Raw genomic sequence first — 288,358 nt, forward strand, 5'->3', positions numbered from 1 at the left:
GGGATTGTGAGTTGTGAGGAGGATGCAAAGACGCTGCAAGGCGATTTAGATAGGTTGAGTGAGTGGGCAAACACATGGCAGATGCAGTATAACATGGATAAATGTGAAGTTATCCACTTTAGTAGGCAAAACATAAGGACAAAGTATTATTTAAATGGTGATGGCTTGGGAAGTGTCAATGTACAGAGGGACCTAGGTGTACTTATACACCAGTCATTGAAAGCAAACATGCAGGTGCAGCAAGCAGTTAGGAAGGCAAATGGTATGTTGGCCTTCATTGGAAGAGGATTTGAATACAGGAGCAAGGATGTCTTACTACAGTTATACAGGGCCTAGGTGAGACTGCACCTGGGAGTAGTGTGTGCAGTTTTGGTCTCCTTACCTAAGAAAGGATATACTTGCCATAGAGGGAGTGCAGCGAAGGTTCACCAGACTGATTCCTGGGATCGGCCTGTATTCACTAGAGTTCAGAAGAATGAGAGGGGATCGCATTGAAATGTATAAAATTCTGACTGGGTTGGGTAGACTGGATGCGGGGAGGATGTTTCCCCTGGCTGGGAAGTCTAGAACAAGAGGTCACAGTCTCAGGATATGGGGTAGGAAATTTAGGACCGAGATGAGGAGAAATTGTTTCACTCAGAGGGTGGTGAACCTGTGGAATTCTCTGCCACAGAAGCCTGTGGAGGCCAAATCACTGAATATATTTAAGAGGGAGATAGACAGATTTCTAGAAACAAAAGGCATCAAGTGGTATGGGGAAAAAGTGGGAATATGGTGTTGAGATAGAGGATCAGCCATAATCATAGTGAATGGCGGTGCAGACTCAAAAGGCTGAATGGCTGACAACTGCTCCTATTTTCTATGTTTCTGTAGGCTAAGTGAGTGGACAAAAAATTTGGCAGATTGAGTATAATGTGAGAAAATATGAGGTTATCCACTTTGGTAAGAAAAATAAAAAAGCAAATTATTTTTAAATGGGGAGAGATTACAAAATGTGGTGGTATCGAGAGATCTGGGGGTCCTTGTACATGAAACACAAAAAGTTAGCATGCAGGTACAGCAAGTAATTGGGAAGGCCAATGTGAGGTTGGCCTTTATTGCAAAGGGGATGGAGTATAAAAGTAGAGAAGTTCTACTATAACTTTGCAGGGCATTGGTAAGACCACACCAGGAGTATTGCATACAGTTTTGGTCTCTTTATTTAAGGAAGGATATACTTGCACTGGAGGCTGCTCAGATAAGGTTCACGAGGTTGATTCCAAAATTGTTGTAATATGAAGAAAAGTTGAGCAAGTTGGGCCTATACTCATTGGAGTTTAAAATACTTAGATGTGATCTTATTGAAATGTATAAGATTCTGAGGAGGCTTGACAGGGTAGATGCAGAGAGGATATTTCCCCTCGTGTGGGAATCTAGAACTAGGGGGCAGAGTTTCAGAATAAGGGGTTGCCCATTTAAAACGGAAATGAGGAGAAATTTCTTCTCTCAGAGAGTCGTGAATCTTTGGACTTCTCTACCTCAGAGAGCTGTGGAGACTGGGTCATTGAATGATAGACAGATTTTTAAAAGATATGGGAGTCAAGGGTTATGGGGAGCGGGTGGGGAAGTGGCGTTGAGGCCAGGATCAGATCTGCCATGAGCTTACTGAATGACGAAGCAAGCTCGAGGGGCCAAGTGGCCTACGCCTGCTCCTATTTCTTATGTGCTTATGTTTATTTAACTGTAACATAACTTCTACCCCTTTGCATTCCAAACCCCTTGAGATAAAGGCCAACATTCCAAGAGCCTTTTTAATTATATTTTGTATCTGTGCTCTAGCTGTTAGTGATTTCTGTACATGCACCCCAAAATCACTGCTTCTCCACAGTTTCTAGCTTCTCACAAAACGTACTTCAATACATTTTTAATCCGGTTAGTTAAAATTAATCCAGTTCATTAAAATGTTGCAACACTTATAACAGGGTTTATTTAACACTGAAAATCAAATATGAATCAAATGTACAATTTTCATCCTCCTGCTCCTCTTCATCACCAGCACAAAATGCCGCCTTTGTTCCGCCTTGTGATTCCAGTGCAGAGAGCCAACTCCCTTTCATATTTCTACTTCAGTTTAGCAGTCTTGCTAATATATGGCTTCTTTTCTCCCTCACTGCAAGCATTCCACTGCTCACCAAGCTCCTTTCCTACATGACAAATAGACCCAAGCCAGGGCAAGGTCTTAATGTTTGATTGATGTTATGAAAAGGAGAAAAAGAATCCCAGATGGAGGCCTCTTTGTTCAGTTGGGCCTCTCTCTCTCTCTCTCTGGCTACCTTTGTTTGACATGTAATTTTGCCACACAAAGAAAGAAAGACTTGCATTTATATAACGCCAATCGCAACCTCAGGACGTGCCAAAGTGCTTTACAGCCAATAAAGTACTTTTTGAAGTGTGGTCTCTGTTGGAAATGTAAGAAACGCAGAAGCCAATTTGTGCACAACAAACTCGCACAAACACCAATGTGATAATGACTAGATATACTAAGCCTTGTCCATTTTAGCTGGGTCTTCAGATTTGGATTTTTCTTGCTGGATCGAGTTTTCCATCTTTCTGAACACTTTTTAAAGACAACTTTAAGAAGCATACTGGAATATCAAGGTTCTTCTAGGGTTCCTCGTAGCATCTGCATAAAGTAAGCGTAGGAGGACATTGAGTTCTTGAAATTGCACCGGAGTTTCCCTGGTCTCCTATTGTAACTTTGGCGGGAGATCAGCGGAACCCCAGGGATACGGTGTAAGTAGCTATTTCCAGCCCTTTATGCCATTTTTCTGGGGATTCTGCCAGTTCTTGCAGGAGGCGAGAAGAAGCCCCTTGTGAATCGTAGAACCCGGGGGGCAGAAATTAGTCTTGGGTAGTGGTGCAAAATGAGCAGTATTTTATCGCCCACCTATTATACCCATCCTCTCCCACCCCCCACCTCAGCCCCCGCCCGATATTCAGTTCTAATATCGTATAATGGCAGATCAAAGCAACGACGCCCGTTTGGCACTCTTGCCAATTTCATCCCCCTTGTCTCTTGTCTTCTGAGTGTTGCATTTTGCCATTTTGATCATTTTCAATACAGAGAGCAGTGGCTGCAAAGTTTGGCCAGTCCATACCTCTCTGAGTGCTCACTAATTTTATCCACTATAGTATACTATACTCTAGATCCCAGACTTCGCCACAATAGCAAATCTTTGCTGGGAATTGCTGGCTCACACCACACTGAGCTGACTGTGCCCAATTTTGAGTGGTCAGCTCATTTGAATAATTACTATTACTATTAGCTTCAGACACACCGATGGCCTTACAACAACAGCTAATGGGACTGGGGGGCGGGGGGGGGCGGGGGTGGTGATGCCGTGTGGAGAGAGGCACAACACCCAGCTAGCAGCTCAAATTTAACACGATGTGCATATTCAATGGTATGTGGCTGCATTTGAGGAAGTATTTTTCAGTCCTTCTTAAAGCCTCAAAGTGGATTCTAAATATGTCTCTGCCTTTGTCAAGACTGGAGAAGGGGAAACGGTGTGCCATACAAAAAGGAAATGAAAGGAAACCCAACGTGAGACATGAAACAGAATCTGTGGGCAAATGATGTGGGAGATGCTGCACCCGATGTGGCTGCTACATGAGACAGGTGAGAAGAGGTTTGCCCTATGGCACTTCGGGTATTTGCCTGTGAAGAGTTGGCACCCAGCTCAATACAGCACATGATTGCCATCTATGATGCTCTGCAGTTTTGAGAAATGTCCTGTGTACTGTCCAGCTGATGCCTCCTTTCAAAGGGGAACATGATGAACACAACGGGCTGGATTTTCGTTGGACTAGCGCCTCTATTGGTGCCCCTGAGTGGCGGTACTCGGTATGCAAATGTGTTCCGGGCGGCCAGCTTCCAGCGCCCCGCTGGGAAATTTGGTGATGGTTTTGCAGGGGCGTTGAGCAGTACCGCCCTGGAGCATCAAGCTGGTGTACAACGCCCCCAGTTTCGACAGCGCGATGAGTTTTGTTTCGCACTGACCCTGTAGCACCTCATAGCACGCCATAGTGGGACCACCTGGGAAACCGGGTGGTCTGAGCTGTTCCGGCGGCAGTGAGGGAAGGAATGACTACCTGAGGTAAGTGTGATTGTTTGTTTTTTGTTTTAATAGTGTAACAAAATTTGCAGATGACACAAAGATTAGTGGGAAAGCGGGTTGTGTAGAGGATACAGAGAGGCTGCAAAGGGATTTAGATAGGTTAAGTGAATGGGCTAAGGTTTGGCAGATGGAATACAATGTCGGAAAGTGTGAGGTCATCCACCTTGGGGAAAAAAAACAAAAAAAGGGAATATTATTTGAATGGGGAGAAATTACAACATGCTGTGGTGCAGAGGGACCTGGGGGTCCTTGTGCATGAAACTCTTTTTGGAGTTCACCTGCAAAAACATAAAACATGTATCCGTGCCACCCGACCTGGATGACACACACAAGACATTTACAAGGCCCCTTTTTTATTTATTTTTTTGTGTTTTTTTTTTTGGGGCACTAAAATCAAATTTTTCCTTTTTCCAGTGCCCCCTATAAAAGGAGAGGGGGACACTAAAAGTACCGGCAATTAAAACAAATTAAACTTTAAAACGTAAAATCAAATTAAAATTTGGTTGCCGGGCGTGATGATGCACTCCAGTCCCTCCGGTGCCCACCTCTCGCGGAAGGCCGCGAGCGTACCGGTGGACACCGCGTGCTCCATCTCCAAGGACACCCTGGATCGGATGTAAGAGCGGAAGAGAGGCAGGCAGTCAGGTTGAACGACCCCCTCGACCGCCCGCTGCCTGGACCGGCTGATGGCACCCTTGGCCGTGCCCAGGAGCAGTCCTACGAGGAGGCCCTCGGACCTACCCGCTCCCCTCCGCACAGGGTGCCCAAAGATCAGGAGAGTGGGACTGAAGTGCAGCCAGAATTTCAGGAGCAGCCCCTTCAAATAATAAAACAGGGGCTGCAACCTCGTGCATTCCATAAAAACATGGAACACGGACTCCTCCAGACCGCAGAAATTGCAGGCGGCCTGGGAGTCCGTGAACCGGCTTAAAAATTTGTTGCACGGCACTGCTCCGTGCACCACCCTCCAGGCCAAGTCCCCGATGAATAGTGGGAGGACCCCTGCGTAGAGGGCCCTCCATCGGGGACCCCCGCCTCCTCCGGACGGCAAGATGGTACGCCATGGCGTGTCCGGACGGCCGGCGAGGATGGCAAAGTTGAGGGTGTGCAGGAGCAGCCCGTACAGGAAACCCCTCCGCGCGGAACTGAAAGGCACGGAGGGGATTTCCCCGAGGCGGCTCAAGTTGTGAGGCGCCGGCCCCCGAGGGAGGTTCCGGGGTTTGGCGCCGATGAGGAATTCCGTCCGGACGGGGGTCAGTTCGGACGGGATCTCCCCACGTGCTTGAGCCTCCTCGATACACCTAACGGAGTCAGGGCCCAGAGCTGTTTTTAGCGACTCGATGGCATCGGCCGCGCGGCGGACGTTGGCAGAATTTAGGCGCCGCGCCAGCGTGACTGGCGCCATCCAGCCTGCTCCTCCGCCATCGAGCAGGTCCCTGACCCTGGTCACCTCACCAGCCACAGCCCTCTCTTCCGACCGCCACATGAAGCCTCGGCCGTGGAGGTACGGATTCCCGAGCAGCGGTTCCTGCAGGACGGCCGCCACTCCAGCCGGCGGAGAGCTGCGCTTGGTGGAGACTTTGTTCCAGACCCTGATGAGTTCCCTGTAAAAGACAGGCAGCTCCCGGAGGGCGGTCCTGGCACCCCCCAAGTTCACAAACAGGAGCTGCGTGTCATAATTGAGGTCGAGCTGCTGGCGGAAGAAATACCTCGCCAGAGCACACCACCTAGGAGGGGGCTCGACGTAAAGGTATCTCTGCAGGGTCTGAAGACGGAAAGTCGCGAGCTGGGCGCTGACGCACACCAACGACTGACCGCCCTCCTCAAGCGGGAGACTCAAGACCGCGACAGAGACCCAGTGCTTCCTGTTGTTCCAGAAGAAGTCCACCAGCTTCTTCTGTATCTTGGCGACAAACGCAGGGGGAGGGGTCAAAGTGACCAGCCGGTACCACAGCATTGCGGCCACCAGCTGGTTTATGACTAGCGCTCGACCCCTGTAGGACAGCACTCGGAGCAGTCCTGTCCAGCGCCCTAGGCGAGCGGCGACCTTGGCCTCCAGCTCCTGCCAGTTCGCCGGCCAGGCTTCCTCGTCGGGGCTAAGGTAGACTCCCAGATAGAGGAGATGGGTCGTGCTCCAGGCAAAAGGCCTGAGCTCCTCCGGCAGGGAGTCCACCCGCCACTGACCCACCAGGAGTCCGGAACATTTCTCCCAGTTGATCCTGGCGGAGGACGCGGCCGAGTAAATCTCCTGGCACTCACGCATCCTCCGCAGGTCAGCGGGATCCTCTACCGCGAGGAGCACGTCATCGGCGTAAGCCGAGAGGACGACCTCCACGCCCGGCCCTTGCAGAGCCAGTCCCGTCAACCTCGTCCGCAAGAGGCGCAGGAAAGGCTCCACGCAAACGGCGTATAACTGGCCGGACATGGGGCATCCCTGGCGCACCCCTCTCCTAAAGCGAAGGGGCGCCGTCAAGGACCCGTTAACCTTAATCAGACACTCCGCGGCGGCGTACAAAAGTCGGATCCGGGCGACGAAAAGCGTCCCGAACCCGAAAGCGCGCAGAGTTCCGAGCAGATAGTCGTGATCCACCCTGTCGAACGCCTTCTCTTGGTCGAGGGATAGGAAGGCGACCGACAGACCAGCCTCCTGGGAGCAATGGATGAGGTCCCGGACCAGATGGATGTTGTCGTGGATTGTCCGGCCCGGGACCGTGTATGACTGGTCGGGGTGGATCATGTGGTCCAGCACGGCACCAAGGCGAGCAGACATCGCCCTGGCGAAGATTTTGTAGTCCGTGCTGAGGAGGGAGACCGGGCGCCAGTTCTTAAGGAGGCGGAGATCGCCCTTCTTAGGCAGCAGGACGATGACTGCCCTGCGCCAAGAGAGGGGCATCTCCCCGGTCGCCAGACTTTCCCCCAGGACCCGCGCGTAGTCGCCCCCCAGGACGTCCCAGAATGCCCTGTGGAACTCCACGGTCAGCCCGTCCAGCCCCGGGGATTTTCCCCTCGAGAGCCGGGCGAGGGCACCGGTCAGCTCCGCCAGGCTTAGCGGAGCTTCCAGATTTTCGGCGCCCTCCGGGCCGACCTTCGGCAGGTCCTCCCACAAAACTCTACGCGCTTCCTCGCTGGACGGATCCGGAGAGAACAGAGCCCCGTAATATTCACGGACCCTGTTGTTGACGCCCTCCGGATCCGAGACGAGAGAGCCGTCGTCGGCCAGCAGCGTCAAGAGCTGCTTACGGACACTCTGCCTTTTTTCCAGCGAGTAGAAGAAGGGGGAGCCGCGGTCCAGATCCCGCAGGAACCGGATCCGCGACCTCACGAACGCGCCTCGGGACCCGACGAGCTGCAGGTCCTTCAGCGCGGCCTTCTTCGCTTCGTACACCGTCCGCAGGGCCGGGTCCTGGACGACTTGACCGAGACGGGCTTCCAGGTCGAGCACCTCTTTTTCTAGGCGCCCGACTCTGGCCGCCCGCCTCTTGGTCGACCCCCTCGCGTACTCTTGACAGAAGACGCGGACGTGAGCCTTGCCCACGTCCCACCATAGCCTCAAGGAGGGGAAGCCCCCCTGCTTCCTTCTCCAGTCGGACCAGAATCGACGGAACGAGTCCTGGAACCGCACGTCCTCCAGCAGCCGGTTGTTAAAGTGCCAGTACGCGGACCCCGTCCTCGCGCGGAGCGAAGCGAGCTCCGCCCACACCAGGTGGTGGTCCGAGCACGGCACCGGCCGCATGGAGGCCGCCGGGACGCAGGAAACGTACGCCCGAGACACGTAAAGGCGGTCGACTCTAGACCATCCAACTCCAGGCCTCACCCAAGTAAAGGCGCTGGAGTCGGGGTGGAGATTTCGCCAGACGTCCACCAAGTCGAAGGACCCGACCAGGTCCCTCAACTTCTCCATCGCCGTCATGCACTGCGGGGCACCGGAGCGGTCCCTCGCCTCGAGGGTGCAGTTAAAATCCCCCCCGAGGACAATGCAGTCGCCGACGTCGACGGAGCCAAGAAGAGCGGACACCTCTTCAAAGAAGCGCGTCTGCTGCGGGCCGGGATGAGGGGCGTACACGTTCACGAGATGGAGCGGCACGTCCCCCAGGCGAACCGTTACGTGCAGCAAGCGGCCTGGCACGGGCTCCTCGACCCCCAAGATCTCCAGCTGAAAATGCGGGCCCAGCAAGATGGCCACCCCACTTGAAATGGCGGTGAGGTGGCTCATGCGGACCTCTCCTTGCCATTCCAGGAGCCACGTGGCTTCGTCTCCCGGAACGGTGTGGGTTTCTTGCAGGAAGCACACCGCATATTTCCCCTCCCGCAGGAGCGAAAAATTGTCAAATCTACGGCGTGCCCCTCTGCCGCCGTTGATGTTGAGGCTGGCTATGGTTATCTTCATGGCAAAAGCATAGTGCAACCTCTACCTTAACCTATTGTGGGGGAGGGAGCGAAGTCTTTTGTTGAACTCCGCTCCCTCCGCAGCCCAGCGAGGAGTCCCTCGAGCTCGCGCAGCTCAAGGTGCTGCTCCTTTGTCAAGGGCCCGCCCGCGGCCAAGGTTTTAACGGCGGCGCGGACGGACCCCTTGATCAGCTCCGGCTCGGACCATTTTTCCAGGGCCAGTCGGGCTTGGTCGCGGCGACCCCGGCTCTGGGCCAAAAAGTCCCGGAGTTCCTTTGTAGGAACGAGGAGGGCCTCAGCGGCGGCCGCGAGCAGATCCACCGCCTCCCTGGCGGTGGTCTCTAGGTCTTCACCCGCGTCCCCCACCGAGTCCCCGTCCTCCTCCGGGAGGTGGCCGCCAGCAGCCGGCCCATCGACCGCACAAGGTACGGCAAATGAACCGGCCGCTCCAACCGGCCCTGGCACTGCCCCGATCCCACCCCCAGGATCGTCGGCAGAGGAGTCCCCACTGGGCTCTTTTAAAAATGGTGCCGGGTCGGGAAATGACAGCGGAAGGGGTTCCCCCTCCGCCCCAGGAACCGGAGAACAAGGAGAGACCCGGCCATAGGAAATCCCCAGGCCCTCCAAGTGCTCCAGCTCCAAAGTAAGGGGCGAGGGTGGGTGTTCCTCCCCCTCCCCGCTGCCACCCCCCGGCCCAGCATCTACAGTATCATTAAAATCAATTGTTTCATTCTCTGCCGGGTCGAGCAAATCCCGGGGTAAGTTGTGTATTGGCTGGGCGGGCTCAGGTTCGGCCTTTTCGGCCCCGCCCGCCTCAGTCCCCGGGACGCCCGGCCCGGCGGCAATGCTTTCTTCCACTGGCCCCACGCCCCCCACGACAGGCAGATCTTCCACGCCCTCCCCAGGAGGCAGCGGCTGGGCAGCCTCGACTGCCTCACCCTCCCCGGGGAAAGACTCCTCGCGCCTGCAGCGCAATTTGGGGGCGCTGGTGGGGGACGCGGGACACGCGGCGGGCACCGACTCCTCCGCGGAGGGATGTTGTTCCCCCTCCGCCTCATTGGGGCGGTGCCTCTTTTTGTTCCTGGGGGCGCGCGGAGTCAGGGAGACCTCCATGTCTGCCGAGGCCTCCCGCTCCGCCCCCCCCTTTTCCTTTTCTTGCCCGCGCCTGGGCCCCTCTGTGGTGTTATTCAAGGGCCCGGGCACGGGCTCGGGGCACCCCGCGCTCGCCGGTGACTGGGTTGGGCTGAGCGCGGTGGTCAGACTTTCCGGCGCACCGAGGGGACCCGCCTCTAGATGTTTTTCCTTCTTCCGCGCCTTCTTTCCGCTCGGACGCTCTCCCTCCCCCCCGCCGGAGGCCCTGAAAACAAAGGCCTCCGACGATGCCCGCGCACCCATGGCTCCCGGCACGCGGACGCAACTAGGGGGAGGGGTGGCGGCGGCGCCAGCTATGGCCGCCTTCGGTGGTTTGGCGGCCTTGGAGGCGGGGCAGTTCTTGCGAACGTGCCCCACCTCCCTGCAGGCATGGCACCGCACGCCGTCCGACGTCCAGAAGACGCGGTAGGCAGTCCCCTCGTGCACCACATTAAAGTGCCCTTCTGTCAGGTCCTCCCGCGCCAGCCGGACAAAGAGCTGGCGGCGGAAGGAGAACACGTGGCGCAGGCTGTTCTCCCTGAGGCCGAGCGGTATGGGGTTGATCCCCGACCTTACCTCCCCCAGTTGGTGTAGGTGAGGGAGGAGGAGCTCAGCGGAAACAAAGGGCGGGACGTTTGACACGATGACCCTCTGCGCGGTGGCCTCGAGAGGGTCCACCGGCAGGAACGTCCCGCCCACCGTGAGCCCCTTTTCAAGGGCCAGGGACACCGCCCGCTCCGACCCCAGGAAGAACACGGCCTTCCCAGACATCTTGGAGGCTGCGACAATGGCCGAGGGGCCGACTACCCCAGCCATCGCCCGCACGCACTCCTCGATGGTCATTGTGGGGTGAGTGTAGCTCTTGACCCCGTGTTTTTTCGTAATTAACCTAAATGGTGGCAGGGCAGCGGGTGGCGCAGGAGGGGCCGTGGAAGCGGTTGCCACCTGCGCATACGTCCTTGCTGGCCCTGCCACCGGCGTGGATGGGGTCGCCATCACGGGGTCCCTTTAAGGGCTACACCCACCCCAAAGTCACAGGCCTTAATGGTCTTAATTGGCCTCTTGTATAATGACTGAGCAGAGGAGCCCTTAACGAGGCACCTCTCCCCTAGTTGGCAATTGGGGAGAGGCCTTGCTCCCTCTGCTCAGTTGTCTTAATTGTTTTTTTTTTGTAAATTTGGAAGGAAGAGGCCTCAGAGAGAGAGGGGAGAAACAGAGTAGCAGAGAAAGAGAGAGGGGGGTGGGAAGGGGGGGGGACTGCGAGGGCAGGTCTCCCCTCGCAGCTGTGGGTGGGTGCACTCCCCAGATGGCAAAACACAAAAGTCTTTGGGGTGGTCTTCAGGTGGGGGGAGAAGATGTCTTCACCTGGGGTAGCTGGAGCCACCAGGCACTCCTAACGATCTTTAATTGGGTGATTGATGACAATCTTCAGCCTGGTAGCTCCAGCTATCCCAGGCTAGGCAAATGTGGGGGGTGGGGGGGGTTCCAATTGTGGGGGGGGCCCAGTTGTAAGCACGGCCCCCACGCACACTACCACACACACACACACACACCCCCCGCGATGTTCCGGCCCTCAGTGGTCTTCTTTCCTCCCCCCACCGAAACAACAAAGTCCTTTTGGGGAAATGCACCCACACCCACCTGTAGAATGTTGAGTCTCCCTCCTTCCACACTGGATGGTTGTTGTGGTTTTTCCCCCTCTCTCCAACTCTTTGCAGAAATGATAAAGATGTTTAAAAGTTTTCTTTTCTCCTCCTCTCCCTCTGGATAGAAGTTGTAGTGAAACCCCTTCCTTCCTTCTCCTCCTGGGCTGGTCTCAGGGCTCTCCAGGCAGGAGCTCAAGTTGATGGCTGCTCTCCTCACTGCTCACAGCTCCAACTGAGCAGGACACGCCTCCACAGCTCTCCAATTGGTCCTTGCGCATGAATGACAGAAGGATAGTTTGCAGGTGAAGCAGGCATTCAGGAAGGCGAATGGAATGTTGGCCTTCATTGCGAGAGGGATGGAGTACAAAAGCAGGGAGGTCCTGCTGCAACTGTATAGGGTATTAGTGAGGCCGCACCTGGAGCACTGCGTGCAGTTTTGGTCGCCTTACTTAAGGAAGGATATACTGGCTTTGGAGGGGGTACAGAGACGATTCACTAGGCTGATTCTGGAGATGAGGGGGGTTACCTTATGATGATAGATTGAGTAGACTGGGTCTTTACTCGTTGGAGTTCAGAAGGATGAGGGGTGATCTTATAGAAACATTTTAAATAATGAAAGGGATAGGCAAGATAGAGGCAGAGAGGTTGTTTCCACTGGTCGGGGAGACTAGAACTAGGGGGCACAGCCTCAAAATATGGGGGAGCCAATTTAAAACCGAGTTGAGAAGGAATTTCTTCTCCCAGAGGGTTGTGAATCTGTGGAATTCTCTGCCCAAAGAAGCAGTTGAGGCTAGCTCATTGAATGTATTCAAGTCACAGATAGATAGATTTTTAACTAATAAGGGAATTAAGGGTTACGGGGAGCGGGCGGGTAAGTGGAGCTGAGTCCACGGCCAGAGGGGCTAGATGGCCTACTCCTGTTCCTAATTCTTATGTTCTTATGATCTTAATAACTGCGATTTATCTTTATGTGGGGTGAGCAAGATATTGAGAATGTTTTTTATGGTTTTCTTGCTGATTATTTTTTTTCCAGGGAAGCCTGTCTTTGGGCGCTCCCAGGCTCTTTAGCAATGGATTTTCAGTTGCTCAGCAGGCCTAGTGCCCTAAGAGCGGTGCCTCCTCTACCTCTCCACTCCACATTCAGGGCCCAGCTGCTGAATTTTGTGGCTGCAGATGCAAACCATTTTTTGATGCAAAATTTACCGCCCCGCTGTCACTATTGTCCGAAATAGCCTCCATCCGAAAATCCAGCCCATTGCCTCTTGCAAATGCTGAACACATCAGTGGACAGCCAAATGATTAACCTGGCACATGTTACCGGTGGAGGTTTGGAAGGATCCAGTGGCATCAAAGTGAATGCACACCCATGAGGGTAGCTGGCCCTGTGGCTCAGCTTACCTGTTGGTCCGCCTGTAACAGATGGCATAGCGGTGTGACCCGTCCTTTGTGAAGTGGAGGCAGCAGGAATAGGCCGAAACCAATTGCTACCTGCCCACCTTCACCACTTTGTATGGAACTATTGAAATTGCAGCCACGACCAAAGACACATAACAACATAAGAACATAGGAAATAGGAGCAGGAGTATCCATTTGGCCCCTTGAGCCTGCTCCGCTATTCAATAAGATCATGGCTGATCTGATCTTGACCTCAACTCCAATTTCCTGCCTGTTCCCCATAACCCTTGACTCTCCTACTGTTGGAATGTATTGACGAAAGGAAAACAAAAACAAACAAAATGGCACACTCTCCAACAATTACAACTAATGCATGGAGCAAAACACAAGGCATTATCAATGGCAAGTTTTTTAAAAAAGCTAGCAAATCCAGCAACAGTTATATCTCTTAAATTATCCTACTTGAGTAGCTCAGTCACAAGATTGTTCATGCACCTATTTTATTGAGGCAAGCTCAACACTGAGAGTATTATCTGCTCAGAAATGCAACATCTAGTAAAGGTGATGATTTACACAATTTTTAAACCTCCAATGCGGTACCACAGCCTTTCAAACAGCCTGAAATGTCTTTGCTGCAAACTGTAGGCGTACATTTTTGATCTCCGCATTTAAGGAAGGATATAGTTGCATTGGAGGCTGTTCAGAGAAGGTTCACTCGGTTGATTCCGGAGATGAGGGGGTTGACTTAAGAAGAAAGGTTGAGTAGGCTGGGCCTCTACTCATTGGAGTTCAGAAAAATGAGAGGTGATCTTATTGAAACATATAAGATAATGAGGGGGCTCAACAAGGTGGATGCAGAGAGGATATTTCCACTCAAAGGAGAAAGTAAAACTAGGGGACATAGTCTCAGAATAAGGGGCTGCCAATTTAGTCGGAGTCAGGTGACTTTCTAATGGGGAACAAAGAAATGGCAGACCAATTGAACAAATACTTTGGTTCTGTCTTCACGAAGGAAGACACAAATAACCTTCCGGAAATGCAAGTGGATCGAGGCTCTAGTGAGAAGGAGGAACTGAAGGATATCCTTATTAGGCAGGAAATTGTGTTAGGGAAATTGATGGGATTGAAGGCCGATAAATCCCTGGGGCCTGATAGTCTGCATCCCAGAGTATTTAAGGAAGTGGCCCTAGAAATAGTGGATGCATTGGTGATCATTTTCCAACAGTCTATCAACTCTGGATCAGTTCCTATGGACTGGAGGGTAGCTAATGTAACACCACTTTTTAAAAAGGGAGGGAGAGAGAAAACAGATAATTATAGGCCGATTAGCCTAACATCAGTAGTGGGGAAAATGTTGGAATCAATTATTCAGGATGAAATAGCAGCACATTTGGAAAGCAGTGACAGGATCGCTCCAAGTCAGCATGGATTTATGAAAGGGAAATCATGCTTGCCAAATCTTCTGGAATTCTTTGAGGATGTAACTAGTAGAGTAGACAAGGGAGAACCAGTGAATGTGGTGTATTTGGACTTTCAGGAGGCTTTCTACAAGGTCCCACACAAGAGATTGGTGTGCAAAATCAAAGCACATGGTATTGGGGGTAATGTACTGACGTGGATAGAGAACTGGTTGGCAGACAGGAAGCAGAGAGTCGGGATAAATGGGTCCTTTTCAGAATGGCAGGCAGTGACTAGTGGAGTGCTGCAGGGCTCAGTACTTGGACCCCAGCTATTTACAATATACATTCATGATTTAGATAAAGGAATTGAGTGTAATATCTCCAAGTTTGCAGATGACACTAAACTGAATGGCGGTGTGAGCTGTGAGGAGGATGCTAAGAGGCTACAGCATGACTTGGACAGGCTAGGTGAGTGGGCAAATGCATGGCAGATGCAATATAATGTGGATAAATGTGAGGTTATCCACTTTTGGAGCAGAAACACGAGGGCAGAATATTATCTGAATGGTGGAAGACTAGGAAAAGGGGAGATGCAACGAGACCTGGGTGTCATGGTTCATCAGTCATTGAAAGTTGGCATGCAGGTACAGCAAGCGGAGGAGAAGGCAAATGGTATGTTGGCCTTCATAGCTTGGGGATTTGAGTATAGGAGCAGGGAGGTCTTACTGCAGTTGCACAGGGCCTTGGTGAGGCCTCACCTGAAATATTGTGTTCAGTTTTGGTCTCCTAATCTGAGGAAGGATGTTCTTGCTATTGAGGGAGTGCAGCGAAGGTTCACCAGATTGATTCCCGGGATGGCTGGGGTGACATATGAGGAGAGACTGGATCAACTGGGCCTTTATACACTAGAGTTTCGAAGGATGAAAGGGGATCTCATAGAAACATATAAAATTCTGACAGGACTGGACAGGTTAGATGCGGGAAGATTGTTCCCGATGTTGAGGAAGTCCAGAACCAGGGGACACAGTCTTAGCATAAGGGATAGGCCATTTAGGACTGAGATGAGGAGAAACTTCTTCACTCAGAGAGTTGTTAACCAGAATTCCCTGCTGCAGAGAGTTGTTGATGCCAGTTCATTGGATATATTCAAGAGGGAGTTAGATATGGACCTTTCGGCTAAAGGGATCAAGGGGTATGGAGAGAAAGCAGGAAAGGGGTACTGAGGGAATGATCAGCCATGATCTTATCGAATAGTGGTGCAGGCTCGAAGGGCTGAACGGCCTACTCCTGCACCTATTTTCTATGTTTCTATATTTCTATGTTCCTATGTTTCTATGTTTAAATTGAGATGAGGAGATATTTCTTCTCTCAGAGGGTTGTAAATCTATGGAATTCTCTGCCTCAGTGAGCTGTGGAGGCTGGGTCATTGAATATATTTAAGGCGGAGATAGATAGATTTTTGAGTGATAAGGGAGTAAAGAGTTATGGTGAGCGGGCAGTGAAGTGGAGCTGAGTCCATGATCAGATCAGCCATAATCTTATTGAATGGCGGAGCAGGTTCCAGAGGCCAAATGGCCTACTCCTGCTCCTATTTCCGATTTCTCATCCTTCCCACACCAGGGCTCAGCGCTGGGAGTAGAGGCTTACAAAACCAACTCTTTACCTATATTCAAGGAGCGAGTGTCTACTTCAGCATTCATGGGACATGCTGAGTATTCATATCAGGGAAATGTGCACCATCAGCCAGTAATCTTCTGCCCATTCTGTCCATTGGGGAGAATGTGGAACTCACTACCACAAGGAGTGGTTCAGACAATTATCATAGATACATTTAAGGGGAAGCTAGATAAGTACATGATGCAGGAAGGAATAGGATATGTCGATAGGGTGATGTGAAGTAAGGTGGGGGGAGGCTCATGTGGGGCATAAACACCGACTACATTTTGCAGAATGGCCTGCTTCTATCCTGTAAAATTCAATGTAAGATTAATGTTCAGCAAATCAAAGGGTGGGTGTGCACAACTTCTTGCTATAGGCTGCTGGCATGTGTGGAAAGTCCCCCCATCATTTCTTGGTTCATCCCTTATCCCTTTCTTTAAAATGGGTGCCACCCTCCAGCCTTTCATAAGCTATTCCCATTTCCAAAGATTTTTGTAAGTTAAGGTGTTTGGCTTTGCTATCTCTTTCCCGATCTGCTTGTGTGTTTGGAATGTCTGCCATATGCATGGAGCCCTGCTGTGCTGATATTTAACTTTAAGGCATAACAGTTAATACTTCCTACCTATTATGCCCCCCATACATGACAGAGATTTCTGATGACATAATTTTCACTGTGCGTTGTCGTGAGATGCGGCCCACATCTTATGTTTTGTGTGGCTGGATGCATTCTCTCTGCTGTCTATTTTGTGGCTATGGCTACGTATTGCAGCATTGGGCGCATTTCTGTTCACAAAGAAGCAGATTTAATGTGTTACTCGGGAGAATGCCCCATAGTGTCAACTCCTCAACATTCCTGCAGTGGCAGCAGAGAACAAAAAATGAATCTTCACTCCTGCTGCATCCACTAATGTTCTGTGCTTCATTGACTGTATCCCTATGCCCGCTTGTGCACCTGTGAAGAATGCAAACATCTACATTAACAGAAATTGAACAGATATTCAGCTGGTTTGTGATTACACAGATGTGAGTTCCAATTATTCCAACAGCATTTTAAGTTTTTCTAACCATACTAATTGGGACTTTGCAGATAATTTGTGCAAGGAGAATTTTACTGCTGCATGGTTGTTAAGTAACAAATTTAAATATGGTGATCATTTTCATATAATACCATTTACTGCTTTATAAAGCACAGAGATTATGATCATATGGTGATCCAGTGACAATTACCAAAAGCATGAACAACGGAGCTCAATGCTTTCATAAGAAAGTGTACATTTATCATTTAAAATCAGTTCAGGATTTTTAGTGAGGAAACCATAATACAGACTCAAGGTGGATGGGAACTAGATAGAGCTCTGAGCTATACTCTCTCACTCTCTCCCCTAAATTGTTTCATCTTGCTACTGCTCTCTCACCTTCAAATGCCTCCGCAAATCCTATCTGTTTGACTGTGCTTTTGATCGCGTGGCCTAACTCTTCTCAAAGTTCTGTGATCCACCTTAGACATGTTAAAGGTGGTATGTACATGCAGGTTGTTTCAAAACCAAGATTTTTAAACCATGGGAAGGGATACATTTAACGTGAGATCTCCACAACATAACAAAAGCCGTAACTGCAAGTAAGGGAGAAAAATGTTTTTTGTCCATACTGCTGTTACTTTAGCCATTTATTTTAATGTGTCATCTAAAACATCAACAACAACTTTCATTTATATAACAATTTCGACAGGGCAAAAACATCACAAGGCACTTCACAGGAGTGTTATCAGACAAAATTTGACACCTAGCCACATAAAGAAATATTAGGACAGGTAACCAAAAGCTTAGTCAAAGAGGTAGGTTTTAAGGAGCGACTTCAAGGAGGAGAGATAGGTAGAGATGCGTAGAGATTTAGGGAGGGGATATCAGAGCTCAGGGCCCAGACAGTTGATGGCATGATTGCCAATGGTAGAACTATGAAAATCAGGACGCACAAGAGGCCAAAATTGGAGGAGTGCAGCGATCTCAGAGGGTTGTAGAGCTGGAGGAGGTTACAAAGATAGGGAGGTCTGAAGCCCTGGAGTGATTTATACACAAAGCTAAGAATTTGAAAATCAAGACGTTGCTAGACCAGGAGCCAATGCAGGTCAGCGAGTACAGGAGTGATGAGTGAACAGGGCTTGGTGCAAGTTAGGATCTATGAATCGCAAATGAAGACTGCTTGTTCACAGCTCGGCATAGTTAATTTAACCGTGTAACTCTCCCCTCTGACTCTCTCTCCCCTGACCTCTATCTCCCCCGACTCTCTCTCCCCAGATTCTCTCTCCCCTGACCTCTCTCCCCTCCCCGATTCTCTCCGCCCGCCCACCCCCCCGACCGCTCTCCTCCCCAACCTCTCTCATCCCGGACTCTCTGCCCTCCCGACTCTCTCTTCCCCCGTCACCCCCGCACACTGACTTTTTACCCCCAGCCGGCCTGGGGCCGACAGCAGCGGCAGCGATGGCAGCGAGCAGAGAAGTGGTGGGAGGCTGAGAGAGAGAGAGAGAGACCGGGGGGTGAGGAGAGGGAGAGAGAGACTGAGAAGAAAGTGAGAGAGGGGCTGGGGGGGAATCTGGGGGGAGAGTGAGAGAGAGGCTGGGGCGGGGGAGAGTGAGAGAGAGGCTGCGGGGGAGAGTGAGAGAGAGGCTTGGCAGGAAGCTGGGGGGAAAGTGAGAGGGAGGCTGGGGGGTGGTGGGGAGAGTGAGAGGGAGGCTGGCGGGGGGGAGAGTGAGAGAGTGGCTGGGGGGGAGAGTGAGAGAGAGGCTGGGGGGGAGAGTGAGAGAGAGGCTGGGGGTGGAGAGTGAGAGAGAGGCTGAGGGTGGAGAGTGAGAGAGAGGCTTGGGGGGGTGTAGTGTATGTAGGCACCTTTAGTAATGACTCCACCAGGCAGGGTATGGCACTTAAACTGTGCAGACTTGCAGACCTGCAGTCCTTTATTTGCAGCTCCTGAGTGATCATAACAAGCTGTGTGTTCCCTTTTATACTGGGTTACCTGCCGTGTGCAGGAAACCCCTGAGTCTCCAGCAACAGCACCCTCTGGTGTACCGCTAAGATGTGTACAGTACAAGGATGCATTTAATGTGGCATAACAGTGTTACAGACATCACACAGTGAACAGGCATGCCTACACAACAATACTCCCCCTTGAGCATTTTTCATATCCTTGTTGTCATGCCCAGGGGAGGTGATCAGTGGTGGGCTATGGGAGGTTGTGGTGAGGGTTGTGTGGTTGCCAGGTGTGACCCCTGTGCTTGAGGCTGGCCTCGTACGTTTCCCCTCCCTCACACACAAACCAAGTGGGTGTCACTGTTGTGGGATCCCTCAGGGAGGTAGCCACGGCAGCAGTGGGTGGTGTGTATACACTGTGATGTGTGTAGTTGTGAGGTGTGGGCAGGGCCACAAAACTGGGTGGGCTCCTTGTCCACCAATAGGGATGAGGGTCAGGTCATCCCAGGGTTTGCTAAGTAAGCTGGAGGGTATTGGCCTCATGCTTCTGGTGTTGGCCCGGTGGCCAGGGGCTGTAGGACTGGTCTGATACAGGTTGCCATTAGTGGTTGCTGGGCTGCCCATTGACCACTGTCCCTGTAGTGTGTCTGCTCCCACTGCCTGTGTGTGTGTCCTGCAAGGGGCATCACATTAGTTCCAAAGGTCCAGGCTACATGGTCAGGTAGCCTGCTGGACCCGGGGGTCTCCCATTGGGGGATTCCATTGGCATCAGCATGGTCCCTGTAGGACCCAATGTCCTTTGGCAGTGTCCTACCAGTATACATGACACCTTGGCTCTGATCACACATAGTCGAGCCGGCATTATACATTCTAGCATTTGCATTACTTTTGGGTGTCCTGGTTTCAACAGACATGGTTACATTTGGCATTTCACAATCACTATCATTACTGTTACGCTTAATAAACTTGTTCTTAACCTTACTGACACCTGCATTCATATCATTAGTCACATTAATTAAACCAGCATCACAATTCATGGTTACATTGCATACATTTTCATACTTGCACCCTTTAATTGCATCTTTAGCTTTAAAGTCCGTGCACTCAAATAGTTGGAACTTTCCCTTTAAATTTTTTTGGTTACCGGTCTCCTTTAAGGGAGCCTTCAAATCCAATTGGCCGCTCAATGTCACATGATGCTCTTCCCTGTTGACTCGTGGCATGGAGGTGGCCATTTTGATTACAGGTCTGCTGCTTGTGGTGCTGCAGCCATTTTGTGGTCTTGCTACAGGTAGGCTGTGGTGCTCTTTTTGCTTGTGGTGTTGCAGCCATTTTGTGGTCTTGCTGCAGGTAGGCTGTGGTGCTCTTTTCTTCCACAGCGCCACTTTGACTGATGTGGACCCGGTTCACCCAGCAGCATGGGACCGTTGCCAGCTACAATCCACAGGAGGAGTTTGTGCAACTCGCCGCCCTGGAAGACCTGGACGCCTATGCTGCCAACGATTTGGATTTTACCTTTGGTATAGGTGAGCAGCTTTGCCTGGACAGGAGACAGTTTTGGTCAAGTGGCAAGATTCCTCCAAATTGTTTCAAAGGTCTTTTGGCTCATCACAGACTGGCTTGCCCCTGTGTCGATCTCCATGGAGACTGGGACCCCATCGATGTCCACTTCCATCATCCACGGAGAACTTCCGGTGGAGCAGTTAAAGATTCCATACTCTTCTCCCAAGATTTGAGCAGCTTCATCTTCATCTGTGTAGGAGCCCCGGTGATTAGCCAGCGCATCAGAGACACAGTGAGTACAGCCTTTTCTGCACATTCTCTGAAGGTGCCCTTTTTCTTTGCAGCCTTTGCACGTATAGTCTTTGTAGCGGCACTTTTGGGCCCTGTGGTTCCCTCCACAGTGCCAGCACGGGGCCATCCGGTTTGCCCCATGTGGCAGACTCAGGGTTGTGGGACTCGGGGCAGCACTTCTGCCTTTAGAAGTGTGCAGGCAACCCCATGGGTCTCCAGTAGCAGCACTCCCTGGTGTACCGGTAAGGTGTGTACAGTACAAGGATACATTCAATGTGGCATAACAGTATTACAGACATCACACAGTGAACAGGCATGCCTACACAACAGGGGGAGAGTGATAGAGAGGTGGGGGGGGGAGAGTGAGAGAGAGGCTGGGAGTGGAGAGTGAGAGTGAGGCTGAGGGGAGGGAGATTGAGAGAGAGGCTGGGCGGGGGAGAGTGAGAGAGAGGTTGGGGGTGGGGGAAGAGTGAGAGAGAGGCTGGGGGGGAGAGTGATTGAGAGGCTGGGGGGATGAGAGTGAGAGAGAGGGTGGGTGGGGAGAGTGAGAGAGAGGCTGGATGGAGAGAGAAAGATTGGGGGGAGGGAGAGAGAGAGACATGGGTGGGGGAGGGAGAGACATGGGTGGGGAGAATCGGAGGGGAGAGAGGGAACAGGGAAGATGGATCATGTTCTTCCAACCCCCTACAAGGGACATCGTTGGAGTGGAAGATATGCAGAAGTCACGGCACTGTCAGGATTCACTTTATACCCAATAAACCTATTAACAATCTTTACACAATGCCTACCCCATCACTGGTGGAGTGGGGCGGAGCGGGTGGGGAAGGATGCACTTGCGCTGGGTAAGGCACTTTGGCTGGGGGAGGCATGCACTTGGACTGGTGTAAGGCAATTCAGCTGGGGGAGGCAAGTACTTGGACTGGGGTAAGGCACTTTGGCTGGCCCTTGCTGTCATCTGCGGAGCTCTGCCCTCTGTCACTTCAGGAAGTCTAAGTGGATCGAGTTACAATTTGCAAAATCAATGAGGGCTTGGGATGGACAGTTCCAGTTATACATTCCTGTGAAACATCAGGGTGTGGCTTATCCTCCAAGGGGAGCAATCCTCGACAAAGAGTGTAGCATGGTGGCCATTTTAGCAGTATAAATAAGCACATCATTAATTTAAATACATTAGTCCTGAAATTGCGGTGTCTGCAACGGCGTACTCTCAGAGTATTCTCTTTGAAAGGCCCCGCAAGTTCCGGATTTCTGCAAGGTATGCCTTGAGAGATCAGCTGAACCACCTGAAAACTGAATATTGCTGGCACAGACTTGGGCTATTTGCCCAACAACCTCCCAGCAATTGCCCATGCAACTCCTGCAGCTGGTAAAAGCAGGCATAGAACTTGCTTGCATCAGCATAAGGGTATTTATAAAGCTTGACTAAAACAGTTAAAAATCTAAAATTACGCAAATACACCTGAAATGAGTTTATGCAAATATGGCCCGGATTACAGTTTTGATGATGATTAAAATTATTTATCAAAAAATTACATTTTTATTGATGTTGGTGCAATGAAGGAACTTATGCCTCCGACGCGCAAAACATTTACGAAATTACCACCTGGCATAACAGTGCCAGTGAGAATTGAAATCATGATTCCAAAGTAGGTCTATCGCTTTAGGCAATAGAAAGCAATGTGCTATCCTGATAGAATTCCTTCAAGATTTTGGAACAACACTTCTTTACTTATTTTATCCTCCTCTGCTCCATGTTACTGGTTTGCCTAGGCTCTTGAGTACTGATGAACATTTTCGAGCTGAGACATTAACCTGTCTTTTCTCTGGTCAGATGGTGATGGACCTGTTGTCTATTGTCAGCATTTTCTGTTTTTATTTCTAATTTTGGTATTTGCGGAACTTTTTCGCCAGGTGGATCAGTCTGGACTGTCAATTTCTCCGTGGGATTAAGGCACATTGACAGACTAGATTGAGAAACCTTTACTTTACATCTAGACTTGGATGCACAAAATCACTTTTTAAACAAACGTACCACGTTAGCAGTCCTCCAGACCTCTGGCACCATACCTGCAACCAGAGAGGACTGGAAAATGATGGTCAGAGCCTTTGCTATTTCCTCTTTTGCTTCTCTTAACAGCCTGGGATACATTTCATCCGGGCCTGGGGATTTATCCACTTTCAAAGCTACTAAACCCCTTAATATTCCTCTCGCACTATGTTTATCTTCTCTAATATTTCACACTCCTCCACCCTCATTGCAAAGTCTGCATTGCCCCTCTCTTTTGTGAAAACAGATGCAAAGTATTCATTCAGAATCATACCCACGTCTTATGCCTCCACACACAGATTTCCTTTATGGTCTATAATAGGCCCCACTCTTTCTCTAGTTATCCTCTTTCTCTTAATGTATTTATAAGTGAATGTTTGTCAATAGTCTATCCCCAGAAATGGAGATAGAGAAGTTGAGGAAGGTAAAGGAAGAGTCAGAGATGGACTATGTGAAGGTGAGGGAAGGGTGGAAATCGGATGCAAAATGAATGAAATTTTCTAGTTCAGGGCGACAGCAGCAACAGCACCAATACATTCATCAATGTTCTCGTGCAAGCACAGGAGATGCAATATCTGCCCTTTTACCTCCTCCCTTCCCACTGTCCAGGGTCCCAAATAATCCTTCCAGGTGAAACAGTGATTTACTTGTACTTATTTCAATTTAGTATACTGTATTCGTTGCTCACGTGTGGTCTCCTCTACACTGGGGAGACCAAACGCAGATTGGGTGACCGCTTTGCGGAACACCTCTGTTCAGTCCGTAAGTGTGACTTCCGGTTGCCTGTCACTTTAATTCTCCGCATCACTCCCACTCTGGCCTCTCCATCCTTGGACTCCTGCACTGTTCCAATGAAGCTCAACGCAAATTCGAGGAACATAAGAACATAAGAAATAGGAACAGGAATAGGCCATTTGGCCATTCAAGCCTGATCCGCCATTCAATAAGATTATGGCTGATCTGATCATGGACTCAGCTCCACTTCCCTGCCCGCTCACCATAACCCTTTACTCCCTTATCGCTCAAAAATCTATCTATCTCGACCTTAAATATATTCAATGACCCAGCCTCCACAGCTCTCTGGGGCAGAGAATTCCACAGATTTACAACCCTCTGAGAGAAGAAATTCCTCCTCATCTCAGTTTTAAATGGCGACCCCTTATTCTGAAACTACGTCCCCTAGTTCTAGATTCCCTCATGAGTGGAAACACCCTTTCTGCATCTATCTTGTCGAGCCCCCTCATTATCTTATATGTTTCAATATGATCACCTCTCATTCTTCTAAACTCCAATGCGTATAGGCCCAACCTACTCATCCTTTCTTCATAAGTCGAACCCTTCATCTCAGGAATCAAACGCGTGAACCTTCCCTGAACTGCCTCCAATGCAAGTATATCCCCCCTTAAATAAGGAGACCAACACTGTACCCACTACTCTAGGTGTGGTCTCACCAATACCCTGTACAGTTGTAGCAGGACTTCTCTGCTGTTATACTCCATCCTCTTGCAATAAAGGCCAACATTCCATTTACCTTCCCGATTACTTGCTGTACCTGCATTCTAACTGTTTGTGTTTCATGCACAAGGACCCCCAGATCCCTTTGTACTGCGGCATTTTGGAATTTTTCTCCATTTAAATAATAATTTATTTTTTTATTATTCTGCAAAAGTGGATAACCTCACATTTTCTCACATAATACTGCATCTGCCAATTTTTTGCCCACTCATTAGCCTGTCTGTATCCCTTTGCAGATTTCTTGTGTCCTCACAACTAGCTTTCCCACCCTTCTTTCGTTTAGGCACTTTATAGACTTCTGGATTCAATATCAAATTCAACAATTTTAGACCTTAACCTCTGCCCATATTTTGCAATGATGTATTTTTTCTCTCTCTCTGTTTCCCATGGCAGCTGGTAATTATTTTGTCATTCACACCCTATCTAAACTAATCTTTTTCAAACTTCTGTCATTACCATCTCAAGTCGGCCCATCATCCCTTTTGTCTCTCAAATCTCTCCTGTCTTCCACCCTATCACAGACCTTCCCTTTTGTTCTTTCCTCCCCTCCCCCTTTCAGTGTTCCTTATGAATCTGTTCTTTCTATCATTCACCAGTTCTGCCGAAGGGTCATCGACCCAAAACGTTAACTCTGTTTCTCTTCACAGATGCTGCCTGACCCACTGAGATTTCCAGCATTTTCTGTTTTTATCTCTGTAATTGGAGTATCTTTTATTTCTCTCCCATCCTTCCGTTTTCTTACTGTTTTTTTCCATCCATACTAAAATGCTTGCTTATCTATTATTTTGCAGTTCTGTTGAAGGGTAGAAAATTGAAACCTTTTTCTTCAATCACACAGGAAGCTAGTTTCACAAAACTATTTAAGGCTGAATACTTCAGTCCTGTGAAAAATACTTTAAGGTTCAAATGGCACTAGGTCAATTAAAATTTATAGGAATCAATAACTCGCTGAGTACCTTTGAAAATTGCATTGCCCTGTTAAGGGGTGACAGGATATCTTTAAGTATCAGCCACCCTGCCAAATTTTCCACTTCCCCAATTGGCAAGCCACCTATAGGAGATAAGCACTGACAGCTCGCCTATTCAATGTAACAGAAACTGACCACAGACATTGATCGAGCCTCCCGCCAAACCGCAAGGCCAGATATGCGTTGGAACCAACAATCACCCCTATTATCTTCTGCAGTTCCTCTGGCTACATCCTCTTCCATTATTTAGCACTGTTCTGATAATCTCCTAATGTTGTCCTAATGTGTCAAATCTATCATTCACATGCCGAACTCAATCCTCCATCAAAAGCTAATGTCCCCTTGGTTGCCCAGCACTCTGCTTTTCTATCTTTTGGTTTCTGCAATCTCTTGGATGTATCCTTCATATTCTAGCTCTTTATTTTCTTTCTATCCTAACGATATTCTGGTATGGATCTCCCCAGTTTCCTGGCTCAGTCTCTACAATATTCCACCTTTATCCTCAGGGGCTATATTTTCTCCCATTTGCTCATATTGGCAAAGAAAATCAGAATGACTGTAAAGTGAGGATCTTTGCTTCATACTCACCAACTTTTACGAACATTAGCACATGAGAGAAAGTATTAGATCAATTGAACATTAGATAATATACATACATTATTGAAATTTTAACACTTTGTGTCATGGTCTGGTAAAAATGTAAATGTTATAAGTTGGTATCTGTGATATTTTCACAGAGCACAAGCACACACAGCTTCCAACATGGCAGGCAGCTCTTTCAGAAGCCTCCAGAAATCTGCCTGGTTCTGTTTCTTATTAACCCTGCATTTGCAATATACAATACTTCCACATCCACAGTGTGGAGCTACAAACATTACAAGCTTACAGGCATTACACTTCTCCCTCCTTAATGAAGAAGCCACCATAACAAACTTCATAGATAACTTTCATGTTTATACATAACACAGGATATAAACTTATTTTTTTCCATATTTACAAATTTAACTTCACCACTGTTTTCTGTTTCGAAGAGGATACCTTCGCTCTCGAACAGAATCTTCTAAACATGGTGATGAATCTAAACTCATTCACGGCTCATCCTTCCTGACGAACGTTTTCCTCCACGGAATTTCCTTGATTTTCAATTGAACTCACTCTAACTTCAGGCTCTTTGTTTTCCTGTCTCGGACTCAGACTTTCATTCTGATTCTCTCCTGGATTTGTTTCCAGCACATTGGATTTGGATTTTCTACTGGTGTATCAAAACTATCTGATGAGTCAGAAATAATTGAATCATTCCCACCTTCAACTCCTTCCATGTCTGTAGGTAAAATATGATCAATATGAACAAACCTAACCTGTCCATTATCAAACATCTTTACCAAATATGTGCAAGGGCCACATATCTTCACGACTCTTCCTGGTAACCACTTTAACCATTTATGATGGTTCTTCGCTCTCACATTCTGATTTAATTTCACACTTCTCTCTTTTACTCTACCTATATTATGATTCTCTTTCTGTCTTAATTGTGTCTCTTCTACAGACTGTGCCACATTTGGCTTTAACAACGAGGATCTGCTGGTGTTCTACCAGTAGTTGTATGAGGAGTATTTCGATATGTAATCAAAATTAGCCAATTTGTAATCCAATGACAACTGTCGTTTCCTTGGATTTGGATCTAACATTTGTTTTATGAGGGGCACATTTTACAATTTGTACAGTGCACTCTGCTGCACCATTCGAAGCAGGATGGTATGGTGGAACCTTGGTATGTTTCGCATAATTTTTGCTCGTGAATTGTGCAAATTGTTCTGAACGAAATTGTGGTCCACTATCCGAAACAATCTCTTCAGGGAGGCCAAATGAAGAAAATAATTTTTGCAAAATGTCCAATGTTTTACTTGTTGTTATTATCCACATTGGAAACACCTCAACCCACTTCAAATGGCTATCAATCACAATGAACAATTGCTGTCCTTCTAACTCAGCAAAATCAATATGTAGCCTTTGCCACACCCTGGGAGGCCATTTCCATGGCTGTAATGGTACTAGTGGTGGTTGCTTGCTTACTGATTGACATGTCGTACACTGACTCATGATATACTCTTTTTCTTTATCAAGACCTGGCTACCACAAATAACTGCGTGCAAAGCTCTTGGTCAAGCACATTCCCAGGTGCTGGTCATGGAGGTTTCCGAATAATTTGGACCTGAATTTATTTGGTAAAACCACTCTTGCACCCCACAAATACAATCTTTATCGACTGATAATTCATTCCTACGAATGAAGAATGGATATGTATCTTTGTCTGTTACCTGGTTTGGCTATCCATTTGCAATATACTCATACACCTTTGACATCACTGGGTCATGTTTGGTTTCTCTACCAATCTCTTCAGCTGTGACTGGCAGTTCATCAATGTATGAAAAATAAAACACTTCTTCCCTATCGGGTGTAACTTTTGATGGGGAAGGCAATCTAGACATTGCATCAGCATTACTGTGATCAGCTGATCGTCTGTATTCAATATCATATGTATATGCTGACAAAATCAAAGCCCATCTCTGCATTCGGGCTGCAGCTAATGTTGGAACTGGGGACTTTGGATGGAGGATTGCTGTTAGGAGCTTATGGCCCGTATCGATGGTAAACTTACGACCATACAAGTATTTGCGAAACTTCTTGACCCCAAAAATTAATGCCAAAGCTTCCCTTTCATTTTGCGTACAATTACTCTCACTGGCACTGAGAGTGCGTGAAGCAAAAGCAGTTGGTCTCTCCTCCCCACTACTTAATACATGAGAGATTACTGCCCCAACTCCATACGGAGAGGCATCACATGCTAACTTAATCTCCTTAGATATGTCATAGTGAATTAACATGGTGCTCTCTACCAATTTGCTTTTACACTTCTTGAATGTTGTATCGCATTCTTTTGACCACTTCCAATGGACTTGTTTTTTCAAAAGTTCATTCAGTGGATGTAATATTGTAGCCAAATTTGGTAGGAACTTCACATAATAGTTCAACAGACCCAAGAATGAATGAAGTTCAGTGACATTCCTGGGAGTGGGTGCATTTCTAATTGCATCCAATTTTTCCATGGTTGGATGTAAACCATCTTTGTCTACTCTGTACCCTAAGTACTCCACTGAGTTTTTAAATAACTCACACTTACGAGCAGACATTCGTACTCCGTGCTTCTCTAACCGTTTGAGGACTTCATTCAATATGTTATTATGAATTTGCCTATTTGGTGCTGAAATTAGTATGTCATCCAAATAACATACTACCTCTTCAATACATTGTAAAATCTGGTTCATCACCCCTTGGAATATGGCAGGGACGGAAGACACTCCAAACAGTAGCCTATTAAATTGATATAGGCCTAGGAGAGTATTTATAGTCAAACATGACTTGGACTCCTCATCTAGTTCAAGCTGCAAGTAGGCATTCGTAAGATCCAGTTTTGAGAAGATCTGAACACCTGTCAGTGTTATGAACAAATCTTCTATATTTGCCAACGTATTGGGGACATTACCCTCTAGAACCTAGTTTACGGTTACTTTATAATCACCACACAATCGTACCTTACCATCGTACAACAACAATGGGTGTAGCCCAATTACATCGATCTATCTTATAAATAATGTTCCGAGTCTCTAGTCTTTTGAGTTCCTGCTCAACTTTCTCCTTGAGTGCATATGTTATGGAACGTGGCTTGTAGTAAACCAATCTAGCGTCCTTCTGTACCCTGACACTCGCCTTGAAGCCTTGGATTGGACTGCCCATTTCGCAGAACACCTTCGGATACTTCTTGATAACCTCATCCGCTGATGAAAATCTCGCTTCCACACAGAAAATCTTACTCCAATCCAGCTTCAGTGAACTCGACCAATTTCTTCCTAGTAAGGCAGGCTTGTCTCCTTTCACTACTATTAGAGGCAAGTTCTGAAATTGATCTTTATATTTCACCGGTACGGTGATACGACCTACCACAGGAATTTTCTTTCCCGAGTAGCCTCGTAGCTCTATCTTGGATTTGTCCAGTTGAAAATCACGCAATTTGTCGAGGTACAGTGACTCCGGTACTACACTCACGGATGCACCCATGTCAATTTCCATTGGTATCTTGAATCCTGCAACATCGATGTGGATTTTGATGCTTTCTGAATCGCTGTCCATTAACCTCGTGCTCCTGATGACGTGTAACTCTAACATCTCCTCATCCTGTTGTTGTTCTTCCATGCTATGTAGTCTCTTGGGATTTCTACTCATAGCTTTGAACGCTGGACTCATAGCTTTAAAAGCTGGTTTACCCTTCAGTCGGCATGCTTTCGCAAGATGCCCAGTCTTCCTGCAGAAGGAACACTCTGCCTTCACGTATGGACAACTTTGAGCAATGTGTTGTCCCAGGCACCTATAGCATGACTTCGAAGTTCTGTTAGAATTTCCAGTTTCTGAGACTTTGGGCCCCCACCATCTTTTACTTTGAACCTGCAGGTGATTTACCTCGGTTGAATGATGACCGTAATTATTATTTAATTCTCGGCAATATTGTTCGGCTATGCCCATCGACCTCGCTGTCTGACAAGCAATTTCAAAAGTCAAGTCATCCATCGTCAATAACTTCCTTCTGATCGCATCATTTTTCATGCAACAAACAAAACGATCCCATAATGCTTGGTTTTGAAAGTTTCCAAAATTGCAGTGCATTGATAGCTTTTTTAATGCTACGATGTAATCACTGATACTTACATCATTCTTTTGATTCAGAATCCCGAAATGATAGCTTTCAGCAATTTCTAACGGTTTGGGGTTATAGTGCTTCTCCAGCTTCGTTAAAGTCTCTTTAAGCATTGTATCCTTTGGCTCGTCAGGCACAAGCAGTTTTACAAGGGTTTTGTATAATGCCGGATCGGCCACCGATAAGAAGATCGCTTTCTTACGTTCCAACACAGCCCGGTTCTGGACTGTATTGTCTGGAACTTCGATTATGTTATTTACAGTGAAATACATTTCTAGCCGATCCACATATGCTTTAAAACATTCCAGGTTGTGTCTATATTCCCCCAAATGTCCCAATACACCCAACATTTTAATCACTAGCTGTTCACGCCATGTGCTGTATTTTACCTTGGATTTTGTAGCTTTTTCCAAAAAACTTCCAAAGTCTCTCTGTCGGCTGGCTGAATCCTTCACCAACAAAGTTTAAGCTTTAAATCATCCGAAACAATCCCATCTCTCCACCAAATGTGATATATTCACAGAGCATAGGCACACACAGCTTCCAACTTGGCAAGCAGCTCTCTCAGAAGCCTCCAGAAATCTGCCTGGTTCTGTTTATTATTAACGCTGCACTTGCAGTACACAATACGTCCACATCCACAGTGTGGAGCTACAAATATTACAAGCTTACAGACATTACAGTATCTTTGTTTTTTCATTCTATCTTTAAGAAGATTTTCATACAGACATTTCCTATAGATATTCTAATGGCACTATTAAGTGGATGTAAAAGTTCACATGGACGTACTTCGAAGAAGATCAAAGGAGTTATCCCTGGAATCCCAGCCAATATGTATCCCTCAATCAACATAAAAAGAAAAAGAAAGACTTGGATTTATATAACGCCTTTCACAACCACCGGATATCTAGCCAATGAAGTACTTGTTGGAGTATAGTCACTGTTGTAATGTGGGAAATACAACAGCCAATTTGCGCACAAGCAAGCTCCCACAAACAGCAATGTGATAATGACCAGATAACCTGTTTTTTTGTTGCGTTGATTGAGGGATAATTTATTGGCCAGGACACTGGGGATAACTCTCCTGCTCGTCTTTGAAATCGTGCCATGGGACCTTTTATGTCCACTTGAGAGAGCAGACAAAGCCTCAGTTTAGCGTTTCATCTGAAAACGGCACCTCCGAAAGTTCAGCACTCCCTCAGTACTGTACTCGAGTATCAGCCTAGATTTTTTGTGCTCCAGTTCTTGGAGTGAGACTTGTAGCCACAATCTTCTGACTCAGAAGCGAGTGATCTACCCACTGAGCAACAGCTGACACTAACATATGGATTGTGAATAGCTGGGGCTCAAGCACCGATCCTTGCTGCATCCTACTAGTTACAGCCTGCCAACCCGAAAAAGATCTGTTTATTCCTACTCTCTCTTTTCTGTTTATTAACCAATCCTCAATCCATGATAGTATATTACCCCAATCCCATGAGCCCTAATTTTGTTTAATAATCTCTTGTGTGACACCTTATTGAATGCCTTCTGAAGCTCCAAATACGCCAAATCCACTGGTTCCCCCTGATCTATTCTACTACAACCTCAAAAAACTCTAACAGATTTGTCAAACATGATTCCCCTTTCATAAATCCTTGTTGACTCTGCCCAATCCTATTATTATTTTCTCAGTGTCCAGTTAACATGTCCTTAATAATAGATTCTAACATTTTTCCTGCGACTGATGTCAGGCTAACTTGGGAATAGTTTCCTGTTTTCTCTCTTCCTCCTTTCTTAAATAGCGGGGTTATATTGGCTACTTTCCAATCTGCAGGAATCGTTCTAGGATCTATGGAATTTTGGAAGATAACAATCAATGCATCCACTATCTCTATAGCCATCTCTTTCAAAACTCGAGGTTGTAGGCCATCAGGTCCAGAGGATTTATCGGCTTCCAGTCACGTTAATTTCTCCTGTACTATTTATTCAGTTCCTCATTCTTGCTCAACCTTTGGTTCTCCACTATTTATGTGAGTTGTTTTGTGTCTTCTTCTGTAAAGACAGACAAAAATTATTTGTTTAATTTCTCTGCCATTTCCTTATTCCCCATTATAATTTCTCCTGTCTCAGTCTGTACGGGACCCACATTTACTTTCGCGAATCATTTCCTTTTTATATACTTATAGAAGCTTTTATAGTCTGTTTTTATGTTTTTTGCTAGTTTATTCTCATATTCTATTTTCCCTTTCTTTATTAATTTCTAGGTTCTCCTTTGTTGAATTCTAAAATCCTCCAAATACTTAGGATTACTGATCTTTTTGACAATATTATATTCCTCTTCTTTTGATCTAATACTATCTTTAACTTCTCTTGTTAGCCAGTGTTGGACTATTTTTCCTAAGGGTTTTTCTTGCCTTAAAATAATGTATATTTGTGGTAATTATGTATTAATTCTTTAACTGCTACCATTGCTTGGCTACTGTCATACCTTTTAAAGTAGTTTCCCAATCTACCTTAGCCAATTCGCTACTCATACCATCGTAGCTTACTTTGTTTAGATTTAAGTTTCGGATTTAACTAAATGATTTTCAAACTCAATATAATATTCTGTCATATTCTGGTCATTCTTCCCTAAAGGCCCCTTTACTACAAGGTTATTAATAAATCCTTTCTCATTGCACACTACTTGATCTAAAATAGCCTGTTCCCTATTTGGTTCCTCAACATACTGATATGGAAAACCTTCTAGTATACATTCCATGAATTCGTCCTCCACACTATTCATCATCTTCATTGGCAGTCCCTTGGAATTGAGGAAGACTTGCTTCCACTGTTAATATGAGTTCTTAGGTGGCTGTGCAGTCCAATACGAGAACCACAGTCCCTGTCACAGGTGGGGCAGATAGTCGTTGAGGGAAGGGGTGGCTGGGACTGGTTTGCCGCATGCTCTTTCCGCTGCCTGCACTTGATTTCTGCATGCTCTCGGCGACGAGATCCCAGATGTGCTTCCTCCATTGAGGGCAGTTCTATGGCCAGGGACTCCCAGGTGTCACTGGGGATGTTGCACTTTATCAGGGGGGCTTTGAGGGTGCCCTTGTAACGGTTCCGCTACCCACCTTTTGCTCGTTTGCCGTGAAGGAGTTCCAAGTTACGTGTTTGCTTTGGGAGTCTCGTGTCTGGCATGCAAACTATGTGATCAAGTGTGGTTAGTGCTTCGATGCTGGGGATGTTGGCCTGATCGAGGATGCTAATGTTGGTTTGTCTGTCCTACCATGGGATTTGTAGGATCTTGCGAAGACATTGTTGGTGGTATTTCTCCAGTGACTTGAGGTGTTTACTGTACATGGTCCATGTTTCTGAGCCATACAGGAGGGCAGGTATTACTACAGCCCTGTAGACCATGAGCTTGGTGGCAGATTTAAGGGCCTGGTCTTCAAACACTCTTTTCCCCAGGCGGCTGAAGGCTGCACTGGCGCGCTAAAGGTGGTGTTGGATCTCGTCGTCAATGCCTGCTCTTGTTGATAGGAGGCTCCCGAGAGATGAGAAGGGGTCCACGTCGTCCAGGACCGTGCCGTGGATCTTGATGACTGGGGGAGAGTGCTATACGGTGAGGACAGGCTGGTGCACTATTACTGCATGTTTGGTTTACCCAATCAATATGTAGATTAAAGTCCCCCATAATTACTGTATTTGTCTTGTTACATGCAACTTTAATTTCTTGATTAATACTATGACCTATAATACCACGACAGTATGGGGGCCGATAAACAACTCTCACCAGTGTTTTCTGCCCCTTGCTGTTTCTTAGCTCCAAACAAACTAATTCTATTTCTTCATTTTCTGAGCAAACATCGTTTCTCTCTGCTGTCTTTATCCAATCCTTTATTATCAGGCTACCCTTCCTCCTTTTCCATTTTGACGATCTCTTCCAAAAGTTAAGTTTCGTGGAATATTTAGTTCCCAACCTTGGTCACTTTGAAACCATGTCTCCATAAGGCTATCAGATCAAACTTCTTAATTTCTGTCTGCTTTCGTTCGTGACATTACCGGCATTTCAGTACAGATACTGTCAGTAATGTCAGCTCAAAAATCGGCACACATACAGCCAGTAATATCAACTCCATAATCAGTATACTGTCAGTAATGTCAGCTCTATAATCAGCACACTCTCAGTAATATCAGCTCTATAATCAGCACATGGTTGGTAATATCAGCTCTATAATCAGCACACACTCAGTAATATCAGCTCTATAATCAGCACATGGTTGGAAATATCAGCTCTATAATCAGCAAACTCTCAGTAATATCAGCTTTATAATCAGTACAATGTCAGTAATATGAGCTCTATAATCAGCACACTCTCAGTAATATCAGCTCTATAATCAGTACACTGTGAGTAATATCTGCTCTATAATCAGCACACTCAGTGTACTGATTAATGAGCTGATATTACGCAATCAGGAATATCAGCTATATAATCAGCATAATGTCAGTAATATCAGCTCTATAATCAGCACATGGTTGGTAATATCAGCTCTATAATCTGCACAGTCAGTAATATCAGCTGTATAATCAGCACACTCTCAGTAATATCAGCTGTATAATCAGCACAGTCAGTAATATCAGCTCTATAATCAGCACAACCTCAGTAATATCAGCGCTATAATCAGCACAGTGTCAGTAATGTCAGCTCTATAATCAGCAGACTCTCAGTAATATCAGCTATATAATCAGCACCCTCTCAGTAATATCAGCTCTATTAATCAGTGCACTGTGAGTAATATCTGCTCAATAATCAGTACACTCAGAGTAATATCAGCTCTTTAATCAGTTTACTATCAGGAATATCAGCTATAAAATCAACATAATGTCAGTAATATTAGCTCTATACCAGCACATGGTTGGTAATATCAGCTCTATAATCAGCATACAGTCAGTAATATCTGCTCCATAATCAGCACACTCTCAGTAATATCAGCTCCATAATCAGCACACTCTCAGTAATATCAGCTCCATAATCAGCATACTCTCAGTAATATCAGCTCTATAATCAGCACACTCTCAGTAATATCAGCTCTATAATCAGTATACTCTTAGTACTATCAGCTGTATAATCAGCACACTCTCAGTAATATCAGCTCTATAATCAGCACACTCTCAGTACTATCAGCGGTATAATCAGCACACTCTCAGTAATATCAGTTCTATAATCAGCATATTCAGTAATATCAGCTCAAAAATCAGCACACTCTCAGTAATATCAGCTCGATAATCAGTACAATGTCAGTAATATCAGCTCTATAATCAACACACTCTCAGTAATATCAGCGCTATAATCAGCACAGTGTCAGTAATGCCAGCTCTATAATCAGCACACTCTCAGTAATATCAGCTCTATAATCAGTATACTCTTAGTAATATCAGTTCTATAATCAGCACACTCAGTTATATCAGATCTATAATCAGCACACTCAGTAATATCAGATCTATAATCAGTACACTCTGAGTACTATCAGCTGTATAATCAGCACACTCTCAGTAATATCAGTTCTATAATCAGCATACTCAGTAATATCAGCTCTACAATCAGCACACAGTAATATCAGCTCTATAATCAGCACACTCTCAATAATATCAGCTCAAAAAGGAGCTCACTGTTGGTAATATCAGCTTTATAATCTGCACACTCTCAGTAATATCAGCTCCATAATCAGTACATTCTGAGTACTATCAGATTTATAATCATCACACTCCCAGTCATATCAACTCTATAATAAGCACACTCTCAGTAATATCAGCTCTATAATCATCACACTCTCAGTAATATCAGCTCCATAATCAGTACACTGTCAGTAATATCAGCTCTATAATCAACACATTCTTAGTAATATCTACTCGATAATCAGTACACTCTCAGTAATATCAGCTCTACAATCAGCACACTCTGTAATATCAGCTCTATAATGTGCACTCTGAGTACTATCAGCTGTATAATCAGTACACTCTCAGTAATATCTACTCTATAATCAGTACACTCTCAGTAATATCAGCTCTACAGTCAGCACACTCTGTAATATCAGCTCTATAATGTGCACTCTGAGTACTATCAGCTCTATAATCAACACAATCTCAGTAATATCAGCTCTACAATCAGCACACTCTCAATAATATCAGCTCTATAATCAGCACACTGTCGGTAATATCAGCTCAATAATCAGCACGTCAGTAATATCTGCTCTATAATCAGCACATTGTCAGCAACATCTGCTCTATATTTAGCACATTCTCAGTAATATCAGTTCTATAATCAGCACACGCTCAGTAATATTAGCTCTATTTTTGGCACATTCTGAGTAATATCAGTTCTATAATCACATTCTTAGTAAAATCAGCTCAATAATCAGCACACTGCCGGCAATATCAGCTCTATAATCAGCACAATGATGGTAATATCAGCTCTATAATCAGCACACTGTCTGTAATATCAGCTCTATAATCAGCAAATTCTCAGTAATATCAGCTCTATAATCAGCACACTCTCTGTATTATCAGCTCTAAAATCAGCACACTCTCAGTAATATCAGCTCAAAAATCAGCACACTCTTAGTAATATTAGCGCTATAATCAGCACAGTGTCAGTAATGTCAGCTCTATAATCAGCAGAATCTCAGTAATATCAGCTATATAATCAGCACCCTCTCAGTAATATCAGCTCTATTAATCAGTACACTGTGATTAATATCTGCTCTATAATCAGCACACTCAGTAATATCAGCTCATTAATCAGTATACTATCAGGAATATCAGCTATATAATCAGCATAATGTCAGTAATATTAGCTCTATAATCAGCATACAGTCAGTAATATCAGCTCTATAATCAGCACACTGTCAGTAATATCAGCTACATAATCAGCACACTCTCAGTAATATCAGCTCCATAATCAGCACACTCTCAGTAATATCAGCTCCATAATCAGCACACTCTCAGTAATATCAGCTGTATAATCAGCACACTCTCAGTAATATCAGCTCTATAATCAGCACACTCTCAGTACTATCAGCTGTATAATCAGCGCACCCTCAGTAATATCAGTTCTATAATCAGCACACTCTCAGTAATATCAGCTCAAAAATCAGCACACTCTCAGTAATATCAGCTCGATAATCAGTACAATGTCAGTAATATCAGCTCTATAATCAACACACTCTCAGTAATATCAGCGCTATAATCAGCACAGTGTCAGTAATGCCAGCTCTATAATCAGCACACTCTCAGTAATATCAGCTCTATAATCAGTATACTCTTAGTAATATCAGTTCTATAATCAGCACACTCAGTAATATCAGATCGATAATCAGCACACTCAGTAATATCAGATCTATAATCAGTACACTCTGAGTACTATCAGCTGTATAATCAGCACACTCTCAGTAATATCAGTTCTATAATCAGCATACTCAGTAATATCAGCTCTACAATCAGCACACGGTAATATCAGCTCTATAATCAGCACACTCTCAATAATATCAGCTCTATAAGGAGCTCACTGTTGGTAATATCAGCTTTATAATCTGCACACTCTCAGTAATATCAGCTCCATAATCAGTACACTGTCAGTAATATCATCTCTATAATCAGCACACTCTCAATAATATCAGCTCTATAATCAGCACACTCGGTAATATCAGCTCTATAATCAGTACATTCTGAGTACTATCAGATTTATAATCATCACACTCCCAGTCATATCAACTCTATAATAAGCACACTTTCAGTAATATCAGCTCTATAATCAGCACACTGTCAGTAATATCAGCTCTATAATCATCACACTCTCAGTAATATCAGCTCTATAATCAACAAATTCTTAGTAATATCTACTCTATAATCAGTACACTCTCAGTAATATCTACTCTATAATCAGTACACTCTCAGTAATATCTACTCTATAATCAGTACACTCTCAGTAATATCAGCTCTACAGTCAGCACACTCTGTAATATCAGCTCTATAATGTGCACTCTGAGTACGATAAGCTGTATAATCAGCAAAATCTCTGTAATATCAGCTCTATAATCAGCACACTCTCAGCAATATCAGCTTTATAATCAGAACAGTGTCAGTAATCCAGCTCTATAATCAGTACACTGTCAGTAATATAAGCTCTATAATCAACACAATCTCAGTAATATCAGCTCTACAATCAGCACACTCTCAATAATATCAGCTCTATAATCAGCACACTGTCGGTAATATCAGCTCAATAATCAGCACGTCAGTAATATCTGCTCTATAATCAGCACATTGTCAGCAACATCTGCTCCATATTTAGCACATTCTCAGTAATATCAGTTCTATAATCAGCACACGCTCAGTAATATCAGCTCTATTTTTGGCACATTCTGAGTAATATCAGTTCTATAATCACATTCTCAGTAAAATCAGCTCAATAATCAGCACACTGCTGGCAATATCAGCTCTATAATCAGCACAATGATGGTAATATCAGCTCTATAATCAGCACACTCTCAGTAATAACAGCTCTATAATCAGCACACTGTCTGTAATATCAGCTCTATAATCAGCAAATTCTCAGTAATATCAGCTCTATAATCAGTAATATCAGCTGGAAAATGAGCACACTCTCAGTAATATCAGCTCGATAATCAGCACACCATTGGCAATATCAGCTCTATAATCAGTACACTGTCAGTAATATCAGCTCTATATTCAGCACACTCTTAGTAATATCTGCTGTATAATCAGTACGCTTTTAGTAATGTCAGGTCTGTAATCAGCACACTGTCAGCAATATCAGCTCTATAATCAGCACAGTCAGCAATATCAGCTGTATAATCAGCACACTCTCAGTAATATCAGCTCTATAATCAGCACACTCTCAGTAATATCAGCTCTATAATCAGCACACTCTGTAATATCAGCGCTATAATCAGCACAGTGTCAGTAATGTCAGCTCTATAATCAGCAGACTCTCAGTAATATCAGCTATATAATCAGCACCCTCTCAGTAATATCAGCTCTATTAATCAGTACACTGTGAGTAATATCTGCTCTATAATCAGCACACTCAGTAATATCAGCTCATTAATCAGTATACTATCAGGAATATTAGCTCTATAATCAGCATACAGTCAGTAATATCAGCTCTATAATCAGCACACTGTCAGTAATATCAGCTACATAATCAGCACACTCTCAGTAATATCAGCTCCATAATCAGCACACACTCAGTAATATCAGCTCCATAATCAGCATACTCTCAGTAATATCAGCTCTATAATCAGCACACTCTCAGTAATATCAGCTCTATAATCACTATACTCTTAGTACTATCAGCTGTATAATCAGCACACTCTCAGTAATATCAGTTCTATAATCAGCATACTCAGTAATATCAGCTCAAAAATCAGCACACTCTCAGTAATATCAGCTCTATAATCAGCACACTCTCAGTAATATCAGCTCGATAATCAGTACAATGTCAGTAATATCAGCTCTATAATCAACACACTCTCAGTAATATCAGCGCTATAATCAGCACAGTGTCAGTAATGTCAGCTCTATAATCAGCACACTCTCAGTAATATCAGCTCTATAATCAGCACACTCTCAGTAATATCAGCTCGATAATCAGTACAATGTCAGTAATATCAGCTCTATAATCAACACACTCTCAGTAATATCAGCTGTATAATCAGCACACTCTCTGTAATATCAGCTGTATAATCAGCACACTCTCTGTAATATCAGCTCTCTAATCAGCACACTGTCAGTAATATCAGCTCTATAATCAGCACACTCTCAGTAATATCAGCTCTATAATGAGTACACTGTTGGTAATATCATCTCCATAATCAGCATTCTCTCAGTAATATCAGCTGTATAATCAGTACACTGTCAGCAATATCAGCGCTATAATCAGCACACTCTCAGTAATATCAGCACGATAATCAGCACTGTCAGTAATATCAGCTCTATAATCAGCACACTCTCAGTAATATCAGTTCTATAATCAGTAAAGTGTCAGTAATATCAGCGCAATAATCAGCATACTCTCAGTAATATTAGCTCGATAATCAGCACGCTGTTGGTAAAATCAGCTTTATAATCAGTACACTGTCAGTAATATCAGCTCAATAATCAGCACGTCAGTAATATCTGCTCTATAATCAGCACATTGTCAGCAACATCTGCTCTATATTTATCACATTCTCAGTAATTTCAGTTCTATAATCAGCACACTCTCAGTAATATCAGCTCTATTTTTGGCACATTCTGAGTAATATCAGTTCTATAGTCAGCACATTCTCAGTAAATTCAGCTCAATAATCAGCACACGTCGGCAATATCAGCTCTATAATCAGCACAATGACGGTAATATCAGCTCTACAATCAGCACACTCTCAGTAAAACAGCTCTATAATCAGCACACTGTCTGTAATATCAGCTCTATAATCAGAAAACTCTCAGTAATATCAGCTCTATAATCAGTACAGTGTCAGTAATATCAGCTGGAAAATGAGCACACTCTCAGTAATATCAGCTCGATAATCAGCACACTATTGGCAATATCTGCTCTATAATCAGTACACTGTCAGTAATATCAGCTCTATATTCAGCACACTCTCAGTAATATCAGCGCTATAATCAGCACAGTGTCAGTAATGTCAGCTCTATAATCAGCACAGTGTCAGTAATGTCAGCTCTATAATCAGCAGACTCTCAGTAATATCAGCTATATTAATCAGTACACTGTGAGTAATATCATCTCTATAATCATCACACTCAGATTAATATCAGCTCTTTAATCAGTATACTATCAGGAATATCAGCTATAAAATCAACATAATGTCAGTAATATCAGCTCTATACCAGCACATGGTTGGTAAACCAGCTCTATAATCAGCATACTCTCAGTAATACCAGCTTTATAATCAGTACTCTGTCAGTAATATTAGCTCTATAATCAGCATACAGTCATTAATATCAGCTCTATAATCAGCACACTGTCAGTAATATCAGCTCCATAATCAGCACACTCTCAGTAATATCAGCTCCATAATCAGCACACTCTCAGTAATATCAGCTCTATAATCAGTATACTCTTAGTAATATCAGCTCTATAATCAGCACACTCTCAGTAATATCAGCTCCATAATCAGCACACTCTCAGTAATATCAGCTCTATAATCAGTATACTCTTAGTAATATCAGTTCTATAATCAGCACACTCAGTAATATCAGATCTATAATCAGTACATTCTGAGTACTATCAGCTGTATAATCAGCACACTCTCAGTAATATCAGTTCTATAATCAGCATACTCAGTAATATCAGCTCTACAATCTGCACACAGTAATATCATCTCTATAATCAGCACACTCTCAGTAATATCAGCTCTATAATCAGCACACTCGGTAATATCAGCTCTATAGTCAGTACATTCTGAGTACTATCAGATTTATAATCATCACACTCCCAGTCATATCAACTCTATAATAAGCACACTCTCAGTAATATCAGCTCCATAATCAGTACACTCTCAGTAATATTAGCTCTACAATCAGCACACTCTGTAATATCAGCTCTATAATGTGCACTCTGAGTACTATCAGCTGTATAATCAGTACACTCTCAGTAATATCAGCTCTATAATCAGCACACTCTCAGCAATATCAGCTTTATAATCAGAACAGTGTCAGTAATCCAGCTCTATAATCAGTACACTGTCAGTAATATCAGCTCTATAATCAACACAATCTCAGTAATATCAGCTCTACAATCAGCACACTCTCAATAATATCAGCTTTATAATCAACACACTGTCGGTAATATCAGCTCAATAATCAGCACGTCAGTAATATCTGCTCTATAATCAGCACATTGTCAGCAACATCTGCTCTATATTTAGCACATTCTCAGTAATATCAGTTCTATAATCAGCACACGCTCAGTAATATCAGCTCTATTTTTGGCACATTCTGAGTAATATCAGTTCTATAATCAGCACATTCTCAGTAAAATCAGCTCAATAATCAGCACACTGCCGGCAATATCAGCTCTATAATCAGCACAATGATGGTAATATCAGCTCTATAATCAGCACACTCTCAGTAATAACATCTCTATAATCAGCACACTGTCTGTAATATCAGCTCTATAATCAGCAAATTCTCAGTAATATCAGCTCTATAATCAGTAATATCAGCTGGAAAATGAGCACACTCTCAGTAATATCAGCTCGATAATCAGCACACCATTGGCAATATCAGCTCTATAATCAGTACACTGTCAGTAATATCAGCTCTATATTCAGCACACTCTTAGTAATATCTGCTGTATAATCAGTACGCTTTTAGTAATGTCAGGTCTGTAATCAGCACACTGTCAGTAATATCAGCTCTATAATCAGTACAATGTCAGTAATATCAGCTCTATAATCAGCACACTCTTAGTAATATCAGCGCTATAATCAGCACAGTGTCAGTAATGTCAGCTCTATAATCAGCAGACTCTCAGTAATATCAGCTATATAATCAGCACCCTCTCAGTAATATCAGCTCTATTAATCAGTACACTGTGAGTAATATCTGCTCTATAATCAGCACACTCAGTAATATTGGCTCATTAATCAGTATACTATCAGGAATATCAGCTATATAATCAGCATAATGTCAGTAATATCAGCTCTATACCAGCACATGGTTGGTAATATCAGCTCTATAATCAGCATACTCTCAGTAATACCAGATTTATAATCAGCACAATCTCAGTAATATAAGCTCTATAATCAGCACACTGTCAGTAATATCAGCTCCATAATCAGTACATTCTGAGTACTATCAGCTTTATAATCATCACACTCCCAGTCATATCAGCTCTATAATCAGCACATTCTCAGTAATATCACCTCTATAATCAGCACACTGTCAGCAATATCAGCTCTATAATCATCACACTCTCAGTAATATCAGCTCTATAATCAGTACACTGTCAGTAATATCATCTCTATAATCAACACATTCTCAGTAATATCTACTCTATAATCAGTACAATCTCAGTAATATCAGCTCTACAATCAGCACACTCTGTAATATCAGCTCTATAATCAGCACACTGTCAGTAATATCAGCTCTTTCATCAGCACACTCCCAGCAATATCAGCTTTATAATCAGAACAGTGTTAGTAATCCAGCTCTATAATCAGTACACTGTCAGTAATATCAGCTCTATAATCAACACATTCTCAGTAATATCTACTCTATAATCAGTACACTCTCAGTAATATCAGCTCTACAATCAGCACACTCTCAATAATATCAGCTCTACAATCAGCACACTCTCTGTAATATCAGCTGTATAATCAGCGCTCTCTCAGTAATATCAGCTGTATAATCAGCATAATCTTAGTATTATCAGGTCAACAATCAGCATACTCTCAGAAATAACAGCTCTATAATCAGCATACTCTCAGAAATATCAGCTCTATAATCAGCACATTCTCAGTAATATCAGCTCTATAATCAGCACATTCTCAGTAATATCAGCTCTATAATCAGCACACTGTTGGTAATATCAGCTCTATAATCAGCACACTGTCAGTAATATCAGCTCTATAATTAGCACATTCCCAGTAATATCAGCTCTATAATCAGCATACAGTCAGTAATATCAGCTCTATAATCAGCACAATCTCAGTAATATAAGCGCAATAATCAGCATACTCTCAGTAATATTAGCTCGATAATCAGCATACTGTTGGTAAAATCAGCTTTATAATCAGTACACTGTCAGTAATATCAGCTCTACAATCAGCACACTATCAGTAATATCAGCTCAATAATCAGCACGTCAGTAATATCTGCTATATAATCAGCACATTGTCAGCAACATCTGCTCTATATTTAGCACATTCTCAGTGATATCAGTTCTATAATCACATTCTCAGTAAAATCAGCTCAATAATCAGCACACTGCCGGCAATATCAGCTCTATAATCAGCACAATGACGGTAATATCAGCTCTATAATCAGCACACTCTCAGTAATAACAGCTCTATAATCAGTACACTGTCTGTAATATCAGCTCTATAATCAGCAAATTATCAGTATCAGCTCTATAATCAGTACAGTAGCAGTAATATCAGTTGGAAAATGAGCACACTCTCAGTAATATCAGCTCAATAATCAGCACACTATTGGCAATATCAGCTCTATAATCAGTACACTGTCAGTAATATCAGCTCTATATTCAGCACACTCTTAGTAATATCTGCTGTATAATCAGTACGCTTTTAGTAATGTCGGGTCTGTAATCAGCACACTCTCAGTAATATCAGCTCTATAATCAGCACACTGTCAGCAATATCAGCTCTATAATCAGCACAGTCAGCAATATCAGCTGTATAATCAGCACACTCAGTAATATCAGCTCTATAATCAGCACATTCTCCGTAATATCAACTCTATAATCAGCACACTCTCAGTAATATCAGCTCTATAATCAGTATACTGTTAGAAATATCAGCTCTAAAATCAGCAGTCTCTCTGAAATATCAGCTCTATAATCAGTAAATTGTCAGTAATATCAGTGCTATAATCAGCACATTCTCAGTAAAATCAGCACACTGTTGGTAATATAGCTCTATAATCAGCACACTCTCAGTAATATCAGCTCCATAATCAGTAAAGTGTCAGTAATATCAGTGCTATAATCAGCATACTCTCAGTAATATTAGCTTGATAATCAGCACACTGTTGGTATAATCAGCTCTATAATCAGTACACTGTCAGTAATATCAGCTCTACAATCAGCACACTATCAGTAATAACAGCTCGATAATCAGCACGTCAGTAATATCTGCTCTACAATCAGCACATTGTCAGCAACATCTGCTCTATATTTAGCACATTCTCTGTAATATCAGTTCTATAATCAGCACACTCTCAGTAATATCAGTTCTATAATCAGCACACATTCAGTAATATCAGCGCTATAATCAGCAAACTCTCAGTAATATCAGCTCTATAATCAACACATTCTCAGTAATATCTACTCTATAATCAGCACACTCTCTGTAATATCAGCTCTATAATCAGCACACTATCGGTAATATCAGCTCGATTATCAGCACACTGTCGGTAATATCAGCTCTATAATCAACACATTCTCAGTAATATCTACTCTTTAATCAGCACACTCTCTGTAATATCAGCTCTACAATCAGCACACTGTCAGTAATATCAGCTCAACAATCAGCATACACTCAGAAATATCGGCTGTATAATCAGCAATCTCTCAGTAATATCAGCTGTATAATCAGCATAATCTTAGTAATATCAGGTCAACAATCAGCACACTGTCAGTAATATCAGCTCAACAATCAGCATACTCTCAGAAATATCAGTTCCATAATCATCACACTGTCAGTAATATCAGCTCTATAATTAGCACATTCTCAGTAATATCAGCTCTATAATCAGTACACTGTTGGTAATATCAGCTCCATAATCAGCATTCTCTCAGTAATATCAGCTGTATAATCAGTACACTGTCAGTAATATCAGCTCTATAATCAGCACATTCTCAGTAATATCAGCTCTATAATCAGCACACTCTCAGTAATATTAGCTCGATAATCAGTACACTGTTGGTAAAATCAGCTTCATAATCAGTACACTGTCAGTAATATAAGCTCTACAATCAGCACACTATCAGTAATATCAGCTCAATAATCAGCACGTCAGTAATATCTGCTCTATAATCAGCACATTCTCAGTAATATCAGTTCTATAATCAGCACACTCTCAGTAATATCAGCTCTATTTTCGGCACGTTCTGTTAATATCAGTTCAATAATCAGCACATTCTCCGTAAAATCAGCTCAATAATCAGTACACTGCCGGCAATATCAGCTCTATAATCAGCACAATGACGGTAATATCAGCTCTATAATCAGCGCACTCTCAGTAATATCAGCTCTATAATCAGCACACTGTCTGTAATATCAGCTCTATAATCAGCAAATTCTCAATAATATCAGCATTATAATCAGTACAGTGTCAGTAATATCAGCAGGAAAACGAGCACACTCTCAGTAATATCAGCTCTATAATCAGCACAGTCAGCAATATCAGCTGTATAATCAGCACACTCTCAGTAATATCAGCTCTATAATCAGCACACTGTTGGTAATATAGCTCTATAATCAGCACACTCTCAGTAATATCAGCACGATAAACAGCACTGTCAGTAATATCAGCTCTATAATCAGCACACTCTCAGTAATATCAGCTCTATAATCTGTAAAGTGTCTGTAATATCAGCGCTATAATCAGCATACTCTCAGTAATATTAGCTTGATAATCAGCACACTGTTGGTAAAATCAGCTCTATAATCAGTACACTGTCAGTAATATCAGCTCTACAATCAGCACACTATCAGTAATATCAGCTCGATAAACAGCACGTCAGTAATATCTGCTCTATAATCAGCACATTGTCAGCAACATCTGCTCTATATTTAGCACATTCTCAGTAATATCAGTTCTATAATCAGCACACGCTCAGTAATATCAGCTCTATTTTTGGCACATTCTCAGTAATATCAGTTCTATAATCAGCACACATTCAGTAATATCAGCGCTATAATCAGCAAACTCTCAGTAATATCAGCTCTATAATCAACACATTCTCAGTAATATCTACTCTATAATCAGCACACTCTCTGTAATATCAGCTCTATAATCAGCACACTATCGGTAATATCAGCTCGATTATCAGCACACTGTCGGTAATATCAGCTCTATAATCAACACATTCTCAGTAATATCTACTCTTTAATCAGCACACTCTCTGTAATATCAGCTCTACAATCAGCACACTGTCAGTAATATCAGCTCAACAATCAGCATACACTCAGAAATATCGGCTGTATAATCAGCAATCTCTCAGTAATATCAGCTGTATAATCAGCATAATCTTAGTAATATCAGGTCAACAATCAGCACACTGTCAGTAATATCAGCTCAACAATCAGCATACTCTCAGAAATATCAGTTCCATAATCATCACACTGTCAGTAATATCAGCTCTATAATTAGCACATTCTCAGTAATATCAGCTCTATAATCAGTACACTGTTGGTAATATCAGCTCCATAATCAGCATTCTCTCAGTAATATCAGCTGTATAATCAGTACACTGTCAGTAATATCAGCTCTATAATCAGCACATTCTCAGTAATATCAGCTCTATAATCAGCACACTCTCAGTAATATTAGCTCGATAATCAGTACACTGTTGGTAAAATCAGCTTCATAATCAGTACACTGTCAGTAATATAAGCTCTACAATCAGCACACTATCAGTAATATCAGCTCAATAATCAGCACGTCAGTAATATCTGCTCTATAATCAGCACATTCTCAGTAATATCAGTTCTATAATCAGCACACTCTCAGTAATATCAGCTCTATTTTCGGCACGTTCTGTTAATATCAGTTCAATAATCAGCACATTCTCCGTAAAATCAGCTCAATAATCAGTACACTGCCGGCAATATCAGCTCTATAATCAGCACAATGACGGTAATATCAGCTCTATAATCAGCGCACTCTCAGTAATATCAGCTCTATAATCAGCACACTGTCTGTAATATCAGCTCTATAATCAGCAAATTCTCAATAATATCAGCATTATAATCAGTACAGTGTCAGTAATATCAGCAGGAAAACGAGCACACTCTCAGTAATATCAGCTCTATAATCAGCACAGTCAGCAATATCAGCTGTATAATCAGCACACTCTCAGTAATATCAGCTCTATAATCAGCACACTCTCCGTAATATCAGCTCTATAATCAGCACACTGTTGGTAATATAGCTCTATAATCAGCACACTCTCAGTAATATCAGCACGATAAACAGCACTGTCAGTAATATCAGCTCTATAATCAGCACACTCTCAGTAATATCAGCTCTATAATCTGTAAAGTGTCTGTAATATCAGCGCTATAATCAGCATACTCTCAGTAATATTAGCTTGATAATCAGCACACTGTTGGTAAAATCAGCTCTATAATCAGTACACTGTCAGTAATATCAGCTCTACAATCAGCACACTATCAGTAATATCAGCTCGATAAACAGCACGTCAGTAATATCTGCTCTATAATCAGCACATTGTCAGCAACATCTGCTCTATATTTAGCACATTCTCAGTAATATCAGTTCTATAATCAGCACACGCTCAGTAATATCAGCTCTATTTTTGGCACATTCTCAGTAATATCAGTTCTATAATCACATTCTCAGTAAAATCAGCTCAATAATCAGCACACTGCCGGCAATATCAGCTCTATAATCAGCACAATGACGGTAATATCAGCTCTATAATCAGCACACTCTCAGTAATAACAAATCGATAATCAGCACACTGTCTGTAATATCAGCTCTAAAATCAGCAAATTCTCAGTAATATCAGCTCTATAATCAGTGCAGTCAGCAATATCAGCTGGAAAATTAGCACACTCTCAGTAATATCAGCTCGATAATCAGCACACTAATGGCAATATCAGCTCTAAAATCAGCACACAGTCAGTAATATCAACTCTATAATCAGCACAGTCAGTAATATCAGCTGTATAATCAGCACACTCTCAGTAATATCAGCTCTATAATCAGCACACTCTCAGTAATATCAGCTCTATAATCAGCAGTCTCTCTGAAATATCAGATCTATAATCAGCACACTGTTGGTAATATCAGCTCTATAATCAGCACACTCTCAGTAATATCAGCTCTATAATCAGCACACTGTTGGTAATATAGCTGTATAATCAGCACACTCTCAGTAATATCAGCACGATAATTAGCACTGTCAGTAATATCAGCTCTATAATCAGCACATTCTCAGTAATATCAGCTCTATAATCAGTAAAGTGTCAGTAATATCAGCGCTATAATCAGCATACTCTCAGTAATATTAGCTTGATAATCAGCACACTGTTGGTAAAATCAGCTCTATAATCAGTACACTGTCAGTAATATCAGCTCTACAATCAGTACAGTCTCAGTAATATCAGCTCGATAATCAGCACGTCAGTAATATCTGCTCTCTAATCAGCACATTGTCAGCAACATCTGCTCTATATTTAGCACATTCTCAGTAATATCAGTTCTATAATCAGCACACTCTCAGTAATATCAGCGCTATAATCAGCACACTGCCGGCAATATCAGCTTTATAATCAGCACAATGATGGTAATATCAGCTCTATAATCAGCACACTCTCAGTAATAACAGCTCTATAATCACTGTCTGTAATATCAGCTCTATAATCAGCACACGCTCAGTAATATCAGCTCTATAATCAGTACAGTGTCAATAATATCAGCTCTTTCATCAGCACACTCTCAGTAATATCAGCTTTATAATCAGAACAGTGTCAGTAATACAGCTCTATAATCAGTACACTGTCAGTAATATCAGCTCTATAATCAACACATTTTCAGTAATATCTACTCTATAATCAGTACACTCTCAGTAATGTCCGCTCTATAATTAGCACACTCTCTGTAATATCAGCTCTATAATCAGCACACTGTCGGTAATATCAGCTCGATAATCAGCACATTGTCAGTAATATCAGCTCTATAATCATCACACTGTCAGTAATATCAGCTCTACAATCAGCACTCTCTCAGTAATATCAGCTGTATAATCAGCATAATCTTAGTATTATCAGGTCAACAATCAGCATACTCTCAAATATCAGCTCTATAATCAGCATACTCTCAGAAATATCAGCTCTATATTCAGCACATTCTCAGTAATATTAGCTCTATAATCAGCACACTGTCAGTAATATCAGCTGTATAGTCAGCACTCTCTCAGTAATATCAGCTCAACAATCAGCATACTCTCAGAAATATCAGTTCTATAATCAGCACACTGTTGGTAATATCAGCTCTATAATCAGCACACTGTCAGTAATATCAGCTCTATAATCAGTACGCTGTTGGTAATATCAGCTCCATAATCAGCATTCTCTCAGTAATATCAGCTGTATAATCAGTACACTGTCAGTAATATCAGCTCTATAATCAGCACATTTTCAGTAATATCAGCTCTATAATCAGCACACTCTCAGTAATATCAGCATGATAATCAGTAAAGTGTCAGTAATATCAGCGCAATAATCAGCATACTCTCAGTAATATTAGGTCGATAATCAGCACACTGTTGGTAAAATCAGCTTCATAATCAGTACACTGTCAGTAATATCAGCTCAATAATCAGCACATCAGTAATATCTGCTCTATAATCAGCACATTGTCAGCAACATCTGCTCTATATTTAGCACATTCTCAGTAATATCAGTTCTATAATCAGCACACTCTCAGTAATATCAGCTCTATTTTTGGCACATTCTGAGTAATATCAGTTCTATAATCAGCACATTCTCAGTAAAATCAGCTCAATAATCAGCACACTGCCGGCAATATCAGCTCTATAATCAGCACAATGACGGTAATATCAGCTCTATAATCAGCACACTCTCAGTAATAACAGCTCTATAATCAGCACACTGTCTGTAATATCAGCTCTGTAATCAGCAAATTCTCAGTAATATCAGCATTATAATCAGTACAGTGTCAGTAATATCAGCTGGAAAATGAGCACACTCTCAGTAATATCAGCTCGATAATCAGCACACTATTGGCAATATCAGCTCTATAATAAGTACACTGTCAGTAATATCAGCTCTATATTCAGCACACTCTTAGTAATATCTGTTGTACAATCAGTACGCTTTTAGTAATGTCAGGTCTGTAATCAGCACACTCTCAGTAATATCAGCTCTATAATTAGCACACTGTCAGTAATATCAACTCTATAATCAGCACAGTCAGTAATATCAGCTGTATAATCAGCACACTCTCTCAAATATCAGCTCTATAATCAGCGCACTGTTGGTAATATCAGCTGTATAATCAGCACACTCTTGGTAATATAGCTCTATAATCAGCACACTCTCAGTAATATCAGCACGATAATCAGCACTGTCAGTAATATCAGCTCTATAATCAGCACACTCTCAGTAATATCAGCTCTATAATCAGTAACGTGTCAGTAATATCAGCGCTATAATCAGCATACTCTCAGTAATATCAGCTCTACAATCAGCACACTATCAGTAATATCAGCTCGATAATCAGCACGTCAGTAATATCTGCTCTATAATCAGCACATTGTCGGCAACAGCTGCTCTATATTCAGCACATTCACAGTAAAATCAGCTCAATAATTAACACACTGCCGGCAATTTCAGCTCTATAAACAGCACACTGTCTGTAATATCAGCTCTATAATCAGCAAATTCTCAGTAATATCAGCTCTATAATCAGTACAGTGTCAGTAATATCAGCTGTATAATCAGCACATTCTCAGTTATATCAGCTCGATAATCAGTACTCTGTCAGCAATATCAGCTCTATAATCAGCACTCAGTAATATCAGCTCTATAATCAGCACACTGCCAGTAATATCAACTCTATAATCAGCAAATCAGTAATATCAGCTGTATAATCAGCACACTCTCAGTAATATCAGCTCAAAAATCAGCACTCTCTCAGTAATATCAGTTCTATAATCAGCACACTCTCAGTAATATCAGCTCTATAATCAGTATACTGTCAGAAATATCAGCTCTAAAATCAGCAGTCTCTCTGAAATATCAGCTCTATAAACAGCACACTGTTGGTAATATCAGCTCTATAATCAGCACACTCTCAGTAATATCAGCTCTATAATCAGCTCTACTGTTGGTAATATAGCTCTATAATCAGCACACTCTCAGTAATATCAGCACGATAATCAGCACTCTCAGTAATATCAGCTCTATAATCAGCACACTCTCAGTAATATCAGCTCTATAATCAGCACACTCTCAGTAATATCAGCTCTATAATCAGTGAAGTGTCAGTAATATCAGCGCTATAATCAGCACATTCTCAGTAAAATCAGCTCAATAATCAGCACACTGCCGGCAATATCAGCTCTATAATCAGTACAATGACGGTAATATCAACTCTATAATCAGCACACTCTCAGTAATAACAGCTCTATAATCAGTATCAGCTCTATAATCAGCAAACTCTCAGTAATATCAGCCCTATAATCAGTGCAGTGTCAGTAATATCAGCTGTATAATCAGCACACTCTCAGTAATATCAGCTCGATAATCAGCACACTATTGGCAATATCAGCTCAATAATCAGTGCACTGTCAGTAATATCAGCTCTATATTCAGCACACTCTTAATAATATCTGCTGTATAATCAGCACACTGTCAGCAATATCAGCTCTATAATCAGCACTCAGTAATATCAGCTCAAAAATCAGCACACTCTCAGTAATATCAGCTCTATAATCAGCACAGTCATCAATATCAGCTGTATAATCAGCACACTCTCACTAATATCAGCTCTATAATCAGCACACTGTCAGTAATATCAACTCTATAATCAGCACAGTCAGTAATATCAGCTGTATAATCAGCACACTCTCAGTAATATCAGTCTATAATCAGCACACTCTTGGTAATATCAGCTCTATAATCAGCACACTCTCAGTAATATCAGTCTATAATCAGCACACTCAGCAGTATCAGCTCTATAATCAGCACACTCTCAGTAATATTAGCTCTATAATCAGCACACTCTCAGTCATATCAGTTCCATAATCAGCACACTGATGGTAATATCAGCTCTATGATCAGTACACTCTCAATAATATCAGCTATATAGTCAGCACACTCTCAGCAATATCATCTCTATAATCAGCACACTGATGGTAATATCAGCTCAAAATCAGTACACTGACTAATATCACATCTATAATCAGCACACTGTCGGTGATATCAGCTCTACAATCAGCACATTCTCAATAAGATCAGCTGAATAAATAGCACACTAACAGTAATATCAGGTCGAAATTTAGCACATTATCTGTAATATCAGTTCTATCATCAGCACACTGTCAGTAATATCAGCTCTATAATCAGAACACTCTCAGTAATATCAGCTCTATATTTAGGATATTCTCAGTAATATGAGCTCAAAATCAACACACTTTCATTAATATCAGCTCTATAATCAGCACACTCTCGGTAATATCAGCTCTATAATCAGCACAATGTCAGTAATATCAGCTCTATAAACAGCACACTGTCAGTAATATCAGCTCTATCGTCAGCACACTCTCAGTAATATCATCTCTATAATCAGCAAACTCAGTAATATTACCTCAAAATCAGCACACTCTCAGTAATATCTGCTCTATAATCAGCACACTCTCGGTAATCTCAGCTCTAGAATCATCACACTGCCAGTAATGTCAGCTCTATAATCAGCATACTCGGTAATATCGGCTCTATAATCAGCACAATGTTATTAATATCAGCTCTATAAACAGTACACTGTCAGTAATATCATCTCAATAATCAGCAAACTCAGTAATATTAGCTCTATAATCAGCACACTCTCCGTAATATCAACTCTATAATCAGTAGACTGTCAGTAATATCACCTTTATAAGCAGCACACTCTCAGTAATATCAGCTCTATAATCAGTAGACTGTCAGTAATATCATCTTTATAAGCAGCACACTGTCAGTAATATCAGCTCTATAATCAGTACACTGCCAGTATTATGATCTCAATATTCAGCTCACACTCACTAATACCAGCTCTATAATCAGTACACTGCCAGTAATATCAGCTCGAAATCAGCACATACTCAGTAATTACAGCTCTATAATCAGCACACTCTCAATAAAATCAGCTCGAAATCAGCACACTGTCAGTAATATTGCTCTATAATCGGCACACGCTCAGTAATATCAGCTCAACAATCAGCACACTCTCCGTAATATCAGCTCTATAATCAGTACACTGCCAGTAATATGAGCTCAATAATCAGCACACACTCATTAATATTGCTCTATAATCGGCACAATCTCAGTAGTATCAGCTCTATAATCAGCACATTGCCAGTAATGTCAGCTCTATAATCAGCACATGCTCAGTAATATCAGCTTTATAATCAGCACACTGTCATTAATATCAGCTCTATAATCAGTACCCTCAGTAATATCAGCTTTATAATCAGCGCACTCTCAGTAATATCAGCTCTATATTCAGTACCCTCAGTAATATCAGCTCTATAATCAGCACACTCTCAGGAATATCATCTCTATAATCAGCACACTGTCATTAATATCAGCTCTATAATCAGTACACTGTCAGTACTATCAGCTCTATAATCAGTACACTCAGTAATATCAGCTCTATAATCAGCACACGCTCAGTAATATCAGCTCTATATTCAGTACCCTCAGTAATATCAGCTGTATAATCAGCAAATTCTCAGGAATATCAGCTTTATAATCAGCACACTCAGTAATATCAGCTCTATAATCAGCACCCTGTCTGTATTATCAGCTCTATAATCAGCACAGTCTCAGTAATATCAACTCTATAATTAGCATACTGGCAGTAATATCAGCTCTATAATCAGCACATTTTCAGTAATATTAGCTCGATAATCAGCACACTCTCAGTAATATCAGCTCAAAAATCATCACATTCTCAGTAATATCAGCTCTATGATCAGCACACTGTTATTAATAACAGCTCTATAATCTGCACTGTCAGTAATATCAGCTCTATAATCAGCACAATCTCAGTAATAGCAGCTGTATAATCAGTACACTGTCAGTAATATCAGCTCCATAATCAGCACACTCTCAGCAATATCAGCTCTGTATTCAGCACACTGTTGGTAATATCAGCTCTATAATCAGCATTCTCTCAGTAATATCACCTCTATAATCAGCACACTGTCAGTAATATCAGCTCTATAATCAGCAAACCCTCAGTAATATCAGCGCTATAATCAGCACACTGTCAATAATAGCAGCTCTATAATCAGCACACTGTCAGTAATATCAGCTCTATAGTCATCACACTGTCTGTAATATCGGCGCTATAATCAGCGCAATCTCAGTAATATCAGCTCTATAATCAGCACACTCTCAGTTATATCAGCTCTATAATCAGCACACATATGGTCAGTAATATCAGCTCTATAATTAGCACACCCCCAGCAATATCAGCTCTATAATCAGCTGGGCTGTCATATGAGGAGAGACTGGATCAATTGGGCTTTTATTCACTGGAATTTAGAAGGATGAGCGGGGTTCTCATAGAAACGTATATGATTCTGACAGGACTGGACAGGTTAGATGCGGGAAGAATGTTCCCGATGTTGGGGAAGTCCAGAACCAGGGAACATAGTCTTAGGATAAGGGGTAGGCCATTTAGGACTGAGATGAGGAGTAACTTCTTCACTCAGAGAGTTGTTAACCTGTGGAATTCCCTACTGCAGAGAGTTGTTGAGGCCAGTTCATTGGACATATTCAAGAGGAAGTTAGATATGGCCCTTACGGCTAAAGGGATCAAGGGGTATGGAGAGAAAGCAGGAAAGAGGTACTGAAGGAATGATCAGCCATGATCTTATTGAATGGCGGTGCAGGCTCGAAGGGCCGAATGTCCTCCACCTGCACCTATTTTCTATGCTTCTATGCTTCTATGTTTCACACTGTCAGTAATATCAGCTCTATAATCAGCACAAATATGGTCAGTAATATCAGCTCTATAATCAGCACACTCTCAATAATATCAGCTCTATAATCAGCACACTCAGTAATATCAGCTCTATAATCAGCACAAATATGGTCAGTAATATCAGTTCAATAATCAACACACCCTCAGTCATATCAGCTCTTTAATCAGCACACTCTCAATAAAATCAGCTCTTTCATTAGCACAAATATGGTCAGTAATATCAGTTCTATAATCAGCACACCCTCAGTAATATCAGCTCTATAATCAGCACACTGTCAATATATCAGCTCTATAATCAGCACACCCTCAGTAATATTAGCTCTATAATCAGCACATTCTCAATAATATTAGCTCTATAATGAGCACACTGTCAGTAATATCAGCTCTATAATCAGCACACACTCAGTAATATCAGCACTATAATCGGTACAAATACTGTCAGTAATATCAGCTCTATAATCAGCATACTCTTTGTAATGTCAGCTCTATAATTAGCACAAATACTGTCAATAATACCATCTTTATATTCAGCACAGATAAAAATAAAATAAAAAGATAAACAAAAAAAAATCAGATTTTCTGGTCACTATCACATTGCTATTTGTGAGCTCTTGCTTGTGTGCAAATTAGCTGCCGCGCTTCCTGCATTACAACAGTGACTACACTCCAAAAGTAGTTAATTGGATGTAAAGCATTTTGAGACGTCCGGTGGTCGTGAAAGGCGCTATAAAGATCCAAACATTTCTTTCTTTTATAGAATCTTGTTCAGTTTAATAAGCCAGTTGTATTACACAGCTTCCATCAATGGGAAACCGTTTTGGCTGCACATAAATGCAAATTCGATCGTGAAATTGCCTGAACTGAATTTTGACAACCAATGGAGGACCATCAGGACAAGGTAGTTTCATACTGTGTTGGCTTTGTACAAGCAGCAATGTAACTACATCCAAATAAAATGATGCAAAATGCACCATTAACAAGCACCATTCTGTGGCAGCTGCTTCGTCACCAGCGTGAAATACTATCATGGGTTTCAGTAGAGTCCCAAATGTTAACTGAATCCCTTCACAGCTCACTCATTGGCAGTTAACATCAACCTCCTTCTGCGCCCTGAGATGTATAAGCCCTTGGTTGCAGGTATTCTGCTGAGCCTGTGAGTAGTTAATCAGCATTTCATTACAAAAACAGTCAAGGGCTTAGGTACAAATGTGTTCCTTCATTTCTCAATACATTAATATCACAATGAGTCTTATTTCTACTTACTAGTCATGTCTGATGTGTGGATTGACACAATTACAATTTAAAAATGGGAAAATATGTGCTGAGGATTGTATTAGAATTACAAGGTATCTTGCTGTGTAATAACAGGCAGGTCTCTGTCCATATGAAGGAAAGAAAATTGTGTGTTGTAATCACTATAATGTTGTCATCATCATCATCATAGGCAGTCGTTCAAAATCGAGGAAGACTTGCTTCCACTCTAAACGTCAGTTGTCAGGTGACTGTACAGTCCAATACGGGAATTACAATCTCTGTCACAGGTGGGACAGACAGTCATTGAAAGAAAGGGTGGGTGGGGAGTCTGGTTTGCCGCACGCTCCTTCCGCTGCATGCGCTTGTTTTCTGCATGCTCTCGGTGACGAGACTCAAGGAGCTCAGCGCCCTCCCGGATGCTCTTCCTCCCCTTAGGGCAGTCTTTGTCCAGGGATTCCCAGGTGTCGGTTGTGATGTTGCACTTTAACAAGGAGGCTTTGAAGGTGTCCTTGAAACCTTTCCTCTGCCCACCTGGAGATTGCCTGCTATGTAGGAGTTCCGAGTAGAGCTCTTACTTTGGGAGTCTTGTGTTGGCATGCAGAAAATGTGCCTCCTGTATGGTTCAGAGAAGTGTACCATATAAAGTAGACACCTCAAATCGCTGGAGAAATACCACCAACGATACCTCTGCAAGATCCTGCAAATCACCTGGAAGGATAGACGCACCAACGTCAGTGTTCTCGATCAGGATAACATCCCCAGCATTGAAGCACTGACCACACATTAATGATGTATATGAGCATTTCCGGATTTTCTTTTCAATATTTCATATCAATTTGAACTTGTAATTTGGAGACATTCCCTTATTAATCACTATATCTGGCAATATATTATTAGACAACGAGTTTGAGGTATCCAGAGCACGGAAGATGGAAATCTGATGACAGAGGCTCAACTGGTGCTCCATAAATGTCGGTTTTAAACCACAATAAAGTTATTCATTTTATTTCAACCTCGGATTGCAAAGAAGTCTAAAATGAATTCAAGATAGAGAGGTAAAATTTACGCAGGGGTTGTCCCAACATCCTACTGCAAATTCAGTTGAAGATTAGCAACTCGTAATTATCGTAAACGGTAATTTCTGCCATTTCTCCATGGTTATTCCGCTCTTACTCTGAAGTCACGGTGGGAAATTTTACTCCAGGAGCTTTACTCATACACTGCCTTTTCTTTTGTTAAAATTATTTTCAGGGAATTCACCCCCTAATTTTAAGGTTTTAACTTCTGGATACAAAAAACTACAACAACTTGTATTTATATAGCCCCTTTAACGTAATGAAACATCCCAAGGTGCTCCGCAGGAGTATTATGAGATAAAAATTTTGACTCCGAGCCACACAAGTAGAAATTAGTGCAGGTGACCAAAGAGGTATGTTTTAAGGAGTGTTTTGAAAGAGGAAAGAGGTGGAGCGGTTTAGGCAGGGAGTTCCAGAGCTTGGGGCCTAAGCAACAGAAGGCACGGCCACCAATGGTTGAGCGATTATGATTAGGGATGCTCAAGAGAGCAGAATTAGAGGAGCATAGACATCCCAGAGGCTGTGGCGCTGGAGGACATAACAGAAATGGGAAGGGGCGAGGCCATGGATGGATTTGAAAATAAGGATGAGAATTTTGAAATCGAGGCGATACCTGAACATGAATTAGACTGTTTAAGATATCTCACTTGGATTTATAAACATGGCACCAGTTGATATTTATTACAGATAGCATTCAATTAATATTTTGAAGTTCTAATAAAAGTAAAAGCAATGATTTCACTCCATTTATGATTGCAGGCTGAAAATATTCTGATTATGAAAAGCATGTGGTTGAGAAACATTCTCTTACCTGAACAAATTATCAGCGATAATTAATTATGTGGCTATATATGATAGCATATTGTTATTGAAATTTGATCACACTTAATCAAACATATTTATTTTTGACATCAATACTGCAAATCAGTATCAATATTTTATCACAGAAATAATGATTGACCATGGTAATAGAAATATAGAAACATAGAAAATAGGTGCAGGAGTAGGCCATTTGGCACTTCGAGCCTGCCCCACCATTCAATAAAATCATGACTGATCATAACCTCAGTACCCCTTTCCTGCTTTCTCTCCATACCCCTTGATTCCCTTTAGCCATGAGGGCCATATCTAACTCCCTCTTGAATATATCCAATGAACTGGCATCAACAACTCTCTGCGGTAGAGAATTCCACATGTTAACAACTCTCTCTAAATGAAGAAGTTCCTCCTCATCTCGGTCCTAAATGGCTTACCCGGTATCCTTAGACTGTGTCCCCTGGTTCTGGACTTCCCCAACATCGGGAACATTCTTCCTGCATCTAACCTGCCCAGTCCCGTCAGTACATTATATGTTTCTATGAGATCCCCTCTCATTCTTCTAAACTCCAGTGAATACAGGCCCAGATGATCCAGTCTCTCCTCATAGGTCAGTCCTGCCATTCCAGGGATCAGTCTGGTGAACCTTCGCTGCACTCCCTTAATAGCAAGAACATCCTTCCTCAGATTAGGAGACCAAAACTGAACACAATATTCCAGGTGAGGCCTCACCAAGGCCCTGTACAACTGCAGTAAGACCTCCCTGCTCGTATATTCCAATCCCCCAGCTATGAAGGTCAACATGCCATGTGCCTTCTTCACCGCCTGCTATACCTGCATGCCAACTTTCAATGACTGGTGTACCATGACACCCGGGTCTCGTTGCACCTCCCCTTTTCCTAATCTGCCGTCATTCAGATAATATTCTGCCCTCATGTTTTTGCCTTCAAAGTGGATAACCTCACATTTATCCACATTATACTGCATCTGCCATGCATTTGCCCACTCACCTAACCTGTCCATGTCACCCTGCAACTTCTTCGCACCCACCTCGCAGCTCACACCGCCACCCAGCTTAGTGTCATCTGCAAACTTGGAGATATTACACTCAATTCCTTCATCTAGATCATTGTTGTATATTGTAAATAGCTGGGGCCCCATCACTGAGCCCTGCGGCACCCCACTAGTCACTGCCTGCCGTTCTGAAAAGGACCCGTTTATCCTGACTCTCTGCTTCCTGTCTGCCAACCAATTCTCTATCCACGTCAATACATTACCCCCAATACCATGTGCTTTAATTTTGCACACAATTTCTTGTGTGGGACCTTGTCAAAAGCCTTTTGAAAGTCCAAATACACCACATCCACTGGTTCTCAGATGTCCACTCTACTAGTTACATCCTCGAAAAATTCGAGAAGATTTGTCAAGCATGAATTCCATTTCATAAATCCATGCTGACTTGGACCGATCCTGTCACTGCTTTCCAAATACGCTGCTATTTCATCTTTAATAATTGATTCCAACATTTTCTCCACCACATATGTAAGGCTAACCAGTCTATAATTACCCGCTTTCTCTCTCCCTTCCTTTTTAAAAAGTGCTTTTACATTAGCTACCCTCCAGTCCATAGGAATGGATCCAGAGTCGATAGACTGCTAGAAAATGATCACCAATGCATCCACTATTTCTAAGGCCATTTCCTTAAGTACTCTGGGATGCTATCAGGTCCCGGGGATTTATTGGCCTTCAATCCCATCAATTTGCCAAACACAATTTCCTGACCAATAAGGATTTCCTTCAGTTCCTCTTTCTCACTAGACCCTCTGTCCCCTAGTATTTTCGGAAGGTTATTTGCGTCTTCCTTCTTGAAGATAGAACCAAAGTATTTGTTCAATTGGTCTGCCATTTCTTTGTTCCCCATTATAAAGTCACCTGATTCTGACTGCAAGGGACCTACGTTTGTCTTCACTAATCTTTTTCTCTTCACATATCTATAGAAGCTTTTGCATTCAGTTTTTATGTTCCCAGCAAGCTTCCTCTCATACTCTATTTCCCCCCTTTGTCCTTCTCTGCTGAATTCTAAATTTCTCCCAGTCCTCAGGTTTGCTACTTTTTCTGGCCAATTTATATGCCTCTTCCTTGGATTTAACACTATCCTTAATTTCCCTTGTTAACCACGGTTGAGCCACCTTCCCTGTTTTATTTTTACTCCAGACCAGGATGTACAATTGTTGAAGTTCATCCATGTGATCTTTAAATGTTTGCCATTGCCTATCCACCGTCAACCCTTTAAATATCATTCGCCAGTCTATTCTCGCCAGGTCACGTCTCATACCATTGAAGTTACCTTTCCCTAAGTTCAAGACCCTAGTCTCTGAATTAATTGTGTCACTTTCCATCTTAATAAAGAATTCTACCATATGAGGGTCACTCTTTCCCAAGGGCCCTCGCACTACAAGATTACTAATTAGTCCTTTTTCATTACACATTACCCAATCTAGGATGGCCAGCCTTCTAGTTGGTTCCTCGACATATTGGTCTGGAAAACCATCCCTAATACACTCCAGGGAATCCTCCTCCACTGTATTGCTACCAGTTTGGTTAGCTTAATCTAGATGTAGATTAAAGTCGCCCATGATAACTGCTGTACCCTTATTGCATACATCCCTAATTTCTTGTTTGATGCTTTCCCCAACCTCACTACTACTGTTTGGTGGTCTGTACACAACTCCCACTAGCATTTTCTGCCGCAGCTTTACCCATACAGATTCCACATCATCCAAGCCAATGTCCTTCCTTACTATTGCGTTAATTTCCTCTTTAACCAGCAACGCTACCCCACCTCCTTTTTCTTTCTGTCTATCCTTCCTGAATGTTGAATACCCCTGGATGTTAAGTTCCCAGCCTTGGTCATCTTGGAGCCATGTCTCTGTTGTAGGAGGTAGGCACCTTTAGAATATACCAGAATACTAGGCATTAGGCACCTGCTAGATATATCAAAACTCACATAAGCTTAAAATGGACACACACATAAAATGGCTGCCCAGGCATGATGGGAAATCAGGTAGTCAAGCTGTGAACTGTTGAACGTTCAATGACCAAGCAATAACCCTGTGAGGCCCACTGTAGGAATGCCTGGGATGCGGGAAGACAGAGATAAGAAGGAAACCATCTCCTGTGAACAAGGTCATAAACCAATTAATTCCCCAGGAAGAAAGATAAGAGGGAAACCATCTCCTGTAAACAAGGTTATAAACCAATTATTTCTCCCAGATGAAAGAGCTAGGGAGAGAACCTATAAAGTCATCGATCAGCCCAAGCTGACAATAACCGAACATATGGTTCCCTGGATACTAGGGGAATTCTATTGGGTTAAAATAACCTATATGTAATCTATAATCGTTGTGATTGGCTTGTGTCCAGCCGTGATGGGCTGTGTAGCTGTAGTAAACTGTTTTGTAACTGTTGTGAAACATATAAAGGTGCATGTAACCCTTTGTTCGGAGGAGAGAAACCTGGATACGGTCCTGAGTTTTTCCTCCCCGCTGAGCGTAATAAAAGCTGCATCAGCATTGGAACCGACTCTGAGTGTTGAGTGATTCTTCTAAGAAAACACTAACGCTAACAATGGCGTAGTCGGCCAGATTTCCCGGAGTCGCTGGACGCCCTTGGAAAAAACCCGGGTGAGTATAAAAAACAATTTTTAAGTATAAAGGGTGCGGAAGGTGGAAGCTGGTTGATCGACATGAGGAGACTGTCTAATATCTCAAACGCCTAGCCTGAGCCTGAATTAAGAGGACTTTTGTCCCACGTGACGGCCAGGAACCAAGTAGGCGTAGGGAACACACTTAGACCGTGGGATCGTGATACCGAGAGACATCTTCCGGACCCAGTAGTGTAATTTGAATTACCCCGGGGTAGAACCAAGCGGTGTACAGCGGCTAACGGAATCCAAACCTGTGAACAGGGTCGGACCAACGGGCTGAGCGGTGGTAGGTAGTCGTTAAGGATACGTAGAGCACTGCGGGAATTGCTTAAACGCGTTTTTAAGAATTGTATAAGTTTGTGTAACAGCAGAACTTGTGACCTGACAGTAGCCAAGAGACAGTTTACTACAAGTCGCGCTAGAAAGAAAGCGGACCTCTGAGAGTAGATTCCTAACGGTACTAGTCCTACCCAGGAATGGCCATGAAAACAAGTAAACTCGACTGGGGACCAGAAGGGTCGCTTACCCGCCACCTGGCGGAAAAACAAAAGAAGCTAATTGAAAAAATGATTAAAGCAGGGTGGAATCCTCAGGAATTAGTTAAGTGAGGAATTATTTAGATAAAACTACGAATTCCCTGAAAGGTCATGGATCCAAAAATAGAGCCGGCCAAAACAAGAAGAGAGACTGTTGTAAATGTCTGATCGTTGAGTGAGAAGTGTCTGTGTGATTTTTGACTGCAGAATGAATTTTTTTATGTTTTCATGTTCCGAAAGCCTGGTTGGAAGAGGAATGCAAGTGTCTGTTTATTTTAGAAACAGAGTGAAAGTCTTTTTTTAATCCTTTGTAATGTTGTCCTGTATGTGGGAAGTTTTAAGACATTTAAGTTAGAAACGCAGGTGTGGATTTATTCGGATGATAAGTTACGGAGCTAGGAAAATAAACAAATAAAGAATAGGTTTGTTGAGCAAAATATTTATTTGACATGCTCACTTACTTGCCGAAAGAAAACATGCAATGATTGATTGGGTTGAAAGACATAAATTTAGTCTCGGAATGAGATAAAGAATGCTTTAAAAAAAAGAGCTTCTAAAAAAAAAAGTTTTAAATAAAGATTGAAATTACAAAGTTTGAATTGGGATTTTGAGATATTCAGAGAAGGCACAGGAAATACTGAGGTGGATTTAAAAAAAAAAGAAAAAGATTAAATTAAATCTGATCAGGTCAAACTCCTGGGCAAGTGGCGAGCTATCTGCGAAGGTGTAAAAGGAACTTTTGGAAAATGTTAAAAAACAGCAAGCTTTAGTAACGACTTTGAAACTGGAGCATTTTGAGATAACGAAAGGCAGCACTCAAACTCTCAAAGCTGGACTACATTCCAGTTATGGAGAAAAAGAAAAAGATAAAGACGCCACTTTGAAAGTAAACAAATGATTTTAAATTAACAACTTTATGGAGTTACGAACCCTCCGTGTAAAATACAAAACCTAATTTGAAGAAAGGAAAAAAAGATGTAACGGACTAAATGGAAAAAGACATAACTTACTAAATACTAGTTGATGTTTGCTGTGAAAAAGATATTGGTTTAATTAGAAGGGAAAAAAAAAAATTGGAATAAGTAAAAAACACTCTACATGGATTCGAATTTTCAATTATGAAAAAGTTTCAATGCAGTTTGAAAAGATTTCCAAAATGGACAGTGTTTATCAAAAATGTCCCGAACAGTCTAAACAAGCAGGAGGGTTTTGAAGATAACGAGGAGAAAGAGAGAAATAAAAAAAAACAGAATTGAATTTCAGTAAACAAAATTGCTATTGTATGTGTGGTCTTGTTTTAAAACAATTAAAAAAAAAATTCTTTGGCAAGTACTTGAATTAGAAGTTAAGAAAACATTGGAGTTTACTCTAATGATTTATGCTGTTTTTAACGGATTCCTAATTTCGAAGCCAGTTTTGAAGCCACAAAGACTTTTTTTTCAGATGATTACGTGAAGTCACGTAATGACATCAGGTCTTCTTATAAACCTGGAAAGGAGTTAACCTTTCCATTGACAGCCGTTTTATACTGAACATTATTAATTTGGATTTCTTAATAGGGAAAAAAAAAGACTCACCTCACAGAGGAAACAAAAATAAAAACAGAACTTGCTTATGTAATAATACTTGCCTGATACAATAAAGAAATAGATACTCAATAAAACAAATTGAAGAGTTAAAAGCTAAGATAAACAGGCTGGAAGAGATAACGGGACTAGACGGATAGTGCAGTGCGCAGCCATAGCACCATCACCTCTGGCAATAGAGCCAATGTACCCCACGGTGGGTAGGTGTAGTCCACAAACCCAACCTAACGGTAAAGCACACAGCGATGTTTGGAGGAATAGCTTTGGCCTTGGTCATAGGAGTTTGGGTAATATTTAAGTGGGTAAAGACACGGGCGCACGCCCCACAGATTCAGCTCGAAATGGTTCGATTATAACCTTGTGCTTCTGATTTTGCAGGGTGACAGGGACACTCGTAGAGCAAAAAACTTAACCCCTGGTGACGACCAGGCCATCTGTTTAAAATTACAGATAATACTTACCGGAATGGGAATACGAACGGCGCTACTCGTAATATGGATAGCCCTGCGACATGCACGTACCCTGGGCAACACCGACGGACAGCAGAGCACGCTGGAAATAAACAACTATATGAACTATGGAGTCTTGTTTAATTTAACGGACGGAATGTGCATCCCAGCAGCCAAGAAGTGGAGCAAGGACAGGACTTATTTTAATGCATGATTACAAGTGAATCCTAATAAGAATCCTAATAAGAATAAGAGTATGTGTACAGTGCTCCACGGGTATAAGGAGCAGATGCATTAAACGGAGGGATGTCAAAGGGCCTGATGAATGTACTTTCGGCATAATTTGCGCGCCTCCGGGACAATCCCAGCAATCAGTCATCCGCAAGAAGGGAATGGGGCTGTGTGGGTATTACGAGGAGGCGGGGGCGGCTGCAATATCATTGTATGTATCTTTCTCACCCCCTCCGACACCGCGCCCCATAAGAATCACTACATTGCCCGAAGAACTGCCTTGCCCCATAACTACGAAGGGACCAGAGAATGGGATTGTAATGTACAACGAGGGGGAACTGTTGTATGATAATGTTAAACATGAAATTGTGCCTGTTCTGATCAATATTTCAGGCATCCAGATGCCGGAATACTGTACAGAACAGTCAAGGAAGATGTACAATGTATTAAGTAAAGTTGTAATGCAGCAGGCTGCCGATGCAATGGGTGCCAGTAGGTTCCGGGGACAGGGGTTAGCCCCCAGGATGAAGAGGGAAATAGTTAATGATGTTGCTACCGTTTTCAATACAGGGACCTCCGTAGTGAAATCGATAGACATACAAGGATTAAATGAGAGGGTGGAACAGCTTAGAGGGGTGATGAAGGGGTTATTGGAGAGGGTGGAGCAAAACCAGGAAGACCAAGCCAACCTAGGAAAGGAGGGTGCCAAAATCCAGCTGGATGGCATCTCAGTCCTGGAAGCTCACGCCAGAACCATCAATCACCTCATTGATAGAGAACAGGAAGATACAGGGAAAGCAAAGACAGGGGCAACCCTGTCACGCTTATGGTCTGTGGATGGTGGGACAGATCCGCCACAATCTCGACCAGATCCAACGCGGGGAAGTACCCGATTGGATAGACAGTTCACATTTAGCTCAGTTGGCTAACCAAAGGGGGACACTGGATAATTGTACTCTGAAGGGACTGACCAGAGTATACCCAGCAATTCCAGATTGCCAGATGGGTAGGACTACCAGGATAGGGACAGTCCTGATGATCCCTATTGCCACGTTCAGGGCCGTTCCCCCTATACCAACGAGAGAATATCGGAATAATACGGGAAAATGTCTCCATACGCTACTACCTGACCACCACCTCTGCCGTTCGTCGAAACAACATACTTACCGGGATTTCCCTAGCAGATTGCAAGCAAAAGGGGGAAATCACAGTATGCCCTCACCCGGTGGGCAGAGGGGAGCGAGACGAGTGCGGGTTTAACCGAACCGACGGGTGTGTACTAGAAATAGTGCCCGCACACATGCACTTCGCGAGGGCAGGCTACGGAGGGAAGGGAAGATACTGCGTCTCTACTACTGAGCGTTCATTCCAGTATAATGACCTGCAGTGCCCTATACCACAGCCAAACTTTTGCTTTACACCACTACGACCTGTCGCGATCGGGCAAGCGCATATCACCCAGGTTAGGCGCCGGAAGTCCGAAGTTATTGAGGTAACCAATCAGCTCCATGATCATTTACAGGCTTATGATGAACCAGATCAGGTCCCTATCCCACATCGAACCGAAGTATTACGAGAGTTGAGGCTCAGAGTGGGTCAATCCGTAAAGCTCTACCACCAACTACAAACTAAAATCAAAGTACTGGAAGAAGATACCGAGGTAGACTTACAAAGTCAGAGTTGGTGGAGAAAGGTCTGGGACTGGGGAATAAATGTGAACATCCACTCATGGATTCGAATAATTTCACATATACTGGTCGGGATACAATTGATCTTAGCAATAACATGGGGCGTAATGGCCTGCCAGGCATGCAGACACCACGCACAACGAAGACGGACAAATCACCGTTCCCCGGATACTAAACAAGCCTGTTTTATAAGGGGGCAGGAGGATTTGGCCTTTGTCAATTCGATTTAAGCAACCGGGACTCCTGAAACCGCGTGACTGGCCAGCACGTTGAGGCAGGGAGTACCGGGCCGTGCACAAAATCTAATAAAGGTCGAATGGTCGGTTAAAAGGGGACTAGGACTAGTCCCTTTACCGAAAGGGGGAGTTGTTGTAGGAGGTAGGCACCTTTAGAATATACCAGAATACTAGGCATTAGGCACCTGCTAGATATATCAAAACTCACATAAGCTTAAAATGGACACACACATAAAATGGCTGCCCAGGCATGATGGGAAATCAGGTAGTCAAGCTGTGAACTGTTGAACGTTCAATGACCAAGCAATAACCCTGTGAGGCCCACTGTAGGAATGCCTGGGATGCGGGAAGACAGAGATAAGAAGGAAACCATCTCCTGTGAACAAGGTCATAAACCAATTAATTCCCCAGGAAGAAAGATAAGAGGGAAACCATCTCCTGTAAACAAGGTTATAAACCAATTATTTCTCCCAGATGAAAGAACTAGGGAGAGAACCTATAAAGTCATCGATCAGCCCAAGCTGACAATAACCGAACATATGGTTCCCTGGATACTAGGGGAATTCTATTGGGTTAAAAGAACCTATATGTAATCTATAATCGTTGTGATTGGCTTGTGTCCAGCCGTGATGGGCTGTGTAGCTGTAGTAAACTGTTTTGTAACTGTTGTGAAACATATAAAGGTGCATGTAACCCTTTGTTCGGAGGAGAGAAACCTGGATACGGTCCTGAGTTTTTCCTCCCCGCTGAGCGTAATAAAAGCTGCATCAGCATTGGAACCGACTCTGAGTGTTGAGTGATTCTTCTAAGAAAACACTAACGCTAACAGTCTCCATAATGCCAATTATATCATATTTGTTAATAGCTGCCTGCGCAGTTAATTCGTCCACCTTATTACGAATACTCCACGCATTGAGGCACAGAGCCTTCAGGCTTGTCTTTTTAACGCACTTTGCCCTTTAGGATTTTGCTATAATGTGGCTCTTTTTGATTTTGACTTGGGTTTCTCTGGCCTCCACTTTTACTTTTCTTCTTTCTATCTTTTACTTGGACAATCATTTAACACATTTGTATAATTTTAAAAATTCATGCTTAGGATATAGGCATCGCTAACAAGGCCAGAATTTACTGTCCGTCGCTTGTTGCCATTGAGAAGGTGTTGGTGAGCCACCTTATTGAACCGCTGCAGTCCATGTGGTGATGGTACTCCCGAAGTGCTGTTAAGGAGGGAGTTCCAGGATTTTGACCCAGTGACAACGAAGAAATGGAAATATATTTCCAAGTCAGGATGGTGTGTCTTGGAGGAGAATGTGCAGGTGATGATGTTCCCTTCCGCCTGCTGCCCTTGTCCTTCTAGCTGGTAGAGGTCGCAGGTTTGGGAGGTGCTGCCAAAGAAGCCTTGGCAAGTTGATGCAGTGCATCCTGTAGATTCCTTTGTCCATTGTTTCGATTGTGTTCCTAATACAAATGAGACTGCACACAGGGAGGTTAAAGTAACAGTGACCTCAGCCTTTATTAAGACACTCCAGAGTGAGGAACAGGCCTTAGGGGCCGGCTTATATGCAGTGCTCCCAAGGGATGCTGGGATCCCTTGGGACTTCAGGGAATGCACTCCCTGGTGGCGGAACATGGGAGTGCAAGCTTTACAGACACACAACAGTTTAAATGAAAGCTGAACGTTTATTTAAAATAAACAGTTTAGCGCCCACAACAAAGTTACGATAAAGGGATATCATACTAACGCAGTAAGTGTTCATTTGCCAATAGTTATTTCTAGGCTTATATCTTTGTGGATAAAACAGCTGGATCAATCCATAAATGTAAATAAAAGGCATTGTTCAATCGGTGTCATATTGTTTTTGCCATCATTTATTGAAAAAATGCAGAGATGGACAGCCAAAAACCATTGCAGTCGTGAGTTCTTATATGCTTCATTTCATTTAGAGCATTGTAAATTTTGTTCAATGAGACTCCTCCTCTCCAAATGATGTAGTCAATATAGTGCTGTTACTTGTGTGTGCAATTTCAGTTGTAGAGTTAACTGCAAATTGTTGATGTAGGCTGCTGGAGCACGCAATAGGCTACATGTGGCTGTGGATTGCCTCTTGGTGTGCTTGCACAGATCCTCCAGGGATTGTGCGCTGGCAGTAAGCAGCAGTATCAATTTCACAAAATATTTGGCCTTCTTAAAATTGTCTTTAACTGCATCCTCTTGTTATGCCACAAAACATGCAAAAAGGTACAGTGGTTACAGAATATCTGTTGTGCTTTCAAAATTAAAACCTTTTGCCAATACCAATAGATTACAAAAATTCATTAGAAATTTTATACTCTCAGCAACACCTAAAACAATTTATAGAAATCAATTTAGAACACTGTTCAAATATGAAATATAAATCAAGGATATTGGATTTTGAAAGTTTTCCTCCAGACTGCAGCTTTTCCCATTTTATTATTTCTTATTTTAAATCTGTCCCTTGCCCAAGACTATAAATAACAAGGTAAGATTTTATTTTCGGGCATGTGCCTAATTCACTGCGTCCATGAATTTTTATCGTTTATTTTAAAGAATTGAAAATGATGCGCTATTGGACTAGACACACACCCGAATCCCCGATATGCGCTCCTGAAGGATGAAATTCTGTTGAAGATTAGAATTCAATAATAATTCTTTGCATCAGATCAGATCACTTTGGAAATTCAAGCTGTGCTTGAGCAGAAACCACTATTATTATAGTTATTCATCTGGACAATAGAGAAGGAACTAAGGCTGGGAATGTCCTCATAGCTGCTCCTGGTGGAGATATGGCAGTGGAGTGGGAGAAGCTCCGAGAAATTCCCAGCCTCAAGAGCTTTCTGTTAGAACAAAAACAATGTAGAGATGATCATATCACTTGGAACAATTAAAGTCTGAATTGACACTCAGATTGTTCTGGTAATAACTAGCTACATTTATTTCCGGACTTTTTAGCATATTCCATCAAGGAATAACCAAAACAATACAAGAGGGACTTTGGAGTGTAATGGCTACAATGTGCTTACTCCCATCATGGGGCCATCTAGTGTTCAGTTAACAATATACAAGAACTCTACGTGTCATGTTCCCCAATCAGAAATGCAAGGTGAAGATAATCCTCCAAGGATGAGCCTAGTTTAAAGTTACAAAATATTCAGTAAAGAAATTCAGAGATTATATCTTACAAGAACCTGCTAAAAAATCCTCACGTTAAACCTGAACCTTTCTACAATAATGAGTGGCTTTGGGCTAAATGTTCTTTGACCACTTGGACTACCTCCGCATATGTTTTTCTTTAGGCTGGGTAGGAGCAATCAGATTCTGAATCAATGTATATGTTGCAGGTCCACAGATAGTCGGCATCTGTTGCAAGTCCATTTGCTTCAATGCAAAATTTAAGTCTTTCTACATACTCACCCCATTTGATACTCTCTGGTTTTTCAAACTAATGCCTGTATGATAAAAACCTTTCAGTGACAGGGTAGACTGCTACCTAAATAACAAAGATAGCAACAACAACTTGCATTTCTATAGCGCCTTTAACATAGTAAAACATCCCAAGGAGTCCAATATTCAATCTTTTAACAATGCACTGCCCTTTATTCTTGTTGTCACTGTTATGTCCGTATCAACACTTAGATTTGCTGTGGTAATAATTTGTTGATTTTATTTCCAGACGTTATGGAACATTCCATCAAAGAATAACCAAAACAGTACAAGAGAGACCTTGGAGGGTAATTACTACAGTGCTTTCTCCCATCAGGGGCCAATTTAGCTTTCAGTTAATATTATGAGAGTACCATACATATCACCTACAATAAATAATCTAAAAGTTAAAAATATTAATGAGAGATAGTAGACATTTTAGGAGGAATTAAAGATAAATCTAAAACAGTTGGAGAATAGTAGTAGAATTGAAAATGCAAATGAAGCTACTCCTTGAGTCTTGTAATTGTCCTGAAACTCAAGATTCCTAATGATAGAATCATTTGGGTTGATAAACAAGCAGAAAGTATATCCCTCCTTATTTAAGGAAGGATATAATTGCATTAGAGGCAGTTCAGAGAAGGTTCATTAGGTTGATTCCTGAGATGAAGGGGTTGTTTTATAAAGAAAGGTTGAGTAGGTTGGGCCTATACTCATTTAGAAGAGGAGTTTAGAAGAATGGGAGATGATCTTATTGAAATGTATAAGATTCTGAGGGGGCTTGACAGGGTAGATACAATGAGGATGTTTCCCCTCGAGGGGGAATCTAGAACCAGGGGACATTGTTTTAAAACAGAGATGAGGAGGAATTTCTTCTCTCAGAGGATCGTCAATCTTTGGAATTCTCTGCTCCAGAGAGCTGTGGAGGCTGGGTCATTGAATATATTTAAGGTGGAGATAAGACAGATATTTGAACTACAAGCGAGTCAAGGGGTAAGTGGGCAGGAAAGTGGATTTGGGCCAAGAACAGATCACCCATGATCCTATCAAATGGCGGAGCAGGCTCGAGGGGCCAGGTGGCCTACTCCTGCTCCTATTTCTTATGTTCTTATGTTCTTAAAACAAAGCAATTAAGCAAGAACAATGTGGCACTCCAACTCTGGATGAGATTATCACAGAGGCAAACAGATGATGAGGGTAATTTGTAATCTGGCCATACATCAGGTGGGCGGTGGACAGTGGGCAGAGCAAGCGCACTGTCCGGCCGATGTCACCGGCGTGAACAATTCTGGTGATCGAACCTCATTGAAATAAAATCTGAGAGCTGCCTGTCATTCCACATCTATACACACACCATTACCATGCAAGTGAGATTTTCTGTTTTTGAATCTTCTTATTCTCTGTTTGTCAAAGCTAAAGCAATTAAATTACATTTCAAATATAGAGCAGATTTTTGCTATGAACTATCATGTTCACTGTACATCACTTGTGAAAAAAATCATTTCACTTGTGTCAGAATTCCACACATTACACACCACCTACAGCAAAATAATAGATTAGTTAGCCAGACAGGCAGATAATTCAATTGGGGAGTGATGAGAAATACTTCAGATTAAAAACTAATAGCAGCATGACTCACTCTGTGAGACCACAGGTTTGGGGAATTGGAATCACACTCTAAATATAGAATATGTTGGCTTAATGGAATTGAAGGAAATATTAGCAGCTACCAGAAGACATGTTAAGGGTTTTTCCAACTGCAGTGAACAATTTATTAATATTAATACCTTCTGTATCCATTTATAGGGAACACATATCTTCCAGATGATTGCTGCTGGAACATTGTGCAGTTAGGAGATTCTGGCACAATTTGACCTATATCAGCAGCTTAAACTGACCATTAGCTCAGTCTCTCTCTTACAGATCCTTGTTGACAGGTCACCTAAGTGGATAAATAACTGTATATACAAGGGTGAGTTCAAGAGATGAAAGGTGAAGTAGAGGTCCAAATGAACTGATTTTTCATGGATTGTAAGCATTCACGCAAACTAAATATTCCTGTTATGAGAAGGGGTTCTTCTTCTATAGCTCCCGAAGGAAACACCTTAACAAAAGCGTATAAATAGTGAGCCCTCTTCTCAGCCTACATATATACACAGACCATTTGCATTTTGGGTCTTTGTGCCTTCTGTTATGTTATTTAAATAAACAGATTCTTTGAAGAGAGGTATACTCCTCAACATGGCTTCCGCTGCTGCATGCTGGGAAATTGGCTATATTTCTCTGGTCCTGCCTGTAGGATATTAGAAAGACGCAGGTCAAGCTGTTGATTGCTAACAGATATGTCAACTGAAGGAAAAAATGACCCTAGTGCTGGAATCATCATCATAGGCAGTCCCTTGGAATCGAGGAAGACTTGCTTCCACTCTTAACATGAGTTCTTAGGTGGCTGTACAGTCCAATACGAGAACCACAGTCTCTGTCACAGGTGGGACAAAGAGTCGTTGAGGGAAGGGGTGGGTGGGACTGGTTTGCCGCACGCTCTTTCTGCTGCCTGTGCTTGATTTCTGCATGGTCTCGGTGATGAGACTCGAGGAGCTCAGTGCCCTCCAAGATGCACTTCCTCCACTTAGGGCGGTCTTTGGCCAGAGACACCCAGGTGTCAGTGGGGATGTCGCGCTTTATCAGAGAGGCTTTGAGGGTGTCCTTGTAATGTTTCTGCTGCCTACCTTTGGCTCGTTTGCCGTGAAGGAGTTCCAAGTAGAGCGCTTGCTTTGGGAGTCTTGTGTCTGGCATGCGATCATGTGGTCAGTGCTTCAATGCTGGGGATGTTGGCCTGGATTAGGATGCTAACGTTGGTGCGTCTGTCCTCCCAGGGATTTGTAGGGTCTTGCAGAGTCATCGTTGGTGGTATTTCTCCAGAGACTTGAGGTGTCTGCTGTGCATGGTCCTTGTTTCTGAGCCATGTAGGACGGCTGGTATTACTACAGCCCTGTAGACCATGAGATTGGTGACAGTTTTGAGGGCCTGGTCTTCAAACACTCTTTTCCTCAGACGGCCGAAGGCTGCACTGGTGCACTGGAAGCGGTGTTGGATCTCGTCGTCAATGCCTGCTCTTGTTGATAGGAGGCTCCCGTGAAAAGGGAAGTGGTCCACGTTGTCCAAGGCCGTGCCATGGATCTTGATAACTGGGGGGCAGTGCTGTGCGGCGAGGATAGGCTGGTGGAGGACCTTAGTCATACTGATGTTTAGCGTAAGGCCCATGCTTTTGTACACCTCAGTAAATATGTCCTGGAGTTCAGCCTCTGTGTGTGCGCAGACACAGGTGTCGTCCACGTACTGTAGCTCGACTACAGAGGTTGGGGTGGTCTTGGATCTGGCCTGGTGACGGCGAAGTTTGAACAGGTTCCCACTGGTTCTGTAGTTTAGTTCTACTCCAGCGGGGAGCTTGTCAACTGTGAGGTGGAGCATGGCAGCAAGGAAGATTGCCCTATATAGCTAAGAGAGCCCTATACAGTCAGCGCCTCACAGCTAACCTTGCATGCCTTGATGACCCTGAGACGCAGAATGCCAACAGCGCTTGGTCTGTCCTCCAGGCCTCCATTACCAGTGTATGCAAAGAGACACTCGGTCACTCAATCAGGAAACACCAGGACTGGTTTGATGAGAATGCAGGAGATTCAAGAGCTAACACATCGCAAGCGCAGGGTATTTCTGAGCCTTAAACAACAACTCAACTCGGGAGCAGCAAAGCAGCATTACAGATGGCTCAAGGTTGAGGTCCAACAAAAAACCCAGGACCTAAAGAACAGGTGGTGGATGGAGAAAGCACAGGAGATACAGCAGCTGGCCGACAACCATGATATGCGAGGATTCTTCATCGCAGTCAAGGCCACCTTCGCTCCAAACACCCAAGGCTCCACCCCGCTGCTGGCCAAGAATGGGGAAACATTCATCAAAGACACCGAGGCAGTCAGGGCCCGCTGGAAGGAGCACTTAGAAGATCTCCTCAATCAAGACTCTGCCTTTGACTCGAGTGTTCTTGACTCCATTCCACAGCATGCTACCCACCACCACCTCACTGCATGAGGTAGAAAAAAACCATAAGACAGCTCAAAAACAACAAGGCTATGGGAGCGGATGGAATCCCTGCTGAGGCACTGAAGTATGATGGAGAGGCACTGCTGGCGTGAATACATGACCTCATCTCTCTCATCTGGAGGGAGGAGAGCATGCCGGGAGATCTGAGAGATGCAGTGATTATGACCATCTTTAAAAAAGGGGACAAGTCCAACTGCGGCAACTACAGAGGAATCTCCCTGCTATCAGCCACTGGGAAAGTCATCGCTAGAGTCCTCCTCAATCATCTTCTCCCCCGTGGCTGATGGAGCTCCTCCCGGAGTCGCAGTACGGATTTCGTCCCCTACGGGGCACAATGGACATGATTTTTGCAGCGGGACAGCTGCAGGAAAAATGCAGGCAATAGCACCAGCCCTTATACTTGGCCTTCTTCGATCTTACAAAAGCCTTTGACACTGTCAACCGCGAGGGTCTATGGAGCATCCTCTTCCATTTCGGATGCCCCCAAAGGTATGTCACCATCCTCCGCCTGCTCCACGATGATATGCAGGCCGTGATCCTTACCAACGGATCCGTCACAGACCCAATCTATGTCTGGACCAGGGTCATAGAAACATAGAAAATAGGTGCAGGAGTAGGCCATTCGGCCCTTCTAGCCTGCACTGCCATTCAATGAGTTCATGGCTGAACATGCAACCTCAGTACCCCCTTCCCGCTTTCTCGCCATACCCCTTGATCCTCCTAGTAGTAAGGACTTCATCTAACTCCCTTTTGAATATATTTAGTGAATTGGCCTCAACAACTTTCTGTGGTAGAGAATTCCACAGGTTCACCACTCTCTGGGTGAAGAAGTTTCTCCTCATCTCGGTCCTAAATGGCTTACCCCTTATCCTTAGACTATGACCCCTGGTTCTGGACTTCCCCAACATTGGGAACATTCTTCCTCCATCTAACCTGTCCAAACCCGTCAGAATTTTAAACGTTTCTATGAGGTCCCCTCTCATTCTTCTGAACCCCAGTGAATACAAGCCCAGTTGATCCAACCTTTCTTGATAGGTCAGTCCCACCATCCCGGGAATCAGTCTGGTGAACGTTCGCTGCACTCCCTCAATAGCAAGAATGTCCTTCCTCAAGTTAGGAGACCAAAACTGTACACAATATTCCAGGTGTGGCCTCACCAAGGCCCTGTACAACTGTAGCAACACCTCCCTGCCCCTGTACTCAAATCCTCTCGCTATGAAGGCCAACATGCCATTTGCTTTCTTAACCGCCTGCTGTACCTGCATGCCAACCTTCAATGACTGATGTACCATGACACCCAGGTCTCGTTGCACCTCCCCTTTTCCTAATCTGTCACCATTCAGATAATAGTCTGTCTCTCTGTTTTTACCACCAAAGTGGATAACCTCACATTTATCCACATTGTACTTCATCTGCCATGCATTTGCCCACTCACCTAACCTATGGGTCAAGTAGGGCTGCGTCATCGCCCCAACCCTCTTCTCAATCTTCCTCGCTGCCATGCTCCACCTCAGTGCTGGAAACAATGAATTTGTATCACTGGTAATTATTTGACAATACAATTACAGGGGTAATTTTACAATTCCTTACTCCTGATGTGGACTTTGCCCATCAAAATCAGATATTGGAAATTTAGATATTTGGGACTTGAAATTGGGTATCGCCCCGTTTGGGGGCGGTAACACATGGGAGGGGCGAGACTTTGCATCAGGTGCAAAAGTCTCGCCCCTCTCGATAAATTCAGGGTATCACCCCCGGAAGGAGGTGGAGCACTAAATGAAGCGCTCCACTTCCTTCCTGGGGCAGTAACGGGGCGCATGCCTCAGCAGCGCTACACACTGGGCTGTGTAGCGCTGCCGCGTACGGGTGGCAGTTCCCTCAATTAAAAGGAAGGGCACGAGCTGCATAGTCTGCCAAAGAAGAATCAACATTCCTGGAAAACTGGGAAGTGGGTTTGCCACGCAATCAGCCCGGCACTCAGACAGAGCGCCGAGTTGAACGATCGCAGCCCCAACCTCGCAAAGAAAGTGCAATTGGAGCAGCAACGAAAAGGTACAATTTTTGATCTGAGCAGCTGACTACCCCCCCCTTTAAATTTCGCTCCGGTAGCGTCCCCTGAAGCAGTCGCTGTTATCGCCCCGCATTGCTTCAGAGGGCAAAACCCAATTTAGGGGCCGGGGCACTAATGGGACAATGTGCGCAGCGATGACATCTTGATCTATGGACACAGGAGATCGGGGGTCAATGCCATAGCACCGCTGTTAACCACCCGCCGAATTTAGCTGGTGTCATTAGCAATGTTGCGCCTGGTGCAAACTCATTTGCGCCCGTTGGGGAGCACTAATGGGAGGCACAAATGCACCCAATTTCTCCCCCATACTTCCCTCATGTTTCGAATATAAGCTCTCGGCAGGTAAGGCATCCCACCAGTTGCATGGGCTCATAAAATATCAAATGACTATAAGGTTTGGACATTGCTCCTTTTCCAGTTAGTTATGATTTTGACTGAGCTGCAACAGATAAGGTGGCAAGTCACAAGCCCCATAAGTAGGAACTCCCATGTAACTCTTAATGGGCCCAAGTTTCCACATGATTTGCGCCTGATTTTTAGGAGCAACAGGTGGAGAACGGACTATCTTAGAAATCGCAATTCTCCACATTTTTATTTCTGCAGTTCCAGTCAGGTAGAACGGTTCTACTTTGGAACAGAATTTTTTCTTCAAAAGGGGGCGTGTCCGGCCACTGACGCCTGATTTCAAAGTTTCCACAGTGAAAACGTACTCCAAACTAACTTAGAATGGAGCAAGTGAAGATTTTTGTAGAACTGAAAAAACCTGTTCTACACATTAAAAAATCAGGCGCAGGTTACAAATTAGGCGTCTAGAATGAGGTGGGGGGGAGGGGGGGAAGGGAACTCATGAAATTCTACAATAAATTCTTATTTATACCTCTACAAATATTATTCAAATAAATCCAACCTGAATAAACATTTATAAGCAAAGAAAAGATTAAATAAATCATCTTCCTACCTGTGTGAAAGTACTTCAGGCACGGAGAATTCTGCAGTCAGCCTGAGGCGCCCGTTCTTCCCGCGGGAGGGGGGGAGGCGCCCGTTCTGCCCGCGGGGGGGTGGCGGGGGAGGGGAGAGGAGGCGCCCGTTCTTTCCCGCGGGGGTGTAGGAGGTGCCCGTTCTTCCCGCGGGGGGGGTAGGAGGCGCCCGTTCTTCCCGCGGGGGGGGAGGAGAGAGGAGGCGCCTGTTCTTTCCCGCGGGGGGGAGAGGAAGCGCCTGTTCTTCCCGCGGGGGGGGGGAGGGAGGAGACAGTGAGAAGGCTGCAGTGAGATGTGCTGATGGCAATGTGCTTTTATTTTAAAAATTTTCAAAAATTAAACAGCTACAAAGAACTACAAAAATGGCAGAGTGCTAATGTTTTTTTCACACTGAGCATGCGCGAACGCTCCAACGCACACGCGCAGCGTTGCCGGCAGGAAAAAAACTAATTTAACTAGTACCCGCCCCCTCCCACTTACAAAATCGGCGCGAGTGTAGGCTCCGCCCCCCTGGGCGCCACGCCAGGCAGACAAGGATCTGCAGAACGCTCCAGAATCGCAATTTTTTTTTTTAGGTGCCGTTTTAGGTGCGAAAAACGGGCGCCCAGCTCGGAGGGGTGCCCGTTTTTTATCGTGTGGAAACTTGGGCCCAATATTTCTAAAACCAGCAGGGTTCACGCAGCTACTAGGCTCCTGATTAAAGCTTACGAACTGTTACTTAAAATCTCTACAATTAACGACCAAAGATACTCAACGCTTTGAAAACTACAGTCTTCGAGCTGACTTCAACAACGAGTTGTATTTTCTTCCACCGTAAAAGACTCTGGCCTAGAAATTGGGTATTGCTCCGTTTGGGGGCGGTAACACTCGGGAGGCGTGAGTCTGAGCCAGGCGATAATTTTGGGTTACCATCCTCGGAAGGAGGTGGAGCACTAAATGAAGTGAACATAAGAACATAAGAATTAGGAATAGGAGTAGGCCATCTAGCCCCTTGAGCCTGCTCCGCCATTCAACAAGATCATGGCTGATCTGGCCGTGAACTCAGCTCCACTTATCCGCCCGCCCATAACCCTTAATTCCCTTATTAGTTAAAAATCTATCTATCTGTGACTTGAATACATTCAATGAGCTAGCCTCAACTGCTTCCTTGGGCAGAGAATTCCACAGATTCACAACCCTCTGGGAGAAGAAATTCCTTCTCAAATCGGTTTTAAATTGGCTCCCCCACATTTTAAGGCTGTGCCCGCTAGTTCTAGTCTCCCCGACCAGTGGAAACAACCTCTCTGCCTCTGTCTTGTCTATCCCTTTCATTATTTTAAATGTTTCTATAAGATCACCCTCATCCTTCTGAACTCCAATGAGTAAAGAACTAGTCCACTCAATCTATCATCATAAGGTAACCCTCTCATCTCCGGAATTAGCCGAGTGCATTGTCTCTGTACCCCCTCCAAAGCTAGTATGTCCTTCCTTAAGTAAGTTGACCAAAACTGCACGCAGTACTCCAGGTGCGGCCTCACCAATACCCTATACAGTTGCAGAAGGACCTCCCTGCTTTTGTACTCCATCCCTCTCGCAATGAAGGCCAACATTCCATTCACCTTCCTGATTACCTGCTGCACCCTGCAAACCAACTTTTTGGGATTCATGCACAAGGACTCCCAGGTCCCTCTGCACTGCAACATGTTGTAATTTCTCCCCATTCAAATAATATTCCCTTTTACTTTTTTTTCCCCCAAGGTGGATGACCTCACATTTTCCGACATTGTATTCCATCTGCCAAACCTTAGCCCATTCGCTTAACCTATCTAAATCTCTTTGCAGCCTCTCTGTGTCCTCTACACAACCCGCTTTCCCACTAATCTTTGATTCATCTGCAAATTTTGTTACACTACACTCTGTCCCCTCTTCCAGGTCATCTATGTATATCGTAAACAGTTGTGGTCCCAGCACCGATCCCTGTGGCACACCACTAACCACCGATTTCCAACCCGAAAAGGACCCATTTATCCCGACTCTCTGCTTTCTATTAGCCAGCCAATTCTCTATCCATGCTAATACATTTCCTCTGTCTCCGCGTACCACTATCTTCTGCAGTAACCTTTTGTGTGGCACCTTATCGAATGCCTTTTGAAAATCTAAATACTCCACATCCATCGGTACACCTCTATTCACCATGCTCGTTATATCCTCAAAGAATTCCAGTAAATTAGTTAAACATGATTTCCCCTTCATGAATCCATGCTGCATCTGCTTGATTGCACTATTCCTATCTAGATATCCCGCTATTTCTTCCTTAATGATAGTTTCAAGCATTTTCCCCACTACAGATGTTAAACTAACCAGCCTATAGTTACCTGCCTTTTGTCTGCCCCCTTTTTTAAACAGAGGCGTTACATTAGCTGCTTTCCAATCTGCTGGTACCTCCCTAGAGTCCAGAGAATTTTGGTAGAATATAACAAATGCTTCTGCTATAACTTCCGCCATCTCTTTTAATACCCTGGGATGCATTTCATCAGGACCAGGGGACTTGTCTACCTTGAGTCCCATTAGCCTGTCCAGCACTGCCCCCCTAGTGATAGTGATTGTCTCAAGGTCCACCCTTCCCACATTCCTGTGACCAGCAATTTTTGGCATGGTTTTGTGTCTTCCACTTCCTTCCTGGTGCGGTAATGGGGCGCACATCTCAGCAGCACTACACACCGGGCTGTGTAGCGCTGCTGCATACGAGGGGTTCTTCCCTCAATTAAAGGGAAGGGCACAAGCTGCATACTCTGCCAAAGTAGAATCCACTTCCCAGGACCATTGAGGAGCAGGGGTGCCATGCAATCAGCCCGGCGCTCAAGCAGAGTGCCGCGCTGAGCGATCGCGGCCCCGACCCCGTGAAGAAACCTCAACCAGAGCGGCAACAAAAAGTTTCAATTTTTTTTCTCAGCAGCCGGCCACTCCCCCTTTCAATTTGTCCCCGGTAGCGGCCAGCCCCTGAAGCAGTCACTGTTATCACCCCGCCCTGCTTCAGAGGACAAAATCCAATTTAGGAGCCGGGGCACTAACGGATGACGCGCACGACGATGATGTCATGATCTCCGGGTGCAGGAAATGGAGATGCATTGCTATAGCGCCACTGCTAAACTCCTGCCGAATTTAGCGGGAGCCATTAGCAGCGCCACTCACGGGCGCGAATGGGAGGCACAAATGCACTCAATTTCTCCCCCTCTATATTTAAATGAATATACCTGGTAATTCACTCTGGTACAAAAAAGCAGATGTTACTGCTACTAATTGTCCTTTACACTAACATGGCTGCTAATGTGAATCCTACAGATAAATTCAGCAGTAATAAACAGGTGTGCTGTTCAGCCAAGACATGCTGGGGCTATTTTTGACTTTGGGCATTTGTGTAAAAAGGGCGATATCGGATCAGCCGCCCATTACGCATCTCTCTCAATTTCAATTTCCATTGGAAAAGCATCTGTTGATAAATCAAATTGTAATACAGGCATGAGAAAATTAAAACTCCCTGCTGTTACCAGAACATTTTCTTAAAGTTAACATGAATTGAAAATCCTTCTCTTGCTCCTCAGTCACTGAAGGTGTTGTGCTGTATCTGTAAACGCCTTTAGAAAGTCAATCATAGGAGAACATAATCGAACTTAGCTTCTTGCTTCAGTAACTATTTTTAATGTTGGCGGTCTCAGAGCAGCAGTTTTTGCAGGAATTGCTTCCACTTCTTGATCATGTAGCACATGTTCAGAAAGATGGATCTCTGAGATAGGCAGCATTCCTCTAGCTTTGTTGAAATCCAGCCTAATTCATCCTCCTGGCCAAATGCAATTGATTTTGGCAAAGCTATTGTCATAAACAGTGGTTTTTATCTAAATCCAAATTATATTTGCTGAGACAGATGTAGAAGTGCTGTTAACAGTTATTTATGCATAGCCAATCTTTCAATAGCAAACATGTTTTTTGGTTGATCTTTCTCAGTAATTACTACTGGTCAGCATTTACTGAATACATTTCAACCTGAAAACCAGTAATAGCCAGCCATGGTATTCAGAGAAACATTAATCCATGGAGGCAGATCAGAGGTCCTTAACTGTCACATGGTCCATAGTCAGATGAGCTATCATTCTTCAACAAATCAATGAGAAACACCCATGGACTGGCTGATGGATCTATACCTCCATGGCATAGTATCCCCAGAGCATATCTGTTCACTTCATTCTGCCATTAATGATAGTTATTTTTCAGCCAGCCGGGTGTCTGACATGCAGAGAAAAATATCAGCCGTGGTCTGGAGTGCTGGATTACTGAGTCTGCCATGGAGGGTTAATTTAATTCCAATTTTCCATTGCCAGATATGTCATCTCTGACCCATAAGAGTTCACAGTTACCTCTCCCCTAATGAGGTTGATTAGTTGATCACTGGAACAGAAGGAAAGACTTGCATTTATATAGCGCCTTTTACAACCACCTGACATCTCAAAGCACTTTACAGCCAGTGAAATATTTTTGAAGTGTAGACACTGTTTTAATGCAGAAAACAAGGCAGCCAAGTTGAGCATAGCAAGATCCCATGAACCGCAATGTGATAATATGCTTTTGTTATGTTGCTTGAGGGATAAATATATTGGCCAGGACACTGGGGATAACTCCCCTGCTCTTCTTCGAAATAATGACAGGGCCTCAGTTTAACATCTCATCTGAAAGACACTCCTGCACTGCTTTGAAATGTCTGCCTAGATTTATATGCACAAGTTCCTGGAGTAGGACTTGAACCCACAACCTTCTGATTCAGAGACAAGAGAGAGAGTGCTACCCACTGAGCCACAGCTGACACTGGACAACTGGGCAAGTGTTGTTTGAGCCCTTGCTGAGCAGAATCTCTTCCAGAGGGGCACAATGAGCAGCACTGCCCATCATACCATCTAACCCATTAGTGACAGAATGTTACTGACCATAATTTGGGAGCAAATGTTTAGATGTGTACATGATGCTTAATTTCTGATCAACCAAGGTGCTCAGCGATAGCTGGCAGAAGCATCTTGCATTTCCTTTAATACATCTACCATTCTTGTTATTATTCAAATATTGACTGCTTATTGTGACAAGTTTGGAGAGTAGTCAGAAATATTAAGTAGCTCCGGTATCTTCCTAATCTTAGACACCTCAGTGATTTGCTACTTGCAAAGGCATTTTTCTCTCTTGAACACAAACAAAGCTTAGAGACATATAGAACATTGTAATGTATTTGATTCATGGGTTCTTTGTTTAAGAATGTTCTTACGAGCATACTCACAGGTGCGTACATTACAACATAACTAAGCAAACCAGTTAAAAGACATTGTGATCCATCTAGTCAGTCAAACTATACTCTGCTTCTTAAACTGCTCAATTACCTCTTTCACCAAAAATACACCCAAAGCCCTCTGAATTCTCCTCACACTGTCCACCTTCACACTCTCCCTGGACAGTCTGTTACACACAAGTTTACAGTGATGTCCCACACAGCATGCATTCCTCAATACCTGGGTGATAAGTGGGTATGGTAGTGTAGTGCTTGTGTTACTGGACAAGTAACCCAGATACTCTGTGCTAATGTAAGTTTGAATTCCACCTTGGTGGATTGAAAATTTGAGTTTTTTTTTTAAAGCTAATATCAGTAATATTGACCATAACTTAAGCTTTTGGAGTGTTGTAAGAACCCAACTGGTTCACTAATGTCCTTTTGCAAAGGAAATCTGGTGTCCTTACCCAGTCTGGGCTATAGGTGACTCCAGTCCCACACCAATGTGGTTAATTCTTAACTGCCCTCTGAAGTGGCTGAGCAAGCCACTCAGTTATCTCAAACGACGACAGGTGTTCAACCTTCTCAGGTCAACTAGTGGTTATCACATTCGCCTAACACGCGAAAGGTCCCCGGTTCGAAACCGGGTGGAAACATTTTAGTTCCTCGTTAGTATAGTGGTCAGTATCCCCGCCTGTCACGCGGGAGACCGGGGTTCAATTCCCCGACGGGGAGGCAGTTGTTTTAAGATGTCGAATTTTAGTTCTGTTTCTTGGAAGAGATGCATTTTAGTAGGGCTCATGGTGCAACGGTAGTGTGTCTGACTCCAGATCAGAAGGTTGTGTGTTCAAATCACATCGGGGTCACTGTTCTCTTGGATATTTTGGGTGGGTGGGGAGGTTTGACCCATCCACCTCCACGGAGGTGTGTGGGGGACCTGACCCATCCACCTCCATGGCACGAACCTGGTATTGCAGTACTTCCCGGAACGGTGCAGTGGCTCTAGGCCTTTTGGCTAAGAGCATTGGCGCAGAGTGATCCTTGGCATGTGCAGGGTGACCTCTGGCGTTTGTGACTTGACAAAGAATTGGAACGATTGGCTACGAATTTAAAAAAAAAAACTAGGGACAAGCAATACATGCCTGTCATGCCAATGATGACCACATCCTGAGAATGAATAAAAAGTGAAAAAAGGGGCGAGCTCACCAGCAGAAACAGTTTTAATCCTTCAGTATATTTCAGCGTCATTTCTATTTTTCAGTCTAAAGCTTTCCCATTAGGAGTAAACAATTCTTGGAAAGTAAGCTTGAGATCTGTTTTATTAAATTTACTGTTTGGATTCCATGTTATCATCTGCATACATGTTTATCATGACAGTTGACATGTTATATTCGGGCATAAGATTAGCCAGTACTGTGTCTGAACGAGGGCTCTCAAAGCAGGGATTAAGTACAAAACACTACTAGAAAAGTGCTCCATTTGCTACAGTATTAAATAGAGAGACAGATGTGGTTTCCTGCATGAACTCTGCAAATAAATGTCATCGTCCTTCTTAATATAACTACTTTCATTTACTCTCATTGGCCTTCCCTTTCCTACTGAACACCAGCTCACAGGGCTGGCTGTCCACCATTTACCTGGATGCAATTTAGCCGGGATGTCTGCTCCATTTTGCTCAGATAATTCCTGCAATCATGATCCTGCTGATCATAATGATTCGGCCTCGCTTGTATTTGTGTCAGCTTGTTATGACTTCTTGTTTTCCTTTTCTAGGAGAACACTACTGCTGCTTCTGATGTAAGTATGTATTTTACTTTTAAAAGGTCTTTCAAAGAATACTTCTTTCATATGTGACCTGATTAAATTTTTGTTTTGCTAGAATCCGACAGAAGCTGTAAAGTTGTTGATGTTCTAACTTGTTATTCGAGCGGTCGAGAGGCGGAGCGGCAGCGTCCCAGGCCTACAAAAGGCCAACGTGAGTCAGGGAGGTCCAGCGGGAGGTCGCGAGGCGGAGCGGCACAGTCCCAGGCCTACAAAAGGCCAGCGTGAGTCAGGGAGGTCCAGCGGGAGGTCGCGAGGCGGAGCGGCACAGTCCCAGGCCTACAAAAAGCCAGCGTGAGTCAGGGAGGTCCAGCGGGAGGTCGCGAGGCGGAGCGGCACAGTCCCAGGCCTACAAAAGGCCAGCGTGAGTCAGGGAGGTCCAGCGGGAGGTCGCGAGGCGGAGCGGCACAGTCCCAGGCCTACAAAAAGCCAGCGTGAGTCAGGGAGGTCCAGCGGGAGGTCGCGAGGCGGAGCGGCACAGTCCCAGGCCTACAAAAGGCCAGCGTGAGTCAGGGAGGTCCAGCGGGAGGTCGCGAGGCGGAGCGGCACAGTCCCAGGCCTACAAAAAGCCAGCGTGAGTCAGGGAGGTCCAGCGGGAGGTCGCGAGGCGGAGCGGCACAGTCCCAGGCCTACAAAAAGCCAGCGTGAGTCGGGGAGGCTCAGCGGGAGGTCGAGAGGCGGAGTGGCAGCGTCCCAGGCCTACAAAAAGCCAGCGTGAGACGGGAAGGCTCAGCGGGAGGTCGAGAGGCGGAGCGGCAGCGTCCCAGTCCTACAAAAGGCCAGCGTGAGACGGGAAGGCTCAGCGGGAGGTTGAGAGGCGGAGCGGCAGCGTCCCAGGACTACAAAAGGCCAGCGTGAGTCGGGGAGGCTCAGCGGGAGGTCGAGAGGCGGAGCGGCAGCGTCCCAAGCCTACAAAAGGCCAGCGTGAGACGGGGAGGCTCAGCGGGAGGTCGAGAGGCGGAGCGGCAGCGTCCCAGGCCTACAAAAGACAGAGCTTGTGCAGCTGCAGCGGGGAGAGAAAGCAAAAAAGAAGTAGAAAGAAAACAAAAGGTGACGTCACAGCCAAAGGGGTAAGTGATTGGCTGGTGATTGGTAAGTAGCTTTTCTTTTTCTTTTTATATCAGGAAGTAACTTGTTAACATTGTTGTCGCCAAATTAAGTGTATCTAAAGGTTAAGTCATGGCAGGAGAGTTGGGACACGTGATATGCTCCTCCTGTACTACGTGGAAACACAGGGCCACTTCCGGTGCCCCTGACGACTACAACTGCGGGAAGTATATCCGCCTCCAGCTCCTGACAGGCCGCGTTGCGGAATTGGAGCTGAAGGTGGATTCACTCTGGAGCATCCACGATGCTGAGAATGACGTGATTACCACGTGTAGCGAGTTGGTCTTACCACAGGTAAAGGGTCCATAGCCAGATAGGGAATGGAAGACCAACAGGAAGAGCAGTGCAAAGAAGGTAGTGCAGGGGTCCCCTGCAAAACAGATACACCGCTTTGAATACTATTGAGGGGGATGACTCATCAGGGGAGGGCAGCAGCAGCCAAGTTCATGGCACCGTGGCTGGCTCTGCTGCACAGGAGGGCAGGAAAAAGAGTGCGAGAGCGATAGTGATAGGGGATTCAATTGTAAGGGGAATAGATAGGCGTTTCTGCGGCCACAATCGAGACTCCAGGATGGTATGTTGCCTCCCTGGTGCAAGGGTCAAGGATGTCTCGGAGCGGGTGCAGGACATTCTGAAAAGGGAGGGTGAACAGCCAGTTGTCGTGGTGCACATTGGTACCAACGAGATAGGTAAAAAACGGGATGAGGTCCTACGAGACGAATTTAAGGAGCTAGGAGCTAAATTAAAAAGTAGGACCTCAAAAGTAGCAATCTCAGGATTGCTACCAGTGCCATGTGCTAGTCAGAGTAGGAATCGCAGGATAGCTCAGATGAATACGTGGTTTGAACAGTGGTGCAGCAGGGAGGAATTCAAATTCCTGGGGCATTGAAACCGGTTCTGGGGGAGGTGGGACCAGTACAAACCAGACAGTCTGCACCTAGGCAGGACCGGAACCAATGCCCAAGGGGAAGTGTATGCTAGTGCTGTTAGGGAGGAGTTAAACTAATATGGCAGGGGAATGGGAACCAATGCAGGGAGACAGAGGGAAACAAATTGGAGACAGAAGCAAAAGACAGAAAGGAGATGAGTAAAAGTGGAGGGCAGAGAAACCCAAGGCAAAAAACAAAAAGGGCCACTTGGCAGCAAAATTCTACAGAGTCAAAGTGTGTTAAAAAGGCAAGCCTGAAGGCTCTGCGCCTCAATGTGAGGAGTATTCAGAATAAGGTGGACAAATTAACTGTGCAGATAGCAGTTAACGGATACGATGTGGTTGGCATCATGGAGGCATGCCTCCAGGGTGACCAAGGCTGGGAACTCAACATCCAAGGGTATTCAACATTTAGGAAGGATAGACAGAAAGGAAAAGGAGGCGGGGTGGCATTGCTGGTTAAAGAGGAAATTAATGCAATTGTAAGGAAAGACATTAGCTTGGAAGATGTGGAATCAGCATGGGTGGAGCTACTGAACACCAAAGGGCAGAAAACGCTAGTGGGAGTTGTGTACAGACCTCCAAACAGTAGTACTGATGTTGGGGAGGGCATCAAACAGGAAATTAGGGCTGCATGCAATAAAGGTGCAGCAGTTATCATGGGTGACTTTAATATGCATATAGATTGGGCTAACCAAACTGGAAACAATATGGTGGAGCAGGATTTCCTGGAGTGCATAAGGGATGGTTTTGTCGACGAATATGTCGAGGAACCAACTAGGTGGGAGACCATCTTAGACTGGGTGTTGTGTAATGAGAGAGGATTAATTAGCAATCCTGTTGTGCGAGGCCCCTTGGGGAAGAGTGACCATAATATGGTGGAATTCTACATTAGGATGGAGAATGAAACAGTTAATTCAAAGACCATGGTCCAGAACTTAAAGAAGTGTAACTTTGAAGGTATGAGGCGTGAATTGGCTAGGATAGATTGGCGAATGATAATTAAGGGGTTGACAGTGGATGGGCAATGGCAGACATTTAGAGACCGCATGGATGAACTACAACAATTGTACATCCCTGTTTGGTGTAAAAATAAAAAAGGGAAGGTGGCTCAACCGTGGCTATCAAGGGAAATCAGGGATAGTATTAAAGCCAAGGAAGTGGCATACAAATTGGCCAAAAATAGCAGCGAACGCGGGGACTGGGAGAAATTTAGAACTCAGCAGAGGAGGACAAAGGGTTTGATTAGAGTACGAGAGGAAGCTTGCAGGGAACATTAAAATGGACTACAAAAGCTTCTATAGATATGTAAAGATAAAAAGGTTAGTAAAGACAAACGTAGGTCCCCTGCAGTCAGAATCAGGGGAAGTCATAACTGGGAACAAAGAAATGGCAGACCAATTGAAGAAGTACTTTGGTTCGGTATTCACTAAGGAGGACACAAACAACCTTACGGATTTAGAAGGGGTCAGAGGGTCGAGTAAGAAGGAGGAACTGAGGGGAATCCTTATTAGTCGGGAAATTGTGTTGGGGAAATTGATGGGATTGAAAGCTGATAAATTCCCAGGGCCTGATGATCTGCATCCCAGAGTATGTAAGGAGGTGGCCTTGGAAATAGCGGATGCATTGACAATCATTTTCCAACATTCCATATATTCTGGATCAGTTCCTATGGAATGGAGGGTGGCCAATATAACCCCACTTTTTAAAAAAGGAGGGAGAGAGAAAACAGGAAATTATAAACCGGTCAGCCTGACATCGGTAGTGGGTAAAATGATGGAATCAATTATTAAGGATGTCATAGCAGTGCATTTGGAAAGAGGTGACATGATAGGTCCAAGTCAGCATGGATTTGTGAAAGGGAAATCATGCTTGACAAATCTTCTGGAATTTTTTGAGGATGTTTCCAGTAGAATGGACAAGGGAGAACCAGTTGATGTGGTGTATTTGGACTTTCAGAAGGCTTTCGACAAGGTCCCACACAAGAGATTAATGTGCAAAGTTAAAGCACATGGGATTGGGGGTAGTGTGCTGACGTGGATTGAGAACTGGTTGGCAGACAGGAAGCAAAGCGTAGGAGTAAATGTGTACTTTTCAGAATGGCAAGCAGTGACAAGTGGGGTACCACAAGGTTCTGTGCTGGGGCCCCAGCTGTTTACATTGAACATTAGTGATTTAGACGAGGGGATTAAATGTAGTATCTCCAAGTTTGCAGATGACACTTAGTTGGGTGGCAGTGTGAGCTGCGAGGAGGATGCTATGAGGCTGCAGAGTGACTTGGATAGGTTAGGTGAGTGGGCAAATGCATGGCAGATCAAGTATAATGTGGATAAATGTGAGGTTATCCACTTTGGTTGTAAAAACAGAGAGACAGACTATTATCTGAATGGTGACAGATTAGGAAAAGGGGAAGTGCAATGAGACCTGGGTGTCATGGTACATCAGTCATTGAAGGTTGGCATGCAGGTACAGCAGGCAGTTAAGAAAGCAAATAGCATGTTGGCCTTCATAGCGAGGGGATTTCAGTACAGAGGCAGGGAGGTGTTACTACAGTTGTACAGGGCCTTGGTGAGGCCACACCTGGAGTATTGTGTACAGTTTTGGTCTCCTAACTTGAGGAAGGACATTCTTGCTATTGAGGGAGTGCAGCGAAGGTTCACCAGACTAATTCCCGGGATGGCGGGACTGACATATCAAGAAAGACTGGATCAACTGGGCTTGTATTCACTGGAGTTTAGAAGGATGAGAGGGGATCTCATAGAAACGTATAAGATTCTGACGGGAGTGGACAGGTTAAATGCAGGAAGAATGTTTCCGATGTTGGGGAAGTCCAGACATAGTCTTAGGATAAGGGGTAGGCCATTGAGGACTGAGGTGAGGAGAAACTTCTTCACTCAGAGTGTTGTTAACCTGCGGAATTCCCTGCCGCAAAGAGTTGTTGATGCCGGTTCATTCGATATATTCAAGAGGGAGTTAGATGTGGCCCATATGGCTAAAGGGATCAAGGGGCATGGTGAGAAAGCAGGAAAGGGGTTGTGAGGGAATGATCGGCCATGATCTTATTGAATGGTGGTGCAGGCTCGAAGGGCCAAATGGCCTGCTCCTGCACCTATTTTCTATGTTTCTATGTTTCTATGTAAGAAACATAAGCAGTTTCATACTTGCAACATTTTATGTGCAAATAACTATCAGGAAAGATTGAAAAAGGCTGTTGCACTTCTCTGGAAAAGAGCAGACTGAGAGGTGACGTGACAGAGGCCTTTCAAATTATGAAGGAGTTCGACATAGAGAAGATTTTTCCACTTGTGGGGAGTCCAAAACTACCGGCCTTATATATAAAGATAGTCACTAATAAATGCAAGAAGGAATTCAGGAAAAAAAACTCTTTACTCAGAAAGTGGTGACAATGTGGAACGTGCTACCACATGGAGTGGTTGAGGTGAATCACATCGATGTCTTTAAGCGGAAGCTAGAAATCATGAGGGAGAAAGGAATAGAAGGATATATTGATAGGGTTATATGAAGTAAATAGACTGGGGGGAGGCTTGTGTGGAGCATAAACACGAGCATAGACTGATTTGGCCAAATGGTCTGTTTCTGTGTGATAAATTCTATATAATTCTATGAGGATTTGATATTTGTTTAAAAGATAATGGTAGTAAAATGTTGTCTGAAAAACAGAACTGAACTTGAGGGAAATATATTTATTTTAGCCATGGTGGATGCCCAAAGTTAAACTTGTGTCGTGTAAATCCAGGGTTAATGTGCAACCTGAATAGGACTCCACTTTGCTCTAATGTACATTAATGATTTAGACGAGGGGATTAAATGTAGTATCTCTAAATTTGCGGATGGCACTAAGTTGGGTGGCAGTGTGAGCTGCGAGGAGGATGCTATGAGGCTGCAGAGTGACTTGGATAGGTTAGGTGAGTGGGCAAATGCATGGCAGATGAAGTATAATGTGGATAAATGTGAGGTTATCCACTTTGGTGGTAAAAACAGAGAGACAGACTATTATCTGAATGGTGACAGATTAGGAAAAGGGGAGGTGCAACGAGACCTGGGTGTCATTGAAGGTTGGCATGCAGGTACAGCAGGCGGTTAAGAAAGCAAATGGCATGATGACCTTCATAGCGAAGGGATTTGAGTACAGGGGCAGGGAGGTGTTGCTACAGTTGTACAGGGCCTTGGTGAGGCCACACCTGGAGTATTGTGTACAGTTTTGGTCTCCTAACTTGAGGAAGGACATTCTTGCTATTGAGGGAGTGCAGCGAAGATTCACCAGATTGATTCCCGGGATGGTGGGACTGACCTATCAAGAAAGACTGGATCAACTGGGCTTGTATTCACTGGAGTTCAGAAGAATGAGAGGGGACCTCATAGAAACGTTTAAAATTCTGACGGGTTTAGACAGGTTAGATGGAGGAAGAGTGTTCCCAATGTTGGGGAAGTCCAGAACCAGGGGTCACAGTCTAAGGATAAGGGGTAAGCCATTTAGGACCGAGATGAGGAGAAACTTCTTCACCCAGAGAGTGGTGAACCTGTGGAATTCTCTACCACAGAAAGTAGTTGAGGCCAATTCACTAAATATATTCAAAAAGGAGTTAGATGAAGTCCTTACTACTCGGGGGATCAAGGGGTATGGCGAGAAAGCAGGAAGGGGGTACTGAAGTTTCATGTTCAGCCATGAACTCATTGAATGGCGGTGCTCCTGCACCTATTTTCTATATTTCTATGTTTCTATGTTTCTAATGTTTTGCTACCTCTATAGAAAACTACCAAAATACAAATTGCAATTAATTTAGATATGAAAGGAATGTCATTTGTAACCCTAGCTCAAGTGGCCTTCTAAAAGTGAAACAAATGAAACACTTGCACAAGAAGAGGTGGTTGCCAAAGGCGTGGAAGGCAGAAGTTAAAACAAAGCAACACAAATCCATGCCAGATGTAATCATTATGAGTAACAGGAACTAGGGCCCCAAGTTTCCACATGATTTACTCCTGATTTTTAGGAGCAATTGGTCTAGAACGGAGTATCTTAGAAATCGGAATTCTCGTCATTTAGTTTGCTCCAGTTCTAGTCAGTTAGAACAGTTTCACTTTGGAACAGAATTTTTTTTTCAAAAAGGGGCGTGTCCGGCCACTTACGGCTGTTTTCAAAGTTTCGTCAGTGAAAACTTACTCCAAACTAACTTAGAATGGAGTAAGTGAAGATTTTTGTACGCTCGAAAAAACCTTGTCTGCACTTTAGAAAATCAGGCGTAGGTTACAAATCAGGCATAGGGAATGGGGGTGGGGGTGTTTAAAGGGAAGTTTACAAACATTAAACACTTCAGCTTTACAAATAAAGAGCCATCATCAATAATAAATGATAAATACAACAATAAATCAATCAAAAAAAATTAATAAGATATATATATTTTTTTTAAATCAATAATTAAAACATTTTCTACTTACCGACTGCAGCACCGGGAGCCCTCCAACAGCGTGCTGGGATGCCCCCCCCACCGCCCCCCCCCCCCCCCCCAGTGTGACTCTGTCAGTGTCTCTATCTCTCTGTCTGTCTGTGTGTGTCTCTCATTCTCTGTCTGTCAGTGTCTGTGTTTCTGACAGCGAGGGGAGGGGGAGGAGGGGGATAGAGGGAGAGAGGGGGGAGCAGAGGGAGGGATGGGGGAGAAGGCGGAGGGTGGTAGAAGGGGGAGGGGAGCGGGGGAGTAGGGGGAGGGGGGAGAAGGGGAGAGGAGGGGAGAAGGGAATAAAGGGGAGATGGGGGGTGGAATGAGATGGGGGGTGGAATGAGATGGGGGGTGGGAATGAGATGGGGGGTGGGAATGAGATTGGGGGGGGGTAAGGAGATTGGGGGGGGAAGGATATGGGGGGGGGAAGGATATTTTGGGGGGGGGAAAGGAGAAGGAGGAGGGAGGCTGAATTGGCCGGGCCGGAGACTTTGGGCAGGGCCTGTCCCCAGCACCAGATTTACAGGTAGGTGGCGTTGGGTCGGGTAGGGGTGGGTGGTGGGAGGCAGGTCGGTTCGGTTCGGGTCGGAGGGAGGGAGGGAGAGGGAGGTCAGGTCGGATCCAGGGCGGGGGCGGGGCAGAGCGGGAGTCGGGTCGGATCCAGTCGGGGGTGGGGGGTGGGGGGGGGACCGGGAGTCGGGTCGGGTCCGTGGGTGGGGGGGGGGGGGGGGAGTGGGAGTCGGGTTGGGTCCGGTCCGGGGGTGGGGAGAACCGGGAGTTGGGTCGGGTCCGGTCCGGTCCGGGGGGGAGGCGATGGTGGGGGAACCGGGAGTCGGGTCGGGTCCAGTCGGGGGGCAGGGAGCGGGAGCGGTAGTCGGGTCGCGTCCAGTCGGGGGGGGGGGGGGCGGCAGAGCGGGAGCGGGAGTCGGGTCGGGTCCAGTCGGGGCGGGGGGGAGCGGGAGTCGGGTCGGGTCCAGTCTGGGGGCGGGGGGGGAGCGGGAGCGGGAGTCGGGTCGGGTCCGGTCCGGAGGCGGGAGTCGAGTCGGGTCGGCAGGAAGCAGGTGCTGGCCGTGGGAGGAGCCTTATTCACGCAGCCCCAGTGAGGCCATTGGGCCAGGGCTAGGGGCTGCGTGCTTCGGCCCTCCCACACAGTTTTGGGCGCCTGGAGCTACTGCACATGCGCGCCCACTGTAGCGCGCATGTGCAGAGGTCCCAGCACTGTTTTCAGCGCAGGAACCTGGCTCCGCCCCCTACAGCTCCTGCTGCGCTGCGCTGAGGGCCAGAGGACCTGCAGGGAGGTGGAGAATCTGGAGTTTTTTTTAGGTGCACTTTGTGGCGCGAAAAACGGGCGTCCAGGTCGGGACTGCGCCGTTCTAGGCGCGGCTCGAAACTTGGGCCCTAGGATTGTAGTGATTTTCCCAGCAAAATAGACATCGGCTTTGGATTTAATTTATGCAATAACTGCAGCATTGGTGCAACATGCAACCTTGGAGTAGAAATTGAAATTTTGAAGTTGCTAAAAGAAGAAATTAGCATTTTGGCTATAGCAGAATCATATTAAATGCTAATGTGATTTTGAGCATCATATCTGTTAGAAGGAGACAATAGAGTTCATTTTGTTCTGATGAAAGATCATCGACCTGAAACTTTAAATCTGTTTCTCGCTCCACAGATGCTGCCTAACCTGATAAGTATTTCCAGAATTTTCTGTTTCTCTCAGATTTCTAGCATCTGCAGCATTTTGCTTTTCTATTCGAGTTCATTTGTAGCTGTTCTGTCATTTAACCATCGAAGATTCGTATAACCATATACAGTTACTTTCTACCTTGAAGAAACAATATCCTAAGTTGGTTATGAAAGCTAACTTTTATTGTCTTCAATGCTGTAAAAATGCAATGGCCAAAACAAACAAGGCGTGTGTTATATGATCGCCAACCAAAAAGACTCGATCAATCAACTGAACAATGAGCAAACCCCACCCAACCCTCAAATAAAAGTAACATCAGGAAGTATAGACCTGTTGAGTGGAAGCAGCCTGAAGCCCTTAACTCCTCTGTTTTAATGGGCCTGAAATCATGCTTCCCACAGGCATGTACAAGGTGCGTACATGTCTGTGGGCTCTTCTGGGCCCCGTACCCTCATTCGCCGTACCTCTGCCACGATGTTCCAGGGCCCGGCACTCCAGATCTATTTAAAGCCCCAACCTGCGGCGGTGTTCTCACACAGGTCGGGGCGACCCACAATGTTCCAGGGTTTAGGTATGTGAAGCACATGCACCTTAAACAGGCACTTTTGAACTTTCAAAAATTGTGTTGACAAATCGCACATATGCAATACTAAAGGGCCTCCGCGGATGGAGAGTTGGGCTATTTGTCCAACTCCTGCCCAGCGAATGTCCTTCAAATTCTTACGGCTGAAAAAAGCAGGCCTGCTTTTTATCAGCATATGACTTTTGAAGTATAGAAAAAGACATTTCAAAAAATAAGTTGTAAGTTTCTTTTTAGACCCTTTAAAATATGTACATTTATTTTTCAAAAAATTAAATTTTTGTTTTAAATAATGAATGAACTTACATTTTTATCAATTTGAAATATGTGATGGATTTTTTTTTTTAGCTATTTTCAATGTTTCTGTGTTTTTGGGGGTATATTCTCCTTCATACTTGGGCCGGCCCACGTGATACCTTTGATGCGTATGAAAGCCTTATGATCCTGGGCTATGTGTGCCCCTACTGTCATGTATTCAACTATTGTTGTAACCCATGTATAAGCTGACCTAAGTTGTACACCTTGAGAACATTGACCACAAGGGGGTGAACTTGTGGGAGACACTCCTAACCTGGACTTTCAGGTATAAAAGGGGAAGCTGCACCCAACTTCATCACTTGAGGTCTTGGTAATAAAGGTAACTGGTCACAGAGTGACCTTCTCTCTAGTATGGGCCTTGTGTGCATTTATACTGTATAGTAAGGACATATCATTGGCGACGAGAAACTGGGATTTAAACCACGCGAGCATGGCCACTAGCAGCACAGAAGAGAGGTACTGTGTTGGTGATGATTGGGATGATTTTATTGAGAGACGACAGTAAAGTTTTGTCACTAAGGAATGGTTGGGACAGGATTCGGCCAATAAACGCAGAGCTCATCTCCTGACGGTTGTGGATCCAGAACGTACTCCCTGATGAAGGACCTCCTAGCACCAGAGAAGCCGGCGGACAAGACGTTCGAAGAGCTCAGCAAGTTGATCGGGGAACACCTTAAACTGGCGAGCAGCATGCACATGGCGAGACACCGGTTTTACACGCACCGGCGGCGAGAAGGGCAAAGCGTGACAGACTTTGTGGCAGACCTCCAGCGACTGGTGAGCCAATGTAAGTTCCCAGATGCATGCAGAGCGGAGATGCTGCGAGACTTTTTTATTGAGGGCATCGGGCACGCTGGGGTTTTCAGGAAACTGATTGCGATCAAAGACTTGACACTGGAAGCGGCAGCTCTGATCGCCCAGACATTTATCTCAGGGGAGGAAGAGACCAGAATGATGTATGATGACAAATCTTGGCTCAAATGCGGCAAACGACCAGGGAGTCAACATTGTTAACGCGGCACACAGTTCTCTAGGCAGGCAAGGGCAATCGGACACACCCTAGCATGTAGTCGAACCCAAAGGGGGAATTCAACAGAGACAATGGTTAGTTGACCGGCGATTCGTGCCATCGCAATGGACAATGCGGCAGTAATGGGGCCATGAACACCTGTTAATGGTGCGCTTAATGACAGTTACAGAGACAGTCAGAGCCGATCGACTTGTAATGGACATTTTGTTTCCAACAACGGGGGCCTCCAGCTCATACTGGAGGTGTGGAGGCAAACACCCAGCCAGAGCTTGCAGGTATCAGCAATATACCTGCAGAAACTGCAACTTCAGCGGTCACTTGGCGCGTATTTGCAGGAAGCCTGCAGCCAGGTTGATGTACAAGGAGGACGGCCCCGATGTAAGCCCTACGAGGCCAAATGAATACTGGGGGAAATCGCTGGAAGCTGAAGTTCAGCGAGTTCATACATAGTTCATATACCAGGACGCCACCGATAATGATGAAAGTGCTCCTCAAAGGCATACCAGTATTAATGGAGCTAGACACGGGGGCCAGCCAGTCCCTGATAAGTATCAAACAGTTTGAAAGGTTGTGGGTGTCCAAGGCCAGGAGGAAAAATTATTGCCGATTGACGCACGGCTACGGACATATACAAAGGAGATCATTCCGATGCTAGGCGTGACCCACAAAGATTCAGTGAACAGGTTGCCACTCTGAATTGTCCCGGGGGACAGTCCTGCAACACTGGGGAGGAGTTGGCTTACTGTCATGAACTGGAAATGGGGTGATGTCAATGCAATTTCTTCTGTGGAGCGAGGATCATGCTCACAGATCCTGGACAAATTTGACTCATTATTTAAAAGACTGAAAGCTGTATAACCATATTTACAAAAAGTTCAACAATTATCCATGGTACATTGTCGGTGTTTGACTCATAGTATAGTAGAGGCATAGGGTTTAATTGTGCTGCCCACTAGTATATTATCCATTAAAGTTACTGGTGAGGCTGATGCACTCTTCACAATGTAGTAACAGCTTGGTTCAATTGGTAGAAATGGGGGTAAAAGCCATGGGTCTAGGCTGACACTCCAGTGCGGTCGGTATGTTTGGAATGCTGCATTATCGGAAGTTCTGTCTTTTAGATGGGACATTAAATAAGACGCTGTCTGCTTGTTTGTGTTGATGTTTCTAATTTTATGGCACTATGCAAATAAATGCAGGGAGGTTTTGTAGTGCTCTGGTCAACATTCGTCCTTCAATAGATAACACAAAGAAACTGATTCAACTGGCTAATCATCTCATTGCTGCTTGTCGGATAGTACTGGTACAAAATGGCTGCTGCATGTGCCAACATAACAAATATCACTTCATTGCAAAATCGGAATCCATATTTTGATTATGTAAAAAGGTACTATATAAACTCACATCATTTTTTTCTTGACTAATATAGCAAAATACAGGTTATTTTAAAACGCCATTCACTTTTTCATTTGGAAAGATATCTAGATGGACATTCTAGATAATCACATTCTAGAGAACAATATCTCTCCTGTGCCTTTCTTTTCTGATCACCCTATGGTTTATTAATTTCAATGTTTCCCATCCTTAATCCATTAAAGCTCAATGGATAGCACTCTCGCCCCTGTCAGAAGGTTGTGGGATCAGGTCCCACTCCAGGAACTTGAGCACAAAAATCTAAGCTGATACTCCAGTGCAGTTCTGAGGGAGTGCTGCCCTGTCGGGGGTGCTGTCTTTCGGATGAGACTTTAAACTGAGGCCACATCTGCTCTCTCAAGTGGACGCAAAAGATCCCATGGCACTCTTTCGAAGAAGAGCAAGGGAGTTATCCCCTGTGTCCTGGCCAACACTTATCCCTCAATCAACATAACAAACACAGATTATCTGGTCATTATCACATCATCATCATAGGCGGTCCCTCGAATGAGGATGACTTGCTTCCATGAGAGTTCACAGATGTTTCCATGAAGGACCCGATGCTCCAGTCCTGAACTCCAATTGAGGGGTGGAAGATGCCTGTGCGTTAATTTTTTTTAACATGTGATGACTGTTGCACATCAGCCACTACATGACAGAGCTAGGCCTTTATCCAGTGGCAAGGATTAACCAGGACGACTGGAGACCTGCTCTGCTGCACAGACCTAGTGCGCACACATATTGCAGTGTGGGCAGGTCTGTGCTGCCCCTGGGCCCTCGGCTCTTCTGGGCCCCGTACCCTCATTCGCCGCACCTCCGCCACGATGTTCCAGGGTCCGGCGCTCCAGTTTTATTTATAGCCCCGACCTGCGGTGGTATTCTCACACAGGTTGGGACAGCCCACGATGTGTTATCACATAACTGTTTGTGGGAGCTTGCTTGTGTGCAAATTGGCTGCTGCCTTTCCTAGAATACAACAGTGATTACACTCCAAAAGTACTTCTTTGGCTGTAAAGCACTTTGAGATGTCCGGTGGTCATGAAAGGCACTATATAAATGTAGGTCTTTTTTAAAAACAGCATAAAATGCTCGGCCATTGCAAGACAGGTCTTGAGAAAACAGGTTCACCATATCCCCCAAGGTGGTTGCATTCCCTCCAACTCCTGCCTGTTGAATCATCCTGGCTTGACTGCAAGCCAACCTATTTTTCTGACACTGTAATCAGGATGCCAGGCCTGATGGTGTACAATCATGTATTTACTCAGTGCTGCAATGAAACATCTCAGTTTAGCTTAAGATTACAGCTCGGAGCAATCATCACTGTCTGGGTTATCAAAGCAACATAACGATATTCTCAGTACTGGGGTTCATTTTGTGAGCTATTATTTTCTGAAAGATGTCTGCAGTAAATGTTTTCATAATGGTTTTGCAAAAAAAAAATCACTGGAAACGATGGTGTGCTGTCAAGATTACTGCGCAATGTCAATGTAAAAAATAAGTTTGTGCGGTTTCTGTCAAAGATGGCAATAAGGTATTGATTTTTAAAAGGAGCTCTGATACATGCTGCTTATTGAAGACAGACCTGTGACAGATTGCTTTCTCGGTATAGTTCTCTGACAGACTAATTTCTGAGGGGAGAATTATTTCTATGGTGATAACTCTGGCTGATCATTTGCTTCATCTGCGATGTACAGGTTGCTGTGCAAATGTCTGTTGCTAACACGATTCATTGCTGTGTCTTTCTTGTGGAAGGTTGTGCTCGTTTACAACACCAAGTAACATTTATATAGCGCTTGCAACACGCAGGATGTCCCATGGTACTTTACATAAAAATATTAAGTGGAGCAGTCACCAAGACACGGGAAAGAGGTTAGGAGAGTTGACTGGAAGTTATATTGGAAAGACGGGTCTTTAGAAGATTATTAAAAATTGATGGAGAAGTAAAGAAATTCGAGAGAGAGCAGGACCGAAGCAACTGAAACCTCGATTACCGATGGTGGGGTGAAGGAGGGGAGGATGCACAGAAGGTCAGAGTCATGAAGGTCAGAGGAGTTGGCAGAGGTAGGGAGGTGTGAGGCCATTGAAAGTTTTGCGGATGAGGTGCAAGAATAAAAGTGTTTATTAATGATTAAAATTGATTTTGAGTATGTATAAATGCTAAAAGTGTAGATTAACGGAAAGGCCTGTTTGTGTTGAGATAAAATGGAAGCCCACAGATTGTCAGCATGGGCTAAGTTTTGTAAGAAATAAAATGAAAGCCCCCAGAGCTGCCACATGGGTTTTGTTTATTGGAAAGCCATTGAAACTAATCAGAGATGGCTGAGCCAGACCAGACAGCCACATGTGTGAGGAGAGCCAATAAGGAGCTGCCCTGCTACCAAGATCCAATTGTGGGGCTTTCAGAGGGACAATGGCTTTGAGAGGTTTTAAAAAACTCAGCCAAAGATTCTTATCTCTTTCTTGGATACACGACACGAGACATAGAAATATAGAAACATAGAAAATAAGTGCAGGAGTAGGCCATTCGGCCCTTCGAGCCTGCACCGCCATTCAATGAGTTCATGGCTGAACATGCAACTTCAGTACCCCATTCTGATTTCTCGCCATACCCCTTGATCCCCCTATTAGTAAGGACTTCATCTAACTCCTTTTTGAATATATTTAGTGAATTGGCCTCAACAACTTTCTGTGGTAGAGAATTCCACAGGTTCACCACTCTCTGGGTGAAGAACTTTCTCCTCATCTCGGTCCTAAATGGCTTACCCCTTATCCTTAGACTGTGACCCCTGGTTCTGGACTTTCCCAACATTGGGAACGTTCTTCCTGCATCTAACCTGTCTGAACCTGTCAGAATTTTAAACATTTCTATGAGATCCCCTCTCATTCTTCTGAACTCCAGTGAATACAAGCCCAGTTGATCCAATCTTTCTTGATATGTCAGTCCCGCCATCCCGGGAATCAGTCTGGTGAACCTTCGCTGCACTCGCTCAATAGCAAGAATGTCCTTCCTCAAGTTAGGAGACCAAAACTGTACACAATACTCCAGGTGTGGCCTCACCAAGGCCCTGTACAACTGTAGTAACACCTCCCTGCCCCTGTACTCAAATCCCTTCGCTATGAAGGCCAACATGCCATTTGCTTTCTTAACCGCCTGCTGTACCTGCATGCCAACCTTCAATGACTGATGTACCATGACACCCAGGTCTCGTTGCACCTCCCCTTTTCCTAATCTGTCACCATTCAGATAATAGTCTGTCTCTCTGTTTTTACCACCAAAGTGGATAACCTCACATTTATCCACATTATACTTTATCTGCCATGCATTTGCCCACTCACCTAACCTATCCAAGTCACTCTGCAGCCTCATAGCATCCTCCTCGCAGCTCACACTGCCACCCAACTTAATGTCATCCGCAAATTTGGAGATACTACATTTAATCCCCTCGTCTAAATCATTAATGTACAATGTAAACAGCTGGGGCCCCAGCACAGAACCTTGCAGTACCCCACTAGTCACTGTCTGCCATTCTGAAAAGTACCCATTTACTCCTACTCTTTGCTTCCTGACTGTCAACCAGTTCTCAATCCAAGTCAGCACACTACCCCCAATCCCATCTGCTTTAACTTTGCACATTAATCTCTTGTGTGGGACCTTGTCGAAAGCCTTCTGAAAGTCCAAATATACCACATCAACTGGTTCTCCCTTGTCCACTCTCCTGGAAACATCCTCAAAAAATTCCAGAAGATTTGTCAAGCATGATTTCCCTTTCACAAATGCATGCTGACTTGGACCTATCATGTCACCTCTTTCCAAACGCGCTGCTATGATATCCTTAATAATTGATTCCATCATTTTACCCACTAATGATATCAGGCTGACCGGTCTATAATTCCCTGTTTTCTCTCTCCTTCCTTTTTTAAAAAGTGGGGTTACATCACTGAAGACCAGCTAAAACAGCAAGCCGTATGTCCAAACTAGCCAGCAAAAGGGACATAATGTATATCACTCGTTATTATAACCTCATTGTAGCTCTGTTATAACATAATTGACAACTGCTAATAATGTGCATGTGCGTGGCTTTTTAAGATCACTGCTGCTAACGTGCATGGGTGTATGTTTTTAATAAACCCTTCCAATTGTTTTGAACGAATCGTCTCACTGTCAAATATAAGCCCAGAGATATTTAGAAATCTTAGAGAGCAAGGATTTTCAATTGGATGTGTTAGATGCCAAGGAGCCAGTGTAGGTCAAGGAAGATGAAGCTAATGAGTGATCGGGACTTAGTACAGGGGAGGATGCAGGCAGATGTAGTTTGATTAAGTTAAAGGTTATGCGGCTGATTTTCAGCACCTCACCGCCCACTGCCGTCGACTGCCACCTAATCCCACTGACATTCCTCCTGAAATTTCGCCCAGTGCCACTTTCAGGGTGGCCTGGTGCGGGCGTGAGGGGAGAGTTGGCGGGAACCGCCCACTGACATCAGCGGATAGCCGAGTGGCACAACTGAGCTCCTGCCCGCCGAGCTCCCAGATTCCTGTGGGCGGGAGTCAGCAGGACTCGGCAGCAGAACGCGGGATGGACCGTTGGCTGGAGGTTGGTCTGTCCCTGACGATGAGTATGAAGAACCTGAAAGAAAGATAAGTGAACATTTTAATACTTTGTTTTCAACAGCGACTTACCTGACCCTTAAAGTCTTCGGATACTTTTTTTTTTGCTGTTTTTTTTTTAGTTCTTTGACCCTCCGTGGGCCCAACACCATCCTCGGTGGCACTTGGGCGGCAAACACCTTTGCCGCCAAGAATGCGACCTCCCACCCACTACCGCCTAGATTGGCAGTGTACGTCTTCCATTTGCCACCCACCGACCTTCGAGGGACCTTCTTCATGAATATCCTGCCCAAAGTACTGTCCAGTATCGCGGCGGCACTTTGGCTGGCACTTGTGTGGGCGGAGGCCTCGATGAAAATTGGCTCCTATGCATGTTGACAATAGACGGCCAGCATTGGAACTACTGAGCCTGGAGGTGACAAAACTGTGGATATGGGTTTCAGTGATGCAAGTGCTGAGGTAGCGGTAGAGCTGGGCAGTGATGTGGTGATGGAAGGGGATATGAGCTATGAAGTTGAGCTCAAGTTCACACATAACTCCAAGTTATGGTTGGTTATATTTTGCCTGAGCGAGAGATCTGGGAGGGAATGCCGTTAATGGTAAGGAAGCAGAGTTTATAGTAGGCACCAAAAATTAAGGTTTTGGTCTTTGGTTCTGACTCATCCAAGATTTGATGTTGGACTGGCTGTGTCTGGCATTACAATAGTGATGATGATGTAACGAGAAGTGTCATAAAGTTATAGTCATTGAGTCATTACGGCATAGAAGGAGGTCATTCGGCTCATCGAGTCCATGCCGGCTCTCTGCAGAGCAATCTAGTAAGTCCCATTCCACCGCTCTATCCCCATAGTCCTGCAAGTTATTTCCCTTATTTCCCTTGTGCCTATCCAATTTCCTTTTGAAATCATTGATCGTCTCCGCTTTCACCACCCTTATCGGCAGCATTCAAGGTCATTAATACTCGCTGCATTAAAAAGCTCTGTATCTCTTACCCAGGACTTTAAACCTGTATCCCCTAGTCCTTGTACCATCAGCTGATGGGAACAGCTTTACTTTGTTTACTTTATCTAAACCTGTCATAATCTTGTACACCTCTATCAAATCTCCCCTCAACCTTGTTTGCTCCAAGGAGAGCAACCTCGGATTCTCCAACCAAACTTTGCAGCTAAAATCCCTCATCCCTGGAACCATTCTGGCAAATCGCCACTGGACTCTCTCAAAGACCTTCACATCCTTCCTAAAATGTGGTGACCAGAACTGAATACAATGCTCCAGTTAAGAACATAAGAACATAAGAAATAGGAGCAGGAGTAGGCCAGACGGCCCCTCGAGTCTGCTTCACCAAATAATACGATCATGGTTGATCCGATCATGGACTCAGGTCCACTCCCCTGCCCGCTTCCCACAACCCCTTATTCCCTTATCGATTAAGAAACTGTCTATCTCAGTCTTAAATTTATTCAATGACCCAGATTCCACAGCTCACTGAGACAGCGAATTCCACAGATTTACAACCCTCAGAGAAGAAATTCCTCCTCATCTCAGTTTTAAATGGGCAGTCCCTTATTCTAAGATTATGCGCCCTAGTTCTAATCTCCCCATCAGTGGAAATATCCTATCTGCATCCACCTTGTCAAGCCCCCTCATAATCTTATACATTTCGATAAGATCACCTCTCATTCTTCTGAATTCCAATGAGTAGAGGCCCAATCTACTCAACCTTTCCTCATAAGTCAACCCCCTCATTCACAAAATCAACCTAGTGAACCTTCTCTGAACTGCCTCCAACACAAGTATATCCTTTCTTAAATATGGAAACCAAAACTGTATGCAGTATTCTAGGTGTGGCCTCACCAATACCCTGTATAACTGTAGCAAGACTTCCCTGCTTTTATACTCCATCCTCTTTGCAATAAAGGCCAAGATTCCATTGGCCTTCCTAATCACTTGCTGTAACTGCATACTAACCTTTTGTGTTTCATCCACCAGGATTCCCGGGTCCCGCTGTACTTAAGCACTTTGCAATTTTTCTCCATTTAAATAATAACTTGCTCTTCGATTTTTTTCTGCCAAAGTGCATAACCTCACAATTTCCAACATTATACTCCATCTGCAAAATTTTTGCTCACTCATTTAGCTTGTCTATGGTTTTTTGTGTCCTCCTCACACATTGCTTTTCCTCTCATCTTTGCATCATCAGCAAACTTGGCTTCGTTACAATCGGTCCCTTCATCCAAGTCGTTAATGTAGATTGTAAATAGTTGGGGTCCCAGCACTGATCCCTGCTGCACCCCACTAGTTACTGATTGCCAACCCGAGAATTAACCATTTATCCTGATTCTCTGTTTTCTGTTAGTTAGCCAATTCGCAGTTGTGTCTAACCAAAGATTTGTAAAGGTTCAGCATAACTTCCTTGCTTTTGTACTCAATACCTCTATTTATGAAGCCTAGGATCCCATATGCTTTGCTAACTACTCTCTCAATATATCCTGCCACCATCAAAGATCTATGCACATGACCTTCCAGGTCCCTCTGTCCCCGCAAACTCTTTAGAAGTGTGCCATTGTCAATATTGCCTATCCCTATCCCTTCTGCCAAAATGCATCATCTCACACTTCTCTGTATTAAATTCCATCTGCCACTTGTCTGCCATTCTGCCAGCCGATCTATGTCCTGTTGCAGTCTATTGGTATCTTTCTCACTGTTTGCCACACCTCCAAGTTTGGTATCATCAGCAAATTTTACTTTGTATTCCAATATCCAAGTCATTTATATATATCAAAAAAACCAGTGGGGAAAACCATTGTCTGCCATCTTCCAGCCTGAAAAAGAACCATTCACCGTGACTCACTGTTTTCTGTCCTTAAGCCAATTTATTTTCCAAGCTGACACTGACTCATCTATTCCATGAGCCTCAATTTTGTTTAGCAGCCTTTTATGTGGCACTTTGTCAAACGCCTTCCTAAAATCCATATAGACAACATCCACTGCATTCCCTTCATCAACCCCCTCTGTTACTTCATCAAAAAATTCTAATAGATTAATCAAACACGATTTGCAGTGGAGAGGTGGAACTGGATATCATCAGCAAACATAAGGAAGCTGACTTAAATCTGCAGACATTGTGGCAAAAGGGCAACACATCTTCATGATATCAAAATTGGTATGTCCTGTTGTTTTTTTCTGTGATAGTTGTAGTTGTATATAATAGTATGTACCAAAGCTAATAGAATTTTCTCAATGTTATGTGACAGTCTATGATGCTCTGTGAATGATGTAGTTGCAAGCTCTGACCACCAGATGGGACTGCAGAGTTTAAAAAAAACTATTTTGCGCTTGACTTTCTGCCATGTTTTCCCAGGTAGGACATTGAGAGCTTGTTTGTTTTTTATGGCCTCAAGATTTAAAAAAATAGTTTGCTGCCTTCATTGTTTTCCTTCCAGGATATATATTTTTTTAATCACAAAGCAATAAGCAAAATACAGCAGATGCTGGAAAACTGAAATAAAACCCGAAAATGCCGGAAATGCACAGCGGGTCAGGTGGCAACTGTGGAGAGAGAAACAGAGTTAATGCTTCAGGTCGACGACCTTTCATCCACCTTTTAGCACTCCCAGCAGGGTCCCTTTATCACTGTGCTCATTAAAATGTCAGTGTAGTGCCCTGCTCAGCTTCGTTTTTAAGTAACGTGATGTCCGTAACGTGAATTTTACGTACCCTCTCAATCTTTGGGGCTGAAATTGCCCCTCTCAGAAAGGCCCATTCGGGGTATTAAAGGGTTTTCACCTGGGCGCGGCGGCCAGAACACAACCCCCACCGGAATTGCCCCCGGGACTCCACCAGTGTAAAGTGGTTTGCGCCACGCCCCACGATTAGCGCACTGGCACGACACAAGCAAGGCGATGATGTCATCATCATGCGCGCCGACCACTTATCGCTCTGCGGGATGTGAGGTTATCATAGGGCAATACCACCGACAAGTTCTCAGGGCGAGAAGCTGTGGTGCTTGGGGCGCCCCGGCCACCCTTAATGAGGAGGTGGTATTGTGGTGGCTGCCATCTTTTTTCTGTCGGCTGACTTTTCAGTTGTCCGACAATGGCGGCCGCTGGTGTGACCGGGCCACCAACATGCAGACCGGCAACCCCTCTTGGGTGCTAGGACCTGACCTGGCTGACGACCTCCCTGGTGGCCCAGTGGGCGCCACTAAAGAGGCAGCAGAGTTCGCAGCAGCCCTTCCCTTGAAAAGCAGGGGAGGGACATTGTGACGTGTCAACATAATGCGTTACGGCTGCGTTGCGCTATCATCATTAGTGCTGCGCTGACGTGCGAGCACCGTGTGTGTTATAAATGTGGACTTGTATTTACTCTGTACAGCCACCAGACGGCTCATCCCCTGGAGTCCCAAGGGATCCCATAATCCCTTGGGAGCACAGGAATTTAAGGAGGCTTCACAGGTTGGAGAGGCACTCTGGAAACCTGCAATCAAAGACTAAGGTCACACTTTACTTTGAGCTCACAGTGTTCAGTCTGACTCTTTCTCCATACACAACAGTGCGTATGCCCCATTACCGCAATTTCATTTATTCTGAGAGGCTTGGTTGGTGGCAGTGTTTCCCACACCAGCACTAAAATATCGGTTAATTCAAATTGACCACTCCAATCACAGGGTGGGGTGATTTCAGCCCCTTTTATCTCCCCATGTTCCCTTTAGTTTGCATGGCAAATTACTTTTAATGCAATATTTTCTCATCTATCGGTCACACTCTCCAGCTACCTCTGTACTATGACTGAGTTCGACATCGGCCCGACATGTGTCTGCTCCTGCTGGCTCCAACTTCAGCAGGCAATCCGAGAACTTCTACACGATTCTCATTGACCTCTCAATGTATTGCATCTGCGGGAAAGTCAAGACCAAATGCAGTCTTCAGGTGAAGTGGATAATTGGACCAGAATTAATACAGTCCCCATCTTAAAGTAAAAACATTATTAAATATTTTCCTCATGTACTTTGATTTTATATTATTTAAAGCTAAGCTGCAAAACCTAGGGTAATTTGGACAGCAGAGTAGAGTTGGGTGGAGTGTAGGAGTTTCACTACAGCATACATGAGGGAGAAGGGAATAGACTAGTGGGTTAAGATGGCCAAATGGGAAGAGGTCATTAGAATGGGAGAAGGCTTGTGAGAACATAAAAACATAAGAAATAGGAGCAGGAGAAATAGGAGAAGAAATACGGCCCCTCGAGCCTGCTCCGCCATTCAATAAGATCATGGCTGTTCTGATCATGGACTCAACTCCACGTCCCTGTCCACTCCCCATAACCCTTTTGTTATGTCAGCAAACTCTTTGTATTCACTATGTAACTATGCATGATGTACCACCTGAGGGCGCTGCTGTTGGAGGCCCAGGGGTTTCCTGCCCTGGTGTGCAGGGGCATATAAAAGGCAGCCAGCAATGTTGTCTCTCACTTTGCTGTCGTATTAAATGGACTCAAGTCACACAGCTCTTACTCACAGTACAAGGTCTCATGGAGTTATTCGATGGTAATTGCAGACATAATAACTGGCGACGAGAATACGGACTTTCACGCGATCATGGTTACCTTTGGCACATTAAAGGACTTTGCAGAGGGTGATGATTGGGATGCCTTCACGGAAAGGCTCGAGCAATATTTCGTGGCAAACGACCTGGCAGGGGAGACGGTCACATTGGCAGAGAAACGCAAGGCTATACTGCTGACCAGTTGTGGGCCCGAGGTCTACCGCCTCGTCAGGGACTTGCTGGCACCCACGAAGGCCAAGGATAAGACATACAATGAGCTGACTAATTCGCGATACCATACAGATGACTTCCTACCAGAATCGGAGCAAGTACTGTACATAAAATAACGTCGCTTGCAGGCAGAACTGTTGAACTAATAAGAACTGTCCAGGGCAGAGCCTACTTGCCGACTGCTGCTAGGCCACCAAGAGGTGTAAATTGAAATCACTAACACAATGCTGGCGTTGCGGGGCTAATCATGGGGCCCAACAATGTCGATTTAAAGACTATGCGTGCAAAAGCTGCAGAACAAGGGGCAAACGTATTGCGACTCACCAGGTGGCAGTGGAGTCAGCAGAAGAGTCCCGATTCAGCGTGGATCACAAAGGACAAGCTAGAGAGGCAACTCAGCCCGAGGGAAAAGTGTGCGGGGTGCACACCCTCTCCACAAAAAGTCCTCCATTGATGATAAAAGTCAAATTAAATGGTGTTCCTGTATCCATGGAGCTGGACATGGGGACGAGTCAGTCACTTATGAGCCAGAAGGCATTTGAAAGGCTGTGGGGCAACAACAAAGCACAAAGACCCAAGCTGAGCCTGATTCAGATAAAACTGCGCATACACCAAAGAACTGATCCCAGTTATTGTCAGTGCAAATGTAAAAGTATCCTGTGATGGAGAGGCACACGAGCTGCAACTGTGGATTTTACCAGGCGATGGGCCAACGCTGCTTGGCAGAAGCTGGATGGGGAAGATTCGGTGGAACTGGGAAAGTATTATCGTCAATGGACAATGCTTCCTGTGCTCAAGTGCTGAGCAAGTTCCCATCTTTATTTGAACCAGGCATCAGCAACTTCACAGGCGCCAAAGTACAGATCCACTTGGTCCCCGAGGCACGGCCCATTCATCACAAGGCTCGAGCGGTCCCCCACATGATGAGGGAAAACTTGGAGTTCGAATTGGACAGACTTCAACGCGAGGGAATCATATCGCCAGTTGAGTTCAACGAGTGGGCCAGCCCGATTGTTCCGGTACTAAAGAACGATGACACAGTCAGAATCTGCGGCAACTACAAAGTAACGATCAACCGAGTCTTGTTACAGGACCAGGACCCACTACCCAAAGCCGATCCCTTTTTGTGACATTAGCAGGGGGAAAGACATTCACCAAGCTGGATCTAACCTCTGCTTACATGACCCAGGAGCTGGTTGAGACGTCGAAAAAATTAACATGCATTAACACGCACAAAGTAGTGTTCGTGTACCACAGGTGCCCATTTGGGATTCGCTCGGCTGCAGCCATATTCCAAAGAAACATGGAGAGCCTGTTGAAATCGGTTCCACACACCGTCGTATTTCAGGATGACATCCTCATCACTGGCCGCGACACCTCCGAACACCTGCACAACCTGGAAGAAGTTTTAAGTCGACTAAACAGAATTGGACTCCGGTTGAAACAATGCAAATGTGTCTTCCTGGCACCAGAGGTAGAACTCCTGGGGAGGAAGATTGCGGCAGACGGCATCAGACCCATGGATTCGAAGACAGAGGCCATCAAGAATGCACCCACATCACGAAATGTAACAGAGCTGCGCTCGTTCCTGGGACTCCTCAACTGTTTCGGTAACTTTAATTCCAGGGTTGAGCACCTTGCTGGAACCGTTGCACAAGCTGTTACGCAAGGGAGACGACTGGGCTTGGGGTAAAAATCAAGAGGCCACCTTTGAGAAGGCCAGAAACCCGCTGTGTTCGAATAAGTTGCTGGTATTATATGACCCATGTAAACGTCTAGTTTTAGCATGTCTTACGGTGTTGAGCATGTTTTGCAGCAAGCCAATGCAGTGGGCAAGCTCCAACTGGTTGCATATGCGTCCAGAAGCCTATCAAAGGATGAAAGAGGCAACAGCATGGTCGAAAAGGAGGCTTTAGCCTGTGTTTGCGGTGCAAAAAGATGCACCAATATTTGTTTGGACTCAGGTTCGAGTTAGAGATGGACCACAAGCCCCTAATCTCCCTGTTTTCGGAAAGCAAAGGCATAAACACCAATGCTTCCTCTCGAATCCAAAGAAAATGGGCACTAACATTGTCTGCCTATGGCTATGTGATCCGCCACAGGACAGGCACTGAAAACTGCGCCGATGCTCTCAGCCGACTACCGTTGCGTACAACCGGGGTGGAAATGGCGCAGCCCGCAGACTTGCTATTGGCCATAGATACCATCGATAGCGAAGGGTCACCCGTAACGGCCGACCAAATTAAGACTTGGACCAGCCAGGATCCTCTGCTATCCCTTGTAAAAAGTTGCGTCCTCAATGGGAGCTGGTCAGCAGTCCCTAGAGACATGCAAGACGAGATCAAGCCATTTCACCGTAGTAAAGATGAAATGTCGATCCATTCAGATTGCCTCTTATGGGAATATCTTGCCAAAGAAAAACAGGGAAACCTTCATACGTGACCTACACAGCATCCACCCAGGCATAGTCATGATGAAGACTATTGCCACATCCCACGTCTAGTGGCCCGGCATTTACTCGGACCTGAAGTCGTGCGTGCACCAGTGTAACACATGCTCACAACTGAGCAATGCTCCCAGGGAGGTTTCACTTCGTCTCTGGTCCTGGCCCTCAAAACCATGGTCCAGGATCCATGTGGATTAAGCGGGCACCTTTCTGGGAAAGGCGTTCCTGGTTGTTGTGGATGCCATTCCAAATGGATTGAATGTGCAATAATGGCATCCAGCACGTCCGCAGCCACCATTGAAAGCTTCAGGGCCATGTTTGCTACCCATGGCTTACTCGACATTCTTCTCAGCGACAATGGTCCGTGCTTCACCAGCTCAGAATTCAATGAATTCATGACCCATAATGGCATCATGCATTTCAGATCTGCCCCGTCCAAGCCCGCATCCAATCGGCAAGCAGAGCGGGCAGTCCAAACCATAAAGCAGAGCTTGAAACGTGACACATAGAAATATAGAAACATAGAAAGTCGGTGCAGGAGTCGGCCATTCGGTGCTTCGAGCCTGCACCACCATTCAATATGATCATGGCTGATCATGCAACTTCAGTACCCCATTCCTGCTTTCTCTCCATACCCCTTGATCCCTTCAGCTGTAAGGGCCACATCTAACTCCCTTTTGAATATATCCAATGAACTGGCCACAACAACTTTCTGTGGTAGAGAATTCCACAGCTTCAACATTCTCTGAGTGAAGAAGTTTCTCCTCATCTCGGTCCTAAATTGCTTACCCTTTATCCTTAGACTGTGACCCCTGGTTCTGGACTTCCCCAACATCGGGAACATTCTTTCTGCATCTAACCTGTCCAATCCTGTCAGAATTTTATATATTTCTATGAGATCCCCTCTCATTCTTCTAAATTCCAGTGAATATAAGCCTAGTCGATCCAGTCTTTCTTCATATGTCAGTCCTGCCATCCCGGGTTTCAGTCTGGTGAACCTTCGCTCCATTCCCTCAATAGCAAGAATGTCCTTCCTCAGATTAAGAGACCAAAACTGCACACAATACTCAAGGTGTGGTCTCACCAAGGCCCTGTACAACTGCAGTAAGACCTCCCTGCTCCTATACTCAAATCACCTCGCTATGAAGGCCAGCATACCATTTGCTTTCTTTACTGCTTTATTTCTTACAAACCCACCTGTCCTGGCTACTGCTCAGTTACAGGACATGACCCCTCTCATTTACCGGGTTTCCCCCTGCAGAATTACTAATGAAATGAGCACGCAAAACCAGGCTCTCATTGATCAGGTGGAAACCAGGCGTTATCAGCAAAACACGTACCATGTTCGCGCGGCTGTATCACGCGACATTAAATGAACCTGTGTTTGTTCTGAATTACAGTTAGGGCCCCAAATAGGTTGCCGGCACTGTATTAGCCAAGGAGGGGAATAGAGTGTTTGTTGTCAAACTGCTTAATGGTCAAATGTGCAGAAAACATTTGGACCAAACCAAATTACGATTCACAGATAACCAGGAACCACCAGAAGAAGACCTCATCTTCAGCGACCTACCTACACACGCCCAATCGACAACAGACCTCGCTGCCAACCACGAGGATGATCCCACCATCCCCAACAGTCCAGCCCAAACAGTCGCGCTGCAAGACAGCAGTGACCCAACAAATTCACCCAGGCCAGAAGCGACACTCAGATGGTCAACCAGGGAGCGCAGGGCTCCAGTTCGCCTTAACCTGTAAACAACTCCCATCAAAGACTTTGGGGGGGAATGATGTCATGTATGCAAATTCTTTGCATTCACTATGTAACTATGTACGATGTACCACCTGAGGATGCTGCTGTTGGAAGCCCAGGGGTTTCCTGCCCTGGTGTGCAGGGGGCATGCTGCCTCTCACTTTGCAGTCATATTAAATGGACTGAAGTCACACAGATCTTACTCACAATACAAGGCCTCGTGGAGTTATTCGATGGTAATTGCAGAATAATACCTTTACTCCCTTATCGCTCAAAAATCTGTCTATCTCCGCCTTAAATATATTCAATGACTCAGCCTCCGCAGATCTCTGGGATAGAGAATTCCATAGATTTATAACCCTCTGAGAGAAGAAATTTCTCCTTATCTCATTTTTAAATGGGCGGCCATTTATTCTAAGATTATGTCCCCTAGTTTTAGTTTCCCCTATGAGTGGAAATATCCTCTCTGCATCCACCTTGTCGAATCCCCCCATTATCTTATAAGTTTCAATAAGATCACCTCTTATTCTTCTGAACATCAATGTGTATAGGCCCAACCAAATGTATCCTCATAAGTCAACCGCCTCAACTCCGGAATCAACGTAGTGAACCTTCTCTGAACAGCCTCCATGTGGAGCATAAACACCGGCATGGACCAGTTGGGCCTGTTTGCATGCGGAACATTCTGTGTAATGTTTGCATGTGGAAAATTCTGTGTAATTAATACGAACATAAGAACATAAGAAATAGGAACAGCAGTAGGCCATACAGCCCCTCGCACCTGCTCTGCCATTCAATAAGATCATGGCTGATCTGATCAGGGACTCACCTCCACTTCCCTGCCCATTCCCCATAACCCCTTATCCCCTTATCGTTTAAGAAACTGTCTATTTCTGTCTTAAATTTATTCAATGTCCCAGCTTCCACAGGTCTCTGAGGCAGCGAATTCCACAGATTTGCAACCATCTGAGAGAACAATTTTTTCCTCATCTCTGTTTTAAATGGGCGGCCCCTTATTCTAAGATCATACCCTCTAGTTCTTGTCTCCCCTATCAGTGGAAACATCCTTTCTGCATCCCCTTGTCAAGCCCCCTCATAATCTTATACGGTTCGATAAGATCACCTCTCATTCTTCTGAATTCCAATGAGTAGAGGTCCAACCTACTCAACCTTTCCTCATAAGTCAACCCCCTCATCTCTGGAATCAACTTTGTGAACCTTCTCCGAACTGCCTCCAAAGCAAGTATATCCTTTCCTAAATATGGAAACCAAAACTTCACACAGTATTCCAGATGTGGCCTCACCAAAACCTTGTATAACTGTAGCAAGACTTCCCTGCTTTTATACTCCATCCCCTTTGTAATAAAGGCCGAGATACCATTGGCCTTCCTGATCACTTGCTGTACCTGCATACTATCCTTTTGTGTTTCATGCACAAGTACCCCCAGGTTCCGCTCTACTGCGGCAATTTGCAATCTTTCTCCATTTAAATAATAACTTATTCTTTGATTTTTTCTGCCAAAGTGCATGACCTCACACTTTCCAACATTATACTCCATCTGCCAAATTTTTGCCCACTCACTTAGCCTGTCTATGTCCTTTTGCAGATTTTTTGTGTCCTCACACATTGCTTTTCCTCCCATCTTTGTATCATCAGCAAACTTGGCTACATTACACTCAGTCCCTTCTTCCAAGTCGTTAATATAGATTGTAAATAGTTGGTGGCTAGTTTACATTCGCAGTTTCCAATGTAAGTGTACACGTAGGAACTTACAATGGAAAATGTTGATAGGAAGTGTGTGGAAATGTAATATTTATTTCAAATTATCATATAGAAAAAAAAATGTCCTTTTGATGAGATATTAGAATGTGAGAAGGAAGCTGAAGCATATTACATTATCCTCTAAACCCCAAGGGTATGTTTCACACGTCAACCTGCTCACAACACATATTTATTTCTTTTTTTACTAACAGATCTTCCTGTGAAAATGGTCACAGGTAGTTTGGAGCAGCGGTGTGAGGATGAGCAGGAACCAGCGCCTGGCAGTCTAGCTAGCAGTCTTGATGCGGGCCCGAAGAGAATGGGACTTGAACTGCCCTTCCAAATGATCAGGCATATCACCCCGCTGCATTCCTGCCTCTCAGCCTCTTCCCTCATCCATTCACAGCTTCCTTTGGTCCATCAAACTAACTCAACTTTCTCTGTCAGCAATGAGTTGTTATTTGAGCTCCTGTCTTAAAGCACAGAGTTCCCAATTATTGCATCCCAATGCGCATCCTTTCATAAACATCATTCTTTATTAACAAAAATTACCTCATAAATCCCTTTAAGCCCAAAAGATTGTTCTCAGATTGAGAAATACTTTTTTAATTGAATTTCAAAGCAAGATAAAGCGGAGAGAGGCTTATCATGATTACCATGGAGAGCAGCCAATCAGGAGGAACTTAATAATTCAGAAATTATTCCCTGCTAGGTTTGAATCTCTTAGAAAAATGAACTGAAATCTTTTCAACTTTTTCAAAGAAATCTATTTTCTATTTTGTGATTTATTTTGTAAATGTCAACAGAAGAAACGATTGGTGCTGTTTATCAGAGCCGTTGATTGTGACATTGCGTAGTTCATAATAGAAAAACTCAAATTGTTAGTATTTTAAGTGTTACAATAAAGCATTGAAAATTCAGTTTATTTTGAAGTTGTTTGAAAAAAGGAAATAAACTCAGGAATCCTTCCAGGATAGGGGAATACGCCTTCAACTGTAACTTGGAAACCTTACCGATGCATGCTGAGAAAAGCTGATAACTATATAATCTCAGAGGCATGGATATGGTTGGTTTCTCCTTTCAGCTGTTCTGGGGGAAGCATGTCGTCAAGGCCTACATTTTTGAGCCTTTGAAATTAAAACATCAATAAAGACATTTAAAACATATAAGATTATTAAATGGATACATAGAATTATGCTACTTAAAATATGTATTTTCATGCTTTCATTTTGTTTCAAACCTTATATTTGAACCATAGATATTTCAGTTATTTGTGAAAAAATGTCAGGCAAAAGACTTTTGAAAACATTTTGAGTAATTTCATTGGTTTACTTGTTTCTATTGGTTGTTTGTCCTGACTGGTTATTCAGGATTGCTTGTTATCATAAATCAAATTTTTAGTGGCTTCTCACTGACAGTTTGCTTGCAATTCTCTTCATTCCTGTCTGTGGTGTGTTAATACGATGCTTAACCCGATTGAAACAAATAGATTAATGACTATTAAAATAGCTAAGCAAACATAACGTGTAAATCATATTAAGCTTGACATGGTTATGAAAACACATTTAGCATACATAATTTATGTGCCTCAAGGCTTAAAAAAATATTTTAATTGTAAGACCCAAGACCCTTAAGTTGCATTTAATTTAAGAAACAGCTAGCTGATGCAAAGGAAATACGGTTAGGTTGGTATTCTGGGATGATGAGATCAAATGTGTCAAAGGGCTTTATTCATTCAAACAAATCTTGCAATTGGTTAACATGCTTGACAAAGTTATAAAAGCTTCCATTCGATTAGAACAAACTTGGGGGGGCGAGAAATTGGCCTCTTTGCGCCTCCTGTTTTCACCTTTGGGGGGTGATAATGGGCACTACCAGCTCTGTGACCAGGTGCAACGAGAGTACCAATGCCCGCGAACTTGCCTTGACGGTTAGAGGCGGTGGTAAACCCTAACGCCATGATCTCCTGCACCCTGGAGATCATGACATCATCTGGTGCACAGCGCCCCGGTATTGCCCGGATACGAACTTAGGTTCTGCCCCCTGCAGCATCGACGGGCATCAACACTGGCAGCTGCTGGAGGCATTGTAAGATAGGCCAGCCGCTTGGAAGCAGTATTTCAAGGGATTTTTTTGTAAACTCGGTGCATTTTTTCTTTTCTTCCACTCTGATTGATCAGTCTTGCACTCTGTTAAGAACATAAGAACATAAGAAATAAGAACAGGAGTTGGCTATTTGGCCCCTCGAGCCTGCTCTGCCATTTAATAAGATCATGGCTGATCTGATCTTGGGCTCAGCTCCACTTCCCTGCCCGCTCCCCATAACCCTTCACTCCCTTATCGTTCAAAAATCTGTCTATCTCCGCCTTAAATATATTCAATGACCTAGCCTCCACAGCTCTCTGGGGCAGAGAATTTTATAGATTTACAACCCTCTGAGAGAAGAAATTCTTCCTCATCTCAGTTTTAAATGGGCGACCACTTATTCTGAAACTATGCCCCCTAATTCTAGATTCCCCCAGAAGTGGAAACATCCTCTCTGCATTTACCCTGTCAAGCCCCCTCAGGAACTTAGATGTTTGAATAAGATCACCTCCCGTTCTTCTAAACTCGAATGAGTATGTTAGATTGCAGCTGTCGTTGCCGAGCAGGGAGTCAATTTATTGCAGAGCCGGCAGCAATGGCCCTTCCCTTTAAGGGAGGGAAGGCGCCTCCGATCCTGGGACATTTTGCAGCGCTGCACCGCTACCACCCCTCCTGCCTGGTTTAGCACTTCAAGGGACGTGGTCGCACTTGATTTAGCAATCCACTTCCCTCCTAGGGCACTAAATTGGAAGTTTGCATCTGCTGGAATTGAGTAGCGCCCAGCGATAATTTTGTGCACCTGCAAAAGTTATCGCCCAAAAAGCCGCTATGCATTTTCTAGCCCTAGGATTCTACTACTCAATGTACCGTTTCCATTTTTACTGTACGTAGAAGAAAAATTATTTTATTAAATTACAAATATTACAGGGGTTCTGTTAACTTTGCAGCAACAATCACTGTTGGCCTAAGAATAACAGAACAGGCACTAGTTCTGATCATTCTTGCTTAGAAGGGCATCTGGTCATCCAATCATCAAGGGTAGAAGATTGTTTATTTGTTACTGGGATGTGGGTGTCGCTGGCATTTATTGCCCATCCCTAATTGCCCTTGAGAAGCCATCCTTGTGGTGAAGGTACTCCTACAGTGCTGACTTTGTTGGTACAATTCAGTGCTTGTTAGGCCATTGTAGAGGGCAGTTAAGAGTCAACCACATTACTGTGGGTCTGGAGTCACATATAGGCCAGACCAGGTAAGAATGGCAGATTTCCTTCCCGAAAGGATATCAGTGGCCCAGATGGGTTTTTGTGACAATCCGGTAGTTTCATGAATGTCACCATTACTAAAAGTAGCTTTTTAATTGTAAATGTATTTAATCAACTGGTGGGATTTGAACTCACATCTCTGGATCATTAATCCAGGCCTCAGGATTACTAGTCCAGTAAGATAACCACTATGCTACCACTGTACTGTTGGAGGTGATGTCTTTCGGATGAGACATTAAACCGAGACCCCGTCTGCTCTGTCAAGTGGATGTAAAAGATCTCATGGCACTATTTCAAAGAAGAGCAGGGGAGTTATCCCTGGTGTCCCGGTCAATATTTATCCTTCAATCAACATAACACAAATAGATACATACGAACATATGAACAATGACGGATAGGTAACGACCAGCTGGTCCATCGAGCGTGCCCCACACAATTGTCTATCACAACTTATACACTCCACCCCACCCGAAACCATGTGATCTCCTGGGAGAGGCAAAAAATCAGATTAAAAACCCAGGCCAATTTGGGGAAAAAATCTGGGAAATTCCTCTCCGACCCATCTAGGCAATCGAAACTAGTCCAGGAGATCACTCTGGCCATTAAATTCCCTGCAGTACCTACCATCTGTAAGAATTAATCTCCACCGCAGGCAGAAACAAATCTGGCTTTTGCTTGAAGGAATTCAGTGAGTCTGCATCCACCACATGAGAGGGCAGCTTCTTTCAGAGGTCTACTATTCTCTGTGAAAAGAACCACCTCCTGATATCTAACCTAGATCTAGCCTTATACTACTTAAATATGTGTCCCCTAGTCCTGCCTAACCTATTTAATTGAAATAAATGGTCAGCTGGAACACTATCTATTAACTTCATTATCTTATAAACCTCAATCATATCCCCCCATAGTCTACGCTGCTCTAACATAAAGCGTCCCAACTCTTTTAACCTATCTTGATAACTAAGAAGCTATAGATTTGGAATTAGTCTAGTGGCCCTCTTCTGCATCAATTCCAGAGCCTCAATATCACCCACCCTGTGAGGAGACCAAAACTGGACACAGTATTCTAAGTGCGGCATGACTTAGGTCGTGTACAAGGACAACAGTACGCCACATCTTAGACTCAATTGTCCAATGGATATACCCCAACACACGATTTGCTCTAGCTATCGCTGCACTTCATTGCTCATATACCTTTAAGGATATATGCACTACAATGCCCAAATCTGTTTCTAGCTCCACTATCTTTAATGCCTTTCCCTGAAGGATGTACGAATGTTGAGCATTTGCCCTGTCCGCATGCATAACACTGCACATATCTAAGTTTACATCATTTTCCATTCATGAGCCCAGTCTCCCAGCACATTAAGATCTACCTGAATCAAATGAGCCTCTTCTACAGTTCTAGCATGCGCACAGATCTTGGTATCATCTGCAAATTTGCAAATTGTGCCGCCAACCCCTGAATCCAGATCATTAATAAAAATAGTAAAAAGCAACGGTCCCAACACTGATCCCTGTGAGACACGACTGATGACCAGTCTCCAGGACAGATCCAAATCCATCTATAACTACTCTTTGCCTGCGTCCTACCAGCCAGCACAATATATTTCCTCTAATACCAGGGGCTCCGATCTTATAGAGAAGCCTCTTGTGCGGTACCTTGTCGAAAACGTTTTGGAAATCTATATGGACAATGTCCACCAACATCCACCAACTTTGTAACTTCTTCAAAAAATACAATTAGATTTGCGAGACATGACCTCTTTTTTTATGAAGCCATGTTGGGTGTTCCTAATATGTCCCTCCCTATTCAAGTATTCATAAATTGCATCCGTTATGATTATTTCAAGCATTTTCCCTATTACTGATGTTAAACTGATGGGCCTATAATTACCTGGGTCTGCCTTGTCACCTTTTTTTAAATTGGAGACTACATTAGCCTCCTTCCAATCTGTAGGATCCATTCCAGATTGCAGTGAGCTGTTAAAAATACAGGCCAGGGGCTCGCACAGCACATGTCCCATCTCCCGGAGGACCCTCGGGTGGATATCATCCAGCCCTACTGCTCTCTCTATTTTTAAGTTCTTAATTATTTCTAAAATAATATGCTTATCTATGTTAATGTTACCAGTAGTAAAACTAGAATTATTAAATTGTAATATTCTAATAATCATCTGGTCATGATCACATTAGTGTTTGTGGGAGCTTGCTGTGAGCAAATTAGTTGCTGCATTTCCCACATTACAACAGTGACTACACACCTCAAAAGCGCTTTGAGACATCCGGTGGTCATGAAAAGAGCTATATAAATTAATTCCTTCCTTCCTTTCTTCCTTCCTCCCTTCCCTTCCCTTCCCTTCCCTTCCCTTGCTTGCCTCCCTACCCTTCCCTTCCCTTCCTTGCCTCCCTGCCTTCCTTCCCTCCCTGCCTCCCTGCCTTCCTTCCCTCCCTGCCTCCCTCTACAAAAGCAGATTCTGGAATCTGAAATAAAAACAGAAAGTGCTGGAAATACTCAACGGGTCAGGTAGTATCTGTGGAGAGAGAAACAGAGTTAACATTTCAAGTCGATGCCCCTTTGACAGAACTCAGAATCTGTGGAGTTCTGGTGAAGGGTCATCGACCTGAAACATTGACATTGCCTGACCTGCTGCTTATTTCCAATTGTTATGGGGCAGAAATTCTGGCCTCCCAGGTCTGTACTGAGTGTGAACGAACCCAGGAAGCCATCGCAAAAGCCAGTTTTCAGCGCACAATGCGCATGCGCTGAAAACCGGCTTTTCCAATCTGTCAAGCTGGATCTTAACAGATCTTCCGTATCTCGGCAGCCAGGACATTTGCAAGTGCAAGATTGCGGGATTTACCCATATCTCGCCCAGCAAATGTCCTGAAAACACTTGTGCCTGATAAAAGCAGGCGTATAGCCTACTTTTACAGGCGTGAGATTAAAAATACACTTAAAACATAAAAAATAAAATTAAAAAAACTAATTTTATTTTTAAAAACCGTGCCCACTGTGTTAAATTTATTTTAAAGCATAATTTAAAAAAACTTTTTTTTTAAATCGGAAAAATATATATATTAATAATATATAAATAACTTTAATTTAAATTAATGTTAAATATGTAGTGTATTTTTCTATTTTTTATTAATGTTTTGTGTGTTTGAGGGAGGGGGTTCTCATTCATAATAATGGAAACTCCAACTTACGGAGTTACCATTATTATGAATGAGAACACACTTTACCTGATTGGCTGCTCAGAGCCATGTGACTGCCGCTCCAGCCCTGCACACGTCCCGTCGTGCACGCGCTGCGACGTGCAACTGCATGGCGCAGCAGCTTCAGGCAAGTGAGCTTATTTTTAAAGTTTTTTTACCCGATTGCCCGCGGGAAGCAGCCCACCCAGATTTCTGAGCCAATATCTATTTCTGTGTGCACAACACAGATACTCATTATTAGTGGTTCTAGGGCATATTCTGCAGGCCAAATTCCTCAGAAACTATTTATTTATTGCTTTGTGGGCCTTTGATGATATTCAAAAAGTGCTACTGAAGGCAAACATATGATGAATTTAAATTTTACAAGAGCATTAATATGCAGTGAGCCACTGACTGAAAGAAACATTGCTCCCATAGTAACTCCTTGTACTTTCTTTTACTGTCACTGAATTTTAAATTTTGATATTTTTTGAAGCTGCAAAAGGGAATTCTTTGTGTACGTGTAAGTTTATACCATGAGAGGTGCAAAGCTCAGAACTCGGGTTTTCACTTGTTACAATAAAATCAAACAATTCTGCTCTCTGCAATGGAAGGTCAGTTAAAAGTGTTGTTTGTTTGACTAATGCTGAAGTTAAATTAGAAGCCCCATGTTTTTAAAGTAGATTACCTCGTTCCTTCATAAAATCAATTAGTCTCAATCAAGAGCTAGCATTATCATTACAACAATGACTAGACTTCAAAAGTACTTAATTGGTTGTAAGACAGTCTAAGGTCATGAAAGGAGTTGTATCAATTCAATTTATTTTTTTTACTTCTTTTCACTTTATCTCCAATTTCTTTTGCTTTCTTTCCATTCGTTTCATGAAGTTGAGAATTTATACTAGATTCTATGGGCCCTCAAGTACTTTGTCCAAATGCCATTCTTTATGTGCCCAGACAGTGAGTGTCGCCTATATGGGCACTTCAGAGACACAGAGGGGAATTTTAACCCCCAAGAAAGGATCAGCGGGTGCGGAGGCTAAAAATGATTGATTGCCACCGGGGTGCAACACTATCTGGGTTGAGGGAGCCGCACCTGTGTGAAACCAAATGTCCAAAGTCGTGGATCTCTTCATTGAATATGGGCAGGTACTTATTGGTGCAATTAACCTCCTCAGGCAATGTTAATGAGGTATTTTTCAATTGGCTCAAAATGTAACTTGAGCAGGATGGGTTCCCGGGGCTCCGGAAACTGACAAGAGGCAAATTTGAGCAGCAGTTCAGGTGGTTATTAAACTTGTCATCGGAATAAAAGTTCATTTATTGCAGCTGCTGTCTCAGTTCCCTCTGGGAAATGTCTGGCAGAGAGTACTTTTGTGTGGATACAGCTTTTTTCAACCTTGGAGAATTTCAAACTGACAAGATCAGGATGGGAGGCGCCTTTGATGTGTGTGACAGCACGTCAAAAGAGGAAGACCATTGCCATCCATGGCAGGGACGACATGCTATGGTCGGATCAGCCCGTGCACAGACGGGAGGTCCACAAGAGGGAGTTTTGCAGGTGGAGGAGGACAAAGAGCCTCATCAGATGAGAAGAACATAGAGGAGGAGGAACAAGAGGATGAAGTTTGGGCACCCATCACCAGACCAGCCACATACAATGCTGCCAGGAATACCAGTGATGCCCTAATATCATGAAAGTTCACCTCGTGTGAAACTAACAAATGGAATTCCGCTGTCCTCTCCCATCACCAGCACCAAACCCCTCCTCCCCTCCCTTTGTACTAAACAATCCTTCAACCACACATCTGCCCCATGGGCACCGCCATGTATTGACCTTCATCAAGAAACAAGTGAAAGGGTGAGTTGGCCCTCGGGATGCAATAACGGGCAAGAGGTGGAAGTGATGCAAATCATTCAATTTTACGTGGTGTTATAAAAAAAGGAAACAACGACATGATATTTTGTCAACACCCATGTGCGTGCTGTTGGTGAATTAGAATTTCTTCAATTTACACTTCCTACCACTTCTATGTGGTGCATCCCATATGGCTTCAGCAGAGGTAGAGGCAGGCTGCTCAGATCCCTGACCTGACTGCTGAGATGCTTTTAGCCTACGACTCTGGGTTTTGAAGCCCCTGATGGCCCTGCCAATGACTGTTCCACCTGCATCTGTGCAGGGACAGACCTGGCCATCGGGAGAAGAGGTAGCATGCTGGGTACTGACTGGGGGCAGGGGGAGACACCAGGTGAAAAGTGGAAGCACTTTGAGTGGAGTTACCACTTCCATGTCCCCTTTCACCATCATCCCTATCCTGGACCAGCACCACATCACTCCTACCACTCTGCCGCAGGCAACATTTATGAAACTCAGTAACACATTGAGGTCACGGATAAGGTATATGTCATCCTGTTTAATGTAAGTGGTTTAGCCCCTGGTGATTTCGAATCACCCCTCTTACAATAGTTCTTGATGCCGTAATTATAGTCGTGAACAGTAATATACAGTCATAGACAGATCTTTTTGGTCTCCACCGTCACAATACTTTTATTCAAGTTAAAACACACCTGCATCCAGTAAAAACACACCCTGGTCGTGTAATATAAACAAACACAGTACAACACACAGTCTGGCCTGTTTAAACGGGCCCCTAACGCGAAGTACCCACATCTCAAACACCCCTGCTCAGATTCAAAATTGCACCACTGGATCTGTCCAACAGAATGTGCGTACGCTTATGATCCTTGCAAAAACCTCCCCACTAAATTCCCTAAGGCTTGGTTGAGACAAACAACACCCTTTCACACTATGCAGTGGTCTTAAAGATGTGTGGGCTGGGATAAATGCTCACCAATTACCCCTCTGGCTTACTTGCTGCTTCTCCTGATGAGGCGTATCTTCTGGGTCTTCAAGTCCAGCCTCAAGGTCAGCTTCCCAGTTGAAGTAGCAAAGCTCTCTAGTGCTTCTTCTCTCTGTCCCAGATGGAGTGCTTAGTCCTTGTGCATTGCAATCAGGCGTAGAAGAGGGGGGAGAGAGATGGAAGCCAAAATTGCCTCTCTTATACTTGCAAAAATGCGTCTTCTCAAGCCAAAAGTCAAACTGTATTTCCCCTGAGGCTGTGCAACTCAAAAGCAAAATCAAGTCTCTGGTCTGTTCCTTTGTCAACTAGGCTGTACCTCAATGTGTGGCTCCAACGAGTCTGTGGTGAAATAGCTCCTCTTTGTCTTTCGATGGCCTGAAATACCGGCCACTTTACTTAATGTCTCACTGATTGCTTCCCATTCCATGAAAAAAGGCAACCATCAACCATGATATTCCTGCTTTCAGCCATTTTCATTCCCGCCCAGCTGATGTGTATTCAAGTTAAACATGTTTGGACCTGCCCCAGGTCAGTGCTCTCTGCAGTGTCCAAGCAATGTCCAAAAGTTTAAGTTTTACTGTCGAGTTTTCGCCGTATCTTACATTAAGGCAGCATATAAGCTGGCAGTCAAAGTCTGCATGGTCATGGTCATAGCCTGATTTGAGAGCCGTGCTTGAAGCTCCATGGAGCTGACCACTCTCTCCAGGGCAGACATTCTTACAATTCCCTGCACCACCAATTGACAGCGATCGAGTTGGACTCCTCCATCCTATCCGCTATTGTGGAGAGTGTATGTGGCATGTCTGTCACTACCTGGGTAAGTTGCGGACGCACCCCTAGCATTTTCCTACTCAATGATAGCACCCAGGGTTCACCACCTATGTCCACCTAACTATACCTTGGAGAGGATTGCACTCCACAAGGCTGACTCTCCAAAGCTGCCCCTGCCACCAGTGTCTGCTCGTAGTCACTGGACAGGTGTGAATCACCAGATGAAATCCCAACTCAGTGGACCCACCAAAGTGCAAGTATCTGCACTGGTGCATGGCTGCAATGATGCATCCTCAGAAGGAATGAGGTCCTCTGAGGGATCGTGCTCATGGATGTCCAGCGACACTTGTTGTATGTGCGAAGGCCCTGGAAGACAAAAAGGGATAGGAATTAGTCATGGCAAAGTCACAATGTTGACAATCACTACATTCAGTCTGCTCATAGTTCATTCATTGACGAAATGAAGTCAGCATATGTGTGTCAGAGATATTGGTAATTCTGTCTGCGAGCTCCCTGTTTCTGTCTCCCGACTGCACCCAGCAGTAATTCTAGCGAGGAATCATTATATCTACTCTATGCCCACCATTCATCTTGAACACCTCCAAAATACATTTGTGGACTTTCCCTTTAAATGCAGCTGAGATCGCATCATGCGAGTGTGCATCACGTCCGCTGCACAGCTTGGAGATGCGAAACCCGAAAGTCAAAATTAAAATTGGTTCAATTGAGTTGAGATCACCGATTCCACCCTGCCCAGTTGACTTCCGGATTTTCCCCATGCAATTCCACCAGCAATTCTGTTATATATGTAAACCTATAAATACCTTGTGTAACCACCAGAGGGCTCATCCCCTGGAGAGCCAAGGGATCCCACAATCCCTTGGAAGCACCTGTACTTAAGGAGGCCTCACAGGCTGGAGAGGCACTCTGGAGACCTGCAATAAAAGACTAAGGCCACACTTTACTTTGAGCTCATAGTTTCTGGTCAGACTCTTTATTCATACTTAACAATTTCACTCTCGCGCATGGATGGCACCTTCAGATTGGTATAGAATTATAATATGTTTCAGTGCAGAGACAGACTATTCGGCCCATATCTACTAAGATTAACTAAGAGCACAAACCAATCATTAAACCTGGGATGTTCCTTACCTGTATGGTTCAGAACCACACTGTTTCATGCATTCTCCTGGTGCAACATCAGGGAAGCTTGCTTCATAGAATCATAGTATCATAGAAATTTACAGCACGGAAGGAGGCCATTTCGGTCCATCATGTCCGTGCCGGCCAACAAGAGGCTATCCAGCCTAATCCCTCTTTCCAACTCTAGGTCCATAACCCTGAAGGATACAGCACTTTAAGTGCACATCCAAGTATGTTTTAAATGTGATGAGGATTTCTGCCTCTACCACCCTTTCAGGCAATGAGTTCCAGACCACCACAACCCTCTGCGAAAATAAATTTCCCCTCAAATTCCCTCTAAACCTTCTACCAATTACTTTAAATGTATGCTCCCAGGTTGTTGAACCTTTTGCTAAGGGAAATAAGCCATTTCTATCCACTATATCTAGGCCCCTCATAATTTTATACACTTCAATGAGGTCTCCCCTTAGCCTCTGCTATTCCAAGGAAAACAAATCCAGCCTATCTAATCTGTCCTCATAGCTAAGATTCTCCCTCCCGGCAACATCCTCGTAAATCTCCTCTGTGCACTCTCCAATGCAATCATGTTCTTCCTGTAATGCGGTGACCAGAACTGCATGCAGTACTCCAACTGTGCCCTAACCAGTGTTTTATGCAGGTCAAACATAACCCATCTTTTCTTATATTTTATGCCTCAGTTTATAAAGGCAAGCATTCCATATGCCTTCTTAACTATCTTATCCACCTGGCCTGCTACCTTCAGGGATGTGTGGACATGCACTCTCAAGTCCCTTTGTTCCTCTACACTTCTCAATGTCCTACCATTTAATGTGTATTCCCTTTCCTTATTAGCCCTCCCCAGATGCATTATCTCACAATTCTCCAGATTAAATTCCATTTGCCACTGTTTTTCCCACCTGACTAGTTGATTGATACCTTCCTGCAATCCGCAGCTTTCTTCCTCATTATCAACCACACAGCCTATGTTTGTATAATCTGTAAACTTCTTATTCATACCCCCTATCTTCAAGTCTAGATCATTTATGTATACCACAAAAAGCAAGAGACCTAGCACTGAGCCCTGCAGAACCCCACTGGAAACATCCTTCCAGTCACAAAAACACCCATCAACCATTACCCTATGCTTCCTGAATCTGAGCCAATTTTGGATCCAATTTGCCACCTTGCCCTGAATCCCATGGGCTTTTACTTTCGTGACCAGTCTGCCATGTGCAACATTATCAAAAGCTTTGCTGAAATCCATGTACACTACATCATACGCAATGCCCTCATCAACCCTCCTTGTTACCTCCTCGAAACATTCAATCAAGTTAGTCAGACACAACCTTGCCTTAACAAATCCATGCTGACTTTCCCTAATTAATCCTTGCCTTTCCAAATGTAGATTTATCCTGTGCTTTAGGATTTTTTCCAATAATTTTCCCACAACTGAGGTTAGGCTGATTGGCCTGTAATTACTTGGTCTATCCCTTTCTCTATTCTTAAACAAAGGTACCATAATAGCAGTCCTCCAGTCCTCTGGCAGCACACCTGAAGCCAGAGAGGATTGAAAAATTATAGTCAAAGCCTCTGTTATTTCCTCTTTTGCTTCGCTTAACAGTCTGGGATAGATTTCATCTGGGCCTGGGGACTTAGCCACTTTCAAAGCTGCTAAACCCCTTAATACCTCCTCTCTCAGTATGTTTATTTCATCTAATATTTCACACTCCTCCTCGATAGCAGCGTTTGCATCACCCCTCTCTTTTGTGAAAACAAAGTATTCATTAAGAACCATACCCACATCTTCCGCCTCCACACACAGATTACCCTCAAGGTCTCTAATAGGCCCTACCCTTTCTTTAGTTATCCTCTTGGTCTTAATATATTTATAAAACATCTTTAGGTTTTTCTTAATTTTACTTGCCAAGAATTTTTCATGCTCTCTCTTTGCTTTCCTAATATCCCCTTTGATCTCACCCTTGGACTTTCTATACTCCTCGAGAGATTCTGCAGTATTTAGCCCTCAGTATCTGTCATAAGCTTTCCTTTTTTTCTTTATCCGAACCTGTTTGTCCCTAGACATCCAAGGGGCTCTAGATTTGTTAGTCCTACCCTTTTTCTATAAGGGTACATTCATATATTTTAAAAATTTTATTTCCAGGCAGCTCGCCAACAAAGATGAATTCACTTTTCAGTCCATTTCGTTGCTGGCAGCAAATCTTGGGAGAGAGCGCGATCGGTAGAGTGGGGAGGTGATTAGCAGAGAGGGGGGCTATCAGAATAAAGTGGATCATGCTCAGGAGAGGAGGGGCTGATCCGGAGGGAGGGGTAGGTGATCAGGAGAGAGGGGGAAAATTGGGTTAGAGGGGGTGATGATCGGGATGGGGGTGATCGGGTGAGAGTGGTAGGTTATCCGGCGAGAGGGGGCAAATTGTGTTGGAAGCGGTGACGATTGGGAGAGGGGGTGGTCAGCAGCGCATGGACAATCAAGATTGGCAAAGGGGGAGGTGATGAGGAGAAAGTGGCGATTGGGATGTGCAAAGTAATCAGGAAGGGGCTGAGCAGGGTTCTAAACTGTATTTGCACCGCAGTGAAATACTTCTTCTGGCCCCATAGCCAGGTTCTGTCAATGGAAATAAAAATCAGGAGGGATGCAAAATGGGCTGCCAACTCATTATCATTCATTTTACACTATCGCACAAAATTAAGATCTGCCCCAAAGACTTTGAAATTCAGCTGTGTGAAAGTTCGCAAAGAAGTTTTAAAAATTTGTATGAAGCTCTTTTGTCCACCATTTAAATGGAGACATTAACTAATTTACTTTAAACAGAATACTGTCACTGTTAAAACATTGGACAAAAGAACTTCATTTAAATCCATTAAGAATTTGTGTGGTAAAATTCGCACAGTTTAATTCCAGGACCTCAATGAGGACAAGGAGAGTTCTGAAAGACAGGATCAGAAATGGAAGGTGGGGCAAGTATTAAAGAAAGGGAGAGAGTGTCAGAATAGAAATTGCCTGTCCTTTCACATTCACATCATTGCTGAAGTCTGAAAAGTCATCAGCAATTCTTTCGCAGTACTATGCAAAGTAAAGTATCGCCCAGGAAAAGGTGTTAGCTGTGATTAAGATGATATCTGTATACTTGTGATAGACGTAGCTATTTCTCCCCTTCTGTCTGCGAAGTGTACTCGAGATATAGAAGGAGTAGTTTTCCTCACTGGGAGGGTCCTCACCTGGCGGGAGCACATATTTAGCTGCATGCTGTAGAATCAGAAAATGATCCTGATACAATGAATGTGTTTGTGTGTGAGAGAGGTTATGCTTAAAGTAGACAGGGAGAGATAGAATAGAGATGAAGTTGATGAGACTGCAATCTGAACTAATTAGGCATCACTAGTTTGATATAACTAACGTTTTATCTCTTACTTTGCACAATTGCACTTCTAATTGAACCACAAAAGTAATCTGCACTTCAAAATTCAGAAATAATATGAAGAGTTATGTAAGGTTCTTTTTGATGTCTTTTATTTGATGTCACTTTGATAATTCTCCTTTCTGATACTTGGTTTATCTGGGTCATATTGCCTCTGCAGCACTTTTAATTGGCTAATTCTTCATGTTTTGTCCTGATATACATTAAAATTAAATACTGAATAGAACCAAACGTGTCTTTATCTAAATCAGAATTAACTATTAGCTTTTATGTAAAATGTTTGTTGGTTCATAAATTCACGTTAAAGTCACCTTTCTGTAGAATTGAAAATTTCCTCGAACTATGTAATCTCCGAGGGATAGCTTTGCTTGCTGGCAGCACATATCAGAAATTCAGGCATTTGTCAGAAAATCATACCCAAATTTTTGATGGAAAGGAAGAACTTGCATTTATATAATGACTTTTAGAACCTCAGGATGTCCCAAGGCATTTTACAACCAAGTAAGTATTTTTAAAGTGCTTACTTCAAAAGAAAAAACACTGAAGCAATGTAGGAAATGCAGCAGCCAGTTTGCAAACAGCAAGGTCCCACACACAGCAAAGCAGCAATGACTGGATAACCTGTTTCCAGGTGATGTTGAGTGAGGCATAAATATTGGCCAGGACACGAGGGTGAACTCCCCTGCTCTTATTCAAATTGTGCCATGGGATCTTTAACGTCCACCTGAGAGGGCAGATGGGGCCTTGGTACAAAGTTTCAGCTGAAAGATGATATCACTGACAGTGCAGCACTTCCTCAGTACTGCACTAGAATGTCAGCCTACATGCATCCTTGGAGGGGTACTTGAACCCACAACCTTCTGACTCAGAGATGAAAGTGCTGCAATGGAGCCATGGCGGAAAATGTTATGTGAGTGGTTAAGAATTCCAGTAGCAGTGAGTGAAAATCATACAATCGTAGAAAAGCTACACCACAGAAGGAGGCCATTCAACCCACCGTGTCTGTGACTGGCCGAAAAAGAGCTATCCAGCCAAATTCCACTTTCCAGCTCTGGGTCTGTAGCCTTGTAGGTTCTGGCACATCAAATGCATATCTAAGTACTTTTAAAAAATACAATGAGGGTTTCAGCCTCTATCACTCTTTCAGGCAGTGAGTTCCAGACCCCCACCACCTTCTGGTGAAAAATGTTCTCATCAAATCCTCTCTAATCCTTCCACAAATTACTTTAAATCTATGCCCCCTGGTTATTGACCTCGCTGCTAAGGGAAGATATTAGGGTGAGATTATCCTTGCGGTATTCAGGAACTGTACTCATCAGAAATAAAATGCAAATGTTCATTCTGATCCCCTAGTGTGTGCAAAAATGTAATGATTGACAACGTAAAATGTGAAAAAAATTGATTCAATTGTGATTTATGCTGGAGCTGTAGATTCCCCCTGCCCCCATTTATGATTTCAGCAATAAAACTACTAGAGTGAAACTTTTATATTCACTACCAGATAATCATCCATTAATTTGCTCTTATTTTCCATAGAAATCATAATGACCCAGAAATCCCGGTCGGCTGCTTCCCGCAGGCAATCGGGTAAAAAACTTTTTAAAAAATGCTCACTTACTTTATCCTGCTGCGCCCACGCGAGTTCCTGATCCTGAGGCCTCCACTGACTTCGCGTTGCAGTGCGTGCACGTCAGGACGTGCGCAGGGTTGGAGCTGCAGTCACATGGCTCTGGGCAACCAATCAGGTAAAGTATGTTCTCATTCATAATAATGGGAACTCCAAGTTAGAGTTCCCATTATTATGATTGAGAAACACCCCCCCACAAAACACACAAAACCAATAATCAAAAATAGAAAAAATACAGCACATATTTTTATGAATTTAAATTAAAGTCTATTTAAAAAATATATATATTTCCTATTTTTTTCAAAGTTTTTTTAATTATGGTTTAAAATAAACTTACCATATTGGGGAGGGTTTTTAGAATTTTCCATTTAGAAAATGTGTTTTTAGAATTTTATTTAAAAATGTTTTTGTGTATTTTATAACTCTTATACCTGGAAAAGTAGGCTATGCGCCTGCTTTTATCGGGCGCATGAGTTTTGAGGACATTTGCTGGGCAAGATATGGGTAAATTCCGCAATATTGCCCTTGCAAATGTCCTCGCTTCCGCGGCATGGAAGATCTGTCAAGCTCCAGCCTGACAGATTGGAAAAGCCTGGATTGGATTGTGCGCTGAAAACCGGCTTTTGCGCTGTCTTCCCGGGTCCGTTGGCACACAGTACGGACCCGGGAGGCAGGAATTTCTGCCCCTATAATAAAAAAAAATTATGTGTATGTTCAGTTGCTTTCTTTCTTCGGCCCCTGAAAATCCACAAATCGTATGCTACATTTGAGGCCGTTAGAGACTTAGGCCGGCATTTTGCCAGGGGTCAAAGGGCGGGTTCCATGGCGGGTCTGTTGTCAAAATCTAAAAGATTGACAGTGGGGTGGGATCCCGCTGCGAACCAACCTTTGTATCAATTTCCCAAGTCTACCTGAGCTTCACGGAATGAAATTAAGTGACAGTGGAGCCAATTGACATAGTTAAGAGGTTGTTAAAAGATACTTAAACAGCATTTTACCATCTACTTACCATTTTTCCAGCTTTTTGATGAGTTTCACGGCGCTCAGGGATCACGTCAGGTAAGTAGATTGGGTTTTCAATGACTTTCCTTTCCTCTAAAAGAGTGACAGCTGCAAAAGTGGTATACAAACGACCATTTCACAGCTGTTTACTTTCCAATGTCGGAAGCTGGAGCCTTCAGGACTTGGAGAACACTTTTCAACTTAAGGAAGGTTGGAAGTGTTTGGAGTAAACTCTCTATCCACCGTGACCTCCTTGGAACAATCTCTCTGACCATTGACAAATCGCTTCTGTCACCTCAACTTCAGCTGCCATCTATTCCAGCAGCATCGGTGCCCTTAAGAAAATCTCACCTTGGTCCTCAGAATTCAACCACAATCAGCCCCAACACGAACATCACGAGGCACACCAGCATCACCAACCTTCTTCGCAATCAACTGATGCTGCACATAACATAGGGCATCAGGACATGACCACATAGTTGCCCGGGAGGCTAGGGATTGCCTCACCATGGCCAGATTTACTTCACTTGACCCTGGCTGCCATATGATGCACTATCTTGGCACCACCTCACACCAGCACCATAAAGCATCCCTACAATGCCCAACCATTCCTTTCACACTCATCACCATTGCAGGGGGTACCGTTAAGACTCACCATTCAATACCTCACGAAGCCACTCCCAAAGAAGCACACAAATCTGTCCAAAAGCGCAGAGTTTAATCTTTGACAGCACATTAACAGAAACTTTACATGAACATAGCTTAAAGACCCAAGTGCCTACCCTTGTGTATTGTTAGTTGGTATGATTAAACAAGGATGAAGGTGACTGTGAGGGGTGGCTAGTGAGATGGGGATGTGATAATGTAGACAGAGAGAGAGAGGGATGGGTGGAGGTACGGTAAGTTGGTGTGAGTAAGGATGTGCAGGAGTAGGGTAGGGAAGGCAGAGTCTGGCTTTGCAGTAATCTTTCTTGATCTACTGAGAACATTGAAAGGATTGCGCCACTGCAGCCAATCCCTCTTGATGACATTCATGCTTGTGCCATCCTGTGCAATGTGAATCCAGGCTGCGTTGGTGTCCTGGGGAAGTTTCTTCCACCCATTAGAAGGGAAGAGAACCTCCCTGCATGCTGTGACTCCCTTTCATAAGCATATGGAGGGAGTCCTGGAGGAGCCTGGGTGCAGCCGTGCACATTTGTGCAGTACTTGTCAATGTTGCAGCACCTCAGTGCTGCAGAACACTGACAGCACAATTGTCAAATTCAATGTGGACATGGCCCTTTAAGGAAACTGGCTGATGACACACCGTCAAATGACTTATCAGAACTGCTTCCTTTTAATTGGCCGGGAACCTCGCAGTGCATGCTTAACAAGCCCCATCAAGGGAAAGCTGTGGGGGGAGCCAGCATGGAGACAGCAGCGGCATCGCAGCCCACCACCTACCTCGGCCGCACTGAGCCCCTCTCATTCGGTGAAATCTCGGTCTTACAGTGGCAGAAATTGCTCTGTGACCCAAGTTACATCAGGTCTCCACCCCGTTGGGTGCAGCAGTGAGTTTGCCGATGGGGGTAGAGATTGAGCATTGGTGCATCTGCCTTCCTTTCAGCCTGATGTCATAAATTGACGTGGGACTGATGAGATGATGTCACCTGCCAGACTACCCACTAACTCCCTCCTCCGGTGTCCCCAGTGTATGGTACAACAGCAAAGTGGCAGGTGTGCAGTACATCTCAGTGGCAGAAGTGGGTGGCTCTGCTGCACAGTAGGGAAGGAAAAAGAGTGGGAGAGCGATAGTTATAGAGGATTCAATTGTAAGGGGAATAGATAGATATTTCTGTGGCCGCAACCGAGACTCCAGGATGATATGTTGCCTCCCTGGTGCAAGGGTCAAGGATATCTCGGAGTGGGTGCAGGGCATTCTGAAAAGGGAGGTTGAACAGCCAGTTGTCGTGGTGCATTTAGGTAGCAACGATATAGGTAAAAAAGGGATGAGGTCCTACAAGATGAATTTAGGGAGCTAGGAGCTAAATTAAAAAGTAGGACCTCAAAAGTAGTAATCTCAGGATTTCTACCAGCGCCACGTGCTAGTCAGAGCAGGAATCGCAGGATAGCTCAGATGAATACGTGGCTTGAGGAGTGGTGCAGCAAGGAGGGATTCAAATACCTGGGACATTGGAACCACTTCTGGGGGAGGTGGGATCAGTACAAACCGGACGGTCTGCACCTGGGCAGGACCGGAACCAATGTCCAAGGGGGAGTATTTGTTAGTGCTGTTGGGGAGGAGTTAAACTAATATGGCAGGGGGATGGGAACCTATGCAGGGAAACAGAGGGAAGTAGAATGGGGGCAGAAGCAAAAGTTAGAAAGAAGAAAAGTGAAAGTGGAGAGCAGAGAAACCTAAGGCAAAAAGAAAAAAGGGCCACATTGCAGCATAATTCTAAAGGGGCAAAGTGTGTTCGAAAGAAAAGCCTGAAGGCTCTGTGCCTCAATGCGAGGGGTATTCAGAATAAGGTGGATGAATTAACTGCGCAGATAGCAGTTAACGGGTATGATGTAATTGGCATCACGGAGACATGGCTCCAGGGTGACCAAGACTGGGAACTCAACATCCAGGGGTATTCAATATTTACGAAGGATAGACAGAAAGGAAAAGGAGCAGGGTGGCATTGCTGGTTAAGGAGGAAATTAATGCAATAGTAAGAAAGGACATTAGCTTGGATGATGTGCAATCGGTATGGGTGGAGCTGCTAATACCAAGGGGCAGAAAATGCTAGAGGGAGTTGTGTACAGACCACCAAACAGTAGTAGTAAGGTTGGGGACAGCATCAAACAAGAAATTAGGGATGTGTGCAATAAAAGTACAGCAGTTATCATGGGTGACTTTAATCTACATATAGATTGGGCTAACCAAATTGGTAGCAATGCGGTGGAGGAGGATTTCCTGGAGTGTATTAGGGATGGTTTTCTCGACCAATATGTTGAGGAACCAACCAGGGAGCTGGCCATCCTAGAATGCATGATGTGTAATGAGAAAGGACTAATTAGCAATCTTGTTGTGCCTTGGGGAAGAGTGACCATAATATGGTAGAATTCTTTATTAGGATGGAGAGTGACACAGTTAATTCAGAAACTAGGATCCTGAACTTAAAGAAAGGTAACTTCGATGGTTTGAGGTGTGAATTAGCTAGAATAGACTGGCAAATGATACCTAAAGGGTTGACGGTGGATAGGCAATGGCAAACATTTAAAGATCATATGGATGAACTTCAGCAATTGTACATCCCTGTCTGGAGTCAAAATAAAACAGGGAAGATGGCTCAACCATGGCTACCAAGGGAAATTAAGGATAGTGTTAAATCCAAGGAAGAGGCATATAAATTGGCCAGAAGAAGCAGCAGACCTGAGGACTGGGAGAAATTTCGAATTCAGCAGAGGAGGACAAAGGGTTTAATTAAGAGGGGGAAAATAGAGTACGAGAAGAAGCTTGCCGGGAACATAAAAACTGATTGCAAAAGCTTCTATACATATTTGAAGAGAAAAAGATTCGTGAAGGCAAACGTAGGTCCCTTGCTGTTGGAGTCAAGTGAATTTATAATGGGGAACAAAGAAAAGGCAGACCAATTGAAAAAATACTTTGATTCTGTCTTCACGAAGGAAGACACAAATAACCTTCGGGAAGTACTAGGGGCTAGTGAAAAGGAGGAACTGAAGGATATCCTTATTAGGCAGGAAATTGGGTTAGGGAAATTGATGGGATTGAAGGCCAATAAATCCCCGGGGCCAGATAGTCTGCATCCCAGAGTACTTAAGGAAGTGGCCCTAGAAATAGTGGATGCATTGATCATTTTCTAACAGACTCGGGATCAGTTCCTATGGACTAGAGGGTAGCTAATGTAACACCACTTTTTAAAAAGGGACGGAGAGAGAAAGCAGGTAATTTTAGACCGGTTAGCCTAACATCAGTGGTGGGGAAAATGTTGGAATCAATTATTAAGGATGAAATAGCAGCGCATTTGGAAAGCAGTGACAGGATCGGTCCAAGTCAGCATGGATTTATGAAAGGGAAATCATGCTTGACAAATCTTCTGGAATTTTTTGAGGATGTAACTAATAGAATGGACAAGGGAGAACCAGTGGATGTGGTGTATTTAGACTTTCAAAAGGCTTTTGACAAGCGATTGGTGTGCAACATCAAAGCACATGGTGTTGGGGGTAATATAGCAGAGAGTCGGGATAAACGGGTCCTTTTCAGAATGGCAGGCAGTGACTAGTGGACTGCCGCAGGGCTCAGTGCTGGGACCTTAGTTCTTTACAATATACATCAATGATTTAGATGAAGGAATTAAGTGTAATATCTCCAAGTTTGCAGATGACACTAAACTGGGTGGCAGTGGGAGCTGTGAGGGGGACACTAACAGGCTGCAGGGTGACTTAGACAGGTTAGGTGAGTGGGAAAATGCATGGCAGATGCAGTACAATGTGGGTAAATGTGAGTTATCCACTTTGGGGGCAAAAACGCAAAGACAGAATATTATCTGAATGGTGGCAGATTAGGAAAAGGGGAGGTGCAACGAGACCTGGGTGTCATGGTTTATGAGTCATTGAAAGTTGGCATACAGGTACAGCAGGCAGTAAAGAAGGCAAATGGTATGTTGGCCTTCATAGCTAGGGGATTTGAGTAAAGGAGCAGGGAGGTCTTACTGCAGTTGTACAGGGCCTTGGCGAGGCCTCACCTGGAATATTGTGTTCAGTTTTGGTCTCCGAATCTGAGGAAGGACGTTCTTGCTATTGAGGGAGTGCAGCGAAGGTTCACCAGACTGACTCCCGGGATGGCTGGACTGACATATGAGGAGAGACTGGATCAACTGAGCCTTTATACACTGGAGTTTAGAAGAATGAGAGGGGATCTCATAGAAACATACAAGATTCTGACGGGACAGGTTAGATGCAGGTAGATTGTTCCCGATGTTGGTGAAGTCCAGAACCAGGGGACACAGTCTAAGGATAAGGGGTCGGCCATTTAGAACTGAGGTGAGGAGAAACTTCTTCACTCAGTGACTTGTTAACCTATGGAATTCGCTACTGCAGAGAGTTGTTCATGCCAGTTCATTGGATGTATTCAAGAGAGAGTTAGATAAGGCCCTTACGGCTAAGGGGATCAAGGGCTATGGAGAGAAAGCATGAAAGGGATACTGAGGGAATGATCAGCCATGATCTTATCGAATGGTGGTGCAGGCTCGAAGGGCTGAATGGCCTACTCCTGCACCTATTTTCTATGTTTCTATGTTTCTATATAAACAGGATACATAGGATCAAGCACACGGGGCCTTGATAGAAATAGTCACTGGGATAAATTAAATTATATCTTCATATGTGTAATTTAGATAACTATTGATACACTACTTTAAAACAATTGCAAAGAGGAGCAAGATTATTTTGGTGGGTGTTTTCGTTTCAATAAAAGAGAGAACTTGCATTTATATGGCGCCTTTCAGATCCTCAGGATGTCCCAAAGTGCTTTACTGCCAATGAAGTACTTTTTGAAGTGTAATCACCATTGTAATGTAGGAAACATGACAGCTAATTTGTGCACAGCAAGCTCCCACAAACAGCAACTTGATAATAATCAGATAATTTAGGTCACAGTCACAAACACTTTACTATGGATACTTGCTCCAATTTCTGAACTCTTGGTGTCACAATTGCAAAATTTCTACTTCCACAAAATCAAGTGCATTTACTTTTATGTTTGCAAATCTGCATGCTAAATTGGACAATACTTAATTTTATATTAATAGCGGCATTTTACAAGATAATACACAATGGATGCAACTATTTTAGCAAATCTGCTGCCTATTATATACCCTGCCTCCCCCTGCCCCCCCCCCACCCATCCCCTACCCCCTCCATCTGATTATCCCTTCCATTGATGGCAGGGCATATAACGGGCATACAATCTGTAACCATCCATTCTATGCCTTGACCAATGTATTATCCTGTTTCTAAGGAAGAACTGGGTTTAAGCTGCTCTAGTCTCATTTGGGGTACAAAGGCTAATTGCTCCAAGTAAACAGAGACCGGAGATAAATTCGAGTTTAGTTTCTGGCGGGGAGTGATGTTTCCAGATTACTAGATGCTTGAAAATGCTGAGCTCCAGATCAGATGAAATCACCACGAAATAGCTCCTGACACTTTGGCAAGAGCTTATAAATTTTTTCACATAAATTCTTTCTGTTTCTTTAAAGTGTAGCATCTACAATTTGATGGATATTCCCAAAACATTTAGATCAATAGAAATATAGATAATTATTGATTTACTGGTGAGTTTACAGCTTGAGATCACACAATGGTTTTCTTTCTGATACAGTACTAGACCCTGCCGCTGACCTACATGAAAATAGTGCACTTATATTGACATTACACTGGAATAAATTACTTTTAAGAAAATATTAATCCTCCTTGGGCTCTACAGTCCAGTTCCCACTACATAAATCCTCATCTAGACCTGTGTGCAATCCCTTTGTTGGCAAAGACCAAAAAGCTAAAGAGTAAACAAGTGTCAAAGTGCCAATGCTTCATTGGTTGGAAGGACATCAAATCAACCAACAGGGCTGTGTGAAGTAATTGCCACCAAAACGACTGAACTCTTCTAACATGTGTTACCCAGATTGGTCAATGGAATTGAGGAGGTTTCTTTGAAAATTAAGACATTCGGCCCGAACTTGGTGAGAGTTTCGCCCACAGCTGCCGAGCTTCCGCCTTTCTTTTGTAACAGATTCTTCAGGTACCGCCAATCTGCCACCAGGTCCCACCCGGCAGGAGACTCCTCGGTGAAGTACCGCCGGCGCAACTTCCTGCCGCCTGCCCATGCTGGATGCACAAAAACAGGGATTTTCCTCGTGCACGGTACTCTAAGATTATGCTCCCACCTGCCAGAAGGACTGCTGGCAAAATTATGGTCTGAGCTGGCTGTGAATCGGGCAGCAGGGAGAATCGCTCAGAATGCTGCAGCGCTGCACATCCCGGGTAGCGCCCATATGCTGCACCATTATCACAGGCTCAGAATTAGCAATCTGATCGACCTTAACCTGCACAGAATGAGTTCAGACATGTAAATGAGAAGTACTTCGTTGAAGGGAAGGTATGGTGGAGGAAGCGGCAATGAGTTCCGGGAGATGGTAAGGGCTCAATGGTGATGCCCTACAAGAGTTTTTCAACCATTGCAGGCAGAACAGAGTTAATGGCAGAATGTGAGTGCACAGATGGTATGCGTTTCTAACAGAGTAAATCGGCGAAAATGCGACCATGTCTGCCAGGTCGCAACATGTGATAGTGAGAACAGCATGACCTCAAGTATAGAAGATGGAAAAAGATATGTAATGGACTGCAAGGTCACTGAGGAACATGTGCTATCAGGGGTGGGACTCCGCGATGGTGGACCTAAGAAAAAATGGACTGAAGTGCAAGCCTTAATGTGTGCCCTGCAAATAGTGCAACTGTCTCTCATTGAATGACAGCCTTCCTGCATTGATGACCCTTACTTGTCGTATCGCAATCACCTGATGACAGGACCCATTAAACAGTAGCATCATATCTGGAGGGCAAGATATTCCTCATACAGCAGTACACCTGAAGGAGATTTGTAATTTTCTCGGATAATGTAAAAATGAGACACTGACCAAGAGTGGGTGAACAATGTGACTGTATTGGATAGTGCAGCATGCCAAAGTGACAGAACATGCAAAGAATTGAATCCAACATATTTACAGTTGTTCCGAGACCAGTCAAGTCACATTGACAATGACCCATGTGAAACAACAGCCACAAATTAACGAGGAGTGACGAACATATCCACCACCAACACCCAACCATCTACCCATTACATCTCTTCCCCCCCCCCCCCACTCGATGTGAGGCCATCATCCTCTTCATGGCTCTGCCTTCAACACGGCGAACTGCACCCCTGCCCCTCACCACCTCTGATCCAACACGTTGTGCAGATCAGACATGTTCATCTTGGAGAGAAAGTAGGGGGTGTGATTGAAGGCGCCGGCATCTCCGGCTCCTCGGGATCTGTCGGCCTCGATGGTGTGGGCTCGGGGGGGTTGCATGACATGGCCAGAAGCCATCGCTTGCCTCATCGCCTCAACAGAGTCGGTGTTGCGCTGCACCGCACTAATGAGCCGCTCCATACTGGCAGTATGCTGCTGAGCAAAGGTGGCGATGCTGGCAGCTATCCCAGCCATGGTCTGCACCACATCTTGTCCTAGGTCGACGCTCGTTCTCAACAGCTGGACCATTTTTTGAATTGCTGCGAGCTGTCCTCGATCCTCATCGGAATGTTGCATCATCCTGGGTGCTTGCAGCTTGATGGATTTTCCGGCACGGCCTCTGTGCCTCCCAGCACTTGTTCCTGCTTCGTCCGACTCGAATCCACAGAAGTCGGACCTGACGCCAATGTTGGCCGGACAGGTGGCACACATGTCAGGAGGCTGGAGTTCTCCTCTTCCACCTCCTCGACCTTAAGTGGTTCGAAGACTGGAACTTCTCCCTCCTCTCCCTCCTGATCTTCGTGACTCTGGGTGGCGGAGGTGAGTGCGGTGGATATGGGTGATCGGGACTGGGTGTGGAGGAAGGAGCTCGTGTGTTGGGCTGGTGACAACCTTGATGCCTTGGATGTTCTTTTCTTCTGCATAAAGAAACGTGGCAGCCTTTGCCCCTTTTGCTTATGCAGCACACACACTCACACACACACTCACACACACACTCACACACACTCACATGCACACTCACACACACATTCACACACACACTCACTCACACACTCACACACACTCACATGCACACTCACACACACACTCACTCACACACTCACACACACTCACACACACTCACACACACTCACATGCACACACACACACACACACACACTCACATGCACACTCACATGCACACTCACACACACACTCACATACATACTCACTCACACGCACACACACACACTCACACACACACTCACATGCACACTCACATGCACATTCACATGCACACTCACACACACACTCACACACACTCACTCACACACTCACACACACTCACATGCACACTCACACACACATTCACACACACACTCACATGCACACTCACATGCACACTCACACACACACTCACATACATACTCACTCACACGCACACACACACACACACACACACACACACACACTCTCACATACAGACACACACACACTCACACACACACACACAACTGGCATAGCACCTATTGGAGTTGCACGGGAGTGGTCCAATAAATGTTTACTCACTCTTGCTGATGCCACCACATCATTCCATCGTTTCCGACACTAGTCTCCATCCTGCACAATGTTGCCCACTGAGGACATGGCCTCACCAATCTCCCTTCACATGCGTCTAAATTGTGCTGGTGGTGGCTTGCCATGACCATCCCGGGTGAGGTCGTTATATCAGCGCTCCACCTCAGCTACAAGCTCCTCCAGCTCATCATCATTAAACCAGGGAGCTCTGGGGTTGGCTCCATCAGATTTCTTGGAAGTTTTTTTGCACATGATTACTTTACTTGATGGATCGCTGATGATTAATTTGTATCTCTCTCTCCAAAACTGACCCCTCTCCAACTGGCAGGTGCAAGTGAGTGCACAGCTGTTATGAGCATGCGCAGCTGTGCCATCAGCCCAAATCATGGCAAAAGTGATGTCATCGCCCAGAGGAAACTGCAAGAAAAATCTAAATCTCGTGCATGTGCAGTGCACGGCCTCTGATGTTTGCTGAGTTGAGAGGCCTGCATCTAGTGCCCACTACTGCTATCGCCCACTCACGCACGCTCCCGCCCGCCGACTCCTGCCGCTGCCGCTGACACAACCGCAACGAAACTCGCTCCCGACTGGCCCCAGTGGCAGCGGGCAGCAAAAAGGTACGTTCCGCCCAGGGACTGCAGAGAAATGGGCGGGCCTTAGCGTTCACCCAGTTAGGGCCCGTTGGCCCAGAATTCACAGCCCCTATGAGCATATAAGAGATGCAGCCGTGCCCGTAGGTGCCCCGCAAGTTCCAGGTTTAGGCATGTGAAGCGCGTGCACCTAAACGCAGAACTTGCGACCTGCCAAGAATCCCCTTGACAGATCGCATGCGGACAGAGAATTGGGTTATTTGTGAATGCCCTTGAAATTCTTAAGACTGATAAAAGTAGGCGTAAATCCTGTTTTAATCAGTATAAGACTTTTAAAGGACCGAAAAATAAGTTTTTTTCATTTAAACATTTAAAATCCTATTAAATGGTAACTTTATTTTTAGGCCCTTTAAAATATGTCAATTTGTTTTTCAAAAAATTTTATTTTTGTTTTAAATAATTATTTAAATTCTGTTTTGATTAATTTTAAATGTCTGATGTTTTTTTAAATTTATTTGAAGTGCTTGTGTGTTTTTTGGGGGTATTTCCATTCTTACTTATGGTAGAATGACCATAAGTATGAATGGAATACCTCTACTCGGATTGGTTGGCCCAGCCCACGTGATCCCAGGGATGCGTATGAAGCACCTAAGTCCCTGGGATATACGGGCATTTGCATAGAGGCCCAGGACCAGAAGTCTCCAAACCTCCTGGACCACAATGTAGATTCATAGAAATATTTCTGGGCGGACACATCCGTCTGCAATTTCTGGGCCAGTGTTTTGGCACTAAAGTTCTCAGTCTTCAATCTTCAGTGCATCGTTCTTGGTTTAGTTATAGTTCTTGTAGTAGTCTTTGTAGTAGAAGTGCAGGAATTCTTTGTCTAGCTTATGCATAAGAGTATCATATTAAAAGTCTTGAAAATGCATTTCAGACAAAGAAGGGGAAAGGTAAGCGAAGTTAAGATTGTACAACCATACCAGCCAGATACAGGCAGATAAAAGTGTATCTCTTAGATGTAGAAGTTTCCTTTAGGTTAAGGGAGGTAAGATTTAAACCAGTTAGTCCAGATGCAGCTACCAGCATGTAAGGTGAATTCACTCAGGAGCAGAGGAATGGATAGCACAATTACAGGCAGAGGTTCATCACTGCGATGTCTCATAAGGCAAACAACCTCCTCTCCAAGGCAACCAGGTTATCCACACCAGTTCATAAAGATGGGGTCATATAAGTTCTGGAAACATTGTTAACTACAGTACAAGAATATATGGGCTAGAAATTCGGTTCTGGCCATTCATGGCGGGGTGATACATATAGCACCCCCTAAACGTTTGCACCTCCGACCAGTAAATTTGTTTCAAAAGCAGCAAGAAGGAAATGGGAGCTATATCAGGTGTTCCACACCTGTGCTCGGATGCTCGAACCAAAAACCTCAATATTAAAATGCAATGCTCAATGCGCATGCTCCAAGCGCGATTGATCCCGAGCCCAGCCAAATCTTAAATGTGTGGCAATATGGACCCAAGTTTTCACCGACCCTTGGAACGGCGCACCTCTGTGAGGTCCGCCGACTTTTTAGAACAGAAACAGCGCCTATTATTTACCTTCGTATTCTCCACGCAGTCCGATCGATCCAGGCCCTTGGCGCAGTGCAGCAGAACGTGTCAGGGCGGAGCCAGGTCCCGACGCTGTAAACAGTGCCGGGACCTCTGCAAGTGCGCGCTAGAGTGTGCGCGCATGTGCAGTAGCTCCTCGCCCCCAGATTCTGTGCGCGTGTGCTGCAGGCTGTGTGGGAGGGCCCCGAAGCACGCCGCCCCTAGCCCTGGCCGAATGGGCTCCCCCGATGCCGCGTTCATGTGAGAAAGCCCCCAATGGCCCTATCAGCATTATTTCAGTGGTTGTGCCTATGTGTGAGCACACGCTTTGATTTATAGTATCTTGAATATTTTATGACAAGATTGGGATCTTTACAACATAACTTGCCAAAGGCATTATTGTCAAACAGCAAGTCAAAGGCAGGAGATCTTCGGCAACAAGATTAATGTGCGTGTGCGGCACATAAAGCATTCAGGCAGCGGGGACGGCTTAATGCAGCTTGTGAAAGCGAAGGAACAGGCCAAGAGGGGGCGAGGCAGCTGGGGACCTGGCTTGAGCTGAATTGCCAAGCTGGTTGAGGCCAGAAAAGCAAACTTTGAACAAACCAAGGCAAACAACCAACAGTTGCTGGCACCAATCCAATATCTGTTCGTGGCGTTATTTTTTTGGCCAAATCAATTACATTTCGTGTGTGTGTGTCTCTCTCTCTATCTCAAAAAAATCCTCCTCCCCCATCCCCCCTCCCCCATCTCCCCCCACAACCCCCTCTCCTCCCCTCCCCACTCTCCACACCCCTCCCCCCACCCCTCTCTCCAGCGCTCTCCCCCCCACCCCCCTCTTCCCCCTCCCCATCTCCCCCCCCACACCCCCTCACCCTCACCCTCCCATCCCTCACCCCACTCCTTCCCCATCCCCCACTCTCCCCCTCTCCCCACCCTCTCTCCCCACCCTCTCTCCCCACCCCTCACTGTCAGAAACACAGAGAGACACTGAAAGAAACAGAGAACGAGACACTGACAGAGACACTGACAGAAACACAGAGTAAGACTGACAGAAATACAGAGAGAGACATGGATCGAAACAGAGAGAGGCTGACAGAAACACCTTCTCTTCACATAAAGGTTGGACTTCTATTTTTTATTTGTTATTGATTGGTTGCTTTTTACTATGATCTTGGTGCTTTAGGTGCAGGGTTCCTTCTATTTTTTTATTTGTTAATGAATTGTTTATTACTTTTTGTGCTTTGTTTAGTGCTTTGTAAGTCTTGATGCTTTTCTTGTGTTTTTTTATTTGTTATCGAATGCTTATTTTTGTGCTTTGTTTCGTGCTTGGTGCTTTAAATGTTATGCATTGTTTAGTGCTTCTTGCTTTAAATGTACTTATGCTTCTTTAATGTTATTGTGAAGGTGTTTAGTGCTTTGGAAAATCCTCTAACTTCCCTTTCCCCCCAATCTCTGGCTACCTGCGCCTGATTTCTAAAATATCCGCAAGGTTTTTCTGAACATACGAAAGTGGACTCATACGCTGGCCTAAGTTAATTTGGAGTAACTATTGGCTGACTGAACTTGCTTAAGTGGCCAAAACAAGCATAAGTGGCTGGTAACGCCCCCTTTTGAAAAAAAAACGGAATGAGAAAGAAACTGGACTAACTCACTGAAACTGGAGCAAACTAAATGGGGAGAATTGTGATTTTTAAGATACTCCAAAAAAAAATAGTTGTTCCAAAAAAATAGGAGCAACTACTGTTGAAACTTGGGCCCTATAAGTCTGCGCATGCGCAATTCCAACTGTGCACTCTGAGCAGAGCGGGAAAATGGAGGAGCAGGAAGGTCTCCATCGTGCACGCAGCTTCTCAGCCACTGAGGCATTGTTAAAAGGAGGTGGTATGTGCTGCAGCTTCCTGGAGGAAGGAAGCCTATTCCATGAGTTCTTTGGTGGCTCTGGAGGGAGGTGGCACAGGACATCACAACTAGAGACACGGTGTCGCGAACTGCGACACAAGGTCGCCAGAAGTTTACTGACCTCACAAGGGTCATCAGGGTGAGTACCCTTTATATTAATGCACCAATGCCATGATGTGAACCGCATTGTCTCACACAATGTAAAGTCTTTGCAGTACCTGCCCCTTCTCTATGTGTTCCAGGTCATGGTGTTGGTTGGTGAAGCCACCTGAAAAGTGGAAGCTTAGAGCACCAGCCATGCCCTGCACATGCAAGCGTCGCGTAACTTCTTGTTTTCTACTCAGTCTCACTCCTCCTTGCACCAGCCTTTTACTCTTGATATGCATTTGAAAAACATCGCCCTGAACCGCAATCCTAGCTGGCTCTCATCTAATCACATCCATCACACATACTCTGTTTTCAGCCACGCAGATTATAATGGACATCTTCACACTTCCACACAGTAGGAGCTGCTTTACAATGGAAGGCACATGTGCCACACGATGAGCAGCACACTCACTCACACCTTCTTCTTTTTCTTACTGCAGGCGAAATTGCCATTTAATTGTTGGGAGCAGCAGCGCCTCGGAGGTGGTGAGGCTGATTTACAGGATCTCACTCAGGTCGAGTAGTGAGTGTCCGCCCTCCTGGGCACACCAGTTGGCATGGTAGCAGGTGGCAAGGCATATCCCCCTGGGCACAGAGATGGTATGTTAAGGACATTTGCATCTTCTATCAGACCATTTAGCCCTGACACCACAACCCTACCCCACTTTTCAGGAAACTGGCATTTCTGAATGCCTTTTCCATTCCTGGACCCCTTCCCTGCAGGTAACCACTCTTCTCTGGTTTTGTACTTTCAAATAATGAACCAGACGCACAGGAGCCTGTCCGTGAGCCTTTAATTGCCAGTAACGGTGGCGACGAGGATGAAAGGGAGGACACCTCTCTCTCAGTCACTGAGGAGCCAGTGGCCTCAGCAGGCGGCGACAGCACTTCAGTGGATGAGGGTATGGTCGGGGCCTTGGAGGTGGGTGATGATCCGGGACCCAGTGGCTTCCAGCAAAATCAGGGGGGCAAGGGAAACTCGGAGGCCAGCTCCCCGGAGGGTGAGTATGCGACTGAGTGATGCTCAGCAGCACTCTGATGAGGAGGCCGAGCTGCAGGTTTTTTTTATTCGTTTATGAGACGTGGGCATCGCTGGCAAGGCCAGCATTTATTGCCAATCCCTAATTGCCTTTGAGAAGATGGTGGTGAGTCACCTTCTTGAACTGCTGCAGTCCATGTGGTGAAGGTGCTCCCACAGTGCCATTCGGGAGGGAGTTCCAGCATTTTGACCCAGCGACAATGAAGGAATAGCGATATTCCTCGATGTCAGAATGGTGTGTGACTTGGAGGGGATCATGGAGGTTTGTGTTGTTCCCATGCACCTGCTGTCCTTGTCCTTCTAGGTGGTACAGTTCACGGGTTTGAGGGTGCTACCGAAGCCTTGGTGAGTTGCTGCAGTACATCTTGTGGATGGAACACACTGCAGCCATGGTATGTCGGTGATGGAGGGAGTGAATGTTTAAGGTGGTGGATGGGCTACCAATCAAATGGGCTGCTTTGTCCTGGATGGTGTCAAGCTTCTTGAGTGCTGTTGGAGCGTCACTCATCCAGGCAAGTGAAGAGTATTCCATTACACTCCTGACGTGCCTTGTAGATGGTGAAAAGGTTTTGGGGTGTCAAGAGGTGGGACACTCGCCGCAGAATACCCAGCCTCTGACCTGCTCTTGTTAACACAGTATTTATGTGGCTGGTCCAGTTAAGTTTCTGGTCAATGGTAATCCCCAGGATGTTGTTGGTGGGGGATTTGGTGATGGTAATGATGTTGAATATCAAGGGCAGTGGTTAGACTTTTGCTTGTTGAAGGTATTTATTGCCTGGCACTTGTGTGGTGCGAATGTTACTTGCCACATATCAGCCCAAGCCTGAAATTCATCCAGGGTCTTGCTGCATGCGGGCATAGACTACTCTATTATCTGAGGACCTGTGAATGGCACTGAGGGGGCTTGACAAGGTGGATGCAGAGAGGATATTTCCATTCATAAGAGAAACTAAAACTAGGGGCCGCCCATTTAAAACTGAGATGAGGAGGAATTTCTTCTCTCAGATGGTTGTAAATCTATGGAATTCTCTGCCCCAGAGAGCTGTGTCAGCTGGGCCATTGAATGTATTTAAGGCGGAGGTAGACAGATTTTTGAGCGCTAAGGGAATAAAGGGTTCTGGGGAGCAGGCAGGGAAGTGGAGCTGAGTCCATGATCAGATCAGCCATGATCTTATTAAATGGCGGAGCAAGTTCGAGGGTCCAAATGGCCTACTCCTACTCCTATTTCTTATGTTCTTATGTTCTTATGTCCTCATCCTGTAAATAATGGCTGTAAATATGTTGGGGCATTGTTGGACGCAACCTCTTGTTCTGAGTGTGTGCACCAAACATGCCACATGGATGCTGCTGTGAGATGACTAATGGAAGGGACCTTTGGCCTTTGATACATTAAGGTCATGTGTTTGATGATCGTTCAATGGGACGTTGTGTTTTATTGTGTTACTTGCTGGGGAGGGGTTGGTATTGGTGTTTGAGGCGACTACGTTGGTGTCATAAATAAAATTTTACTTTGACCATTTTGCATTGGCGTCTTGAGTATCATTGTGGCCTTTAATGGAGATGTGCCATTATGGTGGCACATAGTGTGGTCAGTATTAGTTGCATTCCTCAGCTTCCTCCATTCAAGACATCCGATGCATTATGCGCCGCTGACATGTGGCTCTTGCACTGGCAGCATTGCCACTCTGCCTCCACAGTGGACGGTGCTCCTCCTGCTGTGGCTGGCCATTCGGGGCCCCACCAGGCTCCTGTTCTTCATTCTCCTCCTGAGGCTGCAGGACTGCCTGTAGGAGATGGCATATCCCTCTCAGCACTTCGTCTCGGAAGGGCAGCCGTCTCACACACTGCTCCTCAGAGAGTTGGAGGTATGAACGTTGCTGCCTGTAAACCATGGGGAGGAGAGCCTCCTGTCCAGCTGGCCGTGGCCTCTCCTCATTTGTGGCCCTGAATGGCCAAAAGCCTTTCTATCTTCATGCCGCCTAACCAGAGCGTGGAGTAGATGACACTGCTGAACTAGTAATGCATCCATTAAATTATTTCGCTCAAGTTGTAAGGACTCTCTAATGGCAGATCATTCTTCCGATTTAAAGTCAGAGGTTGATGCTGCGTGCTGTGCGGAAACGTTGCACTCAATGTGCCCTCCGACTAATGCTCCTCCTCCAGTCCTTTAATTCGGCTGCAGATAGCGCCAACAGAGGATGGAACCACCTGGTTTCTCTGGTGTGGTTAGGGGCGGGCGCTAAATGAGGCAGATGCATCTAATTTTGCAATGGGGGCGCTAGTGGGACGTTGCACGACAACTGACGTCATGATCTGAATGAAAGTACAGACCGAGGGCGGTAGCATTTTGCGCCGCTGCAAAACCGGCACCAAATTTGCCGGCGGGGTGCTTCAAGCTGTGTGCCTGGGACAGTAAGCAATTCAAGATGCATTACTGCCCCTTCCAGGGCGCTAACAGAGGCGGTACAGAACCGAATTTACAGCCCATAGACTTTAATTTATTCCGTAATTTAGTTTTCTAATAGTGTTAAATTATTGAAGGAGCCTAATCCTAAATGAATCTCGCCAATTAATATCAATTTCAGGTACTGATCTCAACTGTAAGAATCAGCAAGCAGCTAAATGTTGAATTATTCTACCGTAACTGTAACCTCTGCTATTGATTTTTTTCAATTAGCCGTGTCTACTAATTATTTATATACTCAATGTTTAAGTTTAAGAATTGCTAACTATGATTCTTAGGTCAATAAACAATTATTAGTTTGTGACTTTATTATTGATAATTGGCATAAAAGAGTTTATTCATTCACTCAGTGACATGTAGGGCCCAAGTTTCGGGCCGCGACTAAAACGGCGCAGCCCGGACCTGGACGCCCATTTTTCAGCTATTCTCCGGCTCCCTGAAGGTCCTCTGGAGCCGGGACGGTGCAGCACGAGCTGTAGGGGGCAGAGCCAGGTCCCTGCGCTGAAAACAGTGCCGGGACCTCTGCACATGCGCGCTATAGTGGGCGCGCATGTGCAGTAGCTCCAGGCGCCCAAAACTGTGGGAGGGGCCCGAAGCACGCAGCCCCTAGCCCTGGCCGAATGGCCTCACTGGGGCTGTGTGAATAAGGCTCCTCCCATCTGACCGGACATGACCCGACCCCCGCCGCCCCCCCCCCGCTATGACCCGACCTCCGCTCCCCACCCCCCCCGCGGACCTCCACGACTCTCCCCCCCCCCCCTCCCGGCCCCCCGGACCTTCGCGACTCCCCACGAGACCCCATCTCTGCTCCCCCCCCCCGCAGACCTCCGCGACTCTCCCCCCCGGCCCCCCGGGACCTCCACGACTCTTCCCCCGCCCCCCGCCCCCGGACCTCAGCGACCGCCCCCCCCCCCCCGAGACCCGACGCCACCTACCTGAAGTCTTGGGCCCGGCCGTTCAGCCTCCTTCTCTTCCTTCACCCCCCTCTCTCCTTCCCCCCTCCCCTCTCCTTCCCCCCCTCTCCTTCCCTCTCTCCCTCCTCTCTCCTTCCCTGCCTCCCTCCTCTCTCCTTCCCTCCCTCCCTCCTCTCTCCTTCCCTCCCTCCCTCCCTCCATCCTCTCTCCTTCCCTCCCTCCATCCTCTCTCCCTTCTCCCCCTCTCACCCCCCTTCTCCCCCTCTCACCCCCCTTCTCCCCCTCCCCTCACTGTCAGAAACACAGACAGACAGAGAGATAAAGACACTGACAGAAACACTGGGGGGGCCATCCCAGCACGCTGTTGGAGGACTCCTGGTGCTGCAGTCGGTAAGTAGAAAATGTTTTATTTATTAATTTTTTTAATTTTTTTTATATTTTATTAATTTTTTTGGATTGATTTATTGGTTGATTTATTGATGTATTTATCATTTATTATTGATGATGGCTTTTTATTTGTAAAACTGAAGTGTTTAATGTTTGTAAACTTCCCTTTAAACCACCCCCCCCCCATTCCCTACGCCTAATTTGTAACCTATGCCTGATTTTCTAAAGTGTAGACAAGGTTTTTTCGAACGTACAAAAATCTTCACTTACTCCATTCTAAGTTAGTTTGGAGTAAGTTTTCACTGCCTAAACTTTGAAAACAGGCGTAAGTGGCCGGACACACCCCCTTTTGAAAAAAATTTTGTTCCAAACTGAAACTGTTCTAACTGACTAGAACTGGAGCAAACTAAATGCCGAGAATTCAAATTTCTAAGATACTCCATTCTAAACCAGTTGCTCCAAAAAAACAGGAGCAACTCAGGCCGAAAATTGGCCCCATAGATCCTAATGAGTGGTTGGTAGTTTAAATGCTAATATTATCTGAACTGGTTGATGGTTAAGGGAATCAAGATTTCATCTATACTCCTGATGAACATTCTTGTCTGGGTATCGACCCAGTGTATTACATAATTAATGGAAAAGCTATTTTGATTGAGATCACCTAATAACTACTTGCTTTGTTCTGCAAATGGCCTATTAAGGCAAAAGGAGTTTGCAATTAGGTGATAAATGGATTTAGGTCTGATACCTATCAAATGCCCACTACTGTCACTCCATGGGGTAACCCTTGAATTACAGACATTCTCTGTATCTTCAATCCTTTGTCTCATTTGCAAATGTACTTGATTTAAAAAATATATTTTCAAATTCCTTTGAAGTCTTTGAACTTCAAAGAGTGCTAGGAGTAAAACTCAGGAAGCATGCTCTCAATTCATCAGCTCTTCTGAGGCCATCGAGTAATTGTAAGGTTATCATGGATTAGTTGACTTTTAGAATACTTCTCTTAATATCTGATAATCATCAATATCTTAGCATTTAGGATTTATAATTGTGTGTAAGAATTAAATATAGAAGTCTGTAATCATCAATTGGATGTAATGAAAACCTGAATTATATATATGACTTGTAACCCTTTTACTTAAAATTAAAAGTCTGTGCGTAAGCTGCAACCTGACAGCCTGGGTGAAAAAGAGGATTGCTATAGTCGAATAGGGAGGCTTTAGGTGAAAGTTGGATATTAGCTAACAGTAAGGATGAGATAGAGTGCAGCTAGCCTAGGAAGCAAGGTTTGGTGTAGCTGCCACTGTGTTGGAATGCTATGATGCCTGCAGTGAATTAGAAACATCGGCCTCTCACAGAAACAGCAAGGATGCCATATTTCTACACTATGGAGATATGGAGACATGTTCCTTTTGTATTGCCATAACTACCCCAGTTGAGTTGCGATGGTCAAAAACCGATGAAGTAAGGGTGCCATAAAACTAGAACCTGCGTAAGCCAAGGTACTGCGGACGTGGCACCTTTATGATTGGATTTTGAGTTTTGGTTGAGGAGGACTCCATAAGTTTTGAATGAGTGTAAGGGTATAATAAGGGGGTCTTAATAGTCATAAAGGGTAGAAGATTTCAGGAAGAATCAAGGAGACACCTGGGAAATGAAACGAGACAAAAGACATTAGACACCAGGTCCAGCTAACTCCTGGTTGTGACTTCTATCCAAAGGGTAGCAGGTTAATATAAGTCTTAATTATTCTCTGTAAACTGCTGCTCAAACACTGTAATGTATTAAGTCTTGCTTGTGCTGAATAAAGTTAAATCACTGTCCCCAATTTGAGTTGACCTTGAATCATTTGGAACCAAGATCCATCTGGAATCTTGTATAACATAGAGAAAAGTTAAAGAACTTCACATAAAATTATCGTTGAGGGATGCTATTTCAGGTCTGATATTAATAACAGCATTAGTGATGAGTTACATTTGTTTACTATTTTCTGTGTTCGAGGAGGCATAGATATGTTCTGTCATCTACTGTAATCTCTTTTATTGTCCTTTCTACTGCTTATCTGGTATATTTACTAAACATGTTTAATACACTTTTGATAAAGCCATGGTCTGATGTAGTATTCTCCCACTTTTTGAAATTAAGGAGATCACAAGAAGGCTTGTGAGATATTAAATAAGCTGCATACAGTAACAGAGTTTCTGTTTGACCCCGGAAGGTGATTTTTGCTTTTGGTGTGGGTAGTGATGGATTGCAAATCAGTCGTCCTTCGTATGCCCTGACCGATTTTCAGTTCCATTGATGTGAATCGAACAGAAAATCACTTGCAGTGTATAACGAGCAGCCCATCTGAAATTGCCTGCACTTAAATTAAAAATGACACCCCTGGGCTGACTACATTACCAGATATTGGGCATGTAGAGTCATGCTCTGGGGTTGTAGGGAAGAGGACACTGTGATATTCCTTTCTATTTATTCTGTCTGAACTAGCCCATTGTTTATTGCCATTCATAAATTATACAAGCCGTGGTCATTAAAGCTGCATAGGCAAGGAACCATGGCAACTGAATTGGTTACTAATAGCACTCAATATCCCAACGTTCCCCAGTTTTAAAGTTGTACTTGCTAAAGATTTGATCAGATCCGAATATTTTGCTCAAAAATAGTTGTCACAATGTTTAATGTAAACTCTGCTGGACCGTGTCAAAGACAATCTGTATTAGATGTACTCGTGGTACTAAGTTGTAAGTCTACCGCTTTCCTGCCCATTCAAACTGGAAAGGACTCAGTTGCAAGGAACATAGGAAAAGAAGAATCATTCTGACTTGGAGAACATTACAGATGGCAGAGTTGTGGTTGGCCAAATAATAAAAGCTTACAGCACAGAAGGAGGCCACTCAGCCCGTGGTGCATGTGCTGGCTCTTTGAAAGAGCAGTCATGCCTCGTCCACAATCCTGCTTTTTGTCTGTAACCCTGCAATCTCCTCATCCTCAAATACCTGTCCAACTCCCTTTAAAATTATTTATAGAATCAGCTTCCGCCCCCTTTTCAGGTAGAGGGTTCCAGATCCCGACAGATCTCTGGGTGAAAAAATATCTCCTCATCTCCCCTCGAGATCTTTTGTCAAATATTTCAAATCTATGACCTCTGGTTATTGACTTACTTGCCAGAGGGAAGAGTTTTTTTTTCTATCTACTCTCATCATTTTGAAAGCCTCTATTAAGCCACCTCTTAACCTTCTCTGTTCCAAGGGCAACAGTCCTAACTTTTCCAATCACTCTTCATAAATGAAGTCCCTCATCCCTGGTAACATCCTGGAAAACTTCCTCTGTACACTTTCTAAGGCAATTACATCTTTCAAATCTCAGGCGTTTTCTGTAATTTTCAATCAGACTATACATCGGGCCTAGCTAGCAGATACATAGCGAGAAAGACTCAGGTAAAAACATAGAGGGAATAGAAAAAGAGCAGCACCCCAAATGCTACATTATCAGCCCTGCCGAATGTGTCAACCTTGAAGGGAACTGGAACCATGACTAATTTATGATAAATGGAAGAAGCCTCTATTCTCCTATAAACACACATAAACTGTTCCACAAACAACCCTTGCACCATTAGTTTTATATTTTTCTTAACGATTTTCTACGATTTTTCTCACTTTAATTTCCCTGATCACATTTGCTGTTTGCTGAGGTATGGTTCCTTGGGCGCTGGTTGTCATTTGGTTCCTCACTCAAGTAATCATTATGCCTGAGCCTTGACAGTAAGTGTTGGCAGTCCATTCAATTGGAAAAAAGCCAGTGGAGCAAGAACAGTCAGAGTCATTCTTGACTTCCTTCACGGTTCACACACACACACACTTCCAGGATAGCAATGACCAGGAGTGGAGAACGTGGCTGATTTCTCCCCACCCTTACCCTGAAGCATTGAAGCCATTTCAGTTCTACTATTGTTGCTTCAGCTCAGCACAGACTGAAGATTGAACTTGAGACTTACCTGGTTTGTATCCTTCAGCTACTCATCACAGAGCCATAGAGATAAAAGACTGTATGGGGCAGAAACTCCCCGTGCCCAGTTTTGCATGCGAATTGGGCCGCCGGAACTGGGAGGCGTGAGACCAGCGTGAAATTCAGCCACTGGCCTCCTCCAGATCCTGTGGGTGAGCTGCCAGTGCCTGTTGCCCCTCAACTGGCAGCTTGGCCAGTTACAGCTAATTTCAGTTCACTTGCCTCACCGGCAGCAACCTCAGTTGAGTGCCGGTGGGGGTGGGAGCAGGACAGTGGGAACGGGACCACTCATGTCCAGCAGTGACTGCCTGGTGTGCTGTGAAGCTGGGAAGAACACTCCCGCTACTTCTCATTCCACAGGAAGGTTGTTTTTAAAAATAAATGTAAAACGCTTACTTGTAGTTGCCAGTCGCAGTGGCCCTTGAAGAATCATAGAATGGTTACTGTTATATATGCATGCTTGTTTGTTGTGTGAAGTCTGTAACACTGTTATGTAACACTGAATGTACCCTTACACTGTACATATCTTACCTGTACACCAGGGCGTGCTGCTGCTGGAGACCTAAGGGTTACCTGCACACGGGTAACCCAGTATAAAAGGGAACTCACAGCTTGGTGTCCTCACTCGAGGACTGCAAATAAAGGACTAGTCTACACAGTTTAAATATCATATTCTGCCTCATGGAGTCATTACTAAAGTTGCCTGCATACACCACAGTTACACTACAGAAGAAGGCCATTCGGCCTGTCGAACCTGTGCCGGCTCTTTGCAAGAGCACCTCAGCTAGTCCCACTCCCCCGCCCTTTCCCTGTAGCCCTGCAATTTTTTTTCTTTCAGGTACTCCCTTTTGAAAGCAGTGATTGAGTCTGCCTCCATCATCCTTTCAGACAGTGCTTTCCAAATCCTAACCACTCGCTGCGTAAAAAAGTTTTTTCTTATGTTGCCTTTGGTTCTTTTGCCAATCAGCTTAAATCTATGTCCTCTGGTTCTCGACCCTTCTAAATCTTGAGGCCCGACATCTGACTCAATTTCGGAGAGAGGACCAAAATCAGGCATTAGGCCCCTCATTTACTTATGTAAGGGACTCAATGCCTGTTTTAGTTGATCGCCAGTGATGACTGAAATCCCAAGTTCAGACATTTTTCAGGCATCCTTGGGCACAGGACATTGGTCCTCAGAATTGGGCCTTGGTGCACCTGTTTAACAGGTACAATGAGGCCTAATTTCCACCCCCATTAATTTCCCTTGGTAAGCATCTAAAATAGTGGACAAATAAAATGCATAGAAAGGTATTAAGCATTCATAAGTTAATTTTTGCTCCTTGTAATTTCAAGGCCCTAGGGTTTGCGTAACCATGGGAATTCTCCTAATTGTCTGGTGGAAGATCCAAGGAAACCCTCGATAATGTTATGGCGGATGATCAGGAGAACGCCTGCAGAATTTTAATCCCTTAATGATTAATAATTTGACAAGTTAGAACTGATGTTTTATAATGAACACATATTCTGTTTACAAAAATTAATTATAGGAGAATAAAACTTTAGAGGAAGCTTGCCTTTAAGTCTATTAACCAATTTCCTGCCCTGAATTAATATTCTATTGTTTGTGAAGCACAAACAGATTCATTTTACAAACATCCCTCTATTGTGACTTTGTGGTTTTGTAAAAAAATCAAGGTCGCCATGTTGTACATTGTTACACTCCATTTAGCAATGTATTTCACTTCGGTTACGATCTGGGTCTGAGAATTCAAGAGCGGGGGATTATCATATGCACAAAGCAATGTGTAGCATTTTGTAAAATGGTGGCATGTTGTACAAAAGCCTTGCTTTACCAGTTAAAAGTTATCTCTACCTATGCTTGCAGCACAGGTCATTGCAGTCATTATCCTTATCATTGATATTTTCCACAAGTCTTGACTTTCCAGCCTCGCGGCTGGATTTTCGGATTTCGAGTTGTTCCGGCGAAGACGATAGCGATACGTGAAAATTACCGTTTTCACTGTGCTACCGTTTTTCGGCCGAACTTTCGACTTTTACGGCAATGGTAAGGGGGGCGTTGCACTAGGATGCGCAGTATAAAATCGCGAGATTCACCAAATTCTGGGGCCGGGAGTGCTGCGGGAGGGGCCTTGGGAATGGGAAAAAAAAAATTTGCAAAAAACATTCCAAAAGCATTCACCCTTAGCTATCGAATCGCTGAAAGAAAAAGAAAAAAGAAAAACTTAAGGGCTCAATTTTCCCCAGTGATTTGCTCTGTTTTTTTGGCCTAATTTTAAAAATCCAAGTTTCCCCAAAGATTGTGTGCCAGCGTAACTCAGTCAGTTACAATTTTTGTGTTTTTTTTTGCATCATAGGGGGCATAACCTGAAATCTGCACCAGTTTTTCACATTTATACAAGTTTGACCAACTTACATTTCTCCTAAAGTTTGACCACTCCCAAAAAAATCTTCTGGACACTTAGCAAAAACCAGCAGACATAAAAAAAACTTGTCCTGCTGTTTTGAGCTTCTTGAGCAATACTGACAATGCCATAGCTCATGCAAGCCTTCTGTATGATGGTGCTGTGGAGGAGATTAAACGTCATCGCATGAGGAACCTCAGAGCATATAGGATGATGGGCAGGAGGCCTTAGCCACACCGGCTATATCGAGATAGGCATTCATACCTGCACCTGAGTGATGCAGACTGTGTCGAGATGTACAGGAACAGAAAAGGCTTGCACTCTGTTAATATGCAGCTCGTCTGTGATGACATGCATCGCATCATGTCAGTTGATGAGAGATACCCTGTGAGCACCCATGGTGCGTTTATCCTACACGAGAGCGCTATATCTGCTATGTTTCAGCAGAAGCCAGAAGTGCAGAGCTGGCTACTGGGAGACAAAGGGTATGGCCTCTCCACCTGGCTCATGACGCCCCTATGCGTAACCCGGATGAAAGCTGACCGGAATACAACATGCCGCACATTGCGACGTGCAGCATAATAGAGTGGATCATTGGCATTTTGAAGCAGTGTTTCCGATGCCTGGACCATTCCGGAGGCTACTTGCAATACTCCCCTGAGATTGTCGGTCAGTTCACTGTTGTCTGTTACATGCTGCATAACTTAGCCATCATGAGGCAGCAGCAGCTGGTAGTCGAAAGACCCACCTGAGCTGAGAATGGCTGATGACGAGGAGCAAGATGCAGATGATGAGGAGGAGGAGGAAGCCATGCAACTACATGAACCCGGAGCACGATGGCGGAGGAGGGCGGGCCGTCGTGCCCCTTTAACGATTGCCTAAGCCTTGCGCCAGCAGTTCACCTGTGAACACTTTGCTGCCTGAAGGCTCAGCAGCAACTATTCCAAATGGACCATGTTTACTGTTTGGACCTGTTCCATGATGTTGTGTTTTGTTAATGGAACAAATAATGGAAATAATTCTTCTTTACTTCAAAAAGTTGTGTTAATAATGGAACAAATAATGGAAATGATTTCAAATATATTTTATTCAAAAGTTTAACAAACACTTGTTTGTATTTAACTTAACTTTAACAAAAATATTCTTGAAACATACTTTAAAGTTTTCCGTTAAGATCGCTTACAAAATCTAAGATCAAGATCACTTAAAAACTTTAAGATCACTTAACTTTTAAACATGTAAATTTACATAACTTACAAAAAACTTTTAATTTGAGAAAAGTTACAACAGTAACAACAATAATAACAACAACAGCAGCAGCAAAGAAAGGCTGCACCCATCTCTCATCCACCTTATTCGAAGACTGCCCGCTACACTTACTCTTGTTGACTCCACCCCTGCCCGCAGGCGGTGGCGCAGCTTTTCTCGGGTTGGTACTAAGCTTATTCTTTTGAACATCTCGGGTAATGTGCATTTCTTGATTGGGGGGGGGGCGGCGGGGTGGGCGCTGGGGGGAGGTGGTAATGTGGAGGGCCCGGGTTTGCCTCTTCAGAGGCTGGTCTGGGGATTGTAGTGGGAGTGGCAGTTGATTCTGTCAATGGGGACAGGGTCTGGGCATGTTACCTTAGTGCAGCAGCTAACTCCGACATTTCCTCCCTCATATGCCCTGACAGTGTGTCAACTACCTGAAACATTCCCTCCCTCATGTTCGCCAACAGTGTGTCAACTACCTGCAACATTCCCTCCCTCATGTTCACCAACATTGTATCCGCTGCCTGTGACATTCCCTCCCTCATGTGCCCAGACAGTGTTCCCATTTCTCGTGAAATTATTGTCACTTCTCCCGACAATCCCTATACCTTTTCACCCACCTCATTGATGGTGACCGCATAAGGTTAATGCTCTCCGCACTCATTGCCATCATCTCAACCACATCTGTTAGATCCTGCACCTCAAGAGAGCGCTGTTGAGCTCTCCTTCCCCTCTTCACCCTGCGTGTGGCTCGCTGCATCCCACTGGGACCCGCAACCTCGGACGGTGGGCCCTGGGTGTGCCTCGCTGCACCCTACTGGAATCGCCAGCCTCGGATTGTGGGAAACCATGGAATGTCCCAGCAACACTCATACCATAGGAAAGGGGCTGGCATCTCAATGGGTGGCACCTACACCTCCTCCAGAGTGAGTACAACAGTGGGGGCTTCATCCATCACCTCCGCCTTGCCCTCCCCCTCACCTTCATGCTCTTGGTCTGGAAGATGGGATTGGAAGATGTTCTTCTCTTCAAGCTCATCCATGTCTGAATCTTTTTCTGCATCGGCTTCACCCTCTTCAGGGTTGGCCTCAAGTTCTACAATACATAACAGAACAGACAAATGGTTAGCAGCAGAGGAGGGGGCAGGGTGGCATGAGTAGGCTCACACAGCGCAGGCAGCAGGCTGATTTGAAGGACCACAATGAATGATAGCACACTGCATCAACTGAAGCGTAGCTGATGGAGACATCCCCATGAACCAAAACATGATTAGCCCGCCCAGTTCTTAACATTTAGCAAAGCCAGACTGAAATTTGCAGGACTTAGCCTCTCCCTCGAGTGTGGGCCCAGCTTGTGCAGTGGTAATTGCTTTTCTCCAGGCAGGACCCATCAAAGCAGCGACCCTCTCTTCCAAGGGCATCAGTGGCTGCAGATTTGCCGGGCCTCCTCCTGTTCGAGTTCTTTCCCTTTTCTTGTGTGCCAATTTCCTCTGCAAAGATGAAAAAACAACTTTTTAGAGAGAGTGCCTTTCTGCTGGGTGGGACATATACAGATGGTCACATTTACAATTGCAGTTCCATTGAATAAATGAAAATATTACTTACACTAACCACTTGACCAAGATCCTGCCACTTCTTTTTGCACTAGCCTCCACACCTCGGGGTGGTCACCATTGCATCTTCTGCAAGTTGGTTCCAGCATTTCTTCATTTCTTTTGGTGGAATTTTTATGTGAACTCTGCTGGTGTCCAGCTCGTGCCATCTGGCCTCAATTACGGTAACCAGTGCCTCCACTTCATCCTGTAAGAAATTTTTGGTCCTTGAGCCGCGTTGCAATTTGTATTGCAGCTCTGATTTTTCCAATGAGAATTAAAGTTCTCACACACAACCGTCTCTTTAAAAATGGCCGAATAGCAGATTAGGAGCTGTACTGGGCATGTGCGCCCATAGCAATCACTTCAAAATCTTCATTTTTTGGGGCATATGCGCAGAAGGGGAGGCATTGTTTTTTTCAGCGCAGATATTAGGCTCCATCCCCCCAAAGCTAAAGGACAGGCTGCGGAGCGCCAATTTCAAAAAATAGAACGGGGAAACTTGCTCGTTATTTTTTTGGAGTAGTCGGGACCCAAGAAAATGGGCGTAACTCTTGCAGTATGCCAACAAATTGCATTGGGGAAAATTGAGCCCTTTAACTTACCTTTTTTTGCAGGTTTCCATACTCACCGCTGCTGGCAGGGCTGCACCGGCAATTTTGACCTGTCGCTATTCTGGGCGTAGCGTGCGAGTCAGGAGAGAGCCGATAGTACGATGCAAACACAATCCGCATCGTTACACGTTGGCGCACCTCTCCCCGGCAGTACTTGAAAGCACCGTCATAAACAGGTGCCCTCGGATCCCGCCCGGACTTTGCGACCGAGTTTTCGTCGCGGAGGGTCAAATCGCAGTGAAAACCCGATTGCAAATCTGATGAAAATCCGGCCCTAGATGTGCTAATGCAATATATGTACTGTACTATTTTCTGGTTTGCTCATGAAACCAATACAGATCTTGAACTGGAATTCCAAAGTAGGTGGGGCTTTGATTTCTAGAAGCAAGCAATAGCTTGTTTATATTCAACTTCAACTTAAAAATGAAAGCATTCTCATTCTCATGAAATATGGAAATGGTTCAAATATTCAGTAGGTCAATCCTCACTCATTGTAGCTGCACAACAAACATTTTTATTGAATGAACAGGCCTTTTAAAAATAAACAGTTGATCTCCATGCATTGTTAAAGTCCCAAACGATCTCAACAATTCACTGTACTGGGATAATTTAGTGGAATACAATGCCTGGTGTATTGGTGTTGGTTAGAATTTTTTCTCTTTAAATAAATGATTCGATCTTGCATCAACAACCATGCTCTTCATTGTTTACAGGCCCTGAGGTATTGCGACTTAGACTTGCTAATTAATTCAGGCATTTTATGTGGAATAGTTTAAAGTCATAAGGAATTGTGTTATATTTCATTTGTGACAATCCCTTCAATGAAACTACAATGGTAATGATGTGGAAAGCAGAATCTTCAACAAGACACCCTGCTGAATCATCTAATTTCCTTGCAAGTCAAGCTTCCACTTTTCTGCTGCACCATATCTGAATTTCACACTAAAATAATTGCTCTTGGTGTCCCTGACAACTTTCAAATCCTTCGACTGAATGGTTAGAACAACTGCAAAATATGAATCTATTAAGCAATTGTATAACATTGAAACTTCATTTTCCCGATAAAATAGATTGTTAGTGCACCCTCAGGACAGGCACTGGTGATGAGCAGGGTTACGATTTGTCTTGCACTGTTAGTGTTGGTTTTACATAGCTCTTTCCTAAAATAATTCAGTGAATTTAGCGGAGAAGGTGTGGATGGTGTGTGAAAGGTGGCATAGGTGTGGGGAAGTGAGGGGGAGTAACTGTAAGAACAGTAGCAGGTGCAGAATTTAACAGTAGCAGCGGAAGGAAGGAGATTCAGTGAACCGTGCTATTGTGATCAGAGCAGAGTGAAGGGAAGTGGCGGAGAGAAGGCTTTTGAACACTGGAGCTACAGGTGGTACGGGGGATCAGCAGAGAATAACAGAGATGAGAGTTACGAGTCTCATCTTAGCAGCCCTGGTCAGATCATTAAATGCTCCTGGTGCCTCTTCCCATTGTGGCTGGCCTACTTGTTTGCAGACCCTTGGTCTGCCCAGTTACAATGGTAAGCACAGCTCCCACCTGCTGCTGATCTCCTCAACAAAGAACTCCAAAGCAGCGTCTTCCTGCTATTTTCAGTATTGAAAATCTACTTAAGTTGCATGCAGCCTGTTATGTCTGTAATGTTATGAATGACTCCACGAGGCAATGCGTTGTATTCAAACTGTAGTGACCTTGGTCCTTTATCAGTAACTCCAGAGTGAGGCATCCGCACTGTGGCTACCCTTTTGTGCAGCCCCTGCCACCAGGGCAGGAAAGCTCGGTCTCCACCAGTTGCACCCTCTAGTGGTGCCAGCATGTACATACACAGTGTAAACCTTATTAATAGTACATCAGGTAAACAAGTCTCTATCTTATGCAACTATACAGTGACTACACAGAGGGTATATCTATAGTCTGCATATATAACACAGTCAACGTACACCTCGCCTTTAGGGGGGACAGGTACCTTTAAATGGCCTCAGGGATGTACAATTTGTGATCCCTCGCCATTAGGTGAGCTACTAATCAACAGCATGAAGAGTGCGGGCTGCTCATCTACTTGAATCAGACAAAGCTAGGGTTACCAAATCTGGTTCGACATATTCCTGGAGGTTTCATCACATAACCTCCGTCCTCCTTCTGCCCCATCCAGTAAGACATCGTTTTCCCCTATCTTCAATATCTCTAACAATAATAAATGAAAGCGTTCAAAGAAATCGAATAAAACTCACTATTTTTTTGAATATTTCGTTTGGTTTGCTCACATCAGTGTACTGCAGATTAATCTTCATTTCCTGGAGACTCCAGGGCAATCCTGGAGGGTTGGCGACCTAAATGAGGCATGGCCACCAATCTGCCTTGTGCCTCTCACCCACGTAGAGTGATCGCTCCTCCTATTTCCCAACCAACCACAGGCCTATCACCCCTGTGCTTGCTGTCCTTCATTGGCTCCTGGTTAAGCAACACCTCAATTTTAAAATTCCCATCCTTTTTTTTCAAAATCCCTCCATGGCCTCGCCCCTCCCTATCTCTATAATCTCCTCCAGCCCTACAACCCTCCGAGCTATCTGTGCTCCTCTAATTCTGCCCTTTTGAGAATCCCCGATTTTAATTGCTCCACCACTGGTGGCCATGCTTTCAGCTGTCAAGGCCTTAAGCTCTGGAACTCCCTCACGAAACCTCTCCGCCAATCCTTCCTCCTTTATGACGCTCCTTAAAACTTATCTCTTTGAAAAAGCTTTTGGGCATCTTCCTTAATATCTCCTTGTGTGGCTCGGTGTCAATTTTTACTTTATAATGGTCCTATGAAGCGCCTTGGTATGTTTTAATATGTTAAAGGCGCTATATAAATAAAATTGTTTTTGCTGTTGTTTAAAAAAAAAATTCCCCTGCATATTCACTTGATGACAAAGCTCTGTTAAAAGACTCTGCAGCAAGTAATTCTACATTCATATACAACAATATTTCATCCTTACATCTACAGCATTATATCCAATGGCTCCCGTCATATAATAGGCTTAATATTTAAATCCAATAAAAACATAATAAATGTTTCTGTGTTTAAACCTGAGATGTGTGGAGTGATGTGATAGAATAGGCTTGACAAGGCAGAGTGAATGGGTGGGGTGATGCACACAGCAGGATGTTAGGGAATGTACTCACCTTTCCTGATCTGGTTAGGTCATTAATGCACTTTCTGCACTGAAGACTGGATCGTGGCACAATGCTCCTGCTGCTGAACACCTGGGCCACCTCTTGCCATACCTTCTTTGTGGCAGCAGCAGGTTTCTTCCTCCCATTGTTGAGGAAGTGTATCACTCTCCAGTTTCTCACTGCCCCCAGCAGTACATCAAACAAGGCAAACTAAAGCGGGTTGCAGCCTTTGATCATCCTGAACCATCTTCTTCAATCGTTGACTCCATGCAAGTCCTCCCAACTCCTCCAAATTACATCGTTGGATTGTCTCTTTAAATATTAGAGTTGAGATTGAGTCATCTGGGTCTGCTTTCTGCCCACATTCAATGCCAAACCCCGAAGTATGCACAGTGCAAAGAGCGGTAAGAATGTGGAACGCGTTATCACAAGGAATAGTTGAGGCAAATAGAAAAGATGTATTTAAGGGGAAGTTAGAAAAGGATATGATGAAGGAAAGAATGGAAGGATATGCTGATAGGGTTGGATGAAGACGGGTGAGAGTTGGCTCGTGTGAAGCATAACCAGGCATACACCAGTTATGCTGAATGGCCTGCTTCTGTGCTGGCAACTGATGGCCCCGATAATAACTTGGAGGAGCGTTCGGAGCAGGGGAATCCGATATCGGGTGGGAAATCCGGAAGAACATTCAGTGCATCTTTCTGTAGCATTTTAACCCAGCCATCTAATCATAATGGCCCAGAAATCATGGCCTCCCAAGTCGTTACAGAGTGTGTACAATGCTTATACGCTGAAAACCGGCTTTTCCGATCTGTCAAGCTCCAGCTTGACAGATTTTCCGTATCTCGGCAGCAAGGACATTCGCATGGGAAAGATTGTGGTATTTGCCCATATTTTGCACAGCGGATGTCCTGAAAAGACTTGTGCCTGATAAAAGCAGACGCATAGCCTACTTTTACAGGCGTAAGAATTTTAAAACATACAAAAACGTAACAAAATAAAATTTTAAAAGCACATTTTATTGTTTAAAAACCCTGCCCACTGTTGTGTTCCTAACACTGATGAGACTGCACACAGGGAGGTTAAAGTAACAGTGATCTCAGTCTTTATTAAGACACTCCAGAGTGAGTAACAGGCTTATATACAGTGCTCCCAAGGGATGCTGGGATCCCTTGGGACTTCAGGGGATGCGCTCTCTGGTGGCTGAACATGGGAGTGCATGCTTTACAGATACACAACATCACTCCCCGCCCCAAAGTCAAAGTGAAACGTATTTACAAGGTGAGGCAGTCGGGAGCCTTTCTTTCCCTGGTGGACCGCCTCGGTACAAATGTCTGTTCTGGTGTGTTGGCTGTACTCTCGCTGAGCTGGTGTGTTGTAGGCCCTGCAGGGCTGTTGGGTGAGCCTGGCCTTGCTGGGCTGTTGGGCGTGATGGTTTTATTTCCTGGTCCAGGGTGGTGTCGTTGATCCTTTGGGTGTGTGTTGTGGGCTCGAAAAAGGTGGTGTCTGCTGTGAGTTGTTCAGGGCAGTCTGTGAACCGCAGCCTCGTTTGGTCCAGGTGTTTTCTGCAAATTTGTCCATTGTCTAGTTTGACTACAAACACCCTACTCCCTTCTTTAGCTATCACCGTGCCCGCGATCCACTTGGGACCATGTCCATAGTTTAGCACATACACAGGGTCATTCAGATTAATATCCCGTGACACAGTGGTGCGAGCATCATTTACATTTTGTTGCTGCCACCTGTTCTCTACCTGATCATGCAGGTTGGGATGGACCAGCGAGAGACTGGTTTTAAGTGTCCTTTTCATGAGTACCTTAGCCATGGGCACCCCTGTGAGCGAGTGGGGTCTCGTGCGGTAGCTGAACAGTACTCGGGACAGATGGGTTTGGAGTGAGCCTTCTGTGACTCATTTAAGGCTCTGCTTGATTGTTTGTATTGGAGGCTGGTTTAAACGGGGCCGAGGTGACATGTTAGATTCCATTCCGGGTCATGAATTCTTTAAATTCGGCACTGATGAAACATGACCCGTTGTCACTGACCAGTAGGTCAGGCAGGCCGCGGGTGGCAAACATGGCCCTCAGGCTTTCAATGGTGGCGGTGGTGGTGCTTCCCGACATTATTTCACATTCAATCTGTTTTGAAAAAGCATCCACCACCACCAGGAACATTTTACCGAGAAACGGGCCCACATAGTGGACATGGATCCTCGACCATGGTCTGGAGAGCCAGGACCACAAACTTAGTGGTGCCTCTCTGGGCGAGTTGCTCAACTGGGCACACATGCTGCATTGCCATACACAGGACTCTAAGTCAGAGTCGATACCGGGCCACCACACGTGGGATTTGTCGATCGCTTTCATCATTACTATACCCGGGTGTGACCCGGGTATACCCTGCCCTTTTTGGGTAGCACTACGCGGTTACCCCACAACAGGCAGTCTGCCTGAATGGATAGCTCGTCCTTTCGCTGGAACGGTTTGATTAGCTCTTGCATTTCAACGGGGATGCTGGCCTAGCTCCCATGCAGTACACAGTTTTTTTACTAGGGACAGCAGAGGATCTTGGCTGATCCAAGTCCTAATCTAGCGGGCCGTGACGGATGATTTATCATTTTCAAATGCTTCCATGACCATCAAAAAGTTTGCAGGCTGCGCCATTTCCACCCCCGTACTGGGCAATGGTAGCCGACTGAGAGCAGCCGCACAGTTCTCGGTGCCTGGCCTGTGGCGGATGGTATAGTTATACACTGATAGTGCGAGTGCCCACCTTTGTATGCGGGCTGAGGCATTAGTATTTATCCCTTGTTTTCAGCGAACAGGGATATGAGGGGCTTGTGATCGGTTTCCAGTTCAAATTTGAGGCCAAACAGGTACTGATGCATTTTCTTTACCTCGAACACACACGCTAATGCCTCTTTCTCAATCATGCTGTAGGCTCTCTTGGTCTTAGACAAGCTCCTGGAAGCATAGGCGACAGGTTGCAACTTCTCCGCAACATTAGCTTGTTGTAATACACACCCGACTCCGTACGATGACGCATCACATGCTACCATGAGTCTTTTACACGGGTTATACAATACAAGCAGCTTGTTGGAGCATAAAATGTTTCAGGCTTTCTCAAAAGCAATTACTTGGTTTTTTTCCCCATACCCAGTTTTACGCAATAACACATGTCGGGGCTCTAAGAGGGTGCTTAACCCCGGCAGGAAGTTACCAAAATAATTGAGGAGTCCCAGGAACGACCACAGCTCTGTGGCGTTCTGTGGCCTGGGCGCATTCCTGATAGTCTCTGTCTTGGCGTCTGTGGGCCGAATGCCGTCCGCTGCGATCTTTCTCCCCAAAAAACCCCAGGGGATGCACTCCCTGATGGCGGAACATGGGAGTGCATGCTTTACAGATACACAACACCCACAACATAAGAACATAAGAAATACGAACAGGAGTAGACCATACGGCCCCTCGAGCCTGCTCCGCCATTCAATAAGATCATGGCTGATTTGATCATTGATTCAGGTCCACTTCCCCGCCCGCTCCCCATAACCCCTTATGGTTTAAGAAACTGTCTATTTCTGTCTTAAGGTTATTCAATGTCCCAGCTTGCACAGCTCTCTGAGGCAGCGAATTCCACAGATTTACAACCTTCTGAGAGAAGAACTTTCTCCTCATCTCTGTTTTAAATGGGCGGCCCATTATTCTAAGATCATGCCCTCTAGTTCTAGTCTCCCCCCATCAGTGAAAACATCCTTTCTGCATCCACCTCGTCAAGTCTCCTCATAATCTTATACGTTTCGATAAGATCACCTCTCATTCTTCTGAATTCCAATGAGTAGGGGCCCAACCTACTCAACATTTCCTCGTAAGTCAACCCCCTCATCTCTAGAATCAAGCTAGTGAACCTTCTCTGAACTGCTTCCAAAGCAAGTATATCCTTTCGTAAATGTGGAAACGAAAACTGCATGCAGTATTCCAAGTGTAGCCTCACCAAAACCTTGTATAGCTGTAGCATGATTTCCCTGCTTTTATACACCATCCTCTTTGCAATAAAGGCCAAGATGCCATTGGCCTTCCTGATCTCTTGCTGTACCTGCATACTATCCTTTTGTGTTTCATGCACAGGTATCCCCAGGTCCTGCTGTACTGCGGCACTTTGCAATCTTTCTCCATTTAAATAATAAATTGCTCTTTGATTTGTTCTCCCAAAGTGCATGACCTCACACTTTCCAACATTATACTCCATCTGCCAAATTTTTGCCCACTCACTTAGCTTGTCTATGTCCTTTTGCAGATTTTTTGTGTCCTCCTCACATATTGCATTTCCTCCCATCTTTGTATCGTCAGAAAACTTGGCTATGTTACACTCAGTCCCTTCTTCCAAGTCGTTAATATAGATTGTAAATAGTTGGGCCCCAGCACTGATCCCTGTGGCACCCCACTAATTACTGGTTACCAACCAGAGAATTTAGACAAGGTGCCTTTAAGTTTGTTTTTCTACCCTTTTTTCCTGCTTGTTTCCTCTCTCCTTCAAATTTACTTTCTTTATTTTTGCTTTCTAGGGTAAGTTTATTTTAAACCATAACTAAAAAAACTTTTATAAAATCGGAAAAATATATATTTTTTATAAGACATTAATAACTTTAATTTAAATTAATCATAAATATGGAGTGTATTTTTTCTCTTTTTTATTAGTGTTTTGGTGTTTGGGGGGGGGTTTTCTCAATTATAATAATAGGAACTCCTACTTACGGAGTTCCCATTATTATGAATAAGAAAATACTGTACCTTGATTGGCTGCACAGAGCCATGTGACTGCAGCTCCAACTTACGTCCGTCCCGACGTGCACGTGCTGCGATGCACAGTCAGTGGAGGCCTCAGGACCGGGAACTCACGTGGGCGCAGGTAAGTGCGCATCTTTTTTCCCTTTGTCAGTCGTTCTCCCACGAGAAGACCTCAACCAGGATTTCTAGGCCATTTTGCTGTGCGGTTTTTCCCATTTGAAAAGCCAGCGAGCTGGCTGTACCGGAAGTCTGGAGTGCTGCTTGACCATGCAACTTAAAGGAAACATTGTTTATGACCTCTAGTTTTCGTCTGCCCCTCAAGTGGAAATATTTTCTCCACGTCTATCATAGCAAGCCCTTTCATTGTTATTCTTTATTCTTTGAAGACTTGTTGATGCTTGCAAAACCCATCAGCAGGTGCCTGAAACAAGCCCCTTAAGTTGAACGCAGTCATCACCATTAGCCATTGGCAAAACAGCACTAACGACAGACTCACCGGCAAATCTTTAAACAAGTTGAACAGTCTGTAGTTCTGAAAGAAAGAAAGAAAGAGAGGCTTGCCATTTATACAGCATCTTTCATGACCATCGGACATATCAAAGTGCTTCACAGCCGATGAAATACTTTTGGAGTGTAGTCACTGTTTTAATGTGGGAAGAAAAGGGATAAAGCAGAAATGACAGAAATGACCTATATATGTCCAACGATGCATTGAAAGTTGTAGTGGTCCTGCCTCACGCACACATTAAGATTTTTAATTTTAGAAACCTGAAGGACCCACAAGATGGTTAATGGCAACATTCAATCAGCTAAAATTCCACCAATGCAACATTGTCGATAGATTGTAGAATGACCGAGCGCAGAAGCAATTCTAGTTGATGAAATGTGGATCAATGCAGTTGGTAACCACATAGGATCAGTAAATACACAATAAAAACTTCATAACTGTTCACAGAACAAGAGCAAATGCACTATGCATGGTGTTCTATTGTGCCTGAAGTGTAGAATGAGCATCGAAGGAAATAATTCTACTATGACAGAAATTCTTGTTTTTTAAAAATTAATTCATGGGATGTGGGCGTCACTGGTAATGCCAGCATTTATTGCCCATCCCTAATTGCCCTTGAAATGGTGGTGGTGAGCTGCCTTCTTGAACCGCTGCAGTCCGTGTGGTGAAGGTTCCCCCACAGTGCTATTAGGGTGGGAGTTCCAGGATTTTGACCCAGCGATGATGAAGGAACGCCGATATACTTCCAAATCGGGATGATGTGTGACTTGGAGGGGATGGTGTTCCCATGCGCCTGCTGCTTTTGTCCTTCTAGGTGGTAGAGGTCGCAGGTTTGGGAGATGCTGCCGAAGAAGCCTTGGCGAGCATAGAATAGTTGGACTTAAACAAAGGAGAAAAATGTAAAAATAAATTGTAAAAAGTTTTATAATTATATTAGGAAAAAGAGGGTAGTCAGGAGCAATGTTGGCCCCTTAAAAACTGAAAGTGGTGATACTGTCAATGATAATAAGGAAAAGGCAGAATTGTTGAATAATTGCTTTGCATCAATATTTACAGTAGAGAAAGATGTAGCAGCCTGCCAGAAGGAAATTAATATTAAATCAGGGACAGGGACACAATAAAATTAATGTAAGTAAAGTAACAGTAATGAAGAAACTAATGGCACTGTAGAGTGAAAAGTCCCGAGGGTCAGATGATTTCCATCCCAGAGTTTAAAGGAAGTAGGTGAGCACATTGCAGATGCCCTAAATATAATCTTCCAAAGTTCTCTTGATTCAGGAAACGTTCCTTTAGATTGAAAAATTCTACATGTGACTCTGTTATTTAAGAATGGCGAGGGAGAGAAACGAGGGAATTATAGATTAGTTAGCCTAACATCTGTAGTTGGGAAATTGCTTGCGCCTATAATTAAGGATAGGGTGACTAAACACCTAGAACATTTTCAGTTGATCAGAGAGAGGCAGCATGGATTTGTGAAAGGTAGGCCATGCCTGACAAAACTTTTGAGGAGGTGACTAAAGTAGTGAGCAAGGGATTGTCTATGGATGTTATTTATATGGACTTCCAGAGGGCAATTGATAATGTCCTTCATAAGAGACTGTTAATATAAAAACATAGAAACATAGAAAATAGGTGCAGGAGTAGGCCGTTTGGCCCTTCGAGCCTGCACCACCATTCAATATGATCATGGCTGATCATTCCCTCAGTACCCCTTTCCTGCTTTCTCTCCATACCCCCTGATCCCTTTAGCTGTAAGGGCCACATCTAGCTCCCTTTTGAATATATCTAATGAACTGGCCTCAACAACTTTCTGTGGTAGAGAATTCCACATGCTCACAACTCTCTGAGTGAAGAAGTTTCTCCTCATCTCAGTCCTAAATGGCTTACCACTTATCCTTAGACTGTGACCCCTAGTTCTGGACATCCCCAACATCGGGGACATTCTTCCTGTGTCTAACCTGTCCAATCCCATCAGAATTTTATATGTTTCTATGAGATCCACTCTCATTCTTCTAGATTCCAGTGAATATAAGCCTAGCCAATCCAGTCTTTCTTCATATGTCAGTCCTGTCATCCCGGGAATCAGTCTGGTGAACCTTCGCTGCACTCCCTCAATAGCAAGAATGTCCTTTCTCAGATTAGGAGACCAAAACTGAACACAATATTCCAGGTGAGGCCTCACCAAGGCCCTGTACAACTGCAGTAAGACCTCCCTGCTCCTATACTCAAATCCTCTTGCTATGAAGGCCAACATGCCATTTGCCTTCTTCACCATCTGCTGTACCTGTATGCCAACTTTCAGGAACTGATGTACCATGACACCCAGGACTCGTTGCACCTCCCCTTTTACTAAGGTAGAAGCCCACTAAATTGAGGGAAAATTATTGACCTGGTTAGGAAATTGGTTGAGTGGCAGAAGACAGACAATAGTGATAATGGGTAAGTACTCTAATGCGCAGGATGTGACGAGTGGTGACCCACAGGGATCTGTGTTGGGGCCTCAACCATTCACAGTATTTATTAACGACTTAGATGATGACATAGAAAGTAATATATCCAAATTTGCTGATGACATAAAGATAGGTGGATTTGTAAGCAGTGTAGATGAAAGCATAAAATTACAAAGTGATATTAACAGTTTCGGTGAATGGGCAAAACTGTGGCAAATGGATTTCAATATAAGCAAAAGTGAAGCCATCCACTTTGGACCTAAAAATAATAGAACAGAGTACTTTCTAAATGGTGAAAAGCTAAAAACAGTGGAGGTCCAAAGAGACTTGTGGGTGCAGGTACATAGATCAGTAAAATGTCAAGAACAGATAGAGGAAATAATTTAAACTGCTAATGGAATGCTGGCCTTTATATCTAGAGGACTCAAATACAAGGGGGTAGAAGTTATGCTGCAGCTATACAAAACCCTGGTTAGACCACACCTGGAGTACTGTGAGCAGTTCTGGGCATCACACCTTAGGAAGGATCCATTGGCCTTGGAGGGAGTGCAGCGTAGGTTTCCCAGAATAATACCCAGACTTCAAGGGTTAAGTTACGAGGAGCGATTAAACAAATTAGGGTTGTATTCCCTAGAACTTAGAAGGATAAGTGGCGATCTGATCAAAGTTTTGAAGATATTAACGGGAACAGATAGGCTAGAGAGAAACTATTTCCACTGGTTGGGGATTCGAGGACTAGGGGGCATAGTCTAAAAATTAAAGCCAGACCTGTCAGGAGTGAAATTAGGAAACACTTCTACCCACAAAGGGTGGTAAAAGTTTGGAACTCTCTTCCACAAAACAGCAATTGGTGCTAGATCAATTGTTAACTTTAAATCGGTGATTGCTAGCTTTTTGTTAACCAGAGGTATTAATGGGCCAAAGACGGTTAAATGGAGTTAGGTCGCAGATCAGCCATCATCTCATTGAAGGCGGAACAGACTCGAGGGGCTGAATGGCCTGTTCCTGTTCCTATCTTCCGATATATCTTGTAACAGGAATGCTTGGTCACTGCATAACTAGCTGTAGTGCGGCTCTTCAATAACAGGCAGTGTTGCTCCTGGTTTACGGGGCATGAATTATAAGTGAGTTGGTTTAAGGAGACCAGACTTGAATAATTATCACTGGCAGAATACAACAACCAATTATGAAGTAAAAATTAACCTTTGAGCTGCAATATCAACAATTGTTCTCACCAACGTAGCATATCTTGCTGACTATTTTTATTTGGAAAACAATCGGATGGGTGAGGGGGGAGAGAGGTCGACAAGCGATCAGGGCTGGGGGGTGGGGGCGGGGGGGGGAGAGGTCGACAAGCGATCGGGGGGGTGGGGAGAGAGGCCGACAAGCAATCGGGCAGGGTGGAGGAGAGAGATCGACTAGCGATCGGGGAGGGTGGGGCAGAGAGGTCAACAAGTGATCGGGGGGGGTGGGGAGAGAGGTCGGCAAGCGATCGGGTTGGGGGGGGCGGTGAGAAGAGGTCGACAAGCGATCGGGTGGGGGTGGGGGAGAGAGGTCGACAAGTGATCGGATGGGGGTGGGGGAGAGAGTTCGACAAGTGATCGGGTGGGGGTGGGGGAGAGAGGTCGACAAGTGATCGGGTGGGGGTGGGGGAGAGAGTTCGACAAGTGATCGGTTGGGGGTGGGGGAGAGAGGTCGACAAGTGATCGGGTGGGGGTGGGGGAGAGAGTTCGACAAGTGATCGGGTGGGGGTGGGGGAGAGAGTTCGACAAGTGATCGGTTGGGGGTGGGGGAGAGAGGTCGACAAGTGATCGGTTGGGGGTGGGGGAGAGAGGTCGACAAGTGATCGGGTGGGGGTGGGGAAGAGAGTTCGACAAGCGATCGGGGGGGTGGGGGAGAGAGGTCGACAAGTGATAGGGTGGGGGTGGGGGAGAGAGGTCGACAAGCGATCGGGAGGTGGGGGAGGGAGGTCGACAAGCGATCGGGGGGGGTGGGGGAGAGAGTTCGACAAGCGATCGGGGGGGTGGGGGAGAGAGGTCGACAAGCGATTGGGAGGTGGGGGAGGGAGGTCGACAAGCGATCGGGGGGGTGGGGGAGAGAGGTCAACAAGCGATCGGGGGGGGTGGGGGAGAGAGGTCGACAAGCGATCGGGGGGGGTGGGGGAGAGAGGTCAACAAGCGATCAGAGGGGTGGGGGAGAGAGGTCGACAAGCGATCGGGGGGGGTGGGGGAGAGAGTTCGACAAGCGATCGTGGGGGGTGGGGAAGAGAGTTCGACAAGCGATCGGGGGGGGTGGGGGAGAGAGGTCGACAAGCGATCGGGGGGGGTGGGGGAGAGAGTTCGACAAGCGATCGGGGGTGGTGGGGGAGAGAGGTCGGCAAGCGATTGGGTGGGGGGGGTGGAAAGAGGTCGACAAGCGATCGGGTTGGGGGAGAGAGGTCGACAAGCAATCGGGGGGGTGGGGGAGAGAGGTCGGCAAGCGATTGGGTGGGGGGGGTGGAAAGAGGTCGACAAGCGATCGGGTTGGGGGAGAGAGGTCGGCAAGCGATCGGGTTGGGGGGTGGGGGAGAGAGGTCAACAAGCGATCGGGTTGGTGGAGAGACGTCGACAAGCGATCGGGTTGGGGGAGAGAGGTCAACAAGCGATCGGGTTGGGGGGTGGGGGAGAGAGGTCAACAAGCGATCGGGTTGGTGGAGAGACGTCGACAAGCAATCGGGGTGGGGGGTGGGGGAGAGAGGTCGTTAGGCGATCGGGGTGGGGGGGCAGAGAGGTCGACAAGCGATCGGGAGGTGGGGGAGGGAGGTCGACAAGCGATTGGAGGGTTTGGGGGAGGGAGGTCGACAAGCGATCGGGAGGTGGGAGGTGGGGGAGAGAGGTCAACAAGCGATCGGGGTGGGGGGTGGGGGAGAGAGGTCGACAAGCGATCGGGGTAGAGTTGGGGGAGAGAGGTCGACAAGCGATCGGGGGGGGGGGGTGGGGGAGAGAGGTCGTTAGGCGATCGGATGGTGGGGGAGAGAGGTCAACAAGCGATCGGGGTGGGGGGTTGGGGGAGAGAGGTCGTTAGGTGATCGGGTGGTGGGGGAGAGAGGTCAACAAGCGATCGGGTGGAGAGGGGAGAGGTCGACAAGCGATCGGGTGGAGGGGGGAGAGGTCGACAAGCGATCGGGAGGGGGGTGGGAGAGAAGTTAACAAGCGATCGGGTGGGGGTGAGAGAGGTCGACAAGCGATCGGGGGGGAAGGGCAGAGAGGTCGCCAAGCGATCGGGTTGGGGGGGCGGTGAGAAGAGGTCGACAAGCGATCGGGTGGGGGGGGGAGAGAGAGTTCGACAAGTGATCGGGTGGTGGGGGGGGGCGGTGAGAAGAGGTCAACAAGCGATCGGGTGGGGGGGGGAGAGAGAGGTCGACAAGTGATCGGGGGGGGGTGGGGGAGAGAGTTCGACAAGTGATCGGGGGGGGGTGGTGGGGGAAAGAGGTCGACAAGCGATCGGGGGGGTTGGGGGAGAGAGGTCAACAAGCGATCAGAGGGGTGGGGGAGAGAGGTCGACAAGCGATCGGGTGGGGGAGAGAGGTCGACAAGCGATCGTGGGGGAAGGGCAGAGAGGTCGCCAAGCGATCGGGTTGGGGGGGCGGTGAGAAGAGGTCGACAAGCGATCGGGTGGGGGGGGGAGAGAGAGTTCGACAAGTGATCGGGTGGTGGGGGGGGGCGGTGAGAAGAGGTCAACAAGCGATCGGGTGGGGGGGGGAGAGAGAGGTCGACAAGTGATCGGGGGGGGGTGGGGGAGAGAGTTCGACAAGTGATCGGGGGGGGGTGGTGGGGGAAAGAGGTCGACAAGCGATCGGGGGGGTTGGGGGAGAGAGGTCAACAAGCGATCAGAGGGGTGGGGGAGAGAGGTCGACAAGCGATCGGGTGGGGGGGTGGGGGAGAGAGGTCGACAAGCGATCGGGGGGGGGAAGAGAGTTCGACAAGCGATCGGGGGTGGTGGGGGAGAGAGGTCGGCAAGCGATCGGGTTGGGGGGTGGGGGAGAGAGGTCAACAAGCGATCGGGTTGGTGGAGAGTCGTCGACAAGCAATCGGGGGGGGTGGGGGAGAGAGGTCGACAAGCGATTGGGTGGGGGGGGTGGAAAGAGGTCGACAAGCGATCGGGTTGGGGAGAGAGGTCGACAAGCGATCGGGGTGGGGGGTGGGGGAGAGAGGTCGTTAGGCGATCGGGGTGGGGGGGCAGAGAGGTCGACAAGCGATCGGGAGGTGGGGGAGGGAGGTCGACAAGCGATTGGAGGGTTTGGGGGAGAGAGGTCAACAAGCGATCGGGAGGGGGTGGGGCAGAGAGGTCAACAAGCGATCGGGTGGAGGGGGGAGAGGTCGACAAGCGATCGGGAGGGGGTGGGAGAGAAGTCAACAAGCGATCGGGTGGTGGGGGGGCGGTGAGAAGAGGTCGACAAGCGATCGGGTGGGGGTGGGGGAGAGAGTTCGACAAGTGATCGGGTGGGGGCTGGGGGAGAGAGGTCGACAAGCGATAGGGGTGGGGGCTGGGGGAGAGAGGTCGACAAGCGATCGGGGTGGGGGGGAGAGAGGTCGACAAGTGATCGGGTGAGGGTGGGGGAGAGAGTTCGACAAGTGATCGGGAGGGGGGTGGGAGAGAAGTCAACAAGCGATCGGGTGGGGGTGAGAGAGCTCGCCAAGCGATCGGGTTGGGGGGGCGGTGAGAAGAGGTCGACAAGCGATCGGGTGGTGGGGGGGGCGGTGAGAAGAGGTCAACAAGCGATCGGGTGGGGGTGGGGGAGAGAGTTCGACAAGTGATCGGGGGGGGGTGGGGGAAAGATGTCGACAAGCGATCGGGGGGGTTAAGAGGTCGACAAGCGATCGGGGGGGGTTGGGGGAGAGAGGTCAACAAGCGATCAGAGGGGTGGGGGAGAGAGGTCGACAAGCGATCGGGGGGGTGGGGGAGAGAGGTCGACAAGCGATCGGGGGGGGTGGGGGAGAGAGGTCGACAAGCGATCGGGGGGGTGGGGGAGAGAGGTCGACAAGCGATCGGGTTGGTGGAGAGAGGTCGACAAGCGATCGGGTGGTGGGGGAGAGAGGTCGACAAGCGATCGGGGTGGGGGGTGGGGGAGAGAGGTCGACAAGCGATCGGGTGGTGGGGGAGAGAGGTCGACAAGCGATCGGGGGTGGGGGATGGGGGAAGAGAGGTCGTTAGGCGATCGGGTGGTGGGGGAGAGAGGTCGTTAGGCGATCGGGGTGGGGGGGGAAGAGAGGTCGTTAGGCGATCGGGGTGGGGGGGGGGAGAGAGGTCAACAAGCGATCGGGGTGGGGGTGGGGGAGAGAGGTCGACAAGCGATCGGGGTGGGGGTGGGGGAGAGAGGTCGACAAGCGATCGGGAGGTGGGGGAGAGAGGTCAACAAGCGATCGGGAGGTGGGGGAGAGACGTCAACAAGTGATCGGGTGGTGGGGGAGAAGTTAACAAGCGATCGAGTGGGGAGAGCGAGGTCGACAAGCGATCGGGGTGGGGGTGGGGGAGAGAGGTCGACAAGCGATCGGGGTGGGGTGGGGGAGAGAGGTCGACAAGTGATCGGGGTGGGGGCTGGGGGAGAGAGGTCGACAAGTGATCGGGGTGGGGGCTGGGGGAGAGAGGTCGACAAGCGATCGGGGTGGGGGGGAGAGAGGTCGACAAGTGATCGGGGTGGGGGCTGGGGGAGAGAGGTCGACAAGTGATCGGGGTGGGGGCTGGGGGAGAGAGGTCGACAAGCGATCGGGGTGGGGGATGGGGGAGAATGGTCGACAAGCGATCGGGGGGGGTGGGGGAGAGAGGTCGACAAGCGATCGGGGGGGTGGGGGAGAGAGGTCGACAAGCGATAGGGGTGAGGGGGGAGAGAGGTCGACAAGCGATCGGGGTGGGGGCTGGGGGAGAGAGGTCGACAAGCGATCGGGGTGGGGTGGGGGAGAGATGTCGACAAGCGATCGGGGTGGGGGCTGGGGGAGAGAGGTCGACAAGCGATCGGGGTGGGGTGGGGGAGAGAGGTCGACAAGCGATAGGGGTGGGGGCTGGGGGAGAGAGGTCGACAAGCGATCGGGGTGGGGTGGGGGAGAGAGGTCGACAAGCGATAGGGGTGGGGGCTGGGGGAGAGAGGTCGACAAGCGATCGGGGTGGGGTGGGGGAGAGATGTCGACAAGCGATCGGGGGGGTGGGGGTGGGGGAGAGAGGTCGTTAGGCGATCCGGTGGTGGGGGAGAAGTTAACAAGCGATCGAGTGGGGAGAGCGAGGTCGACAAGCAACTCGGAGGGGGCAGGGGGGGTGGGGAGAGAAGGCAGCAAGCAATAGGGTTGGGGGGGGAGAGGAAGAGGTCAGCAAGCGATCGGGAGGGGGGAAAGAGATGGTTACATGGAAGGGCTGGGGATCGAGGCTAGAGGAGGCCGAATGATTTCTTGAAGTTTGGGGGCGCACTCCTACTCCTCGTGGATCACAAAGAGTGCTGAAAGAGGCACTTTACCTTGGGGAGCAGGCATCTCCCACCTCTCTTTCACTACCGAGTCAACAGCAACAGTCAATTTTAAATCAGGCTCCCAATTGTATGTTAGGAGCACAATTTAAATATGTTGATGAATCCCCGATATCCACCACTGTAAAAAGGGTAACTGGCAGGTGCACGGCAGGCTGGACTCATGTTCCCCATATACAACTCTTTAACGCCCCCGGCCCTCTCCAACCAATTGTGCGCAGGGGTGTTAAAAACCAGGCCCATGGAGTTCTATCATCAGCATCCAACTGTTGGTGTCTTTTTTAACCAAAGAAAGATGTCATATTTTCCCATCAGCTCCTCCATTTCTAAAGGCAGAATTGCCTCAATTATGCTGCAGGGGGCCAAGCTCCGCTGCCATTCCACTGCACATTGCTGGAAAGCTGCAACCTCAGCTGTGGCATATTATTACCTCCTCCCTGTTTAGATGCATTTCTGGATCGGTTTGCAAACCTGTGCCCAGGTCTCTAAGTTATGCTATTTGTCAACTCCAAGGTGCAAGTAACAGAACAACCTTGCATTTTTAATAGAATACTTCATAAGAAAGAATATCCACAGCATCTGAAAATAGTCACTGTTGCTATGAGCTGGCCAATGGGTTAAAATTCAGTAAGAATAATAATTTTTACAAACAGCTCTGCTGTTCCTTGTAATCAATAACTTTGTCTAGAACTAGATAGGACATACTGATGAAACAATGGAACATTATGTGCTCAGTGTGTTCACTGACTTATCGCTGTGATCTGCACGAAGGCAATCTTTCACCTGTTTTATTTCAGTGACTAAGCTTCCTTTAAGACTTTCACCAGTCCTTTCAAAATATAATAAATCAGTTTTGGACATTGATAAGGGTGTTTTAAGCATTTCTAGAAAGTTACTGCATTTAATATTGCGTTTTTACAATTGCTTCTTTTAGCTCTGTGGAGAATAAAATGATTTAGAACTAAGATTATCTGGCAATATTAATTGAAATTATTCAAATTATCTTCAATGTATAAAGAAAAATTATTCTTGAAATGAAATATCTTCAATGGTTCCAATGAAAATCTGCTATCAGTAAAAGTGCCCATGAAGCTGTTGGATTGTTGTAAAAACACAACTGGTTCACTAATCTCCTTCAGGGAAGGAAACCTGCCATCCTTACCTGGTCTGGCCTATATGTGACTTCAATCCCACATCAACGTGATTGGCTCTTAACTGCCCTCTGCCTTGCCTTGTCAGCTGTGGTTCAGTGGGTAGCACTTTTGCCTCTGAGTCAGAAGATTGATATAGATAGACTAAGTGAGTGGGCAGTAAGGTGTCAGATGGAGTATATTGTAACAAAATGTGAGGTTATTCACTTTGATAGGAAGAACAGAAAAACAGAATATTTTTTAAATGGTAAGAAACTTTTAAATGTTGGTGTTCAGAAAGATTTGGGTGTCCTTGTGCAAGATACACAGAAAGCTAGCATGCAGGTACAGCAAACAATAAGGAAGGCAAATGGTATGTTGTCCTTTATTGCGAGGGAGTTGGAATATAAGAGTAAGAAAGTCTTGCTACAATTGTACAAGGCCTTGGTGAGACCACACCTGGAATACTGTGCACAGGTTTGGTCTCCTTATCTAAGGAAGGATATACTTGCCTTGGAGGCGGTGCAACGGAGGTTCACTAGATTGATTCCTGGGATGAGAGTGTAGGATTCACAAAATTCTGGGACCCCCTACTCAATGGACATATGTCTGGAATTCAAAAGGGAACTGTGTTAGACTTTTGGAGGAGAAATATGGACAGAAATATCTCACTATTAGGTGCCTTTGGACTAAACTAGGGCCTTTTAGATTGAGTTTGGACATTTTAAATTGTATGCTGGGTCTGCATTGGGAAATAGGATCCTTATAGGGCTGCTAACCCACCTGGGAGGCAGGACCCAGGGAGACATTAGCAGTCTAACAAAAACCCACTCACCAGGGACCCAGATACATACATATTTTAATAGTTCTTAAAACGGCTATACAGAAAAACCCTAGCATCAGCAAAACACACAATGGACAGTATCAAGACCTGATTACATTCTAACAGCACCATTCGAAAACCCCATCAACACCTTTGGAAATCTTGTATCATGCTAATGCTCAATCTGCCCACCAAAATTCTCACAAAGGGATCCTCTCAGGTATAACTGGGGGCCTTGCTGGTAACCTTTGGGCTGAGGAAATACTTTTGAAGAAACGTACCCAAAAACACTCTGGAAAAGCCGTTGGACTCTGGGCTCTTTGACTCTGGCTTTGAAACATCTCACTTGCCACACGAGGTTACAGCAAAGCAACAAGAAGAGCCTAACAAGAAGCCTCGGAATCACTGAAAAACCAACAATCATCCAGCGCTGACTCAAGGAAAAAACGTATTTACCATCAAAACGTCAACCAGTGCTAATAGCAAAGACACCGCAACCAGCCAAAGAATCCACAAAATTGAGGAGAAAGAAAGCAGTGTGCAACTGGTCTAAACTGAAGAAATTCTTTGGTGAGCATACCTGCAATTTCAGAGCCTAACTTAGTTAGTGTAGTGGTGGGAGGTGTTTTTTTTTCACTGCATAACCTCTGTACCCGTTGCGTATATGTTTTCCCCCTTTTTCTGTACATTTTGTCATATGCTATTAAGTTAATTAGTGTGGTGTGCTATTTTCTAAATAAAATATTTGTTCTTGCACCAAACAGTTGTCTGTCGACATCTATCAAATCCCCGAAATAATTCCAAGCCCTAGAACCAGAGAGTGGGACGATTCGAACCGTCAAGGTCAGAAAAGGCTGACAAACCCACCACCCCCTACAAGAGGGCTGGCCTATGAGGAGAGATTGAGTAGAATGGGCCTATACTCTCTGTAGTTTAGAAGAATGAGAGGTGATCTCATTGAAACATTTAAGATTCGGAGGGGGATTGACAGGGTAGATGCTGAGTGGTTGTTTCCCTTGGCATAGTCTCAGGATAAGGGGTCGGCCATTTAACACTGAGATGAGGAGGAATTTCTTCAGTCAGAGGGCTGAGAATCTTTAGAATTCTCTATCCCAAAGGGCTGTGGAAGCTGAATCATTGAATATATTCAAGGCTGAGATAGATAGATTTTTGAACTGTAGGGGAACAAGGGTTATGGAGATCGGGCAGAAAAGTGGAGCTAAGGTCAAAGATCAGCTATGATCTTGTTGAATGGCGGAGCAGGCTCGAGGGACTGTGTGGCCTACTCCTGTTCCTCATTCTGATGTTCTTATGTTCTTATGACATGGCCTAGCAAGCCACTCAGTTATATAAGGGCAACTAGGGATGGGCAATAAATGCCAGCCTTGCCAGCGACAACCACACCTTGAGAATTCATCTTTTTAAATGTGGTGTAATACTGAGTCACACAGACCAGGAAAGTACCATGTTGGTTTTTGTTTTGTAATAGGTTAGTTGATTTTACCCAGTAGAGACACTTAAATTGACCTCAATGTCTCAACGATAGGAAGGCGAAAATCAGCCAACATTAGGATCTCTTCATAAAACTCCATACACAGGAACAATAAAGTTATCAGTTAAAGAACATCCCAATCAGCCAAAAGCAATCATGAGTCACAAGAAAGTATAGCATTGAGATGAATAAAGAGGTAACTCAATTAAGAGAGATCCAGCAAGATCACCGCCTGTGGAATTTTGGGGTTGGATCACTTACACAAAATGGTCCAGATATTCCACAGACGGTGATGCTGCTGGTTGTTCATGGCCTGCATGCAAATTAAGTGATTTCTTTCTGACCCCACATAGCCCAGCTGTGTCAGTGGCACAGGTCACTTGATGGGTGTGATCCCAGTGTAACCACCAGAATCACTGGCCCACAAGGTTTCTCAGTGGGCAAAACTTTTAGCACCACCAGGGTGTAAAATGGGCAATATCGGATCGGTCGCCCGATCTGTCTGATTTTTAAGGGAAATTGGGCAGGGTGTATAACTGACAGCTGGTCTGATATCACTCGTTTTACACCCCCACCAAATTTGAAAGTTCCAGTCACTGTCACTAAAGGATATATTTTATGAACTCGCACTCCTGAAGCAGAGCTTTCCATACCAGAAATGCAATTTGGGAATCTAAATGTGGAGGTTGGTGGGCTCCACAGGGACTTCCATTCTTTAAAATTAATAGACAGAAAATCCTGCGGGGCTCTCTCAACTCTGTGCCTGAAATCCTGATGTGCACTTCTGATGCACAAAGCTCCACAGTGGGAGAATGAATTCATAAAATCTAACCTTAAATGTCTGTAAAAAAAGTGTTCAGCCCTGCATAATAGCAGGTTTAGTTAGTAAAACAATAGGCATCTGAGATACTCAACAAGTCAGTGGGAGGAGTTGTTGCCAGAATAATCTCCTGAAATGTTGTTCGATACATTCAATAATTATTTTGCTGGATTGCTTAATGTTCCTCCCGATCCATCACCCGCCCCCAAGAAATAGTGCTCAGTGCCTTCAGCTTACTGCTGTTGATAGTGTAATAAAATGCATATATGGAGCACATTGCTTTGCCTTCAAAAGGGACCTTGTAGCAAAAGGGCACAACTGAATCAAAGTATGGTTACTCCCATGGCATCCCTTAGACCATAGTACTGCTGTAAATAAAATACTTCAGCTACTTGAGTGCTATCTCAGTGCGGTCTCCAATAAATCATTCAGATCCACGTACAGCATGCTAAAAGAGGGAAGCTGTGTTTACACCATTACAACACTTCAAAAGTGCTTCATTGGCAGTCATGCTTTCAGACATTTTGAGGTTGTGAAAGGTGCTATATGCCAATTCCTTGTTGCAGGACAAGAGCATGTTTTAATACTCAACATTACTCTGGTTGCAAGACGAATGACTAACAGTAAAGAAAGTTTTTTTCTATATATAAATGAATATATTGAGCACAAAAGAGAGAAAAAAATTAATAGGACTGCAGTAGATTGGGATAGATCCCCTCACTCCGAGGAAATATTCATATCTGTGATGCTAGGTGAAAGGTCAAAATTCACGGGAACCTCCCCAGTGTTTGGGCTCATTAGAAAGGAAATTTAATTTGGGACTATTTACCGGAAAGTTTGAAATCCTAAAGTGCTTATGGAAGAAACTACGAACGTTAATCGAATTTTTGGACTTTTAAAAGACAAATTCAAGTCTGTGGGTGAGCCTAAGGAACTAAAGAAGCCCACTTGATTATTGGAACTGTCTGGGTGTTGGGCCGAAAGTGAATTGTCTGGAGAAATGGATATTCGAAAACCCTTCTCCGCAAGAGGCATTTACATTACAACAATAACTCAGAGATGGCCAGCCATCAAACTAAACAGAGAAAAGCTATCTTCAACATGAATAAGAACAAAGGACCCACTACAGCTTGTATGTGAAAACCAAGCACAAATGGACATTGCGCTTACCAAGCTAATATTTCCATCAGGAAACAGATTTAGAAAGGCAACCACCCAAGACATATTAACTCTTAATGAGCCCGCAAAATTATTACAAAGAAAAGTCAAGTCTGCCAAATTTAAAAAAAGAATTCGGGACTGATTTGGCACGAAGATTAGGATAACTCAAACCGTATAACTGGCCCCCTGTTTTAACAGAGGGTATGACACACTGTGGCATATAACCGAGGGTATGCCATACTATGCCTAGTACTATACTACGCTGATGTCATCAAGAAGGGAGAGAAACCAATGCGACAGTTGTAAACTAACTTCTCCAGCCTCGAAGTTCTGAAGGAAGGAAGAACATCATCCTCGCGGCAGCAACCGACCACAGCCAACGTGGTACCAACGAAAAACCATCGCGATCGACCAAACTCGAAACAAAACTCCAACAGAAAGAAACCGAAGAATCTAAGCCCTGACGACCAACAGGTGAAAACATTATCTAAGAGACTTTGAGCCTATTTCTAACACAGAAAACTGGGTACTTACCCCATAGGTCCAAAACGCGCCTTACCGCATGAGTGGACTCAACCCAACTAAAGATTGCGCAGTAAGAATTCTTCTCCGACGTTCGGGGTACAGCAAGCAGAACCTACAGAAATCAACGAACCCCGAAATCGCGAACTACCGCTAACTGACCAGAAAGGATTGGTAAGCATAGTCCCTGCCTGCCCTGGAGTCTAACCTAGCTAGAATTAGGTATTGGGAGGTGGGAGGTGTAATTTTTATTGTAACCCCCTTTGAATGTGTAATGTATTGTTCTTTATTAAAGTGATTATAAGTTTGACATTGTATTTTCTTGTTTGTAATAAAATCAAAGTTCTTTTGCATCAAACCAGTTGTCCTTTGCACTTTATCACATCCCCGAAATAAATCTAGAGTCTTGAACCCAAGGGAGTGGGAGCGATTCGAACCGCTCAAGTAGGTCAGAGGTGAACCTGACCCCCGGGACAACCCGTTACATAGGACATTGAGGTAAGAGGAGATATGTATTACTTCTAGAATATCAGCAGTGCAAAATCAAACAGTCCATTTACTATTACAGATGGAATTCGAACTGTTGAAATCTGTGCGCTTTGAGCTCAGTTGAAATGAAGATCAGTCGCTAAAGATAATTTTGTACAAAAAAAGAAAGACAGTGGAAAGATAGAATCATAGAACCATAGAAATTTACAGCACGGAAGGAGGCTATTTCAGCCCATCGTGTCCGTGCCGGCCAACAAGAGGCTATCCAGCCTAATCCCATTTTCCAGATCTAGGTGCATAGCCCTGCAGGTTACAGCACTTCAAGTGTACATCCAAGTACTTTTTAAATGTGGTGAGGGTTTCTGTCTCTACCAGCCTTTCAGGCAGTGAGTTCCAGAGCCCCATAACGCTCTGGGTGAAAAAAGTTCCCTTTAAATCCCCTCTAAAGCTTCTACCAATTACTTTAAATTTATGCCCACTGGTTGTGGACCCCTCTGCTAAGGGAAATAGCCCCTTTCTATCCACTATATTTAGGCCCCTCATAATTTTATACACCTCAATGAGGTCTCTCATCAAGCCTCCTCTGTTGCAAGGTAAACAAACCCAGCCTATCCAATCTGTTCTCATAGCTAAGATTCTCCACTCCCAGCAACATCCTTGTAAATCTCCTCTGTAACCTTTCCAGTGCAATCACATCCTTCCTGTAATACAAGTACTGCACGCAGTACTCCAGCTGTGGCTTAACTAATGTTTTATACAGTTCAAGCATGACCCCCCTGCCTCGGCTAATAAAGGCAAGCATTCCATATGCCTTCTTAACCACCTTATCTACCTGCCTGCTACCTTCAGGGATCTGTGGACATGCACTGCAAGGTTCCTTTGTTCCTCTACACTTCTCAGTGTCCTACTGTTTAATGTGTATTCCCTTTCCTTGTTAGCCCTCCCCAAATGCATTAGTTCACATGGATTAAATTTTGTTTGCCACTGTTCTGTCCACCTGACCAGATGATTGATATCTTCCTACAGTCCGCAGCTTTCTTCTTCATTATCAACCACACAGCCGATTTTAGTTTCACCTGCAAACTTTTTAATCATTCCCCCTATATTCAAGTCTGGATCATTGATGTCTACCACAAAAAGCAAGGGACCCAGTACTGAGCCTAGGGGTTTATTTTGGCCAAAGGCTGTAAACAGGCACTAAATGGGTGCTGTGCTAATAATAAACACCTGGTTGAAAGTCCAGATTTAGCACCCAATTTTTGGGCTAATTGATGATTACCATAATTTTAACGTGCATGCAGGTGCTAACCAGAAAACTGTGGGCTCCTCACACTCACTTCCGCTGATGCTGTGGAGTGCTCTGGCTGGCACAGAACAGCTGGTTTCAGGTTTGCTTAGGGACCAAGGGAGAGCGCACACTGGTTCTCGGAAGCGACACTGGAGGTCCTCGTGGAGAAGGTCCAGAGGAAGAGGAATGTCGTCAACCCACAGGTGGGGAAGGATGCCACCTCGTCCACCTGTCACTCTCTCCTGCAGCAGCTCGCGCTGCTCTGCCTGGCCTCATATCCTCCTCCCATTCATTATCCAGACCAAGGGGGACGCCCAGCAAGATGCCAATGACCAAGCACTCCCTTTCTCCTGGTGACTTCTATAAGGTGTCCAATAAGGTGGAGTAACACAGCACTCACGCTTTTTAGGCGAAATCCTCTGAGAATTTCCAGAATACATGTTACTCAAGTGTTGAAGTCTTGACAAAATGTCCCTGAAAGTCTCCCAATGTGTTTGAGAAGTCCTTTTCACAGCTCCAGCAGCAATGAACATGAAATGCTGAGCATCCCTTTAAGTGGTGAGCATCCCTTTAAGTAGCGCTTGAAATCGACATCAATGCCGTGTTTACTCCTAAACAGCTGATCCCTGTTAGGACGGGCATTAGTTGAAGTGCTTGCCACCAAAATGCCGTGCCGCTTCTTTAATGAGCGCCAGCAGGCATTTTGGCCCCAAGTTTCGACATGATTCGCTCCTGATTTTTAGGAGCAACTGGTGTAGAACGGAGTATCTTAGGAATCGGAATTCTCGCCATTTAGTTTGCTCCAGTTCTAATCAGTTAGAACAGTTTCACTTTGGAACAGAATTTTCTTTTCAAAAGGGGACGTGTCCAGCCACTTACGCCTGTTTTCAAAGTTTCGTCAGTGAAAACTTACTCCAAACTAATTTAGAATAGAGTAAATGAAGATTTTTGTACGCTCGAAAAAACCTTGTCTACACTTTAGAAAATCAGGCGTAGGTTACAAATCAGGCGTAGGGAATGGTGGGGGGGGGAGGGGGCGGTTTAAAGGGAAGTTTACAAATATTAAACACTTCAGTTTTACAAATAAAGAGCCATCATCAATAATAAATGATAAAAACATCAATAAATCAACCAATAAATCAATCCAAAAAAATTAATAAGAAATAATTTTTTTTTTAAATCAATAAATAAAACATTTTCAACTTACCGACTGCAGCACCGGGAGCCCTCCACCAGTGTGTCTCTGTCAGTGTCTCTATCTCTCTGTCTGTCAGTGTCTGTGTTTCTGACAGCGAGGGGAGGGGGAGGAGGGGGGTAGAGGGAGAGAGGGGGGGAGCAGAGGGAGGGAAGGGGGATGGATGGAGAGAAGGGGGAGGGAGGGAGGGAGGGGGGGAAGAAGGGGAGGAGAAGGGGGGTGAGGGGGGAGGAGGAGAAGCGGAGGGGGAAAGGAGATGGGGGGAAAGGAGATGGGGGCGGGAAAGGAGATGGGGGGGAAAGGAGATGGGGGGGAAAAGAGATGGGGGGTGAAAGGAGATGGGGGGGGAAGGAGATGGGGGGGAGGGAGATGGGGGGGGGGCGAAGGAGATGGGGGAGGGAGGCTGAACGGGCCGGGCCCGGCCGGCCCAAGACTTCGGGCAGGGCCCGTCCCCAGCACCAGATTTACAGGTAGGTGGCGTTGGGTCGGGTCGGGGGGAGCGCGGGTCGGGGGGGTGGTGGGAGGGAGGTCGGTTCAATTCGGGTCGGGGGGAGGGAGGGAGAGGGGGGTCAGGTCGGGTCCAGTCAGGGGGGGGGGGGTGAAGCGGGAGTCGGGTCGATGTCGGGGTTGGGTCCGGTCCGGAGGTCGGGGGACGGGGGGAAGCGGGAATCAGGTCGGGTCGAGTCCGGGGGGTCGGGTCGGGTCGGGTCGGGTCCGGGGGTGGGGGGGGGGGAAAGCGGGAGTCGGGTCGGTGTCGGGGTCGGGTCCGGTCCAGGGGCGGGGTGGGGGGCGGGGGGGGGAAGCGGAAGTCGGGTCGGTGTCGGGTCCGGTCCGGGGGCGGGAAGCAGGAGTCGAGTCGGGTCGGGAGGAAGCAGGAGCTGGCCGTGGGAGGAGCCTTATTCACGCAGCCCCAGTGAGGCCATTGGGCCAGGGCTAGGGGCTGCGTGCTTCGGCCCCTCCCACACAGTTTCGGGCGCCTGGAGCTACTGCACATGCCCGCCCACTGTAGCGCGCATGTGCAGAGGTCCTGGCACTGTTTTCAGCGCAGGGACCTGGCTCCGCCCCCTCCAGCTCCTGTTACGCTGCGCCGAGGGCCAGAGGACCTGCAGGGAGCTGAAGAATTTGGAAGTTTTTTTTAGGCGCACATTGTGGCGCGAAAAACGGGTGTCCAGGTCGGGACTGTGCCGTTCTAGGCGCGGCTCGAAACTTGGGCTCTTTAAGTGGCAATCAGCTGTTTAATAAGCCTCAAGGCAGCCGTTCCTAGTGCTGGCTTCAACTCTTTTACCAAGATGGTGCCTTGAGCTAAACCAGCATTACAGCTTAAGACCCCATTTTGGCCACCTCTTTAGCGCCTAAAGTATTCAGCGAAAATTGTCATATTTACCATTTCTGCCTTCTGAAATTAGTGCTTCAAACTGCATGTAGAAAGGAAAGATTCATTTCCTTCTGAACTACATGATACCACATAAGTGGGAGGAGCTGGTGATTTACATGTAGCTCCTAATCTACAGCCTCAGGAGGCTAATCAATTTTCTCCCTTCTGCATGTTTTTATTTTCACACAGACTCCAAGCTAATTAATTGCTGATTAACCTAGCAAAATCTAATTAAAAGTTTTTTCCACTGGTTATTTTTCTGGCCTGAGGGAATCGGTCAGTTTAGCACCACAATTATTCCTCCAGGCAGTCTGCTTATAGAAACATTGAAATATAGAAATTTACAGTGCAGAAGGAGGCCATTATGGCCCATCGTGTCCGTGCCGGCTGTCAAAGAGCCACGCGACCCTTGGTCAGCAGCTCTGAAGGTTACATAAAAACCTATGTACAATAAACAATGGCGGAAAGGTAAAGAGCATCTAGCCCAACCAGTCCGCCCTACACAACTGCGATACCCCATGCACTGCAAGATTTTACACTCCACCCCACCTGGAGCCATGCGATCTCCTGGGAGAGGCAAAGAAACAGATAAAAATCCAGGCCAATTAGGGAAGAAAATCTGGGAAAATTCCTCTCCGACCCATCCAGGCGATTGAAACTAGTCCAGGAGTTCACTCTGGTCATATTAGATTCCAGATATACTTACCATCATGTCTATGCCAGCCAACAAGGGGTTATCCAGTCTAATCCCACCTTCTAGCTCTTGGTGCATAGCCCTGCAGGTTACTGCACTTCAATTTCACATCCAAGCACCTTTTAAATGTGGTGAGGATTTCTGCCTCCACCACCCTTCTAGACAGCGACTTGCAGACCCTCACAACCCTCTGCGTGAAGAAGCTTCCCCTCAAATCTTCTCTAAACCTTCCACCAACCACCTTAAATATGCCTCCTCGTAATTGACCCTCCACCAAGGGAAATAGGCCCTTTCTATCCACTATATCCAAGCCCCTCAAAGCTTAATACACCTCAATGAGGTCTCCTCCCAGCCTCCTCTGTTCCAAGGAGAACAAACCCAGCCTATCCAATCTGTCCTCACAGCTAAGATTCTCCATTCCAGGCAGCATCTTCGTAAATCTCCTCTGAACCCTCTCCAGTGCAATCACGTCCTTCCTATAATACCAGAACTGCACGCAGTACTCCAGGTGTGGCCGAACTAGTGTTCAAGCATAACCCCCCTGCACTTGCATTCTATGCCTCAGCTAATAAAGGCAAGCATTCCGTATGCCTTCTTAACCACCTGACCTACTACTTTCAGGGATCTGTGGACAAGCACTTCAAGGTCATTTTCTTCATCTACACTTCTACGTGGCCTACCATTTAATGTAGGCTTTCCTTATGAGCCCTCCCCAAGTGCATTACCTCACACTTCTCCGAATTAAATTCCATTTGCCACTGTTCTGCCCACCTGACCAGTAGATTGATATCCTCCTGCAGTCCATGACTTTCCTCTTCATTATTACCCACACAGCCAATTTTAGTCACATCTGCAAACTTTTTAATCATACCCTCTATATTCAAATCTAGATCATTGATATATACCATAAAAAGCAAGGGACCCAGTAGTGAGCCCTGTGGAACCACATTGGAAACATCCTTCCAGTCACAAAAACAAGCATCGCCATTAAACTTTGCTTCCTACCTCTAAGCCAATTTTGGATCCAACTTGCCACTTTGCCCTGGATCCCATGGGCTCTTACCTTCGTGACCAGCCTGCCATGTGGGACCTTATCAAAAGCTTTGCTAAAGTCCATATACACTACATCGTATGCACTACCCTTATCGACCCTCTTGGTTACCTCCTCGAAAAATTCAATCAGGTTAGTCAAACACGATCTTTCCTTAAAAAAGCCTCGTGACTGTCACTGATTAATCCTTGTCTTTCTAAATGTAGATTTATCCCGTCCTTCAGGATTTTTCCAATAATTTTCCCACCACTGAGGTTAGGCTGACAGGCCTGTAATTACTTGGGCTATCCCTTTCTCCCCTCTTGAACAAGGGTACCACATTAGCAGTCCTCCAGTCCTCCAGCACCATGCCCAGATCCAAAGAGGACTGGAAAATGATGGTCAAAGTCTCTGTTATTTCCTCTTTTGCTTCGCTCAACAGCATGGGATGCATTTCATCTGGGCCTGGGAACTTATGCACTTTCAAAGCTGCCAAACACCCCCCAGTACCTCCTCTCTCACTATGGGCTCGATTTGATACTTTTGTGCATGCCCAAAAATGGGTGTTATTTCTGGCGTGGGCAGTAAATATGGGTTTTCAGATTGCCGGGTTGTCGCCCATTTTCAAAGCCCCTAGACTCCATTTTTAAAATTGGGCGTTACCGCGAGCAATCGGAAATGGGCATTAGCTTTAAATCTCTCTGACCTTCTGCCATAAAGTGTCGCCTTCCTTAGCAATGGCACGACAACGCTCGATTTCCGCGATTTAGAAGGTCAAGGGTCATCATGACATGCGCATAAGAGGAGACAGAGAGAGAGGGAGCTGAGAGAGAGTGAAGGCATGTCTGGATGTGGTGTGGCTACTTTGAGATGAAGGAGAGAGTTTTGAGCTTCATAGCAAATTGTGAAAAAAAAATTAGCTGTTACCAGCCCGATATTTTCCCGAATTTGTGCCTATAATGGAAGAAAAGGAGGAGGCGACATAGCACGCTGTGGAGACTGACGCTGGCGAGAGCAGTGAGCTGGAAGAGGAGCACATTGGAAGGCGTAAAGGAGCGAGGCGGTTCTCGGATAAGGCAAATGCCTCTCTCCTGCAGGCAGTCGAGTCACACTGAGGTGATTTGACACAAGGAGGGTGTGGGAAGCCCACCCCAAAGGCCTACCAGAAGATATGGACCGAGATGGTCATATCGGCGACCAACAAGGTGCGTGAGGGCAACCAATGCCAAAAGCGAAGGAACAACCTTGTCGGATCCGCAAGAGTAAATATTTATATAATTTGATTTGTAAGAGACATGGGTGACTCTCATCAGATGTGAGGTGTTTCACTTTTACCGGGAATGTTGTACTCAAAGCCTGCGGACACGGTGCATGTCTTTAGGTAAAGAATAATAATTATCATAATTATCATGGTTACATCTGACTTTTATGTGTTGTATCAGTCACTGTGACAGTACCTAGCAATGATATCACGCAATGATCTCATGCCATGTCGTCCTAACATAGAAACAGAGAAAATAGGTGCAAGAATAGGCCATTCGGCCCTTTGAGCCTGCACCACCATTCAATAAGATCATTCCCTCAGTTCCCCTTTCCTGCTTTCTCACCATATCCCTTGATCCCCTTAGCTGTAAGGGCCATATCTAACTCCCTCTTGAAGAAAGCCAATGAACTGGCATCAACAACTCTCTGCGGCAGGGAATTCCACAGGTTAACAACTCTCTGAGTGAAGAAGTTTCTCCTCATCTCAGTCCTAAATGACTTACCCCTTATCCTAAGACTGTGTCCCCTGGTTCTGGACTTCCCCAACATCGGGAACATTCTACCCGCATCTAACCTGTCCCATCCCATCAGAATTTTATATGTTTCTATGAGATCCCCTCTCATCCTTCTAAACTCCAATGTATAAAGGCCCAGTTGATCCAGTCTCTCCTCATATGTCAGTCCTGCTATCCCGGGAATCAGTCTGGAGAACCTTCTCTGCACACGCTCAATAGCAAGAACACCCTTCCTCAGATTAGGAGACCAAAACTGAACACAATATTCCAGGTGAGGCCTCACCAAGGCCCTGTACAACTGCAGTAAGACCTCCCTGCTCCTATACTCAAATCCCCTAGCTATGAAGACCAACATACCATTTGCCTTCTTGACCGCCTGCTGTACCTGTATGCCAACTTTCAATGACTGATGAACCATGACACCCAGGTCTCGTTGCACCTCCCCTTTTCCTAATCTGCCACCATTCAGATAATATTCTGTCTTTGCGTTTTAGCCCCCAAAGTGGATAACTTCACATTTATCCAAATTGCACTGCATCTGTCATGCATTTTCCCACTCACCTAACCTGTGTAAGTCACCCTGCAGCCTGTTAGTGTCCCCCTCACAGCTCCCACCGCCACCCAGTTTAGTGTCATCTGTAAACTTGGAGATATTACACTTAATTCCTTCAGCTAAATCATTGATGTATATTGTAAAGAGCTGGGGTCCCAGCACTGAGCCCTGCGGCAGTCCACTAGGCACTGCCTGCCATTCTGAAAAGGACCCGTTTATCCCGACTCTCTGCTATATTATCCCTAATACCATGTGCTTTGATGTTACACACCAATCCCTTGTGTGGGACCTTGTCAATAGCCTTTTGAAAGTCCAAATACACCACATCCACTGGTTCTCCCTTGTCCACTCTATTAGTTACATCTTCAAAAAATTCCAGAAGATTTGTCAAGCATGAATTGTCAAGTCATAAATCCATGCTGACTTGGACTGATCCTGTCACTGCTTTCCAAATGCGCTGCTATTTCATCCTTAATAATTGATTCCAACATTTTCCCCACTACTGATATCAGGCTAACTGGTCTCTAATTACTCGCTTTCTCTCTCCCTCCCTTTTTAAAAAGTGGTTTTACATTAGCTACCCTCTAGTCCCGAGGAACTGATCCAGAGTTGATAGACTGTTAGAAAATGATCACCAATGCATCCACTATTTCTCGGGCCACTTCCTTAAGTACTCTGGGATGCAGACTATCAAGCCCCGGGGATTTATCAGCCTTCAATCCCATCAATTTCCCTAATACAATTTCCCGCCGAATAAGGATAGCCTTCAGTTCCTCCTTCTCACTAGACCCTCAGTCCCATAGTACTTCCGGAAGGTTATTTGTGTCTTCCTTCGTGAAGACAGAACCAATGTATTTGTTCAATTGGTCTGCCATTTCTTTGTTCCCCATTTATAAATTCACCTGAATCCGACTGCAAGGGACCTACGTTTGTCTTCACTAATCTTTTTCTCTTCACATATCTATAGAAGCTTTTGCAGTCAGTTTTTATGTTCCCGGCAAGCTTCTTCTTGTACTCTATTTTCCCCTCTTAATTAAATCCTTTGTCCTCCTCTGCTGAATTCTAAATTTCTCCCAGTCCTCAGGTTTGTTGTGTTTTCTGGCCAATTTATTTGACTCTTTCTTGGATTTAACACGATCCTCAATTTCCCTTGGTAGCCACCGTTGAGCCACCTTCCCCATTTTATTTTTACTCCAGACAGGAATGTACAATTGCTGAAGTTCATCCATGTGATCTTTAAATGTTTGCCAATGCCTATCCACCATCAACCCTTTTAAGTTTCATTTGCCAGTCTATTCGAGCCAATTCACGCCTCAAACCATCGAAGTTACCTTTCCTTAAGTTCAGGACTCTAGTTTCTGAATTAACTGTGTCACTCTCCATCCTAATAAAGAATTCTACCATATTATGGTCACTCTTCCCCAAGGCACAACAAGATTGCTAATTAGTCCTTTCTCATTACACATCACCCAGTCTAGGATGGCCAGCTCCCTGGTTGGTTCCTCAACATATTGGTATAGAATACCATCCCTAATACACTCCAGGAAATCCTCCTCCACCGCATTGCTACCAGTTTTGGTTAGCCCAATCAATATGTCGATTAAAGTCATCCATGATAACTGCTGTACCTTTATTGCACGCATCCCTAATTTCTTGTTTGATGCAGTCCCCAACCTCACTACTACTGTTTGGTGGTCTGTACACAAATCCCACTTGCATTTTCTGCCCCTTGGTATTCCGTAGCTCCACCCATACTGATTCCACATCATCCAAGCTAATGTCCTTTCTTTCTATTGCATTAATTTCCTCTTTAACCAGCAATGCCACCCCGCCTCCTTTTCCTTTCTGTCTATCTTTCCTAAATGTTGAATATCCCTGGATGTTGAGTTCCTAGCCTTCGTCACCCTGGAGCCATGTCTCCGTGATGCCAATTACATCATACCCATCAACTGCTATCTGCGCAGTTAATTCGTTCACCTTATTCCAAATACTCCTCGCATTGAGGCACAGAGCACTTTGCCCCTTTAGAATTTTGCTGTAATGTGGCCCTTTTTGCCTTTTGCCTTAGGTTTCTCTGCCCCACTCCACTTTTACTTTTCTTCTTTCTATCTTTTGCTTCTGCCCTCATTCTACTTCCCTCTGTCTCCCTGCATAGGTTCCCATCCTCCTGCCATATTAGTTTAACTCCTCCCCAACAGCACTAGCAAACACTCTCCCTCAGGCATTAGTTCCGGTCCTGCCCACGTGCAGACCATCTGGTTTGTACTGGTCCCACCTCACCCCGAACCGGTTCCAATATCCCAGGAATTTGAATCCCTCCCTTCTGCACCACTCCTCAAGCCACGTATTCATCTGAGCTATCCTGTGATTCCTACTCTGACAAGCACATGGCACTGGTAGCAACCCTCAGATTACTACTTTTGAGGTCCTACTTTTTAATTTAGCTCCTAGCTCCCTAAATTTGTCTTGTTGGACCTCATCCCATTTTTTTAACTATATCTTTGGTACCTATATGCACCACAACAATTGGCTGTTCACCCTCTCTTTTCAGAATGGCCTGCACCCACTCCAAGACATCCTTGACCCTTGCACCAGGGAGGCAACATATCATTCTGGAGTCTCGGTTGCGGCCGCAGAAACGTCTATCTATTCCCTTTACAATTGAATCCCCTATCACTATAGCTCTCCCATTCTTTTTCCTGCCCTCCTGTGCAGCAGAGCGACCCATGGTGCCATGAACTTGGCTGCTGCTACTCTCCCGTGATGAGTCATCCCCCTCAACAGTATCCAAAGCAGTGTATCTGTTTTGGAGGGGGATGACCGCAGGGGACCTGTGCACTACCTTCCTTGCACTGCTCTTCCTGTTGGTCACCCATTCCCTATCTGGCAGTTACTTTTTACAGAAGAAGCTATCAACGATTAGGTCCGGGTAGCTGCGAACGGGTGGGTGGCCACCACTCACCAGCGACATCACTGAGATGGAGGAGTGGGTGCTCACACTCGTGGGGAGGCACCCCTGAACAGCCACGCAGGCAGCTGCAGACCTTGAAGTGATGCCGCGTGAGTAAAGTATACACCATTGATGCCACACCCACTCATATCTGAACAATAATATATGACAGATAGCTTCTAAAATTGTCGTATGAATAATACTGGCCTCATGAGAATCATTGCAATGCACAATGTGTTGATGGTCATGAAATGTGATGTCTGTGACGATTTTGAGAGCGGTGGTGCTTTTGTCATGCATATGCTGTGTGTAGCGCTGGACTCACCTTGAGACCCTAGCAACCCCTTCTCCTCTAATAACCTCATTTGTGTTTTGCAGCTTAGCCAGCAGCGTGTCCCAAGGCAAGAGCACAGAAGCCAGAAGGTGGGGGCGTGGAGCTGGACCTGGCAGACGATCCTACATCTGGTGCTGAGGAGCTCCGATTCTCACCCGTCAATCTGCTGGGTCTGTTCTCTACGGATGTGAGTGTGAACTTTGAGGAACTTGCATCGCCAGGCTCCAGAAGGCATTCCCCCTCAAGGCCATCTAGTGCTCCTCTGGCCTTTGCCGCCTCCACTCTGGAGGTACTGGGCCCAAGCACCTCAACACAGGGCACCCTATTTGTCCCCAGGACAGCGCCAACTGCACGGAGGTTTCGTGGACGTGGCAGGTCTGGTCCACGTGCGCCAGATGAGAGCAGAGAGATGGTAAAGTTGGCGGGGAAATCTGTAGACAGAGGTGATCAGATCCTCAATGCATTGGGAGGCAATCCCCACAGCTGGCCAGCACCTCCAGCACCATGATGGAATACATTCCGCGGATGACGGAGGCCCTGGAGGCGATAGCCAGGAACACTGCTGGCATAGGCCACCCAGTGGTCTCAGAACGCGACACTCCACTCCTAGGTTCCGCATCCTCACTGCCAATGACAGATGAGAGGCAGGACCAAGATCCTGCTTCTGGATCTGAGAATGTTCCCACCTCGGCAACCCGCTCCCGTACCTGTGTAACCACCGGCTCTGCCTTCATCCCCCTCAATAAGGCACTGCCTGAGGTGCTCCTCGGCCAGGAGAAGAAGGGGAGGGTGGAAGGAAAGTGAGGTGCATGTCTGAGGGTGATGGCTTTATTATATCTCCATCTTGGTGTATGCAATTTGTTTTAATGTATGGGATGAGGAGGTCACCCTCCTGCTTTGCATTTGTGTTCTGTGTTGCTGGACATGTTGACTATTTGATTGATATCAATGGTCGCAAAAGTGGGATGCGGAGTTTTTGCCTGTGATACTTATGATTTCAGACCAATGGTCGTACTAAATGTTTTTTATTCAATATAACCTTGTTGTGCATTGTCTCAGATAGCTGGACTGTTACACACTGGTGATTCCTTACCTTAAAATTAACTTGAATCAACTTAAACTTTAACTGGCACCAAGGTGATGCCCACCATTGATGTCTGAGCTACACACACAGCAGTGTGTCAGCTTTGTCAATTACAGCAATGTCCTTTCAGGCAAATTGTTCATTTATGAGCTCCTGACATAATAGTCTTGCAGCTATGTAGCCACCACGGGCCCTTTCCTGCAGTCTGGTGGGGGTTGTGGGCCTGGTTGCATAGTCAGCCAGATTGTCTGGCCCGAGGTCAGTGTCCAGCCCCTCGTCCTCCTCTTCCTGTCTCTCCTGAGGTGGACCATCAGTCCCTTCTTGTCCCTTCCCGATAGCCAGGTTGTGCAGCATGGACCACACGACCACGAATTGAGCTACTTGCTCAGAGTTGTCTGTGCAGCCCCCTGCGAGCACCATCGGAGCAGGCCGGGGAGCGGAAGGAGTAGCGTGGCAATGTACCACTCCAGGGAGCAGCACGTGCTGGAGCAGGAGAGCAACGGCAGTGAAAAGGGACATCACCAAGGTCCAGGTCGGTGATTGGAGCGTGGGCAGGTACATCAGGAGCGGCGAGATCGGGGTGAAGGAGCGGCGAGAGACTGTAGAGAGACGTGATCCGGGGTCCAGGAAAGGCGTGAGGTTCGGGGCCCAGAGAGGGGAGTGCCCAAGGGCAGCATGAGCCAGCCCACACTGCGATATGTGTGCGCACTAGGTCCATGCAGCAGAGCAGGTCTCCAGTCGTCTTGCTTAATCCTTGCTACTGGACCAAGACCTAGCTCTGTCAAGCCCGTGTCATGGCTGGTGTGCAAAGGTCACCACAATTTTTAAAAATCCAAGCACAGACATCTTCCACCCTTCAAGATTTAGTTCGGACCTGGAATTTAAGTCCATCATTGAAACACCTGTGAACTTTTTGACGTGGAAGCAAGTCATCCTCGGTTCGAGGGACTGCCTATGATGATGAATGTAGCTCTCCTCCTGAGTGCTCCAGGCATCTAAAGTGCTGCTTAAACACACTAATTGTTTTCTGGACCGCATTGCGTGTGGCTCTGTGGCTCTGGCTGTATTGCTTCTAGGCCTCGGTGTGGGTGTCACGCAGTGGGGTCATCAGCCAGGTGGCTAGGCCATATCGGTTGTCACCAAGCATCCAGCATTGTCCTTGTGGCTGACTGCTAAACATGTCAGAGACAGCACTCTCACCCAGGATGTGAGCCTCATCGACGCTGCCTGGACAATTGGCATTCACTGGTTGTGGTCGACAACTAGGAGTGAAATCATTTTCTTTTGCGACAAACCTCTGGGTACTGAGAAGGTGCCCGCATGACGATGTGAGTACATTGAATTGCTCCCTGCTCCTTAGGGAACTTAGCAATGCAGTAGAATGCTCCAGCCCTGTCAGTCTGAGCCTCCATGGTCATGGGGAAGCTGATAAAGTCCATCCTACGCGCATACAGGGCTTCCGTGACCTGTCTAATGCAGCGATGTGTGGCATGGTGAGACAGAGGGAAAATGTCGACCGCGGAAGCCCGAAAGATACCGGACGCGTAGAACGACAGTGCCGCGGTGACCTTGACCTCGACAAACAGTGATGTCCTGAAGGTGATGGCAGGCTGCATATTTGGCCTGATGAGCTGGCATATTTCAGTGATCACCACATTGTGGAAGTGCAGTCTCCGAAGACAGGTGTTCTCTCACGTCGAGGTAAGATCGCTTCTCCCTATAAGTTTGGGGTGTGTATGGTCTGGACCTCCTCATTCTGGCACGTCTTAGATTGGGCACATAATGGTGTGCAGTAGACGTTGCACTCTGCAGCATCTGCATAATAATCGATCCAGGCTGAGAAATGGTTGGTCCCATTCCAATAAAAGTATAATAGCGATTGATCAGAAGCAATAATTTCAACACTAAAAGACACCTACTGTAAAACCCAATCATCCACAGTCTGAAAAGATATCTGTTCAGATGGTCACTTCACCTGAGAAGAACTCCAGAGTCAATACAAACTCCCCCGAAGTTGAAGCAGCCTTTTCAGTGAAGCGACCTGCAATTCGAAAAATGACACCCACACCGCTGTGATTAGTTCAGAATAGTTCCACTTTTTCAGAGCGGTGTTTTGGGCGAGCGATATTGTGGGCGACATGTGTACAAGATGGTGAAAGTGACGCTGGACGATATACTGGGCCAAGTCACTTCTCAACTTAACAAAGTTAACTTTTCCCCAATTTGGGACTTTTATTCCTGTCTATCCTTATCCATAACTACCTTGAATCTGACTGAATTATGGTCACTGGCACCCCTTCCACCTGCCCAGCTTCATTCCCCAAAACTAAATCCAGAACCGCACCCTCCCATGTTGGGCTTGTTACATACTGATTAAAAAAGTTCTCTTGAATGCATTTTAGGAATTCCGCACCCTCTATACCCTTCACACTATAGCCATTACAGAGACATGGCTGAAAGAGGAGTAGGTTTGGCAGCTCAATATTCCTGGTTACCAGTGGTGCCAGTGACCATAATTCACACTATATTTGTCCCATTCCACATTAGGATAGTTGAAATACACTACTATTTCTGCCCTATGGTTTTTGAACTTCTCAGCAATTTGCCTACATATTTGCTCTGCTATCTCGCTCCCACTGTTTGGGGGTCTATAATATGCGCCCAGCAGTGACATCACCTCTTTTTTAATTTTTAAGTTCTACCCAGATGGCCTCATTTGATGATCCCTCTAACATATCATCCCCCTCACAGCTTTAATAGTTTATTTAATCAATACCGCGACCACACCTCCCTTTTTACCCCCTCTCTGTCCTGTCCAAAAATCCTGTAATCAGAATTTGAGCTGCCAAACCTATCCCTCTTTCAGTCATGCCTCTGTAATGGCTATAATGTCATACTCCCATGTGTCTACCTGTGCTCTCAGATCATCCGCCTTATTCGCTATACTCCTTGCATTGAAGTATATACCATTTAGCACAGGAAGATCTCCTTGATTAGTACTTACTAACCCTTGTTTCTTCTGTCTTACAGATTCACTTTCTACATTCTTGCTTTGCAATTTCAGCTTTACTTCCTTCCCTATTGAATTTGTTCTCAGGTTCCCATCCCCCTGCCAAGCTAGTTTAAACTCTCTCCAACTAGCAAAAGTCTCCACGTGGATATTGGTTTTGGTGCTGTTGAGGTGAAATTTGTCTGCTTTGTACAGGTCCCATCTCCCCCAGAAGTGATCCCAATGCCTCAGGAATTTAAAGCCCTCCCTCCTGCACGAACTCTCCAGCTACGCATTCATCCTCTCTATCCTCCCATTCTTATATGTATTTACATGTGGCACCGGTAGTAACCCGGAGCTTACTACCTTTGAGGTCCAACCCTTTAAAATTCTGCCTGCAGGACCTCATCCCTCTTTCTACCTAAGTCATTGATCCCAATATGAACCACAATCTCTAGCTGTTCACCCTCTCCCCCCCAGAATGCCCAGCGTCTGCTTTGTGACATCCTTGACCCTGGCACCAGGGAGGCACCATACCATCCTGGAGTCACATTTATGGCCGCAGAAACGCCTCTCTATTCCCCTAACTATTGAATCCCCAATCACGAGAGCTCTTTTATTCTTTGTCTCTTCCCCCTGTGCAGCTGAGCCACCCATTGTGCCTTGGACTTGGCTCTGGCTGAAGTCCCCAGAGGCACCATCAACCTCAGTGGTGCTCAAAAGAGAATATTGGTTGGAAAGCGAGATGGACTCAGAGGGGGCTCCTACACTTCCGGCATTCTTCCTCCGTCTGGTGATCACCCACTTCCCTTCTGCCTGCACGCGTTAAAGTTACGGGGTGACCACCTCCTGAAACGTGCTATCTACAGAGCTCTCAACCTCATGGGTGCACCGTAGTGCCTCCATCTACTGTTCAAGCTCCGAAACGTGGAGCTCGAGTAGTTGAAGATGGAGACACCTCCTGCACACATGGTTATCTAGGCTGCGCGAACTGTTCAGCACTTCCCACTTGCCACAGGACATGCACTCAACTGGACTGAGCTGCCCAGCCATCCCTCAAATTAAATTTATCTGATTATAAAAGAGAAAGAGAGATTCTTACCAATCAAACAGCCAATCACTTCCCTACCTGGACGAGGGCTGTGAGTGGGCAGAGATAGGAAACACAGTTTGGAACTGAATCCAAAATCAGTGGGGCGCAAGTGAGCAACGCACTCGGTAGCGGGAGGCCCGGAGGCCAACAAGGAGCAGGAGGCCCAGAGGTCAACAAGGAGCAGGAGGCCCAGAGGTCAACAAGGAGCAGGAGGCCCAGAGGTCGGCGAGGAGCGGGAGGCCCGGAGGTCGGCAAGGAGTGGGAGGCCGACAAAGAGCGGAAGGCCGACAAGGATCAGGAGGCCCAGAGATCAGCAAGGAGCGGGAGGCCTGGAGGTCGGCAAGGATTGGGAGGCCCAGAGGTCGGCAAGGAATGGGAGGTTTCTGCAGGGACCCAACAGTAAACAGGAAAGAGCTATTGTGATAGACAACCCCTCAGTGCTGCGGTTCCTGTTAACTCTCTAGGCAAGTAGCCCCACGACCTGCACTCAGCCAAGCCATTACAATCCAAACTCTCCGCTATGGTTTATGAGCTCCCAAGATCATACTCAGCACATATAAGCCACACACTCTCTCCATTTGCCGTAATTAATTCTGGTTTGGAAGATTTTGTGTTCCTTCCTGGAGATTAGTAAGTAACGTTTATTAGGTTCTATGCCTCTGTAAGACCTCGCCTCGTTCTTCATGCTTCTCCAACTGTCGTGCCTCAGCCCCTGTATGGGGGAAGGGGGGAAATAATAGACAACCACAAAAAAACGGATGATGCAATGTGGAGGCACAAAATGGGCATCTGTGGGCAAATGGCAGAGCAGCACTGTGCCAATCTACTGTTTGATTGCTGGTGAAGTGGACATTCTGCAGCAGGCGGTGTGTATGAAGAGGTTTCTTGGCATTCCATTGTCATACAGCTTCATAATATTTCATGGGAAAAAAGTTGAAACTGCTGGCTGTGCTGAAGGAGGACCTATTCATGACTTTGGAATCATCGCGCCCTCTTATTTCTTCTCCAGAACAAGGGGCTCTCCTGTACACAGATGTAGATATTTACTGCATTTCCCCTTCTCTCTTCATGGCGCTGCTGATGCACATGTGGAGAGAGTGCCACTTATTGTGATCAATCTGAGCTGGCCACATCAGCCGTGGTTTTCGATGATCCTGGCAATGAACAGTGGTCATTTGTAACCCTACAGGCAAGAGTTGTTCTCAGTGAGTTAGATTCTGTACCCAGAGCTAAAGTATTTCTGCTGATGGTATAGTTACCATCAGCACTGACTTCTAAGGCAAAGTCTTTCCCGCCCATTGGATATTGGAACCATGCTCAGTCCAGTAATGCTTCCCCTAACCAGCTTTATAAGCCTCAATCTTTGTGATATTTTGGATTTTCATTGTGCCTCTGCCCATAGCAAGTGCACACCGTGCTCATATTGTGGGGATGGTCCACATCCAATTTTACGATTTAAGTCCAGCCCCTTATCTGCATAGACTACAGGCACAGAAGAAGCTTGGCCAGAAAGCTTAGCCTGGAAAACTCCAGTGAGAATAAAAATGGGCAGAGCCCCAGCATAAACAGATCCAGCACCAACAATAAACCCAGTATGACCAAAACCCCAAGGAAATTTGGGGCTTTAGTGTCATGTATCCTACATGGCTACTGTTTGTACTATCACAAGGTGTGCCACCAGAGGGCACAGCAGTGGGAGACTTGTAGGTTACCTGTACAGGTGTGCCTGGCCGAGTATAAAAGGCAGGCCACCAGGTGTGATCCTCACTCTGGAGTTATCAATAAAGGACTAAGGTCATTACAGTTCAACTACAATGTGGGAGGCCTGCTTATATACAGTGCTCCCAAGGGATGCCGGGATCCAACAGGTCGGCCTTCTGGTGCTGGTGTGATACAGGTTGCCAAGAGTTACATACATAACATCACTCCCTCGTAAAGTCAATAGTACACTTATTTACAGGGTGAGACGACCTGGGGTTTTTCGCTCCCTTGTCGATCGTCTCGATACAAATGCAAGCGTGGGTGAGTTGATTGGTTCTTCACTGGGCTGCAGGCAGCTGGCCTTGCCGGGCTGCTGGGGATGGTGAGTTTGGCTTGGTGGTCAACCGTGATGTCGGTTGCCACTTGTGTGTGTGTTGGAGGATCGAAGTTGGTGGTGTCCTCTTCGGGTTGCTCGTAGCTGTTAGTGAACCGCAATTTGGTTTGGTCCAAATCCTTTCTGCACGTTAGTCCATTGGCCAATTTGACCTGAAACACCCTACTCCCTTCTTTGGCTATGGCCATGCCAGCAAGCCATTTGGGACCATTTTTCATAATTGAGTACAAACACAGGGTCATTGGCTTCAATATCGCGTGACAAATTTGCGCGATTGTGGTACATGCTTTGTTGATGCCGCCTGCCCTCGACGTGATCATGGAGGTCAGGGTGGACAAGAGAGAGCCTTGTTTTGAGCGCTCTTTTCATGAGCAGCTCAGCTGGGGGAACCCCGGTGAACGAGTGGGGCCTGGTGCGCTAGCTGAGCAGGACTCGAGACAGTGGGGTCTGCAGGGTGCCTTCCGACATGCATTTCAAGCTTTGCTTGATGGTTTGAACTGCCCGTTCTGCCTGGCCGTTTGATGCAGGCTTGAACGGGGCAGATGTGACATGCTTGATCCCCTTGAATTCAGCACTGGTGAAACACGGCCCATTGTCGCTGACTAAGACATCAGGCAGGCTGTGTGTGACAAACATGGCTCGTAAGCTTTCTATGGTGGCGGTGGATGTGCTTACAGACATTATTACACATTCAATCCATTTTGAATAGGGATCCACAACAACCAAGAACATTTTGCCTAGAATAGTCAACGTGGATCCTCGACCACGATTTGGAGGGCCACGACTACAAACTTAGCAGTGCCTCTCTGGGTGCATTGCTCAGTTGAGAGCAAGTGTTGCACTGGCGCACGCATGACTCTAAATCTGAGTTGATGCCGGGCCACCACACATGGGATCTGGCTATGGCTTTCATCATTACTATGCCTGGGTGGGTGCTGTGTAGGTCGCGTATGAATGTTTCTTGACCTTTCTTGGGCAAGACCACACGATTACCCCACAAAAGACAGTCCGCCTGTGAGGACATTTTGTCTTTGCGCCTGTGGAATGGCTTAATCTCTTCCTGCATCTCCGCTGGGACGCTGGACCAGCTCCCATGTAGGACACAGATTTTTACCAGGGATAGTAAAGGATCCTGGCTGGTCCAGGTTCTGATCTGGTGGACCATAACAGGTGACTTTTCGTTTTCGAATGCATCCATCACCATGAGAAAGTCTGCAGGCTGTGCCATTTCCATCCCGGTGTTAGGCAATGGTAGCCAACTGAGGGCATCAGCGCAGTTCTCTGTGCCCAGTCTGTGGCGAATTACATAGTTGTATGCCGACAGCATGAGCACCCATCTTTGGATGTGGGTAGAGGCATTGATATTAATCCCTTTGCGATATGAGCGGATTATAGTTAGTTTCTAGCTCAAACTTGAGACCAAACAAATACTGGTGCATTTTTTTCACCCCGTAAACACACACCAGAGCTCTTTTTCAATCATGCTGTAGGCCCTTTTGGCCTTGGACAGACTCCTGGACATATAGGTGACTGATTGCAAAATCCCCGATTCGTTAGTCTGTTGTAACACACACCCGCCCCCGTATGATGACGCATCGCAAGCTAGCACTAATCGTTTAATAGGTTATACAGAGCAAACAGTTTGTTTGATCATAACAGATTTCTGGCTTTCTCAAAGGCAGGCCTTTGTGAATTCCCCCATACCCAGTCGTCTCCTTTGCGCAGTAGCACATGTAGGGGTTCTAGCCAGGTGCTTAACCCGGGTAGAAAATTACCGAAATAGTTGAGGAGTCCCAGGAACGACCGCAGCTCTGTCACGTTCTGTGGTCTCGACGCATTCTTGGTGGCCTCCGTCTTGGCGTTGGTATGTCTGGTGCCGTCTGCTGCGATTCTTCATCCCAAGAACTCGACCTCTGGTGCCAGGAAAACACACTTCGAGCGTTTCAACCTGAGTCCCACGCGATCTAGCCGATTATGAACCTCTTCCAGATTCTTCAAGTGTTTGATGGTGACCTGACCTGTGACCAGTATGTTGTCCTGGAAAACCACGGTGCATGGAACTGACTTTAGCAGGCTCCCCATGTTCTGTTGGAAAATTGCCACAGCCAAACGAATCTCAAACGGGCATCTGTTTTAGATGAACTGACCTTTGTACATGTTGATGCAGGTGAGGCCTTTCGAAGATTCCTCCAGCTCCTGCGTCATGTAGGCTGAGGTCAGGTCCAACTTGGTGAACGGCTTTCCTCCAGCCAGGGTCGCAAATAAGTCATCTGCCTTGGGGAGCGGGTACTGGTCCTGTAGCGAAAAACAATAAATCGTTACTTTATAATCCCCACAAATTCTGACCGTGCCGTCACCTTTGAGTAAGGGACAATTGGACTAGCCCACTCATTGAATTCCACCGTCGCGATGATGCCTTCTCGCTGCAGCCTGTCCAGCTCAATTTCCACTTTCCTCGCATCATATACGGTACCGCCCGTGCCTTGTGGTGGATGGGTCGTGTACTGGGAACCAAGTGGATCTGCACTTTCACCCCCGAGAAACTTCCAATGCCTGGCTCAAACAACGATGGGAATCTGCTCAGAACCTGGGCACATGAGGCTTCGTCGACGGACGAAAGCTCTCGGATGTCGTCCCATTTCCAGTGAATTGTTCCCAGCCAGCTTCTGCCGAACAGTGTGGGGCCCATCCCATGGCATGATGCATAGTGGGAGTTCGTACACTGCTCCATCATAGGAGACTTTGACTGCTGCGCTGCCAATTACAGAGATCAGCTCTTTGGTGCATGTTCTTAGCTTGGTTTGAATGGGGCTGAGCTTTGGCCTGTGTGCCATGTTGCACCACAGCCTGTCGAAAGCTTTTTTGCTCATTATGGACTGAATTGCATCCGTGTCCAGTTCCATGAATACTGGAATTCCGCTCAGTTCAACTTTTAACATAATCGGTGGAAATTTTGTGGTGAAGGTGTCCACCCCATACACTTCTGCCTTCTCGGTTCGAGTCTCTAGTTCAGCCTGATCCACCATGGATCGATCCTCTTCTGCAACGTGGTGGTTTTCAGGGTTTGCAGCTCACCTGCACATTCGCTGGAGTGTCCCATTGTTCTGCAGCCGTTGCACGCATAGTGCTTGAAGCGGCATTGATGGGCCCGATGATCACCTCCACAATGCCAACAAGGTGTTAACTGCCTCGCATTAACGTTTGATGGCGGACTCTGGGTCATCTGAGGTCATGCAGTAGCCAGCGTGTACGTTCTGCCATGTATATTCCTGCTCGAAAACGACGTTAATTTGTGCACAGTACTAGCTGAAACCTCTTTATGCTGCGAAATTTGATCGGTGTTATCGCTGGTGGACATAAATGCCTGGGCTATTGTTATGGCTTTGCTCAGATTCATTGTTTCAATAGTCAATAGTTTGTGAAGAATTACTTCATGGCCAATGCCAAGCACAAAAAGTCTCTTAACATTTGTTCAAGGAATCCATCAAATTCGCAATGTCCTGCAAGGTGCCTTAGTTTGGCGATGTAGCTCACCACTTCCTGGCCCTCCGACTGTTGACACATGTCGAACCAATACCTCGCGATCAAAACACTTTCCTTCAGATTTAGGAGCTCCCGGACCAGCGTACACAATTTTTCATAGGATTTGGTTGTTGGCTTTACCGGAGCTAGAAGATTCTTCATGAGGCCATAGGTTGTTGCCCCACAGACAGCAAGAAGGATTGCCCTTCATTTGGTAGCGTTCTCGTCCCCTTCCAGCTTGTTGGCCATGAAGTATTGTTCTAGTCTCTCCACGAAGGCCTCCCAATCATCCTCTTCTGAGAACTTCTCCAGGATACCAACAGTTCTTTGCATTTTCGCGCAGTTGTTCGTTACCTCGTTGCCAATTATTATGCTCATAATAAAGAATGAAACTGAGTACTGTATGCAATGAGTAAGTGTGACCTTAGCTCCCTTAATTAGACTACAGAGTGCAGGTACAGCGTGGGAGACCTGCTTATATACAGTGCTCCCAAGGGTTGCTCGGATCCCTTGGGACTCCAACAGGTAGGCCCTCTGATGGTGGTGTGATACAGGTTGCCAAGGGTTACATACATAACATCATGCAAAGGCTGCAGCACAAAGGGCCATCTCCAGGGAATGTTTAAGAGAAATATGATTTACTGTGCCAATGAAGAGTCTGCAGATGGCCATGAATCCAGCGCGGATTATGAAACAATAGGCAGAGAGGCAGCTCAGCCCCACGACGAGGTATATAGCATGTTTACCTGCACCACCGAGTGTTCCCCGTTGAGGATGGAATTCGAGATGGATGGCGTTCCAGTCTTCATGGAAGTAGACACGGGGGCGAGCCAGTCAGTAATAAATCAAGAAGCCTTTGAGAGGCTATGGGACAATCAAGCTGAATGACCCAAGTTGGTCCCGGTTCAGGCAAAGCTGCGTACCTACACTGATGAACTTACCCCAGTCGTTGGTAGTGCGGATGTTAAGGTACTCCATGATGGCACAGTGCACAAGTTACCCATGCTACTCGGAAGAAGGGGGATGGAGAAGATCCATTGGAAGTGGGAAGACTTCACCCCTCCAGCGATCCTGCAGGGTCCATCACCTGCAACAATCCACAGAGGTAACTTGTACACTGCGCCATCATGGAGTACCTTAACGTCCGCACTACCAACGACGTCCTCTGCGCTCAGAGGCAAAGTAAGCCCTCACCTGAGGATGGATCTGGCACCAGAGAGCAGACTAGCAGAGCACCTGAGGCACAGACCGCCCAGCACGACTGCGTGGTGATGATTCAAATGGGATGACCCGAGCGCACCTTCCAGGCTCCAGTGGCAGGACTCCGGAGGAAGAAAATCGGATCCAAAAGTGACTTCCCAGCTTCGGAGGCAGAACCCGGGTAGTAGAGGATCACCGCAATCAACATCATGGATGGAGGAAAGATAGCACCTGAACCACGAGGAGATGCGCTGAAGAAAAGGATGGCGGTGGCCAGACCATGAGGTGCAGCGCTGATGGAGCAACACGTGGCACCAAACGGAGAAGAGGATTGGGGTAAAGAAAGCAAGACTCTCTTAAAGGAGGCCTGCAACCCACCACAATTAAAGGGACAGTTTCCACACACTCAAGCAATGTAATAGCAACTGTGAGTTGGAGATAAAATATGTAACTGATGATCAGAGTTGTGTTCATGCAACAAGCAAGGAAAAGTCACGCGATCATGATCAGAGCTACAGGGTATTCACAATAAGTAATGAAAAGCTGTGCGATGTTGGATTTCAACTGCACACAGCCAATGCAGCGGGCAAACACCCATCAGGAGCACACAGGTCCAGCGAGCTACCCAAAGCTGTAGCCTACGTCCCTGGGACCAGAGCTATGCACCATGGAGTGTGGCCACAAGCAGCCAATACACACGAGCTGCAGAGCAAGCGATCTCAGGAGGGCAATGGCACTGGTCTCGATACTCTGCCCCTGATCAGCTCCAATTCTCAGGCACCCGATGGCACCAACTGCCATGAGCCTGAAAGAGCAAATTGAGCTAAGGCGCAGCCCCGACCCCATCGCCACCAAGGCCAAACCCGGAAACGAAGGGTCACCCACAACAGTCCTCCCAAAAGGGACCAGGACTAGCTAGGATCCCAAACCAAATAACGCCCAGGCTAGCGAGCCAGCAGTTCCCTGTGCATTGCTAGATGACAGCTCCTCAGGGAGCAGCAGTGACCCAGGGCACAAAGAAAGGACAGGGAGGTCACAGGCATCCGTCAACCTGCCCGAAGCTAGGAACCACGGCAACAGCCCCAAGAGCCAACCGGGTTCCCACTGCCAGCAATGGGCACCGCGTCGCCACCAGACTACCTGGACACCATCCAGCAGTTCTGGAACTAGTTTGTCCTTATGCACCGGTCACGGATCCCCAGTACGTATCGATAATGTATCTCATCAGTCTAATGTACTTGTCTCACAACTGAACCACAAATGTAATGCAAACTTGTTTTTCTGGACTTGAATGTATATGAATGCAATGAGCCTCTGGCATAATCTATATGTGTGTGGGGGGGAGGGGGAAAATGGAGTGGTCAGGGACACACACAAACAGCAATCACCAGCACTCTACTGCACCAACCACTCACCCAAGATTGAAACGACCCACCAAGGGTCAACCAGATTGAGCTAAGCCCAGAGCACAGTCAATGCAGAGGCGATTTGCACAAAAGGGCTGGGGGAGAGTGATGTCATGTATCATACATGGCTACTGTTTGTACTATCACAAGGTGTGCCACCAGAGGGCACAGCAATGGGAGACTTGTAGGTTACCTGTACAGGTGTGCCTGGCCTAGTATAAAAGGCAGGCCACCAGGTGTGATCCTCACTCTGGAGTTATCAATAAAGGACTAAGGTCACTATAGTTCAAGTGCAACACATTACCTCGTGGAATCATTATCAGAGCATCCAAGGACACAGCGCTTAGTATCACCACTGATGAGTTATGTCAATTGCATAACTATTGAAATTAACAAGTGGAAAATCAGTCACAGTGGGCCCACGCTTTCCCAACCAGGGCCGCAGGCAAACGCCACTCCATGCCAGGAACAGCAATCAGGGAATCAGTCCTAATACTACACAGCCAACATTCCACTTGAAAAGCATCTACAGATAATAAAGGAGGGATTTAAAAAAATAGAAATTGTAACTAATTTCAAGGACTCCAGTGGTCAAGTGATTAATTTATGGAGTACTAAAATATATGAAAGTGACGCACTAAAGCTAAAACGAGGTTGAATGCGATCATATGAACACTGGGGAGAAAAGGACTAGAGTAACACATTTATTTTTTATCTTTTAGTGGGTTTTTTTCTGCCATTCCATTGTTAATAATTCTGCATGCCAGATACCTTGCTAATCAAACAGGGCATATGTGTCACCTGATGCCTGTGCCAATCTATCATGAATAGTTCGAGGGACAGTGTGGCCCAGGGCAAGAAGAGTCTGATCTCCACTCGGTGCTTCCCCATGGCAGCACATCAAACATTGGCAAGTTATTATATGGGCAACCTGCATCTGCTATTCCATGGCACAGCACTTTGAAGCTTCAAACTATCATGGCACTATGCCATTCCAAGAAGACCAAATCATTATTTGAAGACTTACTTTGTTAGCAAGATGGTATTGTGGGTGTAAGAATTGAACACAGCAAGACCCTCACGTGATCTGTACCAGATACTGAAATTCCATTTCCATCAATTATGTTTTTATAATACAACCTAATCAATGGGCGTTATGTTGGTGAAAGGGTTAAAACAGACACTAAATGGTTGCTGTGCTAATAAGTCACGCCTGTTTGAAAGTCTCATTTTAGCATGCAATTTTGGTCCGAATTGCTGATGAACATAATTTGAACTTGCCTGCTGGTGCTAAAACAGACACCTGCAGGTTTAGCACTCAAATGCTGAATAGAATCAATTTTCATGGAGCAGTATATGTTGGTTCCCACTTCCACTTCCACTGAAGGCGATGAGTGCATTGGCTGACTGTACAGGAGTGCAGGATGACTCAGGGCCCGAGGTAGATGGCACACAGGTTCTCGTACGCTGCACTGGAGGTCGTCGCACAGTAGGTCCAGAGGAGGAAGGATGTCCTATACCCGGGGAAAGGAGTTCACCTCACCCTCCTGTTCCTCTCTCTTGCAGCAGCTGGTGCTGCTCTATCTGGCCTCATGTCCTCCTCCCATTCCTCCTGCAGACCAAGGGCGACTCCTAGCAAGATGCCGATGAACAAGCACTCCTTTCTCCTGGTGACTCCTGTAGGGTGTCCAATTAGGTAGAGTAGCAAGGCACTCACTCTTATTAGGTGAAGTTCTCAGAGAATTTCTGGAATAATGTTGATAGAATGTTGGTGAGGTCTTGATAAAGTGTCCGCGAAAGTCCCCTGATGTTTTTCAGAAGTCCTCCTCAAACCTTCAGCAGCAATGAACAGGAAAAGGTGACTATGCTTTTAAGTTGCACTTAAAATCCTCAGCAATGACTTGTTTACCTCTATTTCAGCTGGTCGCTGTTCAAAGAGGCCGTTAATTCAAGCGCTATCCACCAAAATGCCGTGCAACCTCATTAATGAGTGCTAGCAGGCAATTTAAGTGGCAATCAGTCCCTTCACAATCCTCTGGGCGGCTGTTCCTAGTGCGTGCTTCAATACCTTTACCAAGATGGCGTCTTGCACTAAACGCGAGCTAATTTGAATGTCTTCCAGCTTGAGGCAAGGTACAGTTTGCACGCTAGAACTTAGTCGATGGAAATGCATGAACGAATATATTTTAAAAGGCTTTTCCGCGCATTCATCCCTTTGCATTATAATTCAGCCCTCTAAATTAAGCATGTAACTAATGATTTATATTCAATCTTTCTACTCATAACTTAATTGGAATCACTCCAATGCTAATTTTGTTTCAGTCTCAACTATCTACCTGATTATCCTTGATTCATGTTGTGAATTAATCTACAATTTTAGCAATTCATGCACAATGTGAAAGGTTAGGTGTTACATGTGGGCTCTCGTTCCCAATACAGTGAATACAGTCAATACAGGTGAGCCAGCAAGAATGTGCAGAGTGAAAATCAGTTATTTCCCCACAGAGAGAGGCAGGGGGGAGGGGGAGATAGGAGGGAAAAAAGAACATTCAGATGGGATTTGAACCTTTTCATTTAGGTACCTCCTAATAGCAGACTCAAACACAACTGCCAGGAACCAGTCTTCAACTCTCAATTAGGGATCAAGCGAAAGATCCAACGGAGGTATGAAATAAACAAAGTGAGAAAATCTATGCTCCATCATTATTCCTATTGCCTCCTTACGTGCTTTAATTTCCTTTTAAATTTTGCATTTCTTTCCAGTTCCGGAATTAGATTTTTGTTTCCCCCAGTTCTCTCCCCATGGTCAGTTTAATTATCTATCGATTTCATTATTTGCGACAACAGTCACTGAAAATTCTACAGACGCTACACAAAAAATAAGTCAGTTCCCTGCAAAAACAAATTTCCTGCAGAAATCACAAAATTTGCATATTTTCTTTATTTTTAGGATGTGGACCACCCTGGTAAGGCTACATTTATTACCCATCCCTAGTTATCCTGGTGATTGAGTGGCTTGCCAGGCTTTGGCCAAGGGCATTAAGACTCAAGCACATAGTGTGGGACTGGAATCACATGTAGGCTACCAGGTAGGTGTGGTAGGTTCAGTCAACTAGTTTTTGTATGATAAATTGGCAGCTATCATGGATTTTCATTTGGTACTAAGTCACAAATTATCAGATTTATTGAATCCCTATTTACTAATTCAGTATCGTTACCAGTACATTGGCAGTAGGTCTTCCCCCGCAACCATTCCCACCCATTTTCCCCTGCTACACCACCGTTTTAGTGACCATAATTGGATGGTATAGTAGAGGAAAACACAGCCCCAAATAACCTGCTTGGTCTATGAGGTTCAACACTACTGGGAGAGCTGCAATGTCTTGACCTTCTACATTGCTCCATTTGTACAGTAGATATGGCTATCAGTTGGAATATATATTTTTGATATGTGTTACATGGACAATTTTACTTGTTAATAAGATGGCTTTTTCCAGTGCAGCATGTACTACATTGTAATTTAGCCCATCGGTGATATTTCAGGCCAATTCTGTGCTCCCAATAAGGAGCAACACTCACAGGGAGTACATTACAGAAAATTGTGATTGTAGAGCCTCCGATTTTCTGTCAATAAAATGTAATTGATGTAAAACTAGGGGCAGCAACCCACAACACACTCCCTGCAAGCACAGCTGAGTCGGCAGGTTGTGGGTTTGAACTGGCACATCAGTACAGTACTGAAGGAGTACTGCACTGTCAGAGGTGCTGTTTTTCAGATGAGGTAATAAATCCCATGGCACTATTTGAAGAAGAATAGGGTGGTCCTCCTGTTGGTAAATCACTGCAATAACGATTGTTGAGCCTAGGAAAGGCTATGGGTCCTGACAACATCCTGGCTGCAGTGCTGACGATCTGTGCTCCAGAACAAGCCGTGCCTCTAGCCAAGCTTTTCCAGTACAGCTACAACACTGGCATCTATCCGACAATGTGGAAAACTGCCCAGGTATGTCCTATTATAAAAAAGTAGGACAAATCCAATCCAGCCAATTACCACTCATCAGCCTACTCTCAATTATTAGCAAAGTGATAGAAGGTGTCACCATACTAGATTGATCCCTTGGAAAATTAAGAAGTAGAATCAGTTTGGGTGGAGCTAAGAAACAGCAAGAGGCAGAAAACATTAGTGGCAGTTCTTTATAGGCCCCCAAACAGTAGTTGTAAAGTAGGGCAGAGTATAGATCAGGAAATTATAGACACATATAATAAGGGTAATACGGTAATCGAGGAGTCTTTAATCTACATATAGACTGGGCAAACCAAATTTGCAGCAATAGTGTGGAGGACGAGTTCATAGAATGTGTGCAAGATAGTTTTCTAGATCAGTATGTTGAGGAACCAAATAGAGAACAGGTTATTTTGGATTTCGTATTGTGCAATGAGAAAGAGTTAATTAATAACTTTGTAGTAAAGGGGCCTTTTGGGAAGAGTGACCAAAATATGATAGAATTTTATATTGAGTTTGAAAGCAATTTAGTTAAATCTTAAACCTAAACAAAGCAACTACTTGGTATGTGGGGTGAGGTGGTTATGGTAGATTGGGAAACTACATTAAAAGGTATGACGGTCGACAAGCACTTAAAGAATTAATACATCATTTACAACAAATATACATTCCTTTAAGGCACAAAAATCCCACAGGAAAAGTGGTCCAACCGTGGCAAACAAGAGACGTTAAAGATAGTATTAGATCAAATAGATTGTCAAAAGGAATAGTAAGCCTGAGGATAAGGAGGATTTTAGAATTCAGCAAAGAAAGACCAAGAAGTTGATAAGTAACGGGAAAAAGGAATATGAAAGTAAATTAGCAAGAGACATAAAAATAGACTGTAAACATTTCTATAGGTGTGTAAATAGGAAGACATTAGTGAAAGTAAATGTGGGCACATTTGAGGCAGAGACAGGAGACATTATGATGGACAATAAGGAAATGTCAAAGACATTAAACAAATACTTTGGCCAGAATTTTACCGCCACCAAGAGGACAGGATCAGAGATGGCTCGGCTGTCCCATTTGAAAAGGTTGACAGGGGGTCGGCAGCCCGCTGTCCACCCACCTCCACACCAGTCTCCCAGGTGTCAGGTCTGTCAGCGCTAAGCAGACCCAAAACCAAGTGCTTGTTAACAAGCACTTAAAACTATTTTAAACTCACCTTTAGATTTTTAGAGCTTGCCAATGGCTTCCCCACTGCTTGGGGATCATGTCAGGTAAGGAGGTCGGGTATTGTGTCAGCATGGGATTATTTACTAATTTACAGTAATGTTTCGTGACCTACTGAGATCATTGAAAGGTTTGCGCCACTGCAGCCAGCTCCTCCTGACAACATCCTTGCTTGTGGCCCCCTGTGCAATGTGCAACCAGGCTATGTTGGTCTCCTGGGGAGGTCTCTTCCACCCATTAGAAGGGAAGAGAACCTCCCTGTGTGCTGTGACTCCCTCCATAAATTGTGCACCTTTGTGCAGTACTTGTCAGTGTTTGCAGCACCTTAATGCTGTAGAACACTGACAGCACAACTGTCAAAATCAATATGGACATGGTCCCTTTAAGGAAACCGGTGATGACGTAACATCACATGATGTCATCAGAACCGCTTCCTTTTAATTAGCCGGGAACTTCACGGGGTGGGCTTAACAAGCCCAATCAAGGTAAAATCACTTGTAGAGAGCGGGATGGAGCAGGTAGCAGGCCAGGACCTCGATACATACTCCAGCCCTGCCTTGGTAGGCGACATTGTCGCCTGTGTTCACAGTAGAAGACACAAAAAACATTCTGTGAATAATAGGGAACTTAAAGAAATCAGAAGTAAAGACATAGGGCTAGAGCCTCTACTTTTTTGTGTGTTTAACGTCCATATATCGCTCATTTTGGCACAAAATGGAAATTGATGGGCTTTTTTAGGAAACTTATCGCTGAGCGTTACTTTCCCCATGTGCTTAACGCCGGGAAAAAATATTACAGCCTGCCCACTTTTTTGGGGCGGAATCAGCAGAATGGGCTAAATCAACGCCCATAATATCGCCCAGCGTTACTTCCCACATGGAATTAATGCCGTGATTCAATATTACTGCCAGCCCACTACTTTTTGTCGTAAAGAGCATATTTACTCAAACTAGCGGCCATGGAGATCGCCCATCGTCAATTTCACCACCTCGCACACATATCACCGACAATATCGCTCACTCAAAAAAAACGGCCACAAAAAGTGGAACTAACCGGAACGAACACCAGCGGTGTGGCTGGCATTTGTTAAATCCCACTCTTACACGAGGAGCTGATTTCTGAAAGATTTGCCTGAAAGAGCGCTGATGTGAGTGACAATGCTGACACACTGCTGTGTGTGCAGCTCAGACATCAATGGTGCTAATCACCTTGGTGCCAGTTAAAGTTTATGTTGATTGATGTTAAGTTGTATTTAACCCTTTCATGGTAAGGAATCACCAGTGTGTAATGGTCCAGCTATCTGAGACAATGCGCAACAAGATTATGTTCAATAACAAAAGTTTAATACCAACATTGGTCTGAAATCAAAGTATCACAGCCAATAACACCCAACCCCTGCCCACACCCCACTTTTTCCACCATTGACATAAATCACATGTTCAACATGTCCAGCAACACAGAATACAAAGGCAAAGCAGGAGCGTGGTCCCCAGCTCCCATACATTGCAACAAATTACATACACCTAGATGGAGATATAACACAGCCATCACCTACGCACATGCATCTCACTTTCCTTCCCCCCTCTCCTTCTTCTCCCCACCTCTACCCCTTCACCTCCTTGCTCCATGGTGCATGGCTGAGGAGCTCCTCAGGCGGTGCCTCATTGGGGGGGTGGGGGCATGAAGGCAAATGCGGTGGTTGCACGGGTACAGGAGCAGGGGGTGCTGAGGGGGCAACATTCTCTGATGTAGAAGCAGGATCTTGGTCCTTGCTCTCATCTGTTGTTCGCAGTGGTGGAGCGGTACCTAGGGGTGGAGTGCCGCGCTCAGGGACCACTGGGAGGCCTGTGGCAGCTGTGTTCCTGGCTATCACATCCAGGGACTCTGCCGTGCACGGAATATACTCGGTCATGGTGGCCAGCTGTCGTGATATGACCCCCAATAGGCTGGTCACCAATGTCTACAGTCCTCCTGGATAACTGTACTATCACTCTGCTGTCATGTCGCGCTCGTGGAACAGACCTGCCGAGTCCAAGAGTCCTCCGCGGGGTCGGCGCTGTTCTGGGGACAAATGGGGTGCCCTGTGGAGAGGTGCTTGGGGCCGGTACCTCCAGAGTGGAGACGGGAATGACCGAAGGACCACTAGATGACCTTGGGGTGGAATGGCCTCCGGATCGTGGCGATGCAGGTTCTTCAAAGTCTACGCTCTCATCCGTGGAGAACAGACCCAGCGTATTGACAGGCAAGAATCGGAGCTCCTCAGCACCAGATGTAGTAGGATCAACTGCTGACTCCTGCCCCATATCCCCACCTTCTGGCCTCTGGTCTTGCCTGGGTGAGCTGCAAAACACAAATGAGGTTATTAGAGGAGAAGTGGGTGCTAGGGTGACAAGGTGAGTCCAGCGCCACACACAGCATATGCACGACAAAAGCATCACCGCTCTCAAAATCATCAGACATCACATTTCGTGACCATCAACACATTGTGCATTGCAATGATTTCCATTAGGCCAGCATTATTTCTATGACACTTTTAGAAATCATCTATCATATATGATTGTTCGGATATGAGTGGGTGTGACATCTATAGACTTTATATGACGCAATGGTATAAGCTTTACTTACGTGGCATCACTTCAGGGTCTGCAGATGCATCCGTGGCTGTCCGCAGGTGCTTCCCCACGAGTGCGAACACGCGCTCCTCCATCTCACTGATGTCGCTGGGGACAGGTAGCCCCCCCTACCGTTCGCCTCTGCACGGACCTCATCATCAATATCTTCTTCTGTAAAAGGTGACAGGACGACATGTCATCAGATCATTGCATGATATCATTGCTAGGTACTGTCACAGACACTGATACAACACATAACCGGCAGATGTAATCATGATTATTATCATTCTTTACCTAAAGACATACACCGTGACCGCAGGCTTTGAGTAAAACATTCCCGGTAAAAGTGAAAGATCTCACATCTGATGATAGTCACTCATGACTGTTACAAATCAAATTATATAAATACATAAGTACATGTACTTACTCTTTTGGATTCCACAAGGTCGTTCCATCGTTTGCGGCATTGGTTGCCCTCATGCATCTCATTGGTCGCCGACGAGATCACCTCTGCTATCTGGTAGGCCTTTGGGGTGGGCTTCCCACACCCTCCCTGTGTCAAATCACCCCAGCGTAACTTGACCTCCTGCAGGACGGGTGCATTTGCCTCGTCCGAGAACCTCCTGGCTCTCTTGCGGCCTCCAATGTGCTCCTCTCCCAGCTCACTGCTCTCTCCAGTGTCAGTTTCCACAGCGTGCTGTGATGCCTCCTCCTCTTTCTCCATTATAGGCCAAATTCGGGAAAATATGTGGCTGGTAACAGCTAATTTTTGTTTGCCTACGTGCTGTGAAGCTCTAAAGTCTCCCTCCTTCCTCCCAAAGCAGCCACACCACACCCAGACACGCCTTCAGTCCCTCTGAGCTCCCCCTCTCTCTGCCTCCTCTTCTGTGCAGGTCATGGTGACCCTTGACATCCAGAATCGTGGGACTCGAGCATTGCCATGCCATTGACAAGGACTGCCACACTTTATGGCAGAAGGTGAAAAACATTTAATGCTACCGCCCATTTGATATCGCTTGCGGTAACACCCATTTTCAAAAGTGGAAACTAGGTGGTTTGGGAATGGGCGAGAAGCCGATAATCTGGAAACCCTTTTTTTTCCGCCCACGCCGGAAATATCGCCCATTAACCACAAAAGTGGAGGTGCTAACCCATAGTACTGGAGAAATTAATAGGACTAAGTGGTGGCAAATCCCCTGGACCTGACAACCTGCATCTTAGGGTTTTAAAAGAGATAGCTGCAGAGATAGTGGATGCACTGGTTTTAATCTTCCAGAATTCCCTAGATTCTAGAACAGTCCCCAAGGATTGGAAGGTAGCAGACATAACACCGATATTTAAGAAAGGAGGAAGAGAAAAAATGGGGAACTATAGGCCAGTTAGCCTGACATCAGTAGTAGGCAAAATGTTAGAATCGATTATTAGGGATGTGGTAACAGGGCACTTAGAAAATCGTAATATGATTAGTTATGTCACACATTGCTGCATTCGACAGGTGACTGAAGCCCTTTACGCACACAGGATGGACTTTATAAACAGTCCTATGACCAGGGAGGCAGAGAGTGAGCGGGCTTTGGATTTCTCGAGAATAGCAATAGACTGTACGCACATTGCACTGCGAGCAGCTTTACAGGATGCAGAGGTGTTTTGGAACTGAAAAGGATTCCATTCCCTGTGCAGCTCATTGTTGACCACAAGCAAATAATCATGGCAGTAAATGCAAATTTTCCAGGGAGCATCCATGATCTGCACATCTTGTGTGAGAGCACTGTCTCTGACTGTTACGGTTGGATGCTGGGGGATGGCCTTGCCAGCTAACTTATGACCCCCCTGCGTAAGTCCCAGACAGAAGCCGAGAAGCGCTACAATGAAAGCTATATAGACACACGCAATATCGCTGAAAAGGCAACTGGAGTTCGGAAGCAGCGCTTCAGATGCCTGGACCATTCAGGAGGCAACCTACAATACCACCCTGAGCAGGTCGCTGAGTTCATTGTGGTGTGCTGTATGTTGCATAACCTAGCTATCAGGAGAGGACAACAATTTGCCAAATGGGACTGCTGATCCATCTTAGGAGCGAGGGGAGGCAGAAGAGGAGGACGAGGAGGAGGACGAGGTGGAGGAGGACAAGGAACATGTGGAGGACAATCAGCCTGGCAATGAACCCATGCCCCCATGCACTCCCCCCCCCGACCCCCCCACCCGCACACCACTGGAAAGGTCCTGTGGTAGTTACGCAGCTGCAAAACTGTTGTGTCAGTTGCGTTAAGTTTCATCCTTGCCTGGCCTGGCCATGGCCATTGTTTGCAACCCTTGTATTGATGTTTTATCTTACGTTATTAGAAGACACTTCACAACAATTGTAAAGTTCAATAAAAAATTTTAATAATTTAACAAGCGATGCAACATATTTTTTAACAAACTATAACACCGCCACCCCCCCACCATCCCCAACAGTCAAAAAATGTTTTCAAGAGCAATATAATGATTACAACCTCCCACCATCCCCAACAGTCAACAAAATTTTTTCAATAGCAATAACTAACAATACATTTAAAATAATGCTAACACCCACCCACAAGCCCCAACATTCAACATTCAATAAAAAAAATAATATAACAATATTATACATTGATTAGGGCCCCTCCTCCCCACCTGCAGGCACATTTCCATCCTCTATCTCTACCCCCCTTGCCGTAAACCCCACTTTCCCACAATCCCCTAGTAACAGGACCAAGACATCTTGCAGCAGTGCAGCTCAAGGGCTGCTGCTGTGGCGGGGAGGTAACGTTTGGCAGAATTACTTCAGTTGATCAAGGAGAAGACATTTGCGAAAAAACGTCTTCCGAGTCAGAAGGAAGTTCTTCCTCCTGACTCACATCTGTCGTGCTGGATGGTGGTATGGCACCTTGGGGTGTAGTGCCATATTCGGAAACTATCGCGTGCCGCAAAGCATCGACAGAGTTGGTCATTCGCTGCATTACTGCAACCCTCTGCCCCATGCCCTCCGAGATTCTGGCAGATAGCGTGGCAATGTTGCCGATCAACCCACCAATCGCCTGGAGCAGCTCTCGACCTATGTTGATGGTCGCCCTCGACAGTGACACCATGTCTTCGTTGACATCTGCCCGTCGCAGCGCGTGCCTACCTCGCTGACTCAACCTCCGCGGGATCAGCATGGGCACTGGACGACTCAGAGTGCCCTCCTGCAAAGAGTTTGGCCCCGCTTCTTCATCCGTTGAGAAAGACGTGGCCTCAGGCGTTGCAGATGACACCTCTGGCTGATCCTCCTCGGTGGCATCTGTGCGGAGCACGACCTGCACATCTGGTGATGCTCCAGGGGCCTCCCGTTGCATCAAGAGAGCCTGGGGAGCTGGAAAACAATTCAAGTTAGTAGAAGAGAAGGGCAGACATGAGAATGCTTGCGCTGCGCAGGCATATGTACGAGTTGCAACAATACTGCAATAAATGTGAACGAGAAATATTACATATAATTAACCTGACAGTACAGAAGAGTACAGAAGCTGCATGCATAACATTACATCATTCAAATATTATAATCAAATGGCATTAAATTACTTTAAATTAACACTGGTTTACACATTACTCACGTGGCGCAAGAATGGATCTGCACCACCATATGTGGCAGAACGATTGTGCATGCCTGTGATTGCAGAGGCACACTGCTCCAGATCTGTCAGTACATATAGGTCGGCAGGCCCTCCTCCGGTCCGCCTCCGCTCGGCTTGATTTTTAGATTTCTTGCTCTGCAAATGTGACAAGGGCATGGCATAAGTTAATTGCCTATGTAAAATTACGGAAACACACAGATAATGTAATGCACAATTAGTCATCCATCATGCTATTCATCATTAGCGTTAGTGTTATATGCTAAAATGGTTTGTATCCAATGGATGCATGATTATAACATCTATGTTCACAGAACATATGCCCTAATCTGTCTTCTTAAATTGTCCTCAACAAATACAATATAAACTGGAAATTAACCACGATTAGATGATTGGCAAGATTCTAAAACACCCTTAAGATCATGTTTAGGAACTAATGCTTGACACCAATCTTCTCTTATACAATCCTCAGGAAAGGCCCCGTCCACAAGCCGTGCCTTTCGACGCCTGAGTAAGCTGGGTTATTGCAATCGATGGAGGTCCCCGAGGCGGAGGGATTCAGGACTGCTGTTGAGCTGGTGACCTCGGCAATGACAGGACCATGAGGGGAGGGGCCACCGTGTCCCTGGGCTGTGCTCGGAGACCTCCGTGTGGCCTGAACTAATGTCCCAAAGTGTCCCAGGGAAGACAATGAGCCAGAGCAGCTCTCCCCCAGTCCAGGCTGGGTCACTGTGTGATTGACAACAGTCGGAGAGACTGACACAGTCTGGGCAAAGCTGAGCGGCCCCTTCAGCGCTCAGTCGTGCCCCATACTGGGACACCTGCGCTCCCAGCATTAGAGTCCTGGGCCCTGCCCACTACAACATCAGGTCTCGCAGACTAAAATGGTGTAGGTTCTGACCCCAGTCCAAATCTTAACATGGAGTACTCTGCACTTGCCTGGATTGAGTGCAGCTCCAACAATACATAGGAAGTTCGACACCATCCAGAACAAAGCAACCCTCTTGATTGGCACCACATCCATCACCTTAAACATTCACTTTCTCCACCACCGTTGTACAGTGGCTGTAGTGTGTACCATCTACAAGATGCACTGCAACAACTCGCCAAGGTATCTTCAACAGCAGCTCCCAAACACCCAACCTCTACCACCTAGAAGGACAAGGACAACAGGAGCACGGGAACACCACCACCTCCAGGTTCCCTTCCAAGTCACACATCAGCTTGACTTGGAAATATATCGGCATTCCATCGCCGCTGGGACAAAATCCTGGAACTCCCTCACCAACACCACTGTGGCAGCGCCTTCACCACATGGACTGCAGCAGTTCAAGAAGGCGGCTCACTAACACTTTCTCAAGGACAATTAGGGATGGGCAATAAATGCTGGCCTTGCCAGCAAAGCTCGCATCCCGTGAATGAATTAAAAAAAAACCTCAACCAACATCACTGAAATAAAACTGGATCATCTAGTAATTTATCCTATTGCTCTTTGTCGGGCCTGATGTGTACAAATTTGCTATGCGTTTCTGGTTCAAGAAGTACTTCAGTGGTTATGATAACCTTTGGAACATCCTGATGTTGTGAATGGCGCTATATTCATTCTAATTATTTATTTTTTCTTGGATGCTTCCTACCCCTTGCCCTTAGTCTCCACAGTGGAACTTCAGTTGTGAGAAATTGCTAAATTTTAACTGAATAAAAGTTGGATACAAGCAACTTAAAAAAATTTACTATATGGAACTCCAGTTGAATGGCCTACAGAACTTAGCCTTCTGACTCCTTTTTCATGATCAAGCACTACAAGGATAATTTATCTAAGAAATTTCTCAAAAGCATTTCACTTACAGTGAATTACACTGGCTGTTATATGAACAAGCACAGCAGCCAGTTTGCACACAGCAAGATTCCACAAACAATAACAAGGTGAATAACCAGTTAATCTGGTGTTTTTATGCGGTGCAGTTGAGGAAGATATACTGGGTAGAACCACTCTGTATTCTTCTTCATATAGTCTCATGGGTTCTGTAACATTCATTGAAATAGGCAGATGGGGGCTTTGGTTCAAAGTGTCATCTGAAGAATTACCTCAGTATTTAACTGAAGTGGAAGTCCTAACTTGCAAGGATTTGTCCCAATCTCCTGTAACTCAGTGGGAGATTGGGATACCTCTCCTGGAAATTCAGTGCCATAATCTAGACTGCCAGCTACGGAGGAAGATCTGGACAACTCCCAAGGAAATTCAGGATCTATGTGTTCAAGTCCTGAAGTGGGGTTCTGACCCCACTACCTTCCGACCAAGAGGCAAGAGTGATGCCAATTGAGTAAAGCTGACACAGCTGAAAGAGTTCATTGTTACCTCACAAAGTGCATTCTGCAAACAATTCTGGCTGTAAGTTGTGCTTTCCCCAATGGTGATAGTTTGCACACAATACAATCTCCCCGGTAGAATGACATGGTGCAATGTTTCAACCACTACAGTAGAAACCATGATTAGATAGCCTGTAAGAAAATTAAAATCAGTAGGGAAGAATTCTTCTTCACCTTCATTAATAATTAAGGGGCAGAGGAAAATAAGAATGCCATACACAGTTCTTTATGATTTTACAAAAATAAGATGAATCTACAATCTTGTATGACTCACAGGGAACCATATTAATTATTTGCCAGTTGTATGTCGGAAAGAGCTATGGTTTTTTCAGGTTAGTAATTTGCACCATTAAGATCTGTCTGGCTCAATTCATTGATTACTGTCAATTGCAGGGCTTATAAATCAGTCAGAACTGTTAGGAGTCTGTGATTTCTGTAAGCTTTGATTTCTGTTGAGCACCATTCTGTTGCAGCTCCATCGCAGTCTGAGTGAGATGCATTTCCTTTGAAGTAAAGGAGAACACTCATGTGCCCTTTCGAGAAAATTCCCATCAATAACTAACCCTTGTTCTGAATGCGAGTTCAGGCCTGACTGCTGCTTCTCCCCCTGCCCTCACATAATTCTGCTCAATTTCTCAAGATAGCCCTCAACAAACAAATATGTTTTATTTTCCCCCAGTTCATCCATACTCGGATCAAATGAAAAGTACTTTACTCATGTCTACTATTTTTAACCAAATATTTATATAACCAAAAAGATGATAGAAAGAAAAAAGATTTATTTTTTAATCAAAGAGATTGATTACGATCAACAAAGGAACCATGATAACAGTTATTGATACTCACAGGATTTGCTTCTCCTTTCAATTGGTTCATCAACAAACAGTGACAAGCAACTGTTTACATAAGGAAAATCAATTGTATGATCAATATTAAATGTTGACATAACAGTGTGACCAAAAATCATGACAACAGGAAATAAAGTTTGTGAACAGCAATTGATAAGAGTTAGACTACTAGCAGATAACCATGGTTGCTCATGGCAAGTCAGTTGTTTTATAATGCCAGTAACATTATACCATGTAACAGCGTTCTCATATAATACCAGTTGCTCATGGTGAATCTTCTGATCTTCCGCTGATTTTTATATGTATCTCATTCTGTCTCTCTAGGCTATCTATGTGTCTCTATCCTAATCTCCATGTTTCTGTTTCACGTTATCTCTCATTTTCAATTGATTGACAGTAATCGCCCGGAATCCCCTCACCATCTCTCTGTCCCTCTCTCCATTCCCATCCCTGTCACATTCCAAACTGGAAGCAAGACCAGCTGGGCGGAAGAAAAAATTAGGGCTCGAAATTCGTTGCATTTGCGCCAACGGGGTGCAAATGCCTTACCGGCCAGGCATAGCACGAGTAACGACTCCGCCCATATTGGGCGGGAATATAGTGGCGGCACTATGGTTTTGCGCCCCAATATTATCCGCTCTGAGATTGTGAAATCATCGCCGTGTGCATCATCTCAAAAACACCCCCAGCCCCAAAATTACCTTTCGCCCCCTGTTGTCAGCTAAAATGCATGACCTCACACTTTTCAACATTATACTCCATCTGCCAAATTATTGCCCAGTCACTTAGCCTGTCTGTGCCTCTTGCAGATTTTTTGTGTCTTCCTCACATATTGCTTTTCCTCCCAATCTTTGTATCATCAGCAAACTTGACTATGTTACACTCAGTCCCTTCTTCCAAGTCATTAATATAAATTGTAAATAGTTGGGGTCCCAGCACTGATCCCTGCGGCACCCCACCAATTACTGGTTGCCAACCAGAGAATGAATCATTTATCCCGACCCTCTGTTAGTTAGTCAAGCCTTTATATAGCACCTTTGCAGGCCTCAAGACATCCCAAAGCACTTTACAACCAAGGAAGTACTTTTTTGAAATATAGTCACAGTTGTAATGTAGGAAATTTGCACAGCAAAGTTCCGACAAACAGCAATAAAATAAATGACCAGATCATCTTTGTCAGGTGTTAGTTGAGGAATAAGTATTAGCTAGGACACTGGGAGGAATAATCCCATGTGATCTTTTATGTCGACCTGAGAGGGCAGATGGGGCCTTGGTTTAACATCTCATCCGAAAGATGGAAAAGAAGTGTGACAACAAGTAGAATGCACTGCCACATGTCTATCAATGTATTTTAGCTGGATGGATCTCTTTTTGGAGTTTCGCGAGAGTTTTTAGAATGGGCTTTTAACTTTGGGGTACTGCTGGTGGTGAATGGTGGCCAACATTTGGAGAGAAAGAAAAGAGTATGAAGGGCGCCAGCTGGAGTGAAAGAATAAATAGAAAGAGCAATTAGAGTGCTCCCAGCTGGAAAGAGTTAAACGTATAAATAAAAGTAGGAAAGAAATGAAAAAGAATGGCATAGATGAAGGAATAGCTGAGCCCCAAAAGGCACTGAGAAACAAAAAGCCCAAATATATAGACTTCATATAGCTCGGATATTGCTCTGAGGTGAATTTGGAACAATAAAAGGCAAGAAAACAAGATGGCAAATCAAAGTGCTGTTAAAAGTTAATTTAGCCATAATTGTGCTTCCTTCCAAGGACAAGTTTTGGAACTGCAAATGTTCTTCTACTCTGAGATGTGTATGTGCCATTTATATATGTACACCTACCCAAACACATAGTCCACATCAACACACCTACACTAATCCCACATAATGTTACCTGAAAAATCCCTGGCAGGGTCAAAGTTGGAGGGCACTACAGACAAGATCTCAATTCCCAGGGATCACCACCTGTGGAATTTCGGAGCCAGTAGAGCTAGACTTTCCATCAGTTTCGCCTCGCTACAGCCCACTTACTGCCCATGTAACTGCTGAGATGAAGCATAACGCCCATTTATCGCCCATTTTCCCTAAAAATGAAAGTAATGTCCATTTATAGCCAGCTAGTTTCGGCATCAAGTTAACACCGAGAATTAGTTAGTTAGAACAATAGTGCACTGCCTAGAATACAGTTTTTAAAGGACACTAACGCCCAGAAACCGCCCAGAATATCGGCGACCGTTACTTTCAGCATCTTGTCCATATATCGCCGGAAAAAAATCGCTCGTCTAAACAAATACTGAAAAAAAAGCAGCGCTCACCTAACCAAGCAGTATGGAAGCCATTTTATAAATCGAAGGACTTTTCATATAAAAGGCTGCTTCAAGTTCTGGGGAGTTTTGATTTAATCTGTGAGTTATTTTGTGAATATAAAATCTGAAGAAGCATCTTATTATATTGTGGATGAATTGAATTTCTCGTATGAGTTTTAGGAAGAAAATATATTATTTCTGAAGAATACGTACAATAGTAATTGTAATGGGGCCTGTAATTTCTCAGCCTGTATTGATGACTACTCACATACTGCAGACTAGAGATGAGAGAAGGTATATTGAAGAGCATAATGTGCCCAATCAAAGAGGTGGCAGACTGAGGAAGAGGAGAACTTACACCCGACGCACTTAGAGAGAAGCGGTCTTACCTGATTTTGTCCGAGAACATGTGCGTTAGAACATAAGAACATAAGAATTAGGAACAGGAGTAGGCCATCTCGCCCCTCGAGCCTGCCCCACCATTCAACAAGATCATGGCTGTTCTGGCCGTGGACTCAGCTCCACTTACCCACCCGCTCCCCATAACCCTTAATTCCCTTATTGGTTAAAAATCTATCTATCTGTGATTTGAATACATTCAATGAGCTAGCCTCAACTGCTTCCCTGGGCAGAGAATTCCACAGATTCACAACCCTCTGGGAGAAGAAATTCCTTCTCAACTCGGTTTTAAATTGGTTCCCCCGTATTTTGAGGCTGTGCCCTCTAGTTCTAGTCGCCCCGACCAGTGGAAACAACCTCTCTGCCTCTATCTTGTCTATCCCTTTCATTATTTTTAATGTTTCTATAAGATCATCACTCATCCTTCTGAACTCCAATGGGTAAAGACCCAGTCTACTCAATGTATCATCATAAGCTAACCCACTCATCTCCGGAATCAGCCTAGTGAATCATCTCTGTACCCCCTCCAAAGCTAGTATATCCTTCCTTAAGTAAGGTGACCAAAACTGCATGCAGTACTCCAGGTGCGGCCTCACCAAGCTTCCAAAAGGAGGTCATAAGTGAGATATGCCAGCTCATTAGAAGAGATCTGCAGTCTACCAGCACCATCAGACCGCACTGTCCATTGAGGTCAAGGTTACTGCGGCACTTTCCTTCTATGCATCAGACTCCTTTCAGGCCTCAGCTGGTGACATTTGCGCTATCTTTCAGCATGCCACACATTTCTGCATTCAACAGGTAACTGAAGCCCTTTATGTGAGGAGGATACAAAAAATCTGCAAAAGGACATAGACAGGCTAAGTGAGTGGGCAAAAATTTGGCAGATGGAGTATAATGTTGGAAAGTGTGAGGTCATAAACTTTGACAGAAAAAATCAAAGAGCAAGTTATTATTTAAATGGAGAAAGATTGCAAAGTGGCGGGGTACTTGTGCATTAAACACAAAAGGATAGTATGCAGGTACAGCAAGTGATCAGGAAGGCCAATGGTATCTTGGCCTTTATTGCAAAGGGGATGGAGTTTAAAAGCAGGGAACTCTTATACAGCTATATAACGTATTGGTGAGGCCACACCTGGAATACTGCTTGCAGTTTTGGTTTCCATATTCACAAAAGGATATACTTGCTTTGGAGGCAGTTCAGAGAAGGTTCACTAGTTTGATTCCGGGGATGAGGGGGTTGACTTATGAGGAAAGTTTGAGTAGGTTGGGCCTCTACTCATTGGAATTCAGAAGAATGAGAGGTGATCTTATCAAAACGTATAAAATTATGAGGGGGCTTGATAAGGTGGATGCAGAGAGGATGTTTCCACTGATGGGGGAGATTAGAACTAGAGGGCATGATCTTAGAATAAAGGATGGCCCATTTAAAACAGAGATGAGGAGAAATTTCTTCTCTCAGAGGGTTGCAAATCTGTGGAATTCGCTGCCTCAGAGAGCTGTGGAAGCTGGGACATTGAATAAATTTAAGACAGAAATATACAGTTTGTTAAACGATAAGAGGATAAAGGGTTATGGGGAGCGGGCGGGGAAGTGGAGCTGAGTCCATGATCAGATCAGCCATGACCTTATTGAATGGCGGAGCAGGCTCGAGGGGCCGTATGGCCTACTCCTGTTTCTATTTCTTATGTTCTTCTGTTCTTATGCTCGGACAGTGGACTTTATGGGCTAGACTTTCCTATCATTTGCGGCTGGTTCTCAGCGATTTTCTCGGCACAACACAACAGTACCCCTCCTTCCCCACCCCAACCCAAATTTTGAACATTTTAACATCACAGCAAATTTTATAAACAACAAATACAACGACTACATCAAGGATTTTAATAAAAACACATGCACCCCTCTCCCCCAAACTATCACAACAGTGAAGAATTGAAAAACAACTACAAACAATTTAAACAACCACCCTAATAACCAACCCACCCACCCAACACGCAACAATTTTTTTTTAAAGTAAACGTATAACAAGTAACAAACACACTCTCTCCCTCCCTCCCTTCATCCCTACCTGCGACCATGCCCCTCCTTTCCTTTCCTGCCCCCCCCCCACACCCCCCCCCCCCCGAGTCTGTAGTCTGTACCCCACCTCTTCCCCTTCCCCTACCAACTCCAAGCCGCTTTACTGCAGTGCACCTCAAGCGCTGCTTCGGTTGGGGAGGGGGGTGCGGGGGGGGCGGATGACGTCAGATCTGTTGTTTGGGCCGATGATGGAGAGGACGTTTCTGAGGAAACGTTCTCTGAGCCAGAAGCAAGAGCTTCCTCCTGGCTCGTATGTGTCTCTGGCAAGGGGGTGCGATGCCTTTGGGTGCAGTGCAAGATCCCGGGACCACTGATAGTCCTCTGATACCACTGTTTCTGGCTATTATGTCCAGGGCCACCACTATCTGCGTCATCTTCTCATTAATGTTTGCGGACAGAGTGGCAATCTGGCCAGATAAACCACCCATTGCCTCTAGGAGCTCCAGACCGATTTCGACGCTCTTCCTGGACAAGTTTATCATGTCCACGCTCAGATCTACCGCTCTTGGAGCAGTCTGCCTGTGCCGAACCAACCTCCCCAGGGTCGGCGCTGGCATGGAATCACTCGGGGTGCCCTTCGGCAAAGTGCTTGACCCTGCAGCTACCTCGGTCGAGGAGGATGTGGCTGCAGGAACACTGGATGCTAGTGCTGCAGGCTCCTCCTCCACCTCTTCACTGTCCTCAATGGAGAGGAGGGCATGCAACAGGACGGGCGAGATACGGGATTCCTCGTCTCCAAAAACAATGACCACCGCCGGATTCATAGGCGCCTGCAGTTCCTGCAAGGCCTGTGCTCTTGGCTGAGCTGACAAACATAAATGAGGTAATTTAGAGGAGAAGGGGATGCTCGAGTCACATGGGAATGCAAACGCTATACAGGCATATGCACAAGAGCAACACTACCGCTATAAAACTAATTACAGACATCACATTTAATTAACATCATGGTTGTACAAAATCTGCATTACAATGATTTTCACGATCCCATCATTAATTACATAACATAACATTGCATCAATAAAATACATTATATCATCAATAATATATTGTATGGAAATGAGTGGCATTAATTTACTTTACATCACTCAATGGTTCATACTGCACTCACATGGCATGAGGACAGGTTCCGACGCAGCATGGGTGGCCGACCAGTTGTGGATACCCATCAGTGCCAGCGCCCGCTCCTCCAAATCAGTGAGGGCACTAAGGTCCGCTGGCCCACCACCAATGCACCACTGCTCAGTCCTATTCTTCAAAAGTTTCTTCTGCAAAAGGTGACAACAGCATGGCATGGCATAAGATCATTGCTAGGTACTGTTACAGATGCAGATACAACAGATAGCAGATTACTGACAGATATCATGTTAATAATATTACGCAACACAACACACATACTAGTCCACCGTTAACAGTATATCGCATACATGGTTATATCTACCGTCTACAAATAACTTGTTTACGATCGAGGTTTGGATTAAATGATTATGGATATGACTACAATACATCAGATCTGCATTTAAATTCATCATTGCATCATTACGGTTACAATTACAATTCTATAAATAAATATAAATAAATGTAATACTTACTCTTCCGGAACCAACACAGTCATTCCAGCGCTTGCGACATTGGATTGGCTCACGGACAACATGGGCAGCTGATGACACTACTTTGGCGATCTCCGCCCAAATCCTCTGATAGATTTGAGGTGGGGGTTTCCCACGACCATCCCGGGTTAATTGGGCCCAACGAGTTTCTACCGCGTAGACCAGGGCAGCATTTGCAACTTTGGAAAATCTTTTGCCGCACTTTCTGCCACCTATCTCTGCCACCTCACCAACATTACTCCTTCACCCACCTCCTCCACCTCTCCAACATCACTAAACACGACCTCCTCGACATGCTCCATTATTTATTTTGAATTATTTTTAATTAATCCCCTCAAATCTCCAAACAACAGCTTTCCAACTCCAACTCTACTTTCTCCCACGCTCTCTCTGTTCTGCATATTTGCAGATGACCTCTGACCTCCTGAAATGGGAAAAGACCATTGCTATGGACACCGGTCTTACATGACTAAAAAAAATGCCAAAGTCCATTTCACAACACTAGGACTAACGCCCAAATCATAAAGTGGAAACTAGCGGATTTAAAAATGGCCGATATTCCAGTGATAACAAAAACCTGTACAAACGCTAACGATGAAAACATCGCCCACTTTTGGGCGTTCTGGACACTAATGCAAAATCTAGTCCTGTATGTTTTTGCTCGAGACAGGTAAGGGATTACTGGAACTGCGTAATTTTTGATTTCCTGGAAGCCAAACTCAGGCGGAAGCGCTTTGTTCAATGTTGCACACCGGCAGTCCGCTCCTTCGTGGTATTTCAAAACTGCCAGCAGACAACTTCAATTAATTTCCCTCGGCACGGTTTTCCACACAAAACGGCGAAATGCCGCCGAAAAACATGACGGAAGGTTGATGAATTTACAGCCGTATTGGTTTGCACGATAAACACACCATATTGGTTTGCACTCGATCCTGATTATTTAAAAGTCCAGAGATAAGTTATAAGAACATAAGAACATAAGAAATAAGAGCAGGAGTAGGCCATCTGGCCCTTCCAGCTTGCTCCAGCATTTAATAAGATCATGGCTGATCTGATCATGGGCTCAGCTCCACTTCCCTGTCCGTTCCCCATAATCCTTTATTCCCTTATCGCTCAAAAATCTATCTATCTCCACCTTAAATATATTTAATGACCCAGCCTCCACAGCTTTCTGGAGCTGTGAAATCCATAGATTTACAATCCTCAGAGAAGAAATTGCTCCTGAAATGGGCGGCCCCTTATTCTGAGACTATGGGCTAGACTTTCCATTAGGTGGCTGTTGTAGGCATTAGGCACCCTCGGGCAACGGCATCTGTAGGATAAGGTTAGAACTACACCTGTAGTATAAGGTTAGAACTATATATGTAACTTGTACCATAACATGGCTACCAGTGAAGCCTCAAGGGATTTCTGTTAGCTGAATTAGACCGCATTCCTGGAAACTGATAATTGTTGTTTCCCACACACAGGACTAACAAGCTAATCAGCCAAGCCTCAGGACTAAATATTCTGGTGGAAGTAAGGACAATACGACTCTGTAACAGGATTAAGATAAGGAGGCTACCAAAGACAGCACCCAAGGACAGTAAGATAAGGGGAGCCTGGAACATGTTACATGAGTCGTTCCTAGCAACACACTCCTTAGCAACACATCTCTTAGCAACACATGAGCCACTTTATGTTTAGAAACTAACTCTATCTATTGCTCTAATTGAATTTATAATCTATATGATTGGATAGTATCCAGCCGAAATGGTGCTGATGTAACTGTAGTAAACTGTTGTAAAACATTTAAAAATCCATGAAACCCTTTGTTCGGTGGAGAGTGGAATGCCTGGAGTTAACCAGAGGCTCTCTCCCCACCGGTGTAATAAAGGCCGCATTGGCATTGGAACCGACTCTGAGTGTTGAGTGATTCTTCTGATAAAACACTAACACTAACAGTGGCTAAGGCCCCAAAAAATGGGCCATGTTCCAGCGATGTGGGACATCTCGGCCTTGTTGATCACTGGCACAAGGCCCATTTTTTTTTGCAATTTTCCACTCGTCCTTACCCCGGCGATGTCAAATGGGCGATGTGATTTTTCGGTGATCTCATGATCGCCCACCGAAAACGGAAGTCAAAGAAGAGAAAAAAGCTTCCCTAGCAATGCTATTCTGCGCATGTATGGGATTTTTTTTTGTGGTTGAGTTTCTTTGCTTTGTTTTGAGAGGTCAGGGATCATCACACATGCCCAGAAGCACAAGGAGGGTCAGAGAGAGAGAGAGCGAGAGAGAGAGAGGAAGAAAGGGGTGAGGAGCTGTTTGGTGTTTGCTGCTATTGCTATTTGAGTTCGTATTGAAAATTATTTAGTCTTATCAACTTTTAATTTTTTTTTTGCTCAATATTGGAAAAAATATGCTATATAATATGTTATCTAATATATTGATAAATATATTGAAATATATTGAAATATGGAGGGAGATGGTGAAAGGAAAAGGGCTAAACCCTTTATCGAGGAGGTCAACGAGGCGTTGGTGATCATAGTGAGCGGTAAGTGGGATGAGTTAACATGGGTTGGGCATGGGAAACCTCCACCCCATGCATATAAGAGAATCTGGGTTGAGATTGTCGATGTGGTCACCTCGGCCTCCAAAGAAATGCGTATACCTGACCATTGCAGGCAAAGGTGGAACAATTTGCTGGCAGCAAACAGAGTAAGTTGCATTTTATATTTAAAATTTTACATATGTAATATTGAAATGATGCATGCAAATTTTAATTTGAATCTTGAATGTCATTTAGTTATAGTATTAATTAATTAAATTATGAATTAATATCTGCATCCTAACACTGAGTTGAATTTTATATTATGAAATATTATTCACATGCAATGATAATTTCTAATCGAACATTTAAATCTGTCAGTCTTAAATGTTTATTACCAAGTCCATTAGCTTTTGCCATGCGATGTTATCTTATCATTTACAGAAGAAGTTATCTATCAATCACGCCGAGCAGAGGAGGATGGGCGGTGGCTCTGCTCAGTTGCAGATTTTATCCGAATACGAGGAGCTTGCAGTCGCCTTAATGAGCCATTTGGTCACGACCCATGGTGTGGCCAAACCCACCCTTGAGGCTCGTGACTAATGGAAACTGTGCAATGTGTTAAACATTATATTAAAAATATCTTAGTTATGCATGTAATGCTCTGCAATTATAATGCAATATGATATTTTTTTTGATGTACTCTTGATTTACGAATGAGGTCATGGCAGCTCTGGTGAACCTTTGTGCATATGGATATTGAAAAGTATCCTTATGTTATCGTTTATTGAAAAATTGATATGTATTTATATGTATGTTTAATCATAATGAGCACCGTTAATGTTGTGTAGGCATGCCTGTTCACTGTGTGATGTCTGTAACACTGTATGCAACACTGATTGTACCCTTGTGCTGTACACACCTTACCGGTACACTAGAGGGTGCTGTTGCTGGAGACCCAGGGGTTGCCTGCACACGGCAGGTAACCCAGTATAAAAAGGAACACATAGCTTGTTGTCGTCACTCAGGAGCTGCTAATAAAGGACTGCAGGTCTGCACAGTTTAAGTATCACACCATGCCTCCGTGGAGCCATTACTAAAGGTACCTACATAAACTACAACTGGCGACGGGAATACAGGATCACGAACTACACGCTCAACCTGTCTAACCTCAACAACTTTCAGCATTTTACAGAGGGGGAAGATTGGGATGCCTTTGTGGAAAGATTGGAACACTTCTTTATAGTCAATGACCTCGACTGGACCAGGCTGATTGCGCTCCCCTATGTCCTCACCTGCGTCCCCTTCCACCTCTTCATCCTCCCCGGCTGGCTCTTCTGTCTCCCCTCCTTCTGGAGGTGGACCTGCAGCCTGATCTGGCATTACTTGTCCTCTCTTTATAGCTAGGTTATGCAGCATGCAACACACCACAATAAACTCTGTGACCTGGTCAGGGTGGTACTGTAGGCTGCCTCCAGAATAATCCAGGCATCTGAAGCGCTGCTTTAGGACTCCAATTGTCTTTTCAACAATGTTGCGAGTCGCTATGTGACTTTCATTATACCGTCTCTGTGTTTCAGTGACGGGATTACACAGAGGGGTCATCAGCCAATTGGCAAGACCATATCCTTTATCCCCCAGCATCCAACTGTGACCTTCTGGCTGATTGACAAACAGGTCAGGGATAGCACTTTTACGTAAGATGTGCGCATCATGGATGCTGCCAGGAAATGTAGCATTTACTATCATAATTGGTTGATTGTGGTCGACAGCAAGCTGCACATTTAGTGAGTGGAACCCCTTTCTGTTACGAAACACCTCCGCATTTTTTAAGTGTGCTTTCAGGGAATGTGCGTGCAGTCTATTGCTCCCTGCACCTTGGGGAAGTCTGCTATTCGAGAAACCCAAAGGCCTCTCGGTCGGTGCCTCCCTGGTCATTGGGAAGGATATGAAGTCCATCCTGCGAGCGTAAAGGGCTTTAGTCACCTCTCGAATGCAGCAGTGTGTAGCGTGCTGAGAGATATGGCAGAATCACCAGCTGAAACTTGAAAAGATCCTGATGCGTCGAAGGCTAGGGCTGCAGGAACCTTCACCTCAACGGACAGTGCGGTTCTGATGGTGCTGGAAGGCTGCAGATCAGCCTTGACGAGTTGACATATCTCATCGATGACCTCCTTCTGGAATCGTACCCTCCTAAGACAAGCATTTTCAGACAAGTTCAGGTAAGATTGCTTTTCCAAGTATCTTCGTTGACTGTATGGTCTCCTCCTCTGTCGTCGTCTCCATCTACACATTACTGTGCCACCTCTTCGATTGATCCTTGAGCAGTTGCAATTAAAGGCAGGGAAAGCATAGCCCCATATCACTATCAATAATTACTTTCACTAATTTTAATAATCTCTCTACTCTATACTCTCTTATCACTGTACTCTGCACTCTCTGTACTTTGTACACTGTATACCAGTTTGATAGGCCCCAACAATATCAGTAAATAATTTCACTATGTAAAAGTTATTTGCAAAATAATTTCAAGTTATATTTACCAAAAATAACTTGATAATATTTTTACTTGATAATACCTCTTTATATTCCCTTTTTCAATATTCTGAGTACAATTATCTTTAAGTTAACTTTCTAAATAGCTCATAACTAAACCTCCACCCTTCCTCCGAACTTCAAAATGGCATCCGTAGTGCCCATTTCCTTCTCTTAAGCCTAGTAAAAGCAACTATTTTTCAGCACTCTTTTGGGTCTTGCATCGGCCCAGCGAAGTACATGCTAGGTGCCGAAACTTGGGATGGGCCTTGTGTAGGCGATCATTTGGGCGATCATCTCGGCGATCAAAGTGGAAATTTAGGCACCAGTTTTTCCGGCGATGTTTTGGGCCTAGTTTCCACTTTTTGCTCAAAATGAGCGATAGAGGTCTGTTTTGGGTGATACATAGGCCATAGATAGGCGATGTGAAGTGAAACGTCTAGCCCATAGTCCTCTAGTTTTAGTTTCCCCAATAAGTAGAAATATCCTTTCTGTATCCATCTTTTCAAGCCCCCTCATTTATCTTATATGTTTCAATAAGATCACCTCTCATTCTTCTGAACTCCAATATGTATAGGCCCAACCTACTCAACCTATCCTCATAAGTCAACCCTCTCATCTCCAGAATCAACCTAGTGAACCTTCTCTGAACAGTCTCCAATGCAAGTATACCCTTCCTTAAATACGGAGACCAAAACTGTATGCAGTATTCTAGGTGTGGCCTCACCAATACTCTGTACAGTTGTAGCAGGACTTCTCTGCTTTTATATATCCCCCTTGCAATAAAGGCCAACATTCCATTTGGCTTCCTGATTACTTGCTGTACCTGCATACTAACTTTTTGTGTTTCACGCACAAGGATCCCCAGGTTCCTCTGTACTGCAGTACTTTGCAATTTTTCACCATTTAAATTATAATTTGCTTTTCTAAATTTTCTACCAAAGTGGATAACCTCACATTTTCCCAAATTATACTCCACCTGCCAAATTTTTGCCCACTTACTTAGCCTGTCTATATCCCTTTGCAGATTTTTTGTGTCCTCCTCATTTGCTTTCCCACTCATCTTTGTATCATCTGCAAACTTGGCTACATTACACTCGGTCCCTTCGTCCAAGTCATTAATATAGATTGTAAATAGTTGAGGCCCCAGCACCGATCCCTGAGGCACCCCACTAGTTACTGGTTGCCAACCAGAAAATGACCCATTTATCCCGACTCTCTGTTTTCTGTTAGTTAGCCAATCCTCTATCCATGCTAATATATTACCCCCAACCCCGTGAACTTTTATCTTGTGCAGTAACCGTTAATCGAATGCCTTCTGGAAATCCAAATACACCACATCCACTGGTTCCCCCTGATCCACTCTGCTTGTTACATCCTCAAAGAACTCCAGCAAATTTGTCAAACATGATTTCCCTTTCAAAAAGTTAATGCCAACAATAGTGCCCTTCTGCAGTCATCAAACAGGGGATAGGTGCTGGGCTGCTTCTTCACATTCCTGCAGATTTCCTGCCTGCACAAGGTGTTGTCTTGCACTTTTGTCTTGCCTGTTATTTCATACCCTGCTCACCCTCTTCAGCCTTGGCAAAGTTTGCCAATGGGTTGAAAAAGCTCTTGAAGATTTACTTTTGCACCTTTTTCCCATTAAGTTGCCTTGTCCCTTTAAATTTCACCTGAATTATAATTCATCAGTCTAATCATTCGGCTAAATTCCTGAACATGCCCGAAGCTGAACCTTGAGCTATATGATAATGAGTTGACAATTAAAAATTGCACACATCACCTTACTACACTATAGGTGAGTTCTGCACTTGTTTTCATGACAATGCACTCATGATTAAACTGCATGTACACTGGAAAATCTTGGCTACTATTTTGAAATGATCCCTCCAGTGAGCTGGTTTCCATTCCATCGTTCACCTAATCTAATTGAATGCATTCATTAGAGTGGATACAATTAGCAAATTAATTACTAATTGACCTCTGTGGCTCTAGATTTAAGCTGTACCGTTTGATTTCGACTTCCATGTCAATACCTTTGCACCTTACATTTAATTGCCAGCTCAAATGTAGTCTCAAAAGAATACTTGTCAAATGGCTTGAGGGAGACAACCAACTAAGTACCTTGAAATCAGAGATTGGTATGCCATGACATAACATTGTACAAGAAATCAGGCACCAGCACAAGAGGTTAGCCTGTGAAAACATCGAACAAATGCATTTGAATAAACAGTAGTGAGTGCTAACAGTGCTGGTAATAGACACACCAACTTACCGCCTGGGCATTAGCCTGACATTACAGATCAACCCACTCGCTATAGAAACAGCTTGATTTTCATTAGCATAATGAGCCATTCCTATCACAAGTGGCCAATCAGCAACGCCAGCTTTGTGGCCGGGAGGTAAGTTGAAAATCTACCATGGGGGAGGAATGGTGCAGACTTTAAGTTTCACTAACAGCAAACTAACAGACCACAGTCAAAAGAAAATTCAGCCATGGTATATAACAGGCGGTTGATTGTGTAACACCATTTTTCTGCCCAGTGTTGAAAGTTAAAATCTACCCCATGAGAATGTTAGGACACCCTGGCAAGGACGATAGCAGTGGGTGGAATTGCAACCATTCCTGCCACAACTTCTTACGATGCGGCTTATTCCTTATTATTTTTGGTTGCTTCAGGCCTGGTGCCTTTTGCACACATCAGGTAAGTCTTTGAGACAAGTAGGTATTCAGGTGGCATGCAATTGAATTATTACTGTCTGGGATCAAACAGGGCACATGAGAAGCACTAAGTACAGTCATACAATTCCCCATTTCCCACTCAATCTATCAGTCTCATGTTTGGTAGCATTTCCAGGTTATTCTATTATACAAAGTTACTTATCTTCCATATTCATCAATCCCTTTTCTTTGCCAAACTCTTGTCCCCCAGAGTAACACCTTCAAGGTCATCATTCTTTTTTCCATATCCTTCCAAAGTTTTGCATCACCTTACTTGAACAATCTTCTGTGTCTCACAGCCTGTAGACCCCACTCCTCTGATCCGAGTTACTAATCATCCCTGCTGCCTTTGCTCCATCACCAGAGACCAATCTTTCAGCCACTCTGCCCCTGTTCTTTGGGTGTCTGTCTCAAAACTAATTTTGGGGAGAAATTGTTTAGCGCCCTGTTTGGGGCGATAACTTTTGCGCGAGCACAAAAGTATCACCAGGCGCTATCCAATTCTAGCGGATGCAAACTGTTGTGTATGCATGCCTGTTTACTGTGTGGTGTCTGTAACACTGTACGCAACATTGAATGTACCCTTGTACTGTACACACCTTAGCGGTACACTAGAGGGTGCTGTTGCTGGAGGCCCAGGGGTTGACTGCTCACAGCAGGTAACCCAGTATAAATAGCAACTCACAGCTTGTTGTTATCACTCAGGAGCTGGAATAAAAGACTGCAGGTCTGCAGAGTTTAAGGACCATACCCTGCCTCGTGGAGTCATTACTAAATGTGCCTACATACACTACAACTGGCGACGAGGATGGAATCTTTACCTGCTCCACCGGAAGTTCTCCGTGGATGATGGAAGTGGGCATCGACGGGATTCCAGTCTCCATGGAGATCGACACAGGGGTGAGCCAGTGTGTGATGAGCCAAAAGACCATTGAAAAAATTTGGAGGAATCCTGCCACTCGACCAAAACTGTCTCCTGTCCAGGCAAAGCTGCTCACCTACACCAAAGGTAAAATCCAAATCGTTGGCAGTGTAGACATCCGGGTCTCCCAGGGTGGCATGTTGCACAACTCCCCCTGTGGATTGTAGCCAGCGACGGTCCCACGCTGCTGGGCAGGAATTGGATGAACCGGGTCCACATCATGCGAAGTGTTGCTGTGGAAGAAAAGAGCACCACAGCCTGCCTGCAGCAAGACCACAGAATGACTGCAGCACCACAAGCATGTGGAAGAAAAGACCACCGCAGCCTGCCTGCAACAAGACCACAAAATGGCTGCAGCACCACAAGAACGTGGAAGAAAGGAGCACCACAAAATGGCTGCTGCTTGGTGAGCAGCAGACCTGCATTCAAAATGCGAGTCAACATGGAGGAGCATCATGTGACATCGAGCGGCCAATCGGATTTGAAAGCTCCCTTAAAGGAGACCGGTAACCAAAAAAATTTAAAAGGGAAGTTCCAACTATTTGAGTACACGGACTTTAAAGCTAAAGATGCAATTAAAGGGTGCAAGTATGAAAATGTATGCAATGTAACCATGAATTGTGATGCTGGTTTAACTAATGTGACTGATGAGATGAATGCAGGTGTCAGTAAGGTTAAGAACAAGTTTATTATGCTTAACAATAATGATAGAGATTGTGAAATGTCTAATGTAACTGTCTGTTGAAACCAAGACACCCAAAAGTGATGCAAATGCAAGAATGTATAATGCAGGCTCGACTATGTGTGATCAGAACCAAGGTGTCATGTATACCGGTAGGACACTGCCAAAGGACATTGGGTCCTACAGGGACCATGCTGATGCCAATGGAATCCCCCTGTGGCAGACCCCCAGGTCCAGCAGGCTACCTGACCATGTAGTCTGGACCTTTAGAACAAATGTGATGCCCCTTGCAGGACACACACACAGGCAGTGGGAGCAGACCCACTACAGAGACAGTGGTCAATGGGCAGCCCAGCCACCACCAATGGCAACCGGCACCAGAGCAGCCCTACAGCCCCTGGCCACCAGGGCCAACACCAGAAGCATGAGGCCAATACCCTCCAGCTTCCCTGGCAAACCCTGGGATGACCTGACACTCATCCCCATTGGTGGACAAGGAGCCCACCCAGTCTTGTGGCCCTGCCCACCACCCCACAACTACTCACATCACAGTGCATACACAACACCCACTGCTGCCGTGGCTACCTCCCCGAGGGATCCCACAACAGTAACACCCACATGGTCTGTGTGTGAGGGAGGGGAAACGTACGAGGCCAGCCTCAAGCACAGGGGTCACACCTGGCAACCACACAACCCTCACCACAACCTCCCATAGCCCACCACTGATCACCTCCCCTGGTCATGACAACTAGGATATGAAAAATGCTCAGGGGGGAGTATTGTTGTGTATGCATGCCTGTTACTGTGTGATGTCTGTAACACTGTATGCAACATTGAATGTACCCTTGTACTGTACACACCTTAGCGGTACACTAGAGGGTGCTGTTGCTGGAGGCCCAGGGGTTGCCTGCTCATGGCAGGTAACCCAGTATAAAAAGGAACTCACAGATTGTTGTTGTCACTCAGGAGCTGGAATAAATGACTGCAGGTCTGCAGAGTTTAAGCACCATACCCTGCCTCATGGAGTGATTACGAAAGGTGCCGACATACACGACACAAACTTCCGGTTTAGCGCTCCAGGAGGGGAGTGGAGCACTAAATCAAAGCGCTACCACTGAGATCAGAGGCTCCTTCCCTCCCTTAAAGGGAAGGGCCATTGCTGCAGGCTCTACATTAAATGTATTTCCAACGACAGCCGCGATCCGTTACAATCAGCCCCAAGCACTCTAACAGCGTGCAGGGCTGATCAATCGCAGCTGAAGAAAAGGAAAATAAATTGCTCAGAGGGGTGTTACAAGAGTTTTCACTTACCTTAGCGGCGATCCCTTGAAATACCACTCCCCAAGCAATTGGTATACCTTACAAGGCCTCCTGCAGCTGCTGGTGTTGAGGTCTGGCAATGCTGCAGGGGGCGGAACTGAAGTTTGGATCCGGGGTGCTACCAGGTGCTGTGCAGCCGCATGATGTCACAATCTCCGGGGCACAGGAGATCGTGGCGCGAGGGGTTACTGCTGCCGCAAACCTCCACGGCATGTTCGCGGGTGTCGGTACTCTCACAGATGTCAGGTTGAGAATACAAGTGAGAACCAGGCTAAATGTAGAAAGTTCAGAGGTGAAATGTTGCAGAGTTGGTAGCATCCCATTATCGCCCCCCCCAAGGCCTAATGGGAGATGCAAAGGAGGGCAATTTCGAGCCAAATTTGTCTTGCTACCTCTCCTTTCATTGTAAAATCTCATTGGGTGCATTTACATTGTGGTGCAGAAGTTCCTTGGTGGCACAATCCCAGCAATAATGCTTCGATGTCACCTGCCAGCAACCTCTATCACTGAACTCGCTGGAGTATGTGGAGTCAGGGGGAGATCATCTCTTTTACATAATGCTGATGGGCACTCGTGCCACTCGGGTTATATCTCAGAGATCCGCCTGCCCCGGAATGCCGTAAAATATAGTTGCTATATCCGGCTGCTCTCAGGCTCCTCCCTCAGCAGCTGTAAGAAGTGCTCCATTGATTCTATGTGGAAGGGGGATCCATTTAATCTACATAAAACATTTTTTTAAATTCTTAACTTGGTCTTCGGGATCCAGGCTGCTTCCTAACATTAGTGGCATTAGAGTGGAGCACTGGCAGGAATGTTGCGGGAAATAGCACCGTTCCATTTTAACTACTCCCTCACTGCTTCATGCCAATCAGGGAGGGTTACATTTTCCACCAACTTCTTAAATGAATTAATCCAATTAGTCTTCAGGTTACCCTCTCATACAATAGTAATTTGTAGATTAGGAAAACAGCTATTCTCCTTTCTCCTGACAGAGGTATGTCCCTTGTCACCCACTCTCACTATGTCATTTCATTCTTAAATGGCCTAGCGCTAATTTTAAGATTACAAAATACTTATCGCACAGAAAAAAGGTCATTCAACACAACATGCCAGTGTTTATGCTCCATGCGAGCCTCTTCCCACCCTGCTTCAACTAACCCCATCAACATATTCTTCTCTCCCTCTCTTCTCCCTCACATGATTATCTAGCTTTCCCTTGAATGCACTTGTGTTATTTTCCTCAACTATTCCTTCTGGTCACAAGTATCACATTCTAATCACTCTCTGAGTGAAGAAGTCTCTCCTGAATTAATTATTGGATTTATTAGTGACTATTTTAGATTTATGGCCCCTAATTCAAGTCTCACTCGCAAGCAGACAAATCTTCTCTAAGTCTACCCTCTCATACTCATAGGGGAAACTAAAACTAGGGGACATAGTCTCAGAATAAGAGGACACCCATTTAAAACTGAGATGAGGAGGAATTTCTTCTCTGAGGGTTGTAAATCTGTGGAATTCTCTGCCCCAGAGAGCTGTGGCGGCTGGGTCATTGAATATATTTAAGGTAGAGATAGACAGATTTCTGAGTGCTAAGGGAATAAAGGGTTATGGGGAGCAAGCAGGGAAGTGGAGCTGAGTCCATGATCAGATCAGCCATGATTTATTGAATGGCGGAGCAGGCTCGAGGGGCCATACGGCCTACTCCTGAGCCTATTTCTTATGTTTTTATGTTCTTCTAACCTTTCATAATCTTAAAGGCCTCCATTAGGTTATCCCTCAGTCTTCTCTTTGCTAGAGAAAAGAGCCCCAGCCTGTTCATAGAAACATAGAAAATAGGTGCAGGAGTAGGCCATTCGGCCCTCCGAGCCTGCACCGCCATTCAATGAGTTCATGGCTGAACATGTAACTTCAGTACCCCATTCCTGCTTTCTCGCCATACCCCTTGATCCCCTTAGTAGTAAGGACTACATATAACTCCTTTTTGAATATATTTAGTGAATTGGCCTCAACAACTTTCTGTGGTAGAGAATTCTACAGATTCACCACTCTCTGGGTGAAGAAGTTTCTCCTCATCTCGGTCCTAAATGGCTTACCCCTTATCCTTAGACTGTGACCCCTGGTTCTGGACTTCCCCAACATTGGGAATATTCTTCCTGCATCTAACCTGTATAAACCCGTCAGAATTTTAAACATTTCTATGAGATCCACTCTCATTCTTCTGAACTCCAGTGAATATAAGCCCAGTTGATCCAGTCTTTCTTGAAATGTCAGTCCCACCATCCCGGGAATCAGTCCGGTGAACCTTCGCTGCACTCACTCAATAGCAAGAATGTGCTTCCTCAAGTTAGGAGACCAAAACTGTACACAATACTCCAGGTGTGGCCTCACCAAGGCCCTGTACAACTGTAGTAACACCTTCCTGCCCCTGTACTCAAATCCCCTCGCTATGAAGGTCAACACGCCATTTGCTTTCTTAACCATCTGCTGTACCTGCATGCCAACCTTCAATGACTGATGTACCATGACACCCAGGTCTCGTTGCACCTCCCCTTTTCCTAATCTGTCACCATTCAGATAATAATCTGTCTCTCTGTTTTTACCACCAAAGTGGATAACCTCACATTTATCCACATTATACTTCATCTGCCATGCATTTGCCCACTCACCTAACCTATCCAAGTCACTCTGCAGCCTCATAGCATCCTCCTCGCAGCTCACACTGCCACCCAACTTAGTGTCATCCGCAAATTTGGAGATACTACATTTAACCCCCACGTCTAAATCATTAATGTACAATGTTAACAGCTGGGGCCCCAGCACAGAACCTTGCAGTACCCCACTAGTCACTGCATGCCATTCTGAAAAGTACCGATTTACTACTACTCTTTGCTCCCTGTCTGACAACCAATTCTCAATCTATGTCAGCACACTACCCCCAATCCCATGTGCTTTAACTTTGCACATTAATCTCTTGTGTGGGACCTTGTTGAAAGCCTTCTGAAAGTCCAAATATACCACATCAACTGGTTCTCACTTGTCCACTCTACTGGAAACATCCTCAAAAAATTCCAGAAGATTTGTCAAGCATGATTTCCCTTTCACAAATCCATGCTGGCTTGGACGTATCATGTCACCTCTTTCCAAATGTACTGCTATGACATCCTTAATAATTGATTCCATCATTTTACCCACTACCGATGTCAGGCTGACCGGTCTATAATTCCCTGTTTTCTCTCTCCCTCCTTTTTTAAAAAGTCGGGTTACATTGGCTACCCTCCACTCCATAGGAACTGATCCAGAGTCTATGAAATGTTGGAAAATGACTGTCAATGCATCCGCTATTTCCAAGGCCACCTCCTTAAGTACTCTGGGATGCAGTCCATCAGGCCCTGGGGATTTATCGGCCTTCAATCCCATCAATTTCCCCAACACAATTTCCCGACTTATAAGGATTTCCCTCAGTTCCTCCTTCTTCCGAGACCCTCTGACCCCTTTTATATCCGGAAGGTTGTTTGTGTCCTCCTTAGTGAATACCGAACCAAAGTACTTGTTCAATTGGTCTTTCCTTATATGTAAAACCTTTCATTTCAGTGGCATTCCTTTAAGAGTATGATTATGCCGTCATATTCTGGATACCAACACCTGAGGAAATAGTTCTTCTATATCTGCTCGGGAGAATTTCTTTCTTATTTTAAACATCTCACTTCGATTGCACCTCAACCATCTAAATGCAAGGGAATACAAGTCATGCTTGTGCAATCGGTCTTCATAATTTAATCCTTTAAACCCTGGTCACTATCATCATCATAGACAGTCCCTCAGAATCGAGGAAGGCTTGCTTCCACTCCTGAAGTGAGTTCTTTAGTGGCTGAACAGTCCAATACTGTTAGATCTTTAGATGCTCTGATAATGACTCCACGAGGCAATATATTGTACTTGAACTGTAGTGACCTTAGTCCATTTAATGTAACTCCAAAGTGAGGATCACACATGGTGGCCTACCTTTTATACTCGGCCTGGCACACCTGTACAATTAACTTGCAACTCTCCCACTGCAGTGCCCTCTGGTGGCACACCTTAGTGACCATACAGCAGGTGTACAAGTTTCTCATAGCAGTGCCCTCTGGTGGCACATTATATGTAATAGTACAAGCAGTAAACATCTTTGGATACATGACAAATACAGACTGTCACAGGTGGGACAGACATTCGCCGAGGGAAAGGTTGGGTGGGACTGGTTTACCGCACGCTCCTTCTGTTGCTTGTGCTTGACCTCTTCACGCTCTCGACGTTGAGATTCGAAGAGCACAACTCCCTCCCGGATGCAATTTATCTACCTAGGGCAGTCTTCGGCCAGGGACTCCCAGGTGTCAGTGGTGATGTTGCACTTTACCAGGGGGGCTTTATGGGTGTCCTTGTAACATTTCCACTGCCCACCTTTGGCTCATTCTGGTGAATCTGCTCTGTACCCCTTCCAAGGCCAATATTTTTTTTCTGAAGTTCACTACCCAAAACTGTATTACTCCAGGTGGAGTCTGACGAAGGCTTTGTAGAACTGGCCTGTAACCAGAATTTAACACTATACATCAGCTGATGCCCAGGCAGTGTTTTATGTAGTTTTAGCATAACTTCCTTACTTTTGTGCTCCATTCCTTTACTAATAAAGCCAAGGATCCCATATAGAATCATAGAATGGTTACCGCAGAGAAGGAGGCCTTTTGGCCCGTCAAACCAGCTCTCTGCAAGAGCACTTCAGTTAGACCCACACCCCCACCCTTAGCCCAGAGCAGTGCAATTTTTTTTTCCTTCAGGTAGTTTATCAATTCCCTTCTGAAAGCCATGATTTAATCTAGCTCCACCACCCTTACAGGCAGTGCATTCCAGATCCTAACCACTCGCTGTGTTAAGAGGTTTTTCCTCCTGTCACCTTTTGGTTCTTCTGCCAATCACCTTAAATCCGTGTCCTCTGTTCCTCGACCTTTCTGCCAATGGGAACAGTTTGCCTCTATCTACTCTGTCTAGATACCCCATGATTTTGAACACCTCGATCTGAACTCCTCTCAACCTTCTCTGCTCTAAGAGGAACAACCCCAGCTTCTCCAGTTAATCCACATAAGCAAAGTTCCTCATCCCGGGAATCATTCTTGTAAATCTTTTCTGCACCTTCTCCAAGGCCTTAACATCCTACCTAAAGTGCGGTGCCCAGAATTGGACACAATACTCCAACTGAGGCCAAACCAGTGTATTATAAAGGTTCATCATAACTTCCTTGCTTTTGTACTGTTGAGGGTGAAATTCATTATCACCCTGTTTGGGGGGCATTAACTTTTGAAAGCTGAGAAACGTAGCATCAGGCACTACTGCTTCCCAGCTTTCGAATGAATTGGTTTAAGGGCTCCAAGAAGGAAGTGAAGAACTAAATCAAGTGCTCCATTTCCTTCTTGGAACATTAAGGTCGCAGGCAGGACCGAGACCTCAGCAGCGCTCACAATGGGCAGTCCAGCTCTCCCACGTTCAAAGTGCCCTTCCCCCCTTTAAAGGGAAGGTCCATCGTTGCAGACTCTACAATTTAAAACTCACCTACCTGCACCACCTGGGCCGCAGTGATCCTGAGCGATTAGCCTGGCACTGAAACCTGCCCCCATTCGTAAAGGCCTTACCACCCCATTACCACATTTTAGAGGTCGGTAATGGATCTTAAGGAGGGGTGCAATTTCGGGCCCATAGTACCTCGGCAATTTCCACCTTTACTTCCCTCAGCATCCTAGGATGCATCCCATCCAGACCTGGTGATTTATCTACTTTGTACAGCCAGCCTTTCTAGGATCTCCTTATTATCAATTTGTATCCCACTGAGTATCTCCACTACCTCCTCTTTCACTATGACTTTGGCAGCATCTTCTTCCTTGGTAAAGATTGATGCAACGTACTCATTTAGTACCTCAGCCATGCCTTCTGCCTTCATGTGCAGGTCTCCATTTTGGTTCCGAATCGGTCTCACCTCTTCTCTTACTACCCATTAAGATGCCTATAGCAGACTTTTGGATTCCCTTTTGTGTTAGCTGCCAATCTATTCTCATACGCTCTCTATTCCCTCTTATTTCCTTTCTTACCACCTCTGAACTTTCTACATTTAGTCTGGTTCTCACTTGTATTCTCAACCTGACATCTGTCGTACGCCCTCTTTTTCTGCTCATCTTATGCTCTATCTTTTTCATCATCCAGGAAGCTCTGGCTTTTCTTGCCCTACTTTTCCCTGTTGGGTGAATGTAGCTTGACTGTACTCGAACCATTTCCTCTTTAAAGGCAGCTCATTGTTCAATTACAGTTCTGCCTGCCAATCTTGAATTCCAATTTACCCGGGCCAGATTCATTCTCGAAAATTGGCCCTCCTCCTATTAAGTATTTTTACTCTAGATTGATCCCTGTCCTTTTCAATAGCTAATCTAAACCTTATGATACTGTGATCTTTGTTCCTTGAATGTTCCCCTACTGATACTTGCTCTATTTGACCCATCTTATTTCCAGGACCAGCTCCAGCAATGCCTCCTTCCTGCTTGGGCCAGAAACATACTGATCAAGAAAGTTTTCCTGAACACACTTCAATAATTCTTCCCCCTCCCTGCCCTTCATACTATCACAGTCTATCACCACCACCACCGCCACCACCGCTGCCACCAAAAAGGGATGATTTCACAAGTGTTTCAATGAAGGACCTAATATTCCAGGTCCCGAACTGTAGAATTGAAGGGTGGAAGATGCCTGTACTTGGATTTTTTTAACGTGTGGTGGCCATTGCATACCAGCCATCACACGGGCATGACACAGCTTTGTCTTGGTCTAGTGGCAAAGATTAACCAAGACAACTGGAGACTAGCTCTGCTGTACAGACCCAGGGTGCACACATATCAGTGTGGGCTGGCCCGTGCTGCCCCTGGGCCCTCGCGTCATCTGGGCCCCGAACTCATGCCTCTCCTGGGCCCTGATCATGTCGCTCTGCAATACCGCAGATGTTCCCTCGCAGGTCGGGGCCACCACGCTGCTGAATACACCTAGTAGTGTAATGGCACCTCTACTGTTTCTCAACTCTAACCAACAGATTCTAACCTTGACCCCTCCAGGACATCCTCTCTTTCCAGCATTGTAATATTCTCCTTAGTCAATACTGCCACCCACCTCCTTTCTTTCCTTTCCTAAACACCTTGTATCCAGGAATATTTAGTACCCAATCCTGCCCTTTTTTGAGCCAGGTCTTCGTTATCACCACAACGTCATATTCCCATTGTCTATTTGCGCCTGCAGCTCACCAACCCTATTTACCACACTTTGTGCATTCACACACATTCACTGTAAACCTATCTTAGACCTTCTTGTATTCTCTCGTAGTTTGACCCCACCTAATACTGCACTATTTCTTACTCTAGTGTTATCTGTCTCTGACAATCCTTTATGCACCTTGTTTCTCCTTTTTAATGCTACATCCTGATGCCCATCCCCCTGCCAAATTAGTTTAAACCCTCCTCAACGGCACTATCAACCCCCGCCACCCCCCCTCCACCCGTGAGAACATTGGTCCCAGCTCTGTTGAGGTGCAACCCGTCCGGCCTGTACAGGTCCTACCTCCCCCAGAACCAGTCCCAGTGCCCCAGGAATCTAAAGCTCTCCCTCCTGCATCATCTCTCCAGCCAGGCAGTCATCTGCTCTATCCTTATATTGCTATACTCACGAGCATGGTACCAGGAGTAATCCTGTGAGGTCCTATTTTTTAATGTCTTTACTAGCTGCCTAAAATCTGCCTGCAGGACCTCATCCCTCTTTCTACCGATATGGACCACAACCTCTGGCTATTCATCTTCCCCCCATCAGAATGTTCTGCAGCTGCTCGGTGACATCCTTAACCCTGGCACCAGGGAGACAACATACCATCCTGGAGTCATGTCTGCAGCCGCAGAAGCTCCTGTTTGTTCCCCTAAATACAGAATATCCTATCACTATGCTTTCCTAATCTCCCTCCCCCCCTAGCACCATGTGCAGCTGAGCCACCTATGGTGCCATGGACTTGGCTCTGGCTGCACTTCTCAGAGGCACTATCGCCCTCACCAGTACTCAGTACTGAATACTGGTTGGAGAGCGAGATGCAGTCAGGGGACTCCTGCCTGGTGCTCCTTGTAAGTCTGACCATCACCCATTCCCTCTCTGCCTGCACACTCTTAGGCTGCGGGTGACCACCTCCTGAAACGTGCTATCCACGTAGCTCTCAGCCTCGCAGGTGCACCGCAATGTTGCCAGCTGCTGCTCAAGCTCCGAAACCTGGAGTTTGAGCTGTCCTAGCTGACGACAATTCCTGCACATTTGTTTGTGCAGGACATGGGAAACATCCTGGATTTCCCATACAGCATTCCATGGGATTGAGGTGCCCTGCCATGCCTCTACTTAATAACCGATTAAGTAACTTAACAAAAATAAAATTAAGCCTTAAAAAAACAATCAATATGCTTTTTTAACTGCCTTCTCAACTTGTTCTACCACCTTCAAAGACTTGTATACATGATGTCATATATTCAACTATCATTGTAACCCATGTATAAGCTGCCCTAAGTTGTGCACCTTGAGAACATTGACCACAAGGGGGTGAACTTGTGGGAGACACTCGTAACCTGGACTTGCAGGTATAAAAGGGGAAGCTCCACCCACCTTCATCACTTGAGGTCTTGGTAATAAAGGTAACTGGTCACAAAGTGACCTTCTCTCAAATATGGGCCTCGTGTGCATTTCTACTGTATAGTAAGGACATATCATTGGCGACGAGAAACTGGGATTTAAACCATGCGAGCATGGCCACTAGCAGCACAGAAGAGAGGTACTGTGTTGTTGATGATTGGGACGACTTTATTGAGACACTACAGCAAAGTTTTGTCACGAAGGAATGGTTGGGACAGGATTCGGCCGACAAATGCAGGGCTCATCTCCTGATGGTTTGTGGATCCAGAACGTACTCCCTGATGAAGGACCTTCTAGTGCCAGAGAAGCCGGCGGACAAGACGTTCGAAGAGCTCAGCAAGTTGATCGGGGAACACCTTAAACCGGCAAGCAGCATGCACATGGAGAGACACCAGTTTTACATGCACCAGTGGCGAGAAAGGAAAAGCATTCCAGACTTCGTGGCAGATCTCCGGCGACTGCCGAGCCTATGTAAGTTCACAGGTGCATGCAGAGCAGAGGTGCTGCGAGACTTTTTTATTGAGGGCATCGGGCATGCTGGGGTTTTCAGGAAACTGATTGAGACCAAAGACTTGACCTTGGAAGCGGCGGCTCTGATAGCCCAGACATTTATCTCAGGGGAGGAAGAGACCAGAATAATGTATGACAAAAATCTTGGCTCAAATGCGGCAAACAACCAGGGAGTCAGCATTGTTAATGCGGCACACAGTTCTCGAGGCAGACAAGGGCAATCGGACATGCCCCAGCATGTAGTCAAACCCAAAGGGGGAATTCAACAGAGACAGTGGCTAGCTGAACGGCGATTCATGCCATCGCAATGGACAATGCAGCCAGTAATGGGGCCATCAACACCTGTTAATGGTGTGCTTAAGGACAGTTACAGAGACAGTCAGAGATGAATCGACTGGTAATGGAACTTTTGTTTCCCACAACGGGGCCTCCAGCTCATGCTAGAGGTGTGGAGGCAAACACCCAGCCAGAGCTTGCAGGTATCAGCAATATACCTGCAGAAACTGCAACGTCAGCGGTCACTTGGCGTGTCTGTGCAGGAAGCCTGCAGCCAGGTTGATGTACGAGGAGGACGGGCCCGAGGTAAGCCCTACGAGGCCAAATGAATACTGGGGGAAATCGCTGGAAGCTGAAATTCAGCGAGTTCATGTGGAGCACATATACAGTTCATATACCAAGACGCCACCGATAATGATGAAAGTGATCCTCAATGGCATCCCAGTATTAATGGAGCGAGACACGGGGGCCAGCCAGTCCCTGATGAGTATCAAACAGTTAGAAAGGTTGTGGGTGTCCAAGGCCAGGAGGCCAAAATTATTGCCGATTGACGCACAGCTACGGACATATACAAAGGAGATCATTCCGGTGCTAGGCAGCGTCACGGTAGTCGTGACCCACAAAGATTCGGAGAACAGGTTGCCACTCTGGATTGTCCTGGGGGACAGTCCTGCACTACTAGGGAGGAGTTGGCTTGCTGTCATGAACTGGAAATGGGTGATGTCAATGCAATTTCTTCTGTGGAGCGAGTGTCATGCTCGCAGGTCCTGGACAAATTTGACTCATTATTTCAACCCGCCATTGGCACTTTCACGGGGGCCAAGGTATTAATTCACATAAACCCGGAAGCCAGGCCAGTATACCACAAGGCCAGAGCGGTGCCGTACGTGATGCGGGAAAAGATAGAATTTGAATTGGACCACCTGCTGAGGGAAGGCATCATCTCACCAGTCAAATTCAGTGACTGGGCGAGCCCGATCGTGCCAGTGCTCAAGGCGGATGGGTCGGTCAGGATATGTGGTGATTACAAGGCCACCATCAATCGGGTGTCACTCAAAGACCAGTACCCGCTACCGAGAGCAGAGGACCTCTTTGCGACGCTATCCGGTGGCAAACTTTTTTCAAAATTGGACCTGACCTCAGCTTACATGACCCAGGAGCTGGCAAGTGAGTCAAAGAAGCTGACCACCATCATGACTCACAAGGGGTTGTTTGCGTATAATGGATGTCCGTTCGGGATTCGTTCGGCCATCGCGATCCTTCAGCGAAATATGGAAAGCCTCCTCAGATCGATTCCAAGGACGATGGTTTTTCAAGACGACATCCTCATCACAGGTCGCAATACTGACGAACACCTCCACAATCTGGAGGAGGTGCGACACAGACTGGACCGGGTAGGGCTGCGACTGAAAAAGGCGAAGTGCGTCTTCTTAGCTCCAGAGGTAGAATTCTTGGGAAGAAGGGTAGCAGCAGACGGGATCAGACTCACTGCGTCCAAAATGGAAGCGATTCAGAGAGCACCCAGACCCCGTAACACGACAGAGCTGCGTTCGTTCCTGGGGCTCCTGAACTATTTTGGTAACTTTCTTCCCAAATTGAGCATGCTGTTAGAGCCGCTACACATGCCCCTATGCAAAGGTCGCGATTGGGTCTGGAGGGACAGTCAGGAAAGGGCTTTTGATAGAGCACGCAACTTGTTATGCTCCAACAAACTGTTGACGTTATATGACCCGTGTAAGAAACTTGTTCAAATGTGCGATGCGTTGTCCTATGGGGCCGGGTGTGTGTTGCAGCATGTGAATGCCAATGGTGAGTTACAGCCGGTAGCTTATGCCTCCAGAAGTCTGTCCCAGGCAGAAAGGGGCTACGGGATGGTAGAAAAGGAAGCGCTAGCATATGTCTATACAGTAAAAAAAAATGCACCAGTACCTGTTTGACAGGAAATTTGAGCTGGAGACAGACCACAAACCCCTAATGTCCCTTTTGGCCAACAACAAGGCCATAAATGCGAATGTATCGGCCCGCATACAGAGGTGGGCACTTACATTAGCCGCCTGTGACTACACAATTCGGCACAGACCGAGCACTGAAAACTGCGCCGATGCACTCAGCAGGCTCTCACTAGCCACCACTGAGGGGACAACTGAGCATGATTCTGAGATGGTCATGGCTGTTGATGCTTTCGAAAGTGAAGGCTCACCCGTGACAACCTGTCAGATTAAAGTCTGGACAAATAAAGACCCGCTACTGTCTTTAGATAAGAAATGTGTCCTGAATGGGGACTGGGCAGCCACGTACAGGGCATGCCCTGAGGAATTTAAATCGTTTCATAGGCGCAAGGATGAACTCTCAATTCAGGCCAATTGCCTACTGTTGGGAAACCGAGTAGTCATGCCCCAGAGGGGCAGAGAGGTGTTTATCAGAGAACTTCACAATGAGCACCCGGGCATTGTCATGATGAAGGCAATTGCCAGGTCACATGTTTGGTGGCCAGGGATAGATACAGACCTGGAACTTTGTGTTCGCAGGTGCAACACGTGTGCTCAGCTGGGCAACGCACCCAGGGAAGCTCCCCTTAGCTCCTGCTCCTGGCCCGCCAAGCCATAGTCACGCATCCATGTGGACTACGCAGGTCCTTTCATTGGAAAAATGTTTTTGTTTGTAGTCGACACCTACTCCAAATGGATTCAGTGTGCCATTTTAAATTCAAGCACATCCTCTGCCACGGTAGAAAGTCTACAGGCAATGTTCGCCGCCCATGGTCTACCGGACGTCTTGGTCAGCAACAATGGCCCGTGCTTCACAAGCACTGAATTCCAGGACTTCATGGCAAGCAATGGAATCAACCATGTCAGAACGGCACCGTTCAAGCTGGCCTCAAACGGCCAGGCAGAATGAGCAGTGCAGATAATCAAACAGGGGATGCTCAGAATCCAAGGGGGTTCCCTACAAAGCCGCTTATCACGCCTCTTGTTGGCCAACAGATCCTGACCACACTCGCTCACAGGGGTTCCACCCGCAGAGCTGCTAATGAAAAGGACGCTCAAAACCAGGTTATCCCTTATACACCCTACTATGAAAGAAATTGTCGAGAGCAGGCGTCAGTCACAATGTGACTACCATGACAGGAATGCGAGGGCGTGTTGTATTGATGTCAATGACCCTGTTTTTGTCCTTAATTAAGCTGCAGGGCCCAAATGGCATGCAGGCACTGTGATTGTCAAAGAGGGGAATAGGGTTTTGGTAGTTAAACTTACCAATGGACAAATCTGCCGTAAACACGTGGATCAAACTAAAAGGAGGTTCAGCAACCCCAGAGAAGAAACAGAGGAAGTACATGACGTAGAGTTTACTCCACCACAGGTGACCAAACACCGGAACCAAGTGGAGGAGAGCCCAGTCACTGTGGGCAGTCCGGACAGGCCTGAGGCACCGCAAACAGCAGACACTCAGGCCAGCGCCAAACAACCGGAGCCCCAACTCAGGCGCTCGACAAGGGAGCGTAAACCACCAGAGAGACTTAACCTGTGATCCCAATAAGACTTTGGGGGGGAGGTGATGTCATGTATTCAACTGTCATTGTGACCCATGTATAAGCTGACCTAAGTTGTACACCTTGAAAACATTGACCGCAAGGGGGTGAACTTGTGGGAGACACTCCTAACCTGGACTTTCAGGTATAAAAGGGGAAGCTCCACTCACCTTCATCACTTGAAATCTTGGTAATAAAGGTAACTGGTCACAGAGTGACCTTCTTGTGTGCATTTATACTGTATAGTAAGGATATATCACATACAGTCCCAAGTGTCCCTGTTCCTGCACCCCCTTTAAAATGGGATCATTTGGTTCATTTTGCCTCTCCTCATTCTTCTTACCAAAATATATCACTTCACACTTCTCTGCATTAAATTTCATCTGCCATGCGTTTGCCCTTTCCACCAGTCTGTCTATGTCCTCCTGAAGTCTGTTACTTTCCTCCTCATTGTAAACTACATTTCTGACATGTCATTTGTAAACTTTGAAATTATGTCCTGTATATCCAAGTCCAGGTTGTTAACATATATCAAAAAGAGCAGTGGTCCTAATACTGACCCCTGGGGAACACCATTTATACCAACCTCCAGTCTGAAAAAGAAGCATTCACCACTACTCTCTGATTTCTGTTTCATAGCCAATTTTATATCCATGCTGTCACTGTCCATTTAATTCAATTGGCCTGATGTTTCCATTAGGTTGCGATGGTACTTCCAGTGCATTTCACTCGAAATGGTACAAACCAGCGCAAAAGATCGAGGAATTTCAAACTTAAATTACGTCCAGCACATTGAGTTTCTGCATTGTTTTTGTGTCAGTTTAACAAACATCACACTGGAAGCCTGCCCTGACCACAAAAACCTGGCCACAGCCCCAAATTGAATTAATCACCATGGTGAGTTTCTGCTAATTGCGCCCATTTACTGGTCTTCGAGGAGGCTCTTAAAATTCAATTACGTTTTTAAGCACTATGGGCTCAATTTTCCCCAGTATTTGTACCATTTTTTTTGAACAGGCTGCTTTTTCTGGCCTAACTTAAAAATTCGCAGTTTTCCCAATTAATTTGCACCAGTGTAACTCAGTTAGATACGAATTTTTTAAGTCAGTTTTTTTTTCAGCCAAAGTGGGTGTAACCAGCCAGCTATGCCACTTCTGGCCATTTAGGGAAGTTTGGCCAGCTGAGAGTTACTCCAGTTCTGATTAGGCCAGCGTATGTGGCCTGTCCTGAAAAATCTTCCCTAGAGTTAAGGAAATTGGCGCAGGCAAGGAAAGTGGCGCAGCCAGATGGCCGGACACAGTGAAAGACTTGAAAAACACATAGCAGCAACTTACCTCCAACCCCGCCCGAAGGCTGTGTGGTCCCATTCTCGGACCCCCTTTCACACACACAGTCCGGTCCCATTCTCGGTCCTCGGTTCACAAAGAGAGAGAGAAAGAGAGAGAGAGAGAGAGAAAGAGAGAGAGAGAAAGAGAGATAGAGAGATAGAGAGAGAGAGAGCTGAACTGCCGACCGAGAAGACTGGCAAGCCCTTCGCGCGGGGTTGGAGGTAAGTTGGTGCTGTGAGTTTTTCAATTCTTTTAATGTGTTGGGAGCTGGCCGTATGCTTCACTTTGCAGCCTCAGCTCGCATTATGTCCCTGGTTACCATGACAGACCAATCTTTTTGGCGCAAATGAAGGCTCCACCCCCAAACCTAAAGGTCGGGTTCAGCCACGCCAAAATGAAGAGATCCAACGGGGAAACTTACAACACATATTTTTTTTGGCGTACTTGGGCCCCCCAAAAATCAGGCGTAACTCTTCAAGTACGCCAAAAAAATACTAAGAAGCACCTTTTAAAAGCTTAGAATTTTTAAAAAATGTACTAAGAATCTGACTACTGTACACTAATGTAACTAATAAATGATCTGTATTGTTTTGTTTAAAGTCATTTTCTGTTATTTAAAATTGGGTTACACACAGATGGTTTACTGGACACTCTGAATAAAATGCTTATTTTTTGTTATCAACTGATTTTCAGCTATATTAATAAAACAGCACCATTTTACCACTTTTAAATAAATCAAGAAATATTTTTAATGCAAAATCATTTTTTTAAATTATGTTCTAAAATGTTGTCTGATTGCACTGGTTCACCACAGATTTTATATTTGCCGATATATAAATGAGTTTGAGCAGAAACTTGAGCAAAAAGTTCACTTTGCAAAACTAGTGCACTTTTGAATGCAATTTGCACCTGGATCGCTGATTGAGCCCAAAGCAGAAACTCTTGGTCATGGGCTTCAATTTTGCTCACAACTCTATTATGTGGCATTTTGTCATTCCCTTTATCCCTAATCCCAATCAATTACTGACCCATGTCATGAGGTTACCTCCAATTCCGTGCAATCTTTTTCTAATAATTTCCTGTGCAGAAACTTATTAATCACCTTCCGGAACTCCATATGGTCAACATCCATGGACAATCCGCTATCCAGCTTGGTAGTGGCCTCCACAAAAAATTCAAAACTGACCTACCCTTCACAAATCCATGCTAACTTTCTTTGATCAGCTGAAACCTGTCCACGTTCTCAGTTACTCTGCCACCGATGATACATTTCAGTAACTTGCCCACCATTTTTTTCTTTATTCATTCCTGGGATGTGGGCATTGCTGGCACGGCCAGCATTTATTGCCCATCCCTAATTGCCCTTGAGAAGGTGGTGGTGAGACGCCATTTCAGAGGGCTGTTAAGAGTCAACCACATTGCTGTGGCTCTAGAGTTACCTCTAGGCCAGACCGGGTAAGGACAGCAGATTTCCTTCCCTAAAGGACATTAGACATTAGTAAATCAGATGGGTTTTTATGACAAGTTTCATAGTCACCAGTTCTAATACCAGCTTTTTATTTATTTAACTGAATTTAAATTCCCCAGCTGCCGTGGTGGGATTTGAACTCGCATCTCTGGCTCATTAGTCCAGGCCTCTGGATTACTAGTCCAGTAACATTATCATTATTCTACCGTACCTTTCAATTGATGTTAAATGGACATGTCTGTAGTTATCTGATTTCTCCCTCCATCTCTTAAATTATGAAGGAAAGAATGTTTAAAGGGGAGCCAATCCCAATTTAACTTTTTTTTAAATTGGCTAATTTTTAGTGATCCAGACTAGTTCCCTGACCTGGATGCCCTTGGTATGGCTCACCTCTGCCCATCGAGAGGCCAGTATGTTTCATCTATCTCGGCTCACTGGCTTTCAGTTCTGCACTGTAGTTCAACTGAGCCAGTGAAGCAGGTAGGATTAAGTGTGCGACTGAGAGCCAAAAAGCTGATCAAAGGACAAGGAGGGAAGGCTTGTATTTTGTATGCTTTCCATCTTTTGTAAGCATTCTTATGGTGTTTTTTCCTGATGTAGATACTTTGAGCTCCTGCATCTTATTTTCTACTAGTGGCTCCTGACTCAACCCGAGGACCTCCCCATGTTATTTGCTTTGAAAGGAGGCAGACACACCCACCCATTGCAAGGCTGCGTAGAAACTTCTGCAAATTGTGGGCAACCAGCACAATTTTCTGGTGGGTTCCAGCAGACTTAAAACAGCGTTGGAGCAGGAGTTCAGTGCAATCTCTGAGAAATATCAGGGTCTAAATTTCAGATGAGTAAAGATATTTCTAAAGTTTTTCCTGCTTGCAATATTGTTGAAGTTGTATTCCTTCCAATGTCTCATCTATTATTTACATTTGCTGTAATACGAGGTTATGTAAGAACGATTGCATGTCTCCCATTTGGTTGCTGCATGACAGTAGCTAGGTTGACGAGTGGAGGGTCTTGTTTGTCGCTATGATTTTAGCAATCGCAAGCTTATAGGTGAGAAGCCTCATCCAGAGACTGAAACGTTTGAAGGCAAAGATCCATCAGTGCACAGGCCAAACAGCCTCTGAGAAATACATCACACTTCACAATCACACTATAAATACAAAATGTCTGGATAGATAAAGTTTGAGACATCTGTGACTGGCAAGACTATTCCTGGGAATAATCTACTACAGAGCAATCAAAACAACTTAGCAAACCTTTCAAACTGCAACAGAGGAAATAATGCTCACAAAACGATTGGATTCCCAGCTTAATTCAAAAACGCTTAGCAGCACAGCATTGAAACCCCGATAGATGAAGCCCCAATCACGGAGCAATACCAGGGTTCAGAACTGAGCTCCAAATGCCATTAGCAAATAGAAGATAGCCTAACACTGAATGAGAGAAAAGCACTTATATCGCTTGAGAAGGCTTGATACAATCAACATCTTGCCAGCGGGCAGAGAGTTACAAATCATAGCTCCAAAGCTTTATAGAACACTTCAGCAATGGTTATAGCAGATAGTGGACAACTCTGGGTCTAGAATTCCTGAGCATCAGAAGATTAAATACAATGAAATCTTATAATGTGGTATACCAATTAAAACAGAGACAATGGGGGGGATTTGGGGGGGGGGGGGGGCTAAAAGAACCTGATCCCAATTCGTCTTCAGCCCACCCACTCTGTTTTAACAGAGGCATGTCGGGGTCGAGAGCCAACCCTATTTCAGGAGACTTGTCAGTCATTATTTAACTTCACATGTATGCCTACACTTTAACTTCACATTTAGTTTCAACACCTGCAAGCCTGAATTCCCGGGCCTCGGGAAACTTGGCAGATGAAGGAGGCGAGAAGGTCGGGACATATCAAGTCGGTGCCTTTATTGCACTGCTTGTGGTCCAGGAGGAGCTTCCCTCCGGCCCACTAAGCAAGCTTGTCTTCCCCCCACAATGAGACCCCTGCGATTCAAACCTCAAAGACCCCAAACGCTCCCCGACCCTCCGATCCAAAAGCCGAAGATTCCAATCACTCCCAATTCACGTGATCCAAAAGCTCCAATTGCTCCCCCGGCTGATATCCCGCCCAGCAGCCAGCCAGCCTGTCAAGCTGGCTGGCTGTCAGGCAGGAAACCTGTTGAAAAAATTTTAGACGGGTTCTGTTGTTAAATTCAGCAGGACCTGTAGGGGTACTATCCAATGTCCCTAACCCTGTCCAATGTTCCCTTTTAAAACATGTTTTTGCAGATCGAATAAAAAAACAAGCAAGAGGAATTAGTCCCGCAGTTACTGAAATGAGTGTACAAATGCTTTGTGCATTTGTGTGACATTTTTCCACCTGTTATTTTAACCAGCGTGGCAACCAACGACCAAAGTGTGAGCAGTTGGAGAGAGAGCAGGAAAAGGGCAGCAGAGCCTGCGCACTGAGAGCAGCGTGCTGGAGCTGGAGCCAGGGGCCTCGGGGTACAGTGGTACAGTATCAGTATTCTATGGACAAATACACAAGCTGCTCCAAGATTAATGTGCTCACCTACACTGTGATCTCTGAAAACCAGGGAGAGAGCATCTGAGGCAGGGAGGGAGGAGATTGTTAGGAATATGTGTTTGTTTATGTGCTAGGCCCATGCAGCAGAGCCTGGTCTTCAGTCTTCTTGGATCCCTTTGCCGTTGGACCTTGCTCTGTCAAGCCCATGTGGTAGCTGGTTTGCAACGGCCACCCCATGTTAAAAGAATACACACACAGGCATCTTCCATCCTTTAAAATGAAATTCGGGACCTGACATCAATCACCTTAGAACTCATTTTAGTGTGGAAGCAAGTCATCCCCGACTCTGGGGGACTGCCTAAGAAGAAGGAGATTTTAACAGAAGACATAACTCAATTAATCAAATAGGCTAATAGCTCCATCAAAAAAGCAGCAGTTTGCCTGCAGTGTCAACTTTTTATGCACAGCTTCACAGCTTAAAGGGAACATTGGTACTGCCAGATTTCTTGTCCGCAAAACCTCATCGTGCCCCCGCCTCGGAGTTATTATTGGTGCCAGTGAATCACATGTTCCACTACATTAATGTGCAAAAATCCACTCGGACCCAGAGATCCAACCGCTGTAAAAGCTGATGTCAAGAAACTAGCTGGAATCTGATAACTTCATTCAAGACTGCAATAAAATGATACCAGACTTGAAGGATTTTAAGATGACATAGAGCTGCAGATAAAGGTTCTGAAATCATGACTTCAGTCAAAGTTACTTCCTTGTACACTAGCAGACAGTAATCACAGTAAAATTGCTTCACAATGAGAAGAATAATTTTCTGTGAGCAGGGTATTGATGGGATTCTGTGCATATTCTTAAAAAAAAAACTACATCTCTGTCGATCTTCAGATTATTGGTTTCCCTTACAGTACATTCAGGTTTACCACCTGCAGTCCTTGGAAAGATTCCTTCGCACAATGCCCCTTCCTTAGTTTTATTAAAACAGCAATGTAGATATTAGTTTGGTGATCTTAGCAGACAAATGTCCAATCATTTATATAAAATTAATTTTCTATATTCATTCACTAGATGTGGGCGCTGTTATGTCCTTGGATGCTCTGATAATGACTCCACGAGGCAATGTGTTGTACTTGAACTGTAGTGACCTTCGTCCTTTATTGATCACTCCAGAGTGGGGATCACACCTGGTGGCCTGCCTTTTATACTCGGCCTGGCACACCTGTACAGGTAACCTACAAGTCTTCCACTGCTGTGCCCTCTGGTGGCATACCTTGTGATATTACAAACAGTAGCCATGTAGGATTCATGACATCACTCTCCCCCAAGCCTTTAGTGCAAATCGCCTCTGCATTGACTGTGCTCTGGGCTTAGCTCTATCTGGTTGACCCTTGGCGGTTTGTTTCAATCTCGGGTGAGTGGTTGGTATTTCATTGGCAGTAGAGTGCTGGTGGTTGCTGTTTGTGTGTGTCCCTGACCACTCCATTCTCTCCTATACCCATGTGGATTATGCCAGAGGCTCATTGCATTCATATACATTCAAATCCAGAAAAACAAGTTTGCATTACATGTGGTTCAGTTGTGAGACAAGTACATTAGACTGGTGAGATACATTATTGATACATAGTGGGGATCGGTAACCGGTGCGTAAGGACAAGCTAGTTCCAGAACTGCTGGATGGTGTCCAGGTAGTCTGGTGGCGGCGCGGTGCCCAGTGCTGGCAGTGGGAACCTGGTTGGTTCAAGTTGCCTGCTCTCGGGGCTGTTACCATTGCTTCTAGCGTCGAGCAGATTTATAGATGCCTCTGAACTCCCTGTCCTTTCTTTCCGCCCTGGGTCGTTACTGCTCCCTGAGGAGCTGTTGTCTAGCAGTGCACAGGGAACTGCTGACTCGCTTGCCTGGGCATTATTTGGTTTGGGATCCGGGCTGGTCCCGGTCCCCTTTGGGAGAATTGTTGCGGGCGACCCTTCGTTCCCGGGTATGGCCTTGGTGGCGATGAGATCTGGGGGCAGCGCCTTACCACCGTTTGCTCTTTCAGACTCGTGGTGGTTGGTGCCATCGGGTGCCTGAGAGGCGGAGCCGATCAGGGGCAGCGTATGGATACCGGTGCCGTTGCCCTCCTGAGAGCGCTTGCTCTGCAGCTCGTGTGTATTGGCTGCTTGTAGCCACACTCCATGGTGCATAACTCTGGTCCCAGGGATGCAGGCCACAGCTTTGGGTACCTCGCTGGACCTGTGTGCTCCCGATGGGTGTTTGCCCGCTGCATTGGCTGTATGCAGTTGAAATCCTACATCGCACAACGCTTCATTACTTATTGTGAATACCCTGCAGCTCCGATTGCAATCGCACGACTTTTCCTTGCTTATTGCATGTACACAACTCCGATCATCACTTACACATTTTACATGATCGCAATCGCGCGACTTTTCCTTGCTTATTGCATGTACACAACTCTGATCATCAGTTACACATTTTATCTCTAACTCACAGTTTCTATTACATCGCTTGAATGTGTGGAACTGTCCCTTTAAGTGTGGTGGGTTGCAGGCCTCCTTTAAGAGATCCTTGCTTTCTTTACCCCAATACTCTTCTCCGTTTGGTGCCACGTGTTGCTCCATCAGTGCGGCACCTCGTGGTCTGGCCGTCGTCATCTTTTTCTTCAGCGCATCACCTCATGGTTCGGGCGCCATCTATCCTCCATTCACGATGTCGACTGCGGTGATCCTCTTCTCCCCGGGTTCTGCCACCGAAGCTGGGGAGTCGCCTTTGGATCCAATTTTCTTCCTCCGGAATCCTGCCACTGGAGCCTGGAAGGTGCGTTTGGGTTGTCCCAGCTGGATCATCTCCATGCATACGTGCTGAGCAGTCTGTGCCTCTGGACAGATCTTCTGGAATTTTTTGAGGATGTTTCCAGTAGAGTGGACAAGGGGGAACCAGTTGATGTGATGTATTTGGACTTTCAGAAGGCTTTCGACAAGGTCCCACATAAGAGATTAATGTGCAAAGTTAAAGCACATGGGATTGGGGGTAGTGTGCTGACGTGGATTGACAACTGGTTGGCAGACAGGAAGCAAAGAGTAGGAGTAAATGGGTACTTTTCAGAATGGCAGGCAGTGAATTGTGGGGTACCGCAAGGTTCTGTGCTGGGGCCCCAGCTGTTTACATTGTACATTAATGATTTAGACGAGGGGATTAAATGTAGTATCTCCAAGTTTGCAGATAACACTAAGTTGGGTGGCAGTGTGAGCTGCGAGGAGGATGCTATGAGGCTGCAGAGTGTCCTGGCTAGATTAGGTGAGTGGGCAAATGCATGGCAGATGAAGTATAATGTGGATAAATGTGAGGTTATCCACTTTGGTGGTAAAAACAGAGAGACAGACTATTATCTGAATGGTGACAGATTCGGAATAGGGGAGGTGCAACGAGACCTGGGTGTCATGGTACATCAGTCATTGAAGGTTGGCATGCAGGTACAGCAGGCAGTTAAGAAAGCAAATGGCATGTTGGCCTTCATAGCGAAGGGATTTGAGTACAGGGGCAGGGAGGTGTTACCACAGTTGTACAGGGCCTTGGTGAGGCCACACCTGGAGTATTGTGTACAGTTTTGGTCTCCTAACTTGAGGAAGGACATTCTTGCTATTGAGGGCGTGCAGCTAAGGTTCACCAGACTGATTCCCGGGATGGCGGGACTGACATATCAAGAAAGACTGGATCAACTGGGCTTGTATTCACTGGAGTTCAGAAGAATGAGAGGGGATCTCATAGAAACGTTTAAAATTCTGACGGGTTTAGACAGGTTAGATGCAGGAAGAATGTTCCCAATGTTGGGGAAGTCCAGAACCAGGGGTCACAGTCTAAGGATAAGGGATAAGCCATTTCGGACCAAGATGAGGAGAAACTTCTTCACCCAGAGAGTGGTGAACCTTGGAATTCTCTACCACCAAAAGTTGAGGCCAATTCACTAAATATATTTAAAAAGGAGTTAGATGTAGTCCTTACTACTAGGGGGATCAAGGGGTATGGCGAGAAAGCAGGAATGGGGTACTGAGGTTGCATGTTCAGCCATGAACTCATTGAATGTCGGTGCAGACTCTAACGGCTGAATGGCCTTCTCCTGCACCTATTTTCTATGTTTCTATGTTTCTATGGTGCTGTGCTGGTCTGCTCTCTGATACACGATCCGACCTCAGGTGAGGGCTTGCTTTGCCTCGGAGTGCAGAGGACGTCGATCGCTGAAGGAGTGAAGTCTTCCTACTTCCAATTAATCTTCTCCATTCACCTTCTTCTGAGTTGCATTGGTCCATGCAAGATTCCAAAATTCGTGGAAACCCCCCAGTGTTTGGACTCATTGAAAAGGAAATTCGATTTTGGATTATTAAACTGAAAGTCTTGGATCCTAAAATGCTTATGGAAGAAATCTACGAGTTTTAGCCAAGTTTGAAATTTTTATAAGGTGAATGCTGGATCTGTGAGAAAAGGACTGCAAGAAAAGGGGTGGGTTCAACCTCTAAAAGGCCAGTTTGGATATTGGAGCTAATGAAGCTGTCTGGGGACATTGAGGTGAATCAAATTGTCTGGGGAATGGTTTACCCTCGAAACCTGGCCCCTAGAAGAAATTTACATTTCAACAATCAATCCAAGGAAGTAGTTTCAATCCAAGCACAAAAACCCATCCAACACATGCATAATGCTAATCACCTTTCCAGCCTGCTTAGAAAGCTGGGACCCAGGCAGACAACTCGACACCAGAAACTAGCTTTAAAAATTGCGACTCGAAACCCACATATAATTCAAGCAATTGACACATTTTCATGCCAGTTACCAGTAACGAGCCTGCCAAAACTAAAACAAAGGACCAAGGTTGATTTGGCATGCAGATAAGGAAGCCTCTACGGGTATAACTGAGGCTGTTTTTACAGTCAGGACTGCACTTTGCTTCTACACCAGCTTCGTATGCTTCAGACCTGGCACACTAGCTTCGTTAACCTCGTTCTTCAGAACATCAACCAAGACAGTATCGCAAGCGACCAGGACACCAACCACGCCGCGGCAGCAAGAGGCTCATGAATCAACCACCAAGGTATTACCAGCAATCAAATTGGTAATATTGAGCCACCGCGACCAACGATTTCAAAACCAAAGTCAACTCGACGAAAACCCCAATATTCGCAAGCTGTTTCCACTCTACAAGCTATCCCTCAGCTACCAATGGGTAAAACATTACCTAAAGGAACTTTAAAACCTACTCCTGAAGGAAGAAAGTGGGTACTCCATAGATCCAATACGCGCCCTACCGCATCAGCGGACACCACCCAACTGAGGAACATGCAGCAAGAAGTCCCCTCCTATGTTCGGGAGACGGCTAGCCGAATCGACAAAATCCACCGAACCCCGAAACCGCGACCCATTACCGACTGTCAAGGAAGGATTGGTGAGCATAGTCTCCAGAGCCTAACTTAGTTAGATAGGGGAATTGGGAGGTGGGAGGTATTGTACTGCTTGTATTCTCTTGTGTTTTAGTAAAGGATTCCCCATTAGAGTGATAAGTTTTCTCTCATTTAAAGTGATAAGTTTTTTCAGTTTTTAATAAAAGGTGTATTCATTCTTCTTGAATAAAATCCAAACCTTCTTTGTACAAAACAGTTGTCTGCTGCACTTTATCACACCCTGATTAATAAATCGAAGCTCAAGAACCAGGGAGTGCAAGCGACTTGCAACCGCTCTGGGTCAGGAAGGCAAGCTGACAGACCCACCACCCCCTAAAAATGGCGAGCCAGGTAGGCGCTTGGTCAAAAGGGTGTGATGCAGCTGACACTGTTTCCGAGGATAAGAATAAGGTAGAAGAGAGGATTTCCTCCTATGTATTCAAAAAGGTGAATATTACTAAGAAATGGGTGCTCGCTGAGTGTCCAGGAGACGCTACGGCCCAGTGGACCGAAAGAAAGGACCACAAAGAGTCTATAGAGAAAGCCATCTGGTTGGTCTGCTTGCAGCGACAGGTCCGGCATTTAGAGAGAAGCGTCGAGGCACTGAAAGCAGAGCTGAGGGAATGTGAGGAACAGTCTCAAGCAAGGGCTATGGCAGGGGAAAGGTAGAGTTAAATCAACTGAAAAAGGGAAAAATGCAGCTAATGGAAAGGTACAGGAACAGACAGGATTATTTTCAGTGCCAGGTCACTGAAGCTAAGAATAATGGACTGGGATTAAGGGAAGTGAACGCCCGCCTTACCCTTCAAGTCAAAGAGCAGGAGGAGAGGTTAAGAGACGTCTAGGCAGCTTATAAGGTAGCCAGTACTAGTGGGTTTGAGTCGGGAGACCATGGTCCCTGCCAGCAACAAATCCAAAGTTTGAACCTTGCTGTGTACAAGGCCAAAGGCATGGTATGCCTAATAAGCCTGGGTGCGGCCCGGGTGGAACTCGAAGAGAAGGGAAAATCTGTTCAACCACGACCTGTGGCGCCGGGGTTGGACCCGGTTCAGCAGCAGGGGGGGCGAACGATATGTGAGACAGGCAGGGATTACGGACCACCACCACTTGTGGCGCTGAGTTTTAGCTTGGTTTGGCAGCAGGAAGAGGTGGGCGAGTCAAGGCAAGAAGGGTCGGAACCAGAGACGATGTGTCCGGTCTGCCAACAGAAGTTTGGCCCGCCCAATGGTGGTGGGGGTCAGGGGCCCCTTGAAAGTCACTTCGTGGTTCCCCACACTGCCCAACAGCTTAGGGCTATGATAAGCCACCTGAGTAAGCTTAGCCAAAAGGGGGACCCCTCGATCCACTTCATAGAGATGGAACAAGCAGGGGGCATTAATGGGTGCAATGAATCAGAGCTGGAAAATATGCTCCTTCTCTCACTGGATGGCAGACTCTACCAGTCCCTCTCTGCAGAGAGCAAGAAGGGGCAGGGTACATACGATGCTTTCCGGGAGGAATTTTTGGAGGCCATGAGCTGGAATTACGGAAGTCCCTTCTCCCGGGTGGAGAAGACAGTGCAGCTCACAGGGGAAACCCTATGAGCTTTCGTCGACAGACTGTGACCTGTGTACCAGAGTGCCTGTAGTGGAGCTCTCGACCGGGATAACCTGACCCCGGAAGAGAGGACTCACTGGCTCCGAAGACTGGTGGAAAACAGCTTGCCATGGATCAAAGCAAGGGCTGAGGCCTGGTTTGACCCGAAGGACCCCAACGCCACCGAGGAGACAGTGGTCAGGCAGCTGACCCTGGCTTACCGGAACGGCAGAGGGATGGAAGAGCACCCACCTAAAGGAAAGGTCCACGAAATCAGACCTCGTCAGGATAAGAAGGAGTGGCACCAGGAAGGGGGCAACCTCTCCGATATGAAGCGTAACTGCTTCGGGTGCGGGAAGAATGGGCACTGGAAAAAGGACTGCAGGAATCCGTGGAAGGGTAGCACAGGGAAGAATTCTCCAGCCCTGCCCAAAAGGCTGGGACAGGGAAATTGACCTCTCCCCATACGTTTGATACATTCGTGGCTGCGCTCCGAACTGTATTAGATGGCCCAGGGAAGGTAGCCACCGCCACCCCATCCCACCCAGGTCAGTGACTAGAACCGGCGCAGCCTGTCTACCTGTACCCCCTAGAGTATAACGCATGGAAGAGACCGTGCTTTCAGATGGAGATGGAGAAGGTGAAGGGGACTTATCTGCTAGATAATGGAGCTTCAAGTACAATTGTATATGCAGTTAGCCCCGCCACCTCACCTCTGTTTAACGAGGTCCCATACAGCTTAGTGGGGTTCACAGGCAACGATCAAGCTGGCTCATTCTCCATCCCATTTTCCATTCATTTGGGGACACTCCACATCAAAGTGGACTTGTGTCCTAATGAAGTGGGAGCAGGAAGGAAAGGGGATCCTGGGGGCCGATTTTATCATAGGCCACAGGATTCTAGTAGATCTTAGGAACCATGTCTTTGGGGGGGCAGTATGTATGGGACAAGAAAGTGAGGTGGCAGTTATCTTAGAAAAATGGGGCAAGGGGACTGTGTGCACAATGAAGCCAAAGGAGGGTTACGACCTCGAATTGCTGGTCAGTAACACTCCAATGGAATATCAAGAGTATGTGTGGGCACACCTTGCAGCATTCGCCACCCACAAACATGACTGTGGAAGGGTAAGCGGGATCGAGGTTAGTGTAGATGAGGACCCCATGACCCCACCCCAAAAGCAGTACAACTTCCCCAGGGAGGCGGAGGCAGATATGGGGACAGCCCTGGGTTCTTTAGTTAAGCAAGGGATATTGAGACCGATAGCCACACATGTAAACTCTCCGTTGTGGCCGGTTAAGAAACCGGACAACTCCTGGAGGGCCACGGTGGACTACCGGGTACTCAACCATAACATCCCAGCCTGTGCACCCACAGTCACAGCTGTCGCCGACCTCATTGAAAGTATCCCAGCATCCTCGACCACATTCACGGTGCTGGATATTTCCAACAGGTTCTGGTCCATCCCTTTACGGAGAGGGGACCAGTACAAGTTTGCCTTCACATTCAAAGGCCAGCAATATACCTGGAACTGTCTCCCCCAGGGCTTCCACAACAGCCCTAGCATTTTTCATCAATGCATGGCTAATTGTTTGAAGGGCTTCAGCAGGTCCCGTCAGTAGGCCCAGTATGTGGATGACCTGCTCCTTTTCACCGATGAGGGGGAGGAGCATTGCCCACTGCTGGCTGAACTGCTGGAGCTGCTCAGGGAGGAAGGCTTTAAAGTTAACCCTAAGAAGGCGCAAATCAGCCAGCAGGAAGTAAAATTCCTGGGGCTGACTGTGCGCGCTGGGAAAGGGCCATCGACAAGGTTAGAAGGGAGGCACTGCAAGGGTTACCCGCCCCTAACAAAGTGACAGGAGTGAGGTCTTTTCTAGGGCTAACCGGGTACTGCAGAGATTTATTGAGGATTATGCAGCCATAGCAGCCCCTCTGCTCCGACTCCTACACAAGGGAGTGGAGTGGGATTGGGACGAGGGTTGCGAGGCAGCATTCATCAAGCTCAAGAAAGACCTGCAGACCGCGCCGGCCCTAGGGGTTATTGACGGGGGGAAGGAGTTTTTCCTGGAGGTGGCAACCAGTGGGGACAATCTGAGTGCAGTGCTGCTCCAGGAGCGGCATGGCCAGCTGAGACCGGTGGTTTGCTCCTCCAGGATAGTCACGGATTTGGGGAAGGGGTACTCCAACTGAGAGAGGCACCTCCTAGCCACTCACTGGGCTGTGAAAAGATCATTGATCTTCATGGGGGATCCACTATCACACTCCTCACCCATCAGACGCCCACCCAAATGCTCCTGGACGGGAGAATCAAAGACAGGACAGTAAGCAGTGCCCGCATTGCTCGCTGGACCCTACTTCTCTCCCAGGTGGACCTTAAGGTAAAAGGCCTCTGCGAACCAAGGCTCGCGGCCAACATGATCTATCCAGGGACAGCCCATTGGTGTTCCATTGAAGGGGTATGAGAAGTCAACATAGGCTTTCGGGCCGGGTTACACCCCATGGGCTGAGACATCTATGAAGATGATTCAAGCACTGTATCTGCTGGTGAGCGACTCACAGGATGCGGAGTTTATGACCCAGAGGCAGGCATTGCCCTGGCGATTAAACTCCCCAGCACCATGAGCACCCAGCATGCTGAACTGTCAGCAGCGGTGTACGTGGTCACACACCCCGAGGAATTCCTCACCCCGTACATGATTTGCTCGCATAGCATGTTCATGTGCAATTCATGTACCGAATACCTGGCTATCTGGTCCCGTCGCGGGTACACTTCTGCTGACAGGAGACCCCTGGCAATTAAGCCTTCGCTGGAAAGGATGTCTACATCCACAAAGTGAAGGCACATTCAACCACTGAAGCGAGGGAAACCAGCAGGCTGACATGTTGGCCAAGCAGGGTGCTCGCACGGGCAAGCTCTGGGATCCGTACAACCCACGCCCCATTGCAGCGGTTAGGGGCAGGATTGGGACAAGAGGGAGGGCAGGGCTAGCATTGCCCTCGGAGTTGAAAACGGTTCAGACCCAGGACCCTGTCCTGAAAACTGTGCTGAACACGCTGGCAAAAGGGGAAAGGTTAGAGGGCCAGTACGGCACGGCAGCTATTAGCGTTAAAGAAAGCATGCTGTTCAGGGAGGGGAGAGGAATGGGTAATGCCGCAGCAGCACCAGAGACAATTCCTCCAACTGGCCCATGAGAGTCCAGGAGCGGTACACCCTGGGCCTGAAGCCACCTGGCAACAGGTGGAGTAGGCCGGGTGGTGGCCAGGACTCAGGGAGGATGTCCGCGAGTTCTGCGCCAGCTGTCTGGTGTGTGCTGCCAACAACCCTGATCCCCAGAAAAGAAAAATGTCTATGGGTCACATTGGGAGGGTGGAGGGACCATGGCAGTCGATTCAGGTCAACTACATCGGGCCCCTGCCCACCACCCAGGGAGGCTACAAGTACTGCCTAGTGTTGGTGGACGTGTTCACAAAGTGGGTTGAAGCCTTCCCATGCCGATCAGCTACTGCATTGGGAACAGCTAGGATCCTGGTCAGGGAAGTGTTCACACAGTGGGGCCTGCCACAGTATGTCGAGTCCGACCAAGGGAGTCACTTTACCGGGCAGGTGATGCAGGAGATCCTTAAGATGCTCGGTATCGAGGGGAAATGGCATGTTGCCCACAACCCGCAGTCATCCGAGCCAGTGGAGCGTTTAAACTGCACTATCAAGGAAAAGATCCATAAGGAAACAGGTGACTCACCCAAGAAATGGACAGAGGTTTTGCCACTGGTCCTCATGGGGATCCGGGCCAGCCTGTCCAAGAGCAGGGTTACTCCCCGTACGAACTCATGACTAGCAGGGCTATGCGAACCCCCACCCATGTGCTAGCCCCGGTGCTTATGGAAGGTCAGATTAGGGAAGCGAGCCGGGACAGCTTTGTCAGGAATCTGTGTGACCACCTCAAGTAGATTCACTGGCAGGCTGCTATCAACATGGGGAAGCAGCACCTAAGCAATCGGTTGCTGCTACAGCCCCACAAACACCACGAGTGGGAGATAGGGGACCAGGTCATGGTAAGGAACTTTGCGCGAGTAGGGGATTTTGAAGCATTGTACATGGGGCCATACCACATTTTCGACAAGGCAAGCCCCATGGTCTATGCCATAAAAGATGCCCCGCCGCACAAAGTGGTTTTATATAAACCAGTTTAAGCTATTTAACCATGGGAAGGCTGTGAAACGAAAGGGACAGCCAGGAGAGGTGACCCGTCCTCAGGACAGGGATCCTCAGCCAGCAGCCTCCGATTGTGGAGGGCCCACGGCGAACGTAGCAGACCCACAGGCCACACAGCTAGGGGGAGTGAATTGTGTTACTGGAGGGGCTATCCCACCAATTGTTTGGGATTCAGACGCACCCCCAGTAGCCAGAGCCCCAAGAAGGACTCTCCATACACCACGACCAAAGACACCGTGGTCACCAGCACCCCAGTTTCAGTGTTTCAGCCCCGGGAGGGTAGCAGCCCGTAAAAGAATGCCCAAGGTCAAGGGTCATTCTCGGGATAGGGATCCCCAGCCTGCAACCTTCAACGATGAGGGACTCATAGGAGAGGTAGCGGTGGGCCAAGAGAACAACAAGGGTCCCCAGCCTGCAGCCTCAGGCTGTGCGGAACCCACAGGGAATGACATGGACCCAGCAGCTACACAGAACGGGGTAGTGTGCCGTAGTACAGGAGGGGCCATTCCCCCGATCATATGGGACTCAACGAAACCCCCGGTTAGAACTCTCTGGATCCTGCGGTACAGGCCACCTTACATCCAGCCACACAAACTGCCCAGAGGCCGCAAAAGGGAGGAGCAGAACAGGAATTAGCCTGGCCACCCAGAGACGGGTGGCAGATGTACATAGCATTACTGTATGATTTTAAGTGTGTTTTCAGATTTTTGATAGTTTCAGTTTTAGAATTTAATTATTTTAGAAGTAAGTTTAAGATTGTAGAACTGGATCACCTTTGCCAAGCCAGAGAACTGTTTTTCTCGAGGGCAAGGCTATCTAATTTGTGTCCCTACAGGAAAGGAACCGAATGATGAGAGGGTCCTTGCTCCTGCTCGCCCCAATGGGGGCGAGTACGGGTCACAGAGGTGACATCGAGGAAACCTTACAGAAGTACACTTACCTGCATGGTGTCCGAAGGAAACGGAGCAGCTATACCAGGCCCTACTCAGAGAAATGTTCAAGAAATTTTACGAGTTAGATTTCTGCAACGTAGACAAAGCAGATTTATACACCCTATCCGGTGGGAACACTGTGCGCACGGGGAGACAAAGGAGGGGAACCTGGAATGACATTTTTACTGCATATACAAGAACCTCTGTGATAAATAGCATGGATGATATAGAACTGCAAACACAAATAAATGGTCTAAAAAACCAACTATGGAAAATCCTAAGGGAAGAGAACACAGTGGTAGGCTCAGAGCGACACAAGGACCAGGCTATGATGGTCCATTTAAATGAGATTATTGCTGAGTTGGAAAGACACACACAAACAGTAAATGCACTCATACGGAAGGACAGGAATGCCTCAGACCAGGCTGCAAGGAATGAGGTGTGTGTGCTGTCTGGGGCATTGTTGTTGGGTGAGGGCTGTAACAACCTGGAGGATTTAAAACAAGGTTTAGTCCCCTCCTGGATCAGCAACAAACACCTCACAGCCCTCCACCCATTTAGTAATTCGCTGAACCAGTGCCAACTCCGTCCAGCTTCTGAAGCCTACCTTGTCCCAGTGGATTGTGGGCATTCCAATCACACTATCATGGGGATAGTAGTGAAGATGCCGGTCATGGGTGGGAAAGCTCGACCCGCACCAGTATACAGGGTAGAGAACATTGGGGTCATTCAAGGGGGTGCACACGTTTGTTTCACAGCGGTCCCACATTATGTCATAAAGTGGGAGCACGCTATAACAGGTACTGACCTCTCTGGATGCCGGAACCAGGGTGCACACATAATACTGTGTCCCCAGCACTTGAATGCCTATTCCAGACCACAGTGCGGGTTTAAAGCTGCTGGCGCACAGCCTATCAACTGTACCATGGAGGTAATGGCACAAGAGCATGTTCCTCCACAGGTAGCATACATAGGGGGTGGGACATATTGTGTCACCACAAGTGCACCCCACTACCAGCATGGACAGCACATCTGGTGTCCGGTAAGTGACAGCAGTTTCTGTTTTAAACCCGAGGCAGAAGTTCAAGTGGCCCAGGAACGGATTGTCCCCATTCCTGAACCCTCCACTGTTTACTCACTGTAAGTGACAACATAACAAACCTGCAAAGCTATGTCACACATTTTGGTTACGAAATCCCCCCTCTATCTAAACATCTTACCGCCCTACTGAAAGCTGTAGAAGTATTACAGAAACATTTCTATACATTCGAACAAAGAACAGTTGAGATAGGGGCCGAGATTTCGGAGATCACAGTTCCACCCTAGTGGGATATGGTCAGAAATATAGAGGTCCCTGCCGGGATCAGAATAGCTTCCCACATTTTAGTTATCTGCCAGCTCGTGATTATTTTTTATCTATGGTGTGCTACCTGCAGGGTGAGAGGCAGAGGTCATTGGTCCCGGCACCAGAGGGTGCTGGACGAGCCCTCACTGAACTTAAGGGTTGTATCAGGGAGGAAAACATAAAATATGATAAAACACTGCAGAAAAATCGCAGTCGCCCGGTGAGGTCCGGTTTAGATTCCATCTGCTGTAAAAACGCAGAGGTCAAGTGTTAAAAAGTTTGTACCATGTGTGTGTTACTGTGTATTTGTGTGAAACTGGAGTAATGGAGGGGCATTGGACCCCTCTATGCTATAATGTAACTTATGACTATATTTACCTGTTAACAGCAATACATTTCAAAGGGGAATTTACATTTGGGTTGAGCTAGGTAAATTACAGGGGCAGGTTGGCTCTCGGGAAACAGGAATTTTCTTCATTGAGGATGAAACTCTGTGGCGAAAAGTGTCAAATGGGGAACTGCAAGATTCCAAAATTCGTGGAAACCCCATAGTGTTTGGACTCATTGAAAAGGAAATTCGATTTGGGACTATTAAGCAGAAAGTTTGGGATCCGAAAATGCTTATGGAAGAGATCTACTAGTTTTAACCAAGTTTGGGATTTTTAAAAGGTGAATTTTGGGTCTGTGAGAAAAGGGCTGCAAGAAAAGGGGTGGGTTTAACCTCTAAAAGGCCAGTTTGGATATTGGAGCGAATCATGCTGTCTGGGGACATTTGAGTTAATCAAATTGTCTGGGGAACTGTTTGCCCTCGAAACCTGGCCCCTAGAAGACATTTACATTTCAACAATCGATGCAAGGAAGTACAGTTTCAATCCAAACACAAAAACCCATCTAACACATGCATAATGCTAATCACCTTTCCGGACTGCATAGAAAGCTGGGACCCAGACAGACAACTCGACACCAGAAACTAAATTTAACAATTGCGACTCGAAACCCACAGATAATTTCAGTAATTGACAAACTTAATCAAGTTTCATTTAGCTGGGCATCAAAACTTAAACAAAGAACCAAGGTTGAATTGGGGCACCGATAAGGAAGCCTCTACAGGTATAATTGTGTGATATATTCGCAGAGCACAAGCACACATAGCTTCCTACATAGCATGCAGCCCTCTCGGAAGCCTCCGGAATCTGCCTGGTTCTGTTTAATTATTAACTCTGTAGTTAAGTACACAATACGTCCACATCCACAGTGTGGAGCTACAAACATTACAAGCTTACAGACATTAAACTTCTCCCTCCTTAATGAAGAAGTTATTATAACAAACATCATACATAACTTTCATGTTTATACATAACACAGGATATAAACTTTTTTTTTCATATTTACAAATTTAACTTTACCACTTGTTTTCTGTTTCGAAGAGGATACCTTCGCTCTCGAACAGAACCTTCCAAACATGGTGTCGATTCTAAACTCATTCGCAGCTCATCCTGAGGAACGTTTTCCTCCATGGAATTTCCATGATTTTCATTTGAACTCATTCTAACTTCAGACTCTTTGTTTTCCTGACTTGGACTCAGACTTACATTCTGATTCTCTCTTAGATTTGTTTCCAGTACATTGGATTTAAGATTTGCTACTGGGATACCAAAACTATCTGATGAATCAGAAATAATTGAATCATTCCCAACTTCAACTCCTTCCATGTCTGTAGGTAAAATATGATCAACATGAACAAACCTAATCTGTCCATTATCAAACATCTTCACCAAATATGTGCGAGGAACACATATCTTCACCAAACTTTCTGGTAACTACTTTAACCATTTATGGTGATGGTTCTTCACTCTCACCTTCTGGTTTAATTTCACACTTCTCTCTTTAATTCCACCTCTATCATGATTCTCTTTGTTTTAATTGTGTCTCTTCTACGGACTGTGCCAAATTTTAACAACGAGAATCTGGTTCGTGAGAAACAACTCTGCTGGTGTCTACCAGTAGTTGTATGAGGAGTATTACGATATGTAATCAAAAAATTAGCTAATTTGTGATCCAGTGACAACTGTCGTTTCCTTGGATTTGGATCTAACATTTGTTTTATGAGGGCACGTTTTACATTTTGTACAATGTGCTCTGCTGCACCATTTGAAGCAGGATGGTATGGCGGAACCTTGGTATGTTTCACACCATTTTTGCTCGTGAATTATGCAAATTCTTCTGAATGAAATTGTGGTCCATTATCCGAAACAATTACTTCTGGGAGGCCAAATGAAGAAAATAATCTTTGTAAAATGTCCAATGTTTTACTTGTTGTTATTTTCCACATTGAAAACACGTCAACCCACTTCGAATGGCTATCAATCACAATGAACAATTGTTGTCCTTCTAACTCAGCAAAATCAATATGTCGCCTTTGCCACACCCTGGGAGGCCATTTCCATGGCTGTAATGGTAATGGTGGTGGTTGCTTGCTTACCAATTGACATGTCGTACACTGACTCACGATGTACTCTATATCTTTATCAAGACCTGGCCACCATAAATAACTGCGTGCAAAACTCTTGGTCGAGCACATTCCCAGGTGCTGGTCATGGAAGTCTCCTAATAATTTGGACCTGAATTTATTTGGTATAACCACTCTTGCACCCCACATGATACAATCTTTATCGAATGATAATTCATTCCTACGAATGTAGAATGGATGAATATCTTTGTCTGTTACCTGGTTTGGCCATCCATTTGCAACATACTCATACACCTTTGACATCACTGGGTCACGTTTGGTTGTTCTACTAATCTCTTCAGCTGTGACTGGCACTTCATCAATGTATGAAAAATAAAACACTTCTTCCCTATCGGGTGTAACTTGTGATGGGGAAGGCAATGTAGACATAGCATCAGCATTACTGTGATCAGCTGTTCGTCTGTATTCAATATCATATGTATATGCTGACAAAATCAAAGCCCATCTCTGCATTTGGGCTGAAGCTAATGTTGGAACTGGGGACTTTGGATGGAGGATTGCTGTTCAGGCCTTATGGTCTCTAACGATGGTAAACTTACGACTATATAAGTATTTGTGAAACTTCTTGACTTCAAAATTTATTGCCAAAGCTTCCCTTTCAATTTGCGCATAATTACACTCACTGGCACTGAGAGTGCGTGAAGCAAAAGCAATTGGTCTCTCCTCCCCACTACTTGATATATGAGAGATTACTGCCCCAACTCCATACGGAGAGGCATCGCATGCTAGCTTAATCTCCTTAGATATGTCATAGTGATCTAATATGGTACTCTCTACCAATTTGCTTTTACAATCCTTGAATGCTGTATCACATTCTTTTGACCACTTCCAATGGACCTGTTTTTTCAAAAGTTAATTCAGTGGATGTAACACTGTAGCCAAATTTGGTAGGAACTTCCCATAATAGTTCAAAAGTCCCAAGAATGAATGAAGTTCAGTGATATTCCTGGGAGTGGGTGCATTTATGATTGCATCCAGATTTTCATTGGTCGGTGGTAAACCATCTTTGTCTACTCTGTACTCCAAGTACTCCACTGAGTTTTTAAATAACCCACACTTACGAGCAGACAATTGTACTCTGTGCTTCTCTAGCCGTTTGAGGACTTCATTCAATTTGTTGTTATGAATTTGCCTATTTGGTGCTGAAATTAGTATGTCATCCAAATAATATACTACCACTTCAATACCTTGCAAAATCTGGTTCATCACCCCTTGGAATATGGCAGGGGCGGAAGACACTCCAAACGGTAGCCTATTAAACTGATGACTTGGACTCCTCATCTAGTTCAAGCTGTAAGTAGGCATTCATAAGATCCAGTTTTGAGTCAGTGTTGTGAACAAATCTTCTATATTCGGCAATGTATTGGGGACATAACCCTCTAGAACCTGGTTTACGGTTACTTTATAATCACCACACAATCTTACCTTACTATCAGATTAGGTACAACAACAATGTGTGTAGCCCAATTACATCGATCTATCTTCAAATAATGTTCTCAGTCTCTAGTTTTTTGAGTTCTTGCTCAACTTTCTCCTTGAGTGCATATGGTATGGAACGTGGCTTGCAGTAAACCGATCTAACATCCTTCTGTACCCTGACACTCGCCCTGAAGCCTGGGATCAGACTGCCCGTTTCACAGAACACCTTCGGATACTTCTTGATAACCTCATCCGTTGATGAAAATCTTGCTTCCACACAGAAAATCTTACTCCAATCCAGCTTCAGTGAGCTCAACCAGTTTCTTCCTAGTAAGGCAGACTTGTCTCCTTTCACTACTATTAGAGGCAACTTCTGAAATTGATCTTTATATTTCACCAGTACGGTGATACGACCTACCACAGGAATTTTCTCTCCCGAGTAGCCTCGCAGCTCTATCTTGAATTTCTCCATTTGGAAATCACGCAATTTGTCGAGGTACAGCGACTCCGGTACTACACTCACGGTTGCACCCGTGTCAATTTCCATTGGTATCTTGAATCCTGCAACATCTATTTGGATTTTTATGCTTTCCCAATCATTGTCTGTTAACCTCATGCTCCTGATGACGTGTAACTTTAACATCTCCTCGTCCTGTTGTCGTTCTTGCATGCTATATAGTCTTTTGGGATTTCTACTCATAGCTTTGGACGCTGGACTCATAGCTTTGAAAGCTGGTTTACCCTTCAGTCGGCATGTCTTTGCAAGATGCCCAGTCTTCCTGCAGAAGAAACACTCTGCCTTCATGTATGGACAACTTTGAGCAATGTGTTGTCCCAGGCACCTATAGCATGACTTCGACTCTCTGTTAGAATTTCCAGTTTCTGAGACTTTGGGCCCCACCATCTTTTACCTTGAACCTGCAGGTGATTTACCTCGGTTGACTGACAACCGTAATTATTTTTTAATTCTTGGGAATATTGCTCGGTCATGCCCATCGACCTCGCTGTCTGACAAGCAATCTCAAAAGTCAAATCATCTGTCGTCAATAACTTCCTTGTGATCGCATCATTTTTCACGCCACAAACAAAATGATCCGGATTGCTCGGATTTGAAAGTTTCCAAAATTACAGTGCAGCGATAGCTTTTTTAATGCTACGATGTAATCACTGATGATTCATCAGTCTTTTGATTCCGAATCCCAAAGCGATAGCTTTCAGCAATTTCTAACCGTTTGGGGTTATAGTGCTGCTCCAGCTTCGTTAAAATCTCTTTAAGCATTGTGTCCTTTGGCTCGTCAGGCACAAGCAGATTTACAAAGGTTTCGTACAATGCCGGACCCGCCTCCAATAAGAAGATCGCTTTCTTACATTCCAACACAGCCTGGTTCTGGACTGCATTGTCTGGAACTTCAATGATGTTATTTGCAGAGAAATACATTTCTAGCCGATCCACATACGCTTTAAAACGTTCCCGGTCATGTCTATATTCCCCCAAATGTCTGATTATACCTGCCATTTTAATCTCTAGCTGTTCACACTGTGTGCTGTATTTTACCTCAGATTTTGTAGCTTTTTTCCAACGACAGAAACTTCCAAAGTCTCTCTGTCGACTGGCTGAAGCCTTCCCCAACAAAATTTAAGCTTCAAATCATCCGAAAAATCCCATCTCATCGCCAAATGTGATATATTCACAGAGCACAAGCATACACACTTCCTACATGGCAGGCAGCTCTCTCAGACGCCTCCAGAATCTGCCTGGTTCTGTTTAATTATTAACTCTGCAGTTGCAGTACACAATACGTCCACATCCACAGTGTGGAGCTACAAACATTACAAGCTTACAGACATTACAAATTGAGGCCTGTTTTTACAGTCAGGACTGCACTGTACTTCTGCACCAGCTTCGTATGCTTCAGACCTGGCAGACTTCAAGATCAGCACACCAGCTTCGTTAACCTGGTTCTTCAGAACATCAACCAAGCCAGTATCGCCAGCAACAAGGACACCAAGCACGCCGTGGCAGCAAGAGGCTCATGAATCAACCACTGAGATATTACCAGCAACCAAATTGGTAATATTGAGCCACCACGACCAACGATTTCAAAACCGAAGTCAACTTGACGAAACCCGAAGATTTGCATGCTGTTTCCACTCTACAAGCTATCCCTGAGCTACCAATGGGTAAAACATTACCTAAAGGAACTTTAAAACCTAGTGCTGAAGGAAGAAAGTGATTGCTTACCCCATATATCTAATATATGTCCGACCGCATCAGCGGACACCACCTAACTGAGGAACTCGCAGCAAAAAGTCCTCTCCTACGTTCAGGGTATGGCTAGCAAAATCGACAAAATCCAATGAACCCCGAAACCGCGACCCATTACCGACTGTCAAGGAAGGATTGGTGAACATAGTCCCTGAAGCCCCAGAGCCTAACTTAGTTAGATATGGGGAATTGGGAGATGGGAGGTGTTGTACTGCTGTATATTTTCTTGTGTTTTAGTAAAGGATTCCCCATTAGAGTGATAAGTTTTCTCTCAGTTAAGGTGATAGGTTTTCTCTCATTTAAATTGATAAGTTTTCTCAGTTTTTAATAAAAGGTGTATTCATTCTTCTTGAATAAAATCCATACATTTCTTTGTACAAAATGGTTGTCTGCTGCACTTTATACACCCTGATTAATAAATCCAAGCTCGAGAACTAGGGAGTGGGAGCAACTCTCAACTGCTCTGGGTCAGGAAGGCAAGCTGACAGACCCACCACTCCCTACAGAACATAGTGGGTGGGACATATTGTGTCACCAAAAGTGCACACCACAACAAGCATGGACAGCACATTTGGTGTCCGATGAGTGAAAGCAGTTTCTGTTTTAAATCCGAGGCAGAAGTTCAAGTGGCCCAGGAACGGATTGTCCCCATTCCTGAACCCTCCACTGTTCACTCACTGTAAGTGACAACATAACAAACCTGCAATACTATGTTGCACATTTTGGTTATGAAATCCCTCCTCTACCCGAACATCTTACTGCCGTACTGAAAGCTGTAGAAGTATCACAGAAATATTTCTATACTTTAGAACAAAAAACAATTGCGATAGGGGGCGAGATTTCGGAGATCATAGTTCCGCTCTGGTGGGATATTGTCAGAAATATAGAGGTCCCTGCTGGGATCAGAATAGCTTCCCACGTTTTGGTTGTCTGCCAGCTCGTGATTATTTTTTATCTGTGGTGTACTACCTGCAGGGTGAGAGGAAGAGGTCGTCAGTCCCGCCACCAGAGGGTGCTGGACGAGCCCTAGCTGAACTTAAGAGTTGTATCACGGAGGAAAACACAAAATAGGACACTGCAGAAAATCGCAGTCGCCCGATGAGGTCCGGTTTAGATTCCACCTGCTGTAAAAACGCAGAGGTCAAGTGTTGAAAAGTTTATACCATATGTGTTTTACTGTGTATTTTTGTGAAACTGGCGTCATGGAGGGACGTTGGATCCCCTCTATGCTGTAATGTAACTTATGACTGAATTTATTTGTAAACAGTAATACATTTCAAAGGGGAATGTACTTTAGCTCGGTAAATTACAGGGGAAGGTTGGCTCTCAGGAATCAGGAATTTTGTTCATTTAGGATGACACTCTGTGGCGAAGTGTGTCAAATAGGGGACTGTAAGATTCCAAAATTCGTGGAAACTCCTCAGTGTTTGGACTCATTGAAAAGGAAACTCGACTTGGGACTAATAAACAGAAAGTCTGGTATCCTAAAATGCTTATGGAAGAAATCTACTAGTTTTAATCAAGTTTAGGATTTTTAAAAGGTGAATGCTGGATCTGTGAGAAAAGGGCTGCAAGAAAAGGGGTGGGTTCAACCTCTAAAAGGCCAGTTTGGATATTGGAGCTAATGAAGCTGTCTGGGGATATTTGAGTTAATCAAATTGTCTGGGTAACTGTTTACCCTCAAAACCTGGCCCCTGGAAGACATTTACATTTGAACAATCAATCCAAGGAAGTAGTTTCAATCCAAGCACAAAAACCCATCCAACACATGCATAATGCTAATCACCTTTCCGACCTGCATAGAAAGCTGGGACCCAGGCAGACAATTCGACACCAGAAACTAAGTTTAACAATGCGACTCGAACCCACAGATAATTCCAGCAATTGACATATTTTCAATCCAGTTACCAGTAACGAGTCCGCCAAAACTCAACAAAGGACCAAGGTTGATTTGGCGCGCAGATAAGGAAGCCTCTATGGGTATAATTGAGGCCTGTTTTAAAGTCAGGCTGGTTGCTTCTACACCAGCTCCGTATGCTTCAGACCTGGCAGACTTCAAGATCAGCACACCAGCTTCGTTAACCTGGTTCTTCAGAATATCAACCAAGACAGTATCGCAATTGACCAGGACACCAAGCACGTCGCGGCAGCAAGAGGCTCATGGTCAACCACCAAGATATTACCAGCAACCAAATTGGTCATTTTAAGCCACCGCGACCAATGATTTCAAAACCGAAGTCAGCTCGACGAAAACCCGAAGATTCACAAGCTGTTTCCACTCTACAAGCTATCCCTGAGCTACCAACGGGTAAAACATTACCTAAAAGAACTTTAAAACCTACTGCTGAAGGAAGAAAGTGGCTACTTACCCCATAGATCTATCAGCGGACACCACCCAACTGAGGAACACGCAGAAAGATGTCCTCTCCTACTTTCGGGATATGGCTAGCCGAATTGACAAATCCAACGAATCCCCAAACCGCGACCCATTACCGACTGTCAAGGAAGGATTGGTGAGCATAGTCCCTGAAGCTCCAGAGCCTAACTTAGTTAGATAGGGGAATTGGGAGGTGGGAGGTATTGTACTGCTGTGTATTATCTTGTGTTTAGTGAAGGATTCCCCATTTGAGTGATAAATTTTCTCTTATTTAAAGTGATACATTTTCTCAGGTGTATTCATTCTTCTTGAATAAAATCCATACCTTCTTTGTACAAAACGGTTGTCTGCTGCACTTTATCACACCCTGATTAATAAATCGAAGCTCAAGAAACAAGGAGTGGGAGAGACTGGCAACCATTCTGGGTCAGGAAGGCAAGCTGACAGACCCACCAACCCCTATACCATCACCTGCAACAATCCACAGAGGTAAGTTGTGCACCACACCATCATGGAGTACCTTTACATCCGCACTACCAATGACTGAGATAAGTTCATCGGTGTAGGTTCGCAGCTTTGCCTGAACCGGGACCAACTTGGGTCGTTCCGCTTAATTGTCCCACAGTCTCTCGAAGGCTTCTTGAATCATTACTGACTGGCTCGCCCCCGTGTCCATTTCAATGAAGACTAGAATGCCATCTATCTCGACTTCCATCCTCAACGGGGAACACTTGGTGGTGCAGGTAAACATGCTATATACCTCATCGTGGGGCTGTGCTGCCTCTCTGCCTATCGTTTCATAATCCGCGCTGGATTCATGGCCATCTGCAGACTCTTCATCAACACAGTGAGACATATCTCTTACACATTCACTGGAGGTGGCCCTTTGTGCTGCAGCCTTTGCATACATAGTCTTTAAAATGGCACTGGTGAGCCCTGTGATTCCCTCCACAACACCAGCATGGGGCTACTCGGTTAGCCCCCCTCGGCGGACTCAAAGGGACTCGGGGGCCTGTTCTCTCTTCCCTGAGAGGGTTCGCGTTCTACAGTCCAGCCTCTAAAAGGCGCCACTCTGTGCACAGCACTTGCCGAGTTTGATTCCTGAGGATGAGTCATCTGCCTAGAGCAGCAGGTCGAGGTCATGAATGCCTGGCTCACAGAGATGGCATTCTGCAGTGTGACTGTGGTATCCGCTGACGTAGCTTGTGAAGAAGGTCCTCATGGCCGATTCCAATGACAATAATGTCCCGCAGCGCTTTGGTGAGGTGGTCGCCGAAATCACACGGTACTGCCAGCCTCCTGAGGTCTGCAGCGTATTTCGCGATTTCCTGGCCTTCGGGCCGTCGGTGGGTGTAGAACCGGTGTCTGGCTGTGGGGATGTTCTCCTTGGGATTGAGTTACTCATGGATCTGTGTTATGAACTCCTTGTACATCTTGATCGTCGGCTTCGCTGGTGCCAGCTAGTCCCTGACGAGGCCATAGATGGTGGGCCCATAACTGGTTAGCAGGATAGCTCTGCGTTTGCCAGCCAGTGTGGCCAGGTTATCTCCTGCCAGGTCATTTGCTGTGAAGAAATGGTCGAGCCTCTCCACAAAGGCGTCCCAACCATCACCATCCGCGAATTTCTGCAACATTCCAAGGGTAGCCATTTTCGCGTGAAAGTCCATAATCTCATCACCAGTTGTTATGTCCTAGGATGCTCTGTTAATGACTCCACGAGGCAGTGTGTTGTACTTGAACTGTAGTGACCTTAATCCTTTATTGATAACTCCAGAGTGAGGATCACACCTGGTGGACTGCCTTTTAAACTAGGCCAGGCACACATGTACAGGTAATCTACAAGTCTCCTACTGATGTGCCCTCTGGTGGCACACCTTTTGATAGTACCAACAGTAGCCATGTAGGATACATGACAGGTGTCACTGGTAAGGCCAGCATTTATTGCCCATCCCTAATTTCCCTTGAGAAATGCCACTTTTTTGATGGAGCTATTAACCTGTTTGATTTAAATGGGTTATGTCTCCTGGTAAAATAACAGGTGGAGAAATGTCGCACAACTCCACAAAGCATTTGTACACTTATTTCAGTAATTATAATCTTAGAATCATAGAATAATTACAGCACAGAAGGAGGCCACTTGGCTCATCGAGCCCCCATGCCGGTTTTCTGCAGGAGCACTTCAGCTAGTCCCACTCCTCCACCCTTTCCCCACAGTTCTGCAAGTTTTTTTTTATTTAGCTGCTTATCCGATTCCCTTTTGAAAGCCATGATTGAATCTGCCTCCACCATCATTCAGGCAGTGCATTCCAGATCCTAAACACTCGCTGCATAATTTTTTTTTCCTTATGTTGCCTTTGATTCTGCTGCCAATCACCTTAAGTCTGTGTCTTCTGCTTCTCGACCTTTCCACCAATGGATAAACTTTGGCCCCGAAATTGCCCTTTGCCCCGATTGGGAGCGGTACCCTTCCAAGGCTGGGACTTCCTGTGCCCAGTCCAGAGGTCCTGTCCCCGACGCGGAATTGGGCCATACGCCCCTCAAAGGAAGCAGAACGCTGTCTCCAGTGCTCCGCTTCCTTTGAGGGGTGCTCCCAACAAGGAGTATTAAAGGGGCGCCCCAAAGCCTCTCGGACAATTTCCCTGGATTTGGACTTACTTTGTTTTTCATATTTACAAAGTTAACTTACCACTTGTTTTCTGTTTCGAAGAGGCTACCTTCGCTCTCGAACAGAACCTTTCAAACATGGTGTCCAATCTAAACTCATTCGAGGCTCATCCTGAGGAATGTTTTCCTCCACGGAATTTCCTTGATTTTCATTTGAACTCACTCTAACTTCAGGCTCTTTGTTTTCCTGACTCGGACTCAGACTTACATTCTGATTCTCTCCTGGATTTGTTCCAGTACATTGGATTTAGGATTTGCTACTGGTATATCAAAATTATCTGATGAGTCAGAAATAATTGAATCATTCCCACCTTCAACTCCTTCCATGTCTGTAGGTAAATATGATCAATATGAACAAATCTAACCTGTCCATTATCAAACATCTTTACCAAATATGTGCGAGGACAATATATCTTCATTACTGTTCCTAGTAACCACTTTGCCCATTTATGGTGATGATTCTTCACACTCACTTACTGGTTAAATTTCACACTTCTCTCTTTTACTCAACCACCATCATGATTCACTTTGTCTTAATTGTGTCTCTTCTACGGACTGTGCCAAATTTGGTTTTAACAACGAGAATCTGGTTCATGGCTGTCGTTTGAGAAACAACTCTGCTGGTGTTCTACCAGTAGTTGTGTGAGAAGTATTACGATGTGTAATCAAAAAATTAGCCATTTTGTGATTCAATGACAACTGTCGTTTCCTTGGATTTGGATCCAACATTTATTTTATGAGGGCACGTTTTACAATTTGTACAGTGCGCTCTGCTGCACCATTTGAAGCAGGATGGTACAGTGGAACCTCGGTATGTTTCACACCATTTTTGCTTGTGAACTGTGCAAATTCTTTGGAACAAAATTGTGGTCCATTATCTGAAACAATTTCTTCGGGGAGGCCAAATGAAGAAAATAATCTTTGTAAAATGTCCAATGTTTTACTTGTTGTTATTTTCCACATTGGGAACACCTCAACCCACTTCGAATGGCTATCAATCACAATGAACAATTGTTGTTCTTCCAGCTCAGCAAAATCAATAGGTGGCCTTTACCCTGGGAGATCATTTCCATGGCTGTAATGGTACTGATGGTGGTTGCTTGTTTACAGATTGACATGTCCTACACTGATGTACTCTGTATCTTTATCAAGACCTGGCCACCATAGCTAACTGCGTGCAAAACTCTTGGTCAAGCACATTCCCAGGTGCTGGTCATGGAGGTCTCCTGATAATTTGGACCTGAATTTATCTGGTATAACCACTCTTGCACCCCACATGATACAATCTTTATCGAATGATAATTCATTCCTTCGAATGAAGAATGGTGAATACCTTTGTCTGTTTGGCCATCCATTTGTAATATAATCATACACCTTTGACATCACTGGGTCACGTTTGGTTGCTCTACCAATCTCTTCAGCTGTGACTGGCACTTCAACAATGTATGAAAAATAAAACACTTCTTCCCTATCGGGTGTAACTTGTGATGGGGAAGGCAATCTCGACATTGCATCAGCATTACTGTGATCAGTGATCGTCTGCACTCAATGTCATATGTATATGCTGACAAAATCAAAGCCCATCTCTGCATTCGAGCTGCAGCTAATGTTGGAACTGGGGTCTTTGGGTGCAGGGTTGCTGTTTGGGGCTTATGGTCCGGAACGACGGTAAACTTACGATCATACAAGTATTTGTGAAACTTCTTGACCCCAAAAATTAATGCCAAAGCTTCCCTTTCAATTTGTGCATAATTACTCTCACTGGCACTGAGAGTGCATGAAACAAAAGCAATTGGTCTCTACTCCCCACTATGTGATACATGAGAGATCACTGCCCCAACTCCATACGGAGAGGCATCACATGCTAGCTTAATCTCCTTAGATATGTCATAGTGAACTAACATGATGCTCTCTACCAATTTGCTTTTATACTCCTTGAATGCTGTATCACATTCTTTTGACCACTTCCAATGGACCTGTTTTTTCAAAAGTTCATTCAGTGGATGTAATACTGTAGCCACGTTTGGTAGGAACTTCCCATAATAGTTCAAAAGACCCAAGAATGAACGAAGTTCAGTGACATTCCTGGGAGTGGGTTCATTTCTGATTGTATCCAGTTTTTCCTTGGTCGGATGTAAACCATCTTTGGCTACTCTGTATGCTAAGTACTCCACTGAGTTTTTAAATAACACACTTACGAGCAGACACTCGTACTCTGTGCTTCACTAGCCGTTTGAGGACTTCATTCAATATGTTATTATGAATTTGCCTATTTGGTGCTGACATTAGTATTTCATCCAAGTAACATACTACCCCTTCAATACCTTGCAAAATCTGGTTCATCACCCCTTGGAATATGGCAGGGGCGGAAGACACTCCAAACGGTAGCCTATTAAATTGATGTAGGCCTAGATGAGTATTTATAGTCAAACATGACTTGGACTCCTCATCTAGTTCAAGCTGTAAGTAGGCATTCGTAAGATCCAGTTTTGAGAAGATCTGACCACCTGTCAGTGTTGTGAACAAATTTTCTATATTCGGCAATGTATTGGGAACATTACCCTCTAGAACCTGTTTTACGGTGTCTTTATAATCACCACACAACCTTACCTTACCTTACCATCAGACTTAGGTACGACAACAATAGGTGTAGCCCAATTACATCGATCTATTTTAGAAATAATGTTCTCAGACTCCAGTCCTTTGAGTTCTTGCTCAACTTTCTCCTTGAGTGCATATGGTACGGAACGTGGCTTGTAGTAAACCGATCTAGCATCCTTCTGTACCCTGACACTCGCCTTGAAGCCTTGGATCAGACTGCCCGTTTCGCAGAACACCTTCGGATACTTCTTGATAACCTCATCCGTTGATGAAAATCTTGCTTCCACACAGAAAATATTACTCCAATCCAGCTTCAGTGAGCTCAACCAATTTCTTCCTAATAAGGCAGACTTGTCTCCTTTCACTACTATTAGAGGCAACTTCTGAAATTGATCTTTATATTTCATCGGTACGGTGATATTACCTACCACAGGAATTTTCTCTCCCGTATAGCCTCGCAGCTCTATCTTGGATTTCTCCATTTGGAAATCACGCAATTTTTCGAGGTACAGCGACTCCGGTCCTACACTCACGGATACACCCTGATCGATTTCCATTGGCATCTTGAATCCTGCAACAGCTATTTGGATTTTGATTCTTTCCGAATCGCTATTCGTTAACGTCGTGCTCCTGATGATGTGTAACTCTAACATCTCCACGTCCTGTTGTTGTTCTTCCATGCTATGCTCTTGGGATTTCTACTCTTAGATTTGAACGCTGGACTCATAGCTTTGAACGCTGATTTACCCTTCAGTCAGCATGCCTTCGCAAGATGCCCAGTCTTTCTGCAGAAGAAATACTCTGCCTTCACATATGGACAACTTTGAGCAATGTGTTGTCCCAGGCACCTATAGCATGACTTTGACGCTCTGTTAGAATTTCCAGTTTCTGAGACTTTGGGCCCCACCATCTTTTACTTTGAACCTGCAGGTGATTTACCTCTGTTGACTGACGACCGTAATTATTATTTAATTCTCGGGAATATTGTTTGGCCATGTCCATCGACCTCGCTGTCTGACAAGCGATCTCACAAGTCAAATCATCCATCATCAATAACTTCCTTCTGATCGCATCATTTTTCACCGATCCCATAATGCTCAGTTTTGAAAATTTCTAAAATTACAGTGCATCGATAGCTTTTTTAATGCTATGATGTAATCACTGATACTTACATCAGATTTTTGATTCTGAATCCCGGAACGATAGCTTTCAGCAATTTCTAATGGTTTGGGGTTATAGTGCTGCTCCAACTTCGTTAAAATCTCTTTAACCGTTATGTCCTTTGGCTCGTCAGGCACAAGCAGATTTACCAGCGTTTCATACAATGCCAGACCTGCCTCCGATAAGAAGATCTCTCTCTTACGTTCCGGTTCTGGACTGCATTGCCTGGAACTTCGATTATGTTATTTGCAGTGAAATACATTTCTAGCCGATCCACATATGGTTTAAAACGTTCACGGTCATGACTATATTCACCCAAATGCCCCATTACATCTGCCATTTTAATCTCTAGCTGTTCACACCATGTGTTGTATTTTACCTCAGATTGTTGTAGCTTCTTCCAAAGACAGAAAGTTCCAAAGACTCTCTGTCGGCTGGCTGAATCCTTCACCAACAAAATTTAAGCTTTAAATCATCCAAAAAATCCCATCTCATCACCAAATGTGATATATTAACAGAGCACAGCACACACAGCTCCTAACATGGTAGGCAGCTCTGTCGGAAGCCTCCGGAACACTGCCGGGTTCTGGTTATTATTAACTCTAGTTGCAGTACACAATACGTCCACATCCACAGTGTGGAGCTACAAACATTACAAGCTCACAGACATTACAATGCTCAAATGCCACTCCCACTTCCATCCACGCACCAGCCATCGGTCAGAACCAAGCCGGGCTCCCAAACCTCCCACCACCACCATCACCGACCCTATGAGGAAGTGCACTTTCCCCGAAATATGGGTGAGGGATGGGTGCACCCATTCTTTTCTGTTGTTGTCATTGAAGTGCATTGTAAACTTTCCAATAAAATATATTTTGCATTAAAACTGAATCATGTTCCATTAGGACCATGCAACTTTTGGGGACAACTGTAAAAAGTAAGAATCCCTCACCCATACAGTCACGCAAGCCTTCTGGACCCTAGCCCTGGCGAAAGGGCTAGCCAGTGCATTTTGCAGTCGGCAAGGTAGGACTGCTCTATTTTCAGTGGCTGATTTATCTTTCATTTATTTTTCATGATATTGTGCAACTGTCATGCTGAAAATGTTGTGATGTTGTGCTGATGTTGTGAAGGTCTTTAGTGCTTTAGAATCCTCTAACTCTGCCCCTCCCCTTCCCCTTCCCCTCAACCCCCTCCCCTCACCTCCCCCTCACCTCCTCTCCCCCCTCACCTCACCACACCACCCACCCTTCTCCTCCACCTTCTCACCCTCTTCCTTTCCCTCTCTCCTCTCCCCTTTCCACCTTACTCCTCTCCCCTCGCCCCCTCTCTCCTGGTCCTCCCTCCTCTCTCGTCGCCCCCTCTCTCCCCTTCCCCCCTCCTCTCTCCTTCCCCATCACCTCCCCTCCCTCCGCTTTCCTCCCTCTCTCACCCCCCTCTTCTCTTCTCCCCTCCCCCTCACCCCCTCACCCCCTCACCTCTCCCCACCTCTCCCCAATAAAAGATATTTGGATTCCCTTTTATGTTTGCTGCCAATCTATTCTCATACTCTCTCTGTGCCCCTCTTATTTCCTTTTTCACTTCACCTCTGAACTTTCTCTATTCATTTAGCCTGGTTCACACTTGTATTCTCAACCTGACATCTGTCATACGTCCCCTATTTCTGCTGCATCTTACTCTCTATCTCTTTCATCATCCAGTAAGCTCTGGCTTTGGTTGCCCTACTTTTCCCCCTCGGGTGAATGTATGTTAACTGCACAGGAACCATCTCCTCTTTAAAGGCAGCTCATTGTTCAATTACAGTTTTGCCTGCCAATCCATGATTCCTATTTACCCGGGCTCATTCTCAAAAATTGGCCCTCCTCCAATTAAGTATGTTACTCTGGATTGATCCCTGTCCTTTTAAATAGCTAATCTAAACCTTATGATACTGTGATCATTGTTCCCTGAATGTTACCCTACTGATACTTGCTTTACTTGACCCAACTCATTCCCCAGAACCAGATCCAGCAATGCCTCCTTCCTCGTTGGGCCAGAAACGTACTGATCAAGAAAG

The 288,358-nt window shown here is 45.4% G+C and overlaps 1 non-coding gene across 1 annotated transcript; it reads left to right on the top strand.

The window, feature by feature from the left end:
• The first annotated feature begins 83,625 nt into the window (after window positions 1-83,625).
• On the top strand, window positions 83,626-83,697 carry trnad-guc (transfer RNA aspartic acid (anticodon GUC)). Its single transcript has one exon. It is a non-coding gene; the product is annotated as a tRNA-Asp (tRNA).
• The last annotated feature ends 204,661 nt before the right edge of the window (window positions 83,698-288,358 follow it).

This window comes from Pristiophorus japonicus, chromosome 4, assembly GCF_044704955.1.
Source record: "Pristiophorus japonicus isolate sPriJap1 chromosome 4, sPriJap1.hap1, whole genome shotgun sequence".
NCBI lineage: Eukaryota > Metazoa > Chordata > Chondrichthyes > Pristiophoridae > Pristiophorus > Pristiophorus japonicus.